This window comes from Gopherus flavomarginatus, chromosome 5, assembly GCF_025201925.1.
Source record: "Gopherus flavomarginatus isolate rGopFla2 chromosome 5, rGopFla2.mat.asm, whole genome shotgun sequence".
Lineage (NCBI taxonomy): Eukaryota > Metazoa > Chordata > Testudines > Testudinidae > Gopherus > Gopherus flavomarginatus.
The window spans coordinates 92,892,132-93,159,048 of NC_066621.1; the positions used below are offsets into that span (position 1 = coordinate 92,892,132).

Sequence of the window (266,917 nt, forward strand, 5' to 3'; positions counted from 1 at the left end):
CTGCGGCTTTAGCCGACGTCATGTCGGTGGGCGCACCTGCTGCGGCGTCGGAGAGGCAGAGTCAGAGTCAGCAGTAACCGCGGCAAGTGGTGTCTGGCAGGTTTAGCGCGAGGCTGAGCCGGTGGGCGGTGCTGCGCCCCCTCACCGCTCTCCGGCGGGTGTGAGTCACTAGCGAACCCATGGCACGTCTCGGGGGTGCGAGTCCGCGGCTCCTCAGCGCGGTCACAGACCTTCTCCTCCCAGCCCCTGCAGCTCCGCGGGGTGCGGCGCGGGCTCGCAGCTCGTGAGCTGCTGCTGTGCTGTATGAGCCCCACACCGCCCCCAGCGGCGGCAGCCTCTCGGGCCCGCCTGCCAGTCCTACAGATTTAGGGCATCCAGCCACCGCCATCTAGAGCTTCATGGCAGTCCCGGGGTCACAGCCGCTGGAACGTTCACATAGCAGCTGCTGGACCGAGCTCGTGTGCCTCTGCTCTGGGAGTGCAGGCCCTACCAGGTGACTTTAGAAAGACTTGGGTAGCCGTGTAGGACTTATGACAACGGACGAGCAGCGTTCGAGTAGCAGTCGGGGTAGCGTTCGAGTAGCAGTCGGGGTAGCGCCCCCTCCCCGTCCCCACACACACCACCACTTCGTTATTACAGCCTAAGAACTGTGATGGTTATAGTGGAGAGAGTAGCAAAGCATTTCCATTGCACAAAGAGCAAATTGGTTCCTTTTAAAAAAAAATGTCAAGCAGCCATTTAAACTAGGGCTGTGAAGTGAATACAAATTAATTGTGATTAATTGTGCAAATAAACAATAATTTCTATTAATGGTGTGATTAATTGCACTGTTAAAATAAATGGTAGTATATTATTTGGATGTTGTCAACATTTTCAAATATATTTGTATTTTAATTACAACAGAATATAAAGTGTACAGTGCTCCCTTTATTACAAATATTTGTACTGTAAAAAACAAAAATAGTATTTTTAACTCACCTAATACAAGTACTGTAGTGATATCTGAACGTACCAGTGTAGAATTATGTACACAAAAAGGCATTGTTTTATTTTTCAGTGTAAACTTTAGAGCCTACAAGTTTATTCAGTCCTACTTCTTGTTCAGCCAATTGCTCAGACAAACAAGCTTGTTTACATTTGCAGGAGATAATGCTGCCCACTTCTTGTTCACAGTCGCCAGAAAGTGAGAACAGGTGTTCGCATGGCACTGTTGTAGCCAGCATTGCAAGATATTTACATGCCAGATGTGCTAAAGATTCATATGTCCCCTCGTGCTTCAACCACCATTCCAGAGTACACGGTCCGTGTTGATGATGGGTTCTGCTTGATAATGATCCATAGCAGTAGTGACCGATGCATGTTCAGTTTCATTATCTGAGTCAGATGCCACCAGCAGAAGGTTGATTTTCGTTTTTGGTGGTTTGGGCAGGGGCGGCAACAGGCACCAGCATGCCAAGTGCGTGCCTGGGGCGGCAAGCCACAGGAGGCGCTCTGCTGGTTGCTGTGAGGGCGGCAGGCAGGTTGCCTGCAGTGGCATGCCTGCAGAGGGTCTGCTGGTCCTGTGGCTTCGGCAGACCTCCCACAGGCATGCTGCCAAATCCGCGGAACTGGGGACCTCCTGCAGGCAAGCCGCCGAAGGCAGGCTGCCTGCCGTGCTTGGGGCAGAAAAATACCTAGAGCTGCCCCTGGGTTTGGGTTCTGTAGTTTCTGCATTGGAGTGTTGCTCTTTTAAGACTTCTGAAAGCACACTCCACACCTCATCCCTTTCAGATTTTGGAAGGCACTTCAGATTCTTAAACCTTGGGTTGAGTGCTGTAGCTATCTTTAGAAATCTCATATTGGTACCTTCTTTGCATTTTGTCAAACTGCAATGAAAGTGTTATTAAAATGAACATGCTGAGTCATCATCTGAGACTGCTCTAACATGAAATATATGGCAGAATGCAGGTAAAACAGAACTGGAGACACAGAGTTCCTTCCCAAGAAGTCACATATTTGATTAACACATTTTTTTAACGAGTATCATCAGCGTGGAAGCATGTCTTCTGGAATGGAGACCAAAGCATAAAGGGGCATACGAATGTTTAGCGTATCTGGCATGTAAATATCTTGCAATGCCTGCTACAAAAGTGCCATGCGAACACCTGTTCTCACTTTCAGGTGACATTGTAAATAAGAAGTGGGCAACATTATCTCCCGTAAATGTAAACAAACTTGTTTGTCTTCGTGATTGGCTGAACAAGAAGTAGGACTGAGTGGATTTTGTTTTCTTTTTGAGTGTAGTTATGTAACAAACAAAAAATCTACACATATAAGTTGCACTTTCACAATAGAGAGATTGCAGTACAGTACTTGTATGAGGTGAATTGAAAAATACTATCTTTTGTTGTTTTCACAGTGCAAATATTTGTAATAAAAATGTAAAGTGAGCAGTGTACACTTAGTACTATCTTGTAATGAAATCATATATTGAAAATGTAGGAAAACATCCAAATATTTAATAAATTTCAGTATATTCTATTGTTTAACAGAGTGATTAAAACTGATCACGATTGAGTTTTTTGACGTAATCATACAAGTTAACTGCAATTAAATGACAATCCTAATTTAAACCCTTCATACAAACTCAGTGCTACCATAGGATAAGCAGGAGCTCACTTGACTTTTCAAGGGCACTTCTCCATCTGTGGTGTTTTGTTTTGTTTTGTTTTCCCCCTGGTTGGTTCTCTTGTTCCATCCCTTTTTCTTTCAGCTTAATGTTGTTATATCTTCTTGTTGTGCTCTTGCTCACTTTACCGAGCTGCCTCATAACGTTTCTTCTCTGTTTCCCAATCCCTCTCCCTGGGGGATCTTGTTCCTATCAATAATGTTTTCTAAACTTGCTTCCTTCTACTTGCCCAAAGCCAACTATTTCTGACTGGCTCTCCAAAATACCCATATCCATCTGTCCAAGGTATTTCTAAAGATACCATGATTTTAGTACCTAATGCAGTTCCCAACTCTCATGCCAAATCCAGTTGTCTTAGAAACTTTCTGATTGTGTGCTGATAAAGGAACAGGGCCGTCCTTAGCCATAGGCAGAATAGGCAGCCACCTAGGGCACCACTAGGTCTAGGGGCAGGGCTCTGTGAGAGCCTGAACAGACAAGAAGCAGTGGAGCATGTAAGAGCAGAGTTGCTGGGTCCTAGAGAAAGCTGAATGCAGCACAGTCTGAGGGTGGGGATTGGCTGCTGGTGTCTCTGTGAAGGGGTGGGGGAAGGAAATCACCTGTGAGTGTGACTCTTTCCCCTGGCATGAGGTGAGGCAGACTCAGTGGCTCTGGCAGTATCCTTTGTTGTCCTCCATAACATCCATTCTTCTCCCCTCTGTCCCACAGAGTACCCCCCCCCCGTTTCTCCCTCCCCCTCATGGAGCACTTCTCTCTTCCCCCTCCCCTCCATCAGGACTGGGTTGGTGAGGTGCTGGTGGGGAGGGGAGACTGGCTGGCTGCCTGCTGAAGAATGAAAGTGAAAGTAACTCACTTCCTCGGCAGGCAGCCAGGATTGGAAGGGTCGCACAGCGCTGGGCTGGGGATAGCCAGATAGCATGTGTGAAAAATCAGGACAGGGGGTTGGGGTAGGGTGAACAGATGTCCCACTTTTATAGGGCCAGTCCCAATTTTTGGATCTTTTTCTTATAGAGGCTCCTATTCCGCCCCACCCCCATCCTGATTTTTCACACTTGCTGTCTGGTCACCCTAGATAGGGGTAATTGGTGCCTATATAAGACAAAGCCCCAAATATCAGGACTGGCCCTATAAAATCAGGACATCTGGATCCGCTCACCCTAGCTGGGGAGCGCATCTGGCAGTGATCCATCTCATCCGGGGGGAGCTGCACAGGGCAGGATGAACTGCTGTGGCTCCATGGATGCTCCGTCCCTGAGATCAGATGTGCTAACTTCACCATGGTACGTTGGGCTAGCGGTGGTGCCCATTGGCGTGTGATCGGACCTGAGGGTTTGCTGCTGCTGTTGCCACTCTGCACCCCAAGAGGTGGATTTTGGGGTCCTGCAGTTTTCCATCTATCTCCTCCTCTACTGCAGCTGTTGGACCAGAAGGCTGGGGGGTGAACCAAGCATGAAAGCAGTACTGTGTTGCCATTTAAAGTGTCATTTAACAACTTTGTTTGCCAAAAATGCTTGCTAACAATTCTGAATTCAATTTCAATATTTTTTTTTTAAAAATCAATATCTTAGCCAAAAACAGAAAATTAAGTTGTTGACAATTATTTGTGACAAATTTGGTATGGGGAAGGGAGTGGGCCAGTTTTCATCAGAGAAACAAAAAATGTTGACTGACTTTCCTATAGCCCTGTTACTGCTAAATAGAGCCCTCCAACAACTGTAATATGCTTATCTCCTTACTAATGTATAGAGCAAGGGTCGGCAACCTGCTGCATACGTGGCAAAGGTGGCACGCGAGCTGATGTTTGATGGCATGCAGCGGCGAGCTGAGTGGCTCAGCCCACCACTGCTCTGGGGTTCCGGCTGCTGCCCCATTGGCACCCAGGGTCCTGGCCGCCGGCCCCACTCAGCACTCACTGCTGGCTTGGGGACCCCCAAGGAACCCCAGGCTGTCAGCAGCTGTGCAGGCCGGTGGCTGAGACCCCGGCTGAGCCACTCAATCCACTGTCGGCCTGGGGTTCCATTCACTCAGCTGGCAGCGGGCTGAGCGGGACTAAATTCAATGAAATAGGAAAACAAGAGCAACTAATGACAAAGTGCAAGAGCCTAGAGCAGTGGTCCCCAACTTTTTTCGTCTGGCGGGCGCCGGATGAAGGACCGTGGTGGCGGACAAGCATCCACCGAAATGATGCCGAATTTTGGCGGCATTTCGGCAGATGCTCGTCCTCCGGCCAGTACGTGGGTGAACTGAGAGGCTCCTGCGGGTGCTGGGGCACCTGCGGGCACCGCGTTGGGGACCCCTGACCTAGAGAGCCTCCTGAAGCATGGTGATCGTTTTGATTTAAATGGACTTGAACTGTACAAAGAATTGAGTTGTTGCCACATGCAAAATCCATGATGGACATTGTACACTTTATTTATACCAGCAAACTTGTTGACAGATATCCTAATGTGTACATTGCCACTCGTTACAGGAATTGTCAGTAGAATACAATAGAATCAGGAGAACTGAGTTTTTCAAAACTAAATCTCATTAAAAACTATCTCCGCTCTATAATGAGTCAGGAACACTTGACTGGTCTTGCTGTTCTTGCAATCGAACAAGACATCTCTTTGTCTTTGTCATACGATGACATTATTACTGATTTTGCAGCCAAAAAAGCCATAAAGATTGCTTTTAATTAAAAACTAATCCTTGTTTCAATACCTCTTCATATAAATTTCCAATAAAATGTTGACAAATTAAAAAAAATGATATTTGCATCATTCTGACAAATCAGGATTTTTTCTATAGTGCTACTTCTTTAGTGCTAGTCCATCAGCATTACAGTGTGCTTAATTAAGTTAAACTGATTTTAATAACATGCTTACGGCAAGTTTTCCAATACTGTAAGATTATGTTTGTGTTGCTAAGAGCAAGACAGGCACGGGGGCACCAGTTTAATAATCTCGCCTAGGGCACCATAAATCCTAAGGACGGCCCTGTAAAGGAACACCAGCCAATGTCCTTTGCTTAAACAGAAAGAAAAATCATATAATTCCTGTCAAACCTATTCCCAGATTTGGACCTTAGCGTCCAAAATATGGGGGTTAGCATGAAAACCTCCAAGCTTAGTTACCAGCTTGGACCTGGTAAAGCTGCCACCACCCAAAAAATTAGTGTTTTGGGGCACTCTGGTCCCCCAACAACCTTCCCTGGGGACCCCAAGACCCAAATTCCTTGAGTCTTATAACAAAGGGGAATAAACCATTTCCCTCTCCCTTCCAGGTTTTCCCTCCCTGGGTTCCTGGAGAGATACACAGAAGCAAGCTCCATGAATCTAAACAGAGGGACTCCACCCTCCCCGTTTCCAGGAGAAACAGAAGTACCGAGAGCTAATCTTTCTTTCCCCCCTCACCAGAGGGAATGCCAAGTCAGGCTAGTAAATCTAACACACACAGATTTCCCCCCGACTTCTTCCTCTCACCAATTCCCTGGTGAGCACAGACTCAATTCCCTGGAGTTCCCCACTACAGAAAAACTCCAACAGGTCTTAAAAAGAAAGAAAAAATACATACAAATGGTCTCTCTGTATTAAGGTGCCAAATACAGGGTCAATTGCTTAAAAGAATATTGAATAAACAGCCTTATTCAAAAAGAATACAATTCAAAGCACTCCAGCAACTACACACATGTAAATACAAAAGAAAAAAACCAGTATAAACCACTGTCTTATCTCTTCGTACTCACAACTTGGAAACAGAAGATTAGAAAGCAGGAGACAGAAATCCTCACATAGCCGAGAGAGAGTACAGGCAGAAGACAAAAAACAAAGAACTGAGACACAAACTTCCCTCCACGCAGATTTGAAAAAGTCTTGTTTCCTGACTGGTCCTCTGGTCAGGTGTTTCAGGTTACTCCTTTCCAGGTGTAAGAGACATTAACCCTTAGCTATCTGTTTATGACAATTCCTTGTGCACTTTTTACTCCCACTCAGTGGCTATAGTGAAGGCAGTGGTAAAGGCTGATTAAATTAATCCCTTACTTCATTCTCAAGAGAGTGCATAGACCCTGAGTTAGGATACAAATTTACCTCCCTTGGGTTTGACTTTATAGCTAACTCAAAAACATTAATGTAATGTAAGATTTGCCTTCCCTCAAACCAGGGTTTCTTTCAGTGACCTCCTCCCTAAAGGACTGCTCGCTGCTTCCCTTCCATCCAAGGTGGAGTCACTTTGGCATGGTGAGTCAGCAGACTTAGCAGCTTTATGTACCCTACCACCTGCTAATGGATGAGTCAACCAAAGAGCCTTGTTTCTCTTTTACATTATCATTATAATGTCATGGCGGTATCACTACAGTTCAGATGCACCATGATTTCTATTTTAACTTGTTTTGCGTTAGAGAATTATTTCAACATGTTTATTGTAGGTTGGGAAGTGTTTGAATTTTCTAGGGTATTCTTTTGGAAAAACAACCAGTTAGAGCTTCGTTATAACTATTTCAAAAAGAACCATAAATGACCAAAAATTTTGCATTGCTTTTCCACAATCTTCAGAGCTCTTATTACTGACCTTGGAAAATGAGAGAGTGATGTATAACATTTTTTGTAAATGTCATATGCCCCTCAGTTTATCTATTTGATATTAACCTGGCAGAATGCTAAGAATTGAATCAAAGAAGACTGTAAAGGGGAAAACTGACGGGGGAAAAAACAGTGGCAAAGATAAGAATCCTTGAGGAAACCATAGGTGGACCTATCAGTTAAGGAATACCTCTTTGTCTGGTTCAATCTGTGCTAGAATGGCTTGCTCTTCCCAAGGCTGAGCCTAGGATCAAAGAGGATCCTAAATCTTGGGGCAGGGGGGAAGGAGAGGTTGGTTGAATGAGTAACCAAGGGCTACCCAGAGTGTATCACTGAATGCTGAGAGATGGACTGAGACACACAGAGACAGGGAGCCTGCTTCAGCAGAACAGGCTGCATTTCCCTACCAGAGATGGAATTAGGAAAATTTACAAAAGCTGGCAAGGAAAGTTTGTGTACGTAAGGCCCATGCATGTAAGCCTTTTAATGCTTTTACCTAAACAGACATTTTACCAATGCTCTAAGTGCTTAGTACCTTTCAGGAATGAATAAATAATGCTTTGTTTTGAAGACACTTTCTGTGTCATTGCAAACTTTATACAGACAAAGGCTCCTAAGGGAAACTATTACAGGTCAAAACCAAGTCATGACCGTGTGATTAAGACAGTTGGGAATTAGGGGCTACTGCCCAGAGATCCAATCTAAGAGTGGTTGAACTATGTGGTTCTACCCAGAGCAAGATCCAGGAAGCCAGGCATGTCACCGATGGGGAGCACTCAAGAGGAATAAAAGAATCTAAGACACAGTTCACCCTGTAGTAATGAAACTGACCAGGACCTCTCAGACCTTAGATTTTAGAAATAAGTTAAGGAGAGGTTACTTCAATCAGAGTTAGAAATAGAACCTAGATTTTTAATGACACACGCATTAGCTGGGCCTCTAAAGGGCCAGTCGCCCAATCCTGCTGATGTTCCTTGGGGAAGTGTATTGTATACAACTGTAAAATACCATTTTTCTAGTTTTCTTTTTGGGGAAAAAAAATTGGCTTGCTTAAATTGTACAATAAAAAGTCATACAATAAGAAAACATCCTTCAAAGCAGGTTTTGTAATTTAAAAAAATCAGTAAATCATCAGTAAATTATGTGACAAACTAAGTACAGATCGTCCACCTTTCTGTCATTCTCATATTTTGACTGCTAATGTTGCACATTGGAAAGTTTGAAAATTCAGATGTATGATACAGATGACCCAGGTTTACTTAGTCATTTACTATATCTAACTGCAGTAGTTTGAAAAACAATAGACAACTCTGCCACCTTGTGGAATTGCTTGATATTGTAACAGACTTTCAACTGCAGGTTTAAAAAGAGATGTTTTCTTGGTAATTAGGTAAATAAAATAAAAGGTTCTTGGAACTAATATTTCAGTCAGAGTAAAACTCAGACTAGCCAGTGGGTTCCTGGCCAATGGGAACGGGGTGGTGCCTGCAGGCGAGAGCCGGGTGCAGCTGCTTGTGCACCTCTGCCTAGAAGCCAGCCAGACCTGGTGCTGGCCGCTTCAGGCGCAGTGTGGTCTGTGATGCCAGGACAGGCACGAAGCCTGCCTCTGCACCTGAGGCCCCAACCCCTTTCCTCAGCTCTGAGGCCCCCCCGCAAACCCAAAGTCCCTCCTGCACCCTAAACCTCTCATCTCTGGCTCCACCCCAAAGCCTGCACCCAGAGCCCTGACCTCCCTCCCAACCCCCTGCCCCAGCCCTAAACCCCTCCAAATCTGGAGTCCCTTCTGCATCCCAAACCCCTCATCCCTGGCCCTACCCCAGAGCCTGCATCCCCAGCCCAGAGGCCTGACCCCCTCCCCACCCGAAACCCTTCTTCCCCAGTTCCGATGGGTTGCGGGCATCAACAGTTTTCTTCACCTGGGTCCCTAGAAAAAGAGTTTGAAAACCACTGATCCAAGGAACTGTCCCAGACTGAGGTGTCAATAGAGGAGGTTTTGGAACAAATTGGTAAATTAATCAGGAATAAGTCACCAGGACCAGATGGTTTTCACCTAAGAGTTCTTTGAAGGAACTCAAATATGAAATTGCAGAACAACTAAGTGTGGTATGTAACCTATCATTGAAATCAGCTTCTATACCAGATGACTGGATGATAGCTAACATTCTTAAAAAACTCCAGAGGCTATCCTGGCAAGTACAGGCCAGTAAGCTTAACATCAGTAACAGGCAATTTGGTTGAAACTGTAGTAAAGAACATACACATCACATACATAGATTAACATGATTTGTTGGGGAAGTGTCAACACGGTTTTTGTTAAGGAAAATCATGCCAAAGCCATCTACTAGAATTCTTTGAAGATGTCAACAAGCATGTGGGGACAAGGGTGATCCAGTTCATATAGTGTACTTGGACTTTCAGAAAGCTTTTGACAAAGTCCCTCACTAAAGACTTTTAAGCAAAGTAAGCAGTGATGGGATAAGAGGGAAGGTACTCTTGAGGATCAGTAACTGATTAAAAGACAGGATACAAAGGGTAGGAATAAACTGTCAGTTTTCAGAAGGGAGAGGTAAATATTTGTGTCCCATAGGGGTCAATACAGGGAGCAGTGCTGTTCAACATATTCATAAATGATGTGGAGAAAGGGGTACACAGTGAGGTGGCAAAGTTTGCAGATGATACAAAATTATTCAAAATAGTTAAGTCCAAAGCAGACTGTGAAGTGTTACAAAGGGATCTCACAAAACTGAGTGACTGGACAACAAAATGGCAGATGAAATGTAATGCTAATAAATGCAAAGTAATGCATATTGGAAAACATCCCAGTTATACCTACAAAATGATGGTGTCTAAATTAGCTGTTACCACTCAAGAAAGAGATCTTGGTGTCATGGATAAGTTCACTGAAAACATCCGCTCAATGTGGAGCAGCAATCAAAAAAAGCTAACAATGTTAGAAACCATTAAGAAAGAGATAGATAAGACAGTAAATATCATAATGCCACTATATAAATCAATGGTACTGTACTCCCACACCTTGAATAGTGTGTGCAGTTCTGGTCATCCCATCTCAAAAAAGATATATTAGAAATGGAAAAGGTACAGAGAAGGGCAACAGAAATGATTAAGGGTATGGAACAGCTTCCATGAACTCCACCAGAGAGGTCCTTTGGGGCCATCTGCCTGTCCCAAGTTAGGATAAAGGAGGAGGGTTGGGCGTGGGGCTAGCAACTCCACCCCGTAAAAAAATCAACCTGCTACAGAAACACCAACAATAGAGACAACAGAGACTTTTACTATGGAAAAAGAAAGGTCTTCAATTAGAAGATGCATGACGCTGGGTGGTAAAAGCCGTGAGGAAGCCACTAAGCCGATTACCCTTCTTGCAACCAGGAGGATTACCATAGGCACATGGAACGTGAGGACCATGTACGAATCAGGAAAGACGGCGCAGGTTGCAGCAGAGATGAGGAGCAACAACCTGACCCTATTAGGCATTAGTGAGACAAGATGGACGCAAGTGGGGCAGAGACGACTGTTGACAGGAGAGTTGTTGCTGTATTCAGGACATGAAGAGCGCGAAGAAATCAGAAGGAGAAGGTGGGGTTGGATAGGATATACACTACGCAAGCAGCCAACTAACATCACCAGACAGGCACTGCAGTGGAACCCTCAAGGCAAGCGGAAAAGAGGCCGTCCAAGAAACACCTGGCGACGTGACCTTCAGGCTGATAGCAAAAAAATGGGCTATACCTGGAACCAGTTAGACCGAATGGCCCAGGATACAGGACTCTGGAGATCTGTTGTTGGCGGCCCATACCCCGATTGGGGTGATGGACATGAGTGAGTGAGTGACAGCTTCCATGTGAGGAGATATTAAAAATACTGGGACAGTTCATCTTGGAAAAGAGATGACTAAGGGGGCGGGGGGGGGGGGTTGATAGAGGTCTATAAAGTCATGAACAGTGTGGAGAAAGTGAATAAGGAAATGGTATTTACCCTTTCACATAACACCAAGAACCAGGGTCACCCAATGAAATTAATAGGCAGGAGGTTTAAAACAAACATAAGGAAATACTTCTTCACACAATGCACAGTGAACCTGTGGAACTCATTGCCTGGGTATGTGGTGAAGGCCAAAACTATAATTGGGTTAAAAAAAGAATTAGATAAGTTCATGAAGGACAGATCCATCAATGGCTATTAGCCAAGATGTCAGGGCTGCAGCTCATGCTCTGGGTGTCCCTAAGCTTCTGATTGCCAGATGCTGGGGCTGGATGACAGGAGATGGCTCACTTGATAATTGCCCCTGTTCTGTTTATTCCCTTTGAAGCATCTGGCATTGGCCACTGTCGGAATACAGGATATTGAGCTAGATGGACCATTGCAAGAACAAGCAGCAGCTCATAGCAGAGAATAACTTCTGCGATTCCGCCTTTTGCCCATCAGACGGTGCTGTGGCAATAGAACACAGAAGCAGCTCCCTGCCAGAGAGGGAAGAGAGAGAGCCTGCTTTTCAGTGCTTGTCAGGCCACGTCAGGAAACAGGGGCTATGGGGGGACAAACAGTGTGGGGCTGCTGGGGGAGGGAGGGGTCAGACGGGCTCAGAAGGGCTAGCGGGGAAGGACAAAGTGGGGCAGCGACTGAATGGTAATGGAGGCACAGGGCCAGGTGGTGATGAGGGAGGGAGTGCAGATCTACATATGGACAGAGGAGAGGGTGGATGGGGGGACAGAGCCACTTGACAACAGGGAGGGAGAGGTGTTGAGCCACATGGGATGGAGGGAGTGGGTTTCTGAGTGGAGCTGGAGGGACTTGGATAGGGGATACAGGGACACATGGGGGTGCAGGAATACATGGGGGCAGGGGCAAATGTGCTTGACCGAATGGGGGAGGCTAGGGCTAGCCAGGGTCTGCAAGGGGGAAGCTCCCTAACAATTCCTCCCCACCCCCCAAAAAAACCTGTTCCATACTTTTCCCACCCATACCCAACAACCCTGCAAGTTCACACCCAGGCTCCTTCCCAACAATTTACCTCCGTGTCCCTCAGCTACTCAGTTACCCCTGACTCCCGCAAGCCTTTGCACTGCTTCTGAGGGGTGTGGGAAATACGGTTCTGTATTGTAGTTTAAATGAATTATTATGAAGAGTTCTGTATTAATATGCCTAGTAAGGAATCTGTTTGTCAAAAAACATTTCCTGAATCTTTTTTGTTTAACATACTCGCTGAAATTTTAGTTTGTTTAATTCATTTATTTTGAAATAAATAACCAAAAATAATTGAAACTGGTGTGATTATATTGTGTTATTTTGACAAATAAAATATGCAGAATTTTGCAGAATTTTAAAATATTGTGCATAGAATTTTTATTTTTTTGTTGCAGAATTTTTTATTTTTGGCACAGAATTCCCTCATATATACTGGAGTAAACAGTGAGCTATATTGTTAAAGCTTTTATGAGCTCTGAAACAAGTGTGACACCTGGGCTTAGCCTGCTTAGATGTAGCCCAATCTTGCAAAGTGATGAGCTCCTTCAACTCTAACTGAATACAGTCCTGTTCCCATTTCAGTCAATGGCAAAATTCTCAGGGGCAGATCTTCTGAGCTATAATAATTTTCACCTGCTGAGGATCTGTCCTCCAGAAATGAGGATGTTCAGCACCTCTTTCAGGATTAGGTCTGTGACGGGTTCGGTCACAGAGACCCCCTGGGGACTGTCACCTGATGTGCTGAAATTACCTCTGAGCCCATCTTTTTTGCCAACTTGAGACTCCAGAACCCTGCTTTGTTGAGTCAGACACACTAGTCTGCTGCAGTGCAGGCCCAGGTCTGAACCACGCCCCAAAGCTGCAGGCTTTAACAGAGAACCACTCAGCAGGTTACCTATCTCCATCACCCAGGCACCCAGTTCCCAATGGGATCAAAACCCCAAATAAATCTGTTTTACTCTGTGTAAAGCTTATACAGGGTAAACTCATGAATTGTCCACCCTGTATAATACCGATAGACAGATATGCACAGCTGTTTGCTCCTCCAGGTATTAATCACTTACTCTGGGTTTGTTAATAAACAAAAGTGGTTTTATTAAGTATAAAAAGTAGGACTCAAGTGGTTTCAAATAATAACAGACAGAACAAAGTAAGTTACCAAGCAAAATAAAACAAAATACGCAAGTCTAAGCCTAATACATTAAGAAACTGCATACAGGTCAATCTCACCCTCAGAGGTGTTCCAATAACCTTCTTTCACAGACTAGACTCCTTCCTAGTCTGGGCCCAATCCTTTCCACTGGTACAGTTTCTGTTAGTTCCAGCTCAGGTGGTAACTAGGGGATTTCTCATGACTGGCAACCCCCTTTGTTCTGTTCCACCCCCCTTTTATAGCTCTGCACAAAGTGAGAATCTTTTGTCTCTCTGGGTCTCCACCCCTCCTTCTAAATAGAAAAGCAGCTGGTTTAAAATGGATTCTAGTACCAGGTGACACAATCACGTCACTGTAAGACCTCATTCTCCATTCTTTCAGGGCTGGTCTGCATGTACCCAGGAAGGTTTGCGAGTAAACAGAGCCATTCACAACCAATTATCCTAGTTAATGAGAGTCATCAAGATTCCAAGCCATTAATGGCCCACACTTTGCATAGTTACAATAGGTCTTCAGAGTAATACTTCATATTTCTAGCTTCAGATACAAGAATGATACATTCATACAAATAGAATGAACACACTCAGTGGATTATAAGCTTTGTAATGATACCTTACAAGAGACCGTTTGCATAAAGCTTATTCCAGTTACATTATATTTACACTCATAAGCATAGTTCCATAAACATATGGAGTGCAACATCACAAGGTCCAATGGGAGTAGCAGGTATTTTAACACCTATCAGAATTTAGCCCTCACAGAATAAAGTGGGGGACAGACCAAGCAAATTAGAGGAAATCAAAGGCTGTTGAGGAGCATATATCATGTCCTGATAGAATGTCTGTCAAGTATGTTCATTGTGGTCATTACTTTTGAACAAGGCTGGATGTCAAAATAAAGGCAACAGACAATAAGAATGAAGGTTTTAAAATGACAGATTACTTTATTTGCATTCTTTGGTGAATATACAGCAGGAGAAATTGCACTATTTTTTATTCTCATGTATACTGTTGTGCAGGTTTTATGAAAGGACATATATTAATCAGTTTTAAAATGAAGATAACTTTCTTAATTTTTACCCCAGGGTCACTGCCACCACCATGTTACATTGCATGTTTTGATGCATGTGATTGTCTGATGGGACAAACTCATGCATCACACATTCAGTACAATTTGATAGTGTGATGACATTTTATGGTAAGGGACTAAGAACCATAGGCCAAATTCTTACCCCATTTACATCTATGCATCCCTATTAATTCCTGTGGTGTAAAGTAGCATGGAAGTAAGTGAGGAGAAATTGACCCTTCACATATATGTGGTGGGGGAGGAGGGTGTCAGACAAGCATATACATGAACTATTCAGACACTTTTGACCTGACCTCTACCAATTAATCCATCTCCCCAGGAATTCTTACATTCCAATCCCCTGAACAGCTTCAGAAAGCTATCATTTTTTAAAAATCAACCTATCAAAGAAATGTTTCTTTTTTTTTCCCCAACGTAAGGAATGTTGCCTCCAGATTTCACTGACCAGAGGCCCTAGATGTGCAAGTTTTAGTGATGTGCCAGTGACAGATTTTCTATATATAAATATGTCTGAGATTTAAAGTCTGATTCTCCTAGTCCATTAGTGCTAGAAATTTGAGCTTTATTCAGTTGGGAAGAGGAGATTCCCAGCATCTACGTGGAAGTTCTCTGATAATAGACTTTAAAACTGTGACACTTTTATGTGTAGAAAAGCTATTTTAGGTAATTTGTAGAGGTTTTTATTGCTCCCTCTGAGCCCTGCACAATTGGAGTCATGGTAACTAAGGCATGTGGCTTTACAGGAAGAGGGATCTGAAAAATAACCACAATACATACTTTTGAAACTCTTTAAAACATTTGTAAATATTTTTTCTGTAACTTGTGTGGCAAATAGAGTTTGTGTGGGTGGTATAAAGGTTTTATCGCCACTCATTTGGGATGACCTCTGTAATTCACTCATGGCCTCACTGCCCATAAGTAATGCACTCATCTCAACCTCATGCCAATAAAAACTTCACACCAGCATATACTCTCTATAGACTTGATCCTGCTACCATTGAGGACAATGGCAAAACTTCCACTGATTTCCATGGTGTAAGAACAAACTCATGATCAGAAGTGAGCAGCTAACTGGTACTGTAGGCAGGTCACCCATGGGGCTAAAACACTGCATTAAATTCATAGCTTTTTAACAATATTCGGGAAAACCTAGGCTATATTGACATTGTTAAAATCCTGATGCTGGACTATGCTGTGTTGAATAAATGTGTAAAAATGTTATAGTTAGACCATTTCATCTATTCTTCAAGGCTTTTTGTGTTGTTATTTCCCGGCATTATGAGGGGCACCTGATCTCTCATACTTTATAGTGTAGCCACGTGAGAGCTGGAGTAAACTGGTAATAAATGTGTCTCCTATTTGTGGAATATTATTGTCTGTAGTATTCCCAGCAAAGGGCATATGTCATCATATTGTCAAGGCAGTGGACAAATTGTACTATGTTTTCAAAAATAGGTAATAAAAAGTTATAGAAAGTTTAAAAAAATGTTGCAGCTGTCTCTTCGGTGGAGGATCTATAATCAGGTAGGACTCATTAATGTCACACACTGAGGAACTGCAGTGTCTGTCTTTGGACATGCAGCCTTTGCGTCAAGTCACCTCTGGAAATACAATACACAGCATGACATTTACAGTAACCTTCAAGCGCTTATTTTGGTCATTGTTATTAGCGAAGCAGAACTTCAGATCACCTAACCAGCAGGAGTTTTAATTAATTGGCATTAGTATTCTCACAGGTCCTAATTAGCACAGCAAAAGACTGAAGCCTTTTGCTTGATGAGGGGGAGAAATCACTGACAAGAAGCTGAGGAAAGAGCTAGTTCTTCACCTCATGTCCGGTTAACACTGTGGATTTATGGAGTGGATTTGCCCAACCTTGCAGTGAGTTTGGCCAGTTTGCCTTATTTTCCTTGTACAAATCATCTGTATACATATTTTCTTTGTTCAGGTGGTAGGACTAAATCATTCAGAACTCTGGACTCAGAGTATCATCTAAACCTACGGCTTTGTATTGATATGATGACAGCTGCACAGTATGTAAATCTTGCAGTGAAGTTCACTTGGTGAATGTTATGATCACATACAATATGGCATTTCTAACAATTTATAAACAAATCCCTTTAGATCTTGCCCTGATGTTCAGGTAGTTGACATATTACCAGTGGCACCTTCTCCTCATGCTACATTTTCTTTTGATGTATTTTCTCTTTCTGGAAGAATTTTTTTTATTACCTCATTTGAAGGAAGGGGAAAAGGACAATACTGGAACTCAGGAGTCGAGAGTTTTATTTCAGCTCCGCCACAGATATCTTGTGTGACTTTGTGAGCGACACTTAACCTCTTTGGGACTCAGTTAACTTGTCTGTAAAAAAGGGGATAACAATTTGATCTGTCGCCCCCCAGGAGTGTTTTAAAGCTTATTTCATTAGCTTGGCTTAAACACAATGAGATTCTCAGATGGAGGGCATCATAGAAATTCTAAATTATACTATTGTATGTAAAACTTTTTTAAAATTAAAGCAAATGTGTATCTTTATCGAAACATTATTGAATAGATCCTGCTAGAGGTCTTACGTTTATTTAATTATAACAAACTTAAGTGTATCATTGGGATCCAAGTCTTGTGATAGGCATCCATTTTCTACTACAGCATTTCAATTAATCTTCAACCACACCACTTTGGGCTATGATGGGGTCAGTTCTCAGAAATTAACCATGATCGGGATTCATCAAGAGTTGTATGGGAAACTTCCTGAAAACACACACAATGTTCTTTTGTTCCAAGCCCAGATTATCCTTTATTTCTATTTGTTTTACTAAAATCTGTTCTAATGCCTATGTAGGGTGGAGAGAGGGGACATGACTCTGATGCAGTGAATCCAAGGGGAACACTTTATTCAGTCTTCTGGACACTGGTTCTTCCTCATTTCCCTGATTTGCTGAAATAGCCTGCACTGCCTACAGTCACCACATGAAGTCTCCCTAAATCTTGGCTGGAACCACTGGAAGCTACTGGATGGAATATCAAGCCTGTTCAGGTGTGTCGCTGTGTGATCATGGCAGATACTGGAGGCTGCGATTACCTGTAATGGGGATGCTTCTTTTAATCTTGGCTTGGGATTTAGAAAATGAAAGCCAGGAAGTCCTCGTGACCACAGATGTCTTAAAATTAGCACGATTATGTGATTTTAACTCCTATGAATCCTAGGCACTTAGAAAGAGCATCAGCTAAGTGACTGTGTGATAATTTTGCTAGTGTACTATATACCACTGGCCCTCAAATTCTATAAATCCTAAGGCTATGATACTGCAGCTAATATAGATTCTCCTTTAGCTCAGACTGTAGGGGCCATGATTTTATGAGTGGAAGATCTTGAGTGACTCTGTGACTCATAACACCATGCATTCATGCAGTGGACTGCACATTACGTTGTGTCTGCATCAGATCAGGTATTCATTCCCATTAGTTAGATATTGCCTTTTACATATATAGTTTGTTTTTACATTGTGTTGTAACTGAAGAAATTCTCACACAGGCTATTTTTGAACCTGCTGGAGTCACACATGATTTCCTTAGGGCTCCAAGCTTATTGTTTTTTGTCAGTTACATGAAATAGCTGCAGTCTACGTAAGACTTATTTTTTTTCCCAGTTCCTCAAACCATTAGTACACTTTCCCGTTTCCCCTTAAGAAAAAGGACCTTTGAAACTCTGCCATGTTGCATTATTTAATTTCCTGCATGTATCTGATGAAAGCATGGCCAAAGCAGGCACTGTTACTAAAGGAAAGAAATAATAAAGAGAATCTGTAGGAAAACCTTAGTGGCAGAGAAAAATGAATTACATAATACTGAAACAATAGGTTAGAAAGAGTGCTGGTGAATGACAATACATATGCTTCTGGAATGTTAGTTTGTTTTTTTATTTTCTAAAGCCAAAATGTTGGGATGGGAGAGGTTTTTAGTTCAGGCTGTACTTTTGCCTGAAATCTGAATTAATCTTATTTGGACGTGGTGTACAATTAGGACTTGTGGGTTCTATTCACAGCTCTGCTAGTGACTCACAACGGATTCCAGATGACAAGGTATATATCCACATAGGAATTAATACCATTCCCAGTAGCAATAACTCCTGCTCCATGATTGTATTCCTTTCTCAAGTAGGAGGTTATTGTGCAGGTGGAGAAGCATATAGAAGCGTGGCTCCTGAGCATGCTGTATTGCCAGTGAGGAAGGGGAAGCCAAACATCATCATGGAAAGATAACCCTTCAATACAGCACTGCCTCATTTTTCTGTGGGGTTTATACACCACACAACCTATTAGCACTGCCACCATCAAAATTTCCCTCTAATTAGCATCAGTCAGAAGCTCTGCTAAATTAATTTAATGGAGATTCCTGGGGCTTCTGTCCAGTGGTTCTTAACCTTTGCTGTAGCCTGCACCCCTTTGGTTCTCAAAATATGTTCCTGCACCCTTTATCAAAAATCAAAATATGTTCTCGCAACCCTTATCAAAAGTAGGTCAGTTCTTTAAACCTAGACATATTTTTGATTGAATATTACAGTAATTATTAAAAAATGTATAATGTTAATAAATACATAGGTTTGATTAAACAAAGTAGTTGTACTTATGTGCCTGTGCTTAATTTGTGTTTTCGATGATTTACCTTCTAAAAAAATCTAGCATGTCTCACACCCCCAGAAAGGGCATCTCGCACCTCCAGGGGGTGTGTACATGCACCCCAGGTTAAGAACCATGGCACTAGTTAATCCCTTTTACCCTTGACTTGCTCTTCCCCCAAAAGAATAAAACGTGACTTATTTCTTTATTATTAAAACCATTCCGTGGTGGCAGGGGATTTACTTCTTGTATCCATGAGCTAAATCTGCCAATGCTGACTACCTGGTCTGGTCTACGCTACGGGTTTATACTGAATTTAGCAGCGTTAAACCGATTTAGCCCTGCACCCGTCCACACAACGAGGCCCTTTATATCAATATAAAGGGCTCTTTAAACTAGTTTCTGTACTCCTCCCCGACGAGAGGAGTAGCGCTGAAATCGGTATTGCCATGTCGGATTAGGGTTAGTGTGGCCGCAAATCGACGGTATTGGCCTCCTGGCGGTATCCCACAGTGCACCATTGTGACCGCTCTGGAAAGCAATCTGAACTCGGATGCTCTGGCCAGGTAGACAGGAAAAGCCCCGCGAACTTTTGAATTTCATTTCCTGTTTGCCCAGCGTGGAGCTCTGATCAGCATGGGTGGTGATGCAGTCCCAAATCCAAAAAGAGCTCCAGCATGGACCGCATGGGAGATACTGGATCTGGTCGCTGTGTGGGGAGACAAATCTGTTCTATCAGAGCTCTGTTACAGAAGATGAAATGACAAAGCATTTGAAAAAATCTCCAGGCTATGATAGACAGAGGCCACGGCAGGGACTCAGCACAGTGCTGCGTGACAAGTGTAACGGAAAGCCAAAGAATCAAATGGAAGCTAATGGAGGGAGGGAGGGGGGACTGAGGACTCCAGCTATCCCACAGTCCCCGAAAAGTATTTGCATTCTTGGCTGAGCTCCTAATGCCTGTAGGGTCAAAAACATTGTCCCAGGTGGTTCAGGGTATATCTCGTCAATTTACCACCCCTCTCCCCCCGTGAAAGAAAAGGGAAAAAAATCGTTTCTTGCCATTTTTCAGTGTCACCGTATGTCTACTGCATGCTGCTGGTAGACGCAGTGCTGCGGCGCTGAACAGCAGCATCCCCTCCCCTTCCTTTCCTGATGGCAGACGGTACAAAATGGTGGAAAACCGTCATCATCCTGTGAGTGCTCCTGGCTGGCCTCGGTGAGGTCGGCCGGGGGCACCTGGGTAAAAATGGGAATGACTCCCTGTCATTCCTGGCAGATGGTGCAAAATGCTGGGTAACCATCCTCATCATAGCAGCTGGAGCTTGAGCTCCATCAGCGCCTCCCCCCCCACTTTCGTATCTAAAGAAAAGATTCTGTACTCCCTATCATTGCAGCTGGAGGCTGCGCTCCTCTCCCTTCCACCCTTTAATGTCCTGCCTGGACTATTATAGCAGCTGGAGGCTGCCTCCCCCTCATTTTATCTCACTAAAAAGTCAGTGTTTCTTATTCCTGCATTCTTTATTACTTCATCACACAAATGGAGGGACACTGCCATGGTAGCCCAGGAGGGGTGTGGGAGGAGGGAAGCAACGGGTGGGGTTGTTGCAGGGGCACCCCCTAGAATGGCATGCAGCTCATCATTTCTGTGGGATCTTTGGGGCTCTGACTCGGAGCGGCTGTGCTCTCTGGCTCTCTAGTAGACTTGCCCCATATTTTAGGCAGGACTGACTCTATTTTTAGACAAAACATAAAGAAGGGAATGATCTGGGGAATCATTCCCATTTTTGTCCATGCGCCCCCGGCCGACTTCAGCAAGGCCAGCCAGGAGCACCGATGACAGCAACAGATGGTACAAAATGATTGATAACTGTCATTGTCACTTTCCAATTGCAAACGGTACAAAATGATTGATAACCGTCATCTCATCGCCAATTTACAATGGCAGATGGTGCAATAGGGATGGTAACCATCTCTGCTACCTTGCAAAGGCAAATGAATGCTGCTGTGTAGCACTGCAGTACCGCCTCTGTCAGCAGCATCCAGTACACATACGGTGACAGTGACAAAAGGCAAAACAGGCTCCATGGTTGCCATGCTATGGCGTCTGCCAGGGCAATCCAGGGAAAAAGGGCGTGAAATGATTGCCTGTTGTTGCTTTCACGAAGGATTGAGTGACGACATTTACCCAGAATCACCCGCGACACTGTTTTTGCACCATCATGCATTGGGATCTCAACCCAGAATTCCAATGGGCGGGGGAGACTGCGGGAACTATGGGATAGCTACGGGATAGCTACCCACAGTGCAACGGTCCAGAAATCGACGCTAGCCTCGGTACATGGACGCACACCACCGAATGAATGTGCTTACTGTGGCCGCGTGCACTCGACTTTATACAATCTGTTTTACAAAACCGGTTTATGTAAAATCGGAATAATCCCGTAGTGTAGACATACCCCCTATTTCAGAGTTTATGGGTCTGTGAGTTAAAAAGCATCTTTGTAAAATCAGGATGCAATTAGCCAGTGAGAATAGTGTCATTATGGAAGCCCCTAGTTGATCTGCAGATCACAGAGCAGTCTCTGAGAACATGTATGCTGTTTCTTTAAATCTGTAGCAGGAAGTCAGGCAGAAGGGAGGGTATGTATTTATCTTCACACCATGCCTCTAAGTGAAGCAATGATACTATCCTATTTTACAGACTGGGAACTGAGAGACTGAGTTGCATAAGACATAACTAGTCTGTAGGAGAGCTAGTAATTAAACCTCCATCTCTAAAACCCCAGGACACCACTTTAACCACTGGGTTCAGAAGGGAGGGTAGGGAAGGTTAAATTATGGAAAGTCTGAAATGTTACTAGCTAAGATCCAGACCCGACAAACCCTTTCAATAGAGTAACTTTATTCATGTGAGTAGTTCCCCTAATGCCGGTAGGAATATGGCTATGCAGAAAGATACCCTTGTGTAGAAGGCTTACAAGATTGGCCCCTAACCTTGGGTCTTTTATTTAAAATGTCTTGGTTAGCATTATGTGACATGACCATTTAAGGAAGATTTAAGAGCCAACATTTAGCTGCGTTGACATTGACAAAAAGATGAAATGGCAGCATGTGCCAGAGGTCCAAAAATAAGTCTAAGTGACAAAATATTTAGGACATGCTGTGCTGTTTCCACATAAAGGTTGTTTTTCACATAATTTGTATAGCATACAGTATCGAATTAAATCTTGGAAGTACATTTTCTATTGCAAAACAGCTTTGTGTATTTTAAGGTTGCTTGCAACAAAAAACTATTCTTGTCATATCACTTGCCCAAATATTGGCCAATAAAATAAAAGAACTCAGAATCTAACTTTTTAGCTGCTATAAACTTTAGAACAGGCAAATTGATTCGTGATATCTCGATTTAGGATTTCTATAAAGACTTGCAATGCATTTTATATTTATAGTCTATCTGTCAATGGATTTCTGATGCGACCATCATTGGAATGTCTGGGGTCTATAAACATAATGAAGTGAAACATAATTTTCTGCAAAGGGGTTGCCTATTCCACTCCTCCTTTGTTTTGATGCCATTTGTGTTTTGTGCTTTTGGAGTTATATTTTAAGTGTTAGATCATTTCCATTGTTTATCTCCAGGAAGGTATTTCCAGACCAGTCTGCAGTCATTGCACAGACCTTCCCACAATAACAATGAAAAAGATCTTACATTTCGCATTCAGATATAGTCACAAATATGTGCAGCTCACATCACTGTCAGATTCATATATCCGATGTCATTGTTGTGGAACAATCTTTTGCTAGTTCATTTGTATTGCACATTCCATCAAGGATTTCCCAAGGAGCTGGCTAAGTCTCAGCATTCTGACAAACACTAAAGCATGCACTTATAAAATAAATACATTCATATTTTTAATATGGGAAGTGGGACTGGGGAGGGGGACACATCAAGGGCAAAAGCAGAACAGCTGCAAAGGCACAAGGCCTCAATATATGGCCCCGAACTCCTGCAGATTCCCCAGGATCCCTACAGAGCTCTAAAGATCTGCTAAGTTTGAAGGCAGAGTTTGCAGCTAATCTGTGAGGGGCAAATCCTAACTCAAAACAAAATGATCACGTAGGAAATATGCCAGAAGATGCTCATGGAGTTTTTCCATACTTTGGGATGATCCTACAGCCTAAATGGTCATTATAGGAGAACCTGCTGGTTCGCTGAAGGTTGAAATGCAGCTGTTTTCTGCATTTCTATGAGCTTTGCTACTGCTTTTATTCAATATCTGTTCCTGGTCAAACAATACCAGGAACAATGCCATATTGTAAATAAATGTAGAGTAGGAAGGAATAATCTGATCCTGGGTCCACTGATTTGTATCTCAAATGAAGAAAACCGCACTCCTAGAGTCCATATATATTCTGACCCTTCTCAGAAATTGTGACAGTATACAGATATGTTCTAGTGTTGAAGGCAGTGTGTCCTAGTGGCTAGAGCACTGGACTGGCACTCAAGAGACCTGGGCTCCATTCTTGTCTCTGCCTTGCCACTGGTTTTCTGGGTGACCTTGGGTAAGTCACTTCGCCTTCTGGTGCCTCAGTTTCCCCATCAGGTAAAATGGGGATAATAAAGTTCTTTGAGATCTGTGGATAAAAAGTACTGTATCAGAGGTAAGTATTAATATTTATAATTAGTGCCATTTACTAGGCTGCATTGCCTTTGAGTTTTCAAATCTGTTATTAGTTCAATTTTTGTTCAATGCCCAGAGTCTTTCAGGCCTGGGTGCTGATACCACAGAGTTTAGTGAAGAACATCACATCTCACCATCCCAGATGAAGGAAAAGAGTTGTGATGGCAGGTAGCATATGTGCATGGGTGTAAATATAGAGCAAAACAGAATTTGGTTCAGTGAACAGGTTAACTAGTCACATGCTGATACTCCTGAAAGATTATTTTTGTTGTCTCAGTGTAGTACTCCCTGAGAGTGTATCTTGATTCGTCTACCTGTAGTACACCCACCAGCATGTTAACTAAAGGTAAGATATACCAAAATCATTATCAAGAAAATGCCCCTTGAAAGGTAATGTCAAACATATTACTCCTGGGGGCATTCTGCACCAAAAAATTAAAAATTCTGCAAATTTTATTTGTCAAAACAACACTACATAATCATGACAGTTTCAATTATTTTGGTAATTTATTTCAAAATACCTATCAGCAAGTATGTCTATAACAATACAGACACACACACAAATTCCCCCAGGAGTAGAGAGTTAAAGTAACCCATATGACAACCCAGTTCCTGTTTCTCTGCCCCTTTCCCCACCCAGATCCCAACCAGGGATCCAGACACCCACAACCCCTGTCCCCAGAACCCAGCCATGGGCCCCCCCAGCCAATACACCCAAACCCCTCCCTCCCCCCAAAGCCCAGCCGCAGGGTCCCCCTAGCCCAGATAACTGTATCCTCTCTCCCGCAGGGCCCAGATAACCACACCCCCTCCTCCTAGAGCACAGCCATGGGGTCCCAGAGCCCAGATACCCTCCCCTTCTCCCCTCCCCAGATTCCAGCTATGGCCTTCCCCCAGGCCAGACACCTACCCCCTAAGAGCCCAAGGATCCAGAGGGAGAAACAGCCTGATCCTGGGTCTCCAGCTAGTGTGGAGTTTCCTGCATCCCACTATCTCCTTCCCTCAGGGCATCCGGGGAATTGCAGCTGCCAAGAACCCTCTAGCTCCATTCTCTTCCCTCAGCAGTGTCTTCTCTGTGTGAGCTGGGCTCTGCTGGGTCCAGTGGCCCCTAGTGGCAGACTAGTGGAGCCCATTTCTGTTTGGGAAAGGAAATTCTGCACACACATTAATTTCGGCAAAATTCTGCATTGCGCCATGGCACAAAATTCCCCCATATTCAACCAGCAAGGGTGACGGAAGAGCTATGCAGCTGCCGTTCTTTTGCTAAAGACTAACTGTGCCACCTCCAATTGAACATCAAAGACCCTTTCTTTAAGATCCATATGTCCTACCTAATAAAACAGACTCTATGCCTCTCCCAAGCTGCCCTAGTTCCATTGTATTTATGCCTGATTTCATTTAGTCCAGGCAGGGGTGCAGATGGAGGACTATAATTTACTTAAGTAAGCACTTCTCCGTTACTAAGAGAAAAAGGAGAGGTTGTGCGAGGCAGTTTGGGTTGCTGCTATTATCGATCGAATATTGCTTTTATATTGTAATTTTTATGGAATTTTTTAAAATACTTCTTAAAAATGGCTACTGGAATCCAAGTTACTATAACATAAAGTGGCAGTCTTCTCAGGTTGCTTCCCCTGGGTTAATCATGTTTCACTTTATGAAATCTGTCAACTGCACTTCCAGGCATTGCCAATTCAAGCAAATATAAAAATAGTAGCCAGACACCTTGGGGTGTGATTTCATCAGATTTTCCAAGCAAAGCTGTTTTGGCTTGGTCATCACGTAGCTCCAAGGAACAGAGAAAGGTGATATAGAAAGGTACAATAGGGTCAGATCTTGTGAGCTGGTGGGTACTTCTTGCACATATGAATTGAAAGAGATAGTATATCGCATGATCTGGCCCTTAGTGGTGTAGTAGGTGGAACTCTTCCCTCAGAGTCAAAACTAAATCAGCTGGACCATTGTGTGACTAGAAGTGCTGTCTTTCACATGAAACTGAGTTCATTAAAAATCCTGTAGAACTTTTATCAAGTGCAGATTTATTAACCTTGGTGCCATAACCACTTTCCATCTCAAGGGAACAAATTACATTCTGACTCCCTATATTCCCTCAATAGTTTCAAATGCAGAAATCCTTCTTTACTCTTCAGCCTAAGAAATATTTCTGTTGCGTATTCGGGGAAAAAACAGATGGTGTAGTCATATCAGGTGATAACATTTTTTCATTCCACTAGTATCTCAGGAGGATGTTAAGCAGCAGCTACTAAAGTGAGCCATTTTAAATCAGTGGGTCCAGATAGCTGGCATCCTAAAATTTAAAATACCTGGCTGGGAAGCTCACTGGACCATTAATGTTGATTTTCAATAAGTCATGAAACACTAAGGATGTTTCAGAAAACTGGAATGGAGCTAATGTTGTGACAACATTTAAAAAAGTAAACAGGATGACCCAGGCAATTATAGGCCTGCCTGTCTGACATCAATCCTGGGCAGGATAATGGAGCATCTGATATGGGACTCAATAAAGAATTAAATTAGGTTAATATAATTAATGCCCATTGACATTGGCTTATGGAAAATAGATCCTGTCAAATTAACTTGATATCTTTTTTATGAGATTACAAGTTTGGTCAATAATGGTATAGTGTTTATATAACAGACTTTTGTAAGGCATTTGACTTAGAGCTGCATGACATTTTGATTAAAAAACTAGAATACATACTATACATTAAATTAATTAAAAGCTGGCTAACTGATAGTCCTCAAAATGTAATTGTAAATGGGGAATCATCATTGAACAGGTATGTTTCTAGTACAGTCTGCAGTCATCCATTCTTGGCCCTATGCCATTGAGTTTTCTCCCCACCTCAGCTCTGGGGCCAGAGAAGCTCGCTCTCCCTGCTGTGGCCTCAGGGCCAGAGGAATTCTGCACCTCTGCTGCAGCCCCCGAGCTGGGGGTTCTCTCTGCCCCTGCCACAGCCCCAGGGCTGGAGGAGCTGTCTTTCCCCCTCTCCTTTGGTATAATGAATGCCTGGCTACAATGGCCAAATTCCTTGGATCCCCACAGGTTCATTATAGCAAGGGTGTATTTCCTCATAACATCATGTGTTTAACATGCCCCTCCAAAAGCAGTCAAATTTACATTCCTGTGTATGCCCCTGGATGGGCCCTATTCATACAATTAATAAAGTGTTTTGATATTCAATAAGAAGAAAGGCACCATGGAAATGTAAGGTTGCTGTTCTCTCAGCAATCTGAGCAAGACCTGAGATCAGGCGCCAATCCTACAGGCTGATCTGCCTGGGCAGGTGCTTGTGCTTGCACAAACCCTCACTTGAATCCAGCATATGCTCACCTAGATCAGCTTACAGGGCTGTGGTGAAGAGAACTAACTGACATGAGGGGGGCTGGTGGAAGCCGAATGGAACTAAAACACTTACAAAAACTCAACATCAAACCATGCATAAGAGAGACATTTGAGATAAAACCCTTGAAAATGTGGGCAGAGGTTTTATAGATTTGCTAAAATAGCTCATCCTACTGCTTTGCACACATGAAACTATGATGTTGAATGATGGTTTTAATGAAGAATTTTTCCTAATAGGATCATTAATCATTTTTGGTAGAAAGGTGCATGTTTTGAGACACTAGTGGGCCTTAGTTTAAAGCATGTTATGTAAATGCTGTTAAAATACATTCAGCTCAGTGTTTATATATTATGATATTCAACCTGTTTATGAAGTTTTATCTCTGTGATCTTTTTAAGAAATTCTCATGCCATCAGTGGATACCCAAACCCCAATCCCTGACACTTGCTACATGCAAGCAGTTGCTTGTGATTGCCTGGAGCCTCACTAGCTATTGGGTCTCTGTGTGGGTGCAAGAGTCTGCCGATATGAAGGCAATTGCAGAACTGGGTCCTAAGATGTGAAAATGACTGGTTAAAAATACAGTGTGAGAAGTTTCCTGTGAAAAAATCCGCTATTAATGATATGAGATATAAGAGGGAAGGAAGATCTTTGTAAAAATTCCTATAATGGGCTGCAGAGGCCCTACTGTATGTAGCACTGGTAGTGAGAGAATTAACTCCCTGCTAAAGTTGCCTGCTGCAGCCATACCCAAACAGCTGGGAAATGCTTGGGTAATAAGACTGAGGGTTCAGGAAGGTGCTAAGGGTTTACCTCAAGCTACTTGGAACCAAGTCTTACTAGATAATAGAGGGGAGCCACCCAACATTTATTTATTTTTTAGATTATCTTTTAGCCTACTGGAGACTCTTTTCTGTGTAAAAATGTTTGTCATTTGAAATGTTTTTATTTAGAGCTTTCTGGCAGTAAAATGTATAAATGTACTCCCTGTTTTTTGGCCTGTTTATTTTCTTATTTATATTACAGTATTACCCAGAGGCTCAGACTGCATCATATTTGTAATAAGAGACAGTACCTGCCCCAAAGAGCTTAAAGAGATGCAACATCTGGCTGTGACAAACTAATGGAAAAAGGGAGGACAAGGTAAAAATAACACAAGTGTGTTTCGTTGACAAGTTGTTTGTACAGGTCATAGGTATAATGAGTTTATGAGTAATCACCATCTTTTGCAAACTTAATTGAAAGATCACTGGAGTAGCACTGTGAAGTACTATGTGGCTCTGTAAAAGGAAAAACATAGGTGATAGGAAACAAATGAAATAATGAGGTATTTTCCTGGAAGAGCTTACAATCAAAAGGTATAAATGTGTAAATTCCAGTTAACTTATTTGTGTATTATGAAACGGAATAACTTGCTTTGTCTTTGTGCCCCAGTGCAATTAATGAACTTTTGGTGGAATTTGAAGGTGATCTGCAAAAGTGTTCTCCCCTTTCTTCCTCACCTTATGATTTATAAAGGCTTAAAAGGAAAAAAAAACCACTTTGTTCTTCACTTAAGGAGAAAACTTGACATTCCTGGTTTTAACTAGATGATTCCAATGTGTATTCAAAGAGGCTTTGTATAGGCACAAAGTTCATGCTTGTATGGATTTGACTGCAGGATCAGGGTCCTAGACTTTTAACTGAATGGCCAGAGGAATGATTCAATCTGTAACACAGATCTGTTCTTCTTCCAAGTGTTTGAATTAAATAGTTATTAACAAAAATCCCCAAAGGAATCCTCTAAATAAAAATCACTTTCTCTCTCAATTAATTAATGAAATCTCCCTTGCTTGGTTTTTCTAATGGCCTCATGCCCGCAATGGAGGCTCTTGGGGATACCACTATGGTTGGACCCCCTAGCCCAGTCAGGGACCAACTTCCGACTCTGGGCAGTAGTAGGGGGTCCCAGCCCATCGCAGGGCCATTTGTTTCTGAGATGGGCCTGGCGGCCAAAGAACAGTTAGGCCAGCCAGCACTGCAGACACCTGGCTGCATGGCAGATCCCGCCAAGACACCAGCTCAGATGACCCAAGCTGGTGATGGGACCGCCCTAAAGGCAGTGGAATGTCCCCGGACCACAGCCATCATTCCCCTTCGCCATGGCCAAGGACCCCAGTACTGCAACCCCAGTCTCCGGCCAGGAGGCCCAGATCTCTGACACCACGGTCTCTGCTTACAAGACACGGGACTCTGGAATCACAACACTGATGCCTGTATTCTTGGTACCAACAGTCCTCTCACCAGAGATTGCCAAGGCGCCAGTCGCCATCACCTTGCAGGTCTCCTAGGCATCGGTTCCCTCCAACATGAGACCGTTCCTGGTCATGGTACTGGTCGCCGGGGCCACGGTACTGTTTTTCAGGCAGGCACTGGCCCTCGCCTTCCCCGTACCAGTCGCCGACAAGAGTCAGTTGATGGCCCCACCCTGGTCACCAGAAGGACAGTGGTCCAGATCGGAGGGACAGTTTAGCCCTTCCCCTGTACGGGGCAAATCGTCTCCCAGGCGGGGGCCCACCTGAAGCACCGCATGAGATCAAGGGCAATGGCCTGCCGAGTGGCAGTACTGGAACTCGTGAGGGGGACCTGTGATGCCAGCACCATACTCCCACCGCTCCTCCCAGGTGGCATCAGACAAGCTACCCCCAGCACAGCTGGCACTAGTGTCAGAGCAAGGGGCCCAATCTGAAGCAGTGACCCCAAGGGAGGTCCCAGTGACCATGGAGTGGTCCCTGATGCAGCAATGGGATGCCCCCCAATCTCTGGTAGCGCAGTCATCTTCATCATCCCTGGATGAGGAGGTGGCAGGGCCCTCACAAACTGGTAGCCCCCCGATGACTTCAGGGAACAGAGCTTTGGAGCGAAGCTCAGAGCTGGAGTGCAGAACAGCTCCAGAGCAGTGGAGTTGCAGGTTTTTGCCTGGAGCAGGAGTGGAGCTGGAGCACAGCTCCAAAGCCCTCTCAGGGAGCACTAAACCCTACTTAGAAGGGTGGTGGCCAACCTGAACTTGGAGTTCAAGGAGCTAGCTGAGGAGCGCGATGACCTCTTCAATGTCATTCCCTCCTCTGCCCCAGCCCAGGTTGCATTGCCCGTTCATCCAGGGGTCCTAAACATCGCCAAGTTGGTGTGGCAGACCCCATATTTCATTTTGCTCACATCCAAGAAGGCGGAAAAGAAGTACTATGTCCCCACAAAGAGGTTTGAATACCTATACACACACCCTCCTGTGGGGTCCCTGGTTGTGTCTGCTGTCAACAAAAGGGCCAGGCAAGTGGTACCCCCAAATATAAAGATGCCAAGAGGCTAAACTTATTTGGCAGAAAAAATTATTCCACAGCAAGCCTCCAATTTAGGGTCTCTAACTATCAGGCCCTACTTGACAGATACAATTTCAACCGGTGGGACTCCGTTGGCAAGTTCAAAGAGAACTTCCCACAGGATTGGGTACAGGAGTTCGCCACTCTCATAGAAGAGACCAGGGAGGTAACCAGGGGTGTCCTTCAGATGGCCTGTAACACCATAGACTTAGCATCCCGGGTGGTTGCCTCTGCAATAGCCATGAGGCATAGCTCCTGGTTACAGACCTCTGGGCTGTCCCAGGAGATGCAATCAACCCTCCTGGGCTTCCTGTTTGAGGGAATGGGGCTCTTCTTGGAGCTCACTGATGTAGGCTTCATGGCTGTAAAGACTCCTGGGCCACCGTCCACTTCTTAGGCATACATACTCCTCAGCAGGCCAGAAAGCTGTTCCGCCCTCCGCTATCATCAAGGTCTTGGGATTCCCCTCATTCCAGCTCCTACAAAAAGGAGGACCAAGACAAGAGTTTTAAGAGACGTCACCAGTTGTCATCTTGTCGACCTGCCCAGCCTGGTCCTTCCAGGAATCAAGGCAGCCAGAAGCAGTCATTCTGAGGATGCGCCGGAGAATGAAGCCCCAGTCACTGCACCGGATCCATTCCCAATCTTTCTCAACCACCTCCAACCTTTCCGGTCGGCCTGGTCCCATATCACCTTGGACCGCTGGGTGCTTGACACTGTCTCATCAGGCTATACCCCGCAGTTTGTAACCAACCAGTCCTTCCATTCCCCTTCCCCGTCCCTCTTCAGGGACCCTTCTCACAAGAAACTCCTTGTTCAGGAGATCGAAAACCTCCTGAGCCTAGGGGCAGTGGAAGAGGTTCTGCAAGACATAGAAGGAAGAGGATTTTTCTTCCAATACTTCATCATTATGAAGGCAAAAGGTGGGGGGGGGGGGTGTCTCAGACCTATCCTAGATCTGTGCCGCCTCAACAAGTCTCTCAAAAAGTTGAAAAGTTTCGTATGGTCTCTCTGGCCTCTATCATCCCCTCCCTGGATCCTTGAGACTAGTATGCCTTCTCAATTTAAAGGACACTTATTTCCATATTCCCGGGGCACCGGTGTTTCCTCCATTTCACGTTGGACCAGTGTCATTTCTAGTTCACGGCAATGCCATTTGGTCTCTCATTGGCGCAAAGGTGTTCACAAAGTGTATAGCGCCAGTGGCCGCTTACCTGTAATGTCAGTGAGTCCAAATCTACCCATACCTTGATGACTAGTTTATAAGGGGACAGTCCTTGGATCAGGTGCAGAAGCATCTTGATCTGGTCTGTTCCAAGCTGCCATGACCTGGGCCTAATAATAAATGACAAAAAGTCGACCCTCATGTCATAAACAGATAGCTAAGGGTTAATGTCTCTTTCACCTGGAAAGAAGTAACCTGAAACACCTGACCAGAGGACCAATCAGAAAACAAGACTTTTTCAAATCTGTGTGGAGGGAAATTTGTGTGTGAGTCCTTTGTTCTGGTCTTGTGCCTGTCTCTCTCTCGGCTATGGGAGGATTTCTGTCTCTTGCTTTCTAATCTTCTGTTTCCCAGTTGTAAGTACAAAAAAGATAAGACAGTGATTTATATGTTTTTTTATTTTGTATTTACATGTGTGTAGTTGCTGGAGTGCTTTGAATTGTATTCTGTTTGAATAAGGCTGTTTATTCATATTTCTTTTAAGCAATTGACCCTGTATTTGTCACCTTAATACAGAGAGACCATTTTTATGTTTTTTTTTCTTTTTACATAAAGCTTTCTCTTTAAGACCTGTTGGAGTTTTTCTTTAGTGGGGGACTCCAGGGAATTGAGTCTGTGCTCACCAGGGAATTGGTGGGAGGAAGAAGTCAGGGGGAAATCTGTGTGTGTTAGATTTACTAGCCTGACTTTGCATACCCTCTGGGTGAAGAGGGAAGTACTTCTGTTTCCAGGACTGGAAATAGAGAGGGTGGAATCCCTCTGTTTAGATTCACGGAGCTTGCTTCTGTGTATCTCTCCAGGAACCCAGGGAGGAAACACCTGGAGGGGGGAAGGGAAATGGTTTATTTCCCTTTGTTGTGAGACTCAAGGGATTTGGGTCTTGGGGTCCCCAGGGAAGGTTTTTGTGGGGACCAGTGTGCCCCAAAACACTCTAATTTTTTGGGTGGTGGCAGCTTTACCAGGTCCAAGCTGGTAACTAAGCTTGGAGGTTTTCATGCTAACCCCCATATTTTGGACGCTAAGGTCCAAATCTGGGACTAGGTTATGACACTTCACCCCAGTGCAACGTATAGAATTCGACTCCACTCGAGCCAAAGCCTTCCTTCCCGAGACTCGGTTCCAAGCCATGATGGACCTCATTACGTCTCTGTGTGCCCAACCACTCACCAGCGCCCACATGTGCCTGACACCGTTGAGTCACATGGCAGCATGTATTTATGTGGTCTGACAGATGTGACTCAGCCTCAGGCCCCTAGAGGTGTGGCTGGCATTGGTCTATGTCCCCAACCAGCACAGTATGGACTAGGTGATCAGGATTTCAGACTGTACACTGTTGTCTCTTATCTGGTGGCAAGATCCTCTGTCGATGCTGGAGGGAGTCCCCCTCACAGCCCCAGTCTCGTCGGTGACGCTTCGGACGTGGATTGGGGAAGCCCACCTGGGCAATCTCAGTACTCAAGGCTGTTGGTCCAGTCACAATCATTCCCTGCACATCAACATCAAGGAGCTCAGGGCGGTTCGCCTAGCCTGCCAAGCCTTTTGGCCTCACATACAAGGCAAGGTGGTTCAGGTCCTAATGGACAACATGGTCTTTATATCAACAAGCAGGAGGCAGCCAGGTCTTCTGCCCTATGTTAGGCAGTGCCCCGGCTCGGATTTCTGCCTGCAGCACGACATCCATCTTGTGGCTGCTCACCTCCCAGGGGCCGGAAATGCTTTGGCAGAGCACCACAGCAGGACATTCTTGTCTCGTTAAAAGTGGTCCCTTCACCCACAGGTGGTCAGTTCTATCTTCCGCAGATGGTGAACTCCCCAGGTGGCAGGGTTGGCTCCAGGCACCAACGCAGGAAGCATATGCCTGGGTCGACACATGCTAAGGGGTGGAATTCCATCCATTCTTGGGACGGCACAGTCCGGATGGCTTTTTTTTTCCCTTGAGGTGGCAAAAATGGTAGAGCTGGCCCTGCCAGTTAGACCTGTTCCCATCCAGGCAGAACAGAAAATGACAAGTCTTCTGCTCGTTACCGGGCACGGACGGGATCCCTGTCAGATGTCTTCCTGCTTCCATGATCAGGGGCTCTGATGTATGCCTTCCCTCCGGTGCTGTGGCTGCCCAGGGTCCTCATGAAGATCAAGCAGGACAGGGTGAAGGTCATCCTCATAGCACAGGCATGGCCACACCAACACTGGTTCAGCATGCTGCTAAACCTCTCAGTGGCAACCCAGTTCCAGATGCCGCTCTGGGCGGACCTGTTGTCCCAGAACCGTGGCAGTCTCCTGCAGTCAAACCTGGCAGTGCTTCATCTGACAGCTTGGCTGCTGCATGGCTAAACACACAAGAACAGCAGTGCTCATCCGAAGTCCAGCAAGTCCTGTTTGTCAGTAGAAAGCCCTCCACCAGGGCCACCTTACCTGGCCAAATGGAAGCAATTCACCTGTTGGATGGCAAGTAAGGGAGTCTGTCCTGAGTGAGCCCCACTGCAGATCATTCTAGACTACCTCCTGCATCTCAGGTTTCAGGGCTTCTCTCTCATCCATCAGGGTCCATCTAGTGACCTTCCACCCATTGCTCAAAGGCAGGTCTGTTTTCTCTTAGAATATCACAGCCAGATTCCTCAAGGTCCTGGAGCACTTCTGCCTGCATGTCAGGGACCCTGTTCCTCCGTGGAACTTGAATCTAGTGCTGTCACAGCTTACGGGTTCCCCCTTTGAGCCTTTGGCTTCCTGTTCTCTCCTTCTCCTCTCCTGGAAGGTTGCGTTCCCGGTCACATCGGCCCGCCGAGTATCCAAGATTCGGGCGCTCACCTCAGAGCCGCCTTACATGGTCTTTTACAAGGACAAGATCCAGCTAAGACCGCACCCAGCCTTCCTTCCTAAGGTGTTCTCTCAGTTTCATTAAAGCCATTTACTTATGTGGCTTCAGAAAGAAGACTGGTAAGTCGGAGGAGGGGCACAGGCTACATGCTTTGGATATCAGGAGGGCTCTGGCCTTCTACATTGAAAGGACCAAGCCATTCCATAAGTGGACGCAATTATTCGTTGTTGTCGCTGAAAGGTCAACCTGCTTGTGCTCAGAGTATTTCCTCCTGGATCACTGCCTGCGTTCGCTTTTGCTATGATCAACAAAGGTGCTGCTCTGGCGATCGTCACCACCCACTCTACCAGGACACATGCCTCTTCAGCAGCCTTTTTGGCTCAAGTGCTTCTCTCTAGGACATCTGTAGGGTGGCCACCTGGTTGTCAGTCCATATCTTCATGTCCCAATATGCACTTACCCAGCAGGCCTGGGATGATGCTGGCTTTGGTACAGCAGTACGGCAAACTGCCAAGTGGTGAACTCCAAGCCCACCTCCATAGATACTGCTTGTGAGTCACCTAGAATTGAATTGATATGAGCAAGCATTCGAAGAAGAAAAAATGGGTTACCTATATACCTTTCGTAACTGTTGTTCTTCGAGATGTGTTGCTCATGTCCATTCCATTACCGCCCTCCTGCTCCTCTGTCGGAGTAGTTGGCAAGAAGGAACTGAGGGCATAGGGCCAGCGACGCCTGATATATTGGATATGAGCGCAGCATTCCAGGAGCACCACAGCCTGTCCTATGGATACTGCTAAGGCAAAAGTCTCCGACAACCGTGCACGTGGGTGCACACACACCTAGAATGGAATGGACATGAGAAACACATCTGAAAGAACAACAGTTATGAAAGGTAGGAAACCATTTTAGATTCTCCTTTCCCCTGCCATCAAACTTAAATCAAGGGATCTTGCTCAAACTTTCCTAAATACCATATTTTTGGATTTGAAAAAAAGCATGGGCAATTTCATCCCAAAATAAAAACTTTTCAGAAATTCAAAGCAACTGAAGGGTTACAGTGAAATTCCTGACTGTTCTAAATGTAGCAGGCATGACTGAGCAGCTGTTGTTGTACTTCCATAGTTGTCCAAAATGCCACAACTTACATTTATTTCAGTATTTTTGGCCTATTGTAGTCTTTTTAACTTCTTGTAGTTTCTTAAAGAAGATAAATCTAGTATTACTACTTTTTAATAGAAGTGGAATCATGAACCATTGACTAGCTAGTCCAGATAACAATAGCAGTGGAGACATGGCGTCACAGGAAGCAACCCCAGGAAAAGCTTGCCATTGGAGCTGAGCCTCTGCTGAGAAGTACTCTGCCCTCGGAAGAGACCGACCCTGGAGCAGAGTTGCCAGGACTGCCATCCGCAGCATATCTCAAGGAGACAGAGGACCCATGGACTACAGAACCCCACCATCCAGACTATGGCAGGAAGTAGCCCACGGAAACCAGACTTAAGTCCAGTTTTGTTGCTGGAGTGGGGGGTCAGCATGTTTCGGTAGGATCCCCGCTGGCCCAGTGGCAGAATCATTTGCCATTGTTAGGACCTTGGGCTGGGACCCAGTGGAGGAGAGCAGGCCCAGGACTTCCTGCTGCCAACCCCACCCCTAGCATGGCAGCCTATTTACCACTAGGCCAGCAGGCCTGCGTGTTATTTGTGACTTGCCCCATTCAGGAGACTGTGGGCACAGATTGTGTATTTGCTCACTGACTTAGCCAGAAGGCTTAGGCAAAAGCCTGCTTGCTCTCTTCTCCACCCTACCCAGAGGGCCAGAGTCCCAGCCTGTGTGCTTGCTGGATGCCTCAGCCAGGAGGCTTAGGCAAAAGCCTGCTCTGCTCTGCCCTGGACTGCCCAGAGCTTCCCCTATAGACTGTTGGGTGCTGTCTGCTTTAGCCTGGAGGCTTAGGCTAAGGACTGCTCCCTTCTCTGCCACACCCAGAGGGTCAGAGCTCTAGACTCTTGATTGGCAGCAGCCCTGGCCGTGAGACTCTTGGGCTAGAGCTCCAGACTGTTAATGGTTATTTGCCTCTGCTAGGAGGCTATGAGCTATCGGCTGCTTACCACTTGGCACTGCCAGAATGACCTGAGCCCGAGTGATGCTGCCTGACACAGTGAGGTGGCTGGCCTCCCTCCTCACTTGAGAGCGAGGGACCACTACAAGGCTATAGAGGTCACTTAGAACTCAAGCTAAACAGCTGAAAACTTTTTACAAGTTTTATTAGAAGACCGTGGGAATTTTTTCTACAGTAAACTCCATATTGATTAGTATTTTTGTATAATCACAGAAGTGTATGACTGGAAGGGACCTTGAGAGGTCATCTAGTCCAGTGACTCTCAACCTTTCCAGACTACTGTACCCCTTTCCAGAGTCTGATTTATCTTGCGTACTCGTAAGTTACACTTCACTTAATCTACTTGCTTACAAAATCAGACATAAGAATACAAAAGTGTCACAGCACACTATGACTGAAAGATTGCTAATTTTTCTCATTTTTACCATATAATAAATCAACTGGAATATAAATATTGTATTTAAATTTCAGTGAATAGCATATAGAGCAGCATAAACAAATCATTTGTCTATATGAAATTTTAGTTTGTACTGACTTTGCTGGTGCTTTTTATGTAGCGTCTTGTAACACTAGGCAAATATCTAGATGACTTGATGTAACCCCTGGAAGACTTCTGCATACTCCCAGGGTACACATACCCCTGACTGAGAACCACTGATTTAGTCCAGTCCCCTGCACTCAAGGCAGAACTACATAACAACTAGATCCTCACAGGTGTTTGTCTAACCTGTTCTTAAAAACCTCCAGTGATGGAGATTCCACACCCTCACTAGGCAATTTGATCCACTGCTTAACTACCCTGACAGTTAGGAAGTTTTTCCTGATGTCCAACCTAAATCTCCCTTGCTGCAGTTTAAGCCTATTGCTTCTTGTCCTATCCACAGAGATAAACAAGAAATGTTTTTCACCCTCCTCCTTGTAACAACCTTTTATGTACTTGAAAACTGTTATCGTGTCCCCTCTCAGTCTTCACTTCTCCAGACTAAACAAACCCAGTTTTTTTCAATCTTCCTTCATAGGTCATGCTCTCTAGACTTTTAATCATTTTTATTGCTCTCCTCTGGACTTTCTCCAATTTGTCCACATCTTTTCCGAAGTGTGGCGCCCAGAACTGAACACAATAAGCGAGTTGAATCCTTATCAACAGAGTAGAGTGGAAGAATTACCTCTCATGTCTTGCTTACAACACTCCTGCTTATACATCCCAAAATGTGTTTTTTTTGTTTTTGTTTTTTGCAACAGTGTAACACTGTTGTCTCATACTTAGCTTGTGATCCACTATGACCCTCAGATCCCTTTCTGCAGTACTCCTTCCTAGATAGTCATTTCCCATTTTGTTTGTGTGCAACTGACTGTTCCTTCCTAAGTGGAGTACTTTGCATTTGCCCTTACTGAATTTCATCCTATTTACTTCAGATCATTTTTAATTTTAATCCTGTCCTCCAAAGCACTTGCAACCCTCTTCATCTCCCTCCCCGCTTCCCCCCCCACGTTTGGTATTACCCACAAACATTATAAGTGTACTCTCTATGCCATTATATAATTTGATTAAGATATTGAACAGAACCAGAACCAGGACTGATTCCTGTGGGACCCAACTCGTTATGTCCTTCCAGCTTGACTGTGAACCACTGATATCTACTCTCTGGGAATGGTTTTCCTACCAGTTATGCACCCACCTTATAGTAGCTCCATCTAGGTTGTATTTCCCTAGTTTGTTTATGAGAAGGTCATACGAGACAATATCAAAAGCCTTACTAAAGTCAAAATATACCACCTAACTTAAGCCAGAGCACTCTGGGCTCACCTTTACAGTAAACTAAATTCTACTTGTAATATTACCTAGGGAATTAGAATAAATCACATTATAACAAAGTGCATAAAGACAGGTTTTGTAGTGTATTGCAAAATCAACCAGAATGTAGGTTATGAATAGCGTTGCATTTCACTCAAACAGCAATATGGTCAGGTTAATATTCTTAACTAGGCAAAGGTTTGTATTACACAAACACCGAGCTAAAATTTGAGTTATCGCTTCTTCTGGCAATTAACCCTTTTTCAGTATGAAAGGTTAATCTTTCCAGCAAACTGGCAGAGTTCAAATAACAGTTTTGGGGTCTGTGTGCTACCAAAGAAGTTTATCTTTAAGTTGATCCAGCTAAGAAGTTTAGATGTTTGTCCCAGGATTCCCAGCTCAATTCTCTTCCTAAAAATGCAAATGTATTTTGTATTTATACTCACTCTTTCCAAAGGTTGTTACTTGCATAAGATGAATGGCAGTTGGGTGGAGACCCAGGACCATCAGTTTCTCTTCCCTTTCTAGGTCTTGATTTAGTTCCATGTTTATAGTCTGTTCTGGTCTTTAGCTACTTGGTAATATTACTCCCCCTTCTTGGATTTAGGGCTTGTCTATGCTATAAAATGTTGCTGATTTAATTATGTGAGTACTGTTAAAGCAGCAACCCCTGCTAGAAGTGCTTATGCCAGCAGAGCTTACTCGGGTTTGGAACCACAATGAACTATACTGGTATAAGGCATAGGCACTGACTTTCCAATCTGCCAGGGGATGCTTGAAGCCACAGTTCTGTCCCAGGCCCTGCTCCCACCCCTTCCTCCAAGGCCTCTTCTCACCCCATTCCACCCCCTCGCCCCAGTGCACCCCCCCTCACTGCTTCCCCTCCCTCCCAAAGCCTGCTGCATGCCGCGAAACAACTGATTGCAGCGGGTGGGAGGGGAAGGCACTGATCAGCGGGGCTGTCAGTGGGTGGAAAACACTGGGGGATGGGGGGAGTTGATGGGGGGCTGCCGGTGGGTGCTCCAGCCTCAGAGCACCCACGGAGTAGGTGCCTATGGTGTATCAGTATGACTGTGTCTACTCTAGGGCTTTTTACTGGTATAACTAGGTTAGCAAAATATCAGACCTCTAGCCAACATAACTATAATGGTAATTTTTTTTTAAGTGTAGATCAGCCTGTGAGAAAGAGAGCTTACAAAATATCTTTAGCTTAGGGTAATGGGCACTGGGTTGGAAGTCAAGAGACTGAAGTCAAGTTTCACTTCTGCAGACTGCTCTTTATATTTCTGTGCAGGGGTGGTGAAACCAGGAGGTGGTGGAAGCTAATGCCCCAGCAATGGAAATATGGGGGGGGGGCTGATCTCTGTTTCCATCCCACAATATTTTTTCTGTACCTGAGGAGGGTGAGAGACGGGACAGCCCAAGTTCTTCTATTTGCCTGGCCCCCAGTTCCCTTGGCTGGGGAAGGGGCAGCAGGGCACAGCTGTGTCATTTCAGGGATGTGGGGATGGGCTGTTTCCCTTCTAGGGCAGGAACTGCTGCCAAAGCAACAGATGGGTGAGGGCAGGGAGCTGGCTGCTCTAAGTGCCTAGGGTGGGGGGAGCAGGGACTGCTTCCTCAGCCTGCTGTGCATCTCTAAGGCAAGGCGAGTGCCTGACCTGCTACCCTGCTCCACCCCCACAGCTGCCAGAGCACCGGGCACTGCCCAAGCGTCCTCTGCACCCTAGGCTCCTCAATGCACGCCTCATGCTCCAAACTTCAGCCCTCCTCATTCGCAATGAGCTTCTGCCACCTCTGTTTCTGTGCATTCTGCAGCCCTCATTACTGAGCCAAGTGTCATACCCTACCTTAGGAAGCAGTCAAGTATTATTACCTACATTTTACAAATAAATTTACTGAGGGTGCCCGCAGGTCAATTCTGGCTGAGCTGTAAACAGAATCTAGCTCCTCAATATCATCAATTGAAGTCTCATCCACTTAGCCACTCTTTTTCAGAGCTAACATACCAGTTGACTGGCTACACGGTCTCTAACCACTAGACTATGCTCTCCCCAGAGCTGGGAATGGAACCAGTTTTATAGTATAAAAACATCATCTGTCGGTGATGATTGTCTCTCAGTAGTTGCATAATCCATTGGCAAAATGTATTGTCCCCTTCTAGTTGCTACTCTGTACAGAAGATAACAGCTACTTCCTTTTGCTTAAGCAACGGGAATCTGCTGGGAATCTGAAGGACTAAAGTTTAAAGCCTGCTGATGAACTATGTGTGAAGTCCTTGTGGCTATGAGTGACTTTTTTTAAAAAAGGGTTTATTTAATCCACATAGTGAGGAAAAACAGGCTTGATAGTCAAAGACCATTCTCTATTATTTATGGCATGATGTGCAGCAGATCATAGGTTTTTCCCCATTGTATTAATTCGTCACGCATTTCAGTTGCTTGTATGACATGTTGGTAGTTTTGAAGGTTGACAATGGAACTTTTTAGGCTGTTCTCAGGCACTTCTGACCAGTGCGAACACAACAGTTCACGTGGACTTTGCTTTAGTCCATATATATATATTGTGTAAATTAAATTATTTAAATTGATATCAAGCACTTTTATCTTCTTTCTGCTGTTCTGTCTCGGAAATGTTGTTGAATAATTTCTTGGGATGTTTCGTCTTAATTTTTACTTTCCATTAGCACAGTGTAATATTACTGGAAAGCACCAGAAAGTGCTTTTGCAGAACTTGTAAGACTTCCTGTTTAATTGAATGAATAAGCAGAGCTGGAAGAAATGGTTTCTGTTAATTGTTATGCAATTATTTTCTAAGAAGCTGTTTGTATCTCGTCTACGTTTGCTTACTGATCAGGGCCAGTCCTAGATCAAATGGCGCCTCAGGCGAGGAGCATCTTTGGCACGTCAGTTTTGTTACAATTTTTAATACCTTATTTTTTTTATTGCGTTGGTAGCCCATTTAATGACTTTGCATGATTTGCACGCATGATTTATCCCCATAGTATAGACCAGGCCTGAGTTAGTGAAGCTGGTCCTTTTAGTTGAAACAGTTGACTCATGACATTTGGGTCCAGCGATTCCAGGTTTAATCCTGGCAGATAACCAACCCAGGAGTTCATCACATAATTCATAGAATTACAATAGAATAATGTGGTCTAGGAGCTAGGAACCTCTTAGAATTTAAACTCTGTGACCTTGGCTAAGTCACTTACCAGCTTTGTGCCTCAATTTCCATCTATAAAATAGGGATAAATATTTGCCTACTTCACAGGGATGGTGTGAGCATAGCTTAATGTTGGAAGCATCTTTTCAAGACAAGTAATATGGCTTTTTGTTTTATACATATGGCTCTGATTATGTAATGTTGTTCTAGTTCTCAATATTGTTGACTGTAGCAATGTAAACAATTGGAAATACTGATTTTTTTGATTTTTTTTAATTTCAGTCATGAGCCAAAATTGATATTTTGATGTAAAAATACTTGCAAACAAACTTTAATTGCTGTGACAGTTATTTCCAGTTTCCTGTAACTCGCTCAACTGTAATCTAACTTTGTGATGTCTAAACAATAAAAGTCCTGTTTGGCAAGGGATAATACAGTTAATGCATTTGTCATTGTTACATCTTTCTCCCAAACCGCTCATCTGTTTTTGTCTAACTTCTATATCCACCGATCCTGGTGTACCTTTCAGCACGTAACTTAGAAATGATAGCATCAGATGGTTCCATGAGGAAGGCTGACGATCACTTAAAGGTCTCCTTTTTAAATTCCACGAATGGTACAAAACACTGCGGTATCACACTTGTAAATGATAGTGTGTTCAGGCATTTCTGTAGTACATAGTAGTATTTTTAATTATTGTGATTTTACTTTGTGTTTTTGTAATATCCCTCTGACTGAGTTGTTCTAGAAATTCATCTGACCAGTCCGCATTTAACCACATTTGATATTGCCCTATTTTTCCAAAACCCACATTCCCATGGGTTCAGAGGGCATGGAGTGAAGAAAACCATTGTTGTAATTTATTGCAAAATCCACTCTTAGTTTGTTTTACTTTGGCCATCTATCTTTTAGTATCATGTTGTACACTGACAGACCTCATAAAATTAGTTTTTCTACAGAAGATTCAGTCGGCCACAAAAAAAAAAAAGAAAAAGAAAGTAAAGAAAACCCCAGAGAGGTTGTTTGTGTAAATGTGGCAGGAATGTGAGATGACCAAAATTATATCAGCTCTCTTGGAAAAACAGGTCTATAGAGTAGTAGAAAGAACAGCTGTATGATTTTCCACAAGCTTGGGACGCTACAGTATCTGAGTTCTATTCCTAGCTCTGCCGCAGATATATTGTGTAAGCTTCAGCAAATTGCTTATTTTCTCTGTTGTAGGCCTCAGTCTTGCCCTATGTAAACAAAAATGCAATCACGGGAAGAATGGTGGTCTTCAGTTACTTAAGTTAATGTCCCCCTACCCTAAATTCAGCTGCAAGTATTACGCACTTTTATCACTGTTCCCCTATCAGCTGTGATATAAAGTGAGGGTAGTATCTACTTCACTGTGGTGTTGTGAGGCTAAATTAATTTTGAGATCCATAGTTGAAAGGTGATTAAAGATCATCTAGAAATGGCGGTGGGTGAGGACTTTGTTTCACTGCAAGGGGTGCAAATTCATTTCATAGTTAAGGATACACATACTGGAATCCTTCCCCACATGCTATTGCCATATGTGTAGTGCAGTGCTTTGCTCTTCCTCCACCTCCAAAAGTGATCTTTGGTTTTGGATCTCTTCAATAGGTGACTGTAGCCATGCCTGCTACCAGTTACAACAAAAGTTTTGTATTGACCAGATATCTTTCATATATGGTATCATTATATAAACTAACTGAAAAGCAATGTTTCTGTAACGGGTCACTAGTAATATAAAAATTATACTAAAAATGCATCCTTTGAAACACTTGCCACGTTGACAGAATTAAAACCACTGTTCATTATTTATACTTGGATTTTGTGTTTTACTTTTGGTACTGCTCTTTATGGAATGTCCCTCGATCTTGGAAAATGAAAATTGACTAATCACACTCATTTTGGTTTAATGAGTTTTTTACTTTTTGGTTCTCAAGTAGCAAAATGCTACTGTTGATTCAGTTAATACTCCAGGAGAATAAAACTTTTCATGGAGAATTTCTGAAACTGAACAGATTTCCTCTCTCTCTCTCTCTCTCTCTCTCTGCATGTTTATGCGCTACCCTACAATAACCTTAGAGCTGCTGCATCCCACCACACATGAGCTACCCTGCAAATGACCTTGTGGGTGCTCATTTGACAGTTTCTAGTTATCAGGGTAGATCTGAGCAGGTAAGTGTTTTCCTGCCAACAGTGTTCTGTTACCAAACTATATACATGCTGCTATTTTCTCTGAGAAATGATGTTAATACTTCTTTACTCATTCATAGGGCTGTAATGGAGATATCCTCCTGTTACCTACAGTATTACCTACAGTATTACCAAGCCTAAATGTTCAAAAATCCTGAATCAGGTCCCTAACTACCTCCTGATTTTAATTAAAGAGTGTTTCATTTGTATTTTTTTACTTGCCTTCTGGCTTTTGAGCTTTTTACAGTGCATTTGAGTCATGGTTTTGTTTCAAGCTTTTTCTCTGTAATCATGAAAGCTATTCATTTTATTGATTTTTTTTATATGACAGTAGAGATTCTCTTGTAATTACAAGACTCTAGAAGCATGTGAGACGCAGCATTGCCAACTATGACAATTTTATGATGAATCTCCTCTTATACTCAGATTGTAAGCACGAAGCAATATGTTTGTACAGTGCCTGGCACAGTGGGACATGGCACCAGGTGCTTAGGCATGTTGTGAAAAGGCCTTTAATGCAAGTTGTCCAGAGTAACAAGTCCAGTTCAGGCTTTTAAATAAAACTGTTTATGCAAGTCAGCAAAAATTGGAAACACACAGACTAGTACAAACTGGGTTGTTAAGGTTTAAATAACTGTGAGTGAGAAGGGGTCTTCAAGTCTCTGGCAAAGTAATCATAGAAATGTAGGGCTGGAGGGGACCTCAAAGTCATCAAGGCACACCCCCCGCAGTAAAGCAAGATCAGGTATCCCTAGACCCTCCCTGACAGGTATCTGTCAACCTGTTCTTAAAAATCTCCAATGACAGGGATTCCACAGCCTCCCTTGGAAGCCTATTCCAGTGCTTCACTACCCTTATAGTCACAAAGTTTTTCCTAATATCTAACCTAAATCTCCCTTGCTGCAGCTTAGGCCAAGAAGCAATGGGCTTATCTTCAGTGGACATGGAGACCAATTGATCACAGTCCTCTTTGTAACAGCTCCTAACTATTTGAAGACTATTAGGTCTGTCCTCAGCCTTTTTTTTCTGAAGACTAAACATGACCAGTTCTTTTTAACTTTTCCTCGTAAGTCAGATTTTCTAAATTTTTTGTTGTTGTTGTTGCTCTCCTCTGAACTCTCTCCAGTCCACATTTTTCCTAAAATGTGGTGCCCAGCATCAGACACAATACTCCAGCTGACACCTCACCAGAACTAAGTAGAGGAAGACCTCCCATATGACACTCTTGTCAATATACCCAAGAATGATTATTAGCCTTTTTTGCAACTGAATCATATTGTTGACTCATTCAGTTTGGGAACCAGTATAACCAGTATAACCCCCAGGTCCTTTTCAGCAGTATTTCCACCTAGCCATTCCCCATTTTGTAGCTGTGCATTTGATTTTTTTTTTCCTTTCTAAGTGCAATACTTTGCACTTGTCTTTACTGAATTTTATCTTGCTGATTTCAGACTATTCCTCCAATTCATTAAAGTGGTTTTCAAATTTTAATTCTGTCCTCTAAAGTGTTTGTTTGCAACCCCTCCCAGCTTGGTTTCATCTGCAAACTTTATAAGCATACTCTCTGCTCCATTATACATGCCATTAATGAAAATATGTTGGCATGACAATAAACTGAAAGATTAGAGAAATGGGAGGAAATGTTTATAGTTTAAAATAACTGAAATATGTGTTGATTGGTTAATGTTGACCAGCTGAGGTTGCTACCCCTTACTGCATATTGACTGTGTGGGTTGGCATGGTTACTAAATGTGAGGAGGAGGGATATGTGGACTGGAAGGTTCCCACTCCAACTGTCTCCTAGTAGCATAGTGTATTGCCACCCTTACTTCTGCACTGCTGCTGGTGTCAGCACTATCTTCAGAGCTGGGCGCCTGGCCAGCAGACACCGCTCTCCAGCAACCCAGCCCTGAAAACAAAAAAACAGAACCACTAAGTTACAAGAAATTTGTCACATATGGTCACATCACGTGATTAGGGGGGAAAAAATTCAACTGCAAAACGCTATAGAGAACAACACATCTTCCTGTACATTGTAAAAGGCGCCACTTCCTAGAACTTGTCTCTTATATCTGCTCTATCCAGCTGGTTTAATAGATTATTATTAGGGTTGAAAGAGACCTTAAGAGATCATCTAGTCCAACCCCCTGCTCAAAGCAGGACCAATCCCCAAATGGCCCCCTCAAGGATTGAGCTCACAACCCTGGGTTTAGCAGGCCAATGCTCAACCACTGAGCTATCCACCTGTTACAATGGCATGAGAAAGTATAATTTATAGATTTCCTTTCCTTCTTGCTGGTCTGTTACTGCAGAGTTAATATTTTAAAACAAACAAACATGATAAAGACTTATTTTATCCATTTTGGTTTTGTATATGTAATTTACTTCCTATTGTTTTACATCTAAAACAGCAGTATACTCTTTCACACATTCCTGTAAAATAGGATGGACGCTGCTTCATCTACTACAGGAATTTCTACTATCCATAGCTATCAACAGGACTCTTTTTGTTGCATTTTACATATCCATAGCTATGGAATTAAGTCTTGCAAGAAATTAAGGCTTAAACTATATTCACAATAACCAAACAGAACACAGAACATTGTTATAATTATATAATTTAGCAACTTCTGGGTTGGCTAAAAATATATAAACAAGTGCAAAAACTGTGCCATAAGGGATATAAATTTTGAACTTGGACATACATTGTCTGCTATTAAATAGTCTTTACAAAAATAATTTGATTAACCTAATCAGTATTGCAAAAGCTGATTCCAGTGCTTATTCTGAAGAAATTCTCTTTATTAGGAATTAATCTGTAGGGAAATTACTCCTGTGCAAACCCATACATTGTAGCTTTAACAGTATTGCACATCTGCAATGGCTGTCTGGGAATCAGCAAGAAAACATACTTTATCTCACAACACGTGCTATACATAGCCAACAGGAGTCTGACATATGTGATTTTATTTCAGGATACAAAGACTATATGGTAGAACATAGAATCACTTGTTATTCCTCATAACAGAAGCAAAACATCAAAATGTTTGTAGACAAATCAATACAACTATACAGCTGCTCTAAAACTCTGAACAGCTGAGCTATAGCAGGAGCTGGGGACAGATCTCGCAACCTTCATGAATTCAATGGACTTGGGTGCTGGGGGTGCGGCAGTTCCTCCTGGCTTGAAGTAGTAATAATACCTAAATACATGGTAATAGCTATCAGGACTTCCACTATAAAAATTGTTCCAGCACCTATGCAATGGGATTAATTTATGAGTAAGGACTCCTTGCAGAGTAAAGATTTCAGGATCAAATCTGTGGCTCCTGCTGATAGGTTTCTGAAGGCTCCCAAGAATAAAGTAAGGGAAAGAGAAAACCCAGGGAGAGAGAGAGGAGGAGATGGACCCATCTTGTGCTAGTGCAGAGAAGCTGAGAGTTAGCAGTCACTGATAAAATTGACTGTGATTTCAGGCATCTAATCTGAGGTGTATGTCTGAAATTATTTGTAAAATACACAATAACAATGAGTAACTCCTTGTCCCCTAACCTCTGCACTCATGTGGGGAAACTGACCTGGATGCACAGAGCACCTGGCACTGCTGCTCACTCCCCCTCCTTGAATGTTTCTGCCTGCCCCATCAGGGGGCTGGGAGGGGGAGAATGAGCAGCAACACCAGGTGCTCCGTGTGTTCAGGTCAGTTTCCCCACTTTGGCTACATAAGGGGAGGGCAGGAGAGCAGCTCCTGATGCTGCACAGCCCAGGTGGGGAATGTGACATGGATTCACAGAGCATGGGGCATTGCTGCTGGCTCCCACTGTCCCCTAAAGGGGTGTGGGGAACGTGTGGAGGGGGGAGCAAGCAGCAATGCCAGGCACTCTGTGCATCACTGCTTGCCCCCGAAAGTTCCTCCATGGGGAGGAAGCAGGAAGAAATCTGAGTGACCCCCATGCATTTCTCCTTCCCCTTCCCCCAAACTCTGCCCATATGCTTCACTCCCTGCTGTCAGACACTGCTGTGGGTCTTCCCCTGCTTGCTCAGAGCACACACCTCTGCACTGCATACAGTGGTCCCCTGACCACGGAGCTCTGGGCAGTTGCTCACAATGCTCACCCCTAAGCCCAGCAGCCCTGCTAGTGGTTTTCCACTTTTGGTGCACAGACCATGTCTAAGATTTCTGAAGGAGTCCGACCTCCATTTGAAATTGTTTAGAGGTCCACAAATGAGAAAAGGTTGAAAACCGCAGCTGTACAGCAGAAACGGTTTGTGCTGCCTTTAGCTAATGGAAGGGTTGGCAGGCTAAGGGGAAGGATTTCCCTATACCCTCTGGGTGTACACTCCCGCCCAGATTTCTCCAACTTCCCCCCGCACCCGTTGTCAACTAATTGTCTGCAGTGTTGCCAATTTAGTCATTGATTGGAAATTTGAATTGAAATCAAAACACTAATACATACTTTTAAAGCATATATAGCAGTGGTCACGAACCCGTAGATCACAATCACATGGTCAATCCTGGAGCCTCTGCCTGTTGATCGTAATCTCCAGCCGCTAAAAGTCTGGCAGTGCAGCAGGGCTAAGGTAGGCTTCCATTGGCCGAGAATGGGGAACTGCAGCCAACAGGAGCTGCGGGGCTGGTGCTTGCAGGCAGGAGCAGCGCGTGGACCCATGTGCTTCTCCCCTCAGGGGCCGCAGAGGTGTGCTGGCCACTTCTGGGAGCAGTGTGGGGCTGGGGCAAACAGGGAGCTTGCCTTAACCCCACTGCGCCACTGCTTGGCAGGAGCCTGCACCCAAGCCCTGCACCGCCTCCCAGAGCCAGTACCCCATGCCCCCTCCTGCACCCCAAATCCTTTCCCGTACCCTGCCCCAGCCCTGATCCTCCTCCCAGAGCCAGCACCTCATACCCCCTACTGAACCCCAACACTCTGCCCCAGAGCCGACACCCGTTCCTGCACTCCAACACTCTGCCCTGGCCTGGAGCCCCCTCCTGCACCCAAACTCCCTCCCAGAGCTTACACCCCTCACCCCTTCCTGCACTTCAACCCTCTGCTCCAGGCTCAGCTTGAAGCCCCCTCCCACAATCTGCACCCCTCAGCCCGAGCCCAGAGCCTGTACCTCCCAAACCCCAACCCTCTGCCCCAGTGAAAGTAGGTGAGGGTGGGGGAAAGTGAGTGACGGAGGGATTGGGGGATGGAATGAGCAGGGTGAGGCTTTGGGGAAGAGGCGGGGCTTTGGGGAAGGGATAGGGTAGATCTTGGGTTGCACTTAAAATTCAAAATGTGATCTTGTGTGTAAAAAGGTTGGAGACTACTGATATACAGTATATGATAAAATACTTGTACCTGAAAAAGTGTAATATGTTTGAAAGGTATGAACAAATACTAGCTTCCTTACACAGCTGTTGTTGTTTTTTGACAATGTCGGTGCATTTGTTTTGGTGATGTTGGCCAACCTTATAATTTCAAATTATGATTTGTAAGCAAAGTCTGAATGAGCGGGGATGGGGCAGGGGTGAGGGGGCAAGGGCGGGGAGTGGAGGGAAGTCTTCAGGATCAGATTGTATTTACATGAACACATTTACTTTGCCTAGGTATCCAGCACAGAGCTCTGTTGCCCACATAATCAATTTTGGCTGGTGTTGGGTTACAAATCACTTTAGTATTGAATGTGGGGGTAATGAAATGTTGTTATCTTTATTGTATGAGTAAAGGGCAGCAGAACTGTACCTAGCCTGTCATGATTAAGGGGGGTCAGCCTCGGTGCTTAATTTTTGCCAAGTCTGAGCCGCCGGCACATCTAGGCTTGGCAGTTCATAGACCTGGGACCTCTGGGCTTGCCACATTGGTTATGAAAGTAAAAAACTTGCTCAAGCCCTGGCACCTAATAGCTTGAGCCCTGGCACCTCTTTCATTACAAATTAAGCACTGGTCACCCTCAACTGAACTGCATTCACTAAGCAAGGGGTTTGGATGGCAGATCCCAGTGGAGAGAGAGAGAGGGTAGGGACAGGTGTTTTGCTTGGTGGTGTGAGCTCTGCCTAAGAGTCACATGCATTATTTGACCTGCCCCCATCCCCAGTTTAAAGATAGGGCTGATTAGGCTCCACTGAGAGTTTTTTGTTTTAAGTGACCACTAGAGCTGAAATCACTAATAATTAGGTCTAAGTGCTTAGACCTGCTGCAGGACAGCATTTCTGTGGAAGACCCTGCCCAGCCTGCACTAGCAGTGAGGTTCCCCCAGAGAGCTGAAATCGCTGATTGCTGGGTGGAACCTCAGGAGACTGATTCATCAAGGTCACAGTGGCAGGCGCCAGAGAAGGTGATGGGGCAGGGTCATCGGTGATGGAGCAATGGAGTTAAATGAGCATGATGAGCAGCGGCCAGAGCGAGCAGTGAGTGGCTGGAGGAACGAGCAAGGTGCCTTCAACCCCCCACCTGCCAGAGTGGGAGGTGAAATCATGCAAAAGCACCTCTGAACTCTGGGTCTCCATTGAACAAGGACAACAACTATATATGGGGGGCAGTGGAGGGAGAAGGGAGAGGCATGTTAAAAGAACATTTATTTGTTGGACTATATTTTAGTGACTTTGCTCCAGAATACTACATTTGTGACTAGGAAACTTATATAAATATATATTTCCTAGAAAGCCAAGGTTTTCAGAATGCTTTATTTGACAAGATCAGGGTTTCTCAAACAAGGGTTGTGGGCCAATGGGGGCTGCTGAAGCAGCGGCCAGTAAGTCCCTCGGCCTGCACCACTTCCAGCAGCTCCCATTGGCCCAGAGCAGCAATCCGCGGCCAGCGGGAGCTGCGATCGGACAGGGCAGGTAAACACACTGGCCTGGCCCGCCAGGGGCTTTCCCTATACAAGCGGCGACCCCTGTTTGAGAAACCCTGGACAAGATCATTATCACATATCATCGCTGTCTCAAGAGGTCATTATCTTGGGGAGTTTCTGTACTAAATAGTTTTATTTTATTATATATTACAATTACTTTTTGCAAAAGAACCTAAGAATGGCCATACTAGGGTCAGAACAATGGTCCATCTAGCTCAGTTTCCTCTCTTCTGACAGTGGCCAATGCCAGGTGCTTCAAAGGGAATGAACAGTACAGGGCAAATATTGAGTGATTAATCCCGTCATCCACTCCCAGCTTCTGGCGAAAAGAGGCTATGGACACTCAAAGCATGTCGTTGCATCCCTGCCCATCCTGCTAATAGCCATTGATGGACCTATCCTCCATGAACTTATCTAGTTCTTTTTTGAACCCCGTTATAGTTTTGGCTTCCACAACATCCCCGGGCAATAAGTTCCACAGGTTGACTGTGTGTTGTGTGAAGAAGTATTTCCTTTTATTTATTTTAAACCTGCTGCCTATGAATTTAATTGGGTGACCCTTAGTTCTTGTGTTATGTGAAGTAGTAAATAACACTTTCTTGTTCACTTTCTCCAGATCAGTCAAGTGTTAGAAGAAGGAGCAGGCTGATCCAGAGACGGATTTGAGTTCGGGCTTCTTTATTGTGATACTTTTTCCTCTCAATCCAATTGTCAAGTAAGCACTGGATTAGTTACAGCACACTCTTTTTATTTAAGTTAGTATGTAAATGCCTACATCTGTTACAACCCCCCAAAACCCTTATTAAGTAATAGAAACACCCATACTATGATTATATCCACCCCTATTGACTGATTACAGCATACGCTTATTATACACATTTTTTACCTTGAAAATACATTTCTTTGCAGTAATTGGTTGCCAAACGTTCCCTTAATCAACAGTTCTCTGGGGAGGGAGGAAGGGGCAGTGAGCAGTTCTCATTTATGTAGCTGGGAAAGGAAGGGTTGGGGAGATAACAGTTCTTTACACAAAGGTATCCTTTAGACAACTACATTCCTTATGCAGCTGCAACATTTATTTATCCCCAACAAGCTGAATGGGAGGGTGAGGGATGACACTTATCTATCAAGTGAAGAAACAGTGCCCACCTGTGCCTCTACTTCCTAATACCATACCAGCACATCAGCAGTCTCCCTGGTCTCTACTTAACCCTTACATATCCCAACATCAAGATTTTATAGATCTCTATCATATCCCCTCTTAGTGGTCTCTTTTCCAAGCTGAAAGTCCCAGTCTTTTTAATCTCGCCTCATATAGAAGCTGTTCCATACCCCTAATCATGTTAGTTACTCTTCTCTGTAACTTTTCCTACTCTAATACATCTTTTTTGAGACGGGGCAACCAGAACTGCATGCAGTATTCAAGATGTGGGCCTATCATGGATTTATATAGTAAAGGTGGAGGAGCTTGGTTTGCCAGACTGATCAGCAAACCAGTGCTGACAACCTATGTGAAAAGGCTGCAAAACACCAAGCCTCTGGACTACATAGACTTTATAAGCCAGTCACTGTCAAAGCCAATTTTAGAAATACTTTATGAGCTTGTTAAGAATGCTGGAGAGACAACACAGTTTATTCAAACAAACATGGCTGTCACATCGTACTTTCTATTTAAGCGAAAGATACCAAACACTACAAACTGGAGGCTAATGTTAAGTGTATTGTCACTTGTTAGTTGGACACTGGTTCTGACCAAGCCCAGCAAATGCTCACTATCTTTCTGCAAGAAACTCAACGGACTGGTTAGAAGCATGTAGTGCAACAGTGAAAGACTCACCAGTTAAAAAAGTGAAGAACTCTGTCACCACATTCAGAAAATGTGCAGACATGGCTGACGAATGCACCGATGCAAACTGGCATCAAGTATTAAGTCACTGCGTACATTATCTTGATGTCAGTGACAGGCCAGTATATGCATTTCTAGATGATCAGGTTATAGATGACACATTGGTTGCATCTGTGACAACCCACATCTTAAGAGTTAAATGCTTGTAAACTGAACCCCAGACAGATGGCTGCTTGTGAATTTGAGTTTCAAACTACTCTGGAAGACACAGTGGAGTAAAAGCTTTGCTCACAGAAAAATGTAACCCTAATCTCTCCTATACACACTGCAGAGGCCATCTACTCCAGCCAACACTAGTATGAGCTGCAGAATCTTCAAAAGACATTAAAAAAACATATTTAATTTCTTCATATACTCTTTTTTTCAGCAAGAGTCCAAAAGGGCTGAACATCTTGGAAAAAATAGAAGATACGCTGGGGCTAAAGTTCAAATGAGTCCAACCTAAGAAAACCCGCTGGCCTTCTCATAAGTGATCCTTGGCTGTCGTCTTAAAATTACTGCAACCATTATTATTGGCTTTGGAAAGTATCTATCGAGTAGTGAGGCTGGTGGACTACTTTTGCTACTACATTCAGGGTACATGTACACTTACCGTGGATCGACACTGTGGTGATTGATCCATTGGCAGTCGATTTAGTGGGTCTAGTGAAGACCTGCTAAAATGCCTGCAGATTGCTCTCCCATCGATTCCAGTACTCTATTGGAATGAGAAACATAACGTAAGTTGACAGGAGAGTTTCTCTTGTCGACCCAGTGCAATGTAGACACCGTAATAAGTCGACCTAAGCTGCATCGGCTCCAGCTATGTTATTCATATATATGGAGCTGCATAAGTTAGGTTGACTTAACCCTGTACTGTAAACCTGCCCTTAGAAAGGACAATTGTCATTCTCTCTCTTGAAAGTCTACTGTTGAAAACACTGGGGTCATTAAACAATGCCATCCAGGCATCCGCTACAACAGTAGTAGGTCTTTGTCCAGTAATAGAAGTTACACTTGGATCAATCAGAGAGAGACAGCTATTGAAAACATACTGGAAGAAGCAAAGACTTCAGTTCAGAAACTGACTAATTAAAGCACTTATATTGATTCCTTAAGTGAAGAGGACAAGAAACATTTGTTGAGCCAGCTGAAAAAGTACACAGACTTGATTCTTATAAACCTACAATAGCAACCTTTGGATTCTAGTGACTCTTTACATAGCTTTTGCAGATGCCTGTCTTATAAAACACTGCCAGTTTCATGGAGTGGGAGATTACCAGCAATGGGGCTGCTATATGATAAGGAAGAATAAAGAATTTGAACACAGAGTTGAATATCATACAACAAACAAATGAAGATTTGACTTCAGCTTTTTCTTTATCATCCCTAGTGGTTCAGCCCAGGGCCGGCTTTAGGCTTATTCCACCAATTCTCCCGAACTGGGCCCCGCGCCTAAGAGGGCCCCGTACCCAGTGAAAATCCCTTCCCTGGCTAGAGGCATCTTTTTAATTTTTACTCACCTGGCGGCACTTCAGGTCTTTGGCGGCACTTCAGCGGCAGGTCCTTCAGTGCCGCTGAAGACCTGGAGCGAGTGAAGGACCCACCGCCGAAAACTCGGAGCACCGCCCGGTGAATACAAGCCCCACGTGTTTTTTTACTTTTTTTTTTTTTAAGTCATCCCTGCCGGGCCCCATCGAAACTGTTCAAATTGGGCCCTGCACTTCCTAAAGCCGGCCCTGGTTCAGCCCAAACTTTGTATTATGTTTCCTATGATGAAAGAAGTAGGAATTTATCTCTTGCTACTCCCAGTCCCAATAGCTACAATTCAGCATCCTTTTTCCTCATTACTTATAATTTTGTGTTCTGAAAGGAGAGACTTTTTGCCTGATCATGAGCATATCATGGAGGACTGGAAGTACTGGACACATGAGAAGCCCCCAACGCTGAATGTCCTGCATTTGATAAGTTCGTTAATAGAGTTGTGCAAAAGTACAAGAAACCAAGAAAGATGTAGCTCTAGTGCTTCATAGGAGGCTTGGCTTTGTGTGCTGATTTTAAAACATGAGTTAAACCTAATAAAATGCCCCTGTTATATTTTTCAGCTTTTACTAGGGTGCCATAAAGCGCACCTTTGCCCTCATGATCTGACCCTTCATCAGCTGCCAGTGCCACTCCCCCCCCCCCCCCGTAGATTGAAACACCCCCACCTAGTTTCAGTTCCTGGGGAAAACTGCCACTAACCAGACTCCTCCACCCGTGGCCTCTGCCCACCTTCTCACGGTGATCAAGTGGCCCACGACACTCTCTTGTCACGCCCCGCCGGCAGCTACTCCCAAGCGGCTCAGGCGCGGGGAGACGTGGATACTGCCAGGCGAGCCCCGGCTCTGCTGCATGGTCTCCGGGCCGCCCTGGCTCAGAAGTGCTGTTCCTCCTTCCACGCCGCACGGGGGCGCCCCAGGCGGGGTGGGCTTCTCGGGGACGCCGCTCTCTGAGGCAGCGCCGCTCGTTGTCACTCCCAGGCAGCGGCGAGAGGGACGGGCGGCTGCAGCCGCAAGGGCTGCCGGTCCAGAGGCGGCGCGGGGGTGGCCGGGGGCCCGGACCTAAGATGGCGGCGGCGTTGGTGGGGAGGAGGCGGGGTTGGCGGCCGCGGACGTGCGGGCTGTCGCGGGGTGCGGGCGGGACGCGGCTCTGGCCGGGCTCGCAGGGCGGATAGAGCGGGGCCAGCGCGGCGGAGCGGGGCCGCTATGGGCTCCCAGGCGCTGCAGATCCTGCGCCAGGGCGTGTGGGCGGCGCTAAGCGGTGGTTGGTACCAGGACCCGCACCAGGGCGCCGGGGTCAACGCGCTGCACCTGTATCTGTGGCTCTTCCTGCTGGGCTTCCCCTTCACACTCTACATGGTGAGTGCGGCACCCACCCCTCCGTGCTCGCGTGCGGGGCCCTGGCTGCGTGTGCGTGGGGCGCTCCCCTCTGTCAGGGCTCCCACCCCACCCCACCCCGGGGGCCGGGGCCTGGGGCCTGCTCCTGCTCCCTCTGGGCTGAATCCGAGCGGAAGCCTTGTGAATACCCCAGCGGGTGCCTGGGGGTGGACGGCCCCGCCCTGCCAACTCCTGCGGGGCCCTTGTTGTTTAATTTCATTTATGGTTAAAAGCTCGGGGGAGAAGAAGAAGAGACGAGAGAGACCACGTGGATTTACTGTAAACTTCTTGCTTTTCCTGTGGTACCCAGAGCCAGCGAGGTGCCCTCCTGTGCCAGCTTGGGCAATAAGGGCCTGAGTTTCCTATAGCTACCATAGAAATGTCAAAGATGAGACAGAGTCTTTAGACTTGTAATGCACATCTGAATTGGTTTAAACAGATGGTTGCTGTTATAATGGCTTAGAATAAAAGTTTCATATATTGTAAATTCCCACAATTATAGAGCAGCAGACTGGGACTAAGGAAGCCTGGCTTCTGTTCCTGGGTCAGCTTCTGGCCTGCTGTGGGAGACCTTGGGCAAGTCACTTCACCTCCCTGTGTCATAGTGTTCCCCATCTGGAAAATGGGAATAACATGGCTTATTTCCTTGTTAAAGTACTTTGAGTAAAAGTGCTGTATAAGACCATGGTGGTGGTGGTATTATTATTTTATTTTCACATAAACATTTGCTTGCAGTCTGTGTCCCCAGGAACCTTTGGATGAGACCTTGACCATAGTTTTGTGTGGTCTAATTGCAAAGATTCTGTGGCTCATCTCTTAAAATTAGAGGATAAGATCATAGTCTAAAGGTCCATTCATGTATTGTGTGCACTGTGTGCTGTCTGCTCTCCTGTCTTGACTGTGTTGTAATAGTAAGGGAAGGCATTCTTATGCCTTGCAGCTTGTAAGGTACTTTGGGATCTTCGGGGGGTGGAATAGGTGCTGTAGGAATATAATCTGCTGTTAAAGGTACCTTTCGATTTAGCATCTTGTTTTGATTTTAGGTTTTTTAAAAAGACTAACTTTAAACCCAAAAGCTCCTCTTAATTTTGATGATCCTTTGTGGGTTCCCCCTTGCCTTCCATTGGAAAAAAAAAACCTTTCTGTATGTTAATATGTTGTGTTTGGATTGTGGGAAGGAGGGCAGGCAGTGTGTAGCTTCCCATTGTACATTACTCACCACTTTATCTTTTAGCATCAAATTCTGACTTGCATGTCATCTGTGAAACAAATTAATATTTCAGCTCATGGATTTCTCAGCAGTTGTACAGTGTGATCACTTAGGTGTGACGTGATTGATCTCTGGCACAGTCAGATCTAATCTGCAAGTGTGGGAAATCAAGATGCTTTGACAACTTAAAGCAGAAGCTGATTTGTGAAAAATTTATGCAGATTAGTGAATGAGTCCTCAGGGTAAAAAACCCTGTGTGAGTTTGTAAGGGCAGGAGAACTAGAGGTCATAGGTCAGGCTGCTAGATTACCTGCCCTTTTGTATTTCGGTGTTCTTTGGAAAACGAAAATGGCTTTGCACATTATTGAAAAATAATACATTCCTGGCAAGGAAACAAGAGGCTGTTAATTAACAGCTGCCTCTCTTTTAAAAATAAAAAACAAAAACCCAAAAATCTACAGTGTGTGTAATAGATGAGCAGTCTAATCCAGTTTACAACTAAATGGATGCTATATTGGGAATCTCTTTTCATATAAAGGCAGGAAGATCCTTTCGGAGTCTTCTGTTGAGATGCAGCTTGTTGGAGTTTGTTCTGTCCTTCATTTTTATGGTAATTTCCTATATCCAGTCATGCTTGACAAAATAGCTTATTTAATTAGTAGCACCCCTAGTGCTTGCCATAAACAGTTTAACAAACAGCAAGATGTCCATTCAGGAAACTCCTTCGGAAAGAATCTTCTCTATCCTTTTCTGATAACTGATGAAATTGGAGTAACTTGAATCTTGTGCAGCTTTTGCAGCAGGAGTTGGTGCTTTAGGGGTCTTTGTCTTGAGTGAAACTTTAAGCACTATTTCTGCCTATCTATGTGCTTTGATACAGAAGGAAAAAGGCAAAAAACAAGCTGTTTCTTCTTGAGGTAATTAGAAAAAAAATTCTCCATTGCCCTGGACAAGCAAAAGATGCAACAACAACATGCCAAATGCTCCAAGAATAAGTAGGAAGATTAGTCACAAGTTAACGCAGATTGAATCATATTTGGCTGTTTTCCCTTTTCCACCCTTTGCTGTTTTTAAGTGTTGTCTAGACATAAACTAAACAGACAGAATGACTATGGTCATCTTATTCCTGAATGTCTCCTTTATTTTTTATTTTTTTAACATCATTTACTGTTGGTATTCTGGAACTGTATCTTTGCAGGAATTGCACAGTTAAGCAACATTTGTTAAATATCCCTGGAGGAAGCCAGGTTTTTGTTTTGTTTTTGTTCTTGTTTTTGTTTGTTTGGAGTGTGGCTTATAACTGTGTGTAGGAGAGGATTTCTAAACTAGCTTCAAAGTAGTTTTTGCTGACAAACAGCCTGTTATTTTTAAAACAAAGATGTCAAATGCTGGGAGATCTTATTACATTTAACTTTGTAAAACATGATGTATTTTCCCACAGCAGGAAATTCTAGGAACAAATTCCCACTTGTTTTTGCTTCATTAGGGTAGCAACGGTTGGGACTTATTTCTAAAATATCCTGTGGTAGGAAGGCCACAAAGTCCCTTCAGTGCTTTGCTTGTAGCAAGCTCTCTGAGGGTAAAGGTGACTTAAGTTTTTATAATCAAGTTACATTCAATTGTAACTCAGTTTTTAGGCAAGAAATACTTTATTTGAGCTGATGCACCTTGTCCTTCAAACTAGTATGTTCAAATATACCTCCATTGTCTAAAGATGTAGTTTGTTGTACCAAAAGTCGGTGAGAGTGTTTCGGTGGCTTTAGCAGCAGCTGTTGATATATTCTGTTCCCAGAGATGTACACTCAATGATCAATACACATACAGAGGAAAACACAACCATGTTAATTTCAACTCTGTTAGATTCCTGCTCTTCAATCCAAGTATATAGGGCCATTGACCCATGCTCCCTCCTGAAGACACCACATGAGGCAGGAACCTTCACCTACTGGAGTAGGGAGGCTGGTAGGGGGCAAAGAGGGCTGGGCTGGGCTCCCTAGCATCCCACCTCCTTCACCCTCTCCCCCAGGGCACCAGAGACAGGAGCTCCTCAGATTCCCTGACAGGTGGAAACAGTGGAGCTGTGCCACTGCAGGATTTTAAATGTATACAAGCTCTGAGGCACAGGAAGGGGAAGTGACTTGTCACAGCATCATCTAGCAGGATATGCCAGAGCCAGGAGTAGAACCCAAGTCTCTTGAAATAACTCTTATATAAATGCCAACTGTTATTCCAGTAAGTGTAGTATTCAAATCACTTCCCATGTTATTTTAAACTTACCACTCCCCCATACAAAACAAAACAAAACATCACTCAGAAATGAAATAGGGTGAAATCCTGGCTTTCCTGGAGAGTCTTGCCACTTACTTCATTGGAGCCATTATTCTAAGCGTGGAACATGTTTATGGAATATGTCCATATCTGTAATGGCAAGATCTCTTTAGATATCTAGAATCGATATAATAGCTGGTCATACGTTGGTCACTTAAATGTAATTCAGTGTAGAAGTGTGAAGACCTTTTTAGACAAATAGGTATGGTTCCATGATTACAGCCAGGAAGCCTAGGCACTGGAGTGCATTTCAATGAGATGTTTTCCCTGTGACTTTGTGCTTGCTTTCTCTAAGTGGCACTTCGTGATTTGTTGTTGTTGTTGTTCCCAACTAGATTTAGTTTTTCAGAAAATCCCATTATACCTACTCTTTATTGTAACTTAATAGTTGAGGTCATAAATGCATTATACAAAAAGAGCTAGATAAATTCATGGAGGATAGGTCCATCAATGGCTATTAGCCAGGGTGGCAAGGATGATCTCCTTATCCTCTGTTTGCCAGAAGCTGGGAATGGGTGACAGGGAATGGATCACTTGATGATTACCTGTTCTGTTCATTCCCTCTGAGGCGCCTGGCATTGGCCACTGTCAGAGGACAGGATACTGGGCTAGATGGACCTTTGGTCTGACCCAGTTTGGCCATTCTTATACTTAGAGGATGTCTTCTCAGATTTTGAGAAATGCAAGTCAAAAACCTGGAATTATCTTGGGCTCAGGCCCAGCTTTTTTTAGTGCTTCATTCTCAGCCTTCTGTCTAAGAGGGGTGAAAACATTATCTATTCTTTAAGCTTTGAATAAAACTGACAACTAGATGCAGCATACAAAGTGTGGGACCTTGCTTCTTGCAATTAATATTATTGCAGTGTCTTGTTCTACAGGCTTTCTAAAAACATTCACTATTGACTCCAATTTGGCCAAACTTTAACTCAAACTGTAGCACTCAGCATATTACTGCAGAGGAAATGTCATAAACTTCCTCTTAAATCTCTTAGTACACCCAAATGCTTCAAAGTCAGAAGTTCTTAAACAAATATTTTTTCAGTTTGGATTGCCTGAAGCCCCAGTATTGGCCGTTCCAAAACGGAGGTAGAAAACTTTATGGAGAGTTAAGCACCCCAAATTTGCATATTGTGTCTAGCTAGTATTAAAATATAAAACAAATTTTTGCTGAGTTGAATTAATTCATAAATTTAAAAAGCTCTTCTCCACCCTACATCTAATGAACAAGCAGTTCTTGCATTTTGTCTACTTTATCTTTTCATGTATATCCTACCAACAATTAGTCCCTTTAAGAGGCAAGTCAGTTTCTAGTACAGGCTTATGATTTTTATCTGTACCACATACTAGAGCTACAAAAATATTGTAGAATAAGAGAGAGGTGTAACAAACTAATGAACAGGATTTCTCTGAGGTTTAAAATGAGATTTATACAAAAGAGGCAGAGTGACAAAAGCTAATAAAACTAATCTAACCACTCTTAAGTAACACCTTTGTTTCAGTCACAGGTGAGAGAGAGGGCTAGTCTACACTGGCAATTTTCAGAGCTTCAAGTTTCTCGCTTGGGTATGAACAATCCCATTCCCTCAAGCGCAGTAAGTTTCAGCGCTAGAGCTGCGCCGCAACCACGCAAGACACATTAAAGCACTGCCGCAGCAGCGCTTTAGCATTGCCAGTGTAGACAAGCACTTAGTTGTGAAGTCATTGTTAGACTTCACCAAAATTTGTTCTTGTTATAGGACCATAATGAATTAAACCCAGCTGGTAGTCTTCTCAGGAAAAGCCCAGGATTAGAATTAAAATTTGTATTAAAGTTAATGTTTAAAATCAAATTTACACAAGTTAAGAGGGAAGGTACTGTACATCTGGGGTCAGGCTTGGGTTATGAGGGATTACAAATATCGATTACAAGGTTCACGAGATACATACATAGCACATAACCAACATAGTCCCAGATTGGGGTGCAGGAGTTTTTAAAATGCCAGTGGATAAGTGGGCTCAGGTACGCTTCTCGTGGAATGTATTTAGAGTCCAAGTCAGTATTGGTGTAGCACATAAGTACATGGGTGGGGTGTGTCCCTTGGTTCGTCAGGGAAGGAAGGAAGTGGGTTATTTCCCAGACCGGCAGTCTCGATTACTCAACCTGGTACTGGCGGTGTCCCATGATGTGCTCTGTGTGTATGCCTCTGGATCACCTGGTCGTGTCGGACACCATGAGCTGTCTCATGAGCCAGCTGTAATGTTGACCAGCTCTGCATGCTCTCAGCACCGGCTCGTTGTGCGGGTCCCACGCACCCAGGGCTCCCATGGCTAGGGCGTGGATCTGGTCCTCATAGCCCTAGGCTCTCAGGGTGTCGGCCAGTGGGGTGTATTTCAGCACCTTCCTAGCTCGGGCCTCATGGAAGGCCAGTGACGCATTTTCAAATGGTACCGTGACATCCACCATGAAGATCTTCTTTTCCATGTCGGTCACAACGCTATCAGGTCACAGACAGCTGTCCGTTCCGGGGATAGTACATGTGCTTGTAGGTCAAGATGAAGTTGCAAAATTGTGAGTGTGAGATCTGTGTAGGAAGGCTCATGCAATGCTTGTCTCCATCAAGCATGGCTTTAACCAGTATAATGCATTTTTATGAGCACTGCTGTTCAAACTTGAAGAATTGCTATGCAATGTAATAGTTATGAGATAAAGGATATCTGTGATGATTGGATTCTGTCAATCTGAAATAGACAATGTTAGTTATCACATTTGGTCATGAAGCACAAACTTTTTGTCTTCACCTCATTGCAAATCTATAGCTTTCTTCCTTGGCTAAATGTGCTTAATCCAGTGGTCTCTGTTCCTGAGAAACCTTAAGTTAGTTGCCATACAGAGGCAGAAAAATGGCCCATCTAGTCTAGCATTCTGTCTCTGACAATGGCCAGTGCCAGATGCTTCAGAGGGAATGAACAGAAGAAGACAATTTTGAGTGATCCATCCTCTGCCATCCAGTCCCACCTTCTGGCAGTTTGGCATTTATGAACAGTTGGAGCATGGGGTTGCACCTCTGATCATCTTGGCTATTGGCAAATAGGTACATAAACTGATCTATTTTTTTTAACCCAGTTATACTATTGGCCTTTGCAACATGGCAATGGCAACAGATTTCACAGGCTGACTGTGTTGTGTGGAAAAAGTACTTCCTTTTGTTTTTTTTAAAACCTGCTACCTATTAATTTCACGGGTGACCCCTAGTTCTTGTTTTATGTGTAGGGGTTACGTAGTACTTGCTTATTCACTTAATGCATACCATTCATGATTTTATAGACCTATCATATTTTCCTCCCTCCCCCTATAGTTAGCTCTTTTCTAAGCTGATCGGTCCCAGTCTTTTTAGTCTCTCCTAATTATTTTCATTGCCTTTCTGCGCACCTTTTCCAATTCTGATTTATCTTTTTGTGATGGGGCAACCAGAACTGTACCCAGTTTTCAAGGTGTGTGAGTACCATGGATTTTTATAATGGCATTACAATATTTTCTGTCTTATTATCTATCCCTTTCCTAATGGCTGCTAATATGAACCAATAACTTGTCCTCTAATTCAAAGTAGAAAATGAAATGTATTTCCCTGTGGATCCTGCTTCTAAGATTTGTTTGGTTGATCTTTACAGGCCTGCTTTACCAGAAGTATATTTAAGGCTAGCACAGGCACAATTATTTTTTTTTTCCCCCCAGGGCTTCAAGAATCTAGCTCAAAAGTCAGATGTATTGGCTTTGCAAATCTATTTTTATAAGCAGTCTTTTTCTAACTGAACAAAATCACTGAATTCCATGGCATGGGTTAACTAATCAATCGATTATGATAGTGACGTGTTAGTGATTATGATAGCAGCTTAGTTAAAGTATTTTCTGGATAAATTTATTGAAAACACTTAGTTTTAGGCCAAGACATTAAAATTTAAGTTAGTTCTTTCTCTTACCTCCCCTCTCTCCCCCTCAAACAACCCCCCTCCCCCAATTTTGAACTTCTACCTAAGTTAGTCTGCTCCAGACAAGTTGAAAATATTTTAAGTTAGTAAATCAATTTCATGGTAAAATTTTCTTTTTGACCTGTTTGTTTTGTTTGCAAACATTCAAAGCAAGATTATCAACCACACCTCTAACTCCTGTCTTGCTCTAATTAGGACCTGTTGATGCTTGCAGTTACTATTTAAAGTTCTTGTGGCATCATCACTACCAACATGTATGTAAATAGGAAAAGTTTGTATCTATTCCCTTGACTAATTACTTACTGGTAGGAAGTTCCTAACTCCTCTGCTGATTTCAGCCCCTCTTACTGCTGCTGAAGTTCTACTGGGTCTGTTAAAGATTTAAAGAGCTTCAGCCAGAGCAACAAGACAAGTTAGAAGTCAAAAACTGGGAGGTGAGGAAATACAAGTTACAGAATAACAAGCAAAAGTAACTCTCCAGAGAGGTGAAGGTTGGAAGTGCTGCCGAAGCTGTGATGTATTTCCACTGCAGAGGTATTCTCCTCTCTCTCGTCTCTTTTGAGCATGCTTTAAAAAGTGGTTATCAGGTTGTGCCAGGACTTCTACCAGCCTCTTATGTTAGACACGGCCTTGAGAGATGGGGTTAAATCTAGAGGAACACCTTTGCTCCTTCAATTAGAGTCAGAGTTCCCTGAGACCTTCTATTGGTCTTTCAGCAAAACCTGGCAAGATCAGCTCTCACTTTTCATCCTTAAGTTGGAATAAGTTGGGGGGGGGGGAGTCAGGCTCTTTTACACATCAAAATTAAGTGTGTGGTGGTGGTGTGGTGTGAAAAATCCTTTCCAGGTCACCTTTGTTGTGTTTCCACTTCCTTCTGGACATGTGTAGCTGTTCCAGCACAAATGTTCCTTGAACCATGAAGTCTTGCAGGTTAATTTCTAGTAAAGCGTAGGTGTCAAGTCTGTATGATATAAACAATCTTTCTGCTTAGGCAGGAAAACCTGTTAGGCTGCCATGATACTGGTGTCTAGCATGTGGGAGTAGCTGTTGTGTTCTGACTTGATTTGTCAACTTATCTAAACAGGATCTTTTTCCTCCTCCCTCACCCCACTCCCAAAACTCTTTCCACACTTCACTTGGGGTCACTCATTTTCATTGACTCTAAAGCAAATTGATCATGAGACCTTGCTGCCCAGTCATCTGGACAGTGGACATGGCAACGGTGGGCAAACTTTTTGGCCTGAGGGCCGCATGGGGGTTCCAAAACTGTATGGAGGGCCAGGCAGGGAAGGCTGTGCCTCCCCAAACAGTCTGGTCCTGCCTCCTATCTGCCCCCTCCCACTTCCTGCCTCCTGACTGCCCTCCTCAGAACCCCCAACCTATCCAAGCCCCCCTGCTTCTTGTCCCCTGACCCCTCTCCACCCCAACTACCCCTGTCATAAACGGATAGTTAAGAGTTAATGGAACAGAAGTACTTCATGTCTCTTTTGCCTGGAAAGGATTAACAAGATCAGTGAGCCAGGCTGTCACCTGACCAGAGGACCAATCAGAGGACAGGATACTTTCAAATCTTGAGGGAGGGAAGTTTGTGTGTGTGCTGTTAGTTTTTTGGTGGTTGTTCACTCTGGGGACTCAGAGGGACCAGACGTACAACCAGATTTCTCTCCAATCTCTCCAATACAGGCTCTTGTAAGTTCAGAATAGTGAGTACTAGGTAGATAGAGCGAGTTAGGCTTATGTTTGTTTTCTTTATTTGCAAATGTGTATTTGGCTGGGAGGCGTTCAAATGTGTATTTGGCTGGGAGGAGTTCAAATTTGTATTTTGCTGAAAGGATTTTAATTTGTACTTGTATACTTAGGCTGGGAGGGTATTCCCAGTATCTATAGCCCAAAGACCCTGTAACATATTCCATCTTAAATTTACAAAGATAATTTTTACCTTTGTTCTTTCTTTAATTAAAAGCGTTTCTTGTTTAAGAATGTGATTTTTTTTTTTTTTATTCTGGTGAGACCCCAGGGGACTGGGTCTGGATTCACCAGGGACTTGGTGGGAATAAAGGAGGGAAGGGGGGGAGAGAGGTTAATTTTCTCTCCGTGTTAGGATTACTTTCTCTCTCAGGGAGAGTCTGGGAGGGAGAGAGAGAAGGAGGAAGGGAGGTAAATTTTCCTCTCTGTTTAAAGATTCAAGGAGTTTGAATCACAGTAATCTTCCAGGGTAACCCAGGGAGGGGAAGCCTGGGAGAGACAACGGTGAGGGAAAGGGTTTACTTTCCTTGTGTTAAGATCCAGAGGGTCTGGGTCTTGGGGGTCCCCGGGCAAGGTTTTGGGGGAGGGGGGGACCAGAGTGTACCAGGCACTGTAATTCCTGGTTGGTGGCAGCACTACAGGTTCTAAGCTGGTAATTGAGCTTAGAGGAATTCATGCTGGTACCCCATCTTTTGGACGCTAAGGTTCAGAGTGGGGAATTATACCATGACAGCCCCCCTGGGACCTCACGCCCCCCAACCCCTGACAGGCCCCCCAGGACTCCCGTGCCTATCCAACCCCCTCATTCCCCCCCGAACCATGGCTCCCTGTCATCTGACTGCCCCCTGGAACCCCCTACCCTTTATCTAACCCTCCCACCCCATTACCATGCCACTCAGAGCACCAGGGTGGCAGCTGCGCCAGCCAGAGCCAACTGCGCTGTCGTGTTGCCCAGTAGGAGCTCGCAGCCCTGGCACCCAGAGCGCTAACGGTGCGGCGAGCTGAGGCTTCAGGAGAAAGCGGACAGCAGGGGAGGGGCGTGGGGCTAGCCTCCCTGGCCAGGAGCTCAAGAGCTGGGCATGACGGTCTGCTGTAGTTTGCCTGCCTCTGGGATATGGAGTCCCCACTCCATGTCTGCTCTTGGCACCCTGTAATTGATTCCCACCCAAGTCCCCTTTTCAGGTTTGAAAAAACTAGTTGAAACAAGTCTTACATGCTGATATCCTATGTGTGTCTTTTTTATATCAGTTTTGGGGAATGATGAAAGTGTACATGGCACAAATAAAATTCTGTTACTACAATCAATTTTATACTTGTTTGGTGATCTAGTCTTTAACATCTCTTGAATCCACTTCATTTTTTTTAATTTTCCTTTTGAAAGGCCCTTCCTTCTTCAATGGTGATAGTAGCAGTCTACTGTCCAGTGATAGCAGCTCTCTTCATTGTTCTGAAAATGGTGAACTACCGTTTGCACAGGGCATTGGATGAAGGAGAAATTGTGGAGAGGAATGCCAGTGAACATATGGACAGGGGTGCAAAAACTGAACAAGGCAATACTTCAACCAGGAGAACAGACAGCAATGGGCCCAGGTAAGAGAGCTTCATCTGTTTATATGGTCAAGGCTGATTCTGCATGCACTACTTACTTGTAACAGTAGTCCTCATCAGTCTGATAACCGGTAAATCAAGGTAATGTGAAAAAAACAACTGGGGATATTGGCTGTATCTGTAACTTTGGATGTTTCAGGAAGTCAAATGGCTTTTTAAAGTCAATCAGGAATAGGGTACCAGATGTCCTGATTTTATAGGGACAGTCCCAATTGTTGGGTCTCTTTCTTATATAGGCTCCTATTTATCCCCCCACCCACTGTCCTGATTTTTCACATTAGCTGTCTGGTCACCCTAATCAGAAACAACAGTTGCCTGGCATTTTGTGAATTTAAGGGTGGAGTTTAATATGTAACACCATATTCTCCACTTCCCATCTGGAAGATCCACAAGTTCTGTGCCTCTCATAGTGGCCCTGTTCCCAACTCCATGCAGAGAAACTTTTTTTTTTTCGCGGGGGGTGTGGAGGGGAACGACTGTGTTTTAAGTTTGCTCTTAACTGAAGTTCAAAGTAGTGATGGTGGTGCATCTCTTCAGAGATAGCATCACACTGTAGCTTTCTAGTTTAATAATATTTCCAAAAATCACCTCCTTTCAGATAGAGTTCAATGTTTAACGGATTTCCTACAACAGTGGATTCTAGATGGCTATAAGGGTATTTAATCAAATGGAAATTTTGGCTAAGGTTCTGATTCTGCAAGTACCTTCTAATGATGATTATACTGAAATGATGTAATGGTCAGGTCATGACTGACAATATTTGGTGTTACGTTACAACTTACAAACATTGGCTAGCTAACCTTCACAACCTCCTTTACAGTTGGTAGGAATTATCCCCTTTCTACAGATATTTGGGATTGGCACATGGGGAGGGGAACTACTTGGTCAAGTAGTAAGTGACTTGGCCTAGACTAAAAATATCTGGTATTCTTTGATTTAGTGTGCCAAATCAGACCCCTCTACTCATGTGCCCTTTGTTTAAAAGGACAAAATACAATCCAAAAACCACTCTTAATACTTCAAAAATTAACATGCTCTGACCTCCTTCCTTCTAAAGTTTGTAGCTGGTTTTTGCAGACTGGCCCTTTGAGGTGCCTGCTGAATACTGTTTGCTGAAGGTGAGCATGTAGAAAGAAGCCTGTCAATCGGGCCGTATATTTGGTGACAACAGCAGTTTACATCCTGTTTCCATTCAGAAACTAGAACTTAGAGCAAAAAGGGTTTTAAAATTCTGACTTAACTTCTTTGTGTGTTTGTATCTGTAGCTAATTAACTGCAGGGTCTGTCTTTTATGGGGTGCAGATGAATCATGAAATCCTTTTGAACACCCCTTGTAAATCTGAAACTTGTTTAAAAAAATTTCTGACATAATACTCTTCAGCATAAATCAGTATGAAACACTTGCTTTTTTGAAAAAGCTTTTATTCTTTGGAGATAATTGGTCAAGGAGGCCACACACGACATTGCGTAGACTGTGCATGTAGTCACAGAGACAGTAGTAGAAGAGTACTAACTAATAACACGTTTTGCACCTAGTGTGTTCAGTTTCCAAGTCAGAAAGCCAATTTTTGAAAATGACAGATTGTCAATTCACTTTCGCGGACTTTAAACTGGTAACTTTCATATGAGAAAATGGCTGACTTCAATAAAATTGTATTTTTGTTTTTCCTTGGAAGTGGCTTTGCTGTAATGTTCAGTCAGGCTACTAAGCTTTCAAGATCTTATTTATGCTTTATTTCATTGTTACAGTCACTAGCTGAACTCTGTTTCTAGCCAATTTAAATAAGTTCGTGGTAGTTGGCATTGAAATAACTGCTAATTTTTCCTAACATTTTCAAATTACTAACTCGTATCTCATGACTGTCTCACTTCTTAATCTTGAACTTCTAGTCTCATTGTTACTACTTGTTGTGGACGTATCTTTTGCATTACGTTTTCTTCCCATTTGTGTATGATAACTTTTTCTACTTCTGTGACTCTTGTTCTGAAACTGGCAACTTCTCTCACACTCAGAATTCACTTGCAGAAGTAAACAGAAATCAGGAATGGAAAAATTCCAGTATTTCATAGGGAAAACAAATGAACATATAATTCACCCAAGATTATAATTGGTTGTAAATTGAAGGTCTGAGTTTTGAGGAGTTGCAAAATCCTTTTTAGATGCCATGATTTGAGTTTTGAAATCCATACTTCTTCCTGTGCCTGCAAAACTTAGGTTTATATATTCCTAGCTTCAGTAATGCTGTGTCAGTCTTTTATATTTTGCTAGGGATGACTGCTGTACAACTCTAGGTTTGCTTGTATGGGGGAGCCCTAGTGGAGTGAGCTATTCCTCATGCTAGCTTTTTGTAGCTCGTTTAAAAGAAAGCTGTGCCAATTTTGCACAACCCAGCCTTCTGTAAATTCACACTGAGAAGTAATGTGCATGCTAATATACCTCTACCCCAACTGAACGTGACCCGATATAACACGAATTCAGATATAAAGCGGTAAAGCAGCATGGAACCCTGGGCCCTTTAAAGCGCCACTGACCCACGCTGCTGTACCGCATTTTATCCGAATTTGTGTGGAGCCCCAGGCCCTTTAAATCACCACCCGAGCCCCGCCGCCAGACCTCCGGTGGTGATTTAAAGGGCCCGGGGCTCCCAGCAGTGGCTGGAGCACCAGGCCCTTTAAATCACCGCCAGGGAAGCCGGCTCTTGCTGGTACATCGTACCAGCCTGAACCCAGTATAACGCAGTCTCATCTACAAGGTGGTGAGCCTTTTTGGCCCCCGAGGACCGCATTATATTGATGTAGAGGTGTATTTTAAATGCATGCAACATTTCTGAGTATGCTACTCAATGGGGGCAAAATGGGAATATTTTTGCAAGGCATTATTATACTAGCACAGTTGTGGCTGTAATGTATACTGTAATTAAACTTAAATGCTCGTTTTAACTTACTTTTACTCTTCATTTATTTTAAAACCATTTAAGGAATATGCACCATTTTAGCTAAGACTGAAGTTAGTGATCCAGAATTCAGTGTTCGCTTTCAACCATTGTTGATGTTAGCGGGAATACTTCGGCTTAAAGAATAGTTACTTGCTGCTATATACCTTACACTGTTGAGCCATGCCAAAATGGAGTCCCATTTTCAAGTATTTCCTAATTTGTTGGAGATAGGGCATATTTATCCCATTCATAAACTTTTTTGCAGGAGGCTCTAGCTTTGGGTCTATGCAGGCTGGCTGAAAATCTTTTAATTTTAGTTTAAACAAGATTCAATTTATCCTGCTCAAAATCCTCTGGTCCTAATTCTTAGCAGCTGCTGAGTTTTGCCATCTTGGAGGGTAAGGGAAGGCTCAGATTCAGGTGGTGGCTGGGGACCATTCTAGTTCCCAGCGTGAATTAGAATGTCTTCAGGAGCTGCTTTGCCTTGTCTCCAAGAGTCGTTGCACAAATCCAAAATAGCCAGATTGCCGTGTGACCAAGCCCTCCTAGCATGGCATACGGTAAATGAAGTAGAAAATGTACTTTGGTGTCCATTTGTTCACATACCTTGAAGTTTAAAAAAAAAAAATAAAAAAAAAACCACAAACAGTGTATTAAATCAAAACTTGAAACATTGTGCCTTTTGAATTACTAGCAAATATGAGTAAAGGTAATGGGAATAGTGGTTTAAAACATCATATTTCTTTGTACTTTTTCTTTAGTGACCCTGGTGGAGGGATTGAGATGTCTGAGTTCATACGAGAAGCCACTCCCCCAGTTGGCTGCAGTTCACGCAATTCTTATGCTGCTCTAGACCCAAACAATCAGGTAGGAATTAAAGCTAATCAAACTACTGCTATCTAATCATTACTGCAGTCTTTGTTACTGTTCCCAGTAAGCTTGCGGTCCCCCTTTTTGCATCAAAAGAAAAGCTTAAACAGTCTGCTCTGTCGCCCTGTTCTTTTTTAATTTCTTTGTGAAACACTTCGTCAGTGCCCTAGGACCAATAGTTGAAATGTCTTTTCTTTCCTACTACTCCATTAGCTCTACAACTTCATTTCTTTGGGAACTTCTTACCTAGTACTTCCATATTAAATTCACCTTTTCAGTTTCCCAAATGGCAAATTTCATTTAAATTGCTAAGAAGATTGAATGGAAGTTTCTTCCTAGGAAGTTTTTTCCATTACTACCTTGTGTGGCTATTTCTTGTCGTGCTAACTGGCTTTTTTGAGAGACATTACTCTTGACACATCAGGGGTAGTAGTCATAAATGTTGGCTAAAGGGAACAGAGCAGGATAAGATGATGGGAGTGGAGAGATGCTAAATCTCTCTCATTTCCAGAAGAACTGTGCCAGTGTCCCAGTTACTTTGATCCTCTGATATGTTTTTGGAGGGTTGAGGGGAAACAGAGTGGGGAGGGGTTATAATTATGGGCCACTGTAGCCAAAATGGCAAGGTTGTGTGAATTTTTCAGATTTCAGTTTTAATGTAATTGTGTTATGCGCTACTTGTTTCTGTAGCATTATGTGGGAACTTGAAAATGAAGTGTGTTTACAGCAAAGAAACATTTCCTTCACTAAATATATATACTCACTTTTTATAAGGTTGATCATACTATCTTGTCCACCTATCTTGCAGAAAGTACGTGTCATGGCTTTCTGTTTTCCTCTCCCTCCCCATCAGGACAGGACTGCAAGAACTTGCTGCTAGCATTTAATCTTTTCAATAGAACAAGTATTTTGGGATTGTGGGAGGAATATATTATAATAACAAGAGGGCTCTTTAAACCAGTGTTGGAAATATATATATAGATATCTCTCCCATGGGCACAGACCAAGTTTGAAGGGAACTCAAACGTTTTGTGGCTTTATAAACACTCCTCTGTGATTTTGATGCACTGGTATGACTGGTAGTGTTTAAAGCACATGGAGAGGGCACAAGCTGTTTTCTGCTACTTGTAGCCCCTTTTTTTGTGCTTTAATGCTAACTGCACAGTGTTCTTTGGCTCCATGATGGAGAAGGAGGGTTGACTAAAGTTGCATCTGTGCTGGCAAAACTGGGACCTGCTATTCTAAAATCATGGAAGCTGTAATGACTGAGCATAGGGACAGTAAACACCTGAGCCCTGTGTATGGCTTAAATGCATAGGCAAAATTAACTTTTTCCAGTGCTTATGTACCAGTTCTGCTTGTTCAGCAAAGAACTTGAAGGCAGCAAGATTTGCAGGAGAAAATAGCTGGATTGTGGCAGTATGACCTACATCCTTTCTAAGGATGGTGCTTTACATAATCCCTTTCTGTTTTCAGCTGCCACTCCTTTTTGCTTTCTGCTCTATATTCTTTCTCTCTCTTCTTCCATTTTCAAGTTTGAGCCTGTCAACCTTGATAGTTTCCCTTTCAAACCAGTAAATCGTGAGCAGAATAGTGGAAATGCTTATAGCAAGTAAATTCTTGTTGCTTCTCTCTTTTCAATGACTATTTTAGCTGAAAGTATACTACTATCAGTATGTATTTGACCTCTTTCCTTCTGTAGTGCTGAGTGGAGCTCGACAAAAATTTTTCGTTGGATAGAAAGTTCACAGAAGAATGCTTTTTTTGGGACACTGAAACTATTTGCAGATTTGAGTTGCTGAATTTAATGAATAGTTTCAGCTGAAATTTTTTTTGGAAATCTGTTCCATTTTTACACTTTCAAAGCAACAGTTTTGGAAGTTTGTTTCGAAATGAAATGCTGATTCTAAATAACATCTTGTTTCATTTGATTTGAACCATCTTTGTTTTGGCTTTTTGTTTTTAAAAAAAAAAACACCAAAAAACCCTAGACACTTCCAGTTCAAATTAACAGAATATTTTCCTGGATTTTTATGTCACTCACCAAACTGGAAAAAAAAAGTTATTCACTCAGCTCTAGTGTTGAGTGAGGAAGCAGAACTTGTGTGCATGCTTGTGTGGCTTTTTAATATGCCTCTACCTCGATATAACGTGACCCAATATAAAACAAATTTGGATATAATGCGGTAAAGCAGTGCTCCGGGAGGGTGGGGCTGTACACTCTGGTGGATCAAAGCAAGTTCAGTATAATGTGGTTTCACCTATAATGCGCTAAGATTTTTTGGCTCCCAAGGACAGCGTTATATCAAGGTAGAAGTGTAGTACTAAAGAGGTGAACTTCAACTCCACTGAATTGTTCAAAAAACTGGATTATATACCCTCCTGCAACTTTATGAACTATGTCTTCACTTTACATTAAAGAGAGCATTCTGAAATAAAATGTTAGTTTTAAGGCTTGAAGGTAAAGAAGTGTATCAGGCTTTCTTTAGACATTAAGCAAATCTTGTTTTTTTTTTAACTGGTAGTTGCAAACATGCAAACCCAAAAGTATGTTTTGGCCTTGCTCAGTAAAACTTGTATTTTGAATGTATTTGTTTTCTTAGGTTATGTACTTAATGATGATCATTTGACACACAATATATGTGAAGAAAGCTAAAGATTCTTAATAAACACAAGCTCTAGCTATAAAACAGCTACCTCTCTGTAAGATTTATAAAACTAATTCAAATCTGTTACAGATTTTTCCTAGAGTGAGTGTTTTGGTCTTTGTCTTTTCTCTTGTCACCCCTTCGCTGGAAATCAGCCATTTTAACTTGGTTCTTAAATCCTTTTCTTAAAGGGAAGGGGTGTAATGTGGGGGGAGTGGGAGCAACAGCAGAAAGAGCCTACTAATCTGCAGGCTGAGATAACTGCCCCTAGTTAGAGCACAGGAGGAGGTATTCGTTGCTGCTGGTGTGTTTTTGAAGGAGTCTGTGGCAGTGGTGGTTGGGGAACTGGGGAAGTGGCTTGGGAGTGTAGCAGCAAAACCAAGAGAGTCAGCTCTGTGTGTTGGAAGGGTTTCATCACTCTAGGAGTACTGACGCCCTCCATGCATAAAAATTGAATAGCTTGTGAATCTGTGTTCTTAATTTTTCTTACAGCTGCATAAATGCATGCTATTGTTACTGTGCTGTCCAGGACACAAAGCTAGAATTAATGTGTATCCGCCATCTTTTTTTTATGCTTATATTGTAATCTTTCTAGGTCAGGGACTCTGTTCTGTTTTGTACAGTGCCAAGCACAATGGGATCCTGGTCCATGATTTGATTTCTTAGGCTCTATAGTAATACTTTTCAGATCTGTTATTAATTATATGCTGCAGAAGTAGTTGCCAGGAACAAAGCTGATCAAGTAAATCAGTTGTGTTGATACTGGATACGCTTTTGGGATTTCAGCATAACTTATTAAGCTTTCATCTACAGTCAGTTGTAGCCATACAGCTTGTTGGATAGATTTATGCTTTAATAATATAGTCATGATCAGCAGTTGTCCAAAGCTGTCTTCTGTAACTCGGACAATATCGACTCCCAGTGTTGCATAGGTGGATCTTCATAACCAGTATATGTCTGCTTATTATTTTAAATGGGTTTAAGGAAATAGTGACAAATATTTCAATGTCCATTTTTTTCTTGAACTGTTATAGGCTTTATCACTATAGGCATCTATAGCCTGACGCTTGTCAGCCTGGCAACAATGTTGTGGTTTATTTCAATAGGATAATTTATAGGGAAGCTGTCAGGTTAAAATCTACATATTTAAAAGACTGAAGTCACTACTTCCAATAGGTATAAAGAAAAGAATGCAACTTCGTAATAACTAAGGCCCTACTTGGATTGTGGGATGACTGTCAAGTAATTGCAGCAGAGTTGCAGACGAGAAATGGAAAATCATGAAAAAAATAATAATGGATCTTTATTAATTGCAGTAATTTGAAAAAGCCAGAGAAGACCTATTCGTTTAAGAAAAATTTGCTGGAGCAGTATAAGCACTCAAGTATTGTTATGCATATTTTTTTTGATAACCAGACATTTTGCTTCAACTATTTTACTATCATTAATGCCTGGTTGACATCAGGAGCCCCAGCCCCTGTTAGCTCATATAAATGGGGTTCTACTGTATTAATTGAGAAAGTGTGTTGCAAAATTCAAAATATATGCTAAATTGTGTACTGTGCAAAGTAAGCTAAAATTGTGATGGAAGCCTAATATTGTGGGATCCATAATATTTCAAATTAGAGCCTTAGTGTTAACTCTTGAATAATAAATTAGATGGCTTACCATTCACAGACAGTTGTGAAGACACGAAGGACTGTTAGGTGCCCAACTTCTGGCACCTAACCTCCCATTTGTGCCTTTGGAAATCTCCCTTACGTGTATAAGTAAATAATGTACACATTGCAGCACTATGAAACTACAGTTGCCATGTAACTCAGAAAAGGCTTACTCTGTTTTTTCTTATTTTTAAAATGCGCTGTTTCCAGATTGGATCAGGATTAGCTCGTCTTGGAACAGCAGCAACCATCAAAGGTAAGATTCTGTCTATCCTTGATATTGCCTTGCAGGAGCATTTCAAATCAGTTTCGATGTGGTGTTTCCAAATCCTGTCCACCATCTTTACCTTTCAGCCTGCCATTGTTATAGGGATGGGTGAGTATGCTGCCTGCTGACTTGAAAACATTCTTAATTCTTTGGGCGTTGTGATTACAAGTGCAGAGAAACTTTTTTAAACTTCTCTGGGAAAGGAAAGCATAGAAATTTATGTCTCACTTCCTGAAAGGCGCTTACTTGACTTATTTTCTCCTCCCTCACTCTCTATCCTTTCAAATACTCATTTATTACTTACCCCGCAGCGGTTGTTCCACCTGCTGCAATACTTTAACTTAATATTACTGGATGCTAAGCATCCAACAAATAAGGAGAGAAGTAGTATTGTCCAGAATAGCTATTTTAAAATGCATTTTAGTGAGAAAGGTTATTTGTAACAGGCAAAATGGAAGGTGACCTCCTTAAATGTGCAACTTTTAAATTTAAATAAGGAAATAAGTGGTTTTCTTCCCTGCCCTGCTAGTTAATCTATGTACATTTTTATCCTCTTGATGGTTCTGTTCACCCTTCAACAGTGTTTAGCCACTAGTGTGGCTGTATTTGTGCAAAATTCTGTTAGAGAAGCTGTACACTGGTGTAAACTGTCTTGTACCAGTGCAGGTTAACATGGCTTCAAACTGTTGAAGCTGCAGCAGTGTTAATCACAGTTTATACCAGTGTGTTGTGTCTGTACTTTATTCCAGTGGCTAAAAACCCTGATGTAAACAAGGCTCAGGGAAAGTCATAGTATTTTGTTTCTGCTAGTCTTCATTAATCAGAATGTTGCTTTCAAAAATAGGCAACAAAACACCTAAACTGTTCAAAGCAAATAACTTACTGTCTGCAAAATACAGTCAAGTTAGCATGATTAACCTAGCTTACTGCATTACCTGGCAAACTCCTAATATGCTCCGTCTCCTGTTAGAGAATTGACATGATTGCTATTTTGTGAATTTGCATTTCAAGCTTATTTTAAGGGATATTGTAAATTTACAATCCAGTAAATATTCTTTAAAAAGTAGCTTCAGGTATTTCACCTACCTCTGAGCAAAACTAAATTTTCAGGAGGCTTTCATTTTCCTATTTCTCTCTAAAAGAATATCCTTTTCCTTTCCCACTTGCTATATTGAAGACCCACACAATCAAAAGCAGAATCTGCTTATACACGAAGTAAAACAAACTGATAAAGTAGACACTTTTCTCCAATTCCTTTCTATTACAGTAATCTTATGTTACTTAATTGTGGTAGTTAAAACATTTTCAAGCAAAGTGACTAAGCTGAGGTCTTAGTGCAAATTTTGAATCTTATGTTTAGCATCTTACTTTTAAGTGAAATATTTTAAAAATGTGTACCCTCAATAGATTTAAAAGTTAATATTTTGAGCACTAATATGCGTTTTACAATATATAGGAGATACTGACACTGCGAAGACGTCTGATGATATCAGTTTAAGTCTTGGCCGGAGTTGTAGTCTTTGTAAAGAAGGGAGTGAAGAACAAGGTAAGACTTTGGGTTTATTATGCTTTAATCTGGCATTATGGTCCATGATTGCCATAAAACTTCTATATCAGTATGCACTTCATTGAGGCTATTCAGTCCTCCTAATGTCACTTTAATAAATGTTAGTTTAAAACAACTCAAAACCTCCTAGTTGGTCATACCAAAAAACCTAACACTTCAGTTAAATGTCAGTCTGTTACACGTAGGGTGACCAGATAGCAAGTGTGAAAAATCAGGATGGGGGTGGGGGGTATACAAGACAAAGCCCCAGATATCAGGGCTGTCCTTATAAAACCGGGACATTTGGTCACCTGAGTTGCATGAAGCTCATGCTGTGTCACTATTGATACTGCTGGACAGAATGTGGATAATTCATTTATTTTTTAGATGGAACCAAACAAGATGGTGTCTTGGATTTTCTCCTTTTCTTAATTAATTACAGTAAGCCTTTTGGGTATACAGTGTGCATCCTCTGAAGTTCACCCTCTGCATGCATGCTCAATTTCCTGGCATCGTCCAAAGGGTATTGGATGTATGCTGTATGTTCTGCCCCTTTGCCACTGAAAACTCTTTAAAAGGCATGACACTGGTATAGTTAGGTACAACTTACAAAAGGTTAGTAAGATTTTGGAATGGGTTTTTGTATTTGAGGGCATATTTACAGCAAACTGCTTGCAGGATCAGAAACTGTATGTTGTAGCAGTATGTGTGAGAACTATTACTGTGATGCCTGAAAATGTATGATCGTGCATCCTTTCATTGCATGTTAACTTATATTCTATGGTTGTCAGTAGTTTTATTTTTAAGCCTGTTTTCATGGGTTTATAACTCCATGAAAAAATCTTGTTAGATGTGAAGTTTAGTATAAACTTGCAGCCTAGAGAATTTTTTCATGGTGACTTCTCTTAGGCCATGTCTACATCTAAAGTTTTGCAGCGCTGGTTGTTACAGCTGTATTAGTACAGCTGTATAGGGCCAGCGCTGCAGAGTGGCCACACTTACAGCAACCAGCGCTGCAAGTGGTGTTAGATGTGGCCACACTGCAGTGCTGTTGGGCGGCTTCAAAGGGGGTTCCGGGAACGAGAGAGCAAACCGGGAAAGGAGACCCGCTTCGCCGCGGTTTGCTCTCGCGTTCCCGGAGCCACCCAGCAAACCGCAGGGAAGGAGACCTGCTTGCTCGGGGCTCCGGGAACGCGAGAGCAAACCGGGAAAGGAGACCCGCTTCGCCGCGGTTTGCTCTCTCGTTCCCGGAGCCACCCAGCAAACCGCAGGGAAGGAGACCTGCTTGCTCTGGGCTCCGGGAACGAGAGAGCAAACCGGGAAAGGAGACCCGCTTCGCCGCGGTTTGCTCTCTCGTTCCCGGAGCCACCCAGCAAACCGCAGGGAAGGAGACCTGCTTGCTCGGGGCTCCGGGAACGCGAGAGCAAACCGGGAAAGGAGACCCGCTTCGCCGCGGTTTGCTCTCTCGTTCCCGGAGCCACCCAGCAAACCGCAGGGAAGGAGACCTGCTTGCTCTGGGCTCCGGGAACGAGAGAGCAAACCGGGAAAGGAGACCCGCTTCGCCGCGGTTTGCTCTCGCGTTCCCGGAGCCACCCAGCAAACCGCAGGGAAGGAGACCTGCTTGCTCGGGGCTCCGGGAACGCGAGAGCAAACCGGGAAAGGAGACCCGCTTCGCCGCGGTTTGCTCTCTCGTTCCCGGAGCCACCCAGCAAACCGCAGGGAAGGAGACCTGCTTGCTCTGGGCTCCGGGAACGAGAGAGCAAACCGGGAAAGGAGACCCGCTTCGCCGCGGTTTGCTCTCTCGTTCCCGGAGCCACCCAGCAAACCGCAGGGAAGGAGACCTGCTTGCTCTGGGCTCCGGGAACGAGAGAGCAAACCGGGAAAGGAGACCCGCTTCGCCGCGGTTTGCTCTCTCGTTCCCGGAGCCACCCAGCAAACCGCAGGGTTGGAGACCTGCTTGCTCGGGGCTCCGGGAACGAGAGAGCAAACCGGGAAAGGAGACCCGCTTCGCCGCGGTTTGCTCTCTCGTTCCCGGAGCCACCCAGCAAACCGCAGGGAAGGAGACCTGCTTGCTCTGGGCTCCGGGAACGAGAGAGCAAACCGGGAAAGGAGACCAGCTTGATTACCAGAGGCTTCCTCCTTCCACGGAGGTCAAGAAAAGCGCTGGTAAGTGTCTACATTGGATTACCAGCGCTGGATCACCAGCGCTGGATCCTCTACACCCGAGACAAAACGGGAGTACGGCCAGCGCTGCAAACAGGGAGTTGCAGCGCTGGTGGTGCCCTGCAGATGTGTACACCTTCAAAGTTGCAGCGCTGTAACTCCCTCACCAGCGCTGCAACTTTCTGATGTAGACAAGCCCTTAGTCATACTTCAGAGGAGTAGTGCACCTAAGTAATGCCTAAGTATAAATTGCACCATCTTACCCAGTAGGCAGAGGTGAAAGTAAGCTGGTATGGTATGGCATACCGGCAAGAGCCGGTAAGGTGTGCCAGACTGGACCAGCTTCCTCGGTGGTGATTTAAAGAGCCCACAGCTCCAGCCACTGCGGGGAGTCCCGGGCCCTTTAAAGCGCTGCTGGAGCTCCAGCAGCTGGGCTTGAGCAGCACTTTAAAGGGCCCGAGGCTCCCCACAGCATCCGGAGCAAAAACTCAAAAGGATAGTAATAAAATGTTTTTTAAATACGTCAAAAGCAGGAAGCCTGCTAAACAACCAGTGAGGCCCCTGCATGATTGAGATATAAAAGGAGCTCTTAAAGACGATAAAGTCATTGTGGAGAAACTAAATGGATTCTTTGCTTCAGTCTTCATGGCTGAGGATGCTAGGGAAGTTCCCAAACCTGAGTCATGTTTTGTAGGTGACAGATCTGAGGAACTGTCACAGATTGAATTGTCACTAGAGGAGGTGGTTTTGGAATTAATTGATAAACTTAACATTAACAAGTCACCAGGACCAGATGGCATACACCCAAGAGTTCGGAAAGAACTCAAATGTGAAGTTGCAGAACTATTAACTATGATTTGTAACCTGTCCTTTTAAATCCGGCTTCTGTACCCAGTGACTGGACGATAGCTAACATAACGTCAATATTTAAAAAGGGCTCTAGAGGTGATCCCGGCAATTACAGACTGGTAAATCTAACATCAGTGCCAGGCAAATTAGTTGAAACAATCGTAAAGAATAAAATTGTCAGACACACAGAAGAACATAAATTGTTGGGCAAAAGTCAACATGGTTTCTGTAAAGGGAAATCGTGTCTTACTAATCTATTAGAGTTCTTTGAAGGGGTTAACAAACGTGGATAAGGGGGATCCAGTGGACATAGTGTACTTAGATTTCCAGAAAGCCTTTGACAAGGTCCCTCACCAAAGGCTCTTCTGTAAATTAAGTTGTCATGGGTTAAAAGGGAAGATCATTTCATGGATTGAGAACTGGTTAAAAGACAGGGAACAAAGGGTAGGAATAAATGGTAAATGTTCAGAATGGAGAGGGGTAACTAGTGGTGTTCCCCAAAGGTCAGTCCTAGGACCAGTCCTATTCAGTTTATTCATAAATGATCCGGAGAAAGGGGTAAACAGTGAGGTGGCAACGTTTGCAGACGATACTAAACTGCTCAAGATAGTTAAGACCAAAGCAGACTGTGAAGAACTTCAAAAGATCTCACAAAACTAAGTGATTTGGCAACAAAATGGCAAATGAAATTTAATGTGGATAAATGTAAACTAATACACATTGGGAAAAAATAATCCCAACTATACATACAATATGATGGGGGCTAATTTAGCTACAGCTAATCAGGAAAGAGATCTTGGAGTCATCATGGATAGTACTCTGAAGGCGTCCACGCAGTGTGCAGAGGCAGTCAAAAAAGCAAACCAGATGTTAGGAATCATTAAAAAGGGGATAGAGAATAAGATATTGCCCTTATATAAATCGATGGTACGCCCACATCTCGAATACTGCATACAGATGTGGTCTCCTCATCTCAAAAGAGATATACTAGCACTAGAAAAGGTTCAAAGAAGGGCAACTAAAATGATTAAGGGTTTGGAACGGGTCCCATATGAGAAGAGATTAAAGAGGCTAAGACTCTTTAGCTTGGAAAAGAGGAGACTAAAGAGGGATATGATAGAGGTATATAAAATCATGAGTGATGTGGAGAAAGTAGATAAGGAAAAGTTATTTACTTATTCCCATAATACAAGAACTAGAGGCCACCAAATGAAATTAATGGGCACCAGGTTTAAAACAAATAAAAGGAAGTTCTTCACCACACACCGCACAGTCAACTTGTGGAACTCCTTGCTAAAGAGGTTGTGAAGGCTAGGACTATAACAATGTTTAAAAGAGAACTAGGTAAATTCATAGTGGTTAAGTCCATAAATGGCTATTAGCCAGGATGGGTAAGGAATGGTGTCCCTTGCCTCTGTTTGTCAGAGGGTGGAAATGGATGGCAGGAGAGAGATCACTTGATCATTACCTGTTAGGTTCACTCCCTCTGGGGCACCTGGCATTGCCCACTGTCAGTAGACAGGCTTCTGGGCTAGATGGACCTTTGGTCTGATCCAGTACGGTCGTTCTTATGAGCACTGGGCCCTTTAAATCCCTGCCCGAGCCCGGCTACTGGAGCCCTGGAGGTGATTTAAAGGGCCAGGGGCTCCGGCCACTGTGGGGAGCCCCGGGTCCTTTAAAGCGCCACCCAAGCCCCGCTGCCACTACCCCAGTGGCGGCAGGGCTCTAGCAGCGCTTTAAAGGGCCCGGGGCTCTCCTCAGTGGCAGGAGTACTGGCCCTTTTAAATCCCTGCTGGAGGCCTGCTGCCCCGGAGTAGCTTGGGGCCCTTTAATTCACCCTGGAGCCCCAGGGCTCCCAGCCGCCTCTGCAGCTGGTAGCTCTGGGATCATTTAAAGGCCAAGGGGCTCCCAGCCACAGCCGGAGTCCCAGGGCCTTTAAATATTGAAAGACCCCGCCTCTTCTAGTTGATGCCCTGCCTCTTCTGCTTGAGGCCACGCACCTGCTCAGGACTCGGTGTACCGGTAAGTCCTTTAAGTTACTTTCGCTCCTACCAATAGGTAGGTTCCCTGTGTATTCAGAGTCACGACTGTTTGCCTCACTGACAAGTTTCAGGCTTTCTACTCCAGCTCTGCAGTGCTAGCTGAGAGTTATCTGGATTCTGCTCCTTCTTGTGCATAGGCAGAGCTACTATGTATTAAGTTCCAATCAGTTAATTACACTTGTATGAACCCACTGTAAACAGTGAGGGCTGGTAATTGTGTTGGTCTGATTTGGTCTCCAGGTCTTCTATATTGGTGGTAATGCACAAGAAGGAAAAGAGCTTCACTCTTGATGCTTTCTGCAAGGCAGGCAGAAGGAAAAAATCTTTCTCTAAATATAATATAAATAATTGTAACTTTAGTGCACGTAATACTACAGTTGTTGAGACACATGACGACACATGATGCTCTTTTTACAGCACCATTTTTCCAGAGTAGAGCTGCAGTTCAGTTTTGAATGAGTAGTAACTACTTGTATACCTAAATCTGGGATTCAGCACTGCAGTTTAGAAGAATTCTAATAACTTCCCCTTCAGGTGGAGTGTGATCAAGCTGTTTGCTGACAGTGCATGCAGATTTGTTAATATGAGCATTTTATAGTCTATGGTAGGAAACTAATGCACTTGATGGGTTTTTCTCTATGCTTTTTGGATCTACTTTAGTCACTTCAGTCATGGAGTCTTACTGCAGTGACTGCTTTGATCACTTTTTAAAATTTCTGTAAGATTGTGAATGTAGTCACATTTACTATATTTTCCTGCAAAGGAGCAGATCTGATCCTTTTTTACAAAAAAAGGGACTTGATGCACATACTGCATCAAAGAACATTAAGTCTGACAAAGATCACTAAAGTAGAGGAATCACTTTTTTGACCTTCAATAATAAGGTGTGATGGGACATAATGTTTAATAATTCTGTTCTGTCCAAGTATTGAAGATGTATAACTCTCAGTACAAATGATGTACAACTGTGCTCTGTCTTGACACAGTCCTGTCTTACTCTTACTGTTTGGTAATGTAGCCCATGTTTAACTCTCACATGAGTGCTGCAGCAATATTTGTATTTTTGCTGGCATTATCTACTAATTTACTGCTCAACAAGTCTCCCAGAACCTGAAATGCTGCAGGCTAGCTAACTGGACCTGTAAAACTTTTACTGTCATAGCAAGTAACTAACTTTTCACTGAACTGTTTCTTTTGTAATCTAGTAGTAGAAAAGCAAAGTTGTATGTCTTGCTGACTTTAATATTTTCAAATGTACACTTACACAGATTTGGCAGCTGATCAGAAGATTCTTCATCTGATCTCCAATGACTCCTTTGTCTCCATCCAGCCTTCGTTATCCTCTGGACAGGATTTGCCAAGGGACAACAGTGATAAAGTGTGCCTCCCAAACAACCACCATGTGGATCAGTCTCTATCTAGTGCATGTGACACTGAAATGGCTTCTCTTGTACCTTTGCATTCCCACTCCTATAGAAAAGATCACAGACCACGAGGTGTGCCAAGGACCTCTAGCTCTGCTGTTGCTTTTCCAGATGCTTCTCTAAATGACTTTCCTCTCTATCAGCAAAGACGAGGACTAGATCCAGTCAGTGAGTTGGAAGCTTCCAAACCCCATTGTGGATCTAAAGAATCCTTAGCTGGGAACTCTTGTATTTCAGGAGTCTTTCAGTTAGATGACGTCCTGAAAAGTAGCAGCCCCCAGCCGCTGGCCAAGAGTGGGAAGAGCAAATCTTTGAAAGCAGAGAAAAGCGTGGACAGTCTGAGAAGCCTGAGTGGTAGGAGTAGTGGTTCAACAGAAAGCTATTGCAGTGGAATTGATCGTGACACTAACAGTACCATCAGTAGCTACAAAAGTGAGCACACCAGTTCAACTCATGTAGAAAATGTGTTGTCAGAGCATGAGGAGTCTCCTAGAGAAGAGAGCGAGACCAGCAAGAGAAAGGACTGCTGTATTGACTCAGAGGATGACAGTAGCTCTGCTACAGATAAAAGATCTAGTAGTGAAAGAACTGCTGTAGAAATGAGCACTAATAGTGGTGTTCAAGAAACAAAGGATTCCAACACATCCGATGAGATACACAGTCAAAGGGGTCTTAGTGCCTCTGCTTCAGAAGAAGCCAATAAGAACCCACATGCCAATGAACTGACTACACAAGTAGACAGGCCACCTGGGAAGGCTGCTGAAACACGAGATGATCAGAGTGAGAAATTGGCTGCCTTAGTTGATTCAAGAACTTGTAAAGAAACAGGTGGTAAACAAAAGGAAGGAGATGTACGACCTAAATCCTCTAGCTTAATCCATCGGACAGCCTCTGTTCATAAATCGAGCAGGAGACGGACAGGAAAAAAGCGGGCTAGTAGTTTTGACTCAAGCCGGCATAGGGAATACATTTCCTTTCGAGGCGCGTCTGGAACCAAACCTCAAAGTGCTGTGTTTTGTCATGACGAGGACTCCAGTGATCAGAGTGACTTGAGCAGGACCTCAAGCATGCAGTCAGCTCACCAGTTCAGCAGTGATAGCTCTTCCAGCACCACTTCCCATTCATGTCAGTCTCCTGAGGGAAAGTACAATGCTCTAAAGACCAAATACATTAAAGAAAGAGGAGGCGCAGACTCGAACACCCACAAAGCCCATTTAGGCTCTGAAGGAATTAGCAAAAAACGTTCAACACGTCGAACTTCTAGTACTCACAGTGTGAAGAGTCGTGCCAGAGTATTAAGTCTGGACAGTGGTACTGTAGCCTGTTTAAATAACCCAAATAGCTTAATGGCACCAGGTAACATAAAACAATTAACCACTTCAAAATCAGATTTGGAGGCCAAAGAGGGAGAGGTGCTAGATGAGCTATCTCTATTGGGAAGGGCTTCACATTTAGAGTCAGTCACTCGTTCTAGGAATAGCTTACCAAGCCAGGCTATGTTTCCCGAAGGGGAAGAGCAAGAATCAGCAAGTGGAGGTAAGTAACAAAGCTACCAGAAGTAACATTACCACATGTTGCTACTAAATTTGGTATCCATGATTATTTGCTCTTTGACTTACAACAAACTATGCTTGAATTCTTCATCCTGTTCTGGTTTTAGTTTTACTAGAGACAAAAGAAAAGCTTCCCCTTGGAAGGTCTGTGTTTTAGAGGACACAAAGCTTTTGGGACTGTGTTTAAGGGCATGTAGTGAAATATTATAGAATCCATTCTTGATATTCTTTGGTTTTTTTTACCAGAACTGTGTCTTTGGGTTAACTGAGGTTAAACTTGCTTCACTGTTGCGCTCAAAACAAATTAAAAGAATCCTACATTAATTTATAAAGCTTTTTTTAAGCCTTTGTGCTACTTGAAATTGTAAGAATAACCCTTCTTCTGTACCTGTTAATTGGAATTGTCTAGCATGGCTTGGTACTACACTTAAAAAAAAAAAAAAAATCTACCCTTGTGTCTTGAATTGCTTTTTCTCATGACTGTTTGGTTACTTCACTAAATCTTTATAAGGAATTTGATTTTTTGCGTTAACCTTGTCATTGTTACCAAGGTGGTTGAGCAAAGTCATTTACATCAGGATTAGCTTTTTTTTCTCATTATTTTGAGCCAGCCTAATCCTTCCAGTGACAATGAGGGGATTGTAACTTTCTGTTGCTGTTTAAAATTGCTTGGATTACTGATGGAACGTGAGATGTAAACTTGACTTATTGGTTGCCGGCAAAATGAGCATAGGGATGTACTATTCTATTTTTTGCATACTGAGGATTTCATCAGTATCAATCAATCATCTCTGTTTCAGCTTCTGCGTTTCATGAGTCACTTTGCCAAACTGGTTGACTCTTGTCACTTGGTTGTGGAAACTGAATGGACCAAAAATAAGAATTTTCAGGACCTCTGTATAATTACTAATTATTTCAACTCTGACTTCTAGTTTCCTTTAAAGTTGGATTTCATCTCTGATATCTGGATCCTGTTAATGAAAGTCATGAAAACTATAAAACTTCAAGTGTGTAGGTAGTTTCAGCCTGTATAAGCATTTGTAATTAAGTTGTAAGACATAATTGTTACTTTCATTAGAGCAAGTATTAAGTTTGCTTAAATCATAAATGGTAGCGAATATTTCATCTTGTAAGATGAAATTTGTTTAAAGTCTGTCTGGAAGACTAAACACAATTCATGCTATCCCTTTACTGCCCTTCGTTTAGAAGCAAGCATTATAACTTAAAGTAAATTTAATTTCTGAAAAATTGTGAAGCTGGCATTAGGGTTCTGTCAGTGATTCTTGATCAAATTTCATTTAGTGTTTATCTATCTATCGATTTATCTATATATCCATCCTGTTTAGTTGCCATTAGTGTGAAATCTGCAAGTCAAATTGGGTTCTTTCTAGCTTGTCTTTCATTAGTAATGTTACGATTTAGTCATGAGTGTTTTTTTTAAAAGTCATGGACACATCACGGGCAATAAACGAAAATTCACAGCCCCATGACTTATCCGTGACTTATACTATAAATACCCCTGACTAAATCTTATCTGGGAGGGCCCCCAGGGAGGGTCTGCTACTTGGGGGTGCCCCTGGGGGTCTGCTGCTCTAGGAGAGGTAGGGGCTGCTGCTCTAGGAGGGGCAGGGGCTGCAACACTAGGGGGGAGGGGTGCTGAGCAGCAGTTGCTCCGGCTGCCCCTGGAGTGCTGCCGGGGGCCGCTGAGCTGTGGCTGCTTCCGCTGTCCCTGGGACCATTGGCCACTTCAGAAGTCATAGAGGTTGCGGAAAGTCACGGTATTCCACAACCTCCATGACAGACACAGAGCCCTAATCATCAGTAATGAGTTCTGGAACTTAACGAATCACCGAATGAAGCAATCTGAGTCAGGAAAGAATCCAGCTTGTTCTTTCACAAATAGCTCTTCAAGGTTAATACTGTTATAACATACCCCTGGTCTACACTCGGGGAGGGGGGTGTCGATGTAAGATACGCAACTTCAGCTACAGGAATAGCGTAGCTGAAGTCGACGTATCTTATTTCGACTTGCCTCCCATCCTCACAGCACAGGATGGACAGCCGCATCTCCCCCTTCGACTCCACTACTTCTGCTCGCCCTGGTGGAGTTCCAGAGTCGACGGTAGCGTGTTCAGGGATCGATATATCATGTCTAGACAAAATGCGATATATCGATCCTTGATAGATCGATCACTACCTGCCAGTTCGGCGGGTAGTCTGGACGTACCCATAGTAAAAACATCCTTGTCACCAAAGTGGTAAGGAGTTTTGATTTTAATACCTATTGGGAACAGATCTGATTAATGAAAGGGCCTGTTTATAAATTCACTGTTCTCACCATAACTGCACTTTTCTTAGTTTATTCACTTAGTTTATTCACTTAGTTTATTAGTACAGTCAAACTACTTTAGTGTAAATTTTTTGTTTGAACGGTTTCTGATATGCAAACAAAGATGGATACAATATACTGTTTCTAGAGATGACTGATCTTAATTTTTGTGTGAACACTAATCACCTTTAGTTTGTGGAAGAGTTGGTACATTGGTAGTAGAAATATGCTGCCAACTTGCAGGCCCTTTATGAAGACAATGCATACCAAACCCAAGGGATTAACCTCTTGGTACTTACCTGTAGTGAACTGTACAGTATAAGATATTGTTTAACATGGAAAGTCCTTCCATTTGCTGTTCCTTCCAAAATGGCTGTTTTCTGGCATAGATCCCTAATGCTCTGAATAGACTGCTTGGATGAACAAGAAGAATATGTAGGAGAAAGTGATCACATTTGTACAGTATTTGCTCTAGTTATGGAGAACTACCTAGTACACCTGAACTCAGGTCAGGGCTGGGGGGTTAAGAGAACATCTGGAGAGGAGTGTGAAGGCATATTTCAGTGGGCTTGTCTCAAACTGTTGGAAGGAAATGCTAGCTTCTATACCTTGCTGTATGTCTCACGTTTTTATTTCTCCATTGATTTCACAAGCTGGGACAAGCTTCATGTCCAGGTGCCTAATAAGCATGTACTGCTTTCTCCTTGACTTCCATTATTCTCTTTTTGTGTGTTTTCCTCCACCTCCGTATCACTCACAGTAACTGCATCTCAAGGAATATTTTAATGGATTCTTACAGCCACATCATCTAGTCTGACCCTTTATAACACAGCCCAAGGATCCTCATCCAATAACTTCTGCATCAAGCCCTTAAGTTGTTTAAACTATTGCATTTATTTTAGAATGACATCTTTATTCAAAGACTTCAAGTGATGGAGGATCCATCACATCCGTAGACGGGTTGCTCCAATGACTAATTACTTTAACTGTTTAAAATTTGCACCCTTTATTTCTAGTTTGAATTTGTCTAGCTTCAGCTTCCAACCTTTGGCCCTGCTTAGTCTCTTCTTTCATACTAAAGAACTGTTTTAGCAGAAGTCTCTTCCCCATGTAGGTACCTGTAGACTGATAGGCTCCTCTTAACTTTCTTTCTAAGTAGACTGCTCCTCTTGAGTCACTCATTATAAGGTATGTATTCTAGTCCTCAGATCGTTCTTTTAGCTCTTTTCTGAATCCTTGCAGATTTCCCCAGATTCTTTTAGAAGTGTGAACTCCAGAATTGGCTATACCATTTCAGTAATGATCTCACTAGTAACCAAATACAAAGGTAATACACTTCCTGTTTACTCTCTTAGTTCTGGCATTGTACTAGAGGTTGATATTCAGTTGGTTATCTACTGTGACCCTCAAAGTCCTTTTCAGAGTTACTGCTTTTCAGGACAGTCTACCATCTTGTAAGTGTGACTTATGTTCTTTTTATTCCTAGATGTGTGAACTTGATTTGTCTGTATTAAATGCCTACCTTATGAAGTGGTCCAGTTTTGTCTGTGTAACTGACATGTCCCATCATTATTGGACACTTCTCCACTTTAAGTTATCTGCAGGTTTTACTAGACATGATTTTATGTTTCTTCTGGATCACTGAATCCTACTAAATTGTATTGGGCTGACAACAGGTACTTGTGGAACCCCAATAGAAACACTTCATTCGTTGAAGATTTCCCATTTACAATTATTTTTTGTGATCTTTCATTAATTTGCTTTTAATTAATTTACTATGGGCAACAATGACTTTGTATAATACTAATTTTTTATCAGAAAGTCATGAAGGACTAATTCTAATGCCTTACAGAAATCTAATTATATTAACACAGATGCTTTCTTAATCAGATTTGTGATCTCCTAAAAAAAAAATTCAGTTTGTTTTAGATCTGTTTTCCATAAAAACATTAATTATGCTACCATCTTCTAATTCTTTACTGATTTAGATCCCATATCAGCCTTTACATGATTGTGTCCATGTTCATTGTAAGGGTACTTGGCTTGTAGTTACCAAGATCATCCTACTAACTCTCTAATATTACCTTTTGTCAGTTTTCTGGTACTTCCCCAGTGTTCCAAAAATTTCTAAAAATCAACATTAATAGTTGAGAGAGTTCAAACAGCTCCTCAGTCACTTCTTGTAATAATCTTGGATATGAGTTATCAGTCTTGCAGATTTAAAAATGTTTAATAGTGCTGTTTATTCCATCAGCAACTGGAGGATGTTCAAGTATTTCATTAGCACTGTGAGATATGAATAAATCATCCTGCTTTTTTGACTACAGAACAGAAATATTTAATTCTTCTGCTTCATCGCTAATAATTTCAAAATCCATGTCTCGTATCAAACCTATTCAGTTGCTAGGATTTTGTTTGTTCCTGACATTTTTAAAGAATCCCTCCTTACTATGCTTAATCCTACTGGCCATTTAATTTTTTAGTGATAACCTTTAGCTTTCCTTATCAATTGTCTACAGTTTCTCAGTCGCTTCACTTGCTGTGTATTGATTTTTTCTTTTTTACACTGATGCCTTCATTTCCCCTTGGATTTAATGAAGGAAGTCTTATTTCATTTTTTTTGAATGTAATAGAGCATGTTTAAGCAATTCCAGGTTATTTACAATTTTATGTTTAAATATGTCCTCCCATTTGGTTTTGCTTGTGTATTTCCAGCTTTGGAAACCTGCATTTTTTTTAAAGCACTAAATATATATTTCTATTTGACATAGCAAATGAAATTAGTTTGATTTCTTGAACCTAGACAGCTATCAGTTTAATTTGGTTGTTTAATCTCTTTCCATCTTAATATGGTCTAGTATAGAATTGCAGTCTGCTTGAAGTAATTTTGTTTTTTAAAAAAACTTTCATATATAAATCTTAGGAACTCCAGTGTTTTATGTGGGATAACATGAGACCTCTAGCCTATGTCCCTTAGATTGAAATCGGGTGGATTGATCTTAGTCAGCTATTTAAATTCACCAATGTTAATCTTGATTTAAGTCAACAGGAGGGAAACTTTGATTTGAATAATTTAAAAAGTAATCTTGCTTTGCATTTGGGCTTTTTAGTTGCCTTCCTAAAAGGTTGATTCTAAGTGGTTGGTATAAACATTACAAGATGGTTATTTGCAAACAAATTTAACCTTTACACTAAATTTGTACTGCTTTTTGCTAGAATGGAAAGTACACTGAATCTATATACCTTTGTTTAAGCAGTTGTCTTAACATACACTTCAGATGCGTGATTTTTACATTTTGGTTAGAAAATGGTGACTGACACATTTCTTGACTTAATTAGTTTTTACTTTTGATTTATGTCCAGCTATATTTGTCTGGAAAAAAAATTAAAAATACACAGCAATAGCATTTTAAAAACTTGTTTTTCATTAGTAAAATAAAACTACCTCAAATACGCTGTATACATAAGAAAAATTTAGCAAAACATCATTTGCATTGAGAACTGATTTTATTAAACAAAGGAAATATTGAGTAGTTAATTGATGGATTGCATTTGGTTACCATGGGCCAGATTTCAAAGGTAGACAGGTGCCTAGAGCAGGGGTGGGAAAACTATGGGCTGTGAGCTACATCCAGCTCACCAGCCATTTGAATCAAGCCCAAGGAGTGGGATCAGGGCTGGGGCAGGGGGTTGGGGCTCCAGCTGGGGGTGCAGGGTCTGGAGTGGGGCTGGAGATGTGGAGTTTGGGATGCAGGAGGGTACTCTAGGCTGGGACTGAGGGGTTCGGAGGATGGGAGGGAGATCATGGCTGGGGCACAGAGAGAGGCTCAGGCATGCAGGCTTACTGCAAGCTCCTACCAGAAGCAGTGGCATGTCCCCCCTCGGGCTCCTGTGCATAGGGGTGGGCAGGGGGCTCTGCTCCACATGTTGTCCCACCCCAAGTGCTGTCTTTCAGCTCCCATTGGCTGGGAACCACAGCCAGTGGGAGCCGCAGGGGCAGTGCCTGTGGATGGGGCAGTGTGCAGTAGGGCTGCCTGGCCACATCTCTACATAGGAGCCGGAGGGGGCACATGCTGCTGCTGCTGCTGCTGCTGCTGTTTCTTCTTCTGGGAGCAGCTCAAGGTAAGCCTACATCCCTGAGCCTCTCCCCCTTCTCAACCCCCTTGCCCCAGTCCTCATCCCTCTCCTCTCCTCTGAATCCCTCGGTCCCAGCCCAGAGCACCCTCCTACACCCCAAACCCCTCAGCCCCAACCCCACCCCAGATCCTGCATGCCCCCTCACCCCACTCTTCCTGCCCCAGCTTGGAGCCCTCACCCCCGTATCCCCACCCCAATTTTGTGAGCTTTCATGGCCTGCCATACAATTCCCATACCCAGATGTGGCCCTCGGGCCACAAAGTTTGCCCACCCCTGGCCTAGAGGGATTTTCAAAAGCAATTTGAAATCAATGGGAGCTGAGTGCATAATCAGAGTACTTTTGAAAATCACTCTAGGCCCCTGTCTACCTTTGAAAATCTGGCCCACAGTGACCAGAAACAATCCAAAGTGCTTTTGAAAATCTCTCTCCATCTAAATACCTTTGACAGTCTGGCTCCTTTTCTTTAACTTTATTAGAATTAGATCTCATTCCCTTCCAAATGGTTTTTATTCTATTTGACAGCGAAAACAAGCTTTCCTGCTTTCATTCCATATTGGTTTCTCAATTTTGAATGAAATAGTCCAACTGAAGAAAATATTCTCTCTGCTCCTACTAACTAAACTGAAACCAATAGTAAGGCAAAAGCCTTTCTTCGCAACAGAAACTGTAAGTACTTGCACCTGGAAAAAGAAAATACAGTACCAGCATTTGCTAAATTGTAAAGACTGAACACAATATCAACAATGTAGTGCATAAAATTGTGTTTATAATGCTTGAGTTGACCTCACAAACATGTCCCTCCCACCCCTCCAATTCTTTTATATAACTAAAAAAAGCAGATCCATGAGCTTACCAAAATTTGAGGACATGTTGCTTCGTGTTTTTATCTATTTAAATTTTATAACAACCTATGTCAAGGCCTAAAGTTATTGTAATTGCAAATTAAATCTGCAACAGGTTTATTTTTGAAGAGAATAATGTGTGTATTTTAAGAAATCCTTTTTTTAAATCTAATTTTATCCTCCCTGGATTGAAATCCCTCTTGATAATGCAGTGTTTTTTTCCTACACAATACACGGGGTGTTTAAGGAGCTGCTCATCCTATTCCCTTGTCTAATTTATTGGTCTATAGTAAATCCCCACCATTACTCTGTTTTTGTCAGTTGCAACTAGAATCCTTTCTCTAATATGGGCAACCCAAGTCTTTCAGGCTTAATGAGTCAAATGTACATGCCTGTTTTGCTGTCTGTAATCCTTAGGCAACATTCCCCTCTTAATCCTATAACAACAGAATTCATGATTCCCAATGTTCCTCTGCAGTGTAACTGATAATTTTGTAACATACTGGTACTGTCACTTCTCCCATACCTCACCTTTAATATCTTGTCTACAGATGTAACAGTATACTGCTACCAATTTTTTTTTTAATTTTATTCAGTGTGGAGGTTAATACAGTTCCACATGATGAATTTTTTTGGGTTCTTCATTGGAAATGACATACATAAAACTGTTTAAAAGAATGTTCTGCTTGCTAAGTCAAGTCCTCTGAAGTTAAGAAATGCTAGAATTAGGTTATCTGTGCAACCTTAATTTGGCCTTCTTGTGTATATTCAGTAGGATAGTCTCTAATTACCTAGTCACATAACTACTTGTTCTACGGGACTCCTGCCTCAGTCACTGCACAGGATGGACTGTAAATTCAGCAGAGTTACAAGAATCGATAAGAAAGCAATGCCATGACCATTGCCTTGGTCCCAGAAGAGCTGTTTCATTCTTTGTTCTGTCACACTTTCTTACCTGATGTCACATAGGAAAACTATCATAATGCATATGCACATTGCGGCTGAATTAATGTTGCAATGGCAACCTTAGTTCTTGCATTTTCTAACTTCTCAGCCTTAATGTTCTTTTAACATAGTTTTTGGGGGGAGGGGGCTTGGTATATAATAAAAGTAAAGATCTGGTGTGCAGCAATGCCTTAAAACATCTTTAACTTGGTAGAGCTCGCTTATCACTTAGACCTAGCTGCCGTAAGAGGCAACCAAATGAAGTGGAGTAGTTCAGAAACTTCCAACCTCATAAGTAGCCATTTAACACTTCATGGTGTCAATGGTAGGAGCAGGTTCATGGCAAAAGTGGGGATATGATTACAGAGTAAGCAAGTTTAATATTGAGAGGGGGTTTATCATTAGCCTAAACTATCTTTTTTTTCCCTCCTGCCCTCTGAGAGAAGTTTTACTTTCATTGGTGCTCTTTCTGGCCCAAAAACCAAAATGGCAATGTCTGTGAATGATAGCCACTGGGCTTAAAATAAATATTTCCCAGATATACCACTATGTGCCATTGCAAAAGTATAACACAATTGGAAAGCACAGTATCTTGTGTGGAAAGTCCCTCTTCTACCAATAAGTCAGCAATTAATTGCTGCTTTCTTGTCCTCTCTATGCTCTTCTGGCAAAGGTGGACAATCTGGGCATTTTCACTGGAAGACTTGTGTGCCAAGATAATCTTGCTCCTTTCAGGTGCTTTGTGTGTCCCTAGAGAAACTATTGTTGTATAAGGCCTATTGTATTGTATCTTAGCCTTTTGATCTTCTCCTGAAACTACTTAGCATTGTGTTCAATCTTGGATGTCCAATGAGCATTGAATCTATGACACCTTGATCTGAATCAGGGGTGGGCAAAATACAGCCCATGGGCCAGGTCTGCCCCATCTAACATTTCTGTCCGTCCTTCTCTGCCCCCTCGTGATCTCAGAGTTCGGGCCGCTAAAAGTCCCACAGTGCAGCGGGGTGCTCAGGCAGGCAAGCTCCCTGTCTGCCGTGGCCCTACACTGCTCCCAGAACTGGCCGGCTGCTGCTGGCATATGTCTGCAGGCCCCGGTTGGGGGGAGGGGAGGCAGCTCCTTGCACTGCCCCCCACCCCCAGCACTGTCCTCACAGCTCCCATTGGCTGGAAACCGGCCAATGGGAGCTGCAGGGGCAGTGCTTGCGGGCATGGGCAGCGCATGGAGACCTGCTGCCCCCCTTGCTCAAGGAGCATGCAGAGACACGCTAGCTGCAGCGGCTTCCGGGAGCAGCATCGGGCCACGGCATGCAGGCAGCTGCCTGAGCCCTGCTGCACTGCTGGCTGGGAGCCACGTGTGGTAAGTGCCTCCTGGCCAGAGCCTGCACCTCGCACTCCCTCCTGCATCCCAACCCCCCTGCACCAGCCCAGAGCTGCCTTCTGCACCCAAACTTCCTCCCAGACCCCACATCCCCTGCATTAATATAGTAGAAATATGTGGCCCGTGAGGACTTACCAAAATTCATGGAACTTCATGAAAATTATTGCCCACCCCATATGTGATCGTACCTTATTGCTACAGATCCTGAGTGAGGTCTGCTGATCAGCCTTGGGGTATGTGACAGCTTGATAGGCTTTTGCTGGAGCAGTCATAGAAGGATTTGAGGCATGTGTAACTAGGACAAACTTGTCTGACTCGAAGTAGTGGCTGTTGACAGTAAGGAGTACACCTTAGTTGCTTTCCACAGGTGTTAGGTATTATTTACAGCTAAGAGTTTTACTGTTACCTCAGGGAAAACTTCCCCTTAGAATGCCAATTACAGACTGCTAGGTATTTTACCTAGTTTTCCACAGGGCTGACTGATGGAAGGTGCAGAGTGCTTGACCCCAAAAAACCAAACAAACATATTGTGGGATACATACGAATAGTTTAAAAGAAAATGCAGCCAAATGTTTTATTTTCCACCTGCACTGGGGAAAAAATTTTCTAGGACTGAATCATCTTGGCTGGGCCTAAAATAAAGATAGTCTCAAGTGTCATGAAAAAATCGACAGACAATTATTTTTAAATATCTTTTAAAATGGTGGATAATGGAAGCGAAGTATTTGAATGTCTTGTATTGGCAGTGCTCATGCAACTGTTTGAATACCTTTTTGCCTAACGTAGATAGGATCCAAGTATACTTTTCTGAAAGAGAACCATCATAATCAGTAGGACACTTCTCACATTTCAGAGCCATTTGCTGGATTCATTGCTGACTTCAATATTTACATATATTTAGCATTTGATATATGCCATTTGGATCCTACGTGATCAAATCTGATTTCCAGTTAAAGTAGCAATTCCTTTCTTGAATTCACTTCGTAGACATGCTTGAATTTATTGTTACACGGGTAGCCATGAGCAACTTCTGACCTTCAAAGAAAGTAATATTCACTATTCTCTGTGCACCACAGTGGAAACTTCATATACTACTGCTAGAGGGACCTATAGGACGTAACTCTCGGCTGCCCAGAATTTAACTAAAACTTGGATACCTAAAACATGGTTTTGTGTTAAATCTGACTTGGAACGAGCATGAGTAATGGTGCATATGAGCTTAATACAAAACACTTTCAATACCACCAAGAAAATAGCAGTGTGTTCTGCAAATTTTCAATATCTTTCCATATGATTTATCCCACCTAGAAAGTCAAGTGTACAAAAAGCTTCATCAAAGCCATCCAAGGTATGAAAGTTAGATCTTCAGCATAAATACTTCAGACTTCTGGGTTTGATGCCCAAATTACCACTTGAAGTTCTTTGGCCTGTGTTTATGCAGGAAATCAGACTAGATTAAGATAATGGTATCTAGCCTTAAAGAACTAGGTATATTACAATTAAGTGGACCATGTAGAAATGCAGAAACTTCATCTTTTTAATGTTCTCCCAGATAATGTCATAGCTCTGAGAAATAAAATACAGTAAAACAACTGAGAAGGTTCAGAGTGAAGTCTGTAGGCATTAATGCAAAAACATACCCATCTGACTTCAAGATGGCCTAGAACAAGGGTAGGCAACCTATGGCACTCATGCCAAAGGTGGCATGCAAGCTGATTTCAGTGGCACTCACACTGCCCAGGTCCTGGCCACCAATCTGGGGGGCTCTGCATTTTAACGTAATTTTAAATGAAGCTTCTTAAACATTTTTAAAACCTTATTTACTTTATATACAACAATAGTTTAGTTATATATTATAGACTTATAGAAAGACCTTCTAAAAATGTTAAAATGTATTACTGGCACGCGAAACCTTAAATTAGAGTGAATAAATGAAGACTCGGCACACCACTTCTGAAAGGTTGTCGACCCCTGGCCTAGAAAAATGTTTGTTCAATATTTAAAGCAGATGGTTTCATGCCCATAATTGTTGATCAGTAGATAGTATTCTGTCTCACAAACTCAGTAATTACAAGTTGCCATGGTGCGAAGTATTCATTTGTCTGCCTCTCAATGCTGCTCTTGATGCAATCAGCCAAAACGCTGGAATATTAGACCTTGGGGGAGGGATAGCTCAGTGGTGAGCATTGGTCTACTAAACCCAGAGCTGTGAGTTCAGTCATTGAGGGGGCCATTTAGGGATATGGGGCAAAAATCTCTCTCAGGATTGGTCCTGCTTTGTGCAGTGGGTTGGGACTAGATGACCTCCTGAGCTTCCTTCTAACCCTGGTATTCTATAATACTTACTTTTTTTTATAGCTGCTGCTCTTTTTTGACTAGCAAAAGAGTTGATTGCTGGATTCTTACGTTATGGTGTTATCATCTGCCCCATTTCCCTACCAGTGTTTGCTACCTTGTGGAGAAGGGAATGGGGATGGCCCTTCTCTTTCTCTGTCCCTCTCCACCATCTCTTGGCAACTTCCTTGCAGAAATCAATAAGAACGGCCATACTGGGTCAGACCAAAGGTCCGTCAAGCCCAGTATCCTGTCCTCTGACAGTGGCCAATGGCAGGTGCCCCAAAGGGAATGAACAGACAGGTTATCATCAAGTGATCCATGCCCTGTAACACAATCCCAGCTTCTGGCAAACAGAGGCTAGGGACTCCATTCCTGCCTATCCTGGCTAATAGCTCCATCAATGGCTGTCTTCCATGAATCTATCTAGCTTCCTTTTGAACCCTGCTATAGTACTGGCCTTCACAGCACCCTCTGGCAAGGAGTTCCAGAGGTTGACAGTGTATTGCCTGAAAAAATACTTGTTTGTTTTACAAACACCTGCTACCTATTAATTTCATTTGGTGACTTCTTGTTCTTTTATTATGAGAAGGAGTAAATAACACTTCCTTATTTACTTTCTCTATATCACTCATGATTTTATAGACCTCTATCATATCTCCCCTTAGTCGCCTCTTTTCCAAGCCTAAAAGTCAGTCCTATTAATCTCTCCTCATATGGAAGCCGTTCTATAGCCCTAATCCTTTTTGTTGTCCTTTTCTGAACCTTTTCCAATTGCAGTATATCTTTTTTTGAGGATGGGCGACCACATCTGCACGCAGTATTCAAGGTGTGGGCATACCATGGATTTATATAGAGGCAATATATTTTCTGTCTTATTTTCTCTCCCTTTCTTGATTCCCAACATTCTGTTCATTTTTTTGACTGCCTCTGCACCTTGAGTGGATATTTTCAGAGAACTATTCACAGTGACTCCAAGATCTCTGAGTGGTAACAGCTAATTCAGACTCCTTCATTTTGTGTGTATAGTTGAGATTGTTTTCCAATGTGCACTACTTTTGCATTTATCAACATTGAATTTCACCTGCCATTTTGTTGCCCTGTCACCCAGTTTTGTGAGATCCGTTTGTAGCTCTTTGCAGTCTGCCTGGGACTTAACTATCTTGAGTAGTTTTGTGTCATCTGCAAATTTAGCCACCTCACTGTATACCCCTTTTTCCAGATCATTTATGAATACGTTGAATAGGACTTGGCCCAGTACAGATCTCTGGGGGACACCACTATTTTCTTCTCTCCATTTTGAAAACTGGCCATTTATTCTTACCCTTTTGTTTCCTATCTTTTAACCAGTTACCAATCCATGACAGAACTTTCCCTCTTATCCCATGACTGCCTGTTTTGCTTAAGAGCCTTTGGTGAGGCATCTTGTCAAAGGCTTTCTGAAAATCTAAATACACTATATCCACTGGATCTCCTTTGTCCGCATGGTTGTTGACCCCCTCAAAGAGTTCTAGTAGATTGGTGAGGCATGATTTCCCTTTACAAAACCCATGTTGACTATTTGCTAACAAATTATGTTCATCTATGTGTCTGACAATTTTGTTCTTTACGATAGTTTCAACCAATTTGCCGGGTGCTGAAGTGAGGCTTACTGGCCTGTAGTTGCCAGGGTCACCTCTGGAGCCCTTTTTAAAAATTAGCATCAGATTAGCTATCCTCCAGTCATTTGGTACAGAAGCTGATTTAAATGATGGGTTATAGATGACAGTTAATAGTCCTGCAATTTCACATTTGAGTTATGGCCAATCTTGGGCATAATTTTCTGTGGATGCTTGATAGATATATTACATCCACCAAAAATTGTGTAATTTCTTCCCTTCCTTTGGCAGAAAGTAATCTCTGCAAAGAAATCAAGGGTGCAGCTTCTGGTATAAATTGCCATAGCTCCATTGTGAAAGTATGGCAACAATCTACACCAGCCGAGGATCTGCCCACAGTTACTGGATCTCCTAGATGTGTAAGCTTTCCAGTTCACTACCTTTCAGTACCACTATCCTGGAATATCTTATGATCTCATTCTCTTGAGCTGTCTTTGCACCTCTATGCTGGACAAGAGATCTCTATGCCGTTTTGTGTTTCATTCTCTGAAACACACTTTTTACATATTAGAAACTAAAATGCCCTCTCTGCTTAACAGCTACTTGGTGCCAGGTCTCTTCTTCTGTTTGTAAGATTCCGAACTATAACAAAACATCTGAGCCTTCCAATTCCTCTTTTTCTTGAAACCTGGTTAACTCGCTGTTACAAACTGGTCAGGCTCTTCCTGCTGGCATTTCTCCAGGTTACTGTGAGTGGCTGAAACCCCTGTGTGATTTAAGCTTGTTTGAGTCTCAGTAGGCTGCAGCACTGTTCTTTTCTTTGGTATGTGCACCTGACACACAGCCTGAGAGTAGGTGCCCAGGAGATGTCTACATAGCAGCTGGGAGGTGTGATTCTTTGCCTGAGCTAGTGTCTAATAATAGTGTAGCCATGACAGCAGCTTGAGCTAACTGCGTGAGTACGTCCAGCAGGCTGAGTGGGATCGTACTTGGGCAGCTAGCCTGAGTTGCCTCGTGTATAGCCACAGCTATGCTGCTAATTTTAGTGCCCTAGTTCAAGCAGAGTTACTCCCTTCACAGAAGTGGAGTCCCACAACTAACTGCCTAGGCCGCCAGGATTGCTATTGACTTCCTGCTCCTTTACCAAGGTACTCCAGTAGCTTAGACACACCGTCCAGAACTCCACCCAAAGGTATGAGACTTCAGGTTTACCTCTTCAAGAGGCCTCGGGGTAGGTGTAGCACATAACACAATTCTAACATACAGTCTCAAACCTTTTAAAAGAAAATACTAAACCCTCCAGGCATTTCTCTGCCACAGTTTCCTCTTCGCTAGACATGGCTGAAAAAAGGAATCCCTTTCTGCAAAAATGTTTATATTTTTTCAGAACTTGCTTCTGAAGCAGGATGAAACCTCAAAAACAAAATATCCATAGAAAGGGATTTCAGGGGAGGAAACCTCATATTTGTGAAATGGACTAGAGCAGTGAGTGGTTCCTAAGCTTGTTCTGCCGCTTGTGCAGGGAAAGCCCCTGGCGGACCAGACCGATTTGTTTACCTGCCGTGTCCGCAGGTTCATCGGATCGTGTCTCCCAGTGGCCGCGGTTCACTGCTTCAAGCTAATGGGCCTGGTGGAACAAGTTTGGGAACCACTGGACTAGAGCCTTCCAGCCTGGTTGCCAGGAAGCAAGAGCGCTCAGCCACTCCTTACCAACATCCCCAACTGGAGCTGGAGAGGTGCTATGCCTTTTTGTCCCTAGGAGGAGTTTGAAGGGGGAGGGAGAGAAGCAGGGCACTGTGGTTCTGTGCCACTGTGGGTGCGAGGAGGGGTTGGCACTCTGCTGTGCTTCGGAAGTTTTTTTGAATTTGTAATAGATTCAGCAGACTGCTTCACTCTACTGAGCTGGCATTTGCTAATGAAACTAAGCTTCATCAGAAAATTCCCAACCAGCTCTTCTCCACTCCAGAATTTTGTGGGGTTTTTTGGGGGGAAGGGATTGCAAGGGCTGGATTCAGGGTCCTCTGGGATGCAGGATCCTCCTCCAGCAGCTTTCTGAGTTCTCTTCTCTTCTAAAACATAGGGCCTCTCCCCTTTGGTCAGCTGGCTTCCTCTGACCTTGCCCAGTCTGTCCCCTTTCTTCCTCCTGCTCAAACTTCTGTCTGTGTCTCCTGCTTCCTAGAGCCCTGCAGACCTACAGATATCCACAGACCCTGTTTGCAGATCGTGGATGGGATGCAGATGCTTAATGTTACAGATCTAATCTGTGCCAAATTTCAGGCACCCAGATTGAAAACGTGGACATGAATAGACATTAGGCTCTTCCTCACTCATTAATAATCAGTCTTGACTTTCAGATGTCATGGTGAGTTTGCAGCACTTGTTAGTTACAGGTGGGTTTTTTAAAATCCAGTTCAAAGGTACTCAGCTAGCCACATAAATGGAATTTCAGAAGATCACTCAGGTGTTTTAAGAGTTTAATTGTGCTTAGTCTGAAAGCAAAATTTTCAAAAACACTTGAACTTTAGTGCCACTGATTTTCAATGACACTTAGGCTCCTTAGTTGTGTGTGTTGAAAAATTTTACTCCGCCTCTGCAGCTTGTCCCTCTTTTCTTAGCTGCCTTTTTTTCACTTAGGAATTCACCAAACCACACTGATTTGAGGATTAATTTGGGATTCTGTGGTGGGTACTCTTCGTTAGTATAAAATTGAATGGAGCCTCCTTAATTTCAGTAATAGGAGGAAACATTGCATTTTCACCACTTACATTTTCTCTTTCAATTTTTAAGTTCAGTTTGGATTGAGAACAATGATTTGTGCATGAGAGGTGCAGCATACTTCATTGTACCAAGGAGTCGGGGTTTCTCCACACCTATGTTTACCTCAAGTATTCAAACACATAATCTGCTATGAAAGAGAATCAAAGATTAGTTTATTTTATGGCAACATATGTTCTCTTTAAAATTAGTAATATACTATATAACAATATATACAGTCTAGCTTCTTGAGCTCTCACAACTGTTTCAAGCTTTGTTACATAATTCTGCATAAAGCACTTAATGATGTGTATGTGCCTTCACCTATATGTACAAAAGGAAAGCAAGTAGACTTTAGAAATGCATGTATAACAGACAGTATGGTTCAGCTAGTGTTCAGATATTCCAACTGTACAATCTGCTGCTTAATGGATCGGATAGTTTTATACTGAGTTTTTGCAATAATCACTTGGCCACCATACTATTGGTGGGAATGCAACCTATCGACTTCTGCAGAATTTTTCTTTAAAATAAAGTTCTAGACGGTACATTGGGAAGGTAGACTTCCAATTAGGGTTGTCAAACAATTAAAAAAATTAATTGTGATTAATTGTGCTTTTAAACAATAAGAGAATACCATTTATTTTAATATTTTTGATGTTTTCTACATTTTCAAATACATTGATTTCAATTACAACACAATACAGTGCTCACTGTATATATTACAAATATTTGCCCTGTAAAAAACGAATAGTATTTTTCAATTCACTTAATACAAGTACTGTAATGCAATTGCTTTATCATTAATATTGAACTTACAAATGTAGAATTATGTACAAAAAAACCTGCATTCAGAAATAAAACAAAGTAAAACTTTAGAGCCTACAAGTCCACTCAGTCCCACTTCTTGTTCAGCCACTCACTCAGACAAACAAATTTGTTTACAATTTGCAGGAGGTAATGCTGCGTGCTTCTTGTTTACAATGTCACCTGAAAGTGAGAACAGGTGTTCACATGTCACTGTTTTAGCTGGTGTCGCAAGATATTTACATGCCAGATGCGCTAAAGATTCATATGTCCATTCATGCTTCAACCACCATTCCAGAGAACATGCCTCCATGCTGATGGAGGGTTCTGCTCAATAATGATCCAAAGCAAAGTGGACCGACGCATGTTCCTTTTCATCATCTGAGTCAGATGCCACCAGCAGGATGATGATTTTCTTTTTTGGTGGTTTGAGTTCTGTAGTTTCCACGTTGGAGTGTTGCTCTTTTAAGACTTCTGACAGCATGCTCCATACCACATCCCTCTCAGATTTTGGAAGGCACTTCAGATTCTTAAACCATATGTCGAGTGCTGTAGCTATTTTCAGAAATCTCACATTGGTACCTTCTTTGCGTTTTGTCAAATCTGCTGTGAAAGTGTTCTGTGCTGGGTCATCATCCAAGACTGCTATAACTCAAAATATATGGCAGAATGCGGGTAGAACAGGAGACATGCAATTCTCCCCCAAGGAGTTCAGTCACAAATTTAATTGATTTTTTTTTTTGTTTAATAAAATAAAAAAAAAAAAAAAAAGCATCATCAGCATGGAAACATCCTCTAAAATGGTGGCCGAAGCATGAAGGGGCATACAAATGTTTAGCATATCTGGCACATAAATAACCTTGCAATGCTAGTTACAGAAGTGCCATGCAAAAGCCTTTTCTCACTTTCAGGTGACAGTGTAAATGAGAAGCAGGCAGCATTATCTCCCATAAATGCAAACAAACTTGTTTGTCTTAGCGATTGACTGAACAAGCAATAGGACTGAGTGGACTTGTAGACTCTAAAGTTTTCCATTGTTTTATTTTTGAGTGCAGTTATGTAATAAAAAAAATTACATTTTATAAGTTACACTTTCAAGATAAAGAGATTGCACTACAGTACTTGTGTGAGGTGAATTGAAAAATACAATTTCTTATCATTTTTACAGTGCAAATATTTTCTTTTTTGGTGGTTTGGGTTCTGTAGTTTCCAGGTTGGAGTGTTGCTCTTTTAAGACTTCAGACAGCATGCTCCACACCACATCCCTCTCAGATTTTGGAAGGCACATCCAATATAAAGTGAGCACTGTACACTTTGTATTCTGTGTTGTAACAGAAATCACTATATTGGAAAATGTAGAAAAATATGCACAAATATATAATTTCAATTGGTATTCTGTTTAACAGTGCAATTCATCGTGATTAATTTTTTTGAGTTAATCGTTTGTGTTAATAGCAGTAAATCGACAGCCCTACTTCCAGGTGTGTGGTGATACAGTAACAGGGCCGCCTGGGGGCGGGGGCAAGAGGGGCAATTTGCCCCGGGCTCTGCAGGGGCCCCCACGAGAGTTTTTCGGGGCCCCTGGAGCGGGCTCCTTCACTTGCTTGGGGGCCCCAGAAAACTCTTGCGGGGGCGGGCCCTGGAGCTTCTTCCGCTCCCGGTCTTCGCTGGCGGGGGAGTCCTTCCGCTCCGGGGCGGAAGGACCTCCCGCCATCACATTACCGCTGAAGCGGGACCTGCTGCCGAAGTGCAACCCAGTCTTCGGCGGTAATTCAGCGGCGGGGGGCCCTTCCGTTCAGGGACCCGCCGAAGTGCCCCGAAGACCCCTGGCGGGGGCCCCCCCCCCACCAAATTACCGCCAAAGAGCGGGCTGCGCTTCGGGGGCGGGTCCCGCTTCGGTGATAATTTGCCGGCGGGGGGCCCCCGCCGCGGGTCTTTGGGGCACTTCAGTGGCGGGTCCCAGAACGGAAGGGCCCCCCGCCGCCAAACAGGGCCGGCTCTAAACATTTTGCCGCGCGGGGGGCCCCCTGCCACTTGCTGGTCCCACTGCTCCGGCGGACCTCCCGCAGGCATGGCTGTGGAGGGTCCGCTGGTCCCGCGGCTCCGGTGGACCTCCCGCAGGCGTGCCTGCGGGGAGTCCGCTGGTCCCGCGGCTCCGGTGGACCTCCCGCAGGCGTGCCTGCGGGGAGTCCGCTGGTCCCGCGGCTCCGGTGGACCTCCCGCAGGCGTGCCTGCGGATGCTCCGCCGGAGCCGCGGGACCAGCGGACCCTCCGCAGGCACGCCTGCGGGAGGTCCACTGGAGCCACCTGCCGCCGATGGCCCCAGGCCCCCGGAATCCTCTGGGTGGCCCTATACAATAATGCCTTCGTTACTCTCTCTAAAAGAAGGATCCAGTGCTTGTGCTGTTGCTCATAGTGTCTTTTTTCACCCTAACCAGCAATCTAGTGAAATTTAAAAGAATCTTTTTACTGAGAGTTGCACTAGTTAAACTTAAATTGTGATTATTTTTTTAAACTGATCGTTAAACTAGGCTTTTACAATTTAGCTTAAAGCCATTAGTACCAGGGGTTGTCATAAGTGCACCACAGGCCAAATCCGGACCTCCAGACACTTTTGAACGGACCCTGAAATCTTTTTATGTACTTACCATTATTTTTAATGCAAATAGGAAACAAGACCCCATTGTCAACATTGTAACTTATCCTAAAACAGAGGGTGACCATAATCAGCCACAAGGATTGCTCTGATTTGTCCCTGCCTTAACATCAGTACAGACACTGGCAGTCTGTCAGATGCGTTTCTGCCAATATCCCAGAGAGTCATTCCTTTCTGCTATTCAAAAAGGGTGGCTGGCAGGATGATCAAATCATACATTAATACATATTACATTATTATAACTGTCAATCATTATAACCTCTAATACAAATATAAAATCCTACTCCTACAACCCCTCGCTCTCATCTGTTTTTTGCAGGATCTGGACAGAGGAGGCAGGCAGGCAGAGATTGTCTCATCCAGAAATCAGGGAGGGATGCTGTACATCCAACATCCAAAGGCTTCCATGAAAGACAACTCTTTCCCCTCCCACTCCCCCCAGCAGGCTCTGGGGTGCTCTGGGATAAGTTGTACTCAATCTTCCTCCCAACAGCTGGAAGTATGGGTTGGTGGGCTGAAGTTTCTGTTGGGCCTCGACAATAGCTCTTGTATTGATCTCTGAGCAGTAGCATACATACCTAGTTGTATGTGTCTTGTAAACTTCGTCCTGATTTTCATATCTTGGAAATAGATAGTAAGTCTCAGATGGCTCATTAAAATAAATCGCTAAACAAAAGAAAGTTTAACATTTTCAAACACACCTTAATATTGTAGAATTTCAACACTTGAGAGCCAAAGGTTGTATTGTAAACAGAATTTTCCCAGACAGACATTTATGATCTTGGGCAGCCTTGCTTATGTAAACTGATTTACTTCAAAGATTGACTTTGACCCACTGAAACTGGGCTTTTTATGAAGTGAAGATGCAACTAATTAACGAACTAGTTTTCAGACAATTACAATAATCCTGTTATACTCTGCTAATAATATAGAACTATTCCTGTAATATTAAGATTACATGTAAACTCCACCTTTCTTATAACATACATGAGTTTAGGTTGATTTTTATGGTAGTTCCTTTCTTAGTCTAGAAATCTTCCCAAAATAATTCCATGAGGTGAGTCTTGTGAGTGATGCTGTAGACAGTGGAACCATTCCTGCACTCTTCAGTAAACAAAAAATTCCTGCATTGTAGAGTAGAATCAGTTTTACTGAGAGCAAGTGTTGGCCAAGACACAACCAAGGTTATCTACCTCTCAAATCTAAATGATATTGGCTGTTGAAATTTACATGTGAACACAGATGCTGGACTTCTCTCAAAGGTCTTAAGAGCGCAAGTGTTTGTATGGATCACAAGTTCACAATCCCCAGATGGTAGCACTGTACAAATGTGAGTTACTACTATTCAGTCTAGATAAACTGCCCTCCTATAGCAGACATTTTGCTTGAGATTTATCAGCCTCCATCCCCTTTCTTCAAGCATAGGGTCAGATACAGAATTACTAGCTTTATTTTAACTGTACTTAGTCTTACATGTTCATAATGATGCAGTGCTTTAAATCTTGTGCACTTTCAGAATGGTGCTTTGCTTTTTTAAAAAACAACAAATTAAACTTCTTCAGCCTGATGTCTTAATGGTCTTGCTTAAGTTGTTTTAAACTGGAATACCATTCTTTCTGCACCACTAGTTTACTTGTTTACATTAGACTGAGTTTCTTGGTTGCAGCTTTGACATGTAGCTTCTTGAGAGGACAGACTTGTATGACATTCGCTAACTCATAACTATTCAGTAGTCTGAATTTGACAGCAGGAGAGGTCCTTGCAGTCGAAAGCTTTTTTTTTGTCCTGCAGTTAAAAGAAATAATACATAATGGCTTTCATACAAGCCAATTGGGTGGCCTAATGACAACTAAATCCCAAAATGTTGTCTCTTGGTTCCAGAGGCTGAAATGCATCTGAGGGCTGCCCTTGCCACCCTTAGGGAAAGTCTCAAGCTCATGAAAAATCCCAATAGGAGTCACTGTCAGATTATCTAGAACTTTGTTCACACAAAAATTACATTAAAAGAACATCATTAAGGTTGCAAAGTCAAGCATGTGTAAGCTAGTAAATGTCAGAATTACAGTTGCTTGGGCGACTGGATTAGTTCCACCTGTGCATATGTACTCTGATATAGTCCTTAATTACCTGATCAATATTTTTCCATAGGACCCCTGCTTCATTCAGTGTACAGTTAATGAGCAACTATTTCACTGTTTTGTTTTCTCCACATTGTTCATAATGTAGTCCCAGGCACCTGTTTTGTCCTTCCTATTCAAATCCTACTCTACAGACAAAATTATTAACTTTTTTTTTAGATTTCTCTGTGGCATTCATCACTGTAATACTTGTGGAGCACTCAAAGACTAATTTAATTTATTTTCAAAACCCCATTGTGGTCTGACTGGGGCGGTGTCATCCCTGTTTTACAGGCCTACAACCTGATTTTTGAGAGTGATTTTAGCATTATATAGCACTTAATATGTTTAAGACAGAGCTCCCATTGACTTCTGTTGCAGTGGTGAGTGCTCAGCCCTTTTTGTAAATCAGACCCCAGGGACGGAAGTCAGACAACCAAAACATGAGGAATACCACACAATTAGTGACCATCTGTGAAAAGATTGATATAAGTGACTTGAATAGAATCACATAGGAACTGTGTGACATAGGCAGGAATAGAATTCAGTTCAGTTCTCCAGGGCAGTTCTTCAGAGAATTAAATTCTTTTCCAGCAATCCTCTGCCCCATTCACTATATGCCTTCCTGTTTCTTCAAAAAGGGAAGCAAGGGTTCTATAGCCAACAGTCTCCTTTCAGTATACACCTCTGAATCATCCCCAGGGCAGGTCCATCCTATACATTGAATGGGAAAGGGGGTTTCTAGCGTATGATCATGTAACTAAAGACTATATAAATGCATATGCACAAGGGGGCTGAATTAAGGTTTTATGTAGACTTAACTCTGCAGTTTCCAAACTTTGAGTTCTTGACTTTTCAACATTGATGTTCTTTTAATGTAGATTGTGTGTGTGTGTGTGTGTGTGTGTGTGTGTGTGTGTGTCTTCCTAGCTTTTAAAAAAGCAAACTGAAAAAGCAAAAATGGCATGTGCCATATTGATACTCATAAGGGTCATCAGCAGCATTGGAGCCTTTAGATACACAGCACAGACCTCTGCTAACCTAATGGCAGTAAATGATAGTAATGGTAGGTTGTCATCCTCTATGTGGACCAGCATGAGAGTGGCTTTCAAATATTTGTTGACAGCAGATGAATGGTGGGACTCGGGAATAATGGGTTCCATTCCAGACTTTAGAGAGGAGTGTTCTTTAGGGGGCTCACTTCCCGTCTACCCCCAAACATGACCCCTTCTGTCCTGTCTCCTCCAACCTGTGACTGTTCCAGTCCTATCTCTAGTCTATCCCTGGCTCCTCGTTGTAGTGCTATTCTTTAGAATGTCTGGACCCAGCAGGAGAGTCATTGAGAGCACAGAAGAGACAAGTGCCCTGCTCTCATTTAAGGTGTCCAGACCTGGACCCAGAATGGCCTGCGGCAGTCCAGAGCTGAAAAAACAGGAAAAGTCATCCTCTGACCTGGGCGAAAAAGGCCCAGTACAGATGCAATTTTCTGGAAGTTTAGCTGCTCAAATGTAAGATGATGCCACTGAGCATGTGTGAACTAACTTTTATTTCTGAGGTTTATACCTTGACCAAATATGGGCCAATTTTTCACAGAGATGGAAAAAGGCACATCTCTGACACCTTGCTGCCACTCCCTGCTTCTAAGGATGGAGATTAGAGCTTTTCAAGGAAAAGTACGTAATCTTTTAATGTGGGAAAATGTATTTTTCCCTAGCCTTGTTTTTGGAAACAGTTGAAGAATTCTGGCTGAAATTTTCTCAAAAATTCAACCTAAGGCAAACACCCAGCATAGAAACCTTCAGACCAAATGATTCGAGTTTGGTGAAATTTATGTAGGGTCCTATAATGGGAAGTATCAAGCAACCTTAATAGGCAGTGGTACCAGCTCCACCTATAATTTATTCCTTACATTAGGGAGCTGGAGAAGTTAATCCAGTTCCCTTCCCAGCAAAATCTAAAGCCTTGTAGACAAAACTTTTTGGAATCCTGGCTATTTGGACATGGAGAAAGACAAGTAGGGTGTACATTTAAAGAAAATATAAATCTAGCTATAATAAATGTGCTTTTGTGATCCTATTTAAGGTAAAAGATGACAGTAGTAAATGACTTGAGTACAGTAAGTGAAAAGAACTAATTTCTCTTGCTGCAAAATTCATTAACTGAGGTGTGGGTGGGGGAAGGGAGACACTTCAGTTGCTGTGTATATAACTGGGGCTGGGTTCCTGTTTGACCTAAAGTCTGTCTTGATGCAGCAGCACAAGCCAGCGAGGAGACTGTCATGTTTCACCGTGAACGCAGCACATTTAGGCGTCAGGCTGTACGGCGCCGGCACAATGCAGGGAGTAACCCCACCCCTCCCACATTGCTCATCGGATCACCCCTCAGGTATGGTATCTAAATGTTCCACCATCTTTAGCATGCATGCAGCAGACTATTTCCCACAACCACTAGCATTTCCAAAAAGCACTTCCCTTCTCTCCTCACCTTTAACCTTTTTTGGGCTGTCTCTGCATGTCTTTGGACTAGCTGAATTTGTGCATGTGTACGTGGCACTTTTTCCCCCCCACAATGACAGGGTTAGCCAATCTCTTAACATGGCACATGTGGGTTTAGATCAACCACAAAATGAATTAATGGTAACAAACTGACTTATACTCAGTTCTTTCACTTTAATTTCATGTCAAATCTTTAGATACTTTAAAATTTAAACATAAATAAGAAAATGTTAAATCAGCATCTCTTTTTTCTTCCAAGGGGGAAGAGGAGAATAGGAGTACTCACACTTCTCAGGAACTGTAGAGAGGAAGATACCTGCACCATAAAATTAGCAGGATAATGTAAACAGCTAAACTGTCCTGCAAAAGTTCTAGATCTTAGAATGCAGCAAACCACTACATAAAGACCAGCAATCAACCCTGTCAAAAATAGAAGTCTTTGAAATAATTCATAAACTAGCATACTCTTGTTTTTAAATGCAATAAATCCCATATTATTGCTTGATGCTAACTCTACTTATATCAAATACCAAATGTTTGTTAAAGTAGTAGTATATATCTCTGTATTTTTAAGGCCTGTCCTCAACCTTCTAAATTAAGTTAATTGCTCCCAATATTATGAGCTGTCCAGCTTTAAATTTCAGTAGTACTCCTGTAATTTCTTTTACTGAAAGAGTACAGAAACTGAGCAAACTAATGCCTTAAATCTTTAATGCTATCTAAACCAAACAGTTCTTAAGCAGGAGGCAGGGAATCATGGCTTCAGCATGGCACTACTGAAGCAACTACTAGACAGTTTCTAAAATATCCTTGGATATCGGGATTGATGCTTCCAAGGTCCTGCTTTGAGACACTTGGCATCGATTTTTCTCCTCTTTTGGGGCAAAAGGAGAGACACTTAAGGAAAAATGTGCACATCTTTCCCACTTTGAAGATGACATTTTATTTTGAAGAAAATGTAAACCTAGTGTAAAACAGTTTACACTTTCCTACATTCCTTCCCAGTTTGATCATCTCCTATTTGATTCTAAAAATAAGATGCAGAATTTGGCACCCTACTCGTTTTCATGCAATGGCTAATCCTAGTTTAAGGGGGTGGGGGTGAAAGGAAGTTTAAAATCTGCTTTCTGTGTCGGAACCTTACTCAAATGTCTCTTCCATTTTCTCCCAAATGTGGACATTTCTCCATTGTTCCCACATCAAAGATCAGTTATTTTTTCTCTCCCCTTCACATCAGAGTTGCATTGGTTTATTGCAGGTATATAGGCATGTGCCTCCTGAATTTTGGAAGCCACTTTTTAATGAAGATGCATAGGTCTGATCCTAGGTGCTCATAATCAGCTGGAAAGACAGTGCCAATGAGAGGGAGAAACTGCCCAAGAGACGGGAGCTCAGGAAGCTCAAATGAGGTTAGACCAGAGTATAGTTAAGGAGTAATTGATAGCTTGGCTTCTGATACTCATCTAGCCAACTTCCATTATTCAAGATACAAGTTAATGAGGTGCATTTTTATTGGCTATTACGGTACATAGCAATGCTTAATTGAGTTGATTTTTTTTAAATAAATTTTACTAAAGGGAAAAGTAGATGTTGATCTTTATTCTTATTGAACATAGTGTGGGCTGTAGCAACTCTCCTTACTTTCATGAGTCACCTCTGTGTGCTCTAAATCATATTCACTTGCATTGTGTTCTCTGCTCTTCTGAGGGAGAGTAGAGCAATTGTTTTGTCTGTAGGAGATCATGCAGATAAATGTGAACACTAATCATTGCACATCAGCCCAAGAATGATAATGTCTGTGATTTACGTGGATCAGAGAGAGCAGAATAGGAAGCAAATGAGGAACTATCTCAGGTGTCCCTTCTGCTTAAAACTGGAGTTGGCAGCTGCTTCCTTCTCCCCGCTAGTGTAGGCACCAAGATTTCCACGATACGATGGCCTCTGACATACAGGTGGATTTTGTTGTGAGGACAATGAAAGAGCTGAACTTTAAGGACATAACTTCTTATTCAAAAAAGAAATATTCGAGAACAAGAGAACAGAGAGAAATTCTGGCCAAGTAAATTACCTTCTTTATATGTGATGCCCATGCTCCAGTTTGTTCCTGTGTAAATGAAAACCAGAACCCATTCTCTCAGATCTCTGAACATCTACAGTAACTCCTCATTTTAACGTCGTCCCACTTAACGTCGTTTCAATGCTACGTCCCTGCTCAGTTAGGGAACATGCTCGTTTAAAGTTGTGCAGTGCTCCCTTATAATGTTGTTTGGCTGCCTCCTTGTAAGATTCTGTGGAAGAGCAGCGATTTTACAAGGAGCATTGCACAAGTTCCACTTCTCCGCCGCCTCCCCCTCCTTCCCAGCGCTTTCCCCACTGCCAAACAGCTGTTTGGCAGCACTTAGGACTTCCTGGGAGGGTGGGGGAGGAACAGGGAAGCGCCGCATCTCCACTCCTCCCCCTCCCTCCCAGAAAGTCCTAAGTGCCACCAAACAGCTGTTTAGCGGTGCTTAGGATTTTCTGGGAGGGAGGGGGAGGAGTGGAGACTCGGGGCTTCTCCGCTCCTCTCCTTCCTCCCAGCACTTCATGTGTAGGACTTTTGGGGAGGGAGGGGCAAGATTGGGGAAGCTCAGTGTTTCTGCTCTTCCCCCTCCCTCCAAGAAAGTCCTAAGCCAACAAACAGCTGTTTAGCGGTGCTTTGGATTTTCTGGCAGAGAAGGGGAGGAGTGGAGATGCAGAGCTTCTCTACTTCTCCCCCTCGCTCCCAGAAAGTCCTAAGCTGTTTGGCGGGGCTTAGGACTTTTTTTTTGGTGGGTGGGAGGGATGTGGCATGCTCCTGAGAGGAGGTGGAGTAGGGGTGGGAAGAGGTGGGCCTAGAGTGGAGCAGGGACAGGAAGAGGCGGGCCTGGAGCATTCTTCTCCAGGGAAGCTGCCGCTGCTGCTGCAAAGGTGCTTCCTAGTGTCCTTGCCTGCAGCGGGCTGTGCCTGTGTGGGGTAAGCCAGGGGCACTTCCCAATTGCAGTACAGTACAGTATATAATGTCTTTTGTCTGCCCCCCTCCCAAAAAAATTTCCTTGGAACCTAACTCCCCGCATTTACATTAAATCTTACGGGAAAATTGGATTCATTTAACATTGTTTCACTTAAAGTTGCATTTTTCAGGAACGTAACTACAACGTTAAATGAGGAGTTACTGTACAAAGAAGCACATCACCAGAAATAAACTGAAATTAAGTATTTGAAATATACATGCAGAGCCAAATACTGGTAGCAGACACCTTACTAAAAGTATTATTTGTGATGCTGGCTGGGAGCCCAATATATTATAGTTTAAAATGTCTTAGACTATTTTATATCTAACTGCCAGTCAGCCAGTGTTACAAATGACCTCATTCTTAGAGCAGGAGGGTAACTGGTTATTTGTCACAAATTTGTTTGAGATACAAACTGAAATTTATTTGGAAATTATTAATGTTAAATATTCTTCAGACTTCTATATAACTAGTAGAAATAAAAAGATACTCTTTTTGTTTGTGTAACTTGATGTTAATGGGAGTTGTATGTGCACTGAAGAGACCTGTGAAGTAAGAAATAAAAACTTAATGTGTAAAAAAGAAATGCAGAGTAATATGAATATAATCCATTATGAACTGATTTTAGTAATTTATTTGAGAAGTATTGATCACTGCAAATAGGTAGGCATTTTCTATCTCTGCTAATAGGAAGTAATTCTCTATCTAGTTCCTATATTGCTAATAAACTCTATTGCTGCAAGTTTTAAACTTTAACAGTTAGGCATATTAACCTTTAATTGCCCTGATACTGTTTTCTCTAATACTCTTGCCAATGAAACTTTTCTTTCCTAATCTCTTGACTGTGGCATAATATTAGATGTCATAGAGACGGTCATTATAAGACTTGTGCAATCCCATTTGAAGTTTCCAACATACATTTTTACAAGGGTGTCTCGGTAGTGAAAAATTTTATTAAAATAGACTAATCGCATTGCGTAGCTAGATATTTGGACAAGGAAAAGATTTTATATTAAAATCTCCAGTAAACTCTAAAGGCATGGTGGTAAAATAAGTACATGGACATTCGTTGCCCCCATTTAAAAACAAACTGCACCTCTACCCCGCTATAATGCGACCAGATATAACACAAATTTGGATGTAACGCAGTAAAGCAGTGCTCCAAGGCGGGGCTGCACACTCCGGTGGATCAAAGCAAGTTCAATATAATGCGGTTTCACCTGTAACGCAGTAAGATTTTTGGGCTCCCAAGGACAGCGTTCTATCGAGGTAGAGGTGTACTTCCAGTATCGCTGATAAGTACCAGCAGTGTGCTGGGCACTTCAGACATAATGCTGTATGCTAACACTTCAGTGTACTGTTTCAGAGTAGCAGCCACAAGTACTTCAGTGTACGTGACAGTCTGTACTATTGTCCGACTTTAGATTTGACTTCTAAATTTACTTGTGTTTGAAATGGAATGGCTCCAGAAGCTTTTTGTGTTCAGAATTATCTTGTGGACTAGACAGAATAATGCTGCTTGTTGGATATTCTATAAAACTGTTACTCAGTGTTTTGCTTTCTTATTGTCATAGGATTTGATAGCTAAAAAGTTAATAGCTACAATTTTTAACTTATAGCTGTGTTTGAAGGAAAATCTATTCAGGTAATTATAGGCTATTTAGATTAGCCTTATTGCGCTTCTGGGTAAAGCTCAATTGAGACAATGAAGCATTCTTGAGGGATGATGCATCTTTGAATCTTATTTCCCTAAGGGCTTCTGTTACCATGTAGTTCACAGCAAGAGCCTTGTCCACAGCAGCAAAACACTGAATTAAATAAGGTTGAAAAGCATTCCAACCCAAATATGTTAAAATATGGTATAGTGACTTGCAAGCTTGCTTTTCTCCATGTGCTGTGTGCATGTCTGCTTTATTTTGCATGTGCTTTTTTAACACCCATTCTCAATACATTATCTTGTGGTTTTTCCAATCATTTTTTAAGAAGGGAACCGAAAAGCAGAAGTTCTAGAATATATTCTGTTGCTGTAATCAGGTATAGTTCACACAATACTTTATATATACTTAGTTGTTGCCTTGTTAGTCAGATGTAAAACAGCATATTCCTTAAAGGCGCCAGAAACCACCTACACTCTGAACTGCTAAAGGGACTGGGCAATGATGTTCTGTGCATCACAGGGGAAACTTGTTTTGCCCAACTAAACCATAAAATATACAACATATCAGGGTGCTCAAATAAGATAATTTCTTATTTGATCAAAGAAAGAAATATACACATTTGTGTATATTACAGTTGTGCAGTTTCTTACCTTACCAAATGAAAGAAGATTTAAAAACAGTAGCCTATTATGCGATCTGTTAGACACTTTTTTTAAAAGCATATTTTTTTGCTACCTCATTTTAGAAGATTTTAGTCATGGCTTGGTATAAGCTCCTACAGTGTGTTACTCTACCCATTTTTTGTCCTTTCAGGTCTGTTTCTGTTCAATAATAAGACTTTATATCAAAAAGGTAGTTTTGAAGTGGAAATAGGTTGTAAGAGGAAAATAATATTTTTAGAACTTTGAAAACTGGCAGGGAAATAGGCTGTAAATACCTCTTGACCCTAGGCAGAAGTATTTGAAAAGTTATTTCTTGGTACATGTATATCTTTGGACTTAAAAGAATCTCTGTTCTTTATACCAAAATTGGGTGCTAATAGTTCTAATGGAATATTGCCACAATAATCAGTTTTAAAAAAAATCCAAACTAATAACATTAGAAATCTAGTTTTACAGTTTTATTTTACAAAGGTTTTGTATTCTATTCATCTTGAACAGGTAAGCCAGATAAAGCAATATATCCAGAGTTTATGTAACTATAGTCTAGTTACTTGTAAGATCTACTTTAGAGTTTGACTAGTAACTTGGCCTGAACGTGTAGAGAAGAGAGTATAGTTGGACAGCCAGCAGGCAAGCAAATGCTCCTGTGGGTCCCTGACAAAAGCAAATATTCAACAGTTCAGCAGCTCTTGCTTTGAGAAGCACCAGGGGCACGTAACTATTAAACAGATGGTGTCTCTGATAGTTAAGGGGTTTTTTTTAAAGTTAAAGTAGTATCTTACACAACTTTGCTATTTCACATGCAAATGCACATGTCCCTAGAATAGCATTATGTAGAGCTTAAGGACAAATTAAAAAGCAATAAGAATAAGCAGTTTTAAAATGGTGTAGTAGAGGATTTGGAATATATTTACTTAGCTAATTTCTAAATACTCTGCTCTACAGTACTCCTAAGTTGTGATGGCCCATTTAGTAGGCCTAATGGCTTTCCCATGGTATGCTTTATTTTAACTTTGTCTTTTTTTAATACTTTTGTTTCATCACTTCTAGCTATTTTTTATTCTTCCCTGTAATGTTTCCCCAATCCATGTTTTTTTGTAGCCTTCAAGATGGTCAGCAAGACCAGCAATCCACAACACAGGTCAAAGTCCAGTCCCGCCCCCCTTCCCAGGCAGCTGTGCTCAGCGCTAGCGCCTCCTTGCTGGTGAGAAATGGGAGTGTCCACTTAGAAGCATCACATGACAATGCATCTGCTGTAGGCGGTAGCAGTTTGCACGATGAACTTGGTATGCAGGCCTTATGTAACCTTGGTGACATGGAAGTTATAATGCCGCAGATTTATGGGTAATAATGCAATGAAATTAATTTAAACTGAGATCTTCATTTCAGAAATGTGTGGGTGCATTTCTTAGAGGGAAATATTACTTCTGGTCAGTTCCCCACTCCTTCATAATTATTCCTCCCCACCCCCCATTTCCTTTAGCAAATGTACTATATAAATACCCTTAAAAGAGGCATAGATTTAAGGGATGCTGTATGTGCTTTCATGACTTGAACAGCACAATAGTTCCAGTATTTACCCTCGTTAGAAGCTGCTGAATTAGTTTTCTTGGTCTCTATTGACTCTGTTTAATTTTGGTCACAGAGTTTAGCAGGGATTGAAGTCTATATTTCTCTAGTTCAGGATGAGTGTTTAAAAATGTACTGGCCCTGAAAGCATCTTTTTATGGTCTCCAAAGAATTCCTGCTCCTAGTAGGCCATGGTATATTGGACCTTCAAATGTGTGTGGAGGGGTTAGGGTGAGGAGGGTGAGAAATCATAGGAAGTTGAATACATACAGTGTCAGTTATTGCAAGTTACATTTGTAAGAAGTCAGCAGCTTAATTCAAATTAAAGCACCTTATTGTTTGTATTTCTGAGATTGTCTCCTAATAAAAATTTAAGTTACGTGAATGTTATGCTGCTGCCGTTATAAGCATTTAGTTACCACGATCAGGAAGATATCTTCTGTATGTAACTTTACTGGTCAGTTTGAAAAAATTTCCAGACTTTCCCCTTTTAAGTCAGTCTTCTGTAATTCATTAGACCATTTTAGTGCCTCTTAGTATATAGAGTGTACTTCTAAATCAAGAGGTCTTAAAGCACTTTGCAAGTGCTAATTAAACCTCTCAGCCACTTCTGTAAGGTCAGTAAAATCATTCCAGATGGGGAAGCTGAGATACAGTAATGTTAAGTGACTTGCCCAACGTGATACAATAATCTCATTAGACTAAGGCAGTGGTTCTCAAACGTATTTCATTGGGCCCCCCTTCTTTGTGTTTGTAGTCATTTACAACCCCCCACAAGTACATATAGTGTCACCCAGATCTGAAGGCAGAGCAGAGAGCAGCAGCTGCTGGCTGGGCACCCAGTCTGAAGGCAGCACCACACCAGCAGAGAAGTAAGGGTGGCAGTGTTAAAAGTAAAAAAGCAACAGTGTGTCCTGTGGCACCTTATAGACTAACAGATGTATTGGAGCATGAGTTTTTGTAGGTGAATACCCACTTCGTCAATATCACTTTTCACAGCTGACTTAGCACCGCATTGCCATCCTTACTACTGTGCTGTAGCTGCTGCTACCCTAGACTGACAGCTGGAGCCTCACCACCACCAGGTGAAAGATTGGGAGGGTGGGGGAAGGGAGCCCAAGCCTGGGCTGCTTCCCAGTGAGGAATTGAGGGAGGGGGAAAGAAGAGCCTGTGCTCAGTGGCAGGTTCTAGCTGTCCTCTTTATCCCTGCCTCGGGGGGGGACACAGCCCTTCTGCACAGCTCACCCCTTCCTTGACACATTCGCGCACCTCCTTTGGGAGGCCCGCCTTATAGTCTGAAAACCGCTGGCCTAAGGTGATCTCAAGGGGTCCTTTCTTTAAACAACAAACCATGGTTCCTAACTTCAGCATGTAAACAACTGCTAATGATATGGGGGTCAACATGGGACTTCTAGATTCTTGTGCAAAAAACACAGCAAAGATATTTAAAATAGGACACCTGTAACAATAACCTTTATCAATGACTGCTACTTTTTTTAAGGATCTACCAGTCACATAGTTTGAGTGCAGTTCTGCAACGTCTTATTCTTCACAGTGCAGATGAGATAATTGAAGAGTTGCTTTGTGTAGTGCACATTTTAAGTACAGTTTTAGCATAGAACTTACCACTCAAAAATATCTTCTGGTTCCATTGTCTGCAAATTTGAAAGCATAACTGTGCTTTTCATGATACTGTGCTTTATAACGTTAACTCCAGAAATGTGAATCATACCCTTTCAAATCACTGACTTTTTTTTGTTCTGTTTTGTTCTGCCACTAGTAGCTGTTCCATTCCTGCAGAGACAGGTTTCTTGGTTGTTGACTTATTGAGTATCTGATTTGATACTTCTAGCTGGGTTGAATGTCTCCTCATTCATTCTTCTTTTGGTCACAAATCACTGGTCTGCTTCTTCGGTTACTAATCTTTCCAGATCCCTTATCACATGTCCTTCTTGTGGTATCTGTGCCAATGATGTCTTAATTTGATTGACTAGACGTCTTCATTTTTCTCGAATGCTGTGTAGAGTTGAAATATGCACTTCCAGACCAGGTATCTTCTTCTCCGGTATATCCACGAACTTGCACGTCATGAAACCAGGCACCTCATTTCCTTCAGCAGAAACAAAATCATAGCACATCCAGGGCAGGGCATAGCAATTGTTTCCTCATCGCCTGTATCCACAACCTGGTGTAGCCATACCTAAATGGAAGGAACCGCACTTCCTCCTTAACTCCCCTGTCTAAAAGAGCTCCCCAGACTGAGTGCCTTGCTATTCAGAAAATCTGTTCTTGCAACCTGGGAGGCTTTTATATATAAAATATAAGGAGCTAATTAATATTAATGTGTTTCCAACTGGCAACTTAGTTTGAGGACAGTCTTTTGGTAGAATTTCTTTAGTTAAATAAGTCCTATGTTCTCAGTTCTGTATTCTCTCCTCTGAGTTATGTGTTGGTAGCCACATCCAAGTACATTGTAATAGACTTAATTTTGATCAAATCTTAATCACACCATCCTTTGTAGCAATCTAAGTAAATACCTTGTTAAAGCCCTGGGATGTTGTAATTGAGGGTTATAAGACTAGAACCAGAAACTCTTCAATTAAAATTCCCAACTCTGATGTGAAAACTAATCTGGTTCTTACAGCTTTCACTGCTGCTAAGCAGAACTCCCAGATAATAAAATCAGTTTCACCTGTTGGTTCTTGGGAAGTCACTGAAGCTATTCTCACAGGAAAAGCACTCAAAAGTAGAGGATGGGGAAAAGAGGTACAGCAGCAGATACTTCCCGCTTGACAGCAACCAGAAACTTGAGGGAGAGGAGTAGTAGTAAAGGACACCTCTGTTGTAGCAGGGACAGGTCACAGGCAATAAATAAAAATTCACGGAAGCCCATGACCTGTCCCTGACTTTTACTAAAAAATAACTGACAAAATGTGGCTAAGCCCGAGCCCTGCTGTGAGAGGGTAAAGAAATAGGGGGAAGGGGGTCCAGCGCCCGCCGGCATGGTAGCTAGAGCACAGGGGTATGCCTGGGAATGGTGGCTTGGAGCTGCAGGGGTCTCCCGCTAGCTGACAGCTCCAGCCTCTCTGTCCTGGGACTGACACGAAAATGTCAGAGAGGTTACAGAAGTCTTAGATTCTGTGACCTCCGTGATACAATCTTAGCCTTAATCATAGGACTGGAAGGGACCTCCAGAGTTCATCTAGTCCAGTCCCCTGCACTCATGGCAGGACTAAGTATTATCTAGACCAGCCCTGACAGGTGTTTGTCTAACCTGCTCTTAAAAATCTCTAATGATGGAGACTCCACAACTTCCCTAGGCAATTTATTTTAGTGTTTAACCGTGCTGACAGGAAGTTTTTTCCTTATATCCAACCTAAGCTTCCCTTGCTGCAATTTAAGACCATTGCTTCTTGTCCTATCCTCAGAAGTTAAGGGGAACACTTTTTCTTCCTCTGTCTTATAACTGCCTTTTATGTATTGACAACTGTTATCATGTCCCCTCCTCTGTCTTCTCTTCTCCAGACTAAGTAACCCATTTTTTTCAGTCTTCCCTCATAGGTCATGTTTTCTAGATTTTTAATTACTTTTTGTTGCTCTTCTCTGGACTTTCTCTAATTTGTCCACTGCTTTCCTGAAATGTGGCACCCAGAATTGGACACAATACTCCAGTTGAGGCTTAATCAGTGCGGAGTAGAGTGGAAGAATTAACTTCTCATGTCTTGCTCACAGCACTCCAACTAATACATCCCAAAATGATGATTGCTTTTTTGCAACAGTGTTACACTGTTGACTGATGTAGCTGCCAATGGTGATGGTGAGTGAAGCACTTCAAATGTACAAGACATTTCCAAGCTGAATGCAACACAGCAGATGATGTTTGAGCAAGGTCCAGGCATAGCACCCTAGTGAGAATTCCCAGCATTTTTCCTTCCCTAGTAGCTAGAGGCACAAGTGTGGCTCCTCAACTGGGGATTGCACTTGCTGGCTGGATTGTGGTGAACAGTATCTTCAGTACTTCCATGTGGCCAGTTAGCTTTAGTACTAGTTGTAGATGTAGCCTTCACGTTATCAGATGTCTAGTAAAACCTCCGTGTCTGATGCTATGGGAGTTTGGAGGCTTGTATAGATTATACTGTTACTTCAGGAAGAAAGTGTCAAAGATCTTGAGGGGGAGGGAGAAGGGAAGGGAGAGCAAAATATAGCGTAGACAGTAGAAGACAGTGTGCAAAAGGAAAAGCAAAATGTTCTGAAAACAAATAGACTGTCCTGATGTACTGTACACAGCTTTTAATTTGGAGTGAGCCCACAAAAGGGAAAAAATACACTTCAGCATGTTGGTTTTGGGAGCATGGCCTGGCAGCACAGATGCTTTTCACTGTGGTTAGTAAGTTAAGTCTGAGGGCAAGTAGGTGTCAGGTAAATTTTGTGAAGCCCTTTGTCACAAAGGGGTGTGGATGTTAATGTTCGTGGGGCAGTTTAAAAATGAAGAGTGCTAACTTACTTGAACAAGTGTTTGATTTCTAGACCTAGGATGAGATGCCTGTAAATCAGAAGTGGGCAAGCTACGGCCCGTGGGACCATCCTGCCTGGCTCTTGAGCTCCCGGACAGGGAGGCTTGCCCCCGGCCCCTCCTCTGCTGTCCCCCCTTCCCCACAGTTATGCCACCGTGCGGGCAGCAGAGCAGTGCGCTCCTGCCGAGCAGAGTGGGAGTGTGTCCTTGCTCCGGCCGGGCAGGCCAGCTGCCAGACATGCTGCTCTGAATGGCATGGTAAGGGGGCCGGGGGGGTGGATAAGGGGCGGGAGGTACTGGGGGACAATCAGGGGACAGGGCACAGGGAGCGGTTGGATGAGGTGGAGGTTCGATGGGGCAGTCAGGGGAGGGGAATGGGGGGGGTTGGATAAAAGTGGGAGTCCCGGGGGGCTTGTCGGAGCAGAGGTGTGGAAAGGGTCAGGAGATGGGGAACAGGGTGGGTTGGGCAAGAGTGGGGACTCGGGGGGCCTATCAGGGGGCCGGGGTGTGGATAAAGGTCAGGGCAGTCAGGGGACTGGGAGCAGGGGGGTTCGATCAGGGTGGGGTCCCGGGAGGGGGTGGTTAGGGGACAAGGAGCAGCGGAGGTTGGATAGGGAGTGGGGTCCCGGTTAGGGGCAGGGGGCCCTGGGAGGGGGCGGTTACAGGACAAGGAGCAGGGCGGGTTGGATGGGCTGGGAGTTCTGAGGGAGGCAGTCGGGGCAGGAAGTCAGAGGGAGTGGATAGGGCACAGGGGCCAGGCTGTTTGAGGAGGCACAGCCTTCCCTGCCTGGTCCTTCATACAGTTTTGCAACCCTAATGTGGCCCTTGGGCCAAAAAGTTTGCCCTCCCCTGCTGTAAACCATTCTTGTGTACTTCAGACAGCTGTATCCTTCATTTTAAAAGCTGTAATATGGTTGATCTTGTGGTTATAGCACAGATCTAGGGATTCGAAACCCTAGGTTTTATTCTAAGCTGTGTCACAGACTTCTGTGACCTTGGGCAAATTGCTTCACCCCTTTTTCCTTATCTCTAAAGTGGGGATGATGATTACCTCTCAGGTGTTTTGCAAGGTTTTAATTTATTGATGTTTTACAGAATTTTCAGATCCTTGGAAAAGCCCAGTAGAAGATCACAATTTACAGTACAGTCTCTCAGCATTACCTCAATCACTTGCCAGTATAAATGCTTGAATCTGAATCAGTTCTCAAACATATATGCAAAATAATAAAACGAATGGGTGTGGGTAGGGGAATTTTTAAAGGCACAAGTAGCAGGTGCTTAGTTTTCATTTGTACCTTTGGGAAATCTCCCGTTTGGTAGTTTGTCAGGTTGCTTTCGATTGTTGGGCTACTATTTTCATAAACTTTTACGTTATATTTAAAAAAAAAACACTTTAGAGTTCCAAAAACATAATTATATGGACTTTACTCCAAAATCTGAGGTCAGTTAAATTTCCTCTCCTTTTAAGATGCAATTTTGCACAGCGGGGAATGTCCTTAACTTCTGTCGATTTGAGTGGGTTTGTCTTAACTAGGATTTAAAGATACGGTGTTACCTAATACTTTGTAACATGTTCTAATTCATTCTAATGTTAATATAGACTTCAACACATGCTAATCTGACCAAATTTCTTCATCAAGGCTTTCAGCATCTTGCAGAACTAGACCCTAAGAGGCTAGTCAAAGGCAAACTGATCTTTAACCAATAGGAAACGTGAAGTGAGTTGTGGAAGTAATTTGTCAGGAGAATACTTCAGAACATTTAGTTTCTAAGCATGTTTTATACAAGTTAAGTATTTCTGGCTTCAGCCATCTCAGGTGCTGATTCTGCCTTTCTTGCACCTCGTAGCTGCTGAAGTCCAGCTCAGACAGGGTCCCATGGATCTCTACACTCCTCATTCTAGAGCCACCACTCCTCTGTCCTTGGGCACATAGTATTCTCTGATCCTTTTCACAAATACCCACATTCATCTTTTCTTCTTGCCATCTCAGTTCAAGAATGTAATCTGTACTTTGGTGCTTCAGTATCATTGTTTTGGTTATATGCAAATATCCCAGAGCTTCTCTAAATAGGTTGACATAACTGTTAATAATCTGGAAGTATTTTTAATCTGAACACATCCATAAGCAGAGTTTTCTTAAATTCACAGCTCTTCCTTTGTATAAAAAGTTACTAATATGTCTATCAAACAGTAACTAAGGAGTAGTGTGAGCAGATGCCATCTAGTGGCCAACCATATTACTGCCTGTATTTCTGTGCCTGCAGGATAAGCTTGGGTCATCTGCTGCACAGCTGAAATTTGTTTAAATAGTCTCCTTTCTCAAATCACAATTGTTAAAACAACTATAACTTAATAAAAAGATATATTGAGAATCTGAATACTTAAAACTGAAGCAGTTTTTTTATTTACTATCTCTTTATTCCCAGGAGTAAGCAATATCACTTCTGCTTTGCCTCAGAAAATTGCAACATGATAAAAGACTGTTCTGAAATTGTACAGATGTTTTATACTCAAACTAGTTAAAAGTAGCATGAGATTTAAAAAAATCTTAATTTTTATTTTCAAAGACTGCTGTGGTAAGAGGATGGAGGGGGATAGATTCTTACGTGGTAAAAATTCAATATCTATTTATAGTCTTCCATAGTTAAAAGTACAGAGTTAGATATGTGTCCATTGGCATATTTTGACTAGAACTTGGGAGAGGAACTTTGTGACTACTTCATCTGGTCATTTCTACACTATATTGTAAGGATCTCACAGATGCTGAAAGTCTGTCTATAAGCTTCCATGATGCCCTAGTCCTTGGTTTTCTGAGCATATGATATCTAGCCAAAAGACATTATAGCAATTCATGAAGACTGCAGTTGAAAAAATCATTTAACTCAGACTGAAACTCTGGAGCTTAATAATAGAATCTCCAAGGACAGTCAAAACTTAACTCCTTCGCACCCCCCCAAAAAACCCAAGACAATCTTTTTATTAGTCTTTCCTGCTTTGGGTGACTTAATATGTTAATAGAACATCACTTTCTTTCCTTTTAGAAAAGGACAACTATGTTTTATCAAGAAGGTGCCAAAACTTGAATCTTAGAGCCATATTTTTTCACACAAGCAAGCTAACTTTCACTAGGAAGGGTATCAGTTTTTCGCAAAAGTATGAAGCATGGCAGATATCTTGGTAAAGGTGCATCCATTCAAATGGAAATAAGAAATCTTACATTTTGAGTGTTTTGTCATTTGCTGCAATTATTTGTCATATTTCTACTTCCAGGGAATATTTTATCCCACGGTGGACTTTAAGTGCTTGAAATATTCTCCATTTGCAGATCTGGATTTTGATAGATTCAAAGAGGTGTTGGGGTGAAGAAAGTATATGTTAGAACTTCCACAGCTGCAAACTCTTCTGAGACAATGTTGATGTAATAGTATAATCTTTTAAGACAACAAACTTACTTTGATGTCCAAAGGAGACTAGTCCTTAATGGCACACAAATTTTATTGAACTAAATTATCTAAATCCAACAGATTGAGAGGATATTTTTGGTGAATACTCTGTTCTGATTGTAATAATTGGATTGCCTGTGTTGACTCCCATAACAGGCTGTTAGCTCAATTGTTCAGGAGCTTCAAAATTGGGAAAACCCTTGCTGATTTACCTGTTTCTTTTAAAGATAATGTGTGCATGTGTTGTAATGTGATTTTTTTGATCAGTCATAAATAATAATGTCCTGGCCAGAATATGAACTGTCTGATCTGATGTTGAAGTTCACTTCAACTACTAAAATCTTTCTACTGATGTAATTGTGAAACTTAATTATATAAATGGGATAAATCAGTGGTGAAAGAGCAGGTGTATGGGGCATTAGTCAAAATTAAACTTCAGTAAACCATGGACACTTAACTGGAGAGCCTAACTGAGGTCTTAAACTTACAAAAAGACACTGACATTTGAAACATTAATTCAAATATCTATAGTGTCTGCTAACTACTATAACCCATAGCAAATATAATTAGATATAGTGGACAAACTTTCTGTAGCCAAGTTTAGTGCGCAGTGTATGCAACTTACAACATGTATAAATGTCTTGTCAAAACAGCCTTCTCCTCTTAGGTCTAATTTACAAGTGGCCAGGTTGCTTCACGGTTCCTTTTCGATTACTCTTTTATAACTACTACTGTTACAAGTAGCACTTAAAGTCTCTAACTCAGTGGGAAGTTTTTTATTTTTAAGCAGATATTTTCTGCTTATTTTGTGAAGTTAAAAGCACTTTGCATCAGTTACACTGTTTTTGTTGGCTGTCAGTTGCGTTTCCTATTCCTCACCTTCATATACTTCTCTATGTGGAGCTCAGATTTACCTGCCTCCAGGACTCTACAGGAATTTGGGGTATAGAAGCTTCTGAGCAGTCAGGTGTATGTACAGAAAGGAGGAAGGAGAGGGTCTGATCATGTTAGATGTTGCTCTTGGGACTGCACACGAGCTTTTAAATATCAGGGAGCAGAAAAATATATTTTTCTTATAAAATTAAAAAATGCAGGACACACAAGCTAAAGTTTACAGTGTTAGTTTTAGAGCTATTAAATCAAAATCATCTACATGAGAGATTGCCAGAGATATTTATTCTACACGAGATGGAGTTGATAGCAGAACATTTTCCATTAAAAGACTTTAGATTTCATTTTCTAATCTTTAGGCTGAAATATCCTGAATTTGGACTTTGGGGCAATCTTCAAGGTTTTTGGGAGAGAAGGGCACAGTAAGAACAAGTATCTTGTGGGTCAGGCAGTTTACTGTTTGGGCTTAATTTTCATTTCTAACTGTTTTCTTCTATAGTTCTTAGATTTAGGAACAGGCTTGCTCTCTCATCGTCGTTGAAATAGATGCTGGTTTAGCCAATGTAAAAACATCAAATTAATGGTGTTTCTTTAGCTCCCAATAATGCCTTCATTCTCCAAACCCTGTTAAGTGCTTGATCCTAGGTCTCTCTGCTTGCAGTTCTTTTCTCCTCTCCAAAGACAAGCATGGACAGAAGTATAACTGACAAAACACTTATGCTCTCTATAGAATTTTCTTTTTCTTTTCAAGCAGAAACCTGGCTTTAAAAGCCTCTTAATTTTGCCACCTGTGGGATTTCTGCCTTAGTTAAATGTCATGGTTCCAATTGCTAATGGTAGATGATTGAGTAGACTGTTGTAACAGCCACATGGCTCAAAGCGCACAGTGGTGTATTTTCTATGAAACCCCACTAATGCAATTTGCCATTTCAAGTAGCTTGTCTGCATATTCATTGAAAGGCTACCGCTGTATTTCTGTTGGGTTAATTCACTGTTGTTTCCCTGTATCTCCAATATTATTATCCTGTCAAGCGTAATTTATAATGAATTGCAGTTGTGTGTAAAATGTATATCATGTAAATTGACATGAGGCACATCACTTTGGTATTAGAGGAGAATGCTAAGCAATCTAAGCTTTTGCTACCCCTTCCTGATATTTTGTTAATCCATTATGCTAGTCACATTTTACGTGATGACTTATTTGTTTTGAGACCTACATTTATAGCAATCCATTAAAATGTTACTCTTTGGAAATCAGCACTGCTGGGATGAAGCACTATTGAATATTTGATCTTTCTTGACCTTTTCTTTAATAGGTAAGTTTAGTTCTACACTCTTCGAGATGGGAGGCTGTGACATGTCACTTGTGAACTTTGAGCCAGCTGCAAGAAGATCATCCAACATCTGGTGTGTGTGAAGGCCAATCAGAAGGCTTCTTATCTTATCTGCAGTATAGTTACAAGCATTTAATTTCAATTATAGAAGACCTTGAAGTATAAAAAACGTAATCCTGTGTGTCTCTTTACTATTGTGAAATGAACAAGTTTAGCAGAAAACAGCATTAAAGTGACACATACCTTGGAAAATTATTGCTATTCCTGATAACAGTAAGTGTGTTCACTCAAGGATTGACAAATGTATTTCCATATAGTCTGTAGAAGACTGTTTTTTTCCCCCTTGGGGAACTTACTATCAGTTTCTTCAGAGCATATGATAAATAAAATTTAGCAATTAGGCTACAAAATGAACTTCCATTTGTGAAGCAAATGTAAATTGATAGTACTATGTTATTGAGTGTGCAGATAGTTTGAAACAGTGTAGAGAAGTGTAACATGCCTGCCTGCAAACATGGCCTGAAAAGCAAGCTGGGCACTGGGAAGTTTTCCTGGTGCTAGAAAGAGTGCTAAGTCTGCCACTTTAAGTGCAGCAGAATTGCTCTGGGCCTACTACTCCACCCTCAGGATTGAAGTAACCTCCATCATTTGTGCCCATGGGCAAACAACTGTTGGATCCATGTAGCCATGGATCAAGAGACACCACTCCAAATCCCTGCTGTGCAACAGTACACAGGGACCTCCTGTGGAGCTGACCTTGGACACACTTGTGTATTCCTTGCATGGGCCTGCCAGATCTGCCCTTATGTAGTGTACATTTTAATAGCGGTGGCCTTGCTAAGAGCGCCCTGCACAGCTGTAGAGAAAGCATTGGGTTTCGCACTCAAGAGCAGTATGAACTGACCCAATCTAATTGAGATATTAACTTTCAACCTTCTCATTTCTGTGAGTAGTTGTAATTTTGAGAGGTAAAATTAGTCTAGCTTTTGGGAGAATTTAAACACTTACCTCCTACCTGCACCAAAATCTCCATACACTGAATGCATTGTCATAGTGTAGAATGGGTCGGCAACCTTTCAGAAGTGGTGTGCCGAGTCTGCATTTATTCACTCTAATTTAAGGTTTCGCATGCCAGTAATACATTTTAACGTTTTTAGAAGGTCTCCTTCTATAAGGCTATAATATATAACTAAACTATTGTTGTATGTAAAGTAAATAAGGTTTTTAAAATGTTTTAGAAGTTTCATTTAAAATTAAATCAAAATGCAGAGGCCCCCGGACCGGTGGCCAGGACCCAGGCAGCGTGAGTGCCACTGAAAGTCAGCTCACGTGCCATCTTTGACACACATGCTGTAGGTTGCCTACACCTGGTGTAGAATAAATCTTTTGACTGAAGTTTTGGGATGAATTGTCCAGAGTTGCTTTCACTTCTTTTTTTGGCCAGCTGCTCTGTGCAGGAACACATACACTAGAAGCTTCATTCTGTACTTATGGTAATTACTGAATTTAGAAGTTTTATAAAAAGCAAAATGAAAATTGTTTCTACATCCTACAAATGTAGAACAGCCTCACTGAGATGAAGTAATGGAGGCTGATGAGCAAGTGCAGATAGGTGAGGCTTGTTGAGTAATGAGAAGTTGGGCACTTGGAGGAACACCACCACTATGGCCCAATTATAAATGACTCAGTCCTGTTCAGAATGCTATTAAATCCAAAGGGAGAGTGCAGGAGGTGTTATGTTTTTTCCTTCATACCCTTCGTGTGCAGGGAGTACACAACTAGCTGTCTTGGCCATCGCTTGCCACAGCAGTAGAATCTCATTGGCCTGAACTTGCAGTCAACTGCAAACCCAAAAATCCACATTCAGAGTGCCTTAACTAAGGCCACGTCCACACTACAGAGTAAAATCGAAATTAATAAAATCGATTTTATAAAACAGATTTTATAAAATCGATTTTACGCGTCCACACTAGGGCACATTACTTCGGTGGTGTGCGTCCACGTTCCCAGGCTACCATCGATTTCCGGAGCGGTGCACTCTGTGTAGCTCAGTAAAAGAATGGGACCAATAACTTCGATTTCCGTCCACACTAACCCTAAATTGATTTAGTAATATCGATTTTAGGGTTACTCTTTTCGTTTAGCTGGAGTACAGAAATCGATTTTAAGACCCCTTAAAATCGATGTTAAGTGCCTTGTAGTGTGGACGGGTACAGCGTTAAATCGATTTAACGCTGTTTAAATCGATTTAACGCAGTAGTGTGGACCTGGCCCAAATTGGACTTTGATAAATTCTTCTAACTGCCAGTACAACTTTTTCAGCAGGCTTTTTTGCGTGAGTGTTTTGCCATGTTTTCTGATCTAAAGTATAACTTGTCTATGGCTTTTGGGTGTGGGCTTTAAAATTAACTGAAAAAGTCCTGCAGAATAACAGTCTTCATTTTAGACTAAAGATTACAATTTTATTTCACATCACTTTACTCTTACAATGAGGAGCATGGTCTGATGTTCAGAAATAGCATATGATAGGGGCCGGCACAAACTAGAAAAAAATCTGGGTAGTTCCAGAGTTTGCAGCCTTGAGACCCTGTTAGACACATTCCTGAGGGCACATGCTGCTCTTCTAAAAAGTCTGAGGGAGAGGGAATAAAGGAAATGTGTTTAAACCCTGGTGTAATTCTGACATATCATTGCATACTACATTTACATGAAATTGTCCAAGTTCTTGCTATAAATTTAACGTTGCTGCGAGAAGCAAGGGTTTGATATTGGAATCCATTAAAAGCAATCTGGCCTAAAATGAGTGAAAATGGCGGGATAACTTTGTTTGAATTTCTGACTAGAGATTGAGGGTAATATTTTTTAAAATGCCTACATTACATTTTCAAACGTATTTTAGTTTTTATAGAAGTGACTTTCAATGAAGGTTAGACTCCTACATTGCTTAGTTATATAGTTAGGGTAAAACTATCAGCAACAATGTTGCGGTGCAGTAGAAATGGGAGAGAGAGATGGAGGTAGGAGCAAAAGTCCACCAGATTCTCTCTTTGTGAGCCCAAAGGAAAAATACTCAGATTTTTATTAAGGGATGACTAGTGCTCATCTTCTGAGGGCTAACAAGTTTAAAAAAGAGTTCACTCAGGCAACAGGAAATGAGATAATTCCTTCTGTGACAACAACTGATAGCCAATCTGGAGATCTGTTGCAAAGTATAGTTTATATGGTAGAGGTGAGGAAGAAGAGAGCATCTTTATTATTGTGATTATAGCAGATACTGTCACATATGAGCTCTTTGCCATTCAGTACATGGGTAAGTGGTGTTGTCACTCTTCTTGTTTACATGTAAGAAGCATCTTAAAATGCAACTAATTTGTTTGAAATACATTAGTGTGAAGTCTAAGAAATTACAAAAATGAATGAAGGTACTTGTGCTAAAAGTTTGGTCTTGCTTTGGGGGAAGATAAAACTTCAGGCATTTAAATACACTGAAGTGGCTTGTTGAAGTCAAATGTAACGTTAATTTAAAGTATTTTTCTGTTCCTATAGTGACACGGACTCTCACGTATCAAGTTCTACCTCAGTTCGCTTTTATCCACATGATCTAGTAAGTTTTTTTTTTTAATTGTTTGTGATAAAGCAACCTTTTGCCTATTTGCATGCACATTTTTAGAGCACTGATCTGCAGTATCATATGGTGTCAGCCATACCATCACCGGTTCATTCACCTGCACGTCCACCAATGTAATATATGCCAGCAATGCCCCTCTGCTATGTGCATCGGCCAAACTGGACAGTCGCTACGGAAGAGGATAAATGGATACAAATCAGGTATTAGGAATGGCAATATACAAAAACCTGTAGGAGAACACTTCAACCTCCCTGGCCACACTATAGCAGACCTTAAGGTGGCCATCCTGCAGCAAAAAAACTTCAGGACCAGACTTCAAAGAGAAACTGCTGAGCTTCAGTTCATCTGCAAATTTGACACCTTCAGCTCAGGATTAAACAAAGACTGTGAATGACTTGCCAACTACAAAACCAGTTTCTCCTCCCTTGGTTTTCACACCTCAACTGCTAGAACAGGGCCTCATCCTCCCTGATTGAACTAACCTCATTATCTCTAGCTTACCTACATATATATACCTGCCCCTGGAAATTTCCACTACATGCATCTGACAAAGTGGGTATTCACCCACGAAAGCTCATGCTCCAAAACGTCTGTTAGTCTATAAGGTGCCACAGGATTCTTTGCTGCTTTTACAGATCCAGACTAACACAGCTACCCCTCTGATACTTTTGTAGTGACATTGCTTTAAAAGGATTCTGTCAACTTTTAAAAAATTGATGTGAAAAAAAATCAAGTTTCTGCTAGGACTCCATTTGAAATTGTATGTTCTGAATTTTGAAATTTCCTCTTAAAAAAAGTAATAGGATAATATAGGAGAACTCTGAAACTGAGTATACACACATAGCTGTTGAATGTACAAAGTAACCAAACTGAAAAATAGATTCTTTTATTTTGTTTACAATAATCTTAGATGTAACTACATAGGTACACAATTTTTAGGCAGGTGTTTTTTGTTTTTGTTTTTTTGTTCAAATTGAACAATGTTGCTTTTTAATTTTAAAAAAGAGCTTAAATTAAATGCCAGCTACAACTTCATATTAAAATATTTTTTACAGTCTCTACAGAATTATATGTAAAGAATAAATGAGACCTCTTTAAAATGTCACTTGACCTTTTCACAGTATTTACACACTTGGTTAGGCAGTAGGGTTTGTACTACATACTTTTGTAACACTGCTTCTCGCTCTTAAGTCATGTGTATCCTGAGGTATGGTAGTTTTGTGTGTTCTGTGGTGGTACTGAGATTTCAGGGAAGAACTCTGACATTAAATGGCAGGGGAAGGAAGAGATAGGAAAGCATGACCAATCATGAATAATGCTTTGCTAGTGAGAGCAAACCCTATTGTTGAAAACTTTAGTGTATATTAAATACTCTAGGCATAAGTCTGATAATTGAAACATGAGTATGTTGCTTTGCCTCACAAAATCAACAACCAAGTTGAGCATGGGTTTGCATGCAGCATAGCTGACTACATGAGATGTCAATGTATAGTCACTTATCTAAAATCAGAATTGGTCTCTATCTGTGGCAAGTATTACTTTTGCTTGCCTCATTAGTTCACCTTTCTTCAGGTTTGGAGTTTCCACCATAAATAAAATAATTAGTTTAGCAGACACTTGCATGCTGCAAAAGTAAGAATGCCAGATTATCTTTGCATGCACCTCTGCTGGTGCCACTCATATGTCTGTCGACAGGCAGAGAAAATAAGTGGTAACTAGCAAATAGTATTTCAAAACCAAAACTACTTAATCTTCAAAGATGTAGTTAGTATGAAGTGTAATTATAACTTGTACTCTTAATACTTATTTTCTTTTAGCTTTCTCTTCCTCAGATCAGGTTGAACAGGCTGTTAACTATAGATACAGATCTACTGGAGCACCAAGATGTTGACCTAAGCCCTGACCTTCAGGACCGTATGCAATCACAAGAGGAAGCAGCCCAGAAAGTTAAACAATACTATCGCTTTTGGATCCTACCCAAGCTGTGGATTGGCATTAATTTTGATAGGCTAACTCTCTTGGCTTTGTTTGATAGGTGAGATCCTCATGTACTACCATATTGCAGCTCAAAGGAGCAGATTAAGATTTGTAACTTTATTTTGAATAATATACCATATAGTACAAATGGATGTATCCTTGCCAAGCCATATAAATTTATTGAACACTGAAAAAGGAAACCGAACAAAATATAATTGTACTAATATTGTGAAAGCTAATTTCTATTTTTTTCATCCCACCCCCATTAGTATTAACGTGGAAAATTCCAAATTATTGATTCAAATATAAGATACCTTATATGGAAACCTGATAGTGACTCCTTTAGGAACTGTTTAGAAATAGAATGAGAAGGATTGCTGTTGCACACTTGGCTGTAAAACCAGATAATTGGCTTGGTACAAGATAACGTTAGCTTCAAAACCACTCTAAATGATGGTTGCAAACTGAAATAATGCAAGTATGATTCAAGAGGTGACAGTAATCCCAGAGTGCCATCTTATAGGCAGAAATAGCTGAATCATGTTACCTGGTGTCACCTGTTGAAATAAAGTGAGCTTGAATCCCTTTTGGACATGTTCAGTGTATTGAAGTTTAAACAGTAATTTTAAATTTTCCTCAGTATGATTGTCTGTGCAATAATAACTATGTAAACACCTATTATTTCGTTAGTCAGCATTACCCTGTAGTTTGCTTAGTCTGACTTGAGTGGCTTAGTGCCACTGAGTGAGAGTGTAATTTCAATTCTTGCACTATACAGTCCTGTTAAATAAATAACCATGTTGCATACAAATGAGATGGCTAAAGTATTTTTTTTCTTGCCTTCCTTAATGTGATGTTAGGCTCCTGAGCACCCTTTACGGAACTCTGAGACAGGCCCATGTTACAGGCCACCATTCTCCATCTAGCTGAGCATTTAACTACTTTGAGGTCATCAAAGCTGCTTCTTAAAGGCCCAATTTTTCAAGATGCTGAGTGTCTTCAACCTTCATTGAACTCATGCAGTGGATGGCAAATGGAAGGGAAGGGGCAATGGGTCATTTAGTGGTGGGCTGGAGAGCAAGCCAGCCCTGCAGTTATCCAGCAGTGGCGGCCCTGGGCCAGAGGGCTGGGCCTCGTTCTCCATCCTGGGCGTTGCAACCTGGTACACGGGATCGGAGTGCCATTTAGGTTTAGCTGGGCCAAATATGAGTGAGTGGCATTGCAGCATGGTGCACTTGGCAAAGCAAAGTGTCCAGTCCTATGGGACAGGAGCTGCTGCTGCTGGGTGAGACCAGGCACTCCCTCCAGCCCCTTATGAAAATTTCTGTTGTACACCACCTTTTGTCAACTGTAAATATGCTTCAGAAGACACCATGTGTATATCAAAAGGCTGTTGGGATGGCAATCGTCACCCCACCCTCCCCCTACTGCCACTTCCATTCCCATTTATCTCAATCACTGAACTCACGGTAGCTTTTGCCTAAGCTTTGCTAACAAATATGTATTACAGTTTGCTAATATGTACTATGCAAGAGTTCAGGCCTGTTTTGCTACCAGCAGCATAGCTTATTTGGTAGGCTTCTGTGCTAGCTGTTCTCTGCCAATCTCTTCTAAACCTATCCAGCTTTTTTATATTACTTTTTTTTCCCCCCCTACAGGAATCGTGAGATCCTTGAAAATGTGTTAGCTGTCATCCTAGCTATTTTAGTTGCTTTCCTGGGTTCTGTACTCCTTATAGAGGGCTTTTTCAAGGATATCTGGGTCTTCCAGTTTTGCCTGGTAATAGCCAGTTGTCAGTACTCACTACTCAAGGTACCTTAGTTTTTTATCTTCATTTTTACTTACAATTTTAAACAATAGAAATAAACTGTTGAGGACTTGTGTGGCAGACTTTCTTATTCAAAGGTATCTGGGAAGGCTGAGTGCTTAAGCTACCAAGAACTTTGGAAAGAGAGCTGTATAGAAGTTTGTAAAACAAAAATTTTGGCTTCTGCTAAAGTTTGGAATAAGGCCACACAAGGTCATTTCACTGGAGTAGTCTTGGGTATATTTGTTAAACAGGAGCCATAAAAATCTAAACCTCTCTGCCCATGACATACCACCACAAGTGTGGCCAGGGGAAACAACTGAATTGAAACCCCATTGGTATAACAAAAGAGAATGATTGGTAATGTGTTCTGTTAGGGCCCTGGACCTTTGGAACTCGCTTCCTTCTGGTCTGGTATGGCCTGAGTGTGTTAGCCATTCAGAGAAATGGCATGGACCCATCCTTTCTCCCTGGCCTGTTGGCAATATGAGTTTTTATAGAGTTGGGTATTGGTGGTGTGGGGATTATGTGGAGATGTCAGTTGTTTTATTTGTTGATTTGATCTGTCAGTGTATTTTTAAAAGATTGGCAAGGAAGGTCAGAACATTGAAGGACACTTTTATTGTAATTCATTATTTAAATAAATGAGGATTTCACTCCAAAAATACACACAGATATTCCTTTTTCTACTCTATATCATAGCATTTCACCAGATGTCAAATTGCCAGGAAGGTCATTCCAAAATAGAGTTTGGTTAAAAGATGGCTTACATTCTAAGAAGTAAAGGGAGTTTGAGAAAAGAAGAATGGGTCAGAAGTAATTTGGATCTCCTCTAGCATGAGAATTTCTTCTATAAAACTTAGATAATCTGTGTTGTGTTATGAGACTTGTAAAAATTGATCTTCCAGCATCCCAGTCTCTGTTTAACTGTCTACTCATGATTCAAAAACTGCTTGCTGTAAGAAGTTAACTGCTTTTGCCCACTAGTCCTTAGTGAAAGCGTGTGCAGAGAAGAAGCTTGTCAAAGTTTAATTTCCAAAGTAAAAAGTTTCTCAGTATCAGATTAGTTAGTGTTGGAAGTTCTATCAGGTCCCCAGCAGGCGTTTTAAATTTCACAAGGTATCTAGTAAATATTTACAAAAGTTACAGATTTCTAGTGGCTGAAAAGCCCCATGCTGTGTCTCAGATGTCGCACCTGGGCCAAGTAACCCACAATCTGTGTAGTCTCCCTCATACAACCAATGAAATTGTTGCATTCAGATTCGCTGTAGAATCAGGTTGATGGTTGGTTGAGTTTCCTCTATCACAGTGGTCGAGGACTCTTGGCATGGCATAGACGTGTTTTACCGTCTCTCAGATGTTATTCATAAAGTCAAAATGACCGAGAACTTAAAAACTGGGTAGTAAAAGACTGTGAAACCCAGTATGATTGCACCTGGTGATATTCTGAACCAAAAGAGCTCTCAACCATGCTTGAAGCTGTTTCCATTGCTTTATTCTGGTTCAACAGACATTCTAGGTTTCACAGTGATACACAGATGGACTGACACTCTTGGAATCTTATCTATATAATAATCCTTGAATCAGGGTTACCAACTGGAATAATGCTCTAAAGATAGCAGTCCCCAAAATAATGTTCCTCTCTTTCCATTTTACTTTCAGAGTGTTCAACCAGATTCTTCTTCCCCTCGACATGTAAGTCACTGCATATGCCATTTCAGTGCCCTAGTGGGTCCAGCACTTCCACCACTGAGGATTAACTCTCTTTGCCTGAGTCTTTAGCATCTGGGGAGAAGTGCCATCTTTGGGATAAGAGACCTCTATTATTGTACAGAATTGGGAAATCTGAGTATTTAATCCAATTATGGCTTTCCATGGGTTGGGCAAGTCACAACCTCTTTGTTGTAGTTTTTCAATCTCTAAAATTGTGACTATTTAACTCTCAGGTGTATTATGAGGACTAGTTATAAAGCACTTCTGAAAATGGAAAGAGTTCAGATTGTTACTGTTGAAGGCTGAGAGCAGAAAATTTTATTAAGCATGTATTAGATCGGTCTGACAGAAGTTTATTTTACTTGTGACCTAAGCCAGAGGTGAGAAACTATATCAGGCCTCTTAAGGAAGCTATGTACAGTATTGTAGGTGGTAGTGACTGTATTTTTATTACATATCTAACAGTCTAGCTTTTTAGCAGCAGCAAAATCTGACCAATAAATACAAAATGTTTCTTAGTTTGAGGTATACATCTAATAAAAACAAACACATTTTTTCAGTTTTATTTACAAGAACACTTGGCGCATAGTCTGTTGTTTTAATATCTCCGTAAGGAACGTTGTTTAAAAACCTGAGGGAGAGTAAAGGTAAATCTGTTCGTCTAGAAAGGCATTGAACATTGGAGCCATAAGTGTCCATCATTACAGCAATATAAGACAGATTATAAAAACTCCTCAATGTATGGTCATAAAATATTCTTTAAGAGATGTTGACAAACTACAGGAGAGGACTTTTGGAGAAAAGGATGGACAAAAATTAAAATTTGTGGTTATGTGAATTTATCATAAATGTGAAGAGAACATTTCTGTCCAGTAATGAAACAAATCTTTTATCATTTTCAGGGTCATAATCGTATCATAGCCTACAGTAGGCCTGTTTATTTTTGTTTGTGTTGCGGTCTTATATGGTTGTTGGATTATGGCAGCAGAAATACATCTACAACAAGGTTCAGGTTGTATGGAGTGGTTTTCACCAACCCGTTGCTGCTGCTGTCTGCCAGAGACTTAGTTATAGGTGAGTTACTTTCTTTTACATGAGCATCCAATAACCAGGATATTATATTAACCATGGGTTAGAGTTGGCTATTCCACCACAATGGAGGCATTTTAGGCTTTTATTAAATAAATCTCAGGTCCAGATCTCTGTGTCAGACTGTTGCAGCATTACATTCTCACCCCAGTTCACTCTCCTTTCATTTGAGAGAGCAGCTTTAGACTTTCTGGTGTCCATAACAGAGTTTTGGAGTGTGAAAATTTTCCTCTCTCAAACCGCTAGGAATTTAAAATAAGTGTGTCAGTGTTGGTGGTGGTGTGTTTATTATTTGTATTTGTATTACTGTAGGGTGTAGGAGTCCTAGTCATGTACCAGGACCCCATTATGCTTGGCACTATGCAAATGTGGAACAAAATATGGTCCCTACCCGAAGGAGCTTACACTCTATATAAGAGAAGAAGCAGCAGATGACTACAGACAGACTGGGGAGTACAAGTAAACAATGAGACAGTATTGGTCAGCATGACTGGCAATGGTATCTTCTCCAGGCTCCGTCCATCTTTGAGATAGCTTTCAATGTATTTTAACTCTCTCTGTACTGTCTAAAAATCCACTTCTTAATCCTTTCCTTCCAATATTCTGCTCAGGTAGGCTTGTCTCAACCCATGCAATTTATAATTGTGCTCATAAAACCCAGTGAACAGTTCATTGCCCCTAAATTCTTCTCTTCTTTCTGAACAATTAACACTAATTTATTTCAGATAGAGAAAGTGCCTTCAAAGCAGCTAGTGACAACACTGAGGGCACTGTTTCACAAACTGTTTTGCATTCCACAAAGAACTGTACATTGGTGGCAAACTTAAACTGCTGAGAAGCAAAGAGCACAGATCTGAACCACAAGACCACCAGAATTCGTTCACGCCTGAAGAAGTAAGACTTTTCTGCCAAAGAACACAGATGCAGGGTAAGACAAACCTCAGAGTTGGTTGGTTTCATTGACGTGGTGGCATCACACTAATGAGAGCTCAGCTAGGGCATCTTTTATCATTTGGCCACCAAGTGGGACTTGTGGACCTGGTTCATAGTCTAAATCCACTCCAAATGTCTGTCAGAGAACAGTGCTACAACAGTTCAATACTGGTAGTCTGAACTAAGATGGGAGAGAAGGAGCTTAAGATGTCTCTGTTGTGGTGGAAAAGCATATATAACCAATGTGTAATGTCCAATCGAATGGTTGCCTTGGATGGAGAGGGAGGAGACAGGGATGGAGGGAAACTAGAATTAAAGAAACATCTTCTCTTCTTCAATTTGTAAACTTATTTATCAGTTGCAGTGAGGTTCTTCTGACTGTTCAACAAACCTGTGGTGGCACAGTAAAAGCCAGGGTGAAGTTTTGGCCCTGCTGAGTTAAGTGAGGCCAGAATTTCCCCCCTGGAGTTCTGCATTTGATCTGATAAGAGGCATGAGAGCCTTCATTTTAGTGAGTGAAAAATTTGCAAGACCTTATACCTGAAGGCCCTCTTCCATGGTCTTTACTATGTGAAAATGAAAAGCTTGTGATACAAAAGTCCAGTCACGTTAGACTGGCTCTCACAGATTTCATTGGTGATTAAATTGGGAGTCAGCGAAGCTGTACTTATCCCTCTGAATGCTGGAATGTCGTGACTAATCTAAGTTGGAGGTGGAAGTTAAAGTGAAGTCTGATATAATTGGAAACTGTTTGAAAGTTCATATAGTATAGCCATAGCAATGTTGGATTGTGTCTTCTTGGACTATATCACAGAGCTTAAAGAAACTATGAGGAGTATTGCAGTATATCAAATTTTCCATACTCACTTTTTTTACTTTTCTTTTCCGTAGTATTTACGCTATGTTTCCCTATAGTATTCTTCATTGGTCTACTGCCTCAGGTGAATACATTTGTGATGTACCTCTGTGAACAGCTGGATATTCATGTCTTTGGTGGCAATGGTGAGTTCAGCTTTTATATCAAAGGTAGAGGAAGTATTAGATCAGGCAGCTGCTACCATTTTCCAAATCAAATTAATAATGTAATTTAAAAGTCTATTTAGTAACATGATTTCTAGGTCTGGGCTCAAAATACAGAACCTACTGAAGTCAGTGAAAAGAACCCATACTCATTCATGTAGCACAGTTCTGTAACAAAGAGCAATTCCTTTCACAGTGTAAGTATAAGTAAAATACTTGTGCTTTCACAGTAAGAGACATCTGTCAGAGCTTACTGTTTTTAAAAGTTGCAAAATAACGTACTGGTAGAAAATTCAATTCTGGGGCAGGGGAGAAAAGGAAAACTGTTCGCTTCTCTTTAAAAACCTACCAAATGTACATCCAGTAAGAGACTTGTGCTTGGATGGGGGCCAGAAAAATGGTCCATTCACAGAAGAATATTTCCTTAATTGTTGTACTTGGTATCTAGATATGATGGTAAAAAGCAGATCATGAATGCCTAAGATATGTAGAACTGTGACATCTTTATAACCCATTTATCAGAGTGCTTGCAGTTCCCATTTCAAGTACTTTTTGTTCATTTAAAGTTAAGATTTTTCTGTACATTTTTTAAATTTACATTTTTTTATACATTTCAAGGCAGGTGAAAGTGTACCTGTATTGAGAACTCATTATTCCCTCCCCATCTCCTTGTTGTCCTCTACATTACTTAGTTTGCTTACTGCTTCTCCCTCACTTATCCATCCTAAAGTTTCCCTATTCTTATCCACATCTGATCAGAGCCAGATATGGTTTTAAATCCATCAACATAGCTGCTTAATTAGCTTGTGATGTTAGTGTTGGTCACTGCTAAGAGTTACTTTCTTTTCATCTCAGGTAAGTTATGCATACTGTACGCTCCTCAGGACCAGGGAATGCAAAAGAGCAGCCCTGTGCCCAATAAATTTTTTTGACTAATTTTAGTTGTGGCGAGGATGTAAACATCTTCAGTGTACCTGTATCATGAGGGTTCATGGGCACAGTTTAAATACAGTAACTCCTCGCTTAACGTTATAGTTATGTTCTTGAAAAATGCAACTTTAAGTGAAACGATGTTAAGAAAATCCAATTTCCTCATAAGAATTAATGTAAATAGGGGAGGTTAGGTTCCAGGGAAATTTTTTTCACCAGACAAATGACTATTTTTTCATCTCTCTAGTGCGTGCACACACACACACACGTTTTAAACAATTTAATACCGTACACAGCCATGATGATTGTGAAGCTTGGTTCATTCAGGTGGAAGTCAGAGGGTGGGCTATTTCCCAGGGAATGCCTTGCTGCTAAATGAACTAGCACTTGGCTGAGCCCTCAAGGGTTAACATGTTGTTAATGTAGCCTCACATTCTACAAGGCAGCACAAATGGAGGGCAGGGAGACAGCATGGCGGACAGACACACACACTCTGTGTGGTGGGGGAAATTCACATTGCCATTCTAAGTACATTGCCTTTTTAAGTAGATCAGCAAGCTCCCTCCATCCTGAGCCCTGTTGTGTCCCCCCTTGCTCTATGGAGATGGGGTAAGCGGGGGTTAGGAGCAGGGCGGAGCGGGAGACCCTGACATTAGCACCCCTAAATGAGCATGTTCTCTAATTGATCAGCAATGTAACAACGAAACAACGTTAACAGGCACAACTGTAAGTGAGGAGTTACTGTATTAGATATACATTTAAATTAATACCTTTCCTGCAGCATTCTTGTGTTCTCAGATTTCTGAGCAGACACTTTCAGTCATGCAGTGCTCCTGATGCCATGTTGACTTGCACTTTCACTAGGATTTGAAAATATCTCACTCATCACTTCATCACCACGCTCGCCTATTGCGTTACCTAATCTGCTTATCCCAAAACATATGCGTTCGTTACTAGGTGCCCACCTTAACTTTTTCAGTGATGCCAAAAAAATGTTTTTGAAATACAAGAAATATTCATCAACAAAAACCAAAATGAGAACAGATTATATAAGTTAGTGGTACTATCAACTATGCATGGCTCCAAATTTAACCTTCCATAATAGTATCAAGTGTCAAATTGCCTCCAGCTTCTAAATTTATATTTTTTTTATAAAAGAGAAAATATTCCCTGGTCTGTTGCTGAGAATTAAGATGATTAATCACATAGATCCAACATAGTGTTAGCTTTCAACTGCTGCGTTTGCTGCAGCAATAGTTGACTATTCCCAAGGCAGTGCTGTTGAATAAATGGTAAACAAAACATGTAAATCATGCTCGGTTAAAAAAATAACTTGTGGGTGGGAGAGAGACTGTATTTGTGAAGTAGTAATTGGTAGCATTTTTCTAACATCTGAGCAGGTATTGAAACAACAAAGTGTTGCAATTTTTGTAGTTTTTTGTTCAGTCAACTTTAAAAAGGCTTATGTCTTCAAGTTTGTGCAGCTGATCCTTTTTTTTGCCCCCTTTTTACTTCCAGCCACTACCAGCCTGCTTGCAGCCCTTTACAGTTTTATCTGTAGTATTGTGGCAGTAGCATTATTGTATGGATTGTGTTATGGCGCCCTGAAGGTGAGCAGTACATTGATAGTATATAAATAAATATTTAGGATTCTGCCTTTCACTTTTGTCTACTTATTTACGTTTTGAAAAATGGGTGTAAAGTGTTACCATTCTGATTTGGTAAGGTTTTACACTTACTTTGCCAGATGTTTAATTTCATAAGATCATGTAACAATCTAATACGCACTTGTGTTCAGTGAAGCTCTCCCCATCTCCCTTCAATTTATTTTCTGCACTGATTCTTGTGTGGGGCACATAACAGCTGATCAACTAATTGCACTGTCTTCATGCATTTGGTGTTTTTCCTAATTCATCCGAAAGGTTGAATTTAAAAACTCACTCCCGATGATGCAAATTAGAAATAAAATATTTTTACATTCTAGTTTTGAAAAGAAAGCAGGGTATAGTTTGCTCTGCCGAAGTGGTGAATATATGTTTATGGGAGGGGGTTGAGAGGCAGCTGACAAGCGCAAGGAAACAAATAAAAATGTATACTTGCTCAAAGTACAGTTTTACTCTGAAAAACAACTATATAAAAATGACACTCTGACTTCCATGTTTGTGTGTAGCGTGTCATTGATTTCTAGGTCAAATGTGCTCAGTTTACAAGTAAATTGACTTTTTCTAACTGTCGGTCCTGCATGCTCAGCCTGGGCGTTGAGAGTCAACCTAGCTTCTTTTATTACTTGTGATGATGGAAAGATTTACTAGCCTAATTGTGTCCTTGGTGAACCTATAGATCTGCAATTGTTTTCAGTATCTTTGCAGGGGTGTAACTGGTTAGATCATAGTAAACAAATCAGTTGATGTACAAGATAGAACAAAACTTTGTTAAATCAATCTGATCCCTGCAGATCCAGCATAGTAGGAGTAAAAGAATAAATATTTGTTTTCATCTAAAGTCAGCAAACGTTACAAAAGGATTAGTTCTATTGAGTAAGAAGGTGACACTTTTTTACATAGTTAATTTTCAGAATGGAACTTCAATTTAAATAATTTTTAAGGGATTATGATAATGTGGTATGTGGTAAATAGTATGTACAGTACATTAAAACTATTGAACATTTAATTACATGGGTAAATTACATGACTGTGTGGTACTTGTAAAATAAACGTCAAATAATAAAACTATCGCAGTCATCTAAAACCAAAATGAGGATTCCTTGTGAACTACTTTTGAACCCAAGTGATGCAGCATAGTAAACAGGCACACTAATTTATTATACCCTTAGATGGAGTTTGCCACCATCTTTGGGCTGCATTCCCAAGCAACCCAACTCCAAGAAGACTCAGTCCTAGCGTGTCAACAAGTACCACAACAGAAAGTTGAAAACAATTTATTATAGTGTTCATATAGTATTCACCACTTATATAACATGGTTATAGGCAAACTAGAAGCGAATATGTTGATATTTATGAAATAAGCACTAATTATATAAGTCAAGTGTATGAACATGGGCATTCTAATCTTATGCTTGATCAGACTGTAGCACTCTTAAGACATGATCATTAAGGTTAACAGGAGTTTTCCATTGACTTGAACAGGAGACAGTTCAAGTCTTTATTTAACGGGAATAAAAACTGATTAAAGGCTTTAACTTACAGAAAGTATAGGTGAACATTTTAACAAAATACCTTTATTTTGAAAAGCAAATGACTTTTTTCATCTTCCCTTTTTCTTATTACTTTACAAGTTTTCTGATTTGTGATATTGATTTTATATATCCTTGTCTTTCTGTTAAAATTTAATTCTTCTGTCCCCAGGATTCTTGGGATGGCCAGCATATTCCAGTCCTCTTCTCAATATTCTGTGGCTTGTTAGTAGCGATATCCTATCATCTCAGCAGGCAAAGTAGTGACCCTTCTGTACTTTTGTAAGTGTCTGACTGTATATCTGTCCTCAAGGCAATTCTCAAGGGAGACCCAGTGTGATCATTAGTAGAAACCCAGTAGTACCACTGAAACTGATGTTGGTCCAACCTTGTGGAAAACAAAAAGGGGCGGGGGGCAAGTGATGGTCTGGTATTTAGGATGCTGGCTGAGAACTCTCAAAACCCAGGTATAGTTCCTTATGCTGCCACAACTCCCTTTGTGACATTGAGCAAGTCACTTAATCTCTCTCTGAGTTCCCTGTGTATGCAATAAGGATAATTGTACTTACCTACCTCATAGAGATGTTGCAAGAATAAATACATGAAAGGTTGTGAGCCACATAGATACTATTGGTAAAGAGGCCATAAAAATACTTTGAAAAGCCTCTAAATGTGGCCCTATCAAGCTTTTTTACTAGTAGCATCTACTAAGAGTTTGGCCGATTGGTCAACATGGCCCTACAAATTAAAGGAGTGTGGGTTGGTTTCTTAGAGTTTTAGTTAGTACTAGAGTCCTTGGTTGCCTGTTTTGCATTTGGACCAACCAGGGTCGGCTCCAGCGTTTTTGCCACCCCAAGTGGGGAGGAGTGGGGGGGGGGAGACGCAATCGGTACTTAGGCAGCAGCTCTACCGCTGCCACTTTATTTTTTGGCAATTCGGCGGCGGGTCCTCCCCTCCGAGAGGGACTGAGGGACCTGCCGCTGAAGAGCTGGACGTGACGCCCCTTTCCGTTGGCCGCCCCAAGCACTTTCTTGGAGTGCTGGTGCCTGAAGCCGGCCCTGGGACCAACAGAGACTACTTGGGAGGTGGGGAGTGGAAAATGTGAACAGATTTTATTAAGCTTTTCCTTTCAGTAAAAGAGAGATGAAGCAAACAGGCTTACCTTTATATACCTGGTGAGATTTCTAAACTCCTTTAAGTAAGTTGAGCCACAAAAGATAGATCGGGACTGCTTATGTTCTATTAATTTATAATAGGCCTCTGATTTTGTTACCTCTTCTAAACCCACCCAAATCAATGTATTGATCACAGTGAATTCTTGCTTTGCATCTTTTTAGCTCTTTAGTACAATCAAAATTTTTTCCTAATTCCGAAGACAAAAACCCAGAGGATCCTCTATCTGAAGTCAAAGATCCTTTACCTGAAAAACTTAGAAATTCAGTGGTAAGTAGGCTGGCTTTTTGTAAAACTCAGCCCAGACATATACTGAATCCTGGCCAATAGAGTATGTTCTAGTTTCGTGTTGAGTTATTTGGAATTTGTTAGCACTATATACTCTGCAGTCCAGGGCTGGGACTTTTAGAGAGCCTCATGGCGTAAGGCATTCGAGTCCCATTGACTTTCATTTGACTTCAAGAATTTTAGGTACTTACTTTTAACATGGTGAAAAATAACTCCTTAAGGACTGAGTTAATGCTAATGGGTATTTGAGTCAAAATTTTACATTCAGAAGACCATCTACCTTTAGAATGCATTTCCACTTTGATTATAAAATGCTGTCTGTTGCTTCATTGACTATCAGTATTGAAACGACACTGTATCTTTATCTATACACCCAATTAAAAATGCACAGCCTTGAGAAAAAGTATTACCTTTGCCTTGACAATATAAGCTATCAAAAGAGAGATACAATTAGGAAGGCCAGAACTCCCAAATGATAGAGCAGTGAAGAATAATTGATGATGTTCTGTAGCTCATGTTCGTAATTTAATATGTACCCAAATAAACATCGTAATACTTGGTGTGTGCATGAAGGCTCAAGTTGGAAAAGAGTGATAGTTGCCAAAAGATGTTAACTCAATATTTTTGAATAAACAAGAGCTTTGAGCAATCCAGTCCACAAACAGACACTAAAAACTAAGGAAAGCTGGTGCGTTTTTTTAATGAAGAATGAGTTGCTTCTAGTAACACAGGAGACTTGCTCTGTTTACTTAATTTTATTATCACATTCTTTGGATACCTAAAGTAAATCCACTGTAAATGCTTGTGAAAATAACAGTATCCAGTTGTTATCCTGTTTCACATAAACAAGCAGTAAGTGAGAAACCTAAGAAACATAGTCTATTTAACTTATCCAAGATTAATTGTGTTCTAAAAGTACACTTCTACCCCAATATAACGCTGTCCTCGGGAGCCAAAAAATCTTATCGCATTATAGGTGAAACCGCGTTATATTGAATTTGCTTTGATCTGCCAGATTGCGCAGCCCCGCCTCCCTGTAGCTCTGCTTTACCACGTTATATCCGAATTCGTGTTATATCGGGTCACATTATGTCGGGGTAGAGGTGTACCTGCATTGGGAGAAGATTTACTGATAGATAGTATGGGGCTCTTTTAATCTAGCAGGCAAAGACATAACAAGATCCAGTGGTTGCAAACTGAAGTTAGACAAATTCAGAAAAGAAATAATATATGCGGGTTGTTTTTTTTTTAATAGCAAAGGTAATGAACCATTGGAAAAATTTACCTAAGAATGTGATGGATTCTTTCATTTAAAGTCTTTAAAACATGATCTTGTCTTTCTAAGAGATGCTCTTGCACAGCAAGAAGTTATGGGCTGGATGCAGGAATTACTGGTGAAAATCTTTGGCCTGTGTTATGCAGGACAGACTAGATCACAGTGTTTCTTTCTGGCTTTAAAAGCTCTTAATTCAGTTACATACATTGAGGTAATAGGCTTGAACTTTGGAAGGGAAGAATATCTGGAATGAAAGTGTTTTGTCCATTAACTTTTCATGTATGGCAGTGATCAGATGTTTTAAATTAAATCATTTGGGCAAATGCTCTTGATCAAAACGAGGTAAGTAAGGGTTATCTTCCATGCACTGGTGCTTGTTGCAGTCCTCTCTTGGGAGCTGGGAAATAAAAATGGTGGGATGTTTGAAAGCACTTATCTAACTGTTGCTGCTGTCAAAGTTAGAGAGGAAAGTTTCAGTTGACTTCAGTGGAAGTAGATTTAGGTCAGTGCTGAACTCTTTTGACAATAGTTCCCCATTTTCCTTTAACTAACCAAAGAGCTAAGTGGAGGTGACCCTAGGACTGGAAGAAGAGTATTAAAATTTATGTTCTCTCAAGCTATTTTCTTTTTATTTCATAGAATGAACGGTTACAATCTGACCTGATAGTGTGCCTTGTCATTGGTGTACTCTATTTTGCTATTCATGTCAGTACAGTATTCACAGTTTTGCAGGTAAGTTACTGCATTATGCCTCACAATTTATAAAATACTTGTATTTTATCTTTTCTTGTAGATGCCTTTTTGCTAATGCTACTATTTAATACTCTTTTATGATTGTACCCAATGGCCCCATTTGGGCTTGGGGCACGACTTACACTAGGTGCTATTCAGACATACAGAGTGACTAATACCTGCCATGAAGACCTTTTTAAATCTCAATTTTTTTGTGTCCCCAATATTCCTCTCCCTTTTCTTCCTGTCCTCCCCACTCTTACTTCTCTATCTAAGTTTTCCACTTTTTTTGATAAAATGCCTTTCTTTCACTCTACCCACCCACAGAAATACCTACAGGCTCATTTTAGAGGAGGGAGAAAGCAAACTGACAAAAAGGTTCCAAGTGGTTTCATCTGTTGTGTCCAATTGTCGCTCCTAGACAGTGTTCATCTCCCATGGGATGGAAGTGGGGGGTAGAGGGATGGTTCCTTGCAGGATATCAAGGGAGCAGGAGACCTTTCCTTACAGTTGCTTTCTAAGCTTCCATGTATCAGCCTAGCTATCATTAGTGTATGCTTCAGAATACCCTTAAATGTTTTCAACTTGACATGTGTCTTAAGGCCACACCATGCAACAGGATTTGTGTGGGTGAAAGAGTCTGTCTAAGCAGATTCAGTGGCGGAATTTGCTATTTACACATCAAGCTAGCTGCCTAAGTAGCTCAAGAAACCTTCCAAAACTGTCTAGTTTAACTACAATATTGAAAGCAAATGTAACTTTCACTCTGAGCAAAAGATCAAATTGCTAGGGCAAATATGATGGGCCAGGTTGCTGCACAGATGACATAGATTTTGGCTACCTGGAAGAACTAGAATATCTAATTTGTTTGTCCAGCATCAGTGTTCCAAGTAGTTCAAAGAAAAGAAATGGCATAAATTCTGGAAGGATTCCAGTACTCTATTGCTCTCTATCATTACAAAAAATGGAGAAGCTCTTGTTAAGCATGTGTGTCGGTTTATTTTTAAATCTAAACGTTTTCAGATGGAGGGTCCTTCTACTTGAGCAGAGATGACCACATCCACACTAGTCTTTGCTAAGGCAGATGTCTTTTCCAGGGAAAGCCCAAACTTCACCTATTCCTGATGAATGTGGCCTTCATCCCCAGCTGGTTATCTGCTGTTGAGTTAACTAAATAGTTTATTACACTCAGGTTTATTTTAAATGGCCAAAGACATCAGAAATTTTAAAATGAGCTACTAGACGGACCCATATGAAAAATTTTAACTTTGTGAATTCACAACCACCTTCCTACCCATGAAAATATGATTCATAACCCCAATTTAGCTCTGGCAGTAGGCACTGCTGTAATATAAAATGCATACCCATGTCTCTAAATGTCAGAGGGGTAGCCGGGTTAGTCTGTATCCACAAAAACAACAAGGAGTCTGGTGGCACCTTAAAGTCTAACAGATTTATTTGGGCATAAGCTTTCGTGGGCTTATGAAAGCTTATGCCCAAATAAATCGGTTAGTCTTTAAGGTGCCACCAGACTTCTCGTTGTTTTCATGTCTCTAAAGATACTGTGTTCACATATAGTTAGTGTTGCTGTAAAATTCTTAAACAGAAGTATGCTCGCATACATGGAGGTGATGTTATTGTTGTATGTAAAGGGTATACTTTAGTAAGAGAGTGCTATTCAACTCATCTTCAAGAAAAATCTTAAAAATATAATCCAGAATGAGGATCAATCTCTTCTGCACTTGCACCTCCTTTTTATCTAGCAGAAATCTTCCTTCAAGGATAATATTTTTGCCATTTTAGAGATGAAACGCAAAAAATCAGAACCAACTGTCTATTAAAGAAGATCAGCAATACCATAGAAGAAAAGGTAGCAAGCCAGTCTTCAGGGAAGATCAAAAGTAGAAAAATCTGTCTGTCTTATCCTCTGAGGCAACACTCCTTATTTTACATTCTTATGGCTGACATACTTTCTCATGTTAAAAGGGGAATTGAAGTCCAGACGTGCCTTTACGGGCTGATATATATAAAGGTTATAGAAAACATCAAGTTGTTAACTGATTTGCTGCTTGTTTATAAGACTGAGAACCTATCTTTTGTTCAACTCTGCTTTTTCTTTAGCCCGTCCTTAGCTACATTTTGTATGCGTTGGTGGGCTCCGTAGGATTTTTAACCCATTATGTGCTGCCTCAACTCCGAAAGCAGCTTCCTTGGCACTGCTTCTCTCACTCATTGCTGAAAACCAAGGAATATTATCAATTTGAAGTCCGAAGTAAGTATCAGTAATTTTTTTAAAAATTTGCAGTAATGGCTGAGCAGTTTATATTAACCATTACTTTAACTTTTTGCTTTACAACTTCTCATTGCTTAAATGTTTCAGGGTTTCTGATGGACAGTGTTAATTCTTTCCTACCTCAGCATGCCTTGCTTGATCCTGTGGCATTTTATGTATCTTTAGTAAGTAATAATGATGGCTTCACATTAGCAATGCTATTGTTATGATGACCGCCGTTGCATTGAATCCTTGTTTTCAGGATCTTACAAGTGTTGAAAACTTACTCTCTGTGCTGAAACTTCTCTTGCAACATTTTGGCAAACATATATTTTTTCACTGTCTTTTTTTCAATATTTTGGAGGGTTTAAATTGTTTTTTATTTTGGATATTTCAGACCCACTTGTATACTTTCAGCTTGCTATATTGGTCCTTATTAAAAACTAATGCTTTTTAGCATGTTTGTAGAAATTTAGTTTGGAAATAACAGCCAAACATCTGAAAATAGAATATAATACAGTGCGTTATATTGGTTTTAAAGGGTACTAAGTGTGAAACTACACATATATACATTCTTAAACATACATTTATCTGCACTATAAATCTAACAAATGCACTTCCATTTTATTTCTTTCATTAATGAAACTCTTTATGAAACTTGTTTTCTAAGGAACTTTCATTTGAAAAAGGTAGCAAATATAACCCAGTTAACCAAAAAAAAATCCTCACAAAAAGTGTTAAAATGAGTTTATATTTACATACAATAGTATCCTTCATGTGAGGATCTTTAAAAGCCTTTATAAAGATGAAAATTATTACACCCATTTATAAGTGAGAAAACAGACAAAAACTAACGCCCCAGTCTTGCAGGCCAATCTGTTGTGGTTGGACCATCTATAGCTTGCATGCAGCCCCATTGACTTTAGTGGAGCCTTACTTCACATGGTGTGGAGTGTGTATGCATAAGCATTTGTCTATGCTGATCAGTGCCTAAATATTTCCAACAAGATTACATGGCAAGCCAGTGAAAAAAATCTATATAGAACCTAGGTTTCCTGACTTCTAGTTCCTGATCCAGTTGCTGAATTGGGCTAGTGAAAATACCAGAGAACCATCCAATTCTGCATTCAGATCTTGAGTTCACAGGCAGCCAGGTTTAGAGGTAAAAAACCATTTTTACTGAAGTTTAAAAGTTCACACATCCCAGTGTTAACCTGAGCCAAATCTAGCATTGCATACAAGAAGCAAATAAGAACTGCCAGGTCAGTAACATTCTAATAGCCCTGTAAATAGAAATTAGTAGATAGCTGGGTAGTAAAGAAGAGAAAATAAATTTATAGCAAGCAAGCATCTTATTTCTTTATTTAGTTTTAGAGGGACTGTCAGATTTGTATCTAAAACTTCATCTCATACAAGTATTTGTGGCCTTCTTCTAATTAACCTGCAGTTTAGTCAGGTAAATTGCTGTGTCAGCATCAATACCTATAGCTGCAGTTTTAAATTCCATTATTTCAGTGATTACATGTTCAAATAAATACAGTCAGTCTGATTTGATATCAGATTTTTTTGATGAAAAATATAAATGAAAAATATCTACCTAAATACAACTTTATGGCTGAGAATTAACATGCACACAAATTTTGTTGTAATTGGGCTGCAGTGCTCACATGTTTGTAATATTGTCTCACACACTAATATGTATATGCAAAATTAAAGCCATATACATCGTTATGAAATTTTAGAGGCCATAATGTACCATGGCTTTGCCCCTTGCACAGCAGAGAGAATTCAACTGAGGTAGGGCAGGCAGTAGTCTGCCCTCCTTGAGGGTTCTGCTATGAGAGAGGAGCAACTTTAATTTCTGCTGAGGGCTCCAAAGAAGCCTTGCTACCGAAGGCTGCAGTGGAGATATTTGAATCAGTATGTCTCAGCTATCCTAACTCATTTCCTGGCTATTGCCTCCCACTTTTCTGTTGTGGACCCCTGTGGACTTCCCTGGTGATGGGGAGGTTGTGGCCACCTTGTACCCTGGCAGCCTCTTCCCAGCAGATTTGATATCACTGAGGGAGGGGCATAATTGAAAACTGACATAATCCAGAGCTGATTCCAGGCCTGTGTGAGTGCTGTCCTGTAATCTTGATTTTTTTTTTCCTTAGCTTTGTGTGTGTGTTGCTCTCAACAATAACAATGTTGTATTATATATGTATATTTTTGCAATTAATACAAATGATGAAAAGAGGCTATTAGTTGTCAGTTTATAATAGCAGGATAATTACCGTATATACTCATTCATAAGCTGAATTTTTTTAGTAAAAAAGGGAATCATCAGAGACAGGGATCAGCTTATGAACGGGTATAGAAAGGAGAGGTGGGACACAGCCCCTCCCCCCAACAGAGGGAGCAAGCAGAGGCAGCACAGCCAGCAGAGCCAGAAGGGAAGAGGCAGGGCCAGAGTCTCTCCACTTCTGGCCACGCTGCTCTCCCCCCAGCCTCCGAAGCAGCTGCAACTCTGGGGCTGGCACGCTGCAGCCATGCCATCCTGCCCACCAGAGCACGCTATGGCCGCGCTGCCCAGCCCGCCAGAGCACACTGTGGCCGTGCCACCTGGTCCAGCCCGCTAGAACATGCTGCGGCCGCGCCACCCAGTCTGGCCCGCCGGAGCAGGCTACGGACACACTGCCCAGCCTGCCAGAGACATCCTCCCCTGGCTCTCCCCAAATAAGGTGGGGAGGGATGGGATGGGAAGAGTGTGGGGGTCCTGGGCTAGAGGTGAGGTCATGTGGGGGGTGGTCAGAGGGGTTACTCCTCTGACCTCCAGCTTCTCCCGCCAAAATTTTTTCCCAGCAGTTGCTGTACCGCTGGGACACTGTTTACTTAGGTTTACCTCTGTGCCTGGTAAACAACAATCTCTGACCACCAGCGGCTTATTCTGATGGCCTGGGAGCCAAAGTTTGCTGATCCCTGAATTATAGTTTCAGCTTATGAACGGGTCAGAAAAATTTTCCATTTTTACTTATCCATTTGGGGGGATCGGCTTATAAATGAACCGGCTTATGATAGAGTATATATGGTAAATTCTTCTAGATTGTAGGGACATATATCTGAAGCATTTTTAATTCAAATATGGGTGGAAAAACATTATTTTAAAACAATCAAAATGAAATGTAATTTTATCAGTAGCTATGGTAATAGCTTGCATCTCTTCAAAAAAGTAATCATGTTTGCTGATATGCAGAAACTGTAACATTTACCAAAATCCAAAACGATAGGAAACTTTATACAGATACGGTAGTGCAAGCTTCTCTCCAATGACATTCAGCCAAGACTTGGAAGGATTGTTTTTATGGATGATAAGGTAGTTCAGTCGGAGAATTCTTATTCGTCTTTGGCTTCTCTGCTGAAACTGGCAGGGAGAGAGCAGTTATGCACATATTGCCTCACTACTAAATATTACCAGATCTTTTTGTGTGCCACCTGACAATTGCCAGAGGGCCAGAACTTTTGGTCTCAGGTGATCTAGGCTGGTTTAGAACTACTGATCTAGAGCCAAGATGAACTACACCTTATTAGAAATCTCCTGGGCTATTTAGGCTCCTAGTATAATCCGTGATCTCCTCTTTTGCTGTTTAGATGCTGCCCATGTAATGTGGTTTGAGAAACTTCATGTATGGCTCCTCTTTGTGGAGAAGAACGTTATCTATCCATTGATAGTCCTCAATGAGCTCAGCAGCAGTGCCAAGAACATTGCTAGTCCAAAGAAACTGGACACAGAGTAAGTAGAAAAGATTGTCAATAACTTGAGTATACCCAGTGTGGTGGAACAAAATGGCAAAGGGCGTCATAATTGACAGCCACAGTGGAAGTATAGTTAATACGAGTTGCAATTAAAGCAAAGTAGTAACAACTAGTTTCTAATGTCAGTACCTGGCAAACTTCTTATGTCTGGATCATCATATGGCTTATACTGAATGAAATATGTGAACTTTTTAAATGCAGAAATCTTAAAATTGAGTCTTCAGGTTTGTTAAGAACCCTTCAGATCATATCAAATACTATGCAGATTTCAAGCCACAGAGTTTTCTAGTAATGTATCAAATTGCAGACATCAGAGATAGAATAGTTCTATTACCATCCAGCCTATCCATGCCAGTGCAGGACTATTCCCTACAATACACTCTCTGGTATTTTGTCCATTTAAATCTTAAAAAATCCCACGCCATGATGTGTCAGTTACTGGGCTAAATGTACCTTTTAGTCCTCCTTTAGCTGTCATGTGATGCCATTTGGAACCATACAATTCTTCTGCTGTCAGACTGGGCCTTGACTGTACTCCCTTGGCATTGTGGTTATTCCAGCAGATGTGACTATGGCTCTGGTCCCTCAGAGAAGAATATCAGAGGTTAATACAGTGACCGAATGGCCTCCTTAAAGCAAGATGATATTTATTTAGAACAACAGCATTTTAGAGAAAACACATCTTAAAAGAAAAAAACTGATCGTGTGCATATCTAGTCTTTCCATAAGGCTTTACCATTCTGTGGATCTAGGAAGACTTGACTTCTTTAAATTCCCTCTGCAGAATCTCTCCATGTCAGCCAGTTGCCTCCTTAGTTTTGTAGGAATCAAATAACATTTGAAATGTTTGTAGCTCTTTCATCTAGTAACTCCCAGTTCTCGCAGATAATGGTTTGCAACTCACTGGAGACTGGATCCCTGAAGCTAACAGCTTTTCTCATTGTCTTTCAAGTGTTTTCTGGGGAGCTCTTGTCTGGGAAGCCATTGTGTCATCTTCATACACAAACCTCATTGATTTTGAGCATTATATGTGTGTAATATTCCACCATCCCTAATATAGGTTAGTCCAATATCCTCATACAGCAAATTCTAATAACCAATGCACAATAAACGTCCCTCCCTTGACCCTGTCACTGTATTAATAAAATTATTGCCTCTCAGTATTTATGACATTATTATATATCAGCTCCACATTTCTCACACATGGGTTTTTTGCTATATCTCTTAGTAAGACTATCCCACAGATTGTGCTAATATTGTTTTTGTAGAATGTTGTTTGAATTGGGAATAATGAAGGAAAGACTATAGTCGTAATCTAAAAAAACCTTAACATGTCTATTAAGCATTGAATGTGAAGAAATTGGAATTGCTTAACAGCAGGTAAGCAATAAACTGCAGATGAGTAACTTTTCTTTCTGCACTCCTTTTGTAGGATTGGCGCTTTAATGATCACCATCGCCGGTTTGAAGTTGTTGCGTTCCTCTTTCAGCAACCCAACCTGCCAGTATGTCACTGTTATTTTCACAGTGCTCTTCTTTACATTTGACTACAAAAGTTTTTCTGAGACCATGCTGCTAGACCTCTTCTTCATGTCCATACTCTTCAGCAAGGTAACTTTACACAAAATAACACACTCCTGAAACTGAGTATTTCAGATGTCCATGTTTGAGAATCCAAGGAATGAAAAACCTACTGGTGTTATGTAATCTCCCAGGTCATCTGTGCTATGAATAAATTACCATATACTACTGGATAGATGGGAATCTCTGGTTCCCAGGATCAATTTTTTGGCCTTGGCATGTGTTAAGATATCTGTTCTTTTAAAGTCCCAGCACTTGCTTGGAGCAGAGAAGATGTGAATTATGTGATTTAGTTTTCAGTTTCCTGACACAAAGTATGGCTAGAAGCACTTTGGCAGACCAGTTCAAGTGCTTACAAGACCAGTAGTTTTCCAAAGCACCGATAGTGAACCAATGAGATTGAAGGGGGAAACTCTGTTTTAGCCCAATATTTGGTTCTATTTTTATGACTAAAACTTTATTTTTCCCCCAAACTTATGTTCTACTGTATTTTAAGACTCATTTAATGTTTATCTGTTTTACTGTTGTGATTGTTCAATATCTATATAAAGGAGTGTTTTTAACAAATTCATACAAAATTATAATGGTAAGTGTATATCTTATTGCAACTCAAAATTATATGTATTTTCTGTTGAGAAGTTCATATGTAAAACACACTGGTTTTAGTTAAGTCACAAAATGATTGATATATTTTATCTTCTCCCCTTTTCCCTCTAGCTTTGGGAACTCTTTTATAAATTAAGATTTGTGTATACTTACATTGCTCCTTGGCAGATCACGTGGGGCTCTGCTTTCCATGCTTTTGCCCAGCCCTTTGCTGTGCCACGTATCCTTTGAAGATTCCAACTTGTTGTTAATTACATCTATTTATAATTTGACTCATACTGTAGTATAATTAATTAATTAATTACATCTAGAGAATACCTTATCCTGCCTAATCAATGTGAATGACAACTATATGCACTTGCTGTCTGGATATACTAGTAAAACTAGAACAGTTCCATCATAAAAAAGACCTAGACCAGGTTATTCCATTGGAAAAATTGTAGGACTGACCAAGATTTCCCTTTTTTCAACAATTATTTCTAGTCTTTAATTCATGGTTTGAAGCTTCTTATCCACAGATAGAGACTTGCACTTTGTTTACTGTCCTGGGTCAGGTGTTGATTCTCATTTAATACAGAAGTTCGCAGTTCTAGTCTTGTTTTTCCTGTTTGCCCCCCAAAAAAATACGGTGCCTGGTACTACTGAATAATTTTTTCCTTTATATAATACATGAGGGATTTGGGAGATCTTGCTTTGTTCTTACTTGGTGACATCAGTGCCTCACTTTCCCCATCTCTAAAAATGAGGATAATGATACTTACCTTCCTTTTTGTAAAGATCTAATGTTTTGAGATCTGATGATTAAAAGTGCTGTAAAAGAGCTTGGTGATATTGCAAAAGAACCACGCGGTAGTCTTGGCTTCCTTAACCCTGTCACCCCACAGATTCTGCAATGTTGTTTGTCCAAGCGGCTGTGTCAGCTTTCTTCTCCACCCCACTGAACCCCTTCCTGGGAAGTGCAATATTCATCACTTCATATGTCAGACCTGTCAAATTCTGGGAAAGAGACTACAAGTGGGTGAAGTTAAGCCATTAAGAAGCCTTGTCAGCTGTGTTTAGTAGAGAAGGCTGTGACTGAATGTAGTCGTTTTGTTTTGTTTCTAGATGCTATGATTTTTTTGAGAGAGAACTTGTTCATGGCTTTTAATACTTTTCATACAAGTATGTTATTTTTCTGAAACATCATAGCAGTTGTTTCTACACTGACAGTGCTTACATTTCATTCTTGTCATGTAGCTTTTATTTACACTAGCATATAAAGTGGATAATTTAAGCTCCAAAATGACAGAAATTTTAACGGAAAATTGAGTCTGAAAAGTGACTGTATACAAAGGGCATTTGCGGGTTCCTTATTTGTACAGGTAACTCCATTTCACATTTGCTCATTTTAAAGTAAAACTTTTTTTCCTAACTTCCAGAACCAAAAACTCACCCCAATATCTTAATCAATATCAGTTCTTGGCTTATGCACCACCACCAATAAAAGATTCTTCAGGTCAGATGGTACCTTCAGTTAAACCTTCCCTTAGACTGAAACAGTGGGGTTATGCAGGTATTATTGTTATAAAATGTGACCTGCAGAATCTTTTACTGTTGATGCCTGAACCAGGAAAAAACCCAGCTTGACATTCAGATGGCAGGATGAGCTTGTGGTACTAGCATTTAAGGGGAAAATCATTTCACATGTAGAATGAGCATGTGTCATGTGGAGTCACGGACAATAAATATGACTGAAACCTAGGTGTCATTTATAGTCACTTGTCAGAGTAGAATTATTTAAAGACCTTGCTTTTAAAACCTGGTGTACAAATTTGGGTTTCTCCTTCAGCGAACATAATGGCAGTTTTTGGGGTGAGGAGAACTAAAATGGAGCAGCACTTACGCTTAACTACTAGTGCCACACTGAAAAGTGAACTTTGAGCACAGCTGAGTGTTAGCTTTGCTACTTCTATTGACTTCAATGCAAGTAACATAGCTAAAACTTCGTGCAGAAATTAGAAACTGTCTACCTTAACTGGCTTTTTGTGGGCAAAGGAGAGGGCTTTGGTGTATTTAGATTTTAACACTACTACAGCTAAAAGGCATTGTTATGTACGGGCAGGATTCTAAGTTGAATGTAAAGAAGAATTGCAGGGAAAGCTTTCAAAGCTATCATAAAAAAAGATCTTTTCTTTGGTACAGCATCATTTATCTTTCCCTATATTCTCCTATAGTACGAAAAACTCTTAAATATGTTTTGTTTTTATTTTGTTGTCTTCAGCACAAAGCGTGTGGACCATTCAAACACAAGACTCGCTTCCCAGCTTGATAGAAATCCAGGTAATATTCCTACTTTTTGGTTGAAATGGTACAGAGTGGAGATGTGAGTCTGTCATGTACAGATATTACTAACATGAAAGGGACACACATCAACTTCCATTTGTGTCTGGGAACTCCTTATGACAGAATTAAAAATTGTATTTGCATATCAAGTTGAGGTTCACCTCCTACACTGAATGTTATATGACTGCGGTACACATAGCCCAGCTTATAATTGGGCTTCTTTTAAAGTGTTTGACTTGTGTATATTTATATACATAGCACCCTCTGTAATCTAATTTATGTGGGGGGAAATACCTACCTCTTTTATAAATGTAGTTAATCTTCAGGGGGTTTTGCTTTAGCTGGAGAAGGGAATTATTACAGAAGTAAACTCAATGTAGTTTGACACTAAAGTTCCTACTAGCTTAACTGTGAATAGCTTTAACTGCGGACAATATCTGTACCCTAACCATTAGGGGTTTTTTTAATTGTTATGTCTGAACCAATTAGGGAATAGTTTCAATCACCTAGGAAGAGGCATAACGTTTACATTTTATTGTGTGCATGAAACAAACCGATTGATCCAATGATGGAATGAGGACCTCTTTCTGTTTGAAATAAACTGATCAAGCTCCACCATTACCCTTCTTGCTAAACCCCACAACTACAAAGGTGGAAGCAATTTTTTAGATCAGTGGTTAACTCTTCCTTACTCGTCACAGCTGTATTTTCTGATACCTTTTCTTCCTCCTCTTTTTTTTCCTTTCTGCCATTCCATTGTCTGCCCTCCCATCCCCTTTTCTCCAACTCTTCCCCAAACTACCATATAGACCTCTACCCTGATATAATGCGGTCCTCGGGAGCCAGAAAATCTCATTGCCTTATAGGTGAGACCGCGTTATATCTGGTTTGGTCTGGTACAGCACCGGTATGCCGTGCCGGACTGTACTGGCTTCCCCAGCAGTGATTTAAAGGGCCTGGTGCTCCAGCCGCTGTGGGGAGTCCTGGGCCCTTTAAATCACCGCAGGAGCTCTGGCAGCGGGGCTCAGGCAGTGATTTAAAGGGCCTGGGGCTCCCCACTGCTTTACTATGTTATAGCTGAATTTGTGTTACATCAGGTCGCATTCTATCGGGGTAGAGGTCTACTCTATCTTGTTTTTCTTCTTTCCATGCCTACCTATTTCTTCCCTTCCTGTTGCAGTATCGACACACTGTTTTGTTTTCTGTAGGGTTTGAGTGCTATGAACAAGGGCAATTTGGGAACTGAGCACTGCTTAAAGGGTATCTAGGTGCCAGGGCGATGGGATCCTAAAGTAGTACTACTGATTGTTGCTTGATTCCTTTGGGCCTATGTCCTTAAGCATAGCAGTGCATGGAGTTAGGTACATGGTCGTAGTATGAGTGAAACTGAAGGAGTGGCTTGGAGATCACAGAAATTAATGGTTAGGTTTAAACAAACAAAACTAATTAACCTGTCAGTGCGTTCAGAATAAATTCCAGTTAGTTGAATAGTTGCTCTATAAAAAGTGATTGAGATCTTTGAAATAACATTACATTCACTGCTACATTTTCTTGATGGCAAAGTACAAGTTTTAATTGATAGAAGCTTGGGTTTTTCCTGCAGGTTCAGATGATAACAACCTGAATTCAATTTTCTATGAGCATTTAACCCGTTCCCTTCAGCACAGCCTGTGTGGAGACCTGTTGCTGGGGCGGTGGGGGAACTACAGTACTGGGGACTGCTTCATCCTAGCTTCTGACTACCTCAATGCACTAGTACACCTTATAGAGATAGGAAATGGTCTGGTCACCTTCCAGCTGAGGGGGCTTGAATTCAGAGGTGAGAGTTCTATGCTTTGATTACTCATTTGGTTGACTTACAAAGGTGACTCTCATTTGAGAAGTTTAACTTATTTACAGTTTGGTTCTCTAAACCGTTGGCTTTGAACTTGGGCTTCAGGGTCTCTGTGTCCACTGTTATGTAAGTGAGAGAAAACCAGAGCTCTATAACAGAGCTAATATAGGTTTCTCATTACATTTTAATGTGTTACACATACAGTGATGGACAACTATACCTAAGTTGCATGTTTGAATATAGAGTGGTAAATTAAAACTAAGCAATTGTAATTTTTTTCATTAAATAGTTAAGCTAGAGACAGTAGTTTAATTTACCTGCTGTTCACAGAAACATAATTTGTGATGTATTCTGCTGTCTCAAACTCTTTAAAATATCAATTATCTTCAAATTAGTCATCTAAATTCTTACTTTCCTTAACATCCCCTAAGGCACTTATTGTCAGCAACGAGAAGTAGAGGCCATCACCGAGGGGGTAGAGGAAGATGAAGGGTTTTGTTGCTGTGAACCTGGCCACATCCCACATATGCTTTCATTCAATGCTACCTTTGGCCAACGCTGGCTGGCATGGGAAGTGCTTGTGACAAAGTATGTTCTGGAAGGCTACAGCATCACAGACAACAGTGCTGCTTCCATGCTTCAAGTCTTCGATCTTCGGAAAATTCTCACCACTTATTATGTCAAGGTATGGCTCTGCACCTTGCAAATGCGGCTGTGGGGGAATTCAGCTGTCCTTCAACATAATGTTATTTTGGGCAATTGGAAGCATGAGTACTTTGTGTGTGTGTATGGTGGTCTTTCATCAGGAGGATTACGCAATGCGATACAAGTTATGAATACATGAATCTCTCATTCACCATAGGAGAATAGCTTGTTTGAGGGTAGGTCTACACGTTGAGCTGAGGGTGTGATTTATAGCTAGGGCCCTACCAAATTCACGGCCATGAAAAATGTGTCATGGACCATGAAATCCAGTCTTCCCTGTGAAATCTGGTCTTGTGTGCTTTTACCCTATACTATACAGATTTCACAGGGAAGACGAGCTTTTCTCAAACTGAGGGTCCCAACCCAAAAGGTCATCTCTGGGGGTTACAGGGTTATTTCAGGGGGGTCCTGGTATTACTGCCCTTACTTCTGCACTGCCTTCAGAGCTGGGCAACTGGAGAGTGGCAGCAGTTGGCGGGGCATCCAGCTCTGAAGGCAGCGCCTCGCCAGCAGCAGTGCAGAAGTATGGGTAGCAATACCATACTATGCCACCCTTACTTCTGTGCTGCTGCCTTCAGAGCTGGGCAGCCAGAAAGTGGAAGCTGATAACTGAGGGCCCAGCTCTGCAGACAGCCGCGCAGAAGTAAGGGTGGCAATACCATACCATGCCATCCTTACTTCTGTGCTGCTGCTGCTGGCGATAGCTCTGCCTTCAGAGCTGGGCTCCTGGCCAGCAGCCACCATTCTCCAGCTGCCCAGCTCTGAAGGCAGCACTGCCGCCAGCAGCAGCACAGAAATAAGGGTAGCAGTACTACAAGCCCCCTACAATCATAGAATCATGGAAGATTAGGGTTGGAAGAGACCTCAGGAGGTCATCTAGTCCAACCCCCTGCTCAAAGCAGGACCAACATCAACTAAACTTTCACAATAACTTTGTGAAAAACCCTTCTCTTCTCTTCCCCCTCCCCCCCCCCCCGGGTCAGGACGCCTACAATTGACAACACTGTAACATTTTAGATAAATATTACGATTTCAGTTATTTATGATTTTTAAAATCCTATGGCCGTGAAATTGACCAAAATGGACTGTGAATTTGGTAGGTCCCTATTTATAGTGCAAGGAGCTAATGTGAGTATGTCTCCTGGAGCTGAGAATCAAGTGTAGACATGCCCTGTTGTAAAGTGTAACAGCTATTTTCACATTTGGACAGCCATGTAACACAATCTAGGACAGAGAGTGACTACTGTATCCAACTGAAACATCAGTGGAAGCTTAGGGGACAGAAGGTAATTACCCAAATATGAACCTGGCCAGGACAGAGCTAAAGAAGGAAAAATCCATCCCCTCCCCCACCACTACTACAAAATATTCAAACCCCAAAACTCCTCTTTGCTGTTCGATTGATACCTTTGAACAATCATTGTCTTTGTTTTAGATTTGGGTAAGTGCACCTTTGTTAAGGTTATTTACAGAAATATTTTTAACGAAGTTTTCCTGCAATTAATTAATTATTGCAAATCCAAAACTAAGATAGGCCTTGTTGAACCTGGGGGAATGTAAGGAGCCTGCCATACTCTCATTGCTTGCAAAGGTTGCACATAAATACTATTTTGTGTTAATGTTAGGAAATTATACTTGTGATCTCTTCATTCCCAAGAATCCCAAAACTCTCTTAAGTATGTACAGGCACCATCTTTGAAATGCAGCCACCTCTGGGATGGGGGAGTGGGGGTAGAAGGCCACTGTCATGCACATCACTGCATAACAGTGTTAGAGGGAAAATATTGGCCAAAGACTCCCTGGAAAATGACCACTTCTGCAAAAAGATGCCAGTTGCCAGATCTTCAATGGTCACCCTGAGCCAACAAGCCTTGATCTCTTCAAAAGATAGATGTCTCAGATATGATCATAACCTTTCATACTTCTGAGGGGTAAATAAATCTGGCCTCAAAATACTTGTCAGACTTATGGTTCACATTTAGAAGACTCTTTTTGCAGCCACAAGGGCTTGAAGTTTGTTTTTTCTCAACTGAAAACATTAAATTCAGTCCTCTTTTAAAAACATACCGAACAAACAAGCCTGTCACAAATCCCCCACTAATCAAACCTGGTGCACTTTCAAACAGTATGGTGTGCTATTTTCATCCTTGTGTGTTAACAGAGAAATACACAATTTAATGCAACAAATTAGATTTAAACTATTTCCTTAATATGTGGTATAGGTTGTAATATTTTCAACTTGTACCATTTCAGGGCATTATCTATTATGTCACAACCTCCCCCAAGCTGGAGGAATGGTTAGCTAATGAGACAATGCAGGAAGGATTACAGCCATGTGCAGACTGCAACTATGTTGATGTGGACCCTACATTTAATCCAAATATTGATGAGGATTATGACCATCATCTAGCAGGGGTCTCCAGAGAAAGTTTCTGTGCAACTTACCTCAACTGGATAGAGTACTGCTGCTCCCGAAGAGAAAAGGTAGGCGTGACCAGAACTATTAAACTTGTCTAGGAAAGTCTCTTAAATATGTTTTGTTTGGTAGGGTTGGATGTAACTGTCTGTTGAAATTTAGGTTTCAAATTGATTTGTAGGAAAGTGTTACATTGGGTTTGGGTTGATGAGTTAATGCTTTGACCTTGATCTCTTGAGACCAAAATTCAAATTAATCTTAAATTGCAAATAGTGTATTATGTAGTTGGAAGTGCACTAGGGAAAGGAGGAGGTGACCAAATCACACAACATAACTTGGCTTGATTGGGCCTCTGCTTAGGCAGAGAAGAGTGGTCTTAGAATAGCTGTGGTGTCACTCATGTTCATCAAAACAACTCTAACTTCAAAATAATTTCTCTATAGTATCTAAAATCAACTGCCAAAAGCATTGGTAGGTACCTCATGGTCAAATTTGAAGTTCTTCTCTGGACCACTTCATCTGGATGAGCACTTCATCTCCTAGCCTCTTTGTCCTCTCTCCAAACCTCCTGCACCCTTTTAAGGAAGTTTATACAAAAGTGTGTCTAGAGAATTACACTGGCATCTGTCTGCTTATTTAAATTTTCAAATGTGTGGTTTGACCATGAATAGACGTGGTCTTCAGGGAATGGGTAAAAAGATCTCCTGATCCTTTAGATTTATTGAAGTACCTGGGTCTTTAGAGTGGGGAGCTCATTGGAAGTAAGTGACTAAAAGGAGGCCCCTTCTAGAAAGGATAATATTTAAAACCTTTTTTTAGATGTGGAGAATGGCAATCAAAGAAAACTGGCTGCCTCTATTACATGACCATCACTTGGCAATTATTTTGTGGGGGTGGCGGAAAGCAGGTTCAATAACTTGGATACATGACATTTTACTGCCTAGAGAATTATCTTTATAATGAAGTGTTACATCAGTAGTGCTGCTTTACAAAGCACCACACAAATGGCTTTTTGCTCTGAGTATTTTGATGAGTGGAAGCAGTCTATATACTTCTGAAGTAAACTCACAAATATATATTGTTTATAACTTTCAAGTGAGAGGTGTATGTCTGGTCCATTAAAATGCCTGTTACATCTCTATTCATCAGGACTAGTCTTTTTATGAATCAAACCTAGAATTCAAGAACAGCGTATGCATGCAGGATAGTATGTACTATATTCAGCTTGCAATCAATTCAAATGGCAAATGTAGTGCTTTTTTGTACAAATCTCATTAGTAAGGCAGCGTTTACAAAGCACTGTTTGAAGAGAACCCCTAATTTGAATTCGGGTGCTTCTGAGTGCCAACCCATTTTTATTTAGCATTAGTGCCATTTGAAGTTGATTTCTGGTAGCTTTCTGTATTTGCCTTTTTGTCACTCCTATCAGAATACATTTTGTTATAGTATGAAACTCTCCCTACCTTTTCCACATGACTCTTTATTTTTTAATGTATTTATTACTGCCAGCCGCTGGATGCAGATAAAGACTCCTCCTTGGTGACTCTTTGTTATGGACTCTGTGTTCTGGGGCGGAGAGCTTTGGGGACTGCTTCCCATCATATGTCTAGGTAATACTACGCTCTTGTTCTTAGGGATTTTGGAGGAGGGCATCTAGGTTTGGGGTAATGGCTAACTCTTCATACAAAAGCAATGTTCTTCTTGGACCCCCCCAAAGGAACGGATACTCTAAGCCACCCTCCTTCATAAATATTGTGGATGATCCAGTGAAGATATGTCAAGGTTCAGCAAATGAAGGATGTAGAAGACTTGAAGCTGACTAATTGAAGTTGAGAGTGGTGGAGTGGAGGGCTTTCACACCTTCCTTGTCCATGATACCTGCTGAAAAATGAGCAGGATTAATCAAGTTTTGAAATTGAACTTCATTCCTTGCTCCAAGTATGAGGCCTATATATAAAAAGGGACGCAGGGAGAAGTGTTGTAACACATGGCACACAGAATAATCTTCATTGAGATGCAGGTTAGACCAGTGTTACAGGTTCTTTGGCCTGCCCAATTCATATCACCTGTGGTTGGTAGATGTTGTATTACAGATTAGTGTCAAATTTAGTTGTGTGTTGGCAAGCCGGAAATTGGTGACTCAAAAACACATACTAAAACGTTGTCCTCCTCCTGGACACCAAGCACAGCACACTTACTCTTTATCATATGTGAAAGGACAACTGTTGACTAACTCCTCCTCTGAGTTCACCATATTACAGTGAAATTGCCTAGTTGGCCTTCTGAAGGATTGTCACTGTATATGATCTTCCTGAAATACAGTAACTTCATTGGGGCAGATCACAAGGTCCATAACTTTCACTATTGCCCTCTTCCCCCACAGACTGATATGATATATTAGAAATTGAAAAAGTGCAGTGAAGGGTATAAGAAGTGATATGGGGTATGGAACAGCTTCCTTATCAAAAGAGATTAATAAGACTGGCACTGTTCAGCTTGGAAAAGAGATGACTAATGGGAGATGTGATCGAGGTCTATAAAATTATGAATGGAGTGGAGAAGTGAATAAGGAAGTGTTGTTTAACCCTTCACATAATACAAGAACCAGGGGTTGTCCAATGAAATTAATAGGCAGCAGGTTTAACACATAAGGAAGTTACTTCTTCACGCAGTGCACAGTCAACCTATGGAACTCATTGCTGGTAATACTGTGAAGGCCAAAACTATAACTGGGTTCAAAAAATAACTAGATAAGTTCATGGAGGATAGGTCCATCAATGACTATTAGCCAAGATGATCAAGGATGCAACCCCGTGCTCTGGGTGTCCCTAAGCCTTTGACTGCCAGATGCTGAGACTGGATAACAGAGGATGGCTCACTCAATAATTGCCCTGTTCCGTTCATTCCCTCTGAAGCATCTGGCATTGGCCACTGTCGGAAGACCACATGCTGGACCTGATGGACTATTGGTCTGATCCATTGTGTCCATTCTTATGTTCATATGTGTACAGAGGAATATGACAACCGTACCTGTCTCTACAGTTCAGTGTTACATTGTGTAAATCAGTATTTCTACTGATGTAATGAAGGGATGCTGCATATGGAGGTTTTTAAATGTGTTAATGTTTTTGGGTTACTTTCCATCCCAAACAGTAATTTGGAATCTTTCCTGTATGGGCTGCATGCCCTGTTTAAGGGCGACTTCCGTATCTCTTCAGTCCGAGATGAATGGATCTTTGCTGACATGGAATTGCTGAGGAAAGTGGTGGTTCCTGGAATACGCATGTCACTCAAACTACATCAGGTAATGAGGTTAACGGGGAAGGGTGTATGGTTGTTTGGCTCTGTCCATGCTAATTGATTAAATTTTGGTATATGGAGCAGTTTTCCACACAGCTTGCCTGGCCAGCATAGCAAGCTTTAAATCTTGTTTAAGGTAACAGTGTGTTGACTAGAACTAGCTAAGTCTATAATATGTTTTTTAAGACAGTGTTTTAAATGTTTATAGGGCCTCTTTCATTCTGGCGAATCAAACTGAGGTGAGTGAAACCATGTTCAGTTAATACAGTATAATCTCTGCCTGGTCAAACTCATTGGCTTGCCTGACTGGTCCTGTTCCCTTTTTGGGAATTGATTCAATCATTCTTCCTTCCCCTCTCTGTATTTTGAGTAGCTCTAAGGACATGAAATCCTCACTGTTAAGTGCCTCACGTCAGGTATTTCTTGAGTTGGGACGTTACACTGGGACATCTAATTTAGCCAGTTTGGTGAAGAAGCAGAAAGTAAGGAGAGGGAAAAAAGAGATAAGGGACTCAAAGGAGGGAAAGAAGGGCTTGTGGTGGGGGTGGATAACTCGTACGTAGGGAACTAAGCATAGACTGGGGTCACATTACCTCCATACGCTGTACTCTCTGCAGCTCATCTCTCTTAAAGATCAGCCTTCTAAGAGAAGCAACGGGGGGCAAAAAAAAACCCAACTGACTTCAAGACTGAGCTTCATAAGTAAATGGAGGAGATGGTATGATGAGATTGCCTGCAATGGCATATGGCCCATCGCAACTGCTAGTAGCAAAAATCCCAAGGGGCCAGAGATGGGACATTAGATTGAGAGGGTTCTGAGTTACTACAGAGAATTCCTTCCCAGGTGCCTGGCATGTGGGTCTTGTCAATATGCTCAGGATTCAACTGATGGCCATATTTGGGGTTGAGAAGGAATTTCCCCCTGGGTCAGAATGGGAGAGACCTTGGGTTTTTTTGGTCTTCCTCTGCAGCATGGGGTGCTGGTCTAAACTAAACTACAGAGTGGATTCTCTGTAACTTGAAGTCTTTAAATCATGATGTGAGGACTCCACTAACTCAGCCAGAGGTTCTGGGTCTATGGATGGGTGAGGTTCTGTGGCCTGTGGTGTACAGGAGGTCAGATTACATGATCACAATGATCTCTTCTGCCTTAAAATCTAGGAGTCTGATACAAGGCTTGAAAAATTCACCAGACACTGACTAGTCGGGGGCCAGTATGAAACAAAAAGGGCCACCTAGCAAGATCCATGCATAACTCCCCAGTGAGAAGTCTACCCGCTCCTGCATACGCACTTGGTTGAATGGGGAGGGTCCTGTTGGTCCTTGCAGAGTGCAATTCCTGGGCCTGCCTTTCTTTTTTGACTGAGCCTCTGGCTAAAAAATAATCTCCTATATTCAAAGCTGCAGAAGTGTGAAAACAACAACCAACATCTAATGTTACTCCTCTACCCCCATCACCAAGGCATCAGCTGCAAATCTCAGAATCACAGTGAACTCCTTCCATGTCCTCTTACTGTTCCTGTGTAAGCTTGGCTGCTTTTTCCTTCTTGGGGAATTATGCCTTTGAAACAGGGTTCGCCTGAAGGAACTCTCTCGCTCGCTCTCTCTCTCTCGTGAGCCAGAATTTATTTTAATGTAATACAAAATGCTGATGCAAGTGTTTCCAGAAATTATTTGTAGGTCTAATTATCACTGTGTCCTGAAACAGAGCTTTCACTGTTACTTGAAAATAAAAAGTTTGCCTTTCAAAACAGCTTAAATTTGGTATCCGCCACTCCAGTGCAATGGGAGCACAGGGGAAGCAGCAAGCTTCCCTGTGTCCACTGTAATATATTGGCAAAGTTCAGCAAATGTAGCAAACATCAATTGAGATGCAGCTTGTAGGGAAAAGGGATTGGGAATCCAAAAATCTGTTCTGTTGAAATATGAAAATCATAAAGATCCAAATTGTGAGCGAATTAAATAAAAAAGCTTGCTCTAATTAAATAGGTCTACGGTGCTTGCTCACTGCAATGTCTGAAAGTCTCCAAAAATTATCATGCAATGACATAGCAGTAATTGAGTTAGCTTGTTCCATTAGATCATGGAATTCTCTTAATTTAGCAGTGTATATAAAATGACAAACAGTAGGAGTAAATGCAGAAAACATCAGTAGAGTAATATAAAGTCATGGTGAAAGTGGCAGGATTACAATTTACAAATCCTGAAACATTGTCAAGATATTACTTAGGCCACTACAAAGTGTGCACCTGAATATGGTGCGATAAGTGAGAAATGTTCTTCACCCTTTGGCATTTAAATCTGTACTTTCGTATCAGTAACTTAATACTGAATGGATCCTGTAAATATGTGGCATAAATATGTGGCTAGCAATAGTATGATGTTGTGAATGCATGATGAAGTACACAGGATGTTTTGTCTGAAACCCGATTTCTTTTTAGTGTGTGACTGTGCGGGTCAGTGTTGAACACACATTCATGTATTTTTTTGACTATATATGAAACCAACTGTTGAAAAGAAGCCTCTCACTGAATACTTAGAACTTTACTACTTTGGCTTTAAACTTCAAGGCTTCTGAGCCTCTGAAGTAGTTTACTAAAATCTCTCCATAGGCAATGTAACTAGATACACAATAAAATCAGTATAAAAATTATAATAACTAACCGTTCCCAATAATAGATAAATCCTCCCCACCCCCAAACTTAAAAAAACATTTGCTGTGGTGGATATTGAACTCATCTGAACAATGGTGGGAATCTGTTTTTGATTACTGTAATTCTGTGTAGTGCATTATCTATCGTTAGAGGTCTGAAATCTCTGCTTTTTTTACGCAATTAGCATCTGTGACACTAAGTTGTTCTCAAATAATGCTTTCATTCAGGACCACTTCACTTCCCCAGATGAATACGATGATCCTACTGTCCTCTACGAAGCCATTGTGTCCCATGAGCAAAACCTGGTTATAGCACATGAAGGGGACCCTGCCTGGAGGAGCGCTGTCCTTTCCAACTCTCCCTCCCTGCTTGCCCTCCGCCACGTGATGGATGATGGCACTAATGAATATAAAATCATCATGCTGAACAAGCGGTATCTCAGTTTCAGAGTAATCAAGGTGTGTGTTTTATTGTATATGCACGTGGAATGGACATATGATGTGCTGCTTCATGATGTTTTAGAATTTAGTGTAATCATTACAGAAAACTACTACTTCAGGCCAACCCATTACTTTTCTTAGTAAGCGGTCACTGCTTGGGCTGTCCTCATGGAGAGAGAGTACTTAATTGGTTATCAAGATAGTGCTGTCCGTGAATATTAAATATTGACAGAAAAAAAAGTGTAATGTCATCTCTGAAAATACCTAGTGACAATATCCGCAAAACACAGTTTCAGCAGTCCTTTTATGTTAGTTTCATTGGACCTAATTGTTTATCTTCTTATTGCCCTTTTGTCCATTATGTGTATGAGGTCTGGAAAGTGTCTTAATACCTTGTAAAGTCAGCATAATACTCCTACTGTATAAACATGGCCCCATGAAAGCATGTCTATATTGTGACTTTTGTACTGTTGGTGACAATTTTGAATTTATCTACAGTTAGACAACCGTGATAAATGTAGCCTTAGTCTGACCATAGCTTTACTTCTGCCCCTTCAGTATTTACACAGATGCCCCCTCTTCTGAACAATGCTTAAGCTTTCCTTCCAGGTCTCTCCATAACTTTGGATTTCAGCTTTATTTCCTGCTGCTCCCCTTTGTCTACTCAAGTGTAATTCTTAAATGGACCTGCTTCATATCATCTTCTATGTATGCCCCCTACCCCAGCCAAGATATGTGAAAGAATCCTCAATTAACGTATGCCAAACTGCCACTCACTCTTCAAAAACTACAATCCAGCTCCTATTCCATATTTGTGCACTTTATTCTGTACTGTTTGCAGCTTGTGCTGATATGTTGAGTCCTTTGAAGCAGGGATCATGAATGCTTGATGGTTATACAGTGCTGTGTACACTTTTATACGCTCTGTCCATAATAATGTAATTCTTCTTTGTGTGCTTGCTTATGTCCATTCCAATGTAGGTGTGTGCTTGCCATGAGCATTGCCACCAGAAAGATTTTACCTCAGTGGTATCTGTTGGGGCTGCTCTCTGGAGTTGCGCTGTCACAGCTTCGGTATAAAGGACTCTGCCAATCCCCCAGTTCCTTCTTATGACCCGCAATGGTCGCTGGAACTATGGCTCGTTCTTGCTGTTGCAAGTATTTTGTAATGAACTTTTCTCTACTCTTATTGTATATAGTTGATTGTATTTACTAGTTTCAGTTATTAAGTTAGTTAGGAACCCTGCTAAGTGGGATTAACCGACCCACACCCAGAACCAGGACATGCCTCAGTCTCCAGGTGTCAAGCCTTGTGGATCTTGTCACAAGCCTAAGCCTGTGAGTGCCCCCCATTCCAGCTGCCTCAAGTGTCTAAAAGAAGCTCAGCTGTGTAGGGATGTTAAGGCCGCACCAAAAAGACTCCACTCTATCCTCATGGAGTCAGCACTCTGACCTCCATTGGAGCAGGGCCACTTGGACTCGGCACCGAGTACGTTGGCCTCAGTAAGAAGCACCCTGGCTTCACTTTGGGATGTCCGGCGCCATTTCCCATCTCCAGCACCAAAGTGAGATGCTCCAACCATGCCTAAGGAACCTCGGCACCATCAGTCATCCCCAGTGCCAAATAAGGATGGGAATGCGAGAGAGCTCAGGCACCATTCACCGTCACTGGTGCCTAGGAAGAAGCAAAGGAAGATGGACAGAGGCTAATCACCTACATCGAGGTCAGTGGGACAGAGAGATGCTGCCAGGGTGCAACCCACATCGGGCTGTCCTCGGGCTTGCCGCACAAGGTCCAGCAAACTTTGCAGGACCTGCCATTTGAAGATGCATCAATCTTTTCAGAGCGGACAGACTCCAAACTTCAGTTTTTAGAAGAGTCAAGGACCACAGCAAACGACTCGCTTCTTCCTCTTGCCTGCTTGAGAGGACTATAACAACAGGAAGAGCAGGGGCTACAGGAGGAAACCTCCCCCACAGTCTTGATCTGTAGCTGCACCCCAAACACTTGACGGAGTCAAAGCAGGCTTTTTGATGGGATGCTCGAGGATGATGTACCAGGACGGTTTATGGATTGAAATTCCCCAGATTTTGTGGACTAGTTATCCCACTTTGAGTGCTATGCATGGTCGCAGTGGGATATACCCTTCAATTTTTTTGTTCCCCTCCTTGCCACCTTCCCTCCCTGTTACTCTTTTGGGACCCTTCTCACAAACAACTTCTAACTCAAGATGTGCAATCACTCTTAAGTGGGATCAATGGAGGAGGTTCCCCCAGAACTAAGGGGTTGAGAATTCCACTTCGGATATTTCGTAATCCCAAAAGCCAATGGCAGTCTCAGACCGATTCTGGACCTGTGAAACCTCAACAAATTCATGAAGAAGCTGAAATTCCATATGGTCTCCTTGGCCTCCATCATTCTCTCCTTGGATCCAGGGGACTGGTACGCTGCCCTTTACTTAAAGGATGCATATTTCCACATTGCCATCTTTCAGGGACACAGAAGGTTCCTCAAATTTGTCATGAACCATGTGCGCTACCAATTTAAGATGCTCCCATTCTGTCTTTTGGCAGTCCCTTGGGTATTCATGAAGTGTATGTCAGTTTTTGCAGCTTTCTTGAGGTGATAGGGAGTTCAGGTTTATACATACTTTGATTGGCTGATGAAAAGTCGATCCAGACTCCAGGTAAAGACAAATGTGAGACTAATACAGTCGACCTTCCAGAACTTAGGTCTGCTCATAGATGCACAGACTTCCACCTTCTTCCTGGTCCAGAGGATAGAATTTATCAGGGCAGTTCTGGACTTGGTAAAGGCCAGAGCTTCTCTCGCAGAAGCATGCTTCCAAGCATAGAAAGCTTATAGAATGCCTCAAGAATCACCCTGTCATCATGGCAAGAAATTGCTTACAGCTCCTGGGCCACATGGCATCTTGCACCTATGTGGTTCATCACATAAGAGTTTGGCTCATAGCTCTCCAAGCATGGCTGGCATCAGTGTACTTGCCAAGCCTACATCATATAGACTGTCACTACAGTTCCCACAATTGGTGGCTAGACCTGCTAACAGTGTGCACAGGAGTCCCTTTCTCAAGACCCCAACTGTTAGTCTCTCTCATCAAACGCTTTGGCAATGGGATGGTGACCTTGCTTGGGCTCCCTCAGGGCTCAGGGCCTCAGTTCTCCAGAAGAGCTCTTGTTGCACATCAATGTCAAAGAGCTCAGGGCAATTCGCCTGGCCTGCCAAGCATTCCAAATCCATGTAGCAGGCAGGTGCATGTCAGTCCTTACAGGCAACACAACAGCCATGTTCTCTATCAACAGACAGGGTGGAGCACACTCTTCTGACCTGTGCCAGGAGGCACGTCACTTATGAGAATTTTACATAGATTTCCTTGAGGTGAATTGAGTGGGCTATCTGCCAGGTTCTCAGAACGTACTTGCTGATCACCTCAGCTGAGTTTTCTCCAACCACCACGAGTGGTCCATCTGCCTAGAGATCTTACAAATCATCTTTTTTTTTTAAGGTCAGGCTTGACAAAGCCCTGGCTGGGATGATTTAGTTGGGAATTGGTCCTGCTTTGAGCAGGGGGTTGGACTAGATGACCTCCTGAGGTCCCTTCCAACCCTGATATTCTATGATTCTATGATCTTCCAGAAGTGGGGAACTCCCCAAATAGATCTATTTGCAATGAGGTGCAACAGGAAGTGTCTCCAATTCTGCTCTTTCCTGGGCCACAGTCCAGGATCTCTGACAGATGTCTTCCTCTTGCCCTGGACGGAGTATCTGTTCTATGCATTCTCATCCATTCCTCTCATACACAAGGTCTTACTGAGGATTAGATGGGACAGAGCAGGAGTCATCCTGATAGCCCCAGCCTAGCCACGCCAGCACTGGTTCACGGCACTCTTGAACCTATCAATAGAAACACCAGTCCAACTACCTCAGATTCCAGACCTAATATCCCAGGACCACAGTCACCTGCGTCACCCAAACTTCAAGACTTTTCATCTCACGGTCTGGAAGCTCATGCTCCGAACTAATTCAAGAAGTTATTTTAGGGAATAGAAAGCCATCCGCTAGAACTGTGTACCTGGCAAATTGGAAAAGGTTCTTGATCTGGTGAGTGCAGAAAGGTGTCTTTCCCATGCAATCATCAGTACCATTCATTCTGGACTGCTTGCTACACCTGAAACAGCAGGGGCTACTGGTTTAATCGATTTAGTGTCCACCTGACTGCTATTTCAGCTTTTCGTCTGTGGGTGAATGGCTGGTCCATCTTTGCAAACTCAATCTGCAGTTGGTTTCTCAAGGGACTTGACAGGCTGTACCCCATGGAATCTCAACCTGGTGTTCTCAATGATCATGGGTTCCCCATTCGAGCCATTGGCAATGTATTCTCTGCTCTGTTTGTCCTGGAAGATGGCTTTCGTGGTGGCCATTACTTAGGCCAGAAGGGTGTCGGAGATTAGGGCCCTTACTTATAGACTCATAGACTCATAGGTCAGAAGGGACCAATCTGATCATCTAGTCTGACCTCCTGCACAAGGCAGGCCACAGAACCCCACCCATCCAATTTTATACAACCCCTATCCTTCAGAACCTCCATACACAGTATTCTTCAAGGACAAGGTTGAGTTATGTCCTCACCCAGTCTTTATCCCAAAGATGGTTTCACAATTTCATAGTAATCAGGACATACTCCTTCTGGTCTTCTATCTGAAACTGCATGCCAACAAACAGGAGCAGAGGCTTCACTAACTAGATATCAGATGCACGCTGGCCTTTTACACGGAAAGAACCAAATCCACTTTGAAAAAGAGACTCAATTTTTTGTGGCTGTTATAGACAGGATGGAAGGGTCTTGCAATCTCAGTCCAGAGAATTTCATCATGGATCATGTCCTGTAGCCACACATGCTATGATCTGATGAAAGTCCCTGCTCTGTCCCTGACAGCACACTCCACAAGGGCACAAACTTCTTCAGTTGCATTTGTGGCACAGGTCCCTATCTAGGACATCTGTAGAGCAGCAGTGTGGTGTTCAGTTCACACTTTTGCATCTCACTATGCCATGATTCAGCAGGCTAAAGATGATGCTAGGTTTGGTAGAGCAGTGCTACAATCTGCTTGTCAATGAACTCCAACCCCCCACCCCTTACACCTGCTTGGGAGTAACCTACATTAGAATGGACATGAGCAAGCACTCAAAGAAGAAAAAACGGTTATTAACCTTCTGTAGCTGCTGTTCTCTAAGATGTGTTGCTTATGTCCATTCCAAAATCTCCCACTCCTACATCACTATCGGAGTTAGCTGGCAAGAAGGAACTGAGGGGTCAGCAGGTCAGCAGGGTCCTTTATACCAGCACTATGAGAGTGCAACTCCAGAGGGCACCACACTCGACCTGATGGATACCACAGAGGGAAAAACTTTCCGGCGGCAGTGCTCGGGGCAAGCACACACTCCGTACACTGGAGTGGACATGAGTAACATCTCAAAGAAGAAGAGTTAGAGAATGTTAGCTTTTTTTTCTTTCTTCCTGTCCTTGACTAGTTTTCCAATATGTCCTTTTTTTTCCTTGTTTTTCTTTGCTGCTGTTTTGCAGGTAAATAAGGAGTGTGTGCGTGGCCTCTGGGCTGGGCAGCAGCAGGAACTTGTCTTCCTGCGTAACCGTAACCCAGAAAGAGGGAGCATCCAAAATGCAAAGCAGGCTTTGAGGAATATGATCAATTCTTCTTGTGACCAGCCCATTGGATACCCAATCTACGTCTCACCTTTGACTACTTCCTATTCGGATAGCCATGATCAGCTCAAGGAGTTTCTTGGGGGAGCTATCAGTCTGGGAAATATCAGAAACTTCATAGTGTCCACATGGCACAGGTGAGCTGTGGGATTGAGTTCTCAAGAGCATTCAGCTATTCAGCAACATCACTGTCAATGCTAAGATGTTAGTACATTTTAGCAGAGCATAATTTATGGCATTCAATCACAGAAGTGTGGATGCCTCTCAGTATTTTCCCCTTTAATCACAATTGCAACACATGGCCACTGCTATGGTAAGATTGTTATTCAGCAGGCCATGTGAACAACATCCCAAAAATTTTGTCAATAAGACTATCGTATTCAATTTTAACAACTCATAAAAAAAATTCTAGGTGGAAACATTATACCTTGAGTTGTAATCTCAACTGTGCCAGTGAGGTGCTGTGGAGTTTGTGTGTCACTTTTCAATGCCTCAGTTTATTTTGTCCATAAGAGGAATATAATTATCTACCTCACAAAGGTGTGGGGACGATTCATGCAGGTCTGGGACTTTAACATGCTTACTTCAGTGGGACTACTCACATATTTAATTGGGACTCTCTCATGAGTAAAATTATGCAAGGCATTAATGCTTTCAAGATTGATGACTTTGTACAGCACTTTGAATATGTAAGCAACATACCATTCTAAACATTAGTCAGTACTACACGAGTATTTGACTAAATGTAGGTGTGGTGTATTTACTACAAACTGTGATGTATCTCTTCTCCACCCCAAATCACTTCTCCAGCATATTGCTAGAATAACCTGTCACAGTACTATAAAAAAGCATTAGACCTAAGCTAATTATACTTCAAAATCCTAGATCAAGAAGCAAAGAGACTGGGAAAGGATTTAGCAATATATTTGAGCACTGAAGAACAAGGGTAGTACTCGGGATTGGAGGATGAGTAAATGTGCTATCTTTAGTGAGTCTAAATGAAGCGTAGCTTTCCAAGCAACATAGTAAAAATAAAAGCTTACAGGCTCTAACTAACAAATTGATTGGCCCACCTAAATGTTCAAATGCTGGCATGGGTAGTATAAAAATCTCAAAGAACCCTAGCACATCATAGTCACTAAAGTGTCATAACTGAAATCCATTGCTAAAGCAATAAGAAAAGAAAGTTGAAAAGAGCGAACAGTTTTTTCCTGCTCATTTTAAACATAAAGAGAGAAAAAGTATGAGGAAAAGCCTGAAATTAGAGATCAGATAAATGACTGCCATTATAGACAGACCAGCATAAACTCTGGTGCTAATATGACCATAAAATAGAAGAGCAATAAATTCTAGTATTTGAGAATTCAGTGGTAATACTTTTCATAACAAAGTCACATTTTTAAATAGTTGGTACTACATATATATAAGTAAATATCACTTAAATGTTTGTCGGGAAAATATTTTGAGTGCTGTCTCAGATAGCAACCTACAAGTTGGGGAAAGCATAGTACCGAAGAAAAAGCAATATAGTTGAAACTGATGTCTGGTCACTTTTTTCTGTTCGCTAATACAGTTGATTCTCATTGTGTTCTCAGATTAAGGAAAGGTTGTGGTGCTGGTTGCAACAGTGGTGGAAACATTGAAGATTCAGATGCTGGAGGTGGGGCTTCCTGCACAAGTAACAGTGCAGCTGCCAATGAGTCGCAAAGCAGCATGTCACAAGCAGGAGGGAATTTAATTACAGGGCAGGGCCCTGGAGTGGGACTCCACCCTCCTGTCACATCTCACCCCTCAACATTAGGTAAAACTAACCTAAAGTGTGTATATTATATAAAATGCTGGAACTGTACATAGGCTATCTGTCCCACCACCGTGGATCAGGGCTGGGCTACAAGCACAAAATTAATTTGGTTCTGTAATCTTAATTCCCAATGGAAATGTATTCATATCCAAAAATCACAATGCTGTTTAGCACAATGACGGGTCTCTGGACCGCTACTGGAATGGTTTGAGGATTGCAGATCAGGATTGATATGCTGACCAGAGTTGAGTGGGATAACCTTTCATAGCACCTCCCTACAGGATGGCTAACCTACACCAGTTCTTACTGTTCCCTTGTGTTCACAAATACCAAAATCATAGCAAGAGTTTTATACATGTGAATATCTGTCTTTTATGCTACTAAAACCTTACTGCTACTGCGGAGTAAATAGTCTGTTGCTGCATGGTTTCAGTTAAACAGTAGCCAAGAAAATGCCATTAGTGATCTAGTGAGGAACTGGAGGTAATTGAGCATGTGTGTTTCCTGAGGTATAGTTGCTTTTATTTGCCTGTCAAGAAAAATAAAGCTATTTTACAAATTAGTACATTGCCAGCTTCTGAATCTTATCATACCATATAGCATTATAAGGTCCATAATTGTGATGGGTATCTACAACTGTCTAGCACCAGAGAGGAGCATTAATAAATATGCATTAAATAACACTAATAAGAGCTAAAATTCTCATGGTTTTTCTTTGCCAACTTCAAATCTAATTAAACATTTCAGAACTAGTTAAAATGGCAGCAATAGTAACTAAACTTTCTGATGCACACTTAGGAGTGCAGTCAAACCACATGTTTGACTAAGAATATTTGGTGTTCTGAAACACTGCAAATGACAGAATTAGACAACGTAGAATGAGAAACCAAACTCTTCAGTATTAAAGAAATACTTCATTAATGCAATAAGAGTTGGGCTCATACCTACAAAGGACACTTACACTTTTGCATCTATGCTCCTAGCAATGTAATATCAGTTTCTTAAACCAGTTAAGATTAATTGAACATATTCAAATATTTCATTGTTGAGAGGACCAGTACATCTTGTCCCTGAAGTATTCTAGGCATTTCTGATATGCCCATCAATTTTGTATTGAGGTGACAAAACACTTGTGTAAGTGTCTAAAATCTAAAATATGTGGCAGCCATGAATTAAAACTATCAACTCTCCTGATTCTGTTTTTGTTTTTTGTTTTCTTTTAGGCACCAGTCACAGCTCCCACTCTGTGCAGTCAAGCCTTGTCAGACATTCCCCTGCCCGTGCCTCGGTAGCCAGCCATTCATCTTATTGCTACAGCAGTCGCCATTCATCACTTCGCACATCCACTACAGGCTTTGTGCCTTGCCGACGCTCTTCCACCAGTCAGATATCCCTTCGTAACCTCCCATCCTCTATCCAGTCCCGCCTATCCATGGTGAACCAAATAGAACCCACTAGCCAGACTGGCATTGTCATAATGCAGCATGGCCTACCCTCTTCCAGCAGCTCCAGCCAAAGCATCCCAGCCTGTAAACAACATGCCCTTGTGGGCTTTCTAGGAACAGAAGGAGGGAATAACGTAACTGATACACAGTCAGGTGGTAATGCAAGCCCTGCAAACCATATGCAAGCCAAAAGGGATGAAGTTATTTACAGAATCCAGGTGAATCAGCCAGAAGAACACGTTAATCCACACTCTTTTTAGCCTTTATTTTTTCCCCTTGTTACAGTATTATCATCTTCCACCTTGTGGTAACTAAATAACACTATCTCTGTCTTCTATCCACACACATGTCCTGGAGTTTCTCAGTGCAGAACAGAAGTGCAGTTATGACTAGAAAGGTTCATCTATATTTTGCTGAACAGGTGGCCTACTGGAATACTAACCAATATCTACTCACGTTACAAACATGTTTTATTTTAGCACACAGCAGTGAGAGAGTCAGCTAGATTCTGTTCTGCTTCATACATTAACAACAAAATTATAAGCTTAGTTTTGCTTGCGGAATCTTTATTTACTGGTTGTAACATGAAAGACAGAACAGCTTCCTTTGCAGTGCTGGCAGTTTGTATCTTTTGATTTGCAAACTAAGAAAATTTTCTGTAGAAGTCAAAATATTGTCTGTTTCCTTTTCATTGTTCACTTCTTGGTTACTGCCACATACAAAGTCTTTGAGCATGTGCCAGTTCACCATTGATTTAAGTTGCCAGGGGAAATCTTGGTAGTTTTGTTGAAATCTGGAAGTTAAACACAAACTCTAGCTCATGTGGCTTTTAATAAACCCTTGCATATGTTTACAATAGAGTGTTGCTGGGATGAATTTAGAAGAAATCACCAATAGGACAGGTTGTATCCAGCTTGTGTCACATAGTGACAAAACTTAATGCCATAGTGAAGCCTGTCTTGGTCATAGTCATTCAGTAATGACAGACAATTGCAAATAAATTTGGCAGGCCTCAGTTTTGTAGCTTTTGTATGCAGGCAGGGGTGGACTAAGTAAAATACAGCTAAGATCTGATAACATTCAGGGATGCTCTTTTAAAACTGTTTTTTCCCAAAAATATTTCTTCTGTGTCCCTTCTGTAAACTCCTAGTGTGATGGTGGGTATCTAAGCAGCTCCTGCTTGTTCACAAGTTGAGGGAGGTTTTCCACAATGCTTTCCTGCTGACCTCTTCCCAGTGCAGAAAGCCTGTTAATTTCAAAACACTGGCTGGTCTCTGCCAGAGGTGAAAGTAACTTACAGGACTTACCGGTACTGCCAGAGTCCTGAGGGAGGCGTGGCCTCATCCGGAAGAGGTGTGGCCTCAACCGGAAGAGGCAGAGTCTCTCGAGATTTAAAGGCCCTGGGGCATTGCTGTGGCTGGGAGCTCCAGGGCCTTTAAATCAACCGGGGGCTCCCAGCTGCAGAGGTGGCTGGGAGCCCCTGGGGCTCAGGGGCAAATTAAAGGGCCCGGGGCTCAGCCGCCGCGGAGCTCCGGGCCCTTTAAATCCCGGCCCCAGCCCAGCTGCCGAGCTGCAGGCGGGATTTAAAGGGCTCTGGGCTCCCTGCTGCAGGAGGGAGCTCTGAGACCTTTAAATCCCAGCTCCAGCCAGGCCGCTTAGCCGCAAGCGGAAACTAGTGTGGTCCAGCACGGCATACTGGCTCTTGCCAGTACACCGTACCGGCTTACTTTCACCTCTGGTCTCTGCTGAGCATCCTAAATGGAACTTAGTTCTTTTACCTAGTGATAAATTCTCTGAGCCTTGTGCTCTACATTCCCAAATCTGGAGGCCTGTGCCACTCAAGTTTTTTGAAGTGTAGCTCCTAGCTAACTTAGGGCTTGAATCTGCACTACTGAAATCCACTGAAGCTTTGCCATTGACTTTAGTGAGTGCAAGATCATTCCTTTAAAGAGCAACATTTTTATGAGTAGCATCTAAGGGAACAGTTATGAGTTCACTATTAACCATTAATTGGCTCCATAATAGTTTAAAATCAATTTCTACTTTTCATTTTAGATAATGGATCCCAGCCAAGTACTGGAAGGGATCAACATGTCTAAAAGGAAGGAGCTGCAGTGGCCAGATGAGGTGATACGACTAAAAGCTGGAAGAAATAGCTGGAAAGACTGGAGTCCTCAGGAAGGCATGGAAGGCCATGTAAGTTTCATTTGGAAGCTGATTTTGTGAATTGGGGGGGGGAAAGTCAACTTTTGTTAAGTCAGTCTGAATCACTGTGCAGACACCATTCAAAAGGTATATTTGATCATACACTGATGGAGCAGATGTTCTTTTGAGTTACTACATGTATGCAAGAAGATGCCTAGATCCTCACTTGAACTGGGTGAAATTTCTGAAACCAGTCCAAAGGGTGCAAGATAGTCTTTACTGCAAAAGTAGGGTTGTCATGCAATTTTAAAAAATTAATCACACGCTTAATTACACTGTTAACCAATAATAGAATACCATTTATTTAAATATTTTTGTTTTCTACATTTTCAAACATACTGATTTCAATTACAACACAGAATACTATGTGTACAATGCTCGTTTTTAAACTATTTTTATTACAAATATTTGCACTGTAAAAAAAAGGAATAATATTTTTAAATTCACCTCATACAAATACTGTAATGCAATCTTTGTCATGAAAGTTGAACTTACAAATGTAGAATTATATACAAAAAAAGTTTAAAAAATAAACCATCTAAAATTTTTAGAGCCTGAAAGTCCACTCAGTCCTACTTCTTGTTCAGACAAACAAATTAGTTTACATTTGCAGGAAACAATGCTGACCTCTTCTTGTTTACAGTGTCACCTGAAAGTGAGAACAGGCATTCTTGTGGCACTGTTGTAGCTGGCATAGCAAGAAATTTATGTGCCAGATGTGCTAATGATTCATATGTCCCTTCATGAATCAACATTCCAGGGGACATGCTAATGATGGGTTCAGCTTGATAACAGTCCAAAGCAGTGAGGACTGACGCATGTTCCTTTTCATCACCTGAGTCAGATTCCACCAGAAGAAGGTTGATTTTCTTTTTCAGTGGTTCGGGTTCTGTGGTTTCCGCATTGGCGTGTTGCTCTTTTAAGACTTTTGAAATCACGCTCCACACCTCATCCCCCTCAGACTTTGGAAGGCACTTCAGAGTCTTAAACATTGAATGCTGTAGCTATCTTTAGAAATCTCACATTGGTACCTTTGCATTTTGTCAAATCTGCAGCAAAAGTGTTATTAAAATGAACAGCATATGCTGGGTCATCATCCAAGACTGCTGAAACATGAAATATATGGCAGAATGCTGGTAAAAGAGAGTATGGGACATACAGTTCCCCCACAAGGAGTTCAGTCAAATTTAATTAATTTTTTTTTTTTTTTTTAAACAAGCATCATCAGGATGGAAGCATGTTCTCTGGAATGGTGGCTGAAGCATGAAGGGGCATACGAATGTTTAGCATATCTGCCATGTAAATACCTTGCAATGCCGGCTACAAAAGTGCCATGCAAATGCCTGTTCTCACTTTCTGGTGACGTCAATAAGAAAAGGGCAGCATTATCTCCTGTAAATGTAAACAAGCTTGTTTGTCTTAGCGATTAGCTGAACAAGAAGCAGGACTGAGTGGACTTTGTAGGCTCTGAAGTTTTACATTGTTTTGTTTTTGAGTGCAGTTATGTAAGGGAAAAAAAATCTACATTTGTACGTTGCAGTCTCACAACAAAGAGATTGCTCTTCAATACTTGTATGAGGTGAATTGAAAAATACCATTTCTTTTGTTTATCATTTTTACAGTGCAAATGGATAGCTCAGTGGTTTGAGCATTACCCTCCTAAACCCAGGGTTATGAGTTCAATCCTTGAGGGGGCCATTTGGGGATTGGTCCTGCTTTGAGCAGGGGGTTGGACTAGATGATCTCCTGAGGTCCCTTCCAACCCTAATAATCTATAATCTATTTGTAATAAAAAATAATATACACTTTGATTTCAGTTACAACACAATACAATATTTATGAAAATATAGAAAAACATCCAAAATATTTAATAAATTTCAATTGGTACTCTACTGCTTAATAGTGCAATTAAAACTGCAATTAATCGCGATGAATTTTTTAATCGCAATTAATTTTTGAGTTAATCGCATGAGTTAACTGCGATTGACAGCCCTATACAAAAGACGACAACAAACAAACCTAAAGCAAAACCCTTTATGTACTTTGCATTTGAATTACTGTACTATTCACCCAGCCTTCAGTTTTCCTTTCCTAAACAAAGACTCTCAAAGTGTTTTATGAAGATGGTAAAAACTTATGCCTATTGTACCTATGGGGAAGAGAGAAAAGTGCAGAGTAGTTCCAGCTTGTTCAAGGGCAGATAGTAGCAGCAGGGAAATGAACTCAATACCCAGAGCTCCGTTCTAACCACTATTACAGTGTCTTATGCTTAGAGGTATTGGCTTCTGTGAACAGCTAGAGTCTAACTTGATTTTTAAGTGTGTGAATGAAGAACACAGAAATAAATTCCCCTTGTGCATGACTGAATTTGTATTGCCATTGGCAGTCCACTCTTATGGTTCATGTACATTTAAATCTAAGCTGTAAACTTGACTTAATACAGCAACTGCTAGTGGTATTGTATATGACACAATAAGCAAACTAAGGGTCTAGGTTGTTAATACTGTGCCTTCTAGTTTTGGAACTTACTGTGTTAGCCATTGCAGATAAGGAATATCCTAGTGATAATGCATATTCTGAGTACTCCTTGGCAGTTGGCCAGTATCACTTGGCAATTGCTTTCAAGGAATTTGTTAACTGGCCTTGCTTGTCACAGGATGCCATCATCTACACTCCTTGATAAGAAGGAAAAAGAAGAAGGTTAAAAAGAGAAGGTTTGAAGGTTAGAATAAGCTGCTGATCTAAATGTTTATTTCTATTAATATTTGTGTGACTAGTTCTATTTAGTAATTCTGGAGCAGTACTTCCTTTCTGGAACATAGTGCTAGCCGTTTTTCTCTAGGATGGTGTCTTTTAACCTGGGGAAAGAGGGAGGGCACTCCCTCCAGGAGTATGCATAGAAGGAGTTGTGTGGTAAAACCTTCATGATATTAGATCTACTCCAACTCTCTATAACAAACTTGCTGCTGTTGGTAAAGTTCACTTGAAACTCACTTCCCTTCCTGCTTCTTTTGCAGTCAACTGAGCAAGGGAGATGCTCGTGCACACTGGGACACAAGAAGCAGCTTACTAGCCAAAGGCACTATCTGCTCTCAAAATATCTAGCTCAGCTGCAGGAGCGTGTGTCTTGGACCACTAATAAGCACACTCCCACACCAAGTAGCGTGTAGCTTTCTGTTGAGTAACCAGGGGGAAGAGAATAGCTTTTAAGGGAGTAACTAGGGAGAGAAGCAGTGAACCAGAGCAAAAACGAACAAAAAGAAAGAGGAAAAGGTTTGGAGGGGAGAGTGAAGAATGAATGGACAGAATCTGTTTTTGGACACTGCATGATGGGACATGAGATGGGCAGGACCAGAGCTCCCACAATGAAGGGTTCAGAACCTCTGCTCTAAGATCTGTGTGTGTCTTCTGTACCTGGTTTGTAAGCTATGTTTCCAAAAAATTGTAGAAATTACTTGGGTTTTTGTTTGAGATGTTCTGTACACTGGCTTTCAAATTATGCTTTTAAAGGTGACTTAACTGAATTGGTCTCAAATTTCTCAACATTATGTGCATCCTGCTTCTTTCCTAAGTGTGCTTCTGCTTTTCTATTAAATACAATACAGTACTCTGCCTTGTGAAAGTGTGTTAAATGTATACCAAAATAGCACAAATTTTCTTGGTTGAAGAAATGCAGTTTATCAAAGCTCCTGCCCAGACAGCAAATAATGCTTCTGAAATCCTGTTCCTTTCTGTGGTATCTTTTGTGAATAATTTGTAGAGGTAGAGAACAAACCTGTGTTTCTGAAAGTCTCTTTCGGAGAGGAGTGTAATATTTCACATCTCATTGGTCTAAAGCATTAGAGAATCACTGTAACGTAAACTGCAGTTTATTCACTATAGTGCACCAAAATAATTTGGGACTCTTTATTTTCACTGTAAATGGAGCCTCATTATATCCAAGTTCCTCCTTGTCTTCCCCCACCCCCAGCCCTTCACTGAGTTTGCAGTGGTTACATGGGGTCTGGTTTGGATTAACTTGATTCCTCTTGCTGAAATCCAACCCCAGCTGTTCTTTTACAATTTATATGTCACAGTGTAAGCTTGATGAGTGTGTTTTTAAACAGACTTAAGTATTCTTTTACCACCCCCGAGGTGAATGACAGAAAGTAAACCTCTGAGTTTTCATCCTTTACTGCTATAGACACAAAAACACAGGGACGTAGTAATACTCAGTAGGAAGACTGTCTTCATCTTTGTATCTAGAGGACTAGAAAACTCTATGGTTGTAGGAAAACCAAAAAGAAAAGCTACAATTCTGCAGAGCACAGAAAAGTAAAGTCTTACCTCCTTTATAGGCCTCTTCCCTCAAAATATGTTGTCCTCAGATTGGATTTTGTGTGCCAAACAGCATTTCTCTAGTTATTTAGTGTATTTCCAAGCTTTCCTTACTGGCATAAAGAGATTATAACAGATTTTGAGGAAGTATTACAAGAATAATATATCCATGGATATATTAGCATTGAAAAATGTGTGGTTAGAGTGTGACATTTTCAGTACTTTTGCTTCTGCCCTGTTATGTTACAGAATTATAAATCAATACCATCCATGAAATGGCAGTAATCCGTGTGGAACTAACCATTCGTATTGTTATGATTGCCTTCTCCAGGTGATTCACCGCTGGGTGCCTTGCAGCAGAGATCCAGGGAGTAGGTCCCACATAGATAAAACCATCCTGCTGGTCCAGATTGAAGACAAATATGTTGCTGTGTTTGAAACTGGAGTCCTAGAACTTGGGGCTGAAGTGTGAGCCACACTGATAATTAAACTTCCCCTCTTCCAAGGATTCAGAAGAGAGGAGGGGTCAGGAGAGGATGCTCCCAGGGCATGAAACTTTAGTCCAGTTATAGGACAGGACTTAAAAACAGGGGGCTTATAGAAGGCCCTTCCCCAAAATAAAGAAGTGTAAGAGCTGGGTTTTTTAAGTTGTTAGCTGCTGAGGAAACATTTGCATGAAGGGTAAAGATTTGTTGAGACATCGTTTTTGTTTTGAAACTTTGTTTTATGCATTGTGTATTGCTTTAAATCAACAAACTTCAGTTCTAAAATAGGCGCGCCTCATATTTTTCTATTGCTTTGCCAAAAATTGCCATGTTTTGTCACAGAGCATGTGGCGTCCATTCACCTTATTCAAAGAAAGTGACTAGCATATAAACCTTTGGTTCAGCGTAAAGCCGTATAGAGGTTTGATGTATGGCGAGAGACTGAACAGACATATAGATTATCTTCTTCCTTGTGAGCTAAAATCTTTAATGAGAGAACTGCACTAATTTTTTACAGCAATGCACTAAAATATCTGAGATTGCTCAGAACATTTATTTATATATAAATAAAATATCATTATTTAAATTGCCTTTGGGATTAATCCCCTCCCTCTCCATATACATGTTGACAGTAAAAGCTGTGCCAGGGATTCTGTTTGGTTCAATAGTCTGTATTTCCTATCAGTGCATTGCATCCTTTTCAGAATAAATGGCAGAATACCAAATATCTAGTAATGTACCTGAAAATCCCCATAACTATATCAAAGGCTATTTTGGTTGTGGTGCATCAATCATCTGTACAACATATTCAGCTTTAAAGTGGGTCCCAATGCACTAATTTGCATCCTTTGTTTCCCTTAGATAGTCCTGACTTCTCTGCTACTTTACATGTAGAGCTAACTCAGTTATACTGACAGCTCCTCTCTGGAAAAGGCACTTGATTTTTGAGGGAGGTAAAGGTGAATCTTAGTCCATTATCCATGTCTATTTTCTGAGACCTTGAAGGTTTTCAGATTCAATCCAGTTAAACAACTGAGGGGTTGTTTTTGTTTTTTAAGGAATTATAGAGGAGGCACAGCCCTAAACTGTTGTATCAATTTTACCATCTCACCTTTCCTTTCCCTCTAGTCTTCATTCTTTTCTATGACTTGAATTTTATTTTCAATGATTATATATTCTATGTAACTATAATTTGAGTATTTATAACTGTGAAGTTCAGTTATGTGTTACATATCCTAGGTTTTATCGCGTTTTTTTTTAAATGTTATTCAGGGAAACAAGTAACTCAAATTTACCATGGAGGTGTGAGGAGAAAACTTCAGTTCAGAATTAAGTTGCAGCTCCTCTGACTTGCTTCTCTTAATCCATGAGAAAAATGTACATGTTGTGATTGTTTCCTGTCTCTGATCTGGAATTATGCTCAGTTCTGCAGAGAACTTCACACAGTCCTAGCTTTTGAGAGCAGCCATCTTCTCTCCCCCATCATTACCTCTTCTTCCTAGGTAGTATATAACTGGGGGAGACTTTTAGCAGATTGCAGGGGATGTGTTGCAATTATTTCTCTGTCAGCACTGAAATCTAGTCCTTTATATACTTATGTAAGAGTAAATATACAAGGGGTAAGGAAAATGTAGGAAGCAAATGCCTACTGCAAAGCATTGTTGATACTCTGACTCAAGTTACTATATGCTTTTAGCTATGAAAAAGTAGCCTTTTCTATGCCTAGTGTCTGGTCAGTTAATAATCCTATTCCTAGTGCACTGCTGTAGGGCTTTGCTTATGTTGTATACTATGCAAAGCTTGTACACTTTATGTACTGTGCATTTTACAATTGCATATTACTGTACAGTTTATACATATGCAGTATTTAATCTTTGCATAAATGCACAGTTCTGAATCTGCCACCTTAGAAATCATTTTTCTGTTCCAAACACCTTACCTAATGTGCACATGATAGTGTGGTTACATTTATCTCCTAGTTATCTGAAAACATAGTGAAGTAGCTGACTTCATTGGCAGTTTTGTAGCTTTGCTGTCACGAGTGAAGAAAATTTCTGTTAGCGTTGAAGCCATTTTGAATGAAGGTTTGTACTTTTATGCCCTTTCTCTGCTGACAATTACAAGATCCATTTCCTTTATCAGTTGGAATATTGTTTCACAAAGATTAATGAATGAGCATCCTCTCTGGGGATAGACCCTAATTTTGGTATTCATACAAGAGTTCTTTACTGTTCTAATGCCTTGAGAGAATCAGATGCTTAAAATGCAAAGTAAATACATATATCCCATTATAAAAAAATCACAACTTGGACGAAGCACCTCTTCAAATATGGTTTTTATGTGCAATCTCTGTTACTCTCTTTTGGGCAAGATAATGAATTTCTCCCAGCAACAAGTCCATTCCTAATAATATGCTTTGAGGATATATAAAAACACTACAGTAACACTTTATTATTCCAAGTTAAATTTAAAGGTAAAGTTTAGAAAAATCAAGGCATGTGTAAATATGACTTGTGGATCTCTTTTAAATCTTAAGGTTTCCAATGTTTTGACACTTGAAGACCAATTGTAATGTGGTCAGTTAACAGGTTAATAGCTTCTGCTGAAAGCTTTATTAGTAAGTCTGTGTGAAGTCATTCAGATAGTTGTATTTCACCAACACCAAAACTGATTGTAAATCCTAATAATTTATTATTAACTGTTTTCAGAGATGCTCACTAAAAATCAGCTAATTGCAATTTTACCCTTCCATACAGCTTTTAAAAATTAGCTTTTTCACCTTCCAATATCCCAGTTACTTGGTTATAACTTTAAATTATCTCAATTATTTTATATTGGATTGTCTATTAATTTGTATAAAATTAGTGGGCTCTTGATTTCATGATGGACAAAACCTACCCAAATTCTTCTAACTCCAAATATGTTAGGTCAGCCCGTGCTCCAGCAAGATTTATTTTAAATTGATCGCTATGCTTTCATTTTTGTGGTGGTGTAATCGTTAGGAGTTAATACTGAGGCATAAGAATTTTTTATTTTGGGGAGGCAGTGGAAGCACTGAATATTCTCACATTGTTGTCCTACCAGACTGGAGTGTCATGGCTGTAGAATAGAGTTCTTAAACTTTCTCAGTCCAACATGGAAACTTCAGCCTTGTAAAAAGATGGTGGCAGGGTTTCACTCCTATCCTCTGGCAGCATTGTGTGTTGCTGGTATTTTGCTGTATTAACATTCCAGTTAAGACTAGCTTTGTAGCCTCCAGGAATATGGATCCACATCTACTTTGTTTCTGTAAGTAGATTTCTCTAAAGGTGGTATCTATAGATATATACATTAAGGGCTTACTGCTGAGCTAAAATGAATATTTAAGTACAGAAATACACTGAATGTCTGTACTAAGCAGATTGCAGGGCTTTCAGCAGCAAAACATAATTAAAGTTAACTTAAATTCTTGAATTTCTCCTCTCCCACACTAGCTACCTGTGAAATATTTTGATACTTCCTGGTTTTGCTAATGACATCCCAGAATGGATATGACCACCACTGATACCTGAATTTTTATGCAACTCATGGTATCTGTGATGTCATGGAGTGATCGATTAATTCTGGGATCTCTCTTGCAAATCAGGAAGTGCCAGAGGATTTCACAATGGGGTTGGGGAAGGAAGGATTTTTAAAAAGGTAAATAGCTGAATGGCCCTATATCCTGTTAAGTGGGGCACTTGGCACATTTCTGAACTTGACTCAATTTTCATATTAGGTCTTTGCAGTTCATCTCCAGTCCTTCCTCTACCCCAGCCTGCTTTCTGTGAGATGGTATTCTTTTAGGGCAGACCCTAAGTGAATAATGAACTGAAAATTCAGAATAGACATGCTGTGGTATTAGAGCCCTTGGCAGTTTGTGGCAGATGCCCTAAAAGTTTTGCCTGGGGGAATAATATCCAACTTGAATTACTTCACTGATACCACATCCAAGAGACTAAATGACCCAGTGGTGTAGATACATAACTTATGCTTTTTGAAGGCCTTTATTAATAGAGAATGGACTCTCCCTCCACAAACGAGTAGAACAACTTGGATTTCTTATAATAATCATTCAAAATATATAAGTAACTCATATTGGACATCTGGTTAAACCACCATAAGTTTTATGTAGCTAATTTTATTAAGGGGATTTTATACCTATTATATAGGCTTCAACGCTTCTTGTTGTCTGGCATTACTCAGTACATGATAGCCTGATGTTCACTCAGTGAAGCTAGACAGTGTAAGAAATTAGTTGTATTTATGTGCCTTAATAAAACAATGGTTACATGACACCTTGGTGGGAACTACAGTACATTACTTGTTTCACCTCAGTGTTGTATACGTATATTTCCAAGAAAAATTATGTAAGATGGCTGCTCCAAAAGACTTCAGGAGTATATGTACATCACTCAGTCACAAACATTTGAATACAGGCATTGAATAATTTCTGGTGTACAGTTTGAATATATAACCTCTGGTAAATTCAATCATCCCGTGACTTTGATAGACAGACATCATAGAGCTGAATGTTAACTTGTTCCATAAGACCCTAAGTAGGCCTGACAATGAGCTGCTGATTAGAAAATTGACAGAGGAGGGGAATAAAACATAGATGGGGAGAATGGGTTGAGTTTTGAATGGGCTATGAAAAATACACATTGCCTCTACCAGCATATGGATATCTTGCCAGGGATAGGGATACATGTACTTGCGTGTGTCTGTAAGCGTGTATGTGTCTGCGTGTGTGTTATTGAAAACCGCCTGTAAATATTGTAGTCGTTTAAAATGGAAAAAGCAGAGATTTTTTTGCAATGTGTTGTATCAAAAAGGACAGTATTGACAGTGAAGAAACACTGAGAAATAAAATTTTCTTTTTTCATTTGTGCTGTTCTCATTTATTGCATTTTCACTTCATCTTCCATGGGATGCCAACTTTGCAAATGACTTTAAAGAACCATTTTTTTAAAATTATACCTCAGTATATCACTCAGTTCCCCATTTATGATGAATAAGGCTCCATGTTTGTCATGGACGTCATGGAGCTCACAGATTGTGACTTCCCATGACTTCTGCAGTGGCCTGTGCGGCTGACCTGAGAGCCACGGTGGGGGCTCCCAAAAGGGTGACAGGAACTCCCCTTTCTCAGCTCCTAGTTCCACATGCTGCCTCTGCCTGCAGGCACTGCCCCCATAGCTCCCATTGGCCATGGTTCCCAGCCGATGGGAGCTACAGAACCGCGGTTTGGAGCAGAGCAGATACTGCATGTGGAGCTAGCAGCTGAGGTCACTGCTTCCCAGGAGTTGGGTAGGGAACTTGCCCTGCCCCCGCCCTCCCCCAAGTTTTAGCCAGGGTATATAGTAAAAGTCATGGTTAGGTCATAGGCCATCACCTGTCCATGACTTTTACAAAAAATACCCATGACTAAAATGTAGCCTTCATTCTGAAGGAACCCCTGGTATAGTAAACTGAGTTCCCTTACTCTGTACTAGGCATTGTGACATTTAGATGTTACTTATTCATTAATACAAGCGTTGCCCCAACCACTTCTGCTTCATAGTTATATTTACAGTATGTCACTTACAAACCTGCCCATCAGCATTGTTTCTGAGCATCTCTGTATATTATGGACATCAAATCTGTTAACAAATATTAACCAAATGTACGCTTTACCCCTTAACTCAAGAATAATCCACTCTCCTTTGCCACAAGACACTAGTGCTATATCTAGGCTTCTTTACTAATAGATTTATACAGTCCCCTAAAGCTAAAAATGTGTCTCACCAAGAAGGAAGGCCCTTTCAATAACTATTAAGTTTGTGTACCTATAGCTGATTTCAGTAGGTGAAGATGATAGTAACTCAGGAGGATGTTGACAGCAGCTATTAAAGTCAGACATTTTACAACCTGGATCCAAGAGTTGTAAAAGAACTATCTGGACTTGACTTTTCAAAAAGTCTTTGAATGCTGGGAAGTTCTAGAGGACAATTTTTAAAGAGTAAATGTGATGACTACAGCAATTGACCTTTAGCCTGCCATCGATCTCAGACAAAATGATGGAATGGCTTACATGGGACTTGATTAATATAATCAAAACCATGGGTTTATGTACAATAGATTTTATCAAACTATCTTTTTTGATGAGATTACAAGATTGGTTGACAAAGATGATAATGTTGATGTAATATACTTACACTTCTGTAAGGCATTTGACTTGATACCTTATTACAGAAACTAGAAAAATACAAAAATCAACCTGGCACACATTACATGGGTTTAAAATTGGCACAAAGATGCCGGGGGCAGGGAGGGGGAGGAGTAAGAGGACAGGTCACTGATACTAGATCACTAGTAAACTGGGTGCAGGCAATCAATATGTTTTAAAACAGCTAAATATAAAGTCATACCTGTAGGAACAAAGAATGTAGGCTACACTTACAGGATGGGAGCCTCTATTCTGGGAAGCTGGGAAACTGCTGCCTGAACTTCAAAAGGGATGCTGAAATGCTGGAGAGAGTTCAGAGAAAAGCCATGAGAACAGAACATAGGAACGGCCATACTAGGTCAGATCAAAGGTCCATCTAGCCCCATACCCTATCTTCTGGCAGTGGCCAATGCCCCAGGGGGAATGAACAGAACAGGTAGTCATCAAGTGATCCATCCCCTGTTGCCCATTCCCAGCTTCTGGCAAACAAAGGCTAATGACACCATCCCAGCCCATCCTGGCTAATTGCTATCCATGGACCTTTTAATCCCTTTATAGTCTTGGCCTTCACAACATCCTCTGGCAAAGAGTTCCACAGGTTGACTGTGCATTGTGTGAAGAACTACTTACTTTTGTTTGTTTTAAAACTGCTGCCTATTAATTTCATTGCTGAACCCCTCCAAGTTCTTGTGTTAATAAAAGTAAATAACATTTACTTTCCCCACCCCAGTCATGATTTTATAGACCTCTATCATATCCCTCCCTCAGTCATCGTTGCTTTTCCAAGCTGAAAAGTTCCAATCTTATTAATTGCTCCTCATATGAAAGCTGTTCCACACCCTTAATGATTTTTGTTGCCCTTTTCTAAAGCTTTTCCAATGCCAATATGTCTTTTTTTGAGATGGGGAGACCACATCTGCATGCAGTATTCAAGATGTGGGTGCACTGTGGATTTATATAGAGGCAATCTGATACTTTCTGTCTTATTATCTATCCCTTTCTTAATGAGGCCAAACATTCTGTTTGCTTTTTTGACTGCCGCTGCACATTGAGGGGATGTTTTCAGAGGACTATCCACAATGACTCCAAGATCTTTCTTGGGTGGTAACAGTAAATTTAGAGTCCATCATTTTATATGTATAGTTGGGATTATGTTTTCCAATGTGCATTACTTTGCATTTATCAACACTGAATTTCATCTGCCATGAGAATGATTGATTGAAAGGTTGGAAAACATGCCTTATAGGAACAGACTTTAGGGACACTACTCGAAGAAGAATCCATTGTCTGTCCAATCACTCCCTTCCCCCAATGCTGAGGCATCAGCACTTTGCCAAAATCACCTTTTCCAGGAACCTTTTAACTGCAAATGAAACCTGACTAGTCCTTGCTGATCACGGAACTTGTCTAATCCTATTCACCTTACCTTGCACAGCTAAAGGTTTAAAAATTAGAAACCTGCCAGCAGATGGCAGCATCTATACATCCCATATAGGAGAGGGATTTCTCTTGCATCTGGGTATCTGCTGAGGATGCCTATTTAAATTATATGCAATGTCTACTTTTATAGCCAATGCACCTATCTTACCTCAAAAGATTCACCTGCTTTGCTTTCTTTTTTCCAACCTTCACTGCACGGTGTATACTAGGGGAGCTAGTTGTGAAAACCTTACTCTTTATGCTGGAGCAGAGAAGGAGGTGAGATGTGAGGGCTCTGTGGAATAATGGCCAATAACCATGCGATTAATGCACTCTGCTTGACCCAACTTGTCTGAAAGGAGGCTTCAGGATAAACACTATTCTTTTTAATTGGCATAAAATAATACTCTTGGTATGAAGAAGTAGAAGAGGCCAAGTAACTTTTTTGGTGTGTGCCAGGCCCAGTGACTCCAAAGCCCAGGCATGAAGGGAATATTAAAAATGCAATCTTTACATATATTTTGTAAAGTTGCTTTTCTGCTTGTTTATATGTTGTATCCAGGAATTAGAAGGTGCCACTTTAATTTCCATCCCCAATCAGACTATCCAGACTGCTAAAATAAGCAGTAAAGTTAAGTGTTCACGTTTAATTTGCCATCATTAGGCTTCAGGATTAATCACCTATTTGAGATGAGTTTGGCTATTTACATCCATCAGAGCTTTGGCTTCAGGCTGTCTGCTCTTTCTCAGCGCTGCACTAGGATCACAAAGGGCCACTGAAGAAATCCCTATACATCTGGAAACCAGCTCAAGCCATCCCTGACTTGGTATGTTCACATACAGACTCATCCAAACACTTCTTAACTGAAGTTACCCTCGTGATCATTGGTGATGTTCTGGGTAGACACATCTAACACACACTCTCCCCACCCCTGCTTCTTCCTTTCCCTTTTTATTTGTTTGTAACAACCAATAATAGTCAATCTGGTGTCCTCGATATTATGTGGGATGAGTTGAGGGGCTGTAAAACTTCTCATAGCAAGACAGATCAATTTGTTTTGCATAAACTAGCTATGCTCTTAAATTAAAAAAAAATCCATAATGCAACACAATCAATGTCAAAGAGGTGCCAAAAAATAATTATATATAGTCTTGTGTTAGAGCAGCAAAAAGCAAGGTACTTCTAGAGAACTAGTTTAAGCCATGAATATTTAAGAGTGGAGGAAGAAAGGATAGGACTGGATGACTTGGTAATGATAAAGAGGTATGAGCTGGCAATAACTAAATGTTGTTCCATCTAATGGTTTGTGTAGGAATTTGCTTTGTCTTCAACAAACAAGCAAACATTGTGTTGGTAGTCTCAGCAGAGAAGCCAAGGATTGAGAATGGACAACTCTAATCTCTTTTTGGGTCTCTCCAAAACAAGAAAAGGTGACTGTTAGTTTAGAAGGAACCTCCACTGCCTGTGCTATACTTACTCTGTTCCATGAGTGCCTCAAAGTATAGCTGAGTAGCCACGTATTTATCATCTCCCACTATGTCTACATGTCCCTTGATGTTTTCTGAGCAATACTTTCCTTACTCTCCTCCTGCCACAATCCTGCAGCGTCCTGGTATGCAGACACTTGCAAAGTCCCAGTTAGTGCACAGCTCAAGATTCATAGATTCCAAGGCCAGAAGAGTATTGTGATCATCTAGTCTGATCTCCTGTATAACTAAGGCCATAGAACTTCCCCACAATAATCCCTAGAGCAGAGCTTTTAGAAAGGCTTCCAGTCTTGATTTTTAAAATGGCCAGTGATGGAGAATCTACCACGAGCCTTCATAAATAGTTCCAGTGGTTAATTATCCTGAGTGTTAAAAATGTACATGTTATTTCCACTCTAAATTTGTCTAACTTCAATTTCCAGCCACTGGATCGTGTTATACCTTTCTCTGCTAGACTGAAGAGCCCATAATCACGTATTTGTTCCCCATGTAGGTATGTATAGACTATAATCAAGTCACCCCGTAACCTTCTCTTTGTTAAGCTATAGCACTAGAGCGCTTTGAGTTTGTCACTGTAAGGCAGGTTATCTAATCCTTTAATGATTCTCATGGCTCTTCTCTGAATGCTCTCTACATCATCAACATCCTCCTTGAATTGTCAGCATTGGAACTGGACACAGTCTTCCTGTGCTAAATACAGAAATAAAATAACCTCTCTACTCCTACTCAAGATTATTTTATTTATGCATCAAATGATCGTGTCAGCTCTTTCTGACACACCACCACATGGGGAACTCATGTTCAGCCAATTATCCACCACTACCCCTAAGGCATTTGCAAAGCCACTCCTTCCCAGGATAGAGTCCCCATCCTGTAAATATGACTGGTGAGGTATACAAAGGATACACTGGACAACAAGGGTTTAAGGAGCTGTCTGGGATCAGGCAGCTCTTCCCCACCACGCATAATGCATGCACAGACTAGAGGAGGACTCTAAAAGAGAAGCAGAGCAGCTCACTTATTGGTAGACTAGGGAAGCAAACATATTTTTGGCCCTCAGCTCTCGAGGAAAGAGCTGACTGAAGTAGGAGCTTCCCAGGCAGCTGTTGCCCAGTGGTGCTCCCTGATGGAAGGGGGTGCCAGGTTCTCACACACCTTGGTAGGGAATCATTCCTCTCTATTTCCTGTTAACTCAGTTTATTTGCATTAATTTCCCTTGTTTTTTGTTGATGGATTATTTTTTAAATAAACCTATTTAAAATTAAATTTGAAATTGATAGTCTAAATTCAGGCTTACATTTATTATCAGCTATTAAAATAATTCAAATGAAATACAAGAAATAATATTAAGCACTACACTTTGCTGCCAAACTGAAACCACTGAACTCGTGGAAGTCACTGGCTAAGGACCAGGACCAGAGTTTGCTGAAGTGCTAAAATAGCTTTTGACAGCAGTAGCTTTTTCTGCCAGTGCAGAAAGAATATTTGCTCTTCAGTTTATTCAACGAGTTCAGTTGAATGACTAGTTCATTCAAAGGTAAGGAGCCATTTGGGAGTTGAAAAAGCAGGAAAGCTTGTTTTCTTCTTTGGATCTATGGAAAAAAAACTAGGTGTGAGGGGATGAGATCTACTATTTCTAGACTCTGTTAGGGCATGGTGACCAGAACAATCAGTTCAATTCAGTAACTACAGATAATATTTTCCTTTGTTTAATGAGTCAGATAGTTTATCAAAACATGTTTTGCATTTAAAACTTTTTTCTTATGTAACCAGCAGAATCAACACAGTTTTATTTAATAAACACAAATAAAATGCTGTTTTTGTGCATTTTTACTTGAATTGGAATTTCCATCCAAACAGAGCTTGACAACAAATCACACGTAAAAATGTAAGATATGTAATTACATGCAATATGTAAATTGCTTAAATAAATGTATATAGATATAGAGTATCCTCCAGGTTAGCAAAATTTCGTGAACTTTGCTACACGATGGCCGGAAGCTGTAGCTCTAGGCAACACCAGGGCTAACACTGTGTGCCTGGCCCTAACAGACATTTTTGCCAGGGTAGGTTGGCCCTCCGACATCCTTACAGATTCAGGATCTAATTTCCTGGCAGGGACCATGAAAGAACTGTGGGAAACTCATGGGGTGAACCACTTGGTTTCCACCCCATACCACCATCAAACCAATGGCCTGGTGGAAAGGTTTAATGGAACTTTGGGGGCCATGATACGTAAATTCGTCAACGAATACTCCAATAATTGGGACCTAGTGTTGCAGCAGTTGCTGTTTGCCTACAGGGTTGTACCACATCCCAGTTTAGGGTTTTCACCGTTTGAACTTGTGTATGGTCACGAGGTTAAGGGGCCATTACAGTTGGTGAAGCAGCAATGGAGGGGTTTACGCCTTCTCCAGGAATTAACATTCTGGACTTTGTAAGCAACCTACAAAGCACCCTCCAACACTCTTTAGCCCCTTGCCAAAGAAAACCTAAAGGATGCTCAGAAAGAGCAGAAGGCCTGGTATGACAGACATGCCAGAGAACGTTCCTTCAAGGTAGGAGACCAGGTTATGGTCTTGAAGGCGCAACAGGCCCATAAGATGAAAGCATCATGGGAAGGGCCATTCACGGTCCAAAAGCACCTGGGAACTGGGAACTACCTCATAGCATTTCCCAATTCCTCACTAAAGCCCAGAGTGTACCATGTTAATTCTCTCAAGCCTTTCTATTCCAGAGACTTACAGATTTGTCAGTTTACAGTCCAGAGAGATGAGGCTGAGTGGCCTGACAGTGTCTACTATGAAGGGAAAAAAGACGGTGGCGTGGAAGAGGTGAACCTCTCAACCACCCTGGAACGTCTGCAGCGGCGACAAATCAAGGAGCTGTGCACTAGCTTCACCCCATTGTTCTCAGCCACCCCAGGACGGACTGAACGGGCATACCACTCCACTGACACAGGTAATGCTCACCCGATCAGAACCCCACCCTACCGGGTGTCTCCTCATGCCCAAGCTGCTATAGAACGGGAGATCCAGAACATGCTACAGATGGGTATAATCCGCTCATCTACCAGTGCATGGGCATCTCCAGTGGTTCTGGTACCCAAACCAGATGGGGAAATACGCTTTTGCGTGGACTACCGTAAGCTAAATGCGGTAACTCGTCCGGACAACTATCCAATGCCCCGCACCGATGAGCTATTGGAAAAGTTGGGACGTGCCCAGTTCATCTCTACAATAGACTTAACCAAGGGGTACCGGCAAGTACCGCTAGATGAACCTGCCAAGGAAAGGTCAGCATTCGTCACCCATGCGGGGGTGTATGAATTCAATGTCCTTCCTTTCGGCCTTCGAAATGCACCCGCCACCTTCCAAAGGCTGGTAGATGGTCTACTAGCAGGACTGGGAGAATTTGCAGTTGCCTACCTCGATGATGTGGCCATTTTTTCAGACTCCTGGCCCGAACACCTACTACACCTGGAAAAGGTCTTTGAGCGCATCAGGCAGGCCGAACTAACTGTTAAGGCCAAAAAGTGTCAAATAGGCCAAAACAGAGTGACTTACCTGGGGCACCAGGTGGGTCGAGGAACCATAAACCCCCTACAGGCCAAGGTGGATGCTATCCAAAAGTGGCCTGTCCCAAGGTCAAAAAAACAGGTCCAATCCTTCTTAGGCTTGGCCGGGTACTACAGGCAATTTGTACCACACTACAGCCAAATCGCTGCCCCACTGACCGACCTGACTAAAAAGACCCAGCCAAATGCAGTTAAGTGGACGGATGAGTGTCAAAAGGCCTTTACCCAACTTAAGGCAACGCTCATGTCTGACCCTGTGCTCAGGGCCCTGGATTTTGACAAGCCATTCCTAGTAACCACGGATGCATCTGAGCGTGGTATAGGAGCAGTTCTCATGCAGGAAGCAACAGATCACAACTTCCATCCTGTTGTGTTTCTCAGCAAGAAACTGTTTAAGAGGGAAAGTCACTGGTCAGTCAGTGAAAAGGAATGCTACGCCATTGTGTACGCCCTGGAAAAGCTACGCCCATATGTTTGGGGACGGTGGTTCCAGCTACAAACTGACCATGCTGCACTAAAGTGGCTTCATACTGCCAAGGGGAACAACAAGAAACTTCTTCGTTGGAGTTTAGCTCTCCAAGATTTTAATTTTAAAATTCAGCACATCTCAGGAGCTTCTAACAAAGTAGCTGATGCACTCTCCCGTGAGAGTTTCCCAGAATCCAGTAGTTAAAAAGTGTTCTTAAAATGTAGAAGTCTGTTAGTTATATACTTACCTATATATATGTAAAGGTGCATGTGTTATATTAATCTGTTTAGTTTAAAGTTCTAGGAGGAAATCGCCGCCAGTGAGCTTCCGCACTGTCTGCAATTTGGGGGGCGTGTCATAAACAGATAGCTAAGGGTTAATGTCTCTTTCACCTAAAAAAAAAAAGCAACCTGAAGCACCTGACCAGAGGACCAATCAGGAAACAGGATTTTTTCAACTCTGGGTGGAGGGAAGTTTGTGTGTGAGTCCTTTGTTCTTGGTCTTCTGCCTGTCCCTCTCAGCTATGAGAAGGATTTTTCTATTTCCTGCTTTCTAATCTTCTGTCTCCCAGTTGTGAGTACAAAGTTGGTTTGTTGTTTTGTATTTACATGTCTATAGTTGCTGGAGTGCTTTGAATTGTATTCTTTTTCAATAAGGCTGTTTATTCATATTTTGTTTAAGCAAATGACCCTGTATTTGTCACCTTGATACAGAGAGACCATTTTTATGTATTTTTCTTTCTTTTTATATAAAGCTTTCTTTTAAGACCTGTTGAAGTTTTTCTTTAGTGGGGAACTCCAGGGAATTGAGTCTGCAGCACCAGGAAATTGGTGGGAGGAAGAAGTCAGGGGGAAATCTGTGTGTGTTAGATTTACTAGCCTGACTTTGCATTCCCTCTGGGTGAAGAGGGAAGTACTTCTGTTTTCCAGGACTGGAAATAGAGAGGGTGGACTCCCTCTGTTTAGATTCACGAAGTTTGCTTCTGTGTATCTCTCCAGGAACACCTGGAGGGGGGAAGGGAAAAGGTTTATTTCCCTTTGTTGTGAGACTCAAGGGATTTGGGTCTTGGGGTCCCCAGGGAAGGTTTTTGGGGGGACCAGAGTGCCCCAAAACACTCTAATTTTTTGAGTGATGGCACCTTTACCAGGTCCAAGCTGGTAATTGAGCTTGGAGGTTTTCATGCTAACCCCCATATTTTGGACGCTAAGGTCCAAATCTGGGACTAGGTTATGATAGGAGTATCCTCCAGGTTAGCAAAAAGACACACCAAAGTTACTGTAAAAGCTATATTTAGTTACAAACTAATGTGTTTTAATGGTTACCAGCCAATGGGAATCAACCTTTCTTTAGGAAACCAACTAAAAAATACAAAGGCAAAACGATTAAAATAAATTATTTAAATCAAGTTTTCCTGCTTGCTGATTTAAATCAAGATTAAGATTGGTGAGTTCAATCATTTTGATTTAAATCAATCCACCTTGCTGGGAACTAGAGTTATGTTTTAAAAAAAAAAAAAAATCCAAGCAGCTTCTTCCATGTAATGTTTCCCGTATACTGCGATGTATTTTCATTCTAAACGGCTTCTTACTTCTCATTAAGGAAAACAAGAAAGTCTATTAAGTAAAATCTCCATGAGAGCACTGGGTCTCTCTCCTCCGTAAGACACACTTAGTAACACTGAGAATAAAATGGCTGCTGTCTTTGCACACAAGCAGAGTTCTTAGAAATGTGATGGTACAATACACAGAAAAAGGCATTACTGTTTCACAGCCACATTAGCCACTTCCAATCCCCTCCTTGCAAACAAAATATTTCTTCATATAGCTGATATTCAGAATTCTCTCCCTCACACGTGCAAACACACACATCCTTAAAATCACAGGGAAAAGACTGTCGTCAATAAAAAGAAAAACACTTTTTTTAAAAGGACAATTTGCAGTCTTGTCAATCTGGCACATTTTACAAGCTATTTTAAGGGGATGAAGGAAAAAGAGTCCAAAATTAAATTCTCCAGGAACAGAAATTACTCCAGTCCCCTTCCTCCTTCACCATAGAAACCTCAGGGTTTTGGAGCAAACTTGTTCCTCTCCTCCCCTACCCCAAGCAATGTAATTGCCATGGTACATTACCTTTTTTTCTCTTGTTCATTTCATATTTACCAGAGCTTTGAGTGATTAGCCCTTATTGTTACCTACACCCACTGAGAGGAAGACTAATACATTCTAAATGTTTCTCACTGCCTGAGTGTTGTTGCACATTAATTCTGTTGTGAAGAAAGCAAGATTCTTAGCAGCTCATCCCAATGTGAATTATAAGAGAGCAGATCTCTTTGGAAGAGCAAGCACTCTGATGTATTAGAAGCAATTTTGTGTCACTTTTAGTTGGATACTGTTTGTTCTAACGGTGCATTTTGTTCTATCAAAACATCTTGTGCACATCTAACCAAGAGGCAACTGTTCCTCCCCTAGGGCTAAACTGAATCTAGTCCAACTGTTTCAGGCACTAACTATTTCTGTCATTACTCTAAACTTTCTGGACTGGCTAGAGTTAACAGCCAGAGCCTTTTATTATGTTGATTGCTTTGGGTCATAGGTGTTAATGGAAAAACATCCTATTGTCTATGCCTCAGTTTTCTCCATCAATAAAATGGAGATGCAAAGTGCTTTGGCATCCATGGATGAAAAGAGCTATGTAAGTGCTAAATATGTTATGTTGCTGTTGTTTGCCACTTTATATTCCTGGGGAGCTAGGCTGTGTATCCAGCTGCTCTGTTGTTGGACCTTGAGAATGGGTGGTATGTAAATAGTTAAAATTAGTTGGTTAATGTCTAGAATAATTGCTTTAATAAAAAGAGACGTGATACTGGAGGGAACATACCCCCTTCCACTACCCCACCTACTTTCCAAGACATTTGGATGTTTGTGACATATAAGGCCAACTTGTCCAGTTTTCATTATACTTGCTATCACAGGGGTAGGCAACCTATGGCACGCATGCCAAAGGCAGAATGCAAGCTGATTTGCAGTGGCACTCACACTGGCTGGGTCCTGGCCACGGGTCTGGGGGGCTCGGCATTTTAATTTAATTTTAAATGAAGCTTCTCAAACATTTTAAAAACCTTATTTACTTTACATACAACAATAGTTTAGTTATATATTATAGACTTATAGAAAGAGACCACCTAAAAATGTTAAAATGTATTATTGGCATGCGAAACCTTAAATTAGACTGAATAAATGAAGACTTGGTACACCACTTCTGAAAGGTTGCCAACCCCTGTGCTATCACTTCTCTAAATTTTAAGGTTATTATCTAAGTGAATCTTACTACTGGTTTGTAATTTTCCTTCAGTGTCCACTGGGATGTGACAGGTAACATGCCTCAGAAATACTGACTGAGGATCCTTGAGCTATATCTGTACTTGAAATGTTCCCCTGGAAATGAGTGCTTAGAAAAAGCTGTTTCCTGTGTCTGTTCTTTCTGTCTTGACACACATCAGTCTGCATTTTCTGTCAGTAGACCCCAAGGATTGCCCAATTGCCCACTTCAGAGAACTCGAGGTTTTGAAATGTTTTCTGGTATCTTGAAATACTGCTTGCTTGTTTCCTTGCTTAAGTGACATTTTCTAGTATGCTCTCTGAGAGTGATAAAGGAAACTTGCAGTGGTTTTTAAGTCAAATGGAGCAGGTTTGGAGATTCACTCAGGGTGGTGCAATCAACAAGGTAAAAATTCTTCTGCTTCTTATAGAAGACAGACACTTGAGGTTGCCTTTTACAATAGGTAAAGGGAGAGACAAAAGATCTGAAATCTAGGAGGCATAGTTAGTGAATAAGCCTAATAATTTTTGCATTCTAGACACTTGATGTGGCCTCATTTGTGTTTCTCCATCTGACCATACCACACGTTTTTCACATCCCTGAGCAAGAAAGTTGTAGAGCTGTAAAGTACCAGTGTAGACAAGCTCTCAGATTTTCTTCTCATGAGACCTTTTCTACCAGTTGTCTGAGTTTAAAGTCTGCTTTTTTTAATGCCATTGTCCTTATTCTCCTGCTCTCACTCCTTCCGTGTCATTCCATGATCAATTTCACCCGAATTGCCTTCCACCTTCAGAATCTCTACTAAGTCTTCCCTGTTGGTCACAAAGATGTCTAAAATGTTTGTCCCCCTGGCTATTTCCTCCACTTTCTGGAAGTTGTTCCCAGTTCTTGGAATGCCAAAAAATTATTAGAATGTTTGTGTTTTGCCATATTACTTCTCTAACAGATGTCTGAATAGTTAGACTCCCATTACTACCCAGTCTTGTGTTTTTGGATACTTCAGTTGTTTGTTCTCTTCCTGATTGGTGATCTATAGTAGAACCAAGCCCCACTATGAGGTCACCCCTGTTTTTTTCTCCTTTTATCTTACCTGGAGACTTTCAACTGGCCTCCTTCTGGACCTCAGAACAAATGTAAATATTCTTTATTTCTCTGTGATGCCAAGTCAGTCATACTTTAGCTTTTGTATTAATACTCCCAGTTCTTCCTGTTATTCCCCATATGCCTTGATTTTGTGTATAAACATCAAAGATGTTGAGCAGATTTCACCACTAATTTCCCTCTTGTTGCTTCTGGGACCCTACTGTAGTTATTCATGTCTCTTGCAACATCTAATCCTCTTTAACAGCTCACCTATTTTATGCTTACTGTGGATTTTTGTCACCTGCCCCCTTTTGAACCTACTTTAAAGTCCTTCTCATTCTTATCTCCTGCTTGCAAGGAGAAAGTCAAGACGGAGATTTGAACTCTTGATTGCTTGTGTGCCAGTTTTCAATACCTTATCACCCGGCAAAGCCCCTTTGGTAAAACCTGTGTGCGGGCTAAAGTACACTCCAGTATTTCCCCATTGACTAGGAGAATTGCTTTTGAAGAATCAAAGATTTAGATCTCAGAGAAAGCCTGAAGATGGGGCTATGTTTCAAGTTATTGGGAGACTACAGACAAGGGTGAGGATCTGAGGGGTAACTTCCATCCTTGAGCTTGTTTTTGGATAATAATCATCATCATCACTATCTCTTGTATAGCACTTTTCATCCATAGATCTCAAAGCATTCATTGAGGCTGGTGGGCAGATGCATTAGTAAGGATGGTACTTGATGGCAGTAGAGGACAGTCTCCAGATATACGAGGTCTCATAATCTATTGTTGGGCTTGTAACATAGCCACTTCTAAACAGCTAGTTGTTGATAAGCAAGTTAGTGAAAGAAATCCTTGTAAATGTTGGCTTAGGCCTCATCACTGCCTCCAGTTTACTGTTTAACCAGATATTACAGGACTTTGTCTTTGGACAATTCTCTGTATGTAGGATGATCACCTTAACTGATCACTTGTCAGAAGCACATTCTACAGCACTCTCCAGTTTCTTGCTTTGCATTTCTAAATCCTTCTCTTGTGTAATAATGAATGGAATTGACCTGTGAAATGAATAATTGGTTCAAAATTCAACATTGGCTGTGATTATTAGTTCATCTGTACATTACATTATGCCGCATGATCTAACTGTTTTAGACATAATCAGTTTTCATGATGGAAAATAAATTCCTACATTAAAATGGAACTGCAAAGCTGTATTACAGCTCAGACAATAAATAATGTAAACGCATGCATTTTTTCAAAGAAAATCAGGGGGAAACGGTTCTTCCTCCATCTGCAAGGTCCAAGTACTTTTTACCCCTTACAACAGCCAAATATTATCAACACCTAAAGCAGCAGAGAAGAATGTGGGAGACTAGGTGTTAGGAGTTCTGGATTCTATTTCCAGCTCTACCACTAACTTGCTGTGCAACTTTTCGGCAAGGCATTTAACTTCTTTTTGTTATCCCTGCGTTCCCTCATTGTCAAAATGGGGATAATAATCCTGATCTACTGTGCAGGAGTCTGAGAAAGATCTGCAAATGATGTAAATTCTCTGGAAATTTCCACCAGCTGAGGATGTGCCCACTAATGTTTGCGAAGTGAATTGAAAATCTCAGATGAGAGACACTATATAAAGCCAAGGTATGATATTATTTTGTTTATTAAATACAGAGAAATTAGTATCGTAAATGTTGGGGATAATTAAATTAGAAAAGAACAGACTATATTTACAGTTCCATTCCATAAGTGACCACTGCTACTCACATATTTCTTTTACATAGGAAACTGACTACGTAGGTTCATGTAATAAGGCTATTTCAAGAGAACCAAAAGGTGAAAGTGACTAGAAATTGCTCAGTGTATTTTCATAGTCCAAAGCGAATGTAGAGCATGGGTTTTGTTTTAATCATTTCATTTTTAACAATTTCAGGTCACATACGTAACACAAGCAGGAAACTTGTTTTCTTTAAATATTGGTAGACCTCAATGTCTATTTTTCCTGTTTGTTTTTCAGCCAAAGTAATGGGATGCTATAGAGAGAGAGACTATTGTGAGAAACTTCCTGACATTGAACTGTGTTAGCCTGTGAAACAGATTCCCAAGAGTGGCAGTAGAAGCTTCATTGCCTGGGATATTTACACCTAGATTGGACATAACATCAGAACATGTAACATAGTGAGCTATTCTCTATTGGGCGGAAGATGGAGTAGATGACCTAACAAGTGTGCTGAGCAAATAATTTATTTACAAAACAAAGTGTGTCAAATTTCACCTCCTCTCTCTCCTGAAATGGTTACAACTAGATCACAATATTTTGAAATTTAGTTACTCAGTTATTGACTGATTTCCTTTAAAATGCCTTTCCCATAATGTGCAAATAGTTTGTTGTAAATAGTCAAAGTTCACATACTGCACTGTTATGTTCAGCTAGCATCACAGCCACAAACACAGATGAACTGAAATGTGTTCCTAGAATTCAAAGAAATATACATGGTAAGTATTTCCCTCTAATCGCTCAGTTTTGCTGTTATGGATCTCTTCAGCCCCTGGATTGAAAAGATCAATTAAATCACAGAATCATCTCTCCCAAGGACCATGAACTATCTATTCCCTTTGTAAGTCAAGGGCAATAAACAAAAATTCAAGGAGCCCGTGATCCGTCCATAACTTTACTAAAAATAACCAGGGACAGGGCTAAGTAGTGGGAAGGAAGAGAGTCCCATTGGGAGGGGGCTGACAGGCTGAGCTCCCTCCCCCAGCAGGGGGCACAGCCCCTACTCCAGAGCTGGCCACAGCTGCAAGATGGGTGCATGGCCCTGGGATGAAAGGGGAGCCTCGCTGCACAGCCCCTGCCAAGGGGTAGGGGTACGCGGCCCAGCTGCAGCCCCCCCGGTGGAACCCATTGGCTGAGGCACAGCAGGGGGGTGCAGCCATGAGGGGCGCACAGCCTGGCTACAGCCCTCCCCTCTCCCAAGCCACATGGCAGGGGCTACAGAGTCTTGTTTCCAGTCATGGTGCCCCAGTTGCAGGGCAGCAACACACAGTCCCACGTCCAGCCCCAGCTTCAGCTGCTGATAGCTAAAGTGGAAGAAGTCATGGAGCTCCGGTAAAGTCATGGAATCTGTCACTGCCATGACCTCTGTGACTGAACCATAGCGTTAACTCTACAGGATGTCATAGTAATGAACAGGGATGGAGTTTGGGTCCTCTTGTCCAAGAAATACAGGCGTGTCCCTGGTTCCCTGCCTTATTTACTGTGGTTATAGTGGCAAGGCAGCATTGGTATAATTAAGGTAGCATCATGACATCTGGTTAAAGGTTGATCTGAGTTCTTTTAAAATCTACATGCTTGGTTGGATTTCTTTGACAGTGAGTGTGCCGCAGGAGGGTGCAGGGTAGGGGTAGTGACCCAAATTTGGAGTAATTTGAATGGGGTGGAGGGAAGAAATATAAGCCCCTCCCCAAATAGCAATTGTTCAAAAGGTTTCCAGGTGGAGTTTTTTTCTGCAGCAGTAGCAATCAAACTGTTGCTGTGATGCAGGTCAAATTGGTCTCAGGTGGCCAATTTTTACCCAAGGTAGTGCATAGCATCCACTAAATCTTTAGGGGATCAGATTGCAAATGGTATTTAAGAACATGTTCATTCTTTACATGCATAGATATACACAATCTGGAAGGATCATCATGCACATCCTCTGATAAACAAGACACCAACCATGAGAGGGTTTCCATGCAGGTAGTTCAAGGGAACGTGCTGACACCATTGTCCCTCGGGGACATCCCACCTCAGACATTTTTAGTCCAAACCTTTTGTACAGCTGTGCAATAACAATTTAATAGTTCATGTTACTTGCTACAAGTTCTCTGTTATAACATGTTTTTATTTTATGGGGAGGTTTACTATGAACACAGCAGGATAGTCAGCAGTCGGTCTGACCAAAATTTTTGTTAGATTGTGTGGGAAGGAGCTGGAGACAGGATATGGGGAGTGTAGGGGGCATACGGAGGGATTGTGGCTGTGGAGGGGTTGGGCAATGAGGATGGGTGATAGGCAAACCTTAGATAGGTTGGTTGAGGAAAATCTGTATATTACCAGCCCCTGGAGAAAGGCCAGGGGAGAGGAGAGGGAGAGGCTACTTTCTGCTCCTGGGGTAGATTAATGTGGTGTTTCCAAAGACATGCTATGCTGAGGTTTGGAATTGACAGTGCAGGTACCTTAACCACTGAGGGGGAAAAAATATGTACACTGCCAGGGTTGCCAGCATGTGGATTCTGAGTGATTCCTGGCTTACGAGGTTGCAGAAGTTTGCTGGAGAATGAGGAGTATACCATGACATAGGGATTGCTGACTACAGGCTGATTTGGCTTGGTATACAAATTGCAGGACACGATATGTACAACTGCCTAGGTGATTACTAACTCACACCAACAACATAGCATCTCCTGCTCATAAATCTAGGAAATTCAATGGCAAAAAAATACATCAACGCAGTAGCTGCCACTACTGCAGCACCCTCCTAGCTTTCCCCTCAGCTTCCGTAGGCAACCACCAGCTTCCCTACTCTATCCTCAGCTGTAGCTACCAAGATTTGCATAACTCCATGTCCTACTTCGTCCTCCCACACACGCTGCTTAGGGCAGAGTGTGTGGATCATAAACTGAGATTTATTATATGCTAATTTATAGATTTGGATTAAATAATTTGCATAAAATGGAGGTGCCCACAACTTGGCCACTATGAGAACTCCAATGAGTACTTGAGGTAGGCCTCCCCATATACAAAGTCAAATTAATAGAGAGTTGCAGATCTATCTGTCTGACTCCAGTTAATGTCAGTGGTGAGTCTATAGACTGCAGGCAACTACTGACTTGGCCTAGGCAGGTGGCTGTGTTTCTCCTCACCTCCCATGCACCACCAGTTTGCAGCAGGCACAGGAAGACAAATGGGAGCCTGTTTTTGATGGGGGATGACAAAAGATGAAGAGAGTGAGCCAGGAGGATGAGATCTAGGAAGGGAAGATGGGAGGAGGAATAGACTGAAAGATGGAGAGAGAAGAAAGGAGGAAACAGAGGAGAATGTGGGGGAAAGAGAAAACTAAAGTATAGGAACAGAAAACCCAGCAGGAGCTGGGGGTAGAGAAACAAAAAGACAAGAGCGTGACATATCGTAGGAACTCAGTGCTGGGGAGTTTTTTTAGAAGGAGCTGGGTCTGCAGACACAGGAAGAAAAGAATGAAGGGGACACAGATGAGCAAATAATTTTCTCCCACCTTTTACTGTCATATTTCCTGGGTTGCATTCTGAAACGGCAAAGGCTGGTTTGATACTTGGTATAGGTTGAGGACAGGGCCGGCGCTACCATTTAGGCAGCCTAGGCAATCGCCTAGGGCGCCAGAATAAATGGTGGGCGCCGTTTTGCCGGAGGGGGCGGCAGGCGGCAGTGGGGCCTGTGGAGGGTCCGCTGGTCAGCGGCTCTGGTGGAGCTGCCGCAGTCGTGCCTGCGGACGGTCGGCTGCTCGCGCGGCTCCGGTGGACTGCCCGCAGGCACCACTGCGGCAGCTCCACCGGAGCCGCGGAGCGCCGGACCCTCTGCAGGCACCACTGCGGCAGCTCCACCGGAGCCACGGGACCAGTGCGTGGGGCAGCAAAATTGCCATCCGCTTAGGGCCCTCAAACCCCTAGCGCCGGTCCTGGTTGAGGAGAAGGCACTTCTTCTCTCTCCAGCTGCCACGTCCTCTCTTGCACGTTACCCTGGCCACTATCCTCACCACAGTTCTCCCAGTTTTGCATTTTGAAAAGTTGGACAGCCTACTTGTACGAAAAGCCCCAAGCCTTTACCCCTTGAACTAAAGGAGAATTACCATTAGCGCTGAAACATCCAGTAGAGAGCACTGGTAACACATGGTCATTTAGCCAGTATGTTGCATAGATATACCCAAACCTCCAGGTGAGAAATCTTTTATTTAAAATGATGACTTCGCCCCAGTACTCTGATCATAACCTTTGATTAGTGCTTCCCAAAGTATTTTCAGGTTGTTTCTTGAACTGTATTCTGTTAAAGGTCAACCAACAACTGCAAAGCTTAAAATGAAAAGTGAGTTAAGGTAAGAAATACAGACTGATTGTCTCCACTAACCTGATTATGAAGGGCACTCAGACAAAAGTGAGTGATAATTAACCTTCGCAAAAGTTAGTTATTCCCTGCATAATCCTCTGGTACTTCTTGATTTGGTAAAGACTTCTCAGAATACATTACTCTGTGACATGAGAATCATGGTATCTGGTATCGATGTCACAAAAAGATGCATTCTAGGATGTCTTTAGTAAAGGGGGAAATGCCAGAGAATTTCAAAGAGGGAGAGAAAGGTTGAGGAAAAGCTAGCTATAACGTATTCCTGCTTGAAAGCCTCTCACAACCTGTGTAATGGGGACATATTTTTGAGCTTAAATAAATTTACATTTTCTTTTTTCAATTCATGTTTTAAAAAACCCTGTAGGCATTATTTTGCTTTCATTTTTCTATACATACTTCCCACTTTTCCTCAAAAAAATATTTTTCCCTCACTAGTTTATTAAATACTAGGCTCGAAAGGCCAAAATGATGGCAGTGCTATTGCAATGTGAAATTATGCCTCCTGTGTGCAGACAATTACAAGTTCTCTTTTGAAAACCATAATCACTTGAAAGAGAATTGCCTAAAGCACTAGTTTTGACTTAGGTAGCAATGTGTGAGATCCAGGGACCTTTGATGCCAAGTGGCAGAGGGCACAGGGGATGAATAGAGTTTTACAGAGATCCAAATGCATAAAAGTTTATCAAAAGATGTTGTGAGGTCTCTACTGAGACAAGTCATCATAATCACTGCAAAATGTACGAACGGATAATATTTAAGAAGTTATGTATCTATTCTAAAAATAATGTTGTTCAGATCTTGGAGTTAAAGCAAGTCACCGAAAGGTGACATACCTTGGAAAACATTCCTTTGAGGCAGAAGGTAACACACACTTATCTCCTTGTCTGGTCATCTATGTATTATATGCCTCCAAATGTATGTCTGTTTATATACTGAGCCACAGGCAGAATAAGAGACTGGATACAAAAAAGGACATCTTTTGTTAATGAATAAAGACAACAGTTAATTCTGGTATATCTTTGGATGTAAGGAAACATGGGTCCTTCGCCAAAGAGGCAAACTGACCAAGTGCTTGTCTCATGAAAGGGTCATAGCCAGCTTGGCTGTACACTGCTGCAAGGACTTTTGCATGAGCAATACTTGGATAGACGTGAAAGTATCTTGTTAGGCTGTATACTTGGTTAAATAAACTAATCCCTTAGTTTCACTATAAACATATTTAAGTATTGTGTGTTGAGCGGAGTGGTGATCTAGTATAACTGGTCAGCTGGGGTGTACTGCTTCTTTGAAAGCAGCTGATCTGTGAATACTGAGAGAGCCCAGTGAACCAGGGGCTGACCGCTCCAGGGAGATGCTTAGAGAGCTTGAGGAGGGTTGGGGTGTGTAATTGCTCACCTGTAAAGTAACAGCAGGACTTGCAAAGCCTATAGGGGAAGGCTTGTGTTGCCTGTGACTGGTGGGATTGAGGAGGTGACCCACAGCAAGCAGAGACAAGACTTCCTCTTGCTCAGGGTAGGTGGCAGTGGGGTGCCTCACAACCCTGGGTACCACCGGGAATCAATACAATGAGTATATAGGTGTTGATTATAAATGTTGGATGAAAGATTTTATGTAGAAATTAAAGCAGGGAACAGGACCACAGAAATCCTGGATTCCAATCCAAGTTCTGTTACTGTGTGACTTTGGGTAAGGTCATTTAAACTTTGTGCCTCCATTTACCTATCTGTAAAACAAGTGGAAACATTTTTAGCTACCTCATAAGAGAGAGGGGTGTTACGAGGCCATTAGTACTTTCATAGCAGCCAATATATATGAAGTGTTACGGTTGCCTCTGAAGTAGCTTCTCTATGTATGGTTTTTAGTTTTTTGTTTTTTAAGGTAAAATTGAGCAGTTGCAATTCAACACAAAACTAGAAATTAGCCCAAACCAAATCACCTGACTTGAATACTACAGTGTTCTTGCAATAGGGGAACACAAGGTGTTAAAAATCCACACCAGGATCAGGACTTGAATTTTGCAAATGTGGCCTTTCTTTAAAATGGATTAAACCAAAGTCCTGCTCCCAAATACTTCCACACCCTCAAATATAGGCCATGGCTACACTGGCGCTTTACAGCGCTGCAACTTTCGCGCTCAGGGGTGTGAAAAAACACCCCCCTGAGCGCTGCAAGATACAGCGCTGTAAAGCCTCAATGTAATTAGTGCTGCAGCGCTGGGAGCGCGGCTCCCAGCGCTGCAGGCTACACCCGTAGAGGATGTGGTTTACGTGCAGCGCTGGGAGACCTCTCTCCCAGCGCTGGCGCTGCGACCACACTCACACTTCAAGTGTAGCCATACCCATAGATCTGAATCTAAACTTTTGAGTCTTCTCTGTACAAGACCAGATAATTACTCTTCCACTAAAGTGTTTTCTGAGGACTGGGAATAAAGCTTTCAGAGCAAGAGTGATGTAAATGTGAAACATGTCAAACGCTTATACTAGGGACAGGGTAAGTCCAGTTGTCTGTGAGAGTACTGGAAGTAGGACCTGGAGATTTTTCAGAGGAAAAGTGGGAAGTGCGTGTGCGAGGAGGGAAAAAAGAAAATAATGCCTAGAGGCTCATTTAATAAGTGAATTGCAAACCAGGAGCTAAAATGTTCATTCTACATTCAGCTGCTGGGGAAGTGAGGAAGAGAATATAAATACAGATAACCACCCAGAAGCAAAATGCATTTTAAGAGAGATACTGTCTGAAATCCAAAAACCTGTCAACCTGGCTAAATCAAAAAGGGTCAGAACTGCTAATTCTTAACTCTTTCTTGTCAAATAACTTCCTGTTATCAAGTTAGTCAAGGTAATTAATTATACAAAATATCCAGACACAGCAATTTGACCAGACATGTTAAAAAGACAAGAGCTGGCTAAATTCAATGTGAGTGACTGGAAAAGCTCACCAATTTGCCAGGCGGAGCTTAAAGGTGTCCCACTAAGAATTCATTTAAACTCGTACAAAGGAAGCTAATGCAGCCTGTAAGATACTCTTAACAATTTTATAGCCATCTAAGAACTTCATTGATGTCACTACACTGTCCCAGTGCTGCTCTTGTCTCTTACTGGGTCACTTTCCAAACCCCACCCTCCACCAGTGATATCAGCCTTGGTGATGCCCATATTTCAGCTTCTCCCACAAATGTTTTCCTCCACACTACCCCTTACATATCTAGTGCCCTCCCTGAACAGATCCATTAGGCTACTGCCACCCTCATGACACTTCTGCTGTTATGCCTTTAAGCAATCGACAGCTAATGACAAGCACGCTGATTTTCAGGCAGGTATAGTTGATTTTATTTATTTATTTGTAAAAGGAAGCAGCTGTATATGATTCAAACACTCAGGATGTGCACACTGTTAACCTAAGTGACTATGTGGCCTTATTACCTTTGCCCTTGTTCTTCCCCTCACGATGACTCCTCTTTGTTACACTCTCTCATTGCACCTTGACTTAAAATAAATTGAAAGGGCAAAGATCTTGTTTTTTGCGTGTAACTGTACAGCACCTAAAACAATGGTGCCTTTGGATGCTACCATAATACTTCTGCTAATAGCCGCAATAGCCATTCAAATTTCACAGACCCAGTGTAGATATAATTCAGATCCTTCTGCTTCGTAAGTACAGATCTCTTCCACCTCAGCTACTAGAAACGAGAATCTCCAGCAGCATAGGATCTATGACATACAGGTGAGAAGCTTTGACTCCATGTAGTATAGGCCAGTGCTACAGACACTAGCTAGTTCATTACAATAAATGTCATTTCTCCCTATGCAAAACAGATACCTTCCCTGATGCTGCACATATAATGACTCACGATTCCTTTGTCAAAATGGCTATGAATAGTTCCATATGCCTGCATTAGCTCAGTGCCATTTCCTCATTATGCCACTTACAGAGAAATGGTTTTGTGCATCTCCCTCCCTCTCTCTCTCTCTCTCTCTCTCTCTCTCTCTCTTCCTCCTCTGCTGTCCCTTGATTTCCACCACCCAGGACTGTAATTGTAATTCTACTCTGTTCCCACAAATGCAGTGGGGTCTGCAAGACATTATGTCACTAATTAAAATATTCAGGAGTGTACAAAAGCTATAAACCATAAAAACTCAGTCTGTGTTAAAATTCACTTGACATGCACTATCATTGCTATTTAGATGCCAGTATGGTTATTAAATGGATTTAGAACTTCTACCAAACGGCAGTACAGAATGAGAATTGTCTAAAGGGCTAAAGGTTGTTGCCTCCAAAAATTACAGTGTTCTTGCAATAGGGGAACACAAGTACAAGGAAAAAGATTATTCCATAATTGTATGGCTCTTCTAAACATGAACTAAATCAAGTACATGTGTTTTACATAATGTCTTAAAACAGAGACAAGGTGGGTGAAGTAGTATCTTTTATTGGAACAACTTCTGTTGGTGAGAGTGACAAGCTTCTGAGCTTACACAGAACTCTTCTTCAGATCTGGGAAATGTACTCAGAGAGTATGTCTACGCTACAATTAGACACCCATGGCTGAATCAGGCTCAGGCTAGTCTACACTGGCAATGCTAAAGCGCTGCCACAGCAGCCGTTTAACATAGCTTATGTGGTCATGGCAGATCACTGGGAGAGAGCTGTCCCAGCACTCTAAAAAGACCACCTCCACAAGGGGCGCAGCTCCCAGCACTGGTGCACTGGCTAAATTGGCGCTTTACAGCACTGAAACTTGCTGCGCTCAGGGGTGGAGTGGGAGGTTTAACACCCCTGAGCGAGAAAGTTGCAGTGCTGTAAATTGCCAGTATAGACAAGCCTTTGGGCTAAGTGTCTGTTTAATTGCAGTGTAGATCTTTGGGTTCGGGTTGCAGCCAAAGCTTATTTTCTTGATCTTAGTTTTTATTAGCTATTATACTTAATAGTATTTAAATAATACACACATTCAGGTCCATATTGAGGTGCACCCAATCTTTCTCTCGCACTCACAAACACACCTGAGTACATCTAAATCAAGCATGCAAGTCTAATATGTGCTTATGGCCAGTTAGATATATAAATGGGCCATGTGGTTTTCAAATAGCAGATCTGCATGCCCCCATGAGGTATTTGTGCATATACGTTAGGCACATGAAAACATACACACAGTCACACTAGCCTTTTAAAATCTTTGTATGTTAGAGTTATTGTGAGGTCATTCTAGAATGGTGGGATTTGCCAGGCAGTTAGCAGTATGAAATTGCATCCTCAATCCATTGGGCAGCCAGAGACCAGAATACATGAATGATTTACACATGCTGAGGATGCTCATGTAGGTGCAAAAAGCTGATGGAATGGGGCACTGAGGTTTCTTTTCAGTTTTATCCAGCAACTTTGCTCTAATTTACTGTGAACTTGTTCATCTTCATCTATTTCCAGATGGCTTCTAAGTGTAAGAGAAGAGGAGACAACTGCAACATTGCCAACATCCAGAGATCAAAATTCAGAGGTTGGACCCCCTTAAGAGATCAAAAACCACAAATCAAACTCCAAAAATCATGAGGTTTTTTTTTTTTAAGAGTATTCTGTGTTTTTCTGGTCTATCTTTTGATTTCTGAACTCTCCCTGCCCATTCCCAGTGTATATGTTGTGACAATTAGTGATGCATACTCCCTGAAGGTGACTTTGGCCCCAGCAGAAGGAGCTCTCACCCTTTCTGCCTGACAATTAATTAGGTTCATGTGCAGTCTGCACACCAATCAATTCAGCCCATCCAACCTCAACTCCACCATAACATTTCCTAAACATTATGTTAATGAAGGTTAAGGTACTCAGAAGCAAGGAAATTACAAGATTAAAGTTGCCCCATCATCTTTAACTCTACCTTCCTGTGCATATACGTTATTATTGTGTTTGTTTACACATCTCATTCATTGTGGATGTTGGATGGTGTGTAGTGAATAAATCAAAGGAACCACACAATTAGGATAAAAAATAACTATTGAACAGCCTCATTCACTGTGCACTGTCTATGCTATAGAATGAATGAGGCAGAAGTCTTTCAGAAAAAAAGTGTGATTGTATATTTAAAGACTGTATTATGTTATATACATATATACACAAGGAAGCTGAGTTACATTTGTGCAAGCAACCTTAGCTTTGATTTTTGAGTGCTTAACTTTGGCTATGTCTACACTGTCAAATGAAAGCAAACTTTTGTCTTTCAGAGGTGTTAGCCCCCTAACCCCGAAAGACAAAAGTTTTGCTGCAACAAGTGTCAATGTGAACAGCGTGTTGTCAGCAGGAGTGCTCTACTGCAGACAAGGCAAATGCTGCTTGTTGGGGGTAGAAGTTTTTTGTCATCAGGAGAGCCGACAAACAGTGGCTACACTGCATGACTTTTAGTGTCATGGCTGTGATGGCACAGCCGTGTTGCTACAAGCTGTGCAATGTAGACATAGTCTTTGTAACCTTCACATTCTTTAGCATTTTTTAAATGGAAAATGTATAATATTGTGTTCAAAGTAATTTTAATAAAATACTTTTTTTTTTAAATGATGCCTTGTAAAAACTTTTAAGTAGGCTGGATCTTCATGGTATTTTTGAAGGAAATGTGTTTGTTATAGGGGGAGTTGTTAGCAACCCCTATGTTTTGGTTGCCTAATAACATTCTAAAAGGGTCTTATGATGACTTCTTTGAAAAGTTCACACCTCTGTTGTCTGCAGCTGACAACTGAAATGCATCAGGGGATAGCCTTCAGGCTACAGCAGTGCCTTTTCTTTGTTCCATGAAATTCCATTAAGCTTTTGCAGAGATTTGTAACAATCACCACTTCCCTTCTCTTGCTTGTGTTGCTCAAGAAAATGTTGGCAGCGTGCCAAAACAGTAACTGAAGAAGAGCATTCTTAGGCAGGGTTTGACATCACTCTCAAAGCATCAGCAGCACACATGGGAGATGCCAAAGCTGCTGTAAGCAGGGAGAGGGCAGGGGCAAGGTTGCCTTTGGCTTCTCCTCTCCTCCTGTACCCCACTGCAAGAGAGACAGACGGGCATGGCTTCTCCCCCACCAAACTCTGCACCTGCCCCAGGAAGTCTAGTCCCATCCCATCTGGCAGCACCATCTGGATCTCCCTAACTCTCATGCAGAGGAGAGAGAGAAAAAAGCCAGGCTCCCTTCAATAACTCACTAGACCCAATGATGCCAGATAATATAATTTGTCTTATAGCTCAGGTGGTAATAATCAGTGCTAGAATGCTGAAGGTTTAGGGTTCAAGTCTAAATTCTGCCCTGACCCCCCCATGTATGTGTTAGGATACTTTAGTTTAATTACATAGTCCCATACTGTTTTTTTTCCCCACAAGACCCCTTTGCCTCATTAGGTGCACAAGATGGACACACAAGGGAGCAGAAACGTGGTTGCATGGGAAACCATAAATTTGGCATTTCGTAACTTTCAAGTGTTTCACTTTGCAACCTAAATAATGTTCATTTAAAGCAGTATTTCCTATGTAATACACATTAATTGCAGGCAGAGGCAGAAAGGAAAAAGCACTTTGTGAAAATATTTATATCACTCTGCTACTGAAAAGACTGTAAATTTGCACATATTTGGGACGGGGATTTGTATTAGAATTTGTAAACAGCTTAGGTGAATTTTTATAAAAATTTATTTAATAAATTATTAAATTCTATATTCTCATAATTTGTTCATTTCATCTTAGAATTGATTAATTCCAATATCTTCCAGATAGCTCAATGCAAAAACAAACCTAATATAAATGGAGGATTTATCACCTGCCTAGTTCATATGAGTATTAGTGTTCACAGGTAAGTGGGTACAAACCCCAGTTCCACCAATGACCTAAATTATCAATGGGACTCAGGTATGTGATTAAGTGCTTTGTTTGATAGGGATGAACTTAAGGACATGCTTAAGTGCTTTGCTGGATCAGGGCCACAATGGGGAAAAAAGTCCCTGGATCCTTGCTAATGAACCTTGTAATAAAATAACAAAGGGGAAGAGAAGTGCCAATGAGATGTGAGCTGCATTGTCACCATATACATAACTATCAATGAGTCTTTCACATACCAGTTTGAATGTTTTCAATCAATTATTTACTGTATTATAATGAGGGTTGTGGGGTTTTTTGTTTTTTGTTTTTAATTTCTTTTGCATTAAAGTGAGAGCCAGTTAGAAATCTGGGCTGACATTCTCCAGTGGATATATACTGAAGGTGTAATTTCACAGCTGTTCCAGCTTTCTCTCTTAGGAGCTTAAGTTTTAATAAAAAAAGGAGCTGATTCATTTGACATCAGAGAAAATGTAGCTTTCCTTGCCAGCACCAAAGATAGTTCTGGTTTGGTCCGGTGAGGTAACTACAGTCATGAAGGAAGTAGCAATAATAAATGCATCCATTGATTTTATGTCTGGGTGAAAAGATAACCCTTCAAGATTCCAGGCGCAATTGATACAGAATTTTAAATACCATCAGTCTAAAGAACCAACTATAAAGAAGATATAAATGTAACAGTTGGTTTGATATTACATCAAGTGATGCTCTAACTTGTTCAGAAATAAATATTTGGAAAGTATTGATACTAAAATAAAAGGAAAACCTCGTAAAAATGCCTTGGTGTAAGGCTTGATGATGCAGTGGGCTTAATGCACTAGTGTTTCACCCCTCTAATGCAGAGTGAATTTAGTGATCCTTATATTTACTGTGAATTTATCTACTATACTTCACACACAAAAAAACCACCCAAACCAAACCAAAAATCCCACACCAGTATTATTGCTAGTTTCTGTTGAAGAGAGTGACTAGTGCTTCAATAGCAAGGGATTCAGGAAATGAAGATTAAAGTATGTAGAAACAACGGTGGGGGCCCGGCAATGCAACAGGTGAGAATGGAGGTACTTTAATGCAACAGTTGTGAGTGCCAAGTTCACCCTAAGGATTATTTTAATAAAAAACAGCAGAGGTTTTCTTGCTAGGAGCAAAATATTGGAATTTTTGCTGTTTGCCTTTCATCCATCCCGCTATCCAATTTAGGAATCCTACCAAAGAGTGACATGCTAGAGTGTAATTATACAGGAACTAGAGGGAAAGTCTGAGGTATATCACATAAGTTGATCCATTTCTGAGTGTCTTGGTCCTTTTGGCCAAGATGAAGTTATTAAATGAGTCTCTTCACACACACTGTCTAAACTTGGCTAAAATCTGTTTAACTGAAATGGGAAGAAAGCAGATGGGATTGAAAGAATGCCTATTGCTGGTTTTTTAATAGATAAACTTCCTTTTCTGTTCTCAAATGGTGCAAAATAAATGATTTTTTTGAATGCTTTAAATGTCCATCAATCAGCTGAATATTTTCTTTATGTCACAGCATTGCTATGAGGGCATCTGTCATCTGTTTACTTATGCATTGAAAGCCTGTGAAGATGAACTGCTGATGGAAGCACCAGGTGCTTCTCTGTTCATCAGAGCACTTTTAATCAGTAAGTCTGTGCTCCTGGTTCTCCTGCCCTCGTGTCTGTAGTAGATCCATTCAATTTGATCTTTCCACTGAATGTGTACTTATTGTTAGATATTATTTATACAGGGACATATCCTTAGAGTTCAGCTGAGCTATGTCAAATTATACTTGTTGAACTGGACTGAATGTGCATGGTTCTTTACAAAATAGATAAAGATGGAGTCCCTTCCCCAAAGGTCTTATAGTCTAAATTATGATAACTATGGGAAGATGACAACACAAGAAGAGGTTCTGAGAAGGAAGCCAAGAAGATCATGCACTCAACTTGAGGGAGTAACGCACATCTCTGTCAGTGTCTTAGTTCTTTGTGGGACACCAATCACTCTATTATTAATTATTATTATTATTATTTATTATTATTTTATTTTTATAGCACCCATGGGTCAGCAAGGGACTTCATTGATGACAAGAAGAATTGCCCCTTGTCCTTAAAGTGCGTAGACACTGCATTTTTCATATTGCTTAGCAAGTGATGGTGTCAAAGAAGAGGGAGGAAATAGGAACAGAAAATACGCAAGTTATAGCAAATGGCAACGTGGTTATGTGCTATAGGCTCATGCACCTTTTAGTGGCTCATGCACCTTATAGTGGCTCAAACTATTTTAAATTTATAAAAATAAAGATGATGAATATTAAGAATGAATGCTGTAGGTTCCTTTATAATGTGATTTATGGAAAAAATGGGTTTTCAGGAGGGATTTAAATGACAAGTGGCTAGAAGCCTAGCAGACCAGGTATTTCAGGCATTCCATCCAGAAGGAGTGATAGTGTCACATAATAAGAGCAAATTTATATTAATTTTGAGTTCCTCACAAAAAATTTTTTGTTCAATTATCAAGTCTTCAGTAGCTATTTCCCTATTTAGACAGATGTTTTCATTAAGTCTTTTGTTCATGATTTCAGGTTGTCTCCGCCTGAAGCTTCTAGAAACATGAGGTACCAGCAAAAACAGATAGTCCGGATTTTCTGTCCTCAAAAGGCCCTTCATTTTTTTAGGTAAGTGTTTCAGTTTGTGCAACAGGCCTGTTATAGCTGTGGTAAAAGCTTGCTTTCATGAAGGTGTGGAGAACCCCCTTTCACAGGAGGGGGATGCATGCATCCCTCAGTGAATGAAGTTGATGTCTGTCTTTCCAGTATGCAGGGTCGTCCTTACCCTCACGTAAAGTATGCAGCTGCGTAGGGCACCAGGAAAACATCCCTATATACTTTAGAAAATTGTCTCCATTGTCCATGGAATTCCTTTATTTTATTTTTTTTGGTTGCTTCTAACACTACAGCTATAAAATTCTAATGCTGCACTCTGATCAGATTCATGGGTTGTACAGTCTGTGGTATTACCATCCATCACTACAAACTTCAGTTGGTACAGGCTGTTATTTGTTGGGTTAGTTACTATGACATCACATTTTCCCATGGGCTACATTATGCTCTCATTGCATATTATCAGATTGTGCCTGCTCTTTGTATTGGGTGTGTTTTGAGGCCAATTCACGCTGAAGGATCTTTTTGCAGGACACCCTGCTATCCATGTGTAGTCACGTGGGGCATTTCCCTATTAACATTGTTGCATGCATGAAGGTTGGTATTGTCCCTTGTTGTTTTCCTGTCCTGACAGCCTGAATCTGATATACTTTTGGACTCAAGGAGAGAGTCATGATGTCATCACCGCTATCTGATGTGCCATAGCAGTCTTGTACAAGTCAGTCTGAATCATTCTGGGACCTTCCTCTGCTCTAGTGCGTACTGCTAAAATGATTCAGCATGTCATATTCCTTCCAATGCTATCCCAGTGCAGGGCACTTCTCCTTTAGCCACTTATGTTGCCTCCCATAGTAAATGTGTCTCACTATGGGTGTGGGACCCTGGGCACTGCTTTCCTTTGGTGTTATCCCACAGCATGTACTTCAGGAGATGGTGTTGTCATAGTATAATTCCCAATTCTGAACCTTAGCGTCCAAAATAGGGGAATTCATGCTAGTACCCATAAGCTTAATTACCAGCTTAGATCCTGTAGTGCTGCCACCAATCAGGACTTAGAGTAGAGTGCCTGATAAACTCTGGTCTCCCTCAAAACCTTCCCTGGGGGCCCCCAAGACCCAAATTCCTCGAGTCTCACAACAAAGGGGAATAAACCATTTCCCATCCCCCTCCTCCCCTCCAGGTGTTCCCTCCCTGGGCTCCTGGAGAGATATACAGAGTCAAGCGCCGTGAATCTAAACAAAGGGATTCCCCCTTCTCCTTTCTTCCTCCCAGATCTTTCCCGCCCTGGGTACACTAGGAGATCACCATGATTCAAACTCCTTGAATCAAAACACGGAGAAATCAGGTGGGTTTCCCCCCTTTCTCTCCCCCCTCCTTTCTCCTTCCCTGTTAAGTACAGACTCAATTCCCTTGAGCCTCAACAAGGGGAAAAAATCAGACAGGTCTTAAAAGCAAAACTTTTAATAAAAGAAAAAAAGAATAAAGAAAATCACTGTACATTCAAGATGGAATATTACAGGTCTGTCAGCTTATAGAAACTGGAGGAAAAGCCTCCTCCAGCAGAAATGCAATTTAAAATACTTCCAGCCAAATACACATTTGCAAATAAAGAAAAACAAATAAAAAGACTATACCACCTTTCTACCTTTGTACTTACAAAATTGGAATAGAAGATTAGAGAGCCTGTAGGTACGTGCGGTCACTCTCAGAGCCCAGAGAGAACAAAGCAAAACCCAAAAAACACAAACAAAGGCTTCCCTCCACAGAGATTTGAAAGCATCTTGTCTCCTGATTGGTCCCCTGGTCAGGTGTTTGGTTCCCTGTTTGTTAACCCTTTACAGGTAAAAGAGACATTAACCCTTAACTATCTGTTTATGACAGGTGTGCCTCCTACAGCTTTCATTCTTTCCCTTGAGGTTTCCAATGTCTAAGCATCTATCTAATGAGAGACAGCCTTTATGAAGCAGCCTCTCCCACAAGTACTGATCTCAAGTGCCACAGACTATCCTGTCAAGTACCCAAAATTGTATGTAGCAGCCAATGTGTGAAAGGCAAGTCTATCCCCTCCCCTTTGGACTGGTCTCTAGTGCCTAATCTGTGTCACTGCACAGTTTTGTTTTGCTTTGGGGAGCAACAGGTCTCCAGGGCTCCTAGAACTCAACTGGTGTTAGGCTTGAGAGAGTGGTGAGCTTCAGAGTGGCGTAGAGCTCTCTGACTTGTTCTCCAATAAAGTAATATAAATTTTACTTTCCTGCTGTTGTTGTCATCCTGCACGGCCAGGTCTGCAAATAGCTCAAACTCCAATTTCCACCAGGCCCATCTCTGGGCTATGTTTGCATCCGCAAAATCCACGGCTCCTGGGCCTTCAGGCGAGTTTCATGATTCATGCTGCCAACTGCTGCACTGCAGAGATGTTGCCACCATGTTTCAATAGCAAAGAGTGAAGCTGAATGCAAGTTCAGCTGAACAAGTGAGGCTTTATTAAACCCAGTGGACTGCTCTGGCTGTATCGCTATGTTGCTTCCAGCCTAACTTCAGACATTTCCCAGTTCCTCTGGTGTCCCATCCATAACAGGCCCTCCCTAGAACATGGCCCCCCCCGCCTCCAATTCCACTGATCATGATATGCTCTTCAGCCTGTCTTTACCAGGCCCTTTCCAGAAAGAGGGAATTCCTACTCTGCCCTTCCTTCTGACTGAGTTCTCTTCTCGCTCTAGTCCTGAGTGGCCCTTTCACATCTGGGGGTCACAAATGACAATTAAGTCACCAGATCAGTATCAGCTGGGGGTAAACTGTTAGGTCACAGGTAAGGCTAAGCTTGTGTCATAAACAGACAGTAAAGGTTAAGAAGTTCACCTAGTCTAGCTGACACCTGATCAGAGGAACCAATGGGGGCGGGGGGCAAGATGTTTCAAGAGGAAGGAGGGAAGTTCTTCCTTTGTTCTATTCATTAAGTTCTGTACCAGAGTGAAAAGATCCAGGAATCACCCATGGTAGTGAGTATTAGAGAAGGAATGAATTAGCTTATGTTTATTTCCTTTTGTGACTTTGTCTTTTTGCATTAGAGGGATAATCAAATTGGGTTTTCTTTTGTGTAACTAAGGTTTTTGCCCAGGGGAACATCCTCTGTGTTTTGAATCTGTTGTCTGTGAGACTAGCTTGCATGTTAATCTCTCAGAGGTATTTCTTTTATCCCTTTTATTTAATTAAAAGTCTACTTTTTAAGAACCTGATTGATTTTTCCTTGTTTCAAGATCCAAGGGGGTTCGATCTGGACTCACCAGGAACTGGTGGGGGAAAGGGAAATTAAACTCCAATCCTGCCAGGAAAGGGGGAGTGGTGAGTAATTTCTCCTTGGTTTAAGAGGGATAGCCCAGTGGTTTGAGCATTGGCCTGCTAAACCCAGGGTTGTGAGTTCAATCCTTGAGGGGGCCACTTAAGGATTTGGGGCAAAAATCTGTCTGAGGATTGGTCCTGCTTTGAGCAGGGGGTTGGACTAGATGACCTCCTGAGGTCCCTTCCAACCCTGAGATTCTAAGATCCAAGGATTTTGGATTGTGTTCGCCAGGGAATTGGTGGGGAGGGAGAAGGAGAAGTTTCCAAATGACTTTGCCATAAACATGTATTTAAACCATTTGGTGGTGGCAGCAACCAGATCTAAGCTGGTCCCCACATCTGTACCCTAAAGTTCAGAGGGGGGGTGAAACCTATGACAGCTTTACTCTCCTTAAAGAGCCAGCCAGCCTGTGACAGTTACTGTAACATCCTACTGTCTGTGATATGGTATAGTGAATTGATTACATCACTGCATATTTTTCTCTGTTCATTTCCTTTTCTATTTAGTCTAAAATCTGCTCCCCATGCTGTTGTGTTTTAGAAATTCATTTTGTGTTGGCCTTTTAGAGATAAAAGTGCATTTGTGAGATGGAGTTTATTGGATTTAGCAGGGGTTGAAATGCATTCTGTAATACCTCTTCCAGGGTTATACTAGTTTGCTCTAGCTCTGTCTTGAAAAATGTTTTATAATAGCCTGTGTTGGAAAAATGTATAGGCATGTCCCAGTTCTCCTTGACATTGTTTGAACAATCTTAATTTGTTTGTAAATAAATCTTGCAAACAGTTGGATTAAAGAATCTAGAGATAGAAAAGATTTATTTAATTCATCACTCTGCCAAAGTAGGATTGTTCCCTATTGTACATTCATTATTGCCATAGTGGATTGATTTAAATCATTTTGATTTAAATCTATTTTAATCTTGATTTAAATCAGCAAGGAAAAAACCTGGGTTGAAATAATTTATTTTAATCTTGATTTACATTTGTGTTTTTTAGTTATTTTCCTAAAAAAAACTGATTATTTTTGTTTGTATAATTTCGTACTACTTTTTGCTAATCAGGCGGATACACTATATTTTTCATATATGCCAAGGCCAGGACAGATCACTGAGATAATCTAGTCTGTTCTCCTGTATAACACAGGCCATAGAACTTCCCCAAAATAATTCCTACAGCATAGCTTTTAGAAAAACATCCAGTCTGGAAATATAAATGTTTTTTGGTATGTGTACATATTTGTTTACACAAGTATATAGCTTGATGTACATTTATTCAGATTCTTAATTTTTATGAATGACATTTCTTATTTACTAGATGAGGATTAATTTTTTACATGTAATTTGTGTCAAGCTGTGTTTTGATGGAAATTGGCAGTTTTATTTAACTAATAAACAATTTAAAATGCTCTCTTAAATGTGATACATTACCTTACTTTCCCTGTTATAAAAATATTTGCATTTAAACTAACTGATTTATTAAACAAAGGAAGTATTATCTGTAGTTAGTGAATTTAATTGCTTGTACTGGTCTCTCTGGCCCAGATCCTCAAAGGTATTTAGGCTCATAACTTCCAGTGATTTCAATGGAATTTAGGAGCTTAAGTATCTTTGATAATCTTGCCATATGTCCTTTTAAAATGTCAGAACCAGTACATGTTGCGATGGGGCGGTTTCCCTACACTGGCATAAAAGGAGTTAATAAAGTCCTAGGGAGGCTATGCGGGAAGCAGCTAATAGGAGAGAGGCTGCAAGGAGCAGCCACTCAGGGCCCAGCAGGCTGACATAAAAATTGCTGGAGGGACCAAGGTAGTCAGTCACTACTTCCAGGGAGTAAAAACTGTGTCCCTGGAGCGCTGAGAGAATGGTAAGCACCTTGGACAGAGCAGCTGCTAGCAGGGACCGGAGGAGCAAGAGGGAGCTCCTGGGTGGCTGCAGGGCAGAGCAGCTGAATGTCCTGAGGTGAGGGTGAAGAAGGTGCTGGGGCCATGGGGAAGTGGCCCAGGGAAATATAACAGCATTGACAGGAGTTAAAGAGGTGCAGCAGGAGGCTCCTGTTTACAGAGTCCCTGGGTCAGGACCCAGAGTAGTAAGTGGGCCCAGTCCATCCCCCACTTGCCACTGAGGAAGTGACTGGACTGTTGGACAGAGATACACATCATCAGAAAGGGGAAACACAGATGGCACCCTAGCCAGAGGGTTGAGTCGGAAAGAAGGATGCTGCAGTTCCTGAAATGGAGAAAGGGGCTGTAAGCAGAAAGAGACAGTGACAGTGTGCAGACCACAGACGAGGGTGTCTGCCTTGAGCTAATCTCTAAAGTGACCAGGAGCAGGCTCCAGTCCAGTGGTGAGAGCTGCACCCTGTGACTTGATGGAGAACGAGGACAATCAATCACCTCTGAGGTAAGGGGATGGTGCGGATGATTATGCACTGGGTGAAGAATCGCATGAGGCAGTTGACCCTGAGGAAAGAGAACTGAGAGCCTATCTAGCACAGTTACTCCACACAAGGGAAGGTTGTGGTGCAGTGCAGGACAGACACCCTTGAGCTGAGGGACGGGGGGAGAAAGACTATGGAGTCACCTTGGGCAGAGGCACTCTTTGCAGAGGTCAGCAAAATCCTCCCAGGCTGGACCCCAGACTTGCCACCCCTAGCAAATGGGATAGATAAGCAACAAGGGCATATCCAGGCCCTGCTGATGCAGGTGCTTGAAAATTAGCAAATATTGTGGGAGGTGAACCAGTACCTGCAGGAGTGAGAGCTGCATCTGGTGACAGAAGTCATCCTCTCACACCTCATTATTATTTATAGTTTAGAACAGGAAAACCAACTTTTCTGCTTTGTCACTACCAATGAGTTTTCCAACTTTTGAATTAGTCATTGAACTGCACTATCTGAATAAACTGAAATGAAGACAGTATTTTTCTCTGCACCTGCAGGAGAGACTACTGCTCTCAAAAGCTGATTTGCCACTTCAGCAAACTCTGGTTGCAGGTACTTAGCTAGTGTCTGCCACCTGTTCAGTGATTTGACTTTCTATAAAACATTGGCAGCAAATATATACTGCTTTAATACAATATTTTTATTTAATTTATATTATGTTCATAGACTACAGTAAGTTTAGACTAACATAGGTTGTCAATTTCAATTTTAAATAGGGTTTTAAAAAAGGTATTTAATTTAAATTTTACAAATCCAGTATAAAGGATTTTTTAAAAATTCATAAAAATCACCCTGACTATTCATTTGTCCAACTCAATTTTAAGTGTGCCAAGTGATGGTGCTGCCACAATTTCACCCTTGTGAAATAATTCCACAGATCTCACTTCCAGGAAGTCCTTTCTGATATGCTATGTTTTCCTCCCATAACGTCATCTTTTAATTCTAGTCCTACTCTCTTTTATTATGCTCAGTAGTTCCTCTCTCTTCAGGGTATTTATACCTTTTTCTATCCCCCTAGCTATGCTATCAGTATTAACCTTTTTAGGGTCAGATTCATTTCTTCTTGCAGAGAATGAAAGTTTTTTCACTGGCTTTAATAAGAGAACTAGCAGGCATTTAACAAAGGCTTGTAAGTCTATCCTGTAGACTATCAAATGTGGACGCTTCATTGTATCCCCTATGAATTGTTAATATAGATAAGTAATGCAGTGTCCAGCACTAAATGCACCACACAGCTGCTTGATCACACCAGAGATTTGTTCTGGTCTATTACCATCCTGCTCTGTGATGAGATGCCTTTGTGCAGAACTAATCTTCATTTTATAAAGCAATTTTCTTAAATGTCAGTTGGTAGCTGTGAGTAAACATACTGGTAGCCTATGTCCTTATCCATTCATAGTTCCCAACAGCATGAAGGCTTCCTTCCATATTTTTACTCTAAGTTAATGTACAAATCTCATTTTGAAACAATATAGGAAGTGCTTGCAGAATATTTTGAGGTGAGATGTCTCCCACTTGTGTTTTATCTGGCTTGTTTGTTGGGGCAGAGATGAATCATATCAGGGATACATAAACTGGATAACTGGATAAAAGTGCTAGGTTGCCATTCATAAAACTGGGTAATAGTGACTTTCCTTCTCTAACAATAAGGTTGTTTGGTTAAACAACTCTCCCAAAATTGGCATAAGAAAAGAACTTATAATGAAGTTTAACTATTTAAAAGGCAAACTTCCATGATTTGTTTTAGTATGTTAGATAATAAGTACTGAACATTATACCCGGGGTGGCAGTTTTCATTATAGTTAAGATACAAGCGGTTTTTATTCTCTGTAATTAGAGACAATGAAGATTAACTTATCTTAAACTGGAGTTTTCCTTTGTATAATACTTCGGAATTATCTTGAGCCTTCTGTCTGAGAATCTCAAGTGCTTTACAAACAGTAAAGCTATTAGAGATCCAAAGAGAGAGGTTTTTAAATTTTATATATATATATATAGGTGCAATCATAAGAATTGTTGTGAGGTTCAGGAACGAAATGAAATAGGATTAATGAGGGCATCTACATAAGGTGACCAGATATCGCAATTTTATAGAGACAGTCCCGATACTTGGGACTTTATCTTATACAGGCACCTATTACCCCCCACCCCCATCCTTCACATTTGCTATCTGGTCACCCTACATCTACAAGACAGTAAAAAGTTCAGTGGAGACATGTTCTCCAAACCACTTAGTGTCTGCACCTATGTAATGTTGCCATTTTAACACATATTCTTAACCAATGATTGTCAGGAGTAACCATATCCAATTGTTGAACCATTTACATGTTTCAGTAAGTAGGAGGTTTATAGCTGACGTCATATTATTCACCTCCATTGTGATATTTATTTCATGGGTCTTTACGCTTGAAGAACTTTTTGTACTGAGTTGCTTTCTGGAATAACAAAGGTATTTTAAGCAATGCTGAATAATTCATTCTTTTTGCACCAATTTATGGCTAGTCCAAAGCATTCTCTTAAAGTCCTGAGTGTTTAAAAAAATGTGATGCAAGGCCTCTCTGGGATTAAAAGAATATATTAGTAAGTCATCCATGTAAAACATACACTATTATGTATCTCCTCTATGTATATCCCATCTAAGTTGTTCGTTAAACAGATGACAGCTGGCAGGAGTTCTACCACAATCACCAATAAAGAGAATGAGGAGCTGGTACCCCTGTAAGATTCCCTAACAGGAAAAAGATGAATTTTTAATTAGATCTCCCCAGCAAGAAGTTTCATACGATAAGAAAAAAGGTCTCTAGAGGGCTTTTTGTAACCCAGAAAAGGGCAGTATAAAGTTTGAATCCTGCAGACAAAAAGATGAAATCTTCCTTCATGATGAAACCATCTTAGGGGCTTCCTGTGACCGAAACCCTTCCTACCTGTGGTCTTTAGATTTCTCCACACAGAAAGATTTGCCTGTTTTAGGGAACAGCTGTCATGTGCTCTCAAATAAACCTGCATATGCCATAGTAAGATGAATTTCAAATAAATCAATCAGACAATTGCAAAATCAGATGAAGGGAGCACATAAAAATGGAATATATTTGGATTTGACAGTGTACCTCAATTAATTCAAATTGGCTTGGATACGACAAAGACACCTGCGTATAAAAACTGACTGAAGGTCTATAAAAACAGATAACAATATAGCAAAATATCAGTTGGAGGTGGGGTGAGGTGTTCAGTTTAGTGAGATACTGCAGGAATCTAGGTTAGCTCTTCTAGTTTTAACTATTGTTGTTAATGATCTAGCAGAGGGAGTAAATGTTATGTTACTGATACTCGCAAACGATACTAAATTGGAAGGTGGCGGCATACACATCAGTGAGCACAGAGAAATAACGTCTAGAAAATATCAACATTAAATTTATTTTGGAAAAATGTAAGGCAATTCCCAAACATGGCTATTCACTGGGAGGATGATAGCTAGAAAATAGTAATGCTGAAAGAGACTTAGGCCCAGAGATTTAAAGGTATTTAGGCATTGCTGTGCTCAGCAATCATTTAGGAGCTTAACTCTCTCTTTTAAAATGAGATTTAGACTCCTAAATCAGTTAGGCATGTAAAACTCTGGACCTTAGTGATAATGAATGGCAAATATCAGAGGGGTAGCCGTGTTAGTCTGGATCTGTAAAAGCAGCAAAGAGTCCTGTGGCACCTTACAGACTAACAGACATATTGGAGCATGAGTTTTCGAGGCTGAATACCCACTTCGTCGGATGCGTCCAACGAAGTGGGTATTCACCCACAAAAGCTCATGCTCCAATATGTCTGTTAGTCTGTAAGGTATCACAGGACTCTTTGCTGAATTGCAAATTACATTCAACGTGTAATGCAGTAAATCTAAAAACGTATTCATCACCATGCTACCTGAACACCTTGCACGGATTATATAAACAGATACATCCCTGATCATCTTTCTTTCCTCTGTTAGAGATTTTAGGCACTGATTTTTCATCATTAGGGTCTTTTGTTTGTTTTTTTTGGAGTCGGATAGGGGTAATAAACTAGGATGCAAAGATGGGGTTTTGCATTTAGTCCTGATCATAGTAAGATCTATGGGTATTCTCAACTCTTGTGAAAGGAAATTCAATGCCATAGTGATGGTACTGCTGCTGAGAGAGCACTTTGTCCCAAACTCACTCAAGCTTCAGTCTAGCCTAGATACTTCCATTGTTCCTGGTGAATGTAACTGATGTCTCTCTCTCTCTCTCTCTCTCTCTCTCTCTCTCTCTCTCTCTGAACTAGTATAGTCCCAGTCTATTGATGGCTTTGAAGTTCAGAATCAGGACCCTGAATCTAATCTGGTATTGAATGGTGAATCCATAGCACCAGAATGATATGTTCACAGAAGTTTGTGAGAGTAAGCAGATGGGCTGCTGAGTTCTGATCCACGTGATTTTTTTCAGAAACCCTAACTTCACTTCTAGGTGCAGTATACTGTAGTCATGAAAGTGGGAGATGACAACAGGCCATCCATAGGCAGAAGAAGGTCCAAGAGGACTGCTAGACTGCAGACTGTCTTAACTATCAGAGGGCATGTAAGCTTGATAGAAAATGTATTGGCTAGTTCCTGTAAATGTTCCCCTCTTCCCACTATAACTGCAGTCTTACCTAGAGTGATTTTCAGCTGTTTTTACAAATCTCATCCAGGCACAGAGACATATTAGAAAACACTAAACAAGCTTACAGTATATTAGCTAACAAGACATGTAAACCCGGGGGGGAAATCTCTAGGCATTCTCCAAAATCAGAATTAGGAACCATAAATAGCCCTGAAATCACCATGTGGAATCCTGTGCTTTTACACCAATGCAAACTCATTGAAGATAATAGGGTTGCCCCAGTGTAACAGAGAAGAATTTGACCCATGTTTTCTACAAAAAGGTATCATGTGGCTGAGAAATCCTAGAACTTGAGTGATAAGAAGTCACAAAGAAGCAGGTGTAAAGGGAAAATATTGTGTTTTCACCCTGTGACCACTGTTCGTAGCAGAAGTGTGCAACAAATTGAATGATTTAGTGGGTCTTAGAGCAGAAATAACCTTCCTCTGCAGCTGAAAGGGCCTCTCTGTTCTATTAACTACCTATTGTGTAAATAAAAAAAAAGAAAGAAAGAAACCAGATGAAGACTTGGCTATAGCTTCTCTATGTTTCCTTTCAAGGAAAATTACAGTGGTGGGCTTATTCTATGCTGCCTTGTTCTGGCTGTAGTTTAAGTGAAGTACATTAAGCTCCTCCATGTGAAAGAAGCTGGGCTAGTGCAAAAGCAAGAACAGTAAGCAGCACAGAAACAACATTATGTGCTTCTTTTGATTTACACCCTCCTATTTACACTGGCCAATTGCCATCACAGATATATTTCAGCACCAATGCAATCTTAAAGCAATGACCTATGCATCTATAATTCTATTGCAAGTTAAAGCTAAACACTCTTTGAACCTTAAAAGGTGAATTGTTCCCTAAAAGGCCCATGAGTTTCTTGTCTCTCAATAACTCAGATGTCTTGAAGGGTGTCGTGCTTGAGAAGCTGCCATATGTGCAACAGAGGAAGGGAGAAATTGAAAGAATGATTTGTAACTATAATAATACGTTTAAGATAAATGATAAACAATACCGGGGTTATTAGCCCTCTCCCAAATCCAGTATTAACTGCCCCTGTGAGCACCAATAAGAGAAAGGAAGATAATTTATGCTGTCCTAGGACCTTCCATTTGTGCTTTACAAACACTGAATTTTGCCTCATGGCACTCTTGTGAGGTAGCTATTACCAACAGTTATACAGATTGAAAAGCTGAGACAGAGGCCTGGTCTACACTACATGTTTAAAGTGATTTAACGTTGCACCTGTCCACACAACGAGGCCCTTTATATCAATATAAAGGGCTCTTTAAACCAGTTTCTGTACTCCTCCCCGATGAGAGGAATAGCGCTGAAATCGGTATTACCATATTGGATTAGGGTTAGTGTGGCCGCAAATCGACGGCATTGGCCTCTGGGTGGTATCCCACAGTGCACCATTGTGACCGCTCTGGACAGCGATCTGAACTCAGATGCCCTGGCCAAGTAGACAGGAAAAGCCCTGCAAACTTTTGAATTTCATTTCCTGTTTGCCCAGTGTGGAGCTCTGATCAGCACGGGTGGTGATGCAGTCCCAAATCCAAAAAGAGCTCCAGCATGGACCATACAGGAGATACTGGATCTGATCGCTGTATGGGGAGACAAATCTGTTCTATCACAGCTCCGTTACAGAAGACGAAATGAGAAAGCATCTGAAAAAATCTCCAGGCTATGATACAGAGTCCACAGCACAGTGCTGTGTGACAAGCGTAACGGAAAGCCAAAGAATCAAATGGACGCTCATGGAGGGAGGGAGGGGGTACTGAGGACTCCAGCTATCCCACAGTCCCCGCAGTCTCCGAAAAGCATTTGCATTCTTGGCTGAGTTCTCAATGCCTGTAGGGTCAAAAACATTGTCCCGGGTGGTTCAGGGTATATCTCGTCAATTTACCATCTCTTCCCCCCCACCATGAAAGAAAAGAGAAAAAAATCATTTCTTGACTTTTTTATATGTCACCCTATGTCTACTGCATGCTGCTAGTAGACGCAGTGCTGCGGCAATGAATAGCAGCATCCTCTCCCCTCCCCTCCTCGGTGGCAGACGGTACCATACAAAAGGACTGATAGCGCTCCTCATCATCCTGTGAGTGCTCCTGGCTGGCCTCAGGTGAGGTCAGCCGGGGGTGCCTGGGTAAAAATAGGAATGACTCCCTGTCATTCCCGGTAGATGGTGCAGAACGGCTGGTAACCGTCCTCATCATAGCAACTGGGGGCTGAGTTCCATCAGCCCCCTCCCTTTCATGTCTAAAGAAAAGATTCTGTACTGCCTGGACTATCATAGCAGTGGGATGCTGGGCTCCTCTCCCCCGCAACGTTTAATGTCCTGCCTGGACTATCAGAGCAGCTGGAGGCTGCATCCTCCTCATTTTATCTCACTAAAAACTCAGTGTTTCTTATTCCTGCATTCTTTATTACTTCATCACACAAATGGGGGGACACTGCCACAGTAGCCCAGGAAGGTTGGGGGAGGAGGAAAGCAACAGGTGGGGCTGTTGCAGGGACACCCCCTAGAATGGCATACAGCTCATCATTTCTGTGGGATCTGACATGGAGCAGCTGTGCTCTCTGGTTCTCTGATACACTTGCCCCATATTCTAGGCAGGACTGACTCTATTTTTAGATACAACATAAAGGAGGGATTGACTTGGGGGGTCGTTCCCATTTTTGTCTTTGTGCCCCCGGCCGATCTTAGCGAAGGTCAGCCAGGAGCACCCATGACAGCAGCAGACGGTACAGAATGACTGGTAACCATCTCTGCTACCTTGCAAAGGCAAATGAATGCTGCTGTGTAGCGCTGCAGTACCGCCTCTGTCAGCGGCATCCAGTACACATACGGTGACAGTGACAAAAGGCAAAATGGGCTCCATGGTTGCCATGCTATGGCATCTGCCAGGGCAATCCAGGGAAAAAGGGTGTGAAATGATTGCCTGCTGTTGCTTTCACAGAGGAAGGAATGAGTGACGACATTTACCCAGAATCACCCGCGACACTGTTTTTGCACCATCATGCATTGAGATCTCAACCCAGAATTCCAATGGGCGGGGGCAACTGCAGGAACTATGGGATAGCTATGGGATAGCTTCCCACAGTGCAACGCTCCAGATATCGATGCTAGCCTCAGTACATGGACGCACATCACCAAATTATTGTGCTTTGTGTGGCCGCATGCACTCGACTTTATACAATCTGTTTTACAAAACTGGTTTATGTAAAATCGGAATTATCCTGTAGAGTAGACGTACCCAGAGATAAAATGATTTGACCAAAGGCATGTAACAAATCTGTGGAAGAGCTGGGAACAAAACCCAGGTCTCGTGGTCCTCTCTAACCACAAAACCCTCTTTTCTCTTGACATGAAGACAGGCCACCTCTGAAAAAATGGTGGGTGCCGAGCAGTCTCACTATTAGCTCCCACCCACCCCCCGCAATGCCTCGCACCCACCAGTGGGCCCCATGGATCAGCACCTCCCCTCTCCCTCCTGCCTCAATCAGCTGTTTCACAGCGGGGAGCAGGGAGGAGCGAGGACACGGTGTGCCCGGGAGAGGGGCAGAACTGGGCAGGAAGAGGCGGGGTGGAGCCTTGGGGGCAGGGCCTGGGGGGTCCAGCAACCCCCCTGGCCCTTTGAAAAGTCGGCACCTGTAACCCTTCCTGTACATAATACCAAGATGATGTCTCAGTGTGCCCAAACACGGTGGGCTAGTTTGGCAACTTGTCTGTAGCCAGAAGACTGCATTTAATGCACATGTACATCTTTGTTTAATAAGTAAATATTTGTAAGACTAATATTTTGTTCTGACAAATTAATAGAAATTGCTTGTTGCTTCAATTCATGGGTAATAAAATCCTGAAGTTGATCAGCTTTATCCTTACTCGGCAATTGGAAAGACCAAAGGCAGCTTTAGGCCACAGGACTCATGAGTTGGGCCACTCTTGTGTCTGCGCCCACTTATGTCTTCTGGTGAAGTAACACAGCAGAACAAAAACAGCTGTAGTCCACAAGATATTAGTGTTTATAACCAAAAAACACAATAAATCAACATAATGAGAGAGAACAGAAGGCAGTGCGTGGTTTAACTCAGTCTGTCTGTTTAGGTACTCATATAGCCCTCATCACCATAGCACCTCAGCACATCACCATTTAATTAATGTGATAAAAATTGTTTTTTACTGTGGATTTTTTTACCCTTTCAACACTCCTGTAAGATAGAGAAACATCATCATCTCTCTTCTATGGATGGGAAATTGAGGCGCTGAGTAGATAAAGTGTGTCTTGCCTCTGGCCTACATGAAATTTACAGGAATTGAGCCCAAATATTCCCAGTGCCAGTCCAGTAGGCCAACCTTTCTATGGCCTTGGTGTGAAGTCCAACCTTTCTAAAAGCATTCTCCTTCCCTGCCTGTTTCCTACGGAGCCACTAGAGCAGCCCTTCTCGTGCCCGTGCAGGGAAGTTGAGGTTAACCCATTGTTCACAAGGAACGAGGCAATTTCACTGCCCATGTCACAGAGTACTATAAAGCATCACTTGGGGCACCAGAACTCTGAGACCAGGATGACACTACAGCTAGAAAGAACTTTGGAATGAAACTAAGCATTGCTAAAGCACATAATTACAATAGAACTTCAGAGTTACGAACACTGGAGTTACAAACTGACCAGTCACATACCTCATTTGGAACTGGAAGTACATAATGAGGCAGCAGCAAAGCAAATACAGTACAGTACTGTGTTAAACAAACTACTAAAACATAAATGGAAAACCGCATTTTTCTTCTGCATAGTGAAGTTTCAAAGGTGTATTAAGACAATGTTCAGTGGTAAATTTTTGCAAGAACCACCATAATGTTTTGTTCAGAGTTATGAACATTTCAGAGTTACAAACAACCTCCATTCCCCAGGTGTACATAACTCTGAGGTTCTACTGTATACACTTTAAAAAAAAACAACTCTCCACTACTATGGAATAAATAAATGTAAATAAGCAGATATTGAAACAAGTTCATAGCTATAACAGTCATAGAGCCGTTGAACTAAATTCTTTCAGAAATTATGCACCTTTAACATTAATATTGACACTTTTTAAAAATCAAAAGTACTTTTCCTCTTATTTACAACCTGCTAAATAGTGAAAATATTACATTGAAGAGATGCCTTCTTTCCTTTATAAAACCCTCAAAGAATGAACTTTTACCAGATACAGAAGCTGCACTGTGGCTTTACTGTACTGTAACCTCTGTACTGACAGGGAATGGCTGAGGGATGAGCAGGGTCAAGGGAACCAGGATTTACAGAAGGAACACTCACATGTACAAAGGCCTTCACCACTCTGTACTGGTGACAAGATGAAGACTACAGTGGAAAAATGGAATTTTGCCAATGTTACACTGAAATTAAGAACCAAATAAAGTACAACTGGCGTCATCTCAGGATGAGGAGGAAAAGGGGCAATGGCAAATCTGAGCCCAGATAACCACTTTTGAGGCTGGAATCTAGAGCAAGGCAGCACTCCCAAATGCGTTATGTTCACGTTCTACAGCCAGACCTCAGCCCTAGAGGTGAATGTCCTAGGGTGGGGTCCATGAAGTGACTTAAGAGTTGCAATGGTGAGTGGCATGGCACTTAGAAAATCACAGAAACAACACTGTAATCCACAAAGCCTGAGTAAGGTGCCTTGGCTCCCTATACAATGAATGGGGAGCATTAGGCATCTTAGAATGTGACCCACAAAAGCCAACACAGTAGGCAGGGAGCCACCTATGCTAGCTAATGGGAAATACCAACAAGAGCAGTGTGTCCTAAGTCCTACACCTCTCATGAAGATAGGCACCTACCTCCACAAATGGGAGCCCTTCTCCTGGAGTCAGTCACCTAAGATGTCTAATGCAATTCTTGCAGGAATGAGTGAAGCACCTGCCTTGCTCCACACAAAATGGTTGGAGGAGGAGGTGGTGGTGTCCACCTCATAACTTTTTGTCCAGTGGTTAGAGCATTGCCTAGGATCAGGGAGACCCACGTTCAAATTCCCCCCTCTCTGCCAGTGAGGAGGAAAAGTTTTGAACAGGGATGTCCGACCTCTCCAGAGAGTGCTCTAACTCCTGAGCTAAAAGTTGTAAGGTGGGCAGCACCACCACCACCAGTCAGATTTTGAAGGGGACCCAATCTGGTAGACAGCCTCTGAATATGGTGACTGGATTGGGCCCCAAATGCAATTTAGGAGTATTAATGCCTATCTTCCCCCAATTTGTGGATTACTCTGGGGCTTCGACAGGGAGATGGGCATTTGGATGCCCATTGCCTAGAGGGAAGCAGAGTGAGCATTCCCAAAGGCAGAAACAAAGGCACCAAGGTAACTTTTACAATGAAATCATAGCTGACACATGGAGGAGGCACGTGGGGTCACATCCTCCTCCCCCGCACCCCCAGATTTATGCCAGGGTGGAAGTCAGGCGCAGCTGAGAGGGACATGCCTGGAAAAGGCACTGAGCTTTCCCACTGAGCCTCATTAAGTGGTGCCCAGAGCAGGGAAGTGAGACCAGGCTTGCAGCAGGCACAGTTACCACAGCTCAGCAGTGGACCCTGCTTGGGGTGTGTGCAATGCTGCAGAAGAGAGCTTGGGGCAATGAAGGGTGAGGAGGCAGTGGGGGCAGCAGCACTGTAAGTGTAGATCAGCCCTAACTTTAGTAGCAGCTGTTTAGCATCCTCCTGAAATACTAGCAGAATGGAAAGAGTGTTACACTGGTCTACAATTTTTGAGAAGTCGTCTGCTTCAGAGATAAAATGTGATATTTATTATGTATCTTGATGTGCTGAATTCAAATATGACAATTAAAACAACTGATTGGCTACTGTTTCTAAGATATTTAAGTTTTTACATTTTATATCTATGTATATTGTGTAGATAGTAGAGTTTTAATCATAAATTGTAAACCTAGGTCTTTTCATGTGTTTATGGTTGCTTTACATGATAATATTTCACCTGTCCTGTTTATGTAACACTTTAAAAATCAGCAAAAGGGTTACATAAATAAAATTTATTATGAAACAAAAGGCAAGAAACTATTATGTACATAGTTTAGTCCTATTCAGTGTCTACTCAGCGCTTTTTGGCTTGTTTCTTGTATTAATTAAATGGAGCATCTCTTGTCACTGTCCAGCAATAGTCTGCAAGCATTGATGGGCTCCATTTGCCCTGATAGCCTGCCAGGAGATTCCACTGCTGTAGTCTGGAGCCCAACAGCTCTGCCTTACTCTTGGGTAGTTCCATATCCCTGACAAGGTCATTCAGTTCACTTTGTGTTATGAGGTGTGGTTCAGAGGAGGAGGATGGGAGAAAATGTGGGTCCTATGACATTGATGGTTCAGGACCAGAAGTTTCATCCTCCTCCTCGTCTGACTCAAGTGAGAATGATTCTGGTGCATGAGGAACCGGCAGTCCTTCTCCGTGGGGTACTGGGCGTAGAGCTGATGGAATGTTTGGATAATGCACAGTCCACTTTTTCTTCTTTGACACACCTTTCCCAACTGGAGGCACCATGCAGAAGTAACAATTGCTTGTATGATCTGTTGGCTCTCTCCAAATCATTGGCACTGCAAAAGGCATAGATTTCCTTTTCCTGTTCAACCACTGGTGAAGATTTGTTGCACAAGTGTTGCAGCATATGTGTGGGGCCCACCTCTTGTCCTGATCTCCCATTTTGCAGCCAAAATAAAGGTGATAGGCTTTCTTAACCATAGTGGTTAGACTGCGCTTTTGTGATGCAAAAGTCACTTCACCACAAACATAGCAGAAGTTATCTGCACTGTTTACACAAGTACGAGGCATCTCAGCTCACTTTGGCTAAACAGAAATGTGTCCCTTTGCAAAATCGAACACTGACAAATAAGAGAGCACAACACTGTATGATTTCTAGAGCTGATATAGGGCAATTTGTTCAGCAGAGTGATGTAAGCTTCGTTATGATTGCATCATCCATGACTTCTAGGAATAACATGATGCAATTCATATCATGTATGATGCAATACCAGCTTCAGATTGCATCATTCATTGTTTTGCCTAAAAAGCAAATACTGTCCAAACTCAGTCATAGATTTATTCATAGATCCAGTCAAAGATGTATTTTAGTCATTTCTGGTTTAAATTGAGATCCCTTCCCTTTATAACTCACTTATCCTCCGCCATTCCCAAGTCAAGGGTCGTATATACTGACCCAATAGCATATCTTGAAAACTAGAGCCAATCAACAATTTTAAGCATCATTTTCTTTCTCAGTGACCCAGAATTAGTAAAGTTGGACTACATTTATTTCAGAAGCATTTTGGCTGTAGAGCAGTGTTATCATTACATGGTGAGACTGCATCTGTTTCCCCCAAAAAATACAGAACAGAAATATTTGTTGAACACTTCTGCCTTTCTGTATTATTATTCATAATTCTACCATTTCTACCTAGTATGGGACCAATGCCATTGTCAAGATTCTTTTTGGTCCTAATATAGTTAAAAAATCCTTCTGATTGTCATTAACTCTGCTGGCCATAGATTTATCCTGGTATATCTTTGCTTCCTTTATCAATTTTCTACAGTTCCTAGTTCCTGGTTTATAGTCACAACTTCCCCCTTCTTCCATTTGTTACAGATATCTTTATTTTTAAGCTGCCTTCACTGACCCACTAAACCAGGTTGTTGGTTTTTTTTAATCAGTACAGCCTTCTCCCTCGATTGTGGATTTTTAGGGATGTAGTAAAGTGCTGATAAACGATTCCCAATTATCATTCATTTCTTTCTGATTAAATGTTTCCTCCCAGCAGATTTGGCTCACAATTGTTTTCAGCTTTGTGAAATTGGCCCTTTTAAAGTGCATATAATATTTATTTTTTTTTATTTACACTTCTTTGGCCTTTATTCTGTTTGCACATTATAAATGTGATCAAGTCATGATCACTTGTCCCTAAACAGCTTCTGCTATTATGGCTAAAATAGCAAGCAGCTCCAAGATGGCCCCTCACCTTCCCTCTCTACCACACTGGCCTCTAATTAGAGTGACCAGATGCCTCGATTGTATAGGTATTCTCAATATTTGGGGCTTTGTCTTATATAGGCACCTTTTACCACCCCTGCCCCCCATCCCCGTCCTGATTTTGCACACGTGATATCAGGTCATCCTACCCTTAATGTAACGAGATGCAGACACAACCCACATGTATGGGAGCAGCCTACACCAAGCTTCCCTCTGGCACAGCTTTTGGCTCAGGAGTGAGTGGCATCAATTGACAGCCTCCCATCAAGAACAGTATACAGCCCTATGAAGAGTAGGAGAAGGAGCTGCTTAAGAGAGCTCAGAGGCACGGGGGAGCAAAGAGAAACAAATGAGGGGGAGAGAGGGATAGAAAACTGAAAGGAAAAATACACAAAAGAAAAAACAAAACAAGGAAAACAAAGACAGGAGATATAGGAAATAAAAGGAAAAAGTGACAGAGATGAAAGTGTGGTAGGGCAGTGCAAAGGGACACTGAAGAGGGGCTCCCAGCCACCAATCCATCACGGCAAGGGGATCCCCAACAAAAACAGCTGGGGACCACAGGATTGAAGTGAAGGACTGGGGGAGCTGGTCTTATTTCTGACTCTGTCACTGCCCTCCTGTAAGACCATAGGCAAATCATGAAACTTATCTGTGCCCGTTTTTCTGTCTATAAAATGATGATAATGCTACTGGGGTTAGGGGGCCTGTTAATTTATAAGGCTTCAAAAGCAAGATGTCTGCAATTTTTCTTAAACTTTAATTTTTTTGTATTTTGTATCTATATTTTGGGGCAGGTTCTGAGTACAAAGTCAAACTCTGGCTATTCTGATCAGGTATCTAAAACTCTGTGTGACACAACGTCCGCGGTACAAACGTTATGAAATGTAAATATAAAGTAGACTGAGCTATACTTGCTAACTCCTTCTCTCCAGAAAAGCCCAAAAGACTTCCCCAACATAATAGAGCAAGAATAGGTGCCAACTTCCTTTATACCTGGGCGGGGGAAGGGGGGAGGGCTCAACTCGTCCTCTGCCCCAGGCCCACACCACTCCACCTCTTCCTCCAAGGCCCCACCCTGCCCTGTCTCTTCCTGCCCCTGCTCCACCCCTTCCCAAGGCCACACTCCCTCTCTTCCCACCCCCTCCCCTGAGCGCACCGCATCCTTCCCCTCCCTCCTAGTGCCTCCTGCATGCCGCAGAACAGTTGATTGTGGCGTGCAGGAGGCACTGGGATGGAGGGGGAGGAGTTGATCAGTGGGCCTGCCAGCGGACAGGAGGCACTGAGCAGGAGGGAGAGGAGCTTGGCTTCTGGTGGGTGCTAAGCACTCACTAATTTTTTTCTGTGAGTGTTCCAGCCCTGGAGCACCCATGGAGTCGGCACCTATGAGAGCAAGTCAGTGGAAGAGACAGAAGCAGACCTTCATTCTGACTCTTGACCTTGTGCCTGAGCCATGCTGCCTCCCCCAGCTGGTAAGTAATGATGTGCAATAGTAGCTCCCCTCAGCACAAGAGCACCTGAACCAATCTTACTGAATATTGCTAGGCATCTTACTTCAGCGAAGGAAAAAAGTTAACTCCTACTCATTTCTACTGCAAGAGCGAGAAGATGGAAGTGTTTCAGAGTGTGCTATTTTTAAACTGTTCAAGAAATGTATTTCTAATAGCAGAATAGCATAACAGACATCTCCCCACGTCAGATAATACCAGTGCACAAACTTCCTTTTGGGTAGTCCAGGAAAGGTAGAACACCTTAAAATAGTCTGCAGATAAAAGTAAAAAACAACAATCCAATTCATAGCTATCAGAGCAAACCCATTTTAGCTCCTAAACCTTTATTAAAGGTAACAGGGTATAATTAAGCAATGAGAACATTAGAACATTTGTTTCCCAAATGTAACCTAAAAATAGTGGTAATTTAATGCTGGTGAACAATGCCAGACTGATGGCTCCAGAGACCAAAGTGCTCTATCCAAAGGTGACTCAAACTTCTACTACAGGGGCCTCTTCTAATGAGGGAATTCAGTATCGCTGACCCCCTTGAGTCCCTGGTCTTCTCCTTGAGAGTGACAATACGGGAGTGATTTGAGCTGCCTTGTGATGTTTATTCCAATCCAATGGGAAATGGACTGAGCCCCACCAACACACTTCACACAATCCACTGAATGACTCAAGCGTACCTTTACAGAAACTGAATGTGACATAAGTTAGTTTATTTAAAGCACACAGAAGCACAGCTATAACAACCCAGTGCAACTATACAAGGAAGGGTTTGATTTGTCCAATAAAATGAAATCAGTATTACTCTGTTTGGACAGGACTATCATCTTTCAGAAGGCTTATTAACTTGCTTGTTACATGCATGTTTTGTAAGGATCATTCCACAGTAAATTTAAAATGGGAATTAATTCAGAGAAGTCCAGGAGGTCAGACTTTGATGGTGTCAGAATCATAGAAATGTAGGATTGGATAGGATCTTAATAGGTCATCTAGCCCAGTCCCTTGCACTGAGGCAGGACTAAGTATTATCTAGCCCTAACAGATGTTTGTCTAACCTGTTCTTTAAAACCTCCAATGAAAGATATTCCACAAGCTCCTTTGGCAATTTGTTCCAGTGCTTAACTACCCTGACAGTTGGGAAGTTTTTCCTAATGTCTAACCTAAATCTCTCTTGCTGCAATTTAAGTCCATTACTCCTTGTCCTGTCCTCAATGGTTAAGGAGAACAATTTATCACCCTCTTCTTTATTACAACCTTTTAAGTACTTAAAGACTGTTATGTCCCCTCTCAGTCTTCTCTTCTCCAGACTAAACAACCCCAATTTTTCCCAACCTTCCCTCATAAGTCATGTTTTCTAGACCTTTAATCATTTTTGTTTCTCTCCTCTGGACTTTCTCCAATTTGTCCACATCTTTCCTGAAATATGGTATCCAGAACTGCATACAGTATTCCAGTATCTCAACCTTATCAGTGCTGAGTAGAATGGAAGAATTATTCCTTGTGTCTTGCTTACAACACTCCTGCTAATACATCCCAAAGCAATGTTTGCTTTTTTTGCAACAGTATTACATTGTTGATTCCTATTTGGTTTGTGATACACTATAATCCCCAGATTCTCTTCTGCAGTACTCCTTCCAAGACAGTTATTTCCCATTTTGTATGTGTGCAATTGATTATTCCTTATTAAATATAAAACATTGCATTTGTCCTTACTGAATGTCAGCCTATTTTTTTCAGACCATTTCTCCAGTTTGTCCAGTTCACTTTAAATTCTAATCCTGTCCTCCACAGCACTTGCAACACCTCCCAGCTTGGTATCATCCACAGTTTGTAAGTGTACTCTCTATGCCATTACCCAAATCATTTATGAATATATTGAATAGAACCAGACCCCAAATATGCAGGGCTCAGGACCCACAACAGTCCCTTAGGGCCTTATAATTGATTACTCTATGTCACGGACTCTCAGGCCCCGTGCTCTCTCAGCTCCTTAGGGTCCCTGGGAGGTACCCCCTTCAGTGTGACAACCCTTTCCATCTGTGTCAAGGTTAAGCTCTGGGCCTGCACGTCTCTGGGCCTCCAGCACATCTGTCTCTCACTGTGGGCCTCCTCAGGGAGTCCACTTGCTCTGGAAACCCAGGGGACCTCCACACCCAGAGGGAGCAATGCAACCCTGATCTCTAGACTGCAGTAACTCTCAGCCATCGTAAAACAGAAGGTGGAGGAAAGGGATACAGGATAAAAGGTAACTGATCTGAGTGATAAATACATATTAATGGTTTTTAGGGTTTGTTTCTTTTGGGGAGGGAGGGAATGTTTTTTGTTTTTGTTTTAATGTAATCTACTTGGTGAATGGAAATGGGGGACAATTGATTTGTGAATGAGTTTGAGGAACCAAAAAGGGGAGAAATCAGGCTGGACACGAGATGCAGTCTAAGGGAGAGGGGGATGGAGGAGAAGGGAAGGGAATAAAGCAGATGGAGAGGAGTGTGAGCAAGTGATAGCAAGAGGGGGAGGGAATTTTGATAGTCTTTGGATATTCTCCAGATTCAGGTGCTCCAGTTGTGCTGTTTGGCCAAAGTGATCACAGATATATCCCTGAGCGAGTCATGTTTGCAGATCAGGTGCAAATACAAATTTTGTATCTGTGCAGGTAGGCCCAGCTGGTCCTTGCCACTTCCTCTGCTGCTCCCAGGGAGGTTTAACCTGTCTAGTTCCAGCTGGCAGCATCCTCCTGCCCATGTATATGAGGGGCATAAGAAAGTATAAACATATCTCCTAGGGATCAGCACCTCACCAAGCAGATTCATATTAAGGACAGTCAAAGGAAGCCCACAATCATGATATAGCACTATGAATCACCAAGTCTGCACAATATGTTCTCACTAAGGCTCTCATAAGTTGCTTAACTGAGAAAGTATGTGATCAGCATGTATATAGCTCTTTTTATCTCACAGCACTCTAACAAACACAGATAACGCTGCTGAAATACTGCTACTAACTGACGCGCAACAGTGAGCAGGCAGGAAAGGAAATTCTAGCCAAAGACAGCGGGACCAATCCCTTCTCTTCCAAAAAGGGCCAGGAGATCCTTAATGTCCACTCAGAACCTCAGAAATGCCCCCTACACATTAAGATGCATGGTATTATCATCTGTATTCTTCTGTCTAGAATACCTCCGAAAGATGAAGATCTGAGTCAAACCTGCTGCAGTTTGAATCCATGTTCCCAGGTAGTGGCGGTACTTCAAACCTGTTCTTACCAGACCAACAGGTGGAAAGGTGTCAAGGAGGGTTGTAAAGCCAGACTGATGAAATCCAAAAGTGCTTTGAAATGCAGATTCTGAATGCTGAAGACAAAGTACAGGGCTGGGCTCAATTCAATGAGACCTTATTGGCATATGGTTTACAAGTGTTGCCTAAGTGGATGGTATGGGTCATGACAGACCCTTTGAGTATCTGTTAGAGGCTGATAAGATCCACTCATTATAGTCATATATTTATGCCTTCCCTGCTATCTTCATTTCCTTCCCTGTTCTGTTAATGCATTTGGAACCCCTTTATTTGTTTGAATGTTAGAGGGATGTTATTTACAAGCCTTTAATTGGGAGACATTCTCGGCTGGTGTAAATACACGGATCCATTCAAGTAAATGGAGTCATGCCTATTGACTTCAGTAGAAAATTTGGCCCTTGAATTAGAAGTCACCCTCCCCTAAGTCACTAGGGCAGCTGGATGATGTCATTAAAATTATTATTATTGTTTATTTTTGGCCAGATTTTGCCACTCTTCCTCACATTACCTGTTTAAATGTATTGGGCCTAGTATGTGCCAAACATAAAATAATTAATTTAAATGTAGTTGGAACATTTAGTTCTTAATTCTTCCCTTCCTTTTCTTTCCCTAGGTATTCAGGGAAACATGCAGCTTTTAGGAGTGAATTCAGAAGAGGAGATGTGCTCATAAAGTTGCCAAAATAAAGTGAACTGGAGGTCTCCCATGAAAATGAGCAGGAGCATTCTGTTTCTAGGAAGCGCAAACAGGCATTCATGATTGGGTGAATGAAATCTGGAGCCTAATGGTGAAATTCCAGTCTCACTGTGATGTCACTGCATTGTGGAGAGAGAGAGAGAGAGAGAAGACAATATCTTTGAGGTCGATAAAGATTTAATACTATCTACTAGAGAGGCCTGTCTCTATACAAAACTCGAGATTGCTTTCATGTTTTACCCTGCCACCACCAGCCCTTTAATACCATGCAGACTCTCAAGTATAAATGGGTCCATTCTGTGTGTTTTATATTCCTATCTACAGATTCTTTACTAGAGCAGGGCAAGTATTACCCCTTTGAGAACTTTACGCAACTTCCACCAAGGTCACTGGGAGCTTGCTTGCACTTTTCCAAGGGGAGGCTTTAGATTATTGTGTAGAGATTTTAGTATTTTTTCTTCCATTGTATTGGCTGCCAGTGCTTTGGCCTGAATTAATTTATAATACTTTGTTCATCTGTACCACGTCCTGTCTAAGAAGCTCAGAGTGCTGTACAAAACACCTCTGTGATGTAAGAAAATATCACTTGTCTCAGTTTTACAAATGAGGAAACTGAGACAGAGAGTGGTTAAGAGATTTACCAAGGGCCACAAAACAAATCAGCAGTGGAGCCAAGAATCCTAACTTTTTAATCACTATATTTGCTTCCTCCCCACGGAGGAAAGAAGCTAAGGAGGCACATACCTTTGGGAAACTATGCATTCATAGGTTTCAGAGTAGCAGCCGTGTTAGTCTGTATCCGCAAAAGGAACAGGAGTACTTGTGGCACCTTAGAGACTAACAAATTTATTTCAGCATAAGCTTTCATGGGCTACAGCTCACTTCTTCAGATGCATCATAGAAAGTTGAACCATATCCATTTTAACTTTATATTTTGTGTGCACAGACCAGGGTGAGGAAGGAGAGAGCAACTTGCTTAGAGGGTAGCTTCCGTAACTGGAAATATTTAACTGAGTTATTTTCCTTGCAGTATTTTAGAAAGGTCTATCCTCAGTTAATGGTGCTTTAGACCTAGCCTGAGCCCCATTAGGATGTGCTCAGTGAACTGTGAGGAATTTATTGTCAGGTTAACAGAGACCAAAGAATGGGAGTCAAGTTGGTGGCAAAATGAAGTTTCTGGCTCTTTGTCAGGATATTAGGTATGCCTCATTAGCTTGATTTAAAGGCAAGATACTTTCTAACAGAGCTGTTTATTACACACAGACCCCAACCAACACCTTTATTTTATCAGTGGGGATTTCAGCTAGGGTGACCAGATGTCCTGATTTTATAGGGACAGTCCTGATATTTGGGACTTTTTTTAATATGGGCTCCTATTACCCTCCACCCCCATCCTGATTTTTTACACTTGCTATCTGGTCACACTAATTTCAGCTGTAAATGCTCCCTTGCTGCATTGCATTTCTCTCTCTCTCTCTCATATATCCTTCCTTTGAAACTTCCTTACTAAGGCATGGGGTTTGCATAGAGTTGATAGACTATGTCCCTCTAGTAACCACATCTTTCAGGCTATTTCAAACAGACAGTATCTTTGTCTCTATCATACCTATCTCTGTGGTATCTGAGTGCCATGCTTCCAAAACTGCAGAACACCAGGGGCTCCAGGTGCAAATGCTAGTGTGATGTTACCTGCTAATGCTCCGTTGTCTCCTGGTGTGGAAATCAAGGTGCTTTGTGTTGACTGACCAAGCCTTATTTAGATAACTGCTTAAGCCACATGGGGGGTGGAATGGCTGTCTCCCCTTTAACTGCAGCCCTGCCTGGATCAAATTATGAGTTCTGGTCTCCCTCCCCTCCTTCTCTATTTACAAGGAAGCCTCCCTCTCCTGTTCTTCTAAGTACCCTTCACAAACACATGCACATTATGGACCCACACAATTTATCATTGTGCTGTTTCCCCTTTATGTCAGCTAGGCTGCCATTAAGGGACCATAGAACAGAAATAAAGGTCCTGAGAGAAATAGCCCCTCTCTCAGTTCAGGGGGACCATATGCTTTGCGTGGATCTAGGTCCACCCGCTCTGTGTCACTACAAGAGGCCAGGAGGAGGCATCCGGGTGTGTTCTGCAATGGGACATGGAGGAAGGAAGAAGGTGGCATGTGCCCCACGTATTCTGTTCCCCTGCTAATCTCCATAGGAGGAGCCTTTGAAGTAGGATCACAAGTTAGGGTAGCCCTAACTTGTGCTATGGGCCACTCTAGCCCCTGACTGACTCTGAAAAGGAGAGATACAAACTGCCTTCTGCCCTATTACTTTTGTCCACCTCTTCCACCAGGACCAACAACCTTCCTTCCCCAAGATGGGGTTTAGCGCAAGTGATAGGGAGAAAGCTACCTGTTACATTTGGGGTCGTGTGTAACTCACACTCCTTCTGGGTGTGGTGTTGTGTCCCACCTAGTGACACCGAGACAACTTAGAGAGAGAGCAATTAATGAGTCTGCTCTACAGCCTTAGCTAACAGGCATCTGACTTTTAGCTCATGCAGTAGAGGCTCATCCACAAAGGTCCCAGGTTCGATTCCACCTGCTGATGACCAGGGTCTGTTGGTTTTACATTTGCACTGGGAATGAGTCAACAAAATATCTTCATAGGTTTTCTTGAACTTACCCCGCCCTCACTGTGAGTTAATCACAACAATCTATCCTTTTCTATCCAAGTTAGATACAGCAAACTCTAAATGCAAGTCTCCAGCAGTGAACGCAAGCGCATGAGTACACCCACTGCTCCTACTAATGCTAATAGTGAAAAAAGAAGCAAGTTACTACCCCTGCACTCAGCCCCTTGAGCAGTGGCAGACAGGGGCTTTGGGAAGGGAAGAGAAACTGGGAACAGAGAAAACATGTGGCCCTTTTTTGATGGTAATGTATTTATGCGGATCTGTTCTCGTAACTGAAGGAGCTGTGTTTGAAAATGTTACAAGTAAAGCAGAGCTGAACAAGAACCTTGGATTCAGACACACCCAAACTTTAGCAAAGTGTGGGCCGATAATTTTTTTTAGCCTGAGAATGATAAACATCCTGGCGAGGGGTCTAAAGCAGTTAGGCTAAAAGGATTCCCAGGGGGAATAAAATGTGCCTATTTCAGTGATGAGAATGGTGCTGGACCCTGCTACAGCATGGTTGCAGGTTCTGATCCCAGCATGGAAAGGACAAAGAATGATTTGCTCAAAGAACACAAAAATGAATGTGTGTGGCAGTCTATTCTTCAAAAAAGTGAGCTTAAAAGGTAAAAAAAAAAAAAAAGAAGTAAATCCTGAAAGTCACAAGCTTTCTCTTTTCCAGATTAAACTCACTCTCTCTTTCAATGTGTAAAGAAATACACCAAAGCTGTGAGACATTTGTTAAAACACACACAAAGCCCCAGTGAAGTGAGAAATAATTTACAGAGTAATTGCTAAGGAGACTAGAGAGCATGTGTGTAAGCTGCTGCGCTACTGAGACTCATGTAATATGATGTGATAATTACATGGTGGAACCCACCTTTCTTCTTCTGTCAGAAATGTCCATAAAACTGAAGGTCATGACATACAACAGATTCTACAAACAGTCCTGATTAATGGAGTGAAGCTCAAGCAGGTGAGTTCTCTTCAGTTACCTCAGCTCTACCATGAGTAAAAATGGCAATTAGTCTCTGGGGATTTGCAGAAGGAACTGGGCTCAATTACTTTCCAAATGAAAACATATCAAAAACACGGACGCAAACAAACAGAAAAATCTAATGAAGTGAAGGTTTCTAGCAGGCAGGGCATGTATTTGGAACATGCTGTGGTAAGTTCAGATTGTGAGAGATTCTGCAGAGAGAAAAGAGAATTTTCCTGAGAAATTTGTCTGTCGTGTATTGTTTAAGGGAAAGAGCACAGGCTTAATAGGTGAGAGCTGGAGGGCAGAATGATGTTCTACTCTAGCCTGTCATATCTGAGTCCTATCTGATGGTAAAAATGGAGAAACTGTCATTTACTGTATGTGCCTCACAGAGATGCTGACAGGCTCGCTCTGCTCTCCTTTAGATGGATGGAGAAGAGAGTGGGAGAAGTAACATCCTAATATGAAAGTACGTATGAGTCCTGTGAGGGGTCAGGTCACTGGATCTGGCAGTAGGATCTTCAGAACATATGCATATGGTGCCATGCCAGGACTCAGGTGTGAGTGTGCCACCAGTTGTCATTGCCTAGGTACCAGGTGGTTGGCACTATAAAAATACCTGTACAGACAGAATCATCAGACCAAGGACTTGGGGTGGGTAAGGAGACTAAATCTGCTTTTAGCAGTGTGTGGAGTTCATCAGGTAAATTATTTAGCATGTGATTACTATTTAGCTTGGCCTGAGTATAAAAGAAACAAAGATGACACCATTAGGCTTATTGTTGTGAACAAGGCTTAAATTCTCAAGAGTATTTCTTGGAGCGTCCCACTCCTCCTGCCCCCACATGCGATAAAAACTCCAAGGGGTTGAAAATATTTACCGGACTCTGCTCCGAACAGCTTCAGCTGAATTTAAGCCCTGGTTGTGAACTATAAGTACGGTATGAACTGTTTACTTGTTATTAACCTAACTGACCAACAGATGTCACTATTTCCCTCCAAAAATATACAGAATTTGGCCTTTATCTGGCTGAAAAACAAAATAAAAGAATACACCATAATCATGTTTCAGGTCCTATTGCTGTGTAATATGATCACCATTGTAGGGTATTATATTGGTCAGCGAATAGTAGGATTGCATCTCACCTGTACTTCCCACCCATGCTGAAAACAAAAGATTGTTTGATCATTCTGAGGCTGTCCTGTGCTTTCAGCATGGTCTCCAAATTTATCAGTTCTCTTTATCACATAACCACAGCAGCTCTAACTTTTTATTCCTACCTAGGTATCTTTTACTCTTCACTTTTTCTCCAGCTCAGTGGTGCTTTTTGCATGTGCACTTCTCTCTTGTATTTCTCTGGTAGTGTTATAGCGAAATTTGAGGGTAGCGCTAAGAGTAAACCTTTTGAGACAGAGTATTAATGGAAACGCAGCTATATTCCCTTTTCTTCTCTCCTGGACAGTTCAGGTTTTTTGTTTTCTCTTTTTTTGGTGAGATTACTGTGGCCAATAATCTTTCAATAGTTGAAACATTATTTAAGATCCATCAACAGTAGATAGTACTTATGTAAAACACATAGGTCACTTTTTTATTCTTTTTCAAGTACTATAACTGGGAGTCAGGAGACCTATGTTCTATTCCAGGCCCATCCATGGGATGACTGTGTGTGTCCTTGAATATGTCACTCAGGTCAAAATTTTCAAAAGTGGCCTCTGATTTTAGAAACTTCAATGTTGGTTTGCTTGTCTTGAAAACCCTGAGCTTGATTTTCAAAGATGCTAACAACCTTCAGCGCCCATTATCTTCAATGGCCTCCAAAATTGAGACTCTCACCTCCACTTTTAGAAGTCGAAAATTTTGGCCATACCAGCTATATAGAAATGTACTCCTGTGAATATATTTTATTATAGATGGCTATTATACTAATGAGGGTCATAATCAAACAAATATAAAATTGGTAAGAAAATATTACAGTGGTGCATGGCTCAGCTATTATTCTAAAATTAGTGCAGGCACACGCATCTGAGAAACCTTATTGCAAATCTATAGAAGATGATGTGGTTAGATGTTGATAGATGTTTGGCTCTGTGTATGTGTGTTCCCTCTGTGTACTGCCCCAGCCCTGCGCAGACAGCTGGCACAGCAGACCTCAAGCGAACCGCCCAATGACCACAAGATCCGTTAAGGAACGAAGGCACCCAGCCAGGTTTATTGTCAACAAAACACGGTAGTAGTATTCTGCAGGCTCTACCCAACTGCTAATACATGTATGCTTTTTAAAATGGACCAGCTCAGTGAAAGGTGGGACTTTCCGTTCCTCCCTAGGCTAGACAAAGATACTCCCTCTGAGATACATCTTTATACCCCAATACAAGTTAGTACTGACCCCTGACATAGTTAGTTACTGCCCCCTGATGTCACTAGTTATCACCCATCATCTTGCACATGTTAATTCGATCAAACCATCTCTATTACATACTGTCATCCTGACTTTATCTTCTAGGAGGGGTCGGTGTGTTACTATTATCCTTGGGGAATGTTTTTGTATCATCCTTGATATCAAGATGTTCTGGTACCACTTGATATCAGGATGTATTTCTGTGAGTGCTCTGTGAGTAGCACTTTTTAGGAATGTGTATTTCTAAAATATCAGCCCTGTTCTTGCCAAATTCTGTGAGAAGGCCCTACCTCATACCAGGCCTTTGATACAAGGCTTACGTCTCAAGCTCTCTTCCTACTACGGATGACATCTCCAATGACATAAGGCATGACTGCTATCTCTTAATAGTCTAAGAGTAACTCAATGCTGGTCAGTTATGCCTTAAAACTGCCCTAATCTGACTTTGATCTTTATCCTGAATAACCTTTTAAAGTAAACAAAATCCTCCTTCCCAACCATCAGCACAAAAGACAATTATTATTTTATATATTTGGCTCATTTACAGTATCACAAGGCAACTCCATTCAGTGAAAGCCAAAATACAAACCATTCAAATCAAAATAACCAGACAGTGCAGATACACAGACAGAAACTAGGAAAATAGTACAAGACACAGTAGCCTGCAAGCCATAAACCATCAATTAAAGGGTTCTGTTTCCCACTGGTACAAAGGAGAAAGTGAAGGAGGGAGGGGAAAGTAACTCATGTGTGCCCTATCCATCCATCCAAAAAGTAGGGGGGATGGGAGAGGGGAAGAGACGGGGAGGGACTACAAAAAGTTTAGGATAGGCTAACCAGAATAAATAGGACTTGCAGAGATCCCTAAAGACAGCAAGTGAACTTCTCTTCAGGGGTTGTACCGTACGACTGGAGAATTGCTAACATAGTTCCTATTTTTAAGAAAGGGAAAAAGAGTGATCCGAGTAACTATAGGCCTGTTAGTTTGACATCTGTAGTATGTAAGGTCTTGGAAAAAAATTTGAAGGAGAAAGTAGTTAAGGACATTGATGTCAATGGTAATTTGGACAAAATACAACATGGTCTAACACAAGGTAGATCGTGCCAAACCAACCTGATCTCCTTTGAGAAGGTAACAGATTTTTTAGACAGAGGAAACGCAGTGGATCTAATTTACCTCGATTTCAGTAAGGCATTTGATACAGTTCCACATGGGCAATTATTAGTTAAATGGGAAAAGATGGGGATCAATATGAGAATTGAAAGGTGGATAAGGAACTGGTTAAAGGGGAGACTACAACGGGTCGCACTGAAAGGTGAACTGTCAGGCTGGAAGGGGGTTACTAGTGGAGTTCCTCAGGGATCAGTTTTGGGACCAATCTTATTTAATCTTTTTATTACTAACCTTAGCACAAAAAGTAGGAATGTGCTAATAAAGTTTGCAGATGACACAAAGCTGGGAGGTATTGCTAACACAGAGAAGGACCGGGATATCCTACAGGAAGATCTGGATGACCTTGTAAACTGGAGTAATAGTAATAGGATGAAATTTAATAGTGAAAAGTGGGAGGTCATGCATTTAGGGATTAATAACAAGAATTTTAGTTATAAATTGGGGACACATCAGTTGGAAGTAAGAGGAGGAGAAGGACCTCGGAGTATTGGTTGATCACAGGATGACTGTGAGCCGCCAATGTGATATGGCTGTTTAAAAAGCTAATGCAATTTTAGGATGCATCAGGTGAGGTATTTCCAGCAAAGATAAGGAGGTGTTAGTACCATTATACAAGGCACTGGTGAGACCTCATCTGGAATACTGTGTGCAGTTCTGGTCTCCCATGTTTAAGAAGGATGAATTTAAACTGGAACAGGTACAGAGAAGGGCTACTAGGATGATCCTAGGAATGGAAAACCTGTCCTATGAAAGGAGACTCAAAGAGCTTGGCTTGTTTAGCCTAACCAAAAGAAGGTTGAGGGATATGATTGCTCTTTATAAACATATCAGAGGGATAAATATTAGGGAGGGAGAGGAATTAATTAAACTTAGTACCAATGTGGACACAAGAACAAATGGATATAAACTGAACACTAGGAAGTTTAGGCTTGAAATTAGACAAAGGTTTCTAACCATTAGAGGAGTGAAGTTCTGGAACAGCCTTCCAAGGGGAGTAGTGGAGGCAAAAGACCTATCTGGCTTCAAGACTAAGTTTGATAAGTTTATGGAGGGGGTGGTATGATGGGATAGCCTAAATTTGGCAATTAATTTGGCAATTGATCTTTGATTATCAGCAGGTAAGTATGCCCAGTGGTCTGTGATGGGATGTTAGATGGGGTGGGATCTGAGTTACTACAGAGAATTCTTTCCTGGGTGCTGGTTGGTGAGTCTTGCCCACATGCTCAGGGTTTAACTGGTCGCCATATTTGGGGTCGGGAAGGAATTTTCCTCCAGAGCAGATTGGCAGAGGCCATGGAGGTTTCTCGCCTTCCTCTGCAGCGTGGGGCATGGGTCACTTGCTGGCAGATTCTCTGCAGCTTGAGGTCTTCAAACCACAATTTGAGGACTTCAATAACTCAGACATAGGTTAGGCATTTGTTACAGGAGTGAGCGGGGGGGAAAGAGATTCTGTAGCCTGCATTGTGCAGGTCAGACTAGATGATCATAATGGTCCCTTCTGACCTTTAAGTCTATGAGACGTTCCACAGTATCAGACCCTTCATCACAAGATGCTGCACTCAGCCCAGCACTGACTGACTCACGGGGTTGAAGTGGCACTGCCAGATGCTGTAGCTCCTATCAAATACAGAGATAGAACATCTTCTTTGTAAGCAGCTATAACAAACTCCTCTGAGCCAACTGAGGAAAGGGATACATTTCAGAATAAAATAGTGGAAGTAATTTTCTTGGAACCATAGATACTGTACTTCCAAACAGGGCTATGGTAACAGGTGAAAATGCCCCATAATCCTCTTCCTCCGCAGGCCTCATATCAACTATGTTGCCTTTCCTTCTTTTCCCTCACAACTATAATCCTACCAATAAAGGAGAAGCAGGTTCACTACATAGCTGCTTAATGAAGCACATTACCAGGAAAAATGGATGGATTATAAATGGCAGGCCTTTGTTATTCCCTCAGGTGTGCATCTTGTTGTGGAGAGGTGACACTTCCTGAGATCCTGCACAGGAATGCAGGGCTCCTCTGCTGAGTCATCCAAAGCTCAGGTACCAGAGACCTCCCCCATCCCCAAAAAGGCAGAGGAACTACTGCTCACGCATGTATGCATGGGTGCACTTTTGCTGCATAAGAAAGAAAAGCAGAGGCGGAGCCTTACAAGGTGTGTGCACTCCCAGCGCAATGCCCAACTCCATGGGGTCTCTGGGCCATGCACTTCATGTATCTTCTAGTTCCCTTCCCCCTCCCTCACCACTCCACACCCTGTGGAGGAGGCCTGCATTATGGCTGTTGACACTACTCTATCTATTAGGCTGCTGAAGCCACAGCAAAGCAGATCTGTTGTCACTTCTGGAAGAGGAAAGAATTTCCCAGGAATAGATCCTCAGCACCAAGCCAAAACAAGTTATTGACAGAATAGGGAATAAACCATTTAGGCCCTGGTTCCCTGTCCCTGTTTCAATCATTAGGCTGTACTAGAGTGACCAGATAGCAACTGTGAAAAATCGGGATGGGTGTGGGTGGTAATAGGCACCTATATAAGAGAAAGTCCCAAAAAACAGGACTGTCCCTATGAAAACGGGACATCTGGTCACCCTAGACTGTACAGCCTCTCACATTAAACCTAGTTTAGCTACTGCCTCTAATGGCTTGTCTTCACTGCAAAGTTACCTCAATTGTTGCCATTAACTCAATTCCCACCCACAGATGAAAATGTTTGCATGTAGTGGTACTTTTAAGTTGAGTTGGTTAGCTCGTTGGCGGAATGGGCCAGATCTACAAGGAATTTAAGCACTACGAACCACAAAACACCTGCTCCACAACCACCTTGCTTATAAGCATCTACATTTTTGCTGCAAAAGTTCCTTAGCTACCTACATTTCTGCATCTGGGCACATACATAGCTACTGGAGACAGGCAACCAGGTGCCTGTATCATGCCTAAGTCCCCTTCTGATCCTGAAGCCGAGTGAAGATAGGCATAGCCCCAGCTAGGTTGTTTCCAGGGCCCAATCCAGGAGGATGCTCAGAGCAAGCCCCCCACTCCACACAAAACAGCTAAGGCAGAAGGCCACTTTTAGCCCAGTGGTTACAAAACTCACAGGTTGTGGAAGACTCCTGTTTAATTCCTCCCTTTGCATAAAGAAAAGGGATTGGAACAGGAGTTTCCCACCTCTCCAGTGAGTACACTAACCTCTGAGCTATGGGATATTCTGATGTGGCTTTCACAATCTCTCTTACTGAAACTGTTCCACTTTGTATAATTAAAGATGCACTGGGCCAGAGAAAAAAGGGGAAAGCGCCACTTCTCTTTGGCTGCTGGCTGTGTGGCTGCCCCTGCTCTTCTTGAGTCCTCCCCCCGTGCTCATAGGGCCACATTCCGAAAGGGGCTTTAGAGCTGCAGGCCAGGGCCCCGGGGCCCCTTTACCTGCAGCCCCTAAAGCCCCTGCATTCCGGTGGCCCTGCCTGGCGGGGAGGAGCTTCCCCACTCACTCCCTCCCTGCCTCCCAGAAAGTCCTAAGCACTGCCAAACAGCTGTTTGGCAGCAGGGGAAGCGCTGGGAGGGAGCGGGAGGAGACGGAGAAGAGGAACTTGTGCAATGCTCTCCTGTAAAGTCAGCCAAACAATGTTATAAGGGAGCATTGCACAACTTTAAAATGAGTAGTGTGTTCTCTAATGGAGCAGCGACGTAACTTCGAAACAACATTAAGCAGGAGGACGTTAAGTGAGGAGTTACTGTATAGGAAGCTTAAGTGCCTAACATAGGGTTTATGAATGCCACTGGGTTGCCAGGCACCTAAAACTTAGGCATTACAATGCCTAAGTCCCTTTGTGGATCTGGACCTACATAGGCACTGATTTCCTCTTGACCCTCCCTAAACTCCCACCCTCACTCCACTCCTTCCTCTAAGCCCCCACCTCCACCCCGCTTCTTCCTGCCCTTGCTCTGTCCCCAGCACTGCCCCCACTCCACCCCTTCCCCCGCCCTGCCTCTTTCCACCCCCTCCCCTGAGTGCTCTCTATCCCAGTTCCTCCGTCTCCCTCCCAGCGCCCCCTGCATGCCACGTGCAGGAGGCACTGAGAGGGAGGGGGAGGAGTTGATCAGTGGGACTGCTGACGGGGGGAGGTGCTGGTCGGGGCGGGGGAGGGAGGGGAGCTTGGCTGCCAGTGGGTGCTAAGCACTCGCTAATTTTTTTCCATGGGTGCTCTAGCCCTGGAACACCCATGGAGTCAGCGCCTATGTGCAGGGCCGCCCGGGGAGCGGGGCGGGGGGAAGTGGGGCAATTTGCCCTGGGCCCCGCAGGGGCTCTGCGAGCCCTGGCCGAGAATCCCTTCCCTGGCTACTCAACCGGTGGCTGTCCAGGTCTTTGGCGGGCCCTTTACTTGCCCTGGGTCTTCGGTGGCACTTCAGTGGTGGGTCCTTCAGTGCTGCCGAAGACGCGGGGCAAGTGAAGGACCTGCCGCCGCCGCAAACTCAGAGCGCCGCCCAGTGAGTACAAGCGCTGCAGCAGGTGGTGCCTTTTTTATGTCCCCTCCTCCGCTTTGCCCCAGGCCCCCTGAATCCTCTGGGCAGCCCTGCCTATGTGAACCTATAGGCTATACCTCCAGTGATCACAACTCATCAGCTATTAACATGGCACTAGTCCATTCTACAATTTCCTTCATCTGACCAAAAACAGCTGGCAAGTTCTCCGACCATGCACTGCAAAATATTTAATAGAGCAGCTCAGTTTACTGTAGTGCTAAGAACCCTGGGATAAAAACCTGCTGCTGGCCCAGATCAGCTGACTCGGGTTCACAAGGCTTGGACTCCTGGGCTGAAAAATTGCTGTGTCGACATTAGGGCTTGGGCTTGAGCCTGAGCATCTACACAGCAATTTTTAGTTTCCAACCCTACAAGCCTGAGTCTGCCGCCATGGATCTTTTATCTCTGTGTAGACACACCCTCACTGCTACACAAGTGAGCTCAGCACACACACAGACGTAGGAGCTCAAGAGGTATTTTGCAGTGTGGCACCCTCACTCAAGCTAGGCTAACATGAGAGGAGTACTTCCAGTGCAGATGACTCAAATTAACAATATAGTGAAGATCCTGCAAATGTGACTGCAAAGAGTGGGATCCATCTGGAGGTATCTTCATGATCTTCTGAAAGCAATACATTACATAAGAGACTTGAGCAAGGAAAAACAGCTAGAGAGGGCCCCTTGAAACCATAACTGTGTAATGCATTTTATTTATTAATCTGAGCAGTAAATAGTATAATATAAAATATACTAAATAATAAAAAATCAGGAGCTTTGGGTCAGGAGTTTTAAGTCTGTCTTGTGTGCTTTCCTCCCTACTGAGCACTTGGATGAAGTCCCAGAATAACATATCTAGAAAAAAGGAACAGTGTTTTGTAAGGGGGAGGAGGGGAAAACCAACAGCAATTCATCTGCTGGAAGCAATCCTCTTCATTACAATGAATAAGTGTTTACCATTCCTGAATTAGCTGAAGGTGATGTGTGCTTCAAACTACAGTGTAAGATGATGAATTATCTGGAATCAACACCAGACATCCTTGCTTATAAAGAGGTGTGGGTTATATTACTCTTACCTAAAAGTGATTCTCAGCTGGACCCTGAATAAACTTATTATAAACAATTCAATGCCATACTAACTAGCCTAAAGACAGATTAACTACATTTTTTCCATTGCTAAATCACTAGTGCATAACATTTGATTCAAGTGTTCTCAAGAGGACAAAAGTATGACTCAAGTTTTTCTCCCTCCCCTGTTTTTTTGGGGGGGTTGGTTGGTGCAGGAAGTGGCTATGTTCCAATTTATTTGTAATGAGCAAGTTGACAACATTATAAAAATAAATTTGAAAGAGTATTTTATGCAAGGTGGTATAACCATGCCCCATAAACGTCTTACAAAATGCTTGTTGCTTTACTGTCCAGGAATGGACAGACAGCAACAAAAGAACTGAAAGCAATGCATGTATTTTCATCAGCTCTGTTTGTTTGTAAGCTATAGGATCTGTTGATGCTATCTTTCTGATTTTGATCCGAAAGTTAATATCCCGTTTTTTTCTTTTCCATTTTAACAGCCAGCAAATATAATCTGACATTAATACATTCCAATACTGGCCTACTTTAGGCCTTTCATTTCAAATGCCCACACTTGTGATTAATGGAGTGATCTGACTTGAGAAGTAAATCTCCCATCAAAAATAAATGGAAATCATCTTGCTTTTTTCCTCTTTTAAAATTGTAAGTCCTTTGAAATGCAACAGCCCCTGTGCAAGATTTTCAAAAGCATTCAAGTGATTTAGTAACCAAAGACTCAGAAAAATCAGTAAGACTAACTGACTTAAGAGCCAAAGTGCCACTGAATTTCCATGAGACTTCAGCTCCTAAGTCACTTAGTTGCTTTTGAAAATGTTACCTAAGTAATGGTAACACTAAAAGTGAAATTCACTCCTCTGCAGAGGGTCTGTATACCATAACTCTATACCTTTTAAGCCCTGGTGGGTCTACAGCCTTAGGCCCCAGACTGTGGGGGGTGCCCCCCTAAAGGGGCATGGAGAAACATTCGGGGTGGGGGGGCATATGCAGGGCCGGCTCCAGGTTTTCTGCCACTCCAAGCGGTGGGAAAAAAAATTGCGCCGCTCCATTCTTCAGCGGCAGTTTGGCAGCGGGTCGTTCACTCCCTCTCTTTCTCTTCAGTGGCACTTTGGCAGCAGCTTAAAGAGGAAGAGAGGGACTGAGGGACCCGCTGCCGAACTCCCGCTGAAGACCCGGACTAGCCCCACTAGCAGACGGAGTGCCGCCCCTTTGTATTAGCCACCCCAAGCACCTGCTTCCTTCGCTGCTGCCTGGAGCCGGCCCTGGGAACATGGTGGATCCTAGGCCAGCTCCTTCAAGGGGCAGGGATGGAGCACCACTGCCCCCAGCCCAGCTCTGGCCTTAGCTGTACATCTGCTGCATCCCCAGCTGCAGCTCTGTTCTGCCCCCTGCTCTGCTCCCAGCCCAGCTCTGGCCCCAGCTGCAGCTTCACTCTGCCCCCAGTCCAGCTACAGCCCCTGCCCCAGCTCTACTCCACCCCTTATTCTGCCCCCAGCCCTCATTCCCTCTCCTCCCCAGTCCAGCCCCAGCTCCCCCTTCAGCCCAAGCTCCTCTGCTGAGCAAACTGGGCAGTAATGGGGGGACAGACATGGACAGATTTCATTACTGATAAGGAGGGGGCATGACAGGAAAGTTTGGGCAGCAGTGGTCTACAGGATCTGGGAGAGGGAAAGAAGTGGCTGTACAGTGAAGTCTTCATATCACCTTACACACCATGGTGCAGGTACTCCATGTCAGCTCGAAATAGGCTGCCTAAGAGTAGTGTTTGGAAGAGGTAATTGGATTCATGTCTTGAGCTGTACTGCAGCCCCAGGGCCTGCCACCACGTAGGAAGTCACTGATTATCATTATTACTACAGCAGCAGCACCTAAGGACCAACCACAAATGGGGCCCCATTGTGCTAAGCACTGTACACGCATAGTCCCTGCCCCCAAAGAGCTTACAGACAAGACACCGAAAAGGCAGAATACACAGAGTGATCAATGAAGGTAGAAAACATCATGATAGTTCCATTATTATTATTGGGGGAGGGGGGGGAAATAGTTAAGTGGGGATCAGCTAAAAGGAAAGTAGAGGGCAAGAAGGGTGGGTATGGAGTGAACCTAAAGGGAAGAAACTGTAAGGGAGGGAAGAGCTGGAGCAAACACCCAATCAGCACAGGGCATAGAATGTCTAGACAACACTGTAGTAGGTTATCTGAATGACTAGAGGTCCCTGCTTTGGCCTTTTCTGCCCCTACCAGCTGGCACACTCTTTTAGCTCAGTGGATACAGAACTCACCCAGGGCTGGGAGACCCCAGTTTAATCCCCAGTCTGCATGAGGAGGAAAAGGTACTGGAATAGGAGTTTCCTACATCTCTGGTGAATACACTAATGACTGAGTGTAGATGTGCAGACTCACCCCTGCGGCAGTCTCCTGGTGGTGACTCCTGGGAATTAGCTCTTTTTCCAGCCAGTAGCGCCCTCTGCAGGCCAGTGATCTGCCTGTCCTCTGGCCCTGTGTCCTTCCCTGAACCCCAGTACACTTTTAACTGGGGTGCTAACCCCTGGCAGTCCCCCACCAATCTGGGTCTCCTCTTCCTGGGGAACCCCCAACCCACTATCCCCACTTTGCCTAAGTTTTGGCTAAGCCCAGTCTCCATCTGGGTCTCATGCCCTGGGGCAGACTGCAGTATCAGCCACTCATCATAGGTAAAGGGGTTTGGACCTGCTGCCTTTGCCTACCCCTTGGGCTGCCCCCTGCAACTCCCAGTACTGCTTGGCCTTATGCTAGGCCACAGCATGGGGCTTTCCAGGCAGGATCTCCCCAACTCCTCTGCCTTTCCCCAGCCCTGCTCCACTCTGGTACTCTGTGTCTATAAGCAAAGGAAGACTGTTCACGCCACAGCTGGCCTGTATAAAAAGGCCAGGGAAGCCAGGAGCAATTAGGGTGTGGCCCCACTGTAGCCACTTCCCCAATCAGCCGAGCCTTTAGAGTTGCAGCTTTCATGCCCTCCCAGGCTGCTTTTTAAACCCCTCAGGGCAGGAGCAGGTACCCAACAGGTACACTGAGCTGTGGCATAGTCTGAGGTGGGAATCTCTCTTATTGAAAGTGTTCCACTTTGTATAGTTAAATATGCATTGGGCCAGAGACAAAGAGAGAGAATGACTCTGTAGTCCAGTGATTAAGGCACAATACCATCTCTGCATCACCCTACATGCAGGGATTTCATATAAGCTCCAGACAAGCTAGTCAAGAGTGGTGTTTGGAAGAGGTCAATTTTCCCCCCAAAGCCACATGTGGGGAAGATGAGGCATCACCTGGGTCCCAATGCCCCCACAGTAAGCAGAAGGCTATGAACCCTGTGAATTTCCCTTACTTGGTTTTAATCAGGTTTCTTTTTAGAGGTCTTAGTTTTGGTTTTCACCCTGCCGTGATACTTCTGTGGTTTTTTTGTTTTGTTTTTTTATACACCAGCACCATCCGAGAACTTCCACTTATTTCCATTAGTCACAGCAGCAGCAAGAGGCTGAAAGTTGTTTGCTGGAAGCAGTCTTTCATTACTAGAATTGGATGTCTTCCTCTGAGACCTTTAGAAAGAGTTCCATTTTACACAACTGCAGCTTTTCAAATGAGGTCTGATTGCTGAAAGATCCCATTTTACTGAGTAACCTAATATCATTTACATCTTTCCACAACTATAAAGGGCTTGATTTTTAATTCATGTAATGTTCCCACTGAGAACAGTGCCTCTGCTAAAAGCCTCTAGTATATTAATTTGGTGGAAAAGAATTCAGAAAGAATCTTTATTAAGTGAGAGCTAAATTGCTCAGGGGACTGATAGCAAGATACCCAGTCTCACTTGTAGGCCACTCATTCAAATCCAGCTGCGGTCAGTACTAACAGTTGTATGATTGCTATTTAATGGTATTACTTCTGTTCTGATGGACAGTAACACCATCACAATTGTCAGCTTTACTGACAGTCTCAGTGAAAAGGCCATGGTCTAAATGAACCATGGAAGCAAGCTCATTTCTCATCCCAGCAGTGGCCCTTCCAGGTCGTGATTAAAACAAGTTGGCAGGCCAGTATGAGGGAGGCTTGCATTGCTGTACATGCACTCAAGCCAGTAACAGAAACTGATGTCCATCTATGAAACCTGCACTAAATTCACTTAAAAACTACTGTGGGGGTGTTTTATTTATAGTTAAACACATAAAACTGAGTTTTTATGGGTGTCATAATTAAATACCAGGAGATGGCACACTTTGTGGCTTGTGTAGGTTGAGCTCATTGCACAAATCAGGGACTCCTTACACTCCTCCATTTCCCACCCCCAAAGCTCCCTTCATGTCACCATTCCATCTCCCTCTATTTCAGGGACTCCCTGCAATTCCCCCAACCCCCTTCCTCATGCCTCAGGCTCTGTATGTCCTCCACTCTCTCCCCCTCAATGGTAGAGGCTCTCTGTGCCCCTCACAGTAGGATACCCCATTCTCCCCTGCACAGCAGGGATTCTGTGCGAACCCCATTCTCCCCCATAGCATAGTTTACCATTCTCACCCCCGTGCCAGAAGCTCTGAGTGCACCTCCACTACACCCTTCCTCGCATGCCAGAAGCTCTGTCTGCCTCCCTTTCCTCCCTCCAGCCTTACCTGCTGGGTAAAGGCCACTCTACTCCACAGAATCGCCCTCTTAAAAGGGCAACAACCAGTAGGGGAAATCATAGCAGCAAAGTGCCATTGGAGGCCTGGGCTGTAACTCTGCTTGTTCTGTAGAGGAGGGGAGAATGGGTTCAAAATTCCCTGATAGAAAAACTGTAACAATTCCCCCAAAATATTCTGATGTCCTCTTCCAGGTTTTTCACACAAGAGCAGGTGCTCTGGCCAACAAGCATTTGGTATGTCAACACCACAATTAAACAACTACAGATCTAGCCTGTATTAGTTGACTCAGGCTCACAGCTCAGGCTAGGGGGCTGTTCAACTGCACTGTAGACATTTGGGATCGAGCCCTGAGACCCCACAAGGGGGAGGGTTTCAGAGCCCAGGCTCCAGCCCGAGTGTGAACTTTTATACCACAGTTAAACAGCCCAGGCCAGTTGACAAGGGCCATCTGTGGGGTTGTGACAGACCCAGGCCAGTGGGGTACAGGGGTCTGGTCCTATTGGTATCCAGGAGGTGGGCGGGCGAAGGCCACCCACTTCTAAAGGACCTCCCCCCAGCCTAAGGGGAGGATCCACAGGTCCATGACACCAAATAAGTACAGGGGACAACTAATGAAAAAACAGGATTGAGACTGAGGTCATAGGGCTAAACGAAGGGAACCTGATGGGGACACCGAGCAGAGAACCCCAGACAACGACCACTGCTCCTCGAAGGCGTCAAGGAAGCCAGTGGACGCCGCCCAGAGGAACTCTGCCTGGATGCGTGAACGGATGGAGGAACAGAAATAGGCCCCACAGTCGCAGGAAATCCCGTCGGCCAACCTCCTCTCCCTCGTTTTGAAGATGGCTAGTTTGGCCAGGGCCAAGAGGAGGTTGACAAGGAGATCCCGCTTCTTTGTGGGGCCACGGATGGGGAGTGTGTAGATAAACAGGTGAGGGGAAAAGTGCAACCAAAAATGCAATAAAAGGTTCAAGAGGAGCTGGAACAGGGGCTGCAATGTGGCGCACTCTAAATAAATGTGCGACAGGGTCTCTTTCATGCCACAAAATGGGCAGGTATTGGGGACAGGGGTAAACTGCGCCAAGTACAAGCCCGTGCTCACCGCCCCGCGAAGGAGCCGCCAACTGACATCCCTGGCGGGCCTCGGGCAGAGTATAAGCTGGCTCACCGGGGCCTCTCACCCTCGAGAGGTGGCAGGAGATCCTGCCCTTTGGTATCAGGGCGGGATGCGAGGGTGAGGTAGTGGAGCGTGTGGAGCATGAGTGTGTACAGGTGTTTCCGTGGAGCGGCCTGGAACAGAACCGGCTGCAGATCGTGCAGCCAGCTCACAGTGAAAGGGTGAGGGGGCCGAATGGGTCCACGGGGCAGGGGCCCGATAAAAATGTCCACGGGGCCTGGGGTGGAGGATGGGCAGGGCACGCCTTCTAGCAGGACCTGGTCGAGGTAAGCCTGAGCAGCAGGCAGTAAAGCGGTCTTCACCTCCTGAAGTACGCGCCGGGGAGCACGAGGTCTGGAGAGCCCCATGCACTGAGCGAGCGTCAGGGGATCCAGCCAGTCTCCCCGGTTGTAGTCCAGGAGGTCTATGACCCTGGTGACTCCCGCCAAGACCAGCCTCTGGCGCACCGCGGGGGACTCCGCCACCTGTACATGAAGCTGGGGATTGTGTAGCAGGGGCTCTGCGAGGAGATCGGCCCCCACGGCGGCCACCACAGACCTGGTTGTTGAAAAGAGCTTCCAGGTCTGGAGGAGGTCTTGGTAGAAGACCGGCATCCAGGAGAGGTCTCGTGGAAGACCTCTCGGATGGAGGTAAAAGAGCGGCCGGTCGTATCGGAGCCCTCGGAAGCAGCGGAGGAAGGCGTGTGCCAATACGCTCCACACTGGACTACCTGCACCATACAGGAGCCTCTGCAGGGCCTGGAGGTGGAAGACATGGACCTGAGTGCGTAGGCACTTCAGGCCCTGTCCCCCCTCCTCCAGGGGCAGGTGGAGGACCCCTGCAGAGACCCAGTGCATCCCTGGCCAAAAGAACTCCAGAATCGCCGTCTGCAGGTTGGCCAGGAAATCCGGGGCCAGGACCAGGATGTTGAGCCGGTACCAGAGCATAGACAGGACCAGTTGATTAAGCACCAGTGCCCTCCCCCGAAGGGAGAGGCACCAGAGTAGTCCTGTCCATTTCCGGAGCCGCTCCGTCACCCTGCCCTCCAAACCGTGCCAGTTCTCCAGCGGACACGGATGCGTGGCAGAAAGGTAAACGCCGAGATATAGCAGTGGACTCACGCTCCACCAGATGGCCTGAAGCATGGGTGGGAGGGAGCTCGCCTGCCACCCGTCCCCGAACACCAGGCCAGAGCTCTTGACTCAGTTGACCAGGGCGGAGGAGGCCGCCGAGTACACAGCCTGGCAAGCCTCCACCCGTGCCAAGTCGCCCGGGTCCTGGAGCACGAGGAGCACATCGTCAGCATACGCCGACAGGACCAGCCGCAGCTCCAGCTCCCGAAGCACCAACCCCGTCAACTTCTTGCGGAGGAGACAGAGGAAGGGCTCGATCGCCAGAGCGTATAGCTGGCCCGAGAGGGGGCACCCCTGCCGCACTCCCTGCCCGAAGCTGACCGGCTTGGTCAGGGTCCAGTTGAGCCTGACCAGACACTCCGCAGAAGCGTACAGCACCTGGAGAAAACCCACAAACTGGGGTCCGAAGCCAAATGCTCGCAGACTGCTCAGGAGATACCCGTGATCCACCCTGTCTAACGCCTTCTCCTGATCCAGGGACAAGGCGGCGAATGACAGACTATCCCTATACCCTAATTCCAGAAGGTCCCAGACCAGATACAAGTTATCAAAGATCGTGTGGCCTGGGACGGTGTAGGTCTGGTCTGGATGGACCACGTCCGCCAGCATAGACCATAGCCATGTCGAGATGGCCTTCGCAACGATTTTGTAGTCCGCGCTGAGGAGCGAGATGGGACACCAATTCCGTAAGTCTCGGAGGTCCCCCCTCTTCGGCAATAAGGCGAGCACGGCTCGCCTGCACGAGAGAGGGAGGACCCTGCTCTGCAAAGACTCAGCCCAGATGGTGACCAGGTCTGGGCCAAGGACATCCCAGAACACGCGGTAGAACTCCACGGTCAGCCCGTCCATGCCCGGAGATTTATTGGTGGGCATGCGACAGAGGGCTTCTGAGAACTTGGCCAGAGTGAGAGGCAGCTCTAGCCGGTCCCGGTCACCCGTGCTGACCGTCGGGAGTCCGTCCCAGAGCACTCTGCAAGTGTTAGGATCGGTCGGGATCTGGGGAGAAAAGAGTCACGTAGAAGGCCCTGGCCCTCTCGCACATCTCCGCCAGATCCGTGAGGGGGGTGTTGTCCTCCGCCAAGAGGCAGGTGATGTGCTTCTTGGTCCCCCTCCTTTTCTCCAGGGCATAGAAGCGGGAGCCGCGATCCATCTCTCGAAGGAGGTGGATGCGGGATTGAACAAAGACACCCCGGGCCCAATGGTCTTCGAGGGCCTGGAGCTCCTCCTGCTTCTCCCAGCACGCTCTGCAGAGGGGTGGATCCTCGGGGCTGGCAGCCAGCATGGACAGGGCACGGACGGGCTGACCGTGGAGTTCTACTGCATGTTCTGGGACATCCTCGGCCCAGACCTGGTCACCGTCTGGGCCAAGTCTTCGCAGGGTGGGGTCCTCCCTCTCTCGTGCAGGCAAGCTGTGCTCGTCTTATTGCCGAAAAGGGGGGACCTCCGCGACTTACGGTCTCCAGCTCCAAGACCTCCCATTCCAACTGCCCTATTGCCGCATCCCTCCGTCGGCTGTGCCCCGGGTATAGTCATGGCAGAAGAGCCGGGCGCGCACCTTCCCCTGATCCCACTACCGCCGCGCCGAGGGAAAGGCGTGCCTCTGCCCTTGCCAGGCCAGCCAGAACTCCCAGAAGGACGCCACGAAGCCTGCATCCTCCAGCAAACTATTATTAAAGTGCCAATAGGCCGGCCCCGGCCTCTCCACGCAGAGAGAGGCCGTCACGGTGGCAAGGTGGTGATCTGAAAAAGGGGGCCGGCCGAACGCTGGAGGAGTGGGCCTGTGAAAGGTGGAAACGTGACAGGTAAATGTGGTCCAGCCGGGAGCAGCGCGACCAATGGGCCTCTACCCGGACGAAGGTGAATGTTGAGACGTTGTCCGGGTGGTGGTCGCGCCAGACATCCACTAGAGAGTGGCGATTGACGATCTCCCGGAGGACGTCTGCGGCAGCTGGGCACTGCTCAGTCCCCGAGTGGTCTCGTTCCTCGAGGATGGTGTTAAAGTCCTCGCTCAGGACCAGGCACTCACGAGGATCCAGGGAGCTGAGGAAGGTGGACGCCTGCTGATAAAAACGCAACCTCTCCGGGCCCGATGTCGGGGCGTAATCTTTGCAAGATTAACCACAAGCCCCTCCATATGGACCCAGAGGTGCAGCAGGTGGCCCGGCACAGCCTCGGCGACCCCAGCACCTCGGGCCGTAGGTCGGGAAGAACAGGGTCGCCACTCCAGCCGTGCGGACCGAGAGGTGGCTAAAGTAGACCCCGTCCCCCCACTCCAGCCGCCAGCTAGCTTCAGCGGCCGGATCCATATGGGTCTCCTGCAGGAAAGCCACAGAGTACCCCACCTCCTGAAGGAAGGAGAGCACCTAGCTCCTGCGGAGACCCATCCTACAGCCCCGGGTGTTTAATGTGGCAAAGATGATTGGTGCCATGAGGAGGGCTGGGGGAGATCCTCACCGGCAGACACGCGCACGGCCTCCGTCGGGCCGCGCAGCAATCCGTGACCTACCCCGTAGGTGAGTAAAGAGTCGCGGAAGAGGCGGACCCACTGGTAGGCCGCGGCGGCCTGCTTCCCGGTCCTCTTACCCTCCCCCATGAGGGCCCTTGTGGCCCGGAGGACCTGATGGAAATCCCCCCACCGCTGGAGCGCAAGCTGGACTTTGTTACGGGAGCCGTGGACGTCCTCAAGGAACTCCCGCAGCTCCTCCTTCAGCACATGGGGGGGCAGGGTCACTGATCTACAACTGTCCCCCAGTGGGGCCCTGTCACAGCCCCGTGGCCCACCAAGGCGGGCAGGCAGGGGACAAACCCCCGACATGGCGTCCGATGCGCTGACGCCATAAGACCTGCCCCACTCCCCGGTTCAACAGGGGGCAGTGTAAGGAAAACAGCAGCCTCCAATGGGTTGGGATGGGGAAAAACAACTAAAACAGCTCCCTGGGGAGTATCCCCAGAGGCGGCACTGGTAGCACAGGAGGTGGAGAGGATAAGGACAGGGCTGGCATCAGGAGTAGGAGTAGGGCGGGGATCAGGAAGGGAACCGGGGAGGGGGGCAGAAGTAGGATCTTGAGCCTCAATAGTCAGGCCGCTGGAAGGTGGCCCTTCCTGGTTAGGCTCAGAGATCTAGGGAGTGGGAAGGAGACCCCCAACGATGCCGGGCTCAGCCACTATGGTTTGGGCGGTAACCCCGGCATCAGGAGATGGATGGTCGTCAACGGGGTCCCTGCCCGGGAAGGAGGTTGGGTGCTCCACACCCAAGAGAGACACCCCTTGGGAACCGCGTCCTGGCAGTGGGGCACCGGTCGTCGCCTTAATGGGCCCGGTGGCCGTCAGCAGGGTGCCACCTGCAGCCGGGCTGATGGAAGATTCCAGAGGACCCTCAGAGGCGGGAGCAGAAGCAGCGGTTAGGTGAAGGGAACACGGGGACAAGGGGACCGGGATGAGGTCACCCAGATCGAGGCCCGCCGGCAGAGGGTCGTCCTCCCCCTGCGTGACCGGGGTCAGACCCAGGGCCTCGATCTCCTCATAGATGGAAGAGAGATCACCATCCACCACCCCAGGGCCCTCCCCGCCAGCACCCGAGGCGACGCCCACCTCGGTGCTCGCTGGAGCTTCGGATGGGAAGGGGGCGAGAGAGGCTCCCTCGGGGGCTTCCACGGGAAGGGACCCTGGAGGAGGGGCGGTGCCACCTTCCAGTGCTGCCACAATGTCCCCAGCCGGCACCACAGAACGGGAGTCATCAGGGGGCAAGGCAGAAAGCTTGTCATCAGTGCCCCGCTTCCTGCTCTTCCGGGGGGAATCTAAAGGATGTAACGGGGCCCGAGCCTTCCCCTTGCCCCGCTTCCCCTGCACTAAGGACCAGCCCTCCATGGCATCATCCGGGGGCAGGCTAACAGTGGTCGGGTCAGGGGGCAAGGGCAATGGCTCAGCGACTCAAGGAAGCAATGGTGGTGTAGCAGGAATGAGGGAGGATTCCCTCTGGGGCGAGCCCTCTCTCACACCTGGTGATATCTCCGCCACACCCTCCTCCACAGTGGTGGACCGAGAAGGAGGAGGGGCAGCTTCGGGTGCCGGGCAGCCAGGGGTATCGGCGGTGACAGGGCCGGTGCGTTGCTGGGGCTCGGGGGTCCCGGACGCTCCTCCGTGCTAGGCCAAGGGGCAGTCCCTCCGGACGTGCCCCATCGCCCGGCAGAGGTAGCACTGGGCCTCTCCCATCAAATAATGCACCCGGTAGTGGGTTCCCTGGTAGGGGACCAGAAAGGACCCCTCGAGCGCCTCTCCACCATGCGCCGCCGGCGGCAGTTGAAGCTGCACTTGCCGGCAGAACAAGAGGACGTGACGGAGGGCGGGGTCCCTGCAGCCCAACAGGAGAGGGCTGATGACGGAGATGGGGTGCCCCAGGGCAGAAAGGGCGGGCAGGAAGGGAGGGACGGAGGTCAGGATCAAGCGGACCCCCAGGTCTTCCAATGGCTCCAGGGGGACGAACACGCTCCCATCTCTACCGCCTCCTGGGCGGCGGCCTCCAATGCCAGGAAGACCACCATCCTGTACATTTTGGAGGCCACCATGATGGCCATGGGCCCC

At 42.5% G+C, this 266,917-nt stretch overlaps 1 protein-coding gene across 5 annotated transcripts; it reads left to right on the forward strand.

Annotated features, from left to right (window-relative positions):
* Window positions 1–55,196: 55,196 nt before the first annotated feature.
* PCNX1 (pecanex 1) lies at window positions 55,197–188,338 on the forward strand. 5 transcript variants are annotated; one of them, XM_050953398.1, is made up of 37 exons: window positions 55,197–55,426; window positions 66,076–66,284; window positions 70,000–70,105; window positions 74,628–74,673; window positions 76,142–76,231; window positions 82,554–84,245; window positions 104,363–104,542; window positions 108,413–108,545; window positions 115,106–115,290; window positions 125,738–125,828; window positions 129,302–129,359; window positions 131,201–131,418; window positions 133,019–133,172; window positions 134,830–134,862; window positions 135,783–135,954; window positions 137,794–137,904; window positions 140,371–140,462; window positions 142,218–142,327; window positions 143,383–143,488; window positions 145,422–145,514; window positions 147,636–147,786; window positions 151,417–151,558; window positions 153,014–153,191; window positions 153,879–153,987; window positions 154,652–154,781; window positions 156,028–156,086; window positions 157,693–157,908; window positions 158,355–158,608; window positions 160,882–161,112; window positions 162,554–162,654; window positions 164,198–164,348; window positions 167,226–167,456; window positions 173,045–173,319; window positions 174,778–174,983; window positions 176,207–176,646; window positions 178,484–178,624; window positions 183,282–188,338. In XM_050953398.1, exons 1-37 carry the CDS (start codon window positions 55,274–55,276, stop codon window positions 183,420–183,422), a joined length of 7,188 nt encoding a protein of 2,395 aa, XP_050809355.1. In that variant the 5' UTR covers window positions 55,197–55,273; the 3' UTR covers window positions 183,423–188,338. The 5 variants fall into 5 exon arrangements, with proteins under 5 accessions (XP_050809355.1, XP_050809356.1, XP_050809357.1 ...); XM_050953399.1 differs by lacking the exon at window positions 104,363–104,542; XM_050953400.1 differs by lacking the exon at window positions 104,363–104,542 and having other exon boundaries at window positions 108,416–108,545.
* The last annotated feature ends 78,579 nt before the right edge of the window (window positions 188,339–266,917 follow it).

Bases quoted from the DNA above. Each gene is read 5' to 3' on its own strand.
- PCNX1 (XM_050953398.1), top strand. From the start codon at position 55,274: ATGGGCTCCCAGGCGCTGCAGATCCTGCGCCAGGGCGTGTGGGCGGCG. The intron at 125,829-129,301 runs GTGTGTGTGAAG...CTGTTCCTATAG, and splicing joins AGAAGATCATCCAACATCTG to TGACACGGACTCTCACGTAT. The intron at 158,609-160,881 runs GTATGGCTCTGC...GTACCATTTCAG, and splicing joins TCACCACTTATTATGTCAAG to GGCATTATCTATTATGTCAC.